This window comes from Ovis canadensis, chromosome 5 (assembly GCF_042477335.2).
Source record: "Ovis canadensis isolate MfBH-ARS-UI-01 breed Bighorn chromosome 5, ARS-UI_OviCan_v2, whole genome shotgun sequence".
Lineage (NCBI taxonomy): Eukaryota > Metazoa > Chordata > Mammalia > Artiodactyla > Bovidae > Ovis > Ovis canadensis.
In genome coordinates, this window is record NC_091249.1 from 15,367,718 (window position 1) to 15,656,075 (window position 288,358).

Consider the following 288,358-nt stretch of genomic DNA (forward strand, 5'->3'; position numbering starts at 1 on the left):
GCCTATCCTTTCTCCAGCAGATCTCCCCAACCCAGGAATTGAACTGCATTGCAGGAGGATTCTTTACCAACTGAGCTATCAGGGTGTGGGAGGGAAGATATATATTATTAGTAAGCAAGGACTCTGAGACTAGACAGGTCTTGGTCCCTGGAATGATTCTGCCACTAAACCCCAACATTGTCACAGGCAATTTCAGCCCAAATGTATAACAAAAGCAAAAATGATAGCTCTCTCAGAGAACCGTTGCTAGGAATGCCTGAAATAGGGTAGGAGATGTGCTTAGCACAGTTCACAGCACAGCATGAGTGATATGTGAACTTGAGTCTTTCAGATTGCAGTGACGAGCAGGCGCAATGCATCACCTGACTCCAGCCAGACGCACAAGAACTGCTCTGAGCAAAGTGGCAAGAGGTGTGCTTTCAGTCCAAAGAGGTTGCTGCAGCTCAGCTTAGAAACACTGTGGCCTTCACACCCCCTGGACTCTTCCCTGCTCCATCAGGAGCAGCAGATAGGAGAGGACCCAGAAGGCAATCCTGGCATCTGCCTTGAGACAGGTCCAAGCTGTGGGTCTCATTGCTGGCATGCCAGCCTCTGATAGGATCCTGGGGGCAGGCCTGGGGCTGGGGCTTAGCCTGCACAAGTGCCTGGTGCCTGGGCCAGGGAAGCCTGGCCAGTAGACAGTATGTTCTCTGCACAGGTGAGGAGTCATTCCCCACAGCCTGCAGATTATTCCAAGGGCCAGGCCTGGTCTTTGGAAGCCCTTTCCCAGGTGTCTGTGGGTGGCAGGACTCTGACAAGGTCCTCTGTATCATACACCAAGCAGGGGCAGCAGCAAGCAGCTATCTGGTTTGTGGCCACCCTAAAACCTTCAGCGAGGCAGCCAGACTGGGAAGGGGGCCAAGCAATGGTTTAGAATGAACAGACCTAGCTCCCCATGGGGACAGTCCCTCAGGTCTCTGGGTCTCAGTGGCCTCATTTATAAACTGGGGGCAAAATTTTAGTGAAAGGCTGCATGATTCAGAGGATGTAAGGGTCACTGGAGGTCACACCAGCCCACAGATTTGGGTTACCTGGTACTCACAGAAGATCTTAACATTTTAAACATCAGAAGACACTTGTCTAAAATCTGAATTTCCAGCTTCTCTTTGAAGGTAGAAGAGGGCTCTGATCTGTCACATGTGAACTGCAACCCCACAAAGCCACAGGTAGCTAAAGCTGGGCAGCTGTTCTTCAGTCAGCAGCCTCGCTCCCTTCCCTGCTCAGTCACAGGCCCAGCTTCTTGCTCCTCTGATAGCCAGCCATGTCTGGACCTGCCAACTTCATGCCATAGGCTGCCAGGTGATGCTCCAAGAGTTGGGCCAGATGGAGACTTTTTCAGGCTGGATTCTGATCTGCAGCCCCAGCTCCATCATCTGTGTGTCCCCAAGCAGGTGCTGTCCCCAGTCTGGCCTGAAGGAAGTTACTTTCCCTGCCAGCCAGCTGTGGACATGAGCAGGATGACTAGGGGTGAGGTAAGGAGTGACCGTGGAGGACCGGAGTGGGGGCAACATGACCAGGCACTCTCCTTCCTTCACACCCAGTCAGGGAACTGAAGCCCCAGCACGGCCTGACTCCAGGCAATGCAGGAGATGCTGGCTTCCTGCCTCGTGGCTGGGAAAGGGCAGCTGGAAATCACAGACATGGGGAGATGAGTCCCACAGGCTGTGGGAAATCTGCAAGTTTAAAGGCTCTAGGTGGGGGCAGGTCAGAGGTCTCACAGAGTGGGGACCCTGTGGGAGGCAGGACTTTCTACCACCCAGGACTACCGGGCCTCAAGGGCCTGCCTGGGAGGAGGGATCCCCATCCCAGGAAGGATGAGGGTGAGCAGCACTTGTCAACCCTACATCTTGCTCTTGGTGCTGAGGGGGCAGGAAACCAGGCATTCTCAACTCACTGAGTCTGTGTGGCTCCTGGCGTCCCTCTGGGGGGCAGAAGGGAGGCAACCAGAGGCCGACAGGTTCTTCCTCCTTCTAGCAGGCTTCTCTAATTGCTACTCTTGAGTCCTTTCCCTTCGTTTTTTGTTTTGATTTTTTTTTTTTTTTTTGCAATCTCCTTCAAGACACCATTGAAAAGTTTCTTCCTTCCTAAAGCTTCCTTTGACCTTTGGGAAAAACTCCCTCTTCCTGCTGTCCCCAGGGCCTTGGACACCACCAGGTTGCCCCACAGCTGCCAGCTCTATATTGTGATGGGATAGTCACAAAGCTGAGTCCCCACTAGGCCCTGAAAGCTACTGACAAGGGCCACCTCCTGCGTCCCCAGTACTCAGGCCAAGCGCTGGCACAGGCTGTCTGCTACTTCTGTCGTTCATGGGGCAGGGTCATCGTGTCCTCTCAGAGCAGCCCACATGCCTACGGTCCTTGCGCAAGCCGCAGGCCCTCCCCTAGAAGTGTGCAGCCTCATGGTTTCAAGGCCTCTGTGTGGCAGGCCCAGGGGACAGGTGGGGTCTGCATGACCTCAGAGGGGTGTGTGCAGGACAAGCATGAAGTCATGCTTGTTTACAAGGCTCTGACACAGCACTCGTCATTTCCTCCCCGCTGAGCCACACAGTGCTTTGCCAGCTCAGCCCTCCTTTGGCTTATTCTCTGGCATCACACGTTGTCACACTTGCAGCCCACTTCAGCAGCAATGATGCGATGTTTATCTGCACTTTGGCTTCATGATGAGAGACCCTCCCAGCAGCTGTCTTCTTGGATCTGGCATGGCAAAGTCTGCGAGGTGCCCCAGCTGCAGCTCAGCGTGTCTGTGAGGAGCATGACACAGGCAGAGCTGGCAGCCCAGCCAGGAGGTCCCAGAAGGGAACGATCACAGGGACAGAGAAAGGGGGATGCCTTCTTGACCATGAATCTCCCAGTGAAGGGCCTGCAGCATCAAGAGTCAAAAATGAGGAATGCCAAGGGGTAGCCAGAAGGGCCTCAAGGAGAGAGAGGCAGGGAGGGCTAAGAGGCCCCATGCATCAGGTGGGGGCAAGGGGCTGGCAGGATCACTAGAGAGCAGATGAAGCAAGCTGGTCTGGAGCTTCATCCCTTAAGTGCTAACCATGAGGCAAAATGCCCTAAGGGGCTGGACAATGGAGCCACAGACTTCACAGTCTAGAGTGTGCCTGTCCTACCCAAAGGCATTGACTTTCAAAGAGCTTAAAACATGCTTTACTAGTCAAAACAGAAATGTGCATAAATATACAGGTACACACGTGAGCGCGTGTATGCGCGCATACACACACACACACACACACACACACACTAATGTTCGCACCTACGCACTCTCTGCCCCATTTGGCCCACGACCACTTCAAGGTCCCTGGGAAGAAGTCTGTCAGATCCTCACAGTTTGAGGGCAAGTTATTTTGTCTTCAAGGAAGGGTCACAGACTAGATCTGATCATGCTGAAAAATGAGGGGTTTACTGTAAAGACAGCATGGAGATCTAGCTATTGATCTTATTGAAATACAGTCTGTTGTTGTTGTTGTTCAATTGCTAAGTCATGTCCGACTCTTTGTGACCCCGTGGACCAACACACCAGGCTTCCCTAACCTTCACTATTTCCTGGAGTTTGCTCAAAATCATGTTCATTGAGTCTGTGATGCCATCCAACCATCTCATCCTCTGTCATCCCCTTCTCCTGCCTTCAATCCTTCCCAGCATTAGGGTCTTTTCCACTGAGAAGGCTCTTCCCATGAGGTGACCAAAGTATTGGAGCTCCAGCTTCAGCATCAGTCCTTCCAATGAATATTCAAGGTTGAGTGATTTGATATCCTTGTAGTCCAAGGGACTACAATTGATGAAAGCATCAATTCTTTGGCCCTCAGTCTTCTTTATGGTCCAACTCTCACATCTGTACATAACTAATGGAAAACCATAGCTTTGACTATCCAGACCGTTCTTGGCCAAGTGATGTCTTTGCTTTTTAATGTGCTGTCTAATTTAGTCAAAGTTTTCCTTCTAAGGAGCAAGCATCTTCTAATTTGGCTTCAGTCACCTACCACAGTGATTTTGGAGCCCAAGAAAACAAATTCTGTCACTGTTTCCACTTTTTCCCCTTCTAATTGCCGTGAAGTGATGGGACCAGATCCAAGATCTTAGTTTTTTGAATATTGAGTTTTAAGCCAGCTTTTCCACTCTCTTCTTTCACCCTCATCAAGAAGCTCTCCTCTTCACTTTTTGCCATTAGAGTAGTATCATCCGCTTATCTGAGGTTATTGATCTTTCTTTTGATAATGTTGATTCCAGCTTGTGATTCATCAAGTCTAGCATTTCGCATGATGTACTCTGAATACAAGTTAAACAAGCAGGGTGACAAATAAAGCCTTGTACTCCTTTCCCAGTTTTGAACCAGTTCCATGTCCTATTCTAACTGTTGCTTCTTGATCCACATACAGGTTTCTCCCGAGAAGGTGGCCTGTTATTCCCATCTCTTCAAGAATTTTCCACAGTTTGTAGTGATCCACATAGTCAAAGGCTATAGCATAGTGAAACAGACATAGATGTTTTTCTGGAATTCTCTTGCTTATTCTATGATCCAACAAATGTTGGCAATTTGACTTCTGGTTCCTCTGCCTTTTCTAAACACAGCTTACACATCTGGGAGTTCTCAGTTCACATACTGCTAAAGCTTAGCTTGAAGGATTTTGAGCATAGTCTTGCTAGCGCATGAAAGAAATACAGCTGTGCAGTAGTTTGAACATTCTTTGGCATTTCCCTTGCTTGGGATTGGAATGAAAAGTGAGCTTTTCCATTCCTGTGGCCAGTGCTGAGCTTTCCAAATGTGCTGGCATATTGAGTGCAACACTTAAACACCATCATCTTTTAGGGTTTTATATAGTTCAGCTTTATGAAAATACAATTTACATACAGTAAAATGCACAAATCTTAAGTACAAAAGTGGTGAGTTTTTATCTGTGTCTTCTTTGCCAACAAAGGTCCGTCTAGTCAAGGCTATGGTTTTTCCAGTGGTCATGTATGGATGTGAGAGTTGGACTGTGAAGAAACCTGAGCACCAAAGAATTGATGCTTTTGAGCTGTGGTGTTGGAGAAGACTCTTGAGAGTCCCTTGGACTGTAAGGAGATCCAACCAGTCCATTCTAAAGGAGATCAACCCTGGGACTTCTTTGGAAGGAATGATGCTAAAGCTGAATCTCCAGTACTTGGCCACCTCATGCGAAGAGTTGACTCACTGGAATAGACTCTGATGCTGGGAGGGATTGGGGGCAGGAGGAAAAGGGGACAACAGAGGATGAGATGGCTGAATGGCATCACCGACTCAATGGACGTGAGTCTGAGTGAACTCCGGGAGTTGGTGATGGACAGGGAGGCCTGCCGTGCTGCAATTCATGGGGTTGCAAAGAGTCGGACATGACTGAGTGACTGAACTGGACTGAACTGATGGACAGAGGAGCCTGGTGGGCTTCTATCTATGGGGTCACACAGAGTCAGACATGACTGAAGCGACTGAGCATGCATGCATGCATACCCCTGTAACCTCCACCTAGATCAACATAGAAATGTTTCTATCACCCCAGAAAGCTCCCTCGTGCCCATCCCCAGTCATTCCATACCTGTCCCACCCCCAGAGGCAACCACTGTTTGCATTCTGTCATCATGCATTAGTTTAAACTGATTTTATACAAATCAGTTTGTATAAATTGAATCATACTGCATAAACATTCTTGTACAGGTTTGTGTGAAGTTGTGGTTTTGTTTTTCTTGGGTAAATGCCTAGAATAAGATTGCTATGTCATAAATTATCAGTATGTTTAAAGTTCATCGGAAACTGAGAAGCAGTTTTCCAAAGCAATTGGACCATTTATACTCTTACCAGCAATGAGCCTTGTTTCATCTCTTCATCAGCATTTGGTACTGTCAGTTTTGTAAGTTTAGACAGGCAAAGGGGTGCGGATTTCTTTGGAAGGAATGATGCTAAAGCTGAAACTCCAGTACTTTGGCCACCTCATGCGAAGAGTTGACTCATTGGAAAAGACTCTGATGCTGGGAGGGACTGGGGGCAGGAGAAGGGGACGACTGAGGATGAGATGGCTGGATGATATCATGGACTCGATGGATGTGAGTCTGAGTGAACTCCTGAAGATGGTGATGGATAGGGAGGCCTGGCGTGCTGTGATTCATGGGGTCGCAAAGAGTTGGACACAACTGAACGACTGAACTGAACTGAAATGAAAGGGGTGGGTAGTGTTATTTTGTTGAATTTGTATTCTCCTGATGAGTAATGAAACTAAGTACATTTTCATATGTCTGTTGATCATATTGGATATTTGGATATATTTTGTAAAGTACCTATGCAAAATTTTCTTTTCATTTTTTATTGAGTGTCATCATTTTCTTTTTTAATTAGTAGGGGCTGTTTATAAATTCTAGGTATTCTATATATTCTAATCCTTTGTAAGATATATGTACTATGAATATTTTCTCCCACTTCGTGTCTTGCCTTTTCTCTTCCTTAATGATATTTGTGATGAACAGAAGTTTTCTATTTCATTGAAGTCAGATTTATCTTTTTGTTTTATGATTAAGGCTGTTTACATACAGTTTAAGAAATATTTGTCTACTCTAAGATCATGAAAATATTTTCCTGTTTTCTTCTAGCTGCTTTATTATTTTATCTTTCACATTTAGGTCTATGTTTTATTTCAGAGTAATTTTTTTTGTATGATGTAAGGTAAGGGATCAAGGTTCACTGTTGTATATAAATTTCCAGTTGAGTTAGCACCATTTATTTAAAAGGACTGCCCTTCCACATTACAATGAAGCCTGTTTTGAAAACATATGTGTGAATCTATTTCTGGGCTCTGTATTCTTTCCATTGGTCTGTCTGTTCTTATACCAACACAATAATATCTTGATTACCATAGCCTTGTAGTAATCTTGATATCACACAGTGTAAATCCTCCAGCTTTGTCCCTGTTCAAGTTTGTCTTAGCTCTTTATATTTCCATTAAAATAAAATTTATATTTTATTTTTATGAAGTAATGTTTTCTTTAATCTTTTCCTGATATAAAAAGTAATGCATGTTCATTGATCCGTAGAAATTTTAGAATCAGCTTATTAAGTTTGCTGAAATTTTCACATTGAACTTATAAATCAACTTTAAAAGAATTGATCTCTTAACAAGAATGACCCTTACAATCCATGAATGTGGTACACCTCTCTATTATTTAGAACTTAACGAATTTCCTTCAGTGCATGTGTGCTAAGTCACCTCAGCTGTGTCTGACTCTTTGTGACCCTATGGACTGTAGCCCACCAGGCTCCTCTGTCCATGGGGATTCTCCAGGCAAGAGTACTGGCGTGGGTTGCTGTGCCTTCCTCCTGGAGATCTTCCTGGCCCAGGGACTGATCCCTCATCTCTAACATCTCCCACGTTGGCAGGCAGGTTCTTTACCACTAGAGCTGCCTGGAAAGCCCAATTTCCTTCAGTAGTGTTTTGTACTTTTAAGTGTATAAATCTTGTACATTTATCATTAAAAATTTTAATATTATTGTATTGAGCATTTTTGTACTACTTTGGTCTCTTTCTAATGGCAACTCTATTCTTCTCTTTCTCTCAACCATCGTGTACATACTCTCAATCTAAATTTTGAAAGGAGCCATCTGATTGAACTATTCATCTCTACAGTCTCCCTAAGGAGAGGACTGCCCTTGAGTCTGATAACTAACCTGAGCTGGAGTCTTCAAGTACAATTTTTTTTTTTTTTCACAGAAAAGAGAAACTGTGCGTGACAGTCACTGTGACTGACATGCCTGCGACAATTGTATAGTGCATTCAATGGTGTACCCTCACCTAGAGGTATATCCACTTAGAACCTCAGAATGTGACCTTGTTGGTCTTGCTCAATTGCTAAGCTGTGTCCGACTCTTTGAGACCCCATGGACTGGGGCACGCCAAGCTTCCCTGTCCCTCACCATCTCCTGGAGTTCACCCAACTTCATGTCCACTGAATCGGTGATGCCATCGAACCATCTCACCCTCTGCTGCCCTCTTCTCCTTTTGCCTTCAATTTTCCCCAGCATCGAGGTCTTTTTCAATGAGTCAGCTCCTGGCATCAGGTGGCCAATGTATTGACACTTCAGCATTAATCCTTCCAATGAGTATTCAGGGTTGATTTCCTTAGGATTAACTGGTTTGATCTCCTTGCTGTCCAAGGGACTCTCAAGAGTCTTTTCCAGCACCACAATTCAAAAACATCAATTCAGCATTCAGCTTTATTTATGGTCCATCTCTCACATCCATACATGACTACTGGAAAAACGATAGCTTTGACTATATGGACTTTTGTCAGCAGAGCGATGTATTTGCTTTTTAATATGCTGTCTAGGTTTATCACAGCCTTCCTTCCAAGAAGCAAGAATCTTCTAATTTCATGGCTTGAGTCACCATCTGCAGTGATTTTGGAGCCCAAGAAGAGGAAATCTGTCACTGTTTCCACTTTTTCTCCTTCTATTTGCCATAAAGTGATGGGACCAGATGCCACAATCTTAGGTTTTTCAATGTTGAGTTTTAAGCCAGGTATTTTGCTCTCTTTCTTCACCCTCATCAAGAAGGTCTTTAGTTCCTCTTCACTTTCTGCTGTTAGAGTGGCATCATCTGCATATCTGAGGTTGTTGACATTTCTCCTGATAATCTTGATTCCAGCTTATGCTTCATCCAGCCTGGCATTTTGCATTATGTACTCTGCATATAAGTTAAATGAGCAGGGCGACAATAAACCAGTCAGTTTTTCCGTCTCTGGTTCTAACTGTTGCTTCTTGACCTGCATACAGATTTCTCAGGAGACAGGTAACATGGTCTGGTACTCCCATCTCTTTAGGAATTTTCTACAGTTTGTTGTGATTCACACAGTCAAAGGCTTTCAGTGAAATGGAAATAGTTGTTTTTCTGGAATTCCCTTGCTTTCTCTATGATCCAACAAATATCAGCAATTTGACTCTGACTCCTCAGCCTTTTCTAAACTCAGCTTGGACATCTGGAGTTCTCTTTTGAAGTACTGCTGACACCTGTCTTGAACGATTCTGAGCATATCCTTACTAGCATGGGAAGTAAGCACAATTGTCTGGTAGTTTGAACATTCTTGAAATGTTTGAGACCCCATGGACTTAGTTTGAAATCTGAATGCAAGTCAAGAAGCAACAGTTAGAACTGGACATGGAACAACAGACTGGTTCCAAATTGGGGAAGGAGTACATCAAGGCTGTATACTCTCACCTGCTTATTTAACAATGCAGAGTACATCACGCAAAATGTTGGGCTGGATGAAGTACAAGCTGGAATCAAGATTGCAGGGAGAAATATCAATAACCTCAGATATGCAGATGACACCACCCTTATGGCAGAAAGTGAAGAGGAACTAAAGAGCTTCTTACTGAAGGTGAAAGGAGAGTGAAAAAACTGGCTTAAAACTCAACATTCAGAAAACTAAGATCAAGGTATCTGGTCCCATCACTTCATGGCAAATAGATGGGGAAACAGTAGAAACAGTGACAGACTTTATTTTCTTGGGCTCCAAAATCCCTGTAGATGGTGACTGCAGCCATGAAATGAAAAGAGGCTTGCTCCTTGGAAGAAAAGCTATGACAAATCTAGACAGCATATTAAAAAGCAGAGACGTTACTTTGCCAACAAAGGTCCATATAATTAAAGCTATAGTTTTTCCAGTAGTCGTGTATGGATGTGAGAGTTGGACCATAAAGAAAGCTGAGTGCCAAAGAACTGATGCTTTTGGACTGTGTGTTGGATAAGATGCTTGAGAGTCCCTTGGACTGCAAGAAGATCAAACCAGTCAGTCCTAAAGGAAAGCAATCCTGAATATTCATTGGAAGGACTGATGTTGAAGCTGAAGCTCCAGTACTTTGGCCAGCTGATGAGAAGAACTGACTCACTGGAAAAGACCCTGATGCTGGGAAAAGTTGAAGGCAGGAGGAGAAGGGGATGACAGAGGATGAGATGGTTGGATGGCATCACAGACTCAATGAACATGAGTTTTAGAAAGCTCCAGGGGTTCATGACAGACCAGGAAGGCGGGTGTTCTGCACTCCATGTGGTCGCAAAGAGTTGGACACCACTGAATGACTGAACTGAACTGAATCATGAAAACAAAGTAAAAGCAAAATGAAAGTATTAAATTCTAGCTATATACCATTGCCTTTGGAAGGCTATACAGTGTAGTGGTTAGAGCACAGATTCGGAAGCCAGCCTTGTGGTGCAGGAAGCCACCACTTCCTGTACCCATATGAGAAGTTGCATTTTCCAGCTTCACTTACAGATGGAGGTAAGTATGGAGTTGTAATTGGGCCTTTTGAGAAAGGTTGACTTTTTATAATTCTGTTCCTTATCTTTCCTCCCCATTGTTTTCAATTTAGACTCTTGTTACCATAGCTGAAGCTTTAGCAGCCATCTTTTGAGCATGAGGATGATTGCCACAGGCTGAGAATGGTGGAACAGGAAAGTGGGAGAAATCTGGGCCCTGGTGATATCATGGAGCCATCACACTAACTGTAGCCTGCCTAGGCCCAGGCTGCGTTTACATGGACAGAAATGCACTTGTCTTGTTTAAGCCACTGTCATTTCCTGAATACAATTTCCAGCTGAAAGCAATGACAAAGGAGCCAGCTCACCCCACTGCAAGAGCCTTGCATACAATAAGCCTCTCCTAGCTTCTCCTGCCTGCTGCAGGCCAATCCTGAGGAAAGCAGGGGAGAGGGGCCCAGGGGAGTCACAGGCCTATGCTTTCCAGCCATGCAGCCTACATGGGAACGTATCAGCCATGTTGTTCTGGGAGCCCCTAGGCTGTCCAAGACACCTAGCTGTCCTTAGCAGGTTGACTAAACACCAGAAACCTAAGCTTCTTGGGACATAAACACTACCGATATCTTCAAATCCATCAGGACTCAATTTTCCTGTGCTCTCCTCCCTGCTGGCTAGCAGCTCAGCCAAAACCAGTGTCTCACATGCTGAAGTGGGAAACTTTCTACCCTAAAACCTAGCCTCATTTCCTGGAGGACTCACGATTGGAGGCCCCTTTCTGAGGCCCCAGGACATCATGCATTACCATTTGCAGCCAGAGCTGCTGGACACGTGTTAGAACAGGGACTCCCTTATGAGAGCTCTTCAAGTTCCCTGTATCCTGTGTTCAGTTTTCACAACCACTGGGCAGATCCTTTCCCCCAAAAGCCTGTGGGTCTGGGGGCTTCTATGGCCTTTCTCAGCCCCATACATACCATAATACTGTTGACCGGGAGTTTGTCCAAGTCCGCTTGCTCACAAACACTGCTGCCTTCCTGTGGGTACCAAGCACGTCCCTTGCCCAGTGCTCCCAGCAACAATGGCCCTGCTTTCCACTCCTCAGGAAGAGCTTCTGCTTCATCTAGCTTCTTGCACATGCTATTTCCCACCTTGGCCCATATTTTTCTCCTGGTTTGAGAGGGCAAGATTCTCTACGTTAGGGATGCAAATGGTATCAAATTGACTTAAATATCAAAGGAATATATTGGATCATGTATCTGTAAAGTCCAAGGATGGATTTCAGGTGAGACTTGCTCCAGCTGTTCAGGTATTATCACCAAGAGTCTAACTCTGTTCTATCTGCTCTTCCTTCCATGGCAATGGCATCTTCCTGATGACCTCAGTTCCTCTAGGTTCTTCTCTCATGTTAACAAACCAGCTGTGACAGTTCTGAACTCATATCCTTTCATATCCTTTCCCCACACAGAGCTGGAGGCTGGGGCACGGCAGGGTCCCAAGTCCCAGGCCCAGAAGGAAAAGGAGAGGTTTACAGGATAGGCAGATTTGAGGGATGCGGATGTTTTTGCAAAGAGGAAAGGGGCCTGAACCAGTCTCCACAGAAGCTGGTGGTAGGGACAGCAATGATGAGGGTTACACAGGTTACCATGGCTACAGCTGTCTGAAGTGGGCACAGCCATCCTCCCCTCACAGAGGAGGATGCAAGGCTCAGGGAGATTAAGGAATGTCCCCAGGTAGACGTGGGTTGGAATGGAGCAGGCTCTATTGACTTTCCCAAGACTCTCCTCTGGCACTTGGATACTGAGGCCTTAGAGCAGGTGGCCCCCCATGAAGATGGAGTAGAAAGGTGGCTGCAGGAGTGGAACCCAAGGGACCAAGCTGAGAAAGGACCTGGGGAGGAGCCCTGAGGTCTGGCCTGCAGTGGCTTGAGGTAGGTACACATCTCAGACCCTCTTATTGCCCTGAGAAACAGCACTGCTTGGACTCTCTTGCTGTGCAAGAAATCCAAAGGTTCTGGTTGCTAAACTGAGTTCATGTTTTAAGAAATACACAGGGATGGAGCAGGAGGAAGACTCTAGCTTGGCTGGAGGGCTAGCCTGAAGCACGTGCCTTTTATGCAAGGCTTACTGAATTGTCACCACCATCTGGGGTACTATTAACCCACTCTACACACGGTGGGCTGTAACATGGAAATGAGGTCACCGGTTCAAGGTCACAAGCCAGGGGCTCCTGCTGCAAAGTCTCTTGGCCTCAGGCTTGCCAGTCCTCGGAAAGATGGAGAGGAAGCGGTGTTACAAGTGTGTTCCTTCAGAGCCTTCTTCAAGAACCCAGGAGGGTAGGGAGAGCCCAGACTGCCAGGCTACAGAGTAGATGTTTTACCCCAGCATAGAAAGCCCCGTGCCTGCCTACTCCCCTGTTCCCCAGGATGCTGGCCTATTTCTCCAGCACATTCTTGGCAGCATCTTATTCCTGTCCCCCTTGAGACACAGACCTTTCCTAGTGCCTTCCTATTCAGACACACAGTTGAAAGGGCCAGGTGTGCAAATTTAACTAAACAAAGTTTCTTTTCTTTCTCATAGAAAGAGTGAAGGCCAGACCTCGGGCTCCTACCAGTGAGAGGAAGGGTTTGGCCCAGCCATCGGCTCAACTGGAAAAAAAGAGCACAGCATTCTCAGACAGGGGACCTTCTCTATTTCAGGGACTCAGAGTTCCAAGTTTCAAAGCAGTCTCTGTGTTCATCTCTGAATTTTGGCAAGAACTATCTTGGAGTCTCCAGGACAGGAGGCCTCACATGTGTTACCAAGGTAGCTCCAGGGTTCTCTGAGCTGCTTCCCTGGCTCACAGCCACCACCCCGAGGACACAGACACAGGAAGCAGAAAAGCGCACTAAAGTTCTCTCTGAAAAGACTTTTTAGAGTACTGGATGAGTTTATTCTTGTTATTTGTCTTGCTTTAATTTATTGTCATGAATAATACTTTCCTAAAAAATAAACTAAAACAAAGTTATTTTAAAAGGTAAGTTTTCTGATTGGGTTGTTTAGAGTTTTGCCTAAGATGAAGCACAGGGCAACCATTAAGAAGTATCTTAATGTGTAAGAAAGAGACAAAAATCTTTTCCTTCTTTCTACATTAAAAAAAATAAAAGACATGATTTTTGAGAAAAAGATAGACAGAGAGCCTGTTGCAGATCGGCACAGAGGCGGGAGCGGTTAGACGGGGCAGGGGACCAGGCTCTGCAGGTCCTGGGTCTCTGCCCCCATTCATGCAGCTTGGAAGGGCCTAAGGGCCCCTCAGTATCACTTCACCCTCCATCCGATCCCCAACGTACTTTTCAACCAACACAAACAGTTGCTATACATCAGGCACTGTTCTAGAATCTAAGGCTACAGCAATGGACAAAACAGACAAATCCCTCCCCTTGTGAAGGCCATTCTCATGAGGGAGACAGACAAGTGACACACCCAGTGGGTGGCCTGCTGACGAAAGTCCTATTCTGAAGACGAGCAGAGCCAGGAGGGAGAGGCTGGGCCCTGGGGTGTGCGGGGGGCTGGTGGTGGGGATGGCACTTCACTATTAAGCACCATGTTCAGGGAAAGGCTTCTCTGGGAGAGCGGCAGGAGAGCAAAGACCTGAGGAGGAGAGAGAGGCCCCTGCAGGATTCTGGGTGAGAAGAGTACCAACAAAGGGGTCAGTGTATGCGGAAACAAGCTCATGAGTTCCAGAAGCAAAGGGGGCTGCCATTCTGTGTGACTGGATGAAGTGATGGCTGAGAGAGTGGCAGGAAGTGGTGGGGGGGGAGGGCTGAAACAGTGAAGAGGAGGGACCCACAGGTAGGGGGTTCCTCCAAAAACCATATGTTCCAGAATCTGTGAATGTGACCTTCTTTGGAAAATGAGTCTTTGCAGACATAACTAATTAAGGACCTCAAGATGAGATCATCCTAGATTGCCCAAGTGGACCCTAAATCCAGCGATAAGCACCCAAAAGAGAAACAGGAGAGATGCCGACACAGAAGGAAAGCCGACGTGAAGATGGAAGCCAAGGTGAGAATAATGCAGACCCAAGCCGAGGAGTGTTTGCAGCCACCAGAAGCTGGGCGAGGAAAGGGCGGATCCTCCCCTGGAGCCTTCGGAGGAACACCGGCCCTGCTGACTTCTTCCTTTCAGCCCACTGAAGCGGATTTTGGACGACTAGCCTCCAGAATTGTGTGCTGTGTGACTGTGGGTTGCTTTGTAGTCACTGATTCTGTTATGGCGGCCACAGAAATGGGCCAGGATGAAGGTGGGGAAACCAATGTGGGGGTTACTCCAAGACACAATCACCCAGCTGACTCCCAAGTCCATCAGGTCTGCTCATATCCGGGGTCTGCCATGTTTACCCAGTGCCTCGTGATTAAAAAAAAAAAAAAGTGTCTCTTTGTTTAAATTTAAATAAACATCTCAAAATGCAATATTAGATCAGTAAGTTAAATAAAAAAACTAGATTCATTTTCCATAAATAGAAGGTAGCCATGAAAATAAATTCAAGGAAAGTCAAATAGTTACCACATTCTAATGACATACCCCAATACCTACGGAGCACTCTGAGTCTGTAGGCACCTCTTTGTGTCTGAAAACATAAAATAGGTCTAGTGTCAGAGAAGCAGCAAAGGCCTTTCGCCTCAGAGAGAGCTGCTCCAGCAGTGCCCTCCTTGTGGTCTGCACGACACACCCACACATGGGCCACCACGGCCTACACCCCTCAAGTCCCTAAACCACCACCACCAGCAGCCTGGGTGGTGTTGGTCTGTGTCAAACCCTGTGTGTGGACAGAAGGGTTTCAATGATGGGGACTTGCACCGTGAAGAGGTTGCAACAAGGTTCGTTCCCTGGAAATGAATAGTTAAACTGACGTGAGCTTCTGCCTTGGACAATGAACAGTCTGGGGATGAGCCCAGTTTTGTTGGTATTTTTAAATGTTGCGGTATCAAATGAAGTGCGTCAATATTTAGTTACAGATTTATTTTGCTCCACAGGAGACACAAGAGACATGAGTTCAATCCCTTGGTCGAGAATATCCCCTGGAGAAGGAAATGACAACCCACTCCAGTATTCTTGCTTAAAAAATTCCACAGACAGAGGAGCCTGGAGGGCTACCGTCCATGGGGTCGCAGAGTCAGACACGACTGAGCAACTAAAAGCAGAGCCACTGCTTCGTGGTCCAAGAGCCTGAGCGCTGAGTAAGTCATAAACCCACGTGCCTTCCCCAGCATGTGGGGAAGTGAGCGTCAAGCTGTTTCTTCCCCAGAGCTGTCTGCGTTCCTTTGTTAGAGGTTATAGTTCCTGGCTGGCAGCGCTTCCACATAGCCAACCTTCCCCTTCTGAGTTTCTGATACTGCTTACTGCTTCTGTCCCTGTAGGCAGACAGTTGTGGCAGAACTTCACCATTACAAAGCCTTGGGGCTCTGCACTGTCCCTCAAGGTTTTCCTGCATCCTCCCCATACCTTGATGGAGTCTTTTGTTAAATTCTTCTTAACTTACCCTATTGGAATGTGCCCCAGGAAAGACATCCTCAGAATGATCCCTGGGACTCAGTTGTTCGCATATTCGAAGAACACAGACCACACCTCCTTGCCAAGGAAAAGGGGGATGTGGGACATCTGGCGTGCAGTGGCATCATGAGTCCCCAGAGGATGGCTGGCAGCGGCAGGAGACAAGTGCAGGTAGATGGCAAGGCGTCAAGCGACAGTGATACTCGTGGTCCAGGGAACAGCACCAACCCTAGAGCATCATTTGTCAAATGTGGCTTCTGTCCATGGACTGGCGCCATCCTTCAGAAATCAGATACATTTAGAAAGTGAGTGAGTTTGAACAGCTTTATGGCATTTTGATCTCGCTGCAGCACTCAAGTGCATCTGAGAGCACAGCCAGTGTTCTCACTGCACACAGCACAGAACTGCCGGGCTGTTGCCAAAGGCTCCTGCTGAGTCACACGTGGTGCAGGAGCCTCCCTAATGAGGGCTGCAGGACTGTGTTACCACGTGTGTTACCGTGTGTGGGGTTTCAGAGTTAGTCTTTTCCATAACATGAAAGCATTTAAATGATGGATTTCATTTCTTCCTTTGAAAGATAATTTAAGTTTAATTATAACTTACAAAATTAATTGAAGAAAGTAGGGAAAACCACTAGACCATTCAGGTATGACCTAAATCAAATCCCTTATGATTATACAGTGGAAGTAAGAAATAGATTGAAGGGACTAGATCTGATAGATAGAGTGCCTGATGAACTATGGACGGAGGTTCGTGACATTGTATGGGAGACAGGGATCAAGACCATCCCCATGGAAAAGAAATGCAAAAAAGCAAAATGGTTGTCTGAGGAGGCCTTACAAATAGCTGTGAAAAGAAGAGAAGCAAAAAGCAGAGGAGAAAAGGAAAGATATACTCATTTGAATGCAGAGTTCCAAAGAATAGCAAGGAGAGATAAGAAAGCCTTCCTCAGTGATCAGTGCAAAGAAATAGAGGAAAACAACAGAATGGGAAAGACTAGAGATCTCTTCAAGAAAATTAGAGATACCAAGGGAACATTTCATGCAAAGATGGGCTCGATAAAGGACAGAAAATGTATGGACCTAACAGAAGCAGAAGATACTCAAAAGAGGTGACAAGAATACACAGAAAAACTGTACAAAAAAGATCTTCATGACCCAGATAATCACGATGGTGATCACTCACCTAGAGCCAGACATCCTGGAGTGTGAAGTCAAGTGGGCCTTAGGAAGCATCACTATGAACAAAGCTAGTGGAGGTGATAGAATTCCAGTTGAACTATTTCAAATCCTGAAAGATGATGCTGTGAAAGTGCTGCACTCAATATGCCAGCAAATTTGGAAAACTCAGCAGTGGCCACAGGACTGGAAAAGGTCAGTTTTCATTCCAATCCCAAAGAAAGGCAATGCCAAAGAATGCTCAAACTACCCCACAATTGCACTCATCTCACATGCTAGTAAAGTAATGCTCAAAATTCTCCAAACCAGGCTTCAGCAATACATGAACCACGAATTTTCAGATTTTCAAGCTAGATTTAGAAAAGGCAGAAGAACCAGAGATCAAATTGCCAACATCCACTGGGTCATCAAAAAAGCAAGAGAGTTCCAGAAAAACATCTATTTCTGCTTTATTGACTATGCCAAAGCCTTTGACTGTGTGGATCACAATAAACTGTGGGAAATTCTCAAAGAGATGGGACTACCAGACTACCTGACCTGCCTCTTGAGAAACCTGTATGCAGGTCAGGAAGCAACAGTTAGATCTGGACATGGAACAACAGACTGGTTCCAAATAGGAAAAGGAGTACGTCAAGGCTATATATCGTCACCCTGCTTATTTAACTTCTATGCAGAGTACATTATGAGAAATGCTGGACTGGAAGAAACACAAGCTGGGATGAAGATTGCCAAGAGAAACATCAATAACCTCAGATATGCAGATGACACCACCCTTATGGCAGAAAGTGAAGAACTAAAGAGCTTCTTGATGAAAGTGAAAGAGGAGAGTGAAAAAGTTGGCTTAAAGCTCAACATTCAGAAAACGAAGATCATGGCATCCGGTCCCATCACTTCATGGGAAATAGATGGGGAAACAGTGGAAACAGTGCTAGACTTTATTTTTTTTGGACTCCAAAATCACTGCAGATGGTGACTGCAGCCATGAAATTAAAAGACGCTTACTCCTTGGAAGAAAAGTTATGACCAACCTAGAGAGCATATTCAAAAGCAGAGACATTCCTTTGCCAATAAAGGTCCGTCTCGTCAAGGCTATGGTTTTTCCAGTGGTCATGTATGGATCTGAGAGTTGGACTATTAAGAAAGCTGAGTGCTGAAGAATTGATGCTTTTGAACTGTGGTGTTGGAGAAGACTCTTGAGAGTCCCTTGGACTGCAAGGAGATCAAACCAGTCCATCCTAAAGGAGATCAGTCCTGAGTGTTCATTGGAAGGACTGATGTTGAAGCTGAAGTTCCAATACTTTGGCCACCTGATGCGAAGAGCTGGCTCATTTGAAAAGACCCTGATGCTGGGAAAGATTGAGGGCAGGAGGAGAAGGGGACGACAGAAGATGAGATGGTTGGATGGCATCACCGACTCAATGGAGATGAGTTTGAGTAAACCTCAGGATTTGGTGATGGACAGGGAGGCCTGGCGTGCTGTGGATCATGGGGTCGCGAAGAGTTGAACACGACTGAGCGACTGAACTGAACTGAACTGAACTGAACAGAATTGGCTGTGATTGTTATTAATGGAGATTAATTTTTAAAATATGACAGGACTTGCTCCATTTTAGAGAGAAGTTTAAAATGGATATCTTGAACTTGCTCACTTTAAAATCTCTGCGTTCATTTCTGTCAACATACCTCTGTGTAAGATGGCTTTGGTTTCTCTACTATTGAAATTATGATGGACTTCCCTGGTGGTCCAGTTAAGACTCTGCACTTCCACTGCAGAGAGCGTGGGTTCAGTCCCTGGTCAGGGGAACTAAGATCCTGTATGCTGTGTATCCTGAGACACGGCTCCCCAAAATGGTTTTAATAAATAAAATTACTAAAGCAAAGAATAGAAAACGCTTTAAAAATATATATTATTCCCTGAGTGTAGCACTGTGTCAATTGAATATATTAAATAAATTACCAAGTGATTTGGGGCCTCTTACCAAGTTCCTAGACCAACAGTGCCTAGACAAGACGAGAGGCCATGCTCTTGAAAGAAGACCCTAAAACCAGCATTATATTTTAAATCTTCCCTTATGCTTTCCCCAGTGGGACCCACTGTCATTTTCCAGAGTAACTGTGCACCCTGAGAAAGTACCTAGATCTTTCCAGGAACTGAAAGCTGCCTGTGAAATGATGCTAATCCTTGGAAACCTGAAATGGCCCACTGATCAGAGTGGGGCTTATGAAGGTGAAGCGATAGGTGGAATCCTTTTATTTTCTTTTTTATAAAAACATATTTATTGTTGGTTTGAAGACAATTACTATGTTATTACATTCAGTTAATGGATTTTTTTAAATTGGCATATAGTTGCTTTACAGTGCTATGTTAGCTTCTGGTCCACAACAATGTGACTCTGCTATATATACACAAATGTCCCCTCCCTCTGGAGTCTCCCTCCCAGCCCCCCACCCCACCCCTCTAGGTCATCACAGAGCTCCTTCCCACTAGCTAGCTATTTCACACTTTGTAGTGTATATATATCAATGCTATTCTCTCAATTCATTCCACCCTCTTTCTCCCAAACCCCATGTCCACAAGTCCATTCTGAACGTCTGTGTCTCTGTTCCTACCTTGCAAAAAAGGTACATCAATAGGTAGGTGGAGACTTGACTAGATCCTTCTCATAGTGGGCCCAATCATTATTTCATAAGTCCCAGCATGCATGGAGTGACAGTAACCTGCTTCATACCCAGATGAATCCTCACACTGATTCCCTGACTCGAGGCCATTATGAAAAAAAGTATGGAGCCTTGGCATACTCCCTTTATCCCACCAGAGAAAAGTGAAAGCAGCGCTGTCTCCCTGGGGTGTGCAGGGATGGGCCCACTCTCAAAGACTTGAAAAGTGGAGACTCTTGCAACATCTTCACTTAACTCGCCTGTATTCAGTGCAAATGCTGGGGGTGGTGGTGAATGCGGTTCTGCACATGGTAACTTTTCCAGAGCAAATAAACTCAGTTCCTGGCACCTATTACCCAGCTAGTGAATTTGTTTTTCCTATTCCTGTCAGTAAAGAAAATCCGAGGCACTTTGTCCTCACATACCTTGGGGCCATGTCACTTGCTTCTTGAAATCTCACCAAACAAAACAGCGGTCCATTGCACTAACCACATTGTACTATACAGGGAGCAGCAAGCATCCTAAAAGCCTTAGTGAGGAAACATTCCTGCCAGAGGTAAACCATGAGAAACTTCAGGGACTTCCACAAAGGCAAAGTTTCTAAGTGTCTGATGATCTTGGAAATGCCTCTGAAGAGAAAGATAAGATGCTCTATTCTGCTCCACCCATCAGAAAAAAAGAGGTAAAAATCTTCAGATTTTGGAGGCAACATATGCCACCTCTGAATACTCATTTCAACCATTTCCTGGGTAACCTGTGATTGTCAGTAAGGCCTGGAACAGGAAAGAGCCTTCCCTAGTATAAATGCCAGGTTCCTGGAGAAAGCCATGCCCTCTTCTGCCAACATGATTCTCTACTTGAAAATAACTTTCTGACCTACTGCTGAGCCCTAGCAGAGCATGTCCATTTGACCTTGGGATAGCAAGTGTTCTGCATGACCTGAGACACCCATCAGAAACTGACTGCTTTGTGATCCAACAAATCACAAAATTGTATATGCAAAATAGTCTTCCATCTTAAAACAGAAATAGTAAGTGCAAGCAGGTCTAGAAGCTTCTTTCCCAACTCACTTCAGGTGTCTCAGGGAGCTGCTCCAAGATCAGTTAACAGGGAGTTAAAGGTCCTGTCTCATGTATAGGTTCTATAGCAAGCAAGCCAGCATCAGAACAAAGTGAATGGCATTTACCATAGAGCCCCCTCTCCTAGATGGCCCAGAAAGAACATGGTGAAGGGAAATCCTCTCTTTGGAGGCCCTGAATAAAGTGGCCTTGGTGACAGGGACAGAGGCATGCATGGGCTCAACAGCATGGACTTTGATGCACCAACGTTAATCTGGCCACTGTCACTGCTGAGTACCTACCTGCCAACAGCAGGAACCCATACAAACCCCCTGGCATGGCACCACTCCTGAGGGGCTAGCTGGCCATTTGTTGGCGGGTTCATTATGTTGGAGCCCTGCCACTGTGGAAGGAAAATTGTTTTGTCCTACTGGGATGTTGCGTATTCCAAATTCATGTTTGCTTCCCCAGCCTGTAGAGTTTCTGCAGTACCATCATTCATAGACTCAGAGATCATCTTATCCACCGTATAGTATCCCCATGCAACATTGCCTCCAGCCAAGGGACACATTTTACGACAAAGGACTGTGCCAGGGCCATGTCCCTTCACTGAAAAGCAGCTGGCTCATAAAAGTGGTGGAAGAGCCTGCTGAAGGTTCCAGTGTGGGCATCATCTGTGAGGAAATGACGTTTGAGGTCAGAGTACTGGCCTGCAAAGTGTTGTATACGCCTCATACTGCTGACTAATTATGCTGCCATCTCCTCCTTAGGCGGAATTTACAAGCCTGGGAACCAGCTGTGGAAGTGTTGCAGGAAGGGGGACCTTTTCCAGGGCCCGAAACTGGACTCTCGTCTAACACTCGGAAATGCATTGTCCGAGGAGACACATGTGCTGACGAAGCAAGAGATTTTATTGGAAAAGGGCGGCCGGGTGGAGAGCAGTAGGGTAAGGGAACCCAGAACAGCTTTGCTGCGTGGCTTGCAGTCTCGGGTTTTATGGTGATGGGATCAGTTTCCAGGTTGTCTTTGGCCAATCATTCTAATTCAGAGTCTTTCCTGGTGGCGCCCGCATCGCTCAGCCAAGATGGATGCTAGTGAGAGGGACTCTGGGAAGTGGATGGACACGCAGTGTCCTTTTGACCTTTCCCGAACTCTTCCAGTTGGTGGTGGCTTATTAGTTCCGTATTCCTTACCAGGATCCAACTCATACAAATGGTTACTAAAGGGCCTGACCAGGGTGGGCGGTTTCAGTCAGTGCGCTTCCCCTAACAACTACCCCCTGAGAGACTTCATACTCAAGATACTTCTTGGGAACTGGGCAGGACGTCTCTTTTTTCTGCAACTTCTTTCTGCTGTAAATGGGCGTAGGCCTGCCTAGTAGAGCAGAAGTCTCTCTCTACCTGATCTAAGTCAAGGTATTTTTTGCCTGAAACCATCATTCACCCTTGTAATAACAGCAATTTAGTTTGAAACTGTTGGCCCCCCTCAGAGATGAAATAGATAGGGGCCAAACAGGAGACCTAACAGGATGGTCATCTCTGATCCTTGGAAAGAGAAGGCAACATTTGGGATGAGGGGTGCAGGGTTTGTGACCCTTTTTGATTGGCTGGTGGTGAGGCAACAAAGCTGTGCTCCAGGAATCTTGTGTTCCGTCTGAATTTACTGTCCTCCACCTGGGTGGGGGCTCCTGCTCTGTAGAATAACTCAAAGACATTGTTATGCATATTTCTTTGAGTAGGAACCAGGACCCTGTCTGGAGGCTGTACCAACCTTTTATTGTTTCTCCTGTTTCTGTATCCCCTCCCTTCCCTGGTTAGCAACTGTTTGAATCCACCCTTTGGAACTCAGGGAAGGCTGAGAGAAGCCTATATCCTACAGACAAGAAATGGAGAACCCAGAACAGATCTGTACTCCAGAGTCCCACAGAGTCCTGCTTAGTTTTAATTTAGGGAACTGGGCAACTATGACTGTGATAACTTCCTGTCAAAATCGGGCACAGGACTGCATCAGCTTGGAGAATAGACACTGAATTGGAGGTATTCCTGAGTTCCAAGTCCTAGACCTGAGCCTTGAATGATTAAAATCTCAGTCCCTTGGTCTGCCGTTTTGTTGCAACAGACCCAATTAGAAGTAGCTGGAGGAGGGATAACTGGAATTTTAATAGACAAAATAAATCTCATTTCTTTTTAAAAGAATAGGCCTGAAACCCAGTCTGGACCTGGCACTTCGGGGAGACTTGTAGCCACGTAGCCAGTTGCCTGGTTTTATAAAAAGGAAGGTTGCAGTTACTAGCTTCCAGCAGACATTGTTTTGAGAATAGTGGCATCTAAGCCTGACACGACTCAGAAAACTCAAGTGTTAGCAATACAACGTCTAATCTGAAATTATACCATAGTGTCACCTAGTTACTTCCCAGGATGTCTGAACCATAACCACTCTATTTTGACTTTTTAACTGTAAAATTTTGCTTAACAGCCAGTGTTTTGCTAGGTATGAGAAGATGTAAGAATTGGAACTCATAAAATCTTTTCTTGAAAGAATCTAACTATCTGAAGGCCTGTTCTGCCAGTTTTTCTCAAAGCACAGAGTATCTCATTCTTGATTTTCATGATGAACTCCTTTCAGGGGCATTGAAAGTCAGCAGTTGCAGTGGCCATGGTTTAATCTTTGTAGATGTAGATGGCAAGTGACAGTTTTCAGTTAGCAGAGCCCCTTTTTGTTCATAAACTTGACCGTGATTTTGAGGGGGACAATTCATGACCATTTTATCTCATGGTGCTGAGAATGTCCATTCTCAGGTTTGGCGAAGATTTTGTTGACAGGCCACTCAATGTGCCATTACTGGACTAGGCCATAAGACAGTATCCAAAAGTTTTTGGACCACCTGTCTTACTAGCCTCTTGGTCTAGGAAAATATTTCCTCTTGTTGTTTCTTTCTATATCTAGAGTTACACTGTTACCATCGTCGACCTCATATGGAACTATATACTATTTTATCAGAGGCCTCAGTCACACGTTTGGCAGTGTAAGAAACAGCAGTTTTGTAAAACAGGTGAAATACAAATAGCATAGCCAGCAGTATTAGCAAAGTCACAAGTAAGACTTGAGAGCTTCCATTAGATGTAGCCCAGTATATCTCAGGTCATCTGACTTAGTCTGCTCTGTAGAATCTTTATCTTCCAGGGAAATTACATATTGGCACCATCTATAAGGCACATAGCCCAGTTTTCTAGTGTTACTAGACTGATTATCTTTAGCATGATTTAATTGTTTGCAACATAGAGGAGACTTTAAACCCAGATTACCATAGCCTGGTATTGTTTATATAATCTATCTCTTAATTGTGGGAGATTTCTTTCTCCTTTGTTGAAACTTTGCTTGTTGTTTTGATTGAAGTTAAGTAACAGAAGAAAGCTCAAATTTATGGCCAGAGTCAGAGAAGGCATTACTAACTGGCCTGATGAGGGGATCTCACCTAGTAATATCATAGTGACCTGAATATGACTATAATTTTTTTTTAAGTAAATTTTTTCAGGGCCAACCAGTTAGTCTTGTAGTAGAGAAATTTACAAAGGTAACCCAGAACTAGACACAGGTAATTGGCCACAAACTCAACAATTGGATTTTAAAACTAGCATAGGATCAGGCCTATGATAGAAAAGCATTTGGCTTATATGCAAAGGTCTAAGAAGTAAAGGAAACACAAATGATCATACGAATCAGACCCAGCATCTCGGGCAAGCTGTCTACCTCTAATGTCGTTGTCTTTTCATCTTGGTGTACTGTAGTTTCTCCTCTGTTTGACCATCATTTTAAGGTGAGATCAGGTCAGCTATCTTCTCTGTAGACCAATCTAGTGTAGGGGCGTTTGGAAGTGGGAATTAGTCTAAGAGTCGATTTCCCTTCAGTTTCATTGTGCGTGAACTAGTTTAGAGTGCCCGATTAAAAAGTCTTTCCATCCAGGTTGGAGACAGTCTCTTAAACTGTGTCTTTTTCCAGTTCTGGTTGCAGGTCATGAGGCATCTGATCTTCATCCAAAGATAGATTACTGAGATAAGCTTCAGAAACAAACTTATGGCGTTTTTTAAGAATTCAATTAAATTTTATATTAATATCACATAACAGCAAAGAACTATCTAAGAAATGAGTTTTACTACATGCAGACCTCTATTAACAAACTGGGATTTAACATTTATTGAAACATCTTTTTCTTCCTAAAATTACCTTCATTTTTATCAAATATAACCAAAGACTTATCACAGATTTTGTCTAACAAATCTAAGTGAATTCTTTTCTTTTTAAGGTCTCAAAATTTCTTGAGATTTTTGTACCAGTTAGTGAGGTAACCTTTTTAAGTTATTTGCTAAACTTACTGGAAACCTAAGAGTTTCCAATTTCTGGAAGTGTCAGAGAGAAAATATAATTGTTTTGTTTATAATGTATAATTTTACCAAAGTATGGTCATAATTAGTTTGAGAGGAAGGTTTTCCCTACTCCCAGAAAACATAAGATTTAAACTCGTAATTTTTCAGACAGAAACCATAAAGTTATAAGCATATTTGCTGGTTCATTCAGTCCTTTTGTTAACTTTTGTGAAGTCATCAGGTTTTCTATTAGGATATCAGGACATATCAGAATGTTAAGAACTCCATATAATTTTTAGGATATCTATATTAGTAATTTTGGACTTCCCTGGTGGCTCAGACGGTAAAACATCTACCTACAATGCAGACCTGGGTTCGATCCCTGGGTCTGGAAGATCTCCCAGAGAAGGAAATGGAAACCCACTTCAATATCCTTACCTGGAAAATCCCATGGATGGAGGAGCCCAGTGGGCTACTAAAATTATTAGTGATGTTACTATACATTATAACATGAGTAGATTTATTATTCATGATGCTTTTGAACTGTGATGTTGGAGAAGACTCTTGAGAGTCCCTTGGACTGCAAGGAGATCCAACCAGTCCATTCTGAAGGGATGGGATTTCTTTGGAAGGAATGATGCTAAAGCTGAAACTCCAGTGCTTTGGCCACCTCATTGGAAAAGACTCTGAAGCTGGGAGGGATTGGGGGCAGGAGGAGAAGGGGACAACCGAGGATGAGATGGCTGGATGGCATCACGGACTCTATGGACGTGAGTCTGAGTGAACTCCAGGGGATGGTGATGGACAGGGAGGCCTGGTGCGCTGCGATTCATGGGGTCACAAAGAGTCGCACAAGACTGAGCAACTGAACTGAACTGAACTGATCTGATAAACTTTTTCATGTAATTTAACCAACCAAATAAACACAGTTTAATGTCCCTCTTTGGGATGTCTCAGGGGCCCTCTGAAGTACCCCAAAGTTAGCTAGAGGTCAAAAGAACTTCGAAAGAATTCGATTTAGGAAGTTTTATCAAAAAGATCAGTTAAAAAGGTTTAGAACATTTGGTCAGATTGAGCTGATGGGTGTATCATTTAGCTTGTTGATATGTCACAATGGGCGTAAATACCAAGGCTCAAGGTCTGGTGAAAGTCAGCTCCATCTTGGACCTAATTGGCTCTAACCAGTTTTTTTTATGGCTTTGTCATTCCTAACAAAATCCATTTATCTAACTAACTGTAATCTAATTTTAGAAAATCCTGATCATGCATAACTCTTTTTAGTATTTTTCACACATTTTTTTTTTTTTACTGAAAACACACTTCTTACTTTTTTTTAGCAAGCAAGAACTTTTATATTAGCATTTTATAGATTGGTGAGCATAAATACCAGTGATAATTTCCAAAACCCTTGTTTTCTTAGAACATTTTAGGGTGGCACCAAACATTGTTCACTTATAGTACCAAATCTCTTTGTTTCTCTGTAAAAGGAAATTAGTGTTTAGTAGTAAATGTTTCAAAATCTTATTTTATTTGGAAATGGCCTAACTATTCAATAGACTTCTAATACTTAGCACACTTAGCGCAACCCTTAGAAATTCAAGTTATACCAATCTGGAGAGACTATCTTAGACAGATATTTTTAAAGAACAATTATTTTTAATAGAGTTTATATAAAAGCTTATATCTCATTTACATTTTTTTAGAAGTTTCTTCATTTGAGGTAACTTTCTTGTTGACAAATTTGTAACAGATATGATAATATTTAACTTATATTAAAACTAGGTACAATGAAAATATTTTACTTAATGTTAATTACTCTAAGACATGTCTGTATTAGATAGGTCAATAAACAAACATTAATATTGGGTATTTAATACTGAATATTTACCAGTTCACAAGAACCTGGAATTTATTTTTAATTTAGAATTATTTGATTTGTAAGTGCTTACCTTTTTTAAGCCAATTAAATAGAGCTCATTTACAAATTAATCTCAAAAATATTATCCAGAGATAAAGACATACTGAGACATATTTAGACAGACACAATGCAAGATTTAGCTTCATTTTCTAAGTTTAATCATGGATTAGATATTACAATATAAATTTTACTAGGTTATAAAGAACACTTGGAATAAATAAAACTTTTAAAGGTTTTTTCCCATTTTTTCTTAGTGTCGGGGGTTAGAGAGGGTCTAGGTAAGTGTTCCTGAGAGCCCTGGTCTCAAGGCACAGGGAAAGAAAATCAAGTTCTAACAAAATGGCGGCAGGTCTAAACCAAATGGTGGCCAGACAAAGCAAAATGGCCATCAAAAATCACAACGCAGAACACAGAGTTAAAACACACACCTATAAACCTGGCAGTCCTCATCAGACACTCCCTTAAATACAAGAATACAGTCTCTCAGAAAACCTCCTATAGAGACACAGAACTTCATATCCAAGTACTAACACTTTAAGGAAAATAACTCAGGTCTTCAAAGATTTCAAAGGGAGGAAAGGATGCCAAATTGAAAGAAGGGGGAGGAGGCGGGAGACGGGGGGCGAAAGGGGTGGCCTTACAGACGTCTCCTGCCACCTGCAGATACCCAGGCATTATGGGACTTTACCCTGGGCCTCCAGAGAAGGGAGGACTGGAACTCGGCCCTACCAGAAATCAGACCAGAACAGAACCAGAATTCGAGTTCTCTGCCAAGAGGGGGTGATCAGTCTCCAATCCTCAGCTCAGGCTGAGGCCCTTTGACCAGATGCCTGCATCCAGGACCGGGGGACTAGGAAAAAGAGGGAGGATAGGAAGGGTTAAGGAGAGGAAACAGAGAGAGAAGGGGATAGAGGTCAATACCGTATCTTGTTCCTCACCGGTTGGGGCACTCTGGCCAGTTGTCCGCATCAGGAGGAGACCAGGGACAAAAAGGTCCCAGTTATTGTCTGAGGAGACACAAGTGCTGACAAAGCAAGAGATTTTACTGGGAATGGTCACCCAGGTGGAGAGCAGTAGGGTAAGGGAACCCGGGAGAACCGCTCTGCCACGTGGCTCCCAGTCTCAGGTTTTACCGTGATGGGATTAGTTTCTGGGTTCCCTTTGGCCAATCATTCTCATTCAGAGTCTTTCCTGGTGGCACACGCATTGCTCAGCCAAGATGGATGCTAACGAGAGGGATTCTGGGAAGTGGACAGACACACAGCATCTCCTTTTGACCTTTCCCGAACTCTTCCGGTTGGTGGTGGCTTATTAGTTCCGTATTCCTTATCAGGATCTCCTGTCGTAAAACAACTCATGCGAATGGTTACTAAAGGGCCTGACCAGGGTGGGCGGTTTCAATCAGTGTGCTTCCCCTAACAGAAGTGGGAGTGCACCCCCCCCCCCCCCCACTATTTCACCAACATCCACTTAAAGAAATTTTGCTTCTCATTTAAGTCACCTTAGGCTCTGTGAGAGCTTACCTGTCCTGGCACCTACAGGAGGAAATAGCATACTTATTATTCCTACTGTTGGACGTTAAGAGTGTCCCCTGGCCATCTGAGCTCTCTATTTACTCCATCAACAAATAAATGGAAGAGGACACTGTACTGGGTAAGAAACTGGCTCCAATTCCCAGAAAGATATTGAGTTTTTGCTGTACAGTGGGAACAAGAAGGACACTGTGTGAGCCCAGGTGATTCCCTGCAGTGCATCCTAGGACCCCTGGCCCAATAGTGTTAGGCAGGGTGGTCGGCTCAATGAGGTGCATAACAGCGCCGGGGACCTGAGTCATGTTTCCTGTTTTCTTGAAGAACATTCCTTAACCAAATAAGGAAAGATTTCTATATGCGATAGCATAAGGAAGGCGTTGCATGAGCTCATTCTGCCTGTCCAATCAGGTATCGCCAAGTATCCTGTAACTGAGACAAAGAGCTGACTGTATATAAACCGCCATACTGCTTTGTTCGGGGCTCTCATCTGATTCCGCTGCGTCGGATGAGGCTTGAGCCCTAGCGCGCTAGAAATAAAAAATTCCCTTCTTGCCTTTGCATTACCACGGTGGACTTGTTCGCTCTCTCGCTTGGTTTGGAGATACGGGCCCGGTGCATAACATTTGGGGGCTCGTCCGGGATCTCCGGCCTACTGGGGAGGACAACTCTCCTGGTAGAAGGGAATAATCTCATTAGGAGTTGAGAGCTCTGAGCACCGGTGCTAGCAGTGCAGAGGCCTAGATTAAGTCCGGGGCCCAGTATCGTACTGGGGAGGCATCTAGGTGTAAAGCGAAGAGGCAAGCCCAGCGTAAGGCCGGGTCCCCGGTAGCAAACCGGGAGGGCAGCTGGCACTGAGGACGTCCTGATGGTAAGACACTTGCAAGTAGAGAAGGGGTCTCTAGTGCTATAAAGGAGACTGAAAGTAATATTGAGAGTTGGAATCTGTTGTGTCATTTTTGTGACTCTGTGTGCCAGCACTGTCTGTGTGAGTCTTGTTGTCATTGTCCGTGTTCTCTGTACCCATGGGGCAATCTACTTCTACTCCACTGTCTCTGATGACTGACCATTTTTCTGATTTTAAGTCTAGAGCTCAGAATCTTTCGTTACTGGTAAAGAAGAGCAAACTGGCGACTTTCTGTTCCGCCGAGTGGCCCACCTTTGACGTCGGATGGCCACAAGAGGGAACCTTCAATCCCCAAATTATCCAGGCAGTTAAAGAGAGGGTGCTTACCCCTAGTCCTGCCGGGCACCCAGATCAGACTCCCTACATTCTGGTCTGGCAGGATCTAGTGAGAAACCCGCTGGAACGGCTTAAACCCTTTGTTCTCGCTCCTTCTAAACCTCCTAAACCTCCCCGTCCCTCTTCCCCGACTCCAACCTCGCTAAACCCACAGGTGCTAGTCATGAAAGCTTCTGAAGAAAAAGAAGAAAAACAGGACGGAAAATGACCTAAGCCTGTGTTCCAGGAATCTTCTTCTCTGTATCCTAATCTGATTGACCTGGAAACCGAGTTGTTCCCACGCGGATCCACATCCGCCCTTGCTTCCACAGGTTCCACAAGTTTCATCGGGAGAAGCCCGGAGGAGGGCCGAGCCCTCGGCTCCTCCTAGAGAAGGGGGCCCCACCCAGGGAACTCAGGGAAGAGCAAGGGAAATGGCCAGCACAGCGGAAGAAGAAGGCCCGGAAATTCCCTCCTCCACTGTTCATGCGTTTCCGGTCCGGGCGGGGCCAGCCAGAGAGGGTGGGGAACGGACATATCAGTATTGGCCCTTTGCCACTAGTGATTTGTACAATTGGAAGACTCAAACTCCCTCTTTCTCTGAGAAACCGCAGGGTCTTATTGATCTTTTAGAATCTATCCTCTTTACTCACAATCCCACTTGGGATGATTGTCAGCAACTGTTACAGGTACTTTTCACTACAGAAGAGCGCGAACGGATCCTGTCAGAAGCCCGGAAAAATGTGCCAGGGGGGGATGGGAGGCCCACAATACAGCCTCACCTCATTGAAGAGGGGTTCCCCTTGGTGCGACCCAACTGGGACTTCGAACGCGCTGAAGGTAGGGAGCGTCTCCGAGTGTACCGTCAGAGTCTCATGGCTGGCCTTAGAGCGGCCGCCAGAAAGCCAACTAATTTGGCCAAGGTAAATTCAGTGAGGCAAGAGCCAAATGAGAGCCCGGCAGCCTTCCTTTCAAGGATAATGGAACCTTTTAGACAGTATACTCCTATGGACGCACAGGCAGATGAGTCCCAAGCAGCAGTTATGCTAGCATTTGTGAATCAGGCAGCCCCTGATATTAGGAGAAAGTTACAAAAGAGAGAGAGGCTGGGTGACCAGTCCCTGCAAGATCTAGTGAGGGCAGCAGAGAGAGTTTTCAATCATAGAGAGACCCCAGAGGAGAGGACTGCATTAGAAGGGAAGAAAGAGAATTTAGAGCTGAAGAAAACCGTAAGAACCAAAAAGAGCTGGCTCAGATATTTTTCGCCAGAATTGAAAACAAAAATAGGTTCCAAAAAGGGAAAAAGCTAGACTCAAAGACTGAGGAAAAACCTGCAAGGCTCAAGCTTGAAAAAAACTAATGTGCGTTTTGTAAGGAGATTGGACATTGGAAAGATAAATGCCCCAAGAAAAACCTAAAAGAGGGGCCCAAAAATCCCAAGAACGAGACTCGCTCTCCTGACCGTCATATCCTCTACGCGGGTGAGGATAGTGACTAGGGGGGTCAAGGCTCGACGCCCCTCCCCGAGTTCTGGGTAACTATAAATGTGGAGGGGAAACCGGTTGGCTTCATGGTGAATACGGGAGCTCAATACTCAGTCTTAAACCAAAGAGATGGACCCATGTCTAAGAAAAGTAGCTGGGTGCAGGGAGCAACCAGGACTAAGCAATATGGATGGACTACAAAACGGCATGTGAACTTGGGGACCCACCAAGTGACCCATTCCTTCCTGGTGATACCTGAGTGTCCAGCGCCCTTGCTGGGAAGAGATTTACTGTCTAAAGTAAATGCCGAAATTCACTTCAACCACGGGCAAGTGTCAGTTTTAGATGGAATCGGGCATCCTCTTCAGGTCTTGTCTCTGGCATTAAAGGATGAATACAGACTGTACTTGCCAGAGGCCCCAGTGACAATAAGTCCCGAAGTACAGCCATGGGTTTGGAGATACCCCCAGGCCTGGGCTGAAACAGCAGGAATGGGACTGGCCAAACAGAGGCCCCCTATTATTGTGGAACTGAAAGCCAGTGCCACACCGGTGAGAGTGTGGCAGTATCCCATGAGTCAAGAGGCTTAGCAAGGAATTAGTCCTCACATACAATGCCTCATAGACGCTGGGGTCTTGAGAAAGTGCCGGTCCCCATGGAACACTCCCCTGCTTCCCATAAAGAAGCCTGGGGGAACTGATTTTAGACCAGTTCAAGACCTGCGAGAAGTCAACAAATGGGTGAGTGACATTCATCCTATGGTTCCTAACCCTTATACATTGCTAAGCAGCTTGCCACCAAGCTACGTTTGGTATACTGTTTTAGATTTAAAAGATGCCTTTTTCAGTCTGCCTCTTGCCCTTGCAAGCCAAGAGATCTTCGCCTTCGAATGGCAGGAAGATGATGTTCAGATTCCTGTGCAGCTGACGTGGACTCGCTTACCACAGGGTTTCAAAAACTCACCCACGTTGTTTAACGAGGCCTTGGATGAAGACCTCCGTGAGTATCGGGTTGAACACCCTACCATTGTTTTATTACAATATGTTGATGACCTTATGCTGGCAGCGACTACGGAAAAAGAGTGCCAAGAGGCAACAGGTGACCTTCTCCTAACCTTGGGGACTTTAGGTTACAGGGCCAGTGCCAAAAAGGCCCAGATTGCCAAGCAAGAGGTTACATACCTCGGTTATAAGATCAAACAGGGCCAGAGGTGGCTAACACAGGCTATGAATGAAACCATCCTCCAGATCCCTGAGCCGGCCAACCCTAGACAAGTGAGAGAATTTCTGGGAACTGTGGGATATTGCCGATTATGGATCTTGGGGTTGGCAGAAAAGGCCAGGCCCCTGTATGAAGGGACCAAAGAAAACAAGGACTGGAAATGGACTGAGCCAATGAAAGAGGCCTTCCAAGAGCTCAGGCGTGCCTTACTGGAAGCTCCTGCCCTTGCCCTTCCTGACCCATCTAAGCCTTTCCAATTATTTATAGATGAAAGGCGAGGGATAGGAAAAGGGGTACTAACACAGAAGTGGGGACCTTGGAAGTGTCCCATAGCTTACCTTTCCAAGAAATTGGACCCAGTGGCAGCCGGATGGCCACCTTGCCTCCGAATGATCGCGGCCACCGCACTCCTAGTCCATGATGCTGATAAACTGACTTATGGACAGAGACTCTTGGTCTACACTCCTCATGCTATAGAGAGAGTTCTGAAACAACCCTCGGGTAAATGGATTTCCAATGCCCGCTTGACACTACCAGGCCCTGCTACTTGACACCTCACGGATTCATTTTCAAACACCCTGCACTCTAAACCCGGCTACTCTTTTGCCCAATCCGGAGGGGGATAGCCCCCTCCACGATTGCGATGAGATGCTGGCCGGGGTAACAGCAATACGGAAGGACTTAACAGATACGCCACTGGATAACAGTGAGCTAATATGGTTTACAGATGGAAGCAGTTATGTAAAAGAGGGACAGAGACGGGCGGGGGCCGCAGCGGTAGATGATTCTGGACGGACGATATGGACGGAGACTCTTTCCCCAGACACCTCAGCACAAAGAGCAGAGTTAATTGCCCTGATTCAAGCATTAGAGAGAGCTAGAGGAAAAAGAATAACTATTTTTACTGACAGTCGCTATGCTTTTGGCACGGTACACATCCAGGGCCCGATATATCGGGAACGGGGGTTTTTGACAGCTGAAGGAAAAAGAGATTAAAAACTTGCCAGAAATCCGTCGACTTCTGGAGGCTGTGCAGTTGCCTCGGGCTGTGTCAATAGTACATGTACCTGGACATCAAAAAGGGGACAGTCCCACGGCACGAGGAAATCGTGCTGCAGATCTGGCGGCTCGAAAAGCGGCTAATGAAGATTTCATCGCTCCGGTGTTGGTGATCGGACTTCCACCCCCAGGTATGGGAACTTTGCCCCCAACCCCTGAGTATTCATCCACAGACCTTGCCTGGATCCAGGAACATCCCAACCTCCAACAAGAAGAGGATAGATGGTACCGAGACTCCGATGGTTACTTGATACTCCCTGCTCAGTTGGGATGGCAACTGTGTGAGCATCTACACTCGTCTACTCATCTGGGAGAGACAAAGACTCTGATGCTTTTTCAAACTGTGCGCCTGCAATTCCCCCAGCACCAAACAACTGTGAAGAACATAGTACATGCTTGTAAGGCATGTCAACAGATGAGGCCAGGAAAGAGGCAACACGCAGGACTGAGGTATCGGGGAGAAGGGCCAGGGCATCACTGGGAAATAGATTTCACCGAGGTAAGGCCAGGCAAGTATGGTTACCGGTACTTGTTAGTGTCGGTAGATACTTTCTCAGGGTGGGTAGAAGCTTTTCCTACTAAGGGAGAAACTGCAATGGTAGTGGCTAAAAAGATTTTAGAAGAAATAGTTCCCAGGTTTGGCCTGCCGGTAACTATTGGCTCTGATAATGGACCTGCTTTTGTGAGCCAAATGGTTCAGAACCTTGCCCGGGCTCTAGGGACCAAATGGAAATTACATTGTGAATACAGCCCACAGAGCTCGGGGCAAGTTGAAAGAATGAATCGGACCCTAAAAGAAACTTTAACTAAATTGGCTATAGAGACTGGCGGGGACTGGGTGACTCTCCTTCCCTTCACCCTCTTTCAGGCACGTAATACTCCTTATCAGCTTAATCTGACCCCATTTGAAATTCTGTATGGGCGACCTCCCCCTGTATGTCCAATATTTGAAGGAAAGAAACTTCCACCTCCTACTTTGGGGCAATTCCAGGAGGCTTTGATGGCTTTGGGCAAAGTGCATTCTCGCGTCTGGAAACTGCTCTGGGAAATACATGAGGGTCAAAACAAGGGGACTATCCCCTCACATAACATCGGCCCCGGAGATTGGGTGTGGGTCAAAAGGCACCACACCAAGGCACTAGAACCTAAATGGAAGGGTCCTTATGTTGTTCTTCTTACCACCCCAACTGCCCTAAAGGTCGACGGTAGCAGGCCTTGGGTGCATTGCAACCACGTATGCCCAGCCACTTCAGCAGAGCAGGAAGATGCTAAAAAAGAATGGGAAGTGTCTCTGCACCCGTCCAACCCCCTGAGGCTGAAGCTCTGGCGTCGTCGACAGGACCAAGGCAACTCGTCTGGACCATCTTATGGATGACCATGTTACTCTGCTCCGAAGCTACCAGCGTGAACCCGCACCAACCCGTCAAAATCACCTGGAAACTGCAAAATGGACTAACACGTGAGATGCTCAACTCCACCACCGCAATACATCCACCAAATACTTGGTGGCCAGACTTATACTTTGACCTTAAGCCTGTGGTAAATGTACCTTGGAAAAGGGGCTACCTCCGGAATCATGCATTCTGGGCATGTCCAGGTGCACCCAGGCACAACTGGAAGATCTGTGGGGGGATACAGGACTCTTATTGTAAATCTTGGGACTGTGTAACTTCTAATGATGGGTCGGAGACTCCAGGGTATAGATGGTGGGATGTAGGAATCGGGACTTGCTTAACTTCTCATTTGTAGGACCCGTACCTCCGTTCTCCAATTGGGAAAAGGATCATAACTTTGCCCAGGTAAAAATAAGGTTTAACATTGACAAAGCAAAAAAAAAAAAAGAGAGAGAGAAGGCCTGGGTCAACGGGATATCATGGGGACTTCAGACCAGAAATGACCTGACTACTTATAACGGGATCATTGTTGTGAGTCAAGTTTTAGAACCGGTACAAATGTATAGTATCGGTCCAAACCCCGTTGAACAGGTCCATGCAACTCTCTACCCAACAACCTCCCTACCTACATCCCAGGGACCAACAAAAGACCCAGAGGCGGGCCCCCTTGCTAAACTTGGACAAACAGATCCACTATGGAAATTAGTAAAGGCAGCTTATGCTACCTTAAATCAAACCCATCCTGAGGCAACTAAATCCTGTTGGTTATGTTACAACTTAATTCCCCCTTATTACGAGGCAGTAGGCCTCAACGCCTCTTATGACCTGGCCAATGGCACCGATCCTCCCCAATGTCGATGGGGAGAACGAAAAGTAGGCCTTACAATGAGAGAAGTGTGGGGAAAGGGACTATGTATGGGCAAAGTGCCGCCAGACAGATTCTCATTGTGTGCCCTCACTGTTGAACTCATGAGTCTGCCGGTAGCCAGGTGGTCAGTTCCACAGATGGGAGGATGGTGGGTGTGCTCTCACACTGGGTTGACTCCCTGTGTACATAGCTCCATTTTTGATCCTAAAAAAGAGTTTTGTGTTATGGTGGCTGTGATAGCAAAGACACTGTATCGACCAGAAGAAGCTGTATATGATTATTGGGCCCACAAATTGACTCTTAATCAACGAAAGAGCTTATAAAGTTAAGAGAGAGCCCATTACTGCCATAACCATAGCAACTATGTTTGGTCTGGGAATAGCCGGGGCCGGAACTGGAATAACAGCTTTGTCCATGCAAAGTCAAGGATTTAACTCTTTAAGAGTGGCCATAGATGAAGACATCACTCGTATAGAACAGTCTATTAGTCATTTAGAGTCATCTTTAACTTCCCTGTCTGAAGTAGTTTTGCAAAATAGAAGAGGGCTAGATCTGCTATTTCTGCAACAGGGGGGACTTTGTGCCGCCCTAGGAGAAGAATGTTGTTTTTATGCAGACCATACTGGAATAGTTAGGGAATCCATGGCCAAAGTGAGAGAGGGGCTAGCCCAGCGTAAACGAGAGCGTGAGGCTCAACAGGGATGGTTGGAGTCCTGGTTTCAACAATCCCCCTGGCTGACTGCTTTAATCTCTACCTTGCTAGGACCCCTGATAATCCTTCTAATAATGCTTACGTTTGGCCCTTGTATTATCAGTAGACTTGTAGCCTTTGTAAAAGAGCGCATTAATACAGTACAGCTGTTCAAGCTTCGGCGGCAATATCAAACAGTATCTCAGGACCCAGAGGAGGACTCCTCTGTATGATCTAAGAACAGGGGGGAATGTTAGGCAGGCTGGTCGGCTCAATGAGGTGCATAACAGCGCCGGGGACCTGAGTCATGTTTCCTGTTTTCTTGAAGAACATTCCTTAACCAAATAAGGAAAGATTTCTATATGCGATAGCATAAGGAAGGCGTTGCATGAGCTCATTCTGCCTGTCCAATCAGGTATCGCCAAGTATCCTGTAACTGAGACAAAGAGCTGACTGTATATAAACCGCCATACTGCTTTGTTCAGGGCTCTCATTTGATTCCGCTGCGTCGGATGAGGCTTGAGCCCTAGCGCGCTAGAAATAAAAAATTCCCTTCTTGCCTTTGCATTACCACGGTGGACTTGTTCGCTCTCTCGGTTGGTTTGGAGATACGGGCTCGGTGCATAACAAATAGTACTATCAGTTTAGATCTCCCGGCAGCTACAAAGTCAGAACTCAGGCATCTATGTTTTAATCAGTTCTTTCCCCACTGCCCCACCACCCACTTTTCCCCTGCTATCACACACAGACACACACACACACACACACACACACACACATACACAACAGTGGTGATGCTGAGCGTTTTAGATTTCTTGTGGGACCAAATTAAAGAACCAAATTCACTCCATAACAATACTATAGCTGAGAAGCTGATAAACTATAGCCTGTGGACCCATCTAATTTGTTACCTGCTTTTGTAAATAAAATTTAAATAGGGGCACACCCACGCTCATTGTTTTTGTATCATCAGTGGCTGCTATAGCAGAGTTGAGTTCCAACAAAGTGAGTATGGCTCACAGGCTTAAATATTTACTATTTGGTCCTTGATAGAAGTTGTGTTGTGGAGGATATGCAAAGAAAGGAAGCTTTGTACACTTTGGTGAGAAAATGAAGCCACTATGGAAAACCACAGAAGTTCTTAAAAAAAAAAATTTAAAAATAGAACTACCATATGATCCAGCAATTTCACTTCTGGGTATGGATTCAAAGGAAATAGAAACACTGCTTGAAAAGATATCTGCACCCCTATGTTCACTGTAGCATTATTTACAACAATCATGACATGAAAGCAATACAATAGAATATTATTCAGCTATTAAAAAAAAAAAAGAGGCCGTCTTGCCATCTGTGACAACACAGATGAACCTCGAGGGCATTATGGTAAGTGAAGTCAGAGAAAGACAAATACTGTATAATCTCATTTATGTGTGAATCTATACAAACCAACAGAAAACCAAGCTATAGAACAGATTGGTGGTGGCCAACACACTGGAGGCAGGAGGTGAGAAGTGTGCAAAATGGGCGAAGGTGGTCGAAAGGTATTAGTACAAACTTCCAGTTACAAAATATGTAAGGCCTGGGATATAATATAGTACTGTTTTGTATATTTGAAAGTTGCTAAGGGACTTCCCAGGTGGCTGCTAGTGGTAAAGAACCCGCCTGCCAATGAAGGAGACGTAAGAGACGTGCGTTTGATCCCTGGGGCAGGAAGATCCTCTGGAGAAGGGAATGGCAACCCACTCCAGTATTCTTGCCTGGAGAATCCCATTGACAAGAGTCTGGCGGCTACAGCCCATCGGCTCGCAAAGAATCAGACATGACAGAAGCAACTTAGCACGCATGCAAGAGAGTAAATCTTTAAAATTCTCATCATAAGAAAAACTAACTGATGTGAGGCGATGGGTGTTAAGTAGACTTATTGTGATCACTTTGCATTCCAGTATATATGAATCATTGTGTCGTACACCTGAAACGAAAATGATATTTTATGTCAATTATCTCTCAATAAAAAAGCAAAATTGGCCAATACTTATTATTGTTATTATGAAATGTTGCCCCCCTTGTAGACAAAGGAAATTTTCCCTGAAAGAATAGATGTTGAGGGCAATCTTTCATTTGCCCCTCCGGATTCACTCTCTGCCATCCTTCAGCCTATTTTATATCCCAGGAAGCTGGTCTGTAAGGACCACCTCAAAGGGCTCTCTTTCTCTTTGGCTTCCATTTGAGTTCAGCAGGGGGAGACATTTAGCAGCAGACTGGAGGGAGCAAGGAGAGTGAGCCTGTCCCTGCCAGGCCACCTGCCTCCCACAACCCAAGAACCCAGCTTCTGTCAGACAGTCTTCTCCACACCACACAGTCAGTCTCAGAGTTCCAGAGCTTTCCTCCCTTTCCTCGTTCCTTCAGGTCAAGGGACAGCAACATTCCCTGCTGATAACTGCACACAAGAGTACTGCCTATGATTTCCCTACACCCTGTCCACACCTTCACAGTGGGTTGTTATATGAAAATCTTCTCCAGCCACCCAACTTAAGGGTGGCATCTTATCCTACAGAAACCTTGACTGGTACAAAATATAACTGCTTATTTTTTCTACCATGAAACAATCTGAATCCTTCAGGTTTGTGTTCAATTTTAGTAGATTCCTCCTAATCCCCACTGATTCCGGGTTTCACCTATGCATACATCACACACCACTGCCTCTGCCTTCTTTGGGGTTGTATGTAAGTAGAGCGACCCTACAACTGATTTGCAGGCTATAGTTCCAGTTGACATCTGTTGTGTCAGCATTGCTATTAATCATCCCCTCCTTCACATCCCCCTGCAATGCAGGAGACCCCTGTTCAATTCCTGGGTCAGGAAGACCCACTAGAGAAGAGATAGGCTACTCACTCCAGTAGCCTTGGGCTTCCCTGGTGGCTCAGCTGGTAAAGAATCTGCCTGCAATGTGGGAGACCTGGGTTCAGTCCCTGGGTTGGGAAGACCCCCTGGAGGAGGGCACGGCTACCCACTCCAGTATTCTGGCCTGGACAATGCCCTGGTATGTATAGTCCATGGGGTCGCAAAGAGTTGGACACAACTGCCTTTCACTTTCACTTCTAGAGTCCCCAGTTTAGATAGTCAATAATGTAGTGACCCTACATAGATGGCGCTGGGTCTAGGCAGTAGTGACCTCTTTAGAAAGTGCTGGGCTAGTCTAGGGGACAGTCTCATTCTTTGTCCAGAATATCCAGCTGGCATAAACCCCTTCACCTATTCTGGCCCTGAACCTTCAATCCTTGCAGTTTCCAGTGGCATCCTCATCTCTCCTGGCAACAGAGCCTTCCCCATCCTTCTTTTCTTTAAGCTTCTTCTGCCCACTGTTATAGCCACTTGGGATGTGTCAGCAAACAAAATCAGGGTGAGAGGTCGGGGGGAAAAGCGCTGCTTGCAAGGGTCTTCTTCTTTCTATTTTTGAAAAGGTGTTTATAAGGCTATGAACTTTCCTCTGAATACCACTTTGGATGTATCCTCCAGGTTTTAATACATACATTTTCTTACACAATTTCTGTTCTAATTCCTCTTCTTCTAGGGATATTTAGATTGTGCTTTTTATTTTCAAGTAGGTTTTTTTTAACTATCCTTTTTTGTCCTCATAAAAATATTCCTGTCACCTTCTCTTATTCAACCCTCACAACTCATCAAGCTAGAGTATCATTCCCATTTCACATGAGAAAATGGAGGTTCATAAATGGCCAGAGTTGAGGGTCTTAGGGGTAGAGCAGAGACTCAACCCTAACCCAGCAGGCTGAAAGTTGCTTCCCTGCCATGAGACGAGACCACTGGGGCTCTCGGCAGGGAAGAGTCTGCTTGGCAGCTGCTTCTTGGCACTGACCAGCACTTTGCCTCCGCTCAGTAGTGACAGCAGAGAAACCAGGTGGCCTAGTCAGAGATGTGTCAGGCCTGAGAAGCCACCCCTCAGATCTCAGCAGCAGAGGCCCCACTTAGCTCTCCCTCCAGCACAACAGAGGAAGCAAGGCACTGGCAGGGAAGCTACCTACAGCCTTGCTCACTCCATCCTGTGCTCCCAGAGGCCTCACGGTGAGCAGGGGGCAAGTAGTGGGTGTCAGGCAAGTAGCCAGGACCATTGAGTAGCCACTTTTTAACAGAGGGGCAGTCAGGGGAGGCCTCACTGAGGGGAGGGACATGAGCCAGTCTGTGTAGCAATTAGGGCACACGAACGTCCAAGCAGAGGGAACAGCAAAGGCCTTGAAGACGGAACAAGCGACTTCTTGTGCTGTCCACTCCTCACCACATCTGAGCACAGCCCTTGAGGTCTTTCGTGCCATCTTCTCGCCTCTGCTCTGCTCTTTGTTCACACATATACATACGCACGTCCATATATTTATAGTTACACGTATTCAAACACACTTTCAAACATACACACACAGGTTCCCACAAGCACATGCATGTGCACACACCTATACACACAAACTCCCAGCCTACGGTGGGCCCCTCTGATAACAGTCTGAGCTAATGTGGGCCATGGAGACTTTTGATGAGTGATGGAGCCTATGCCAAACCCGAGAGTGCCACCCCCCCGAAGAGCCAGTGTCAGTACCAGCCTGTGGTCACTCGAGGGCCCCCCGACGGCCGGGTGACGCTGCACAATGCACTGAGCTTCTCCGGCTCCTCTTTCCATCTGTCCGATGGGTGGATTGGCCCAGAAGGCCTCGGAGTTCTTGTAGCCAGCTGTAGCCTTACTCACCCGAACTCTGCAAAAAAGCAACACACGCAGCTTATTTTCTTCTTCTGTTAAAGACAAGATGAAAATACAAAAATCCTGTTGCTCTGGGAAGGGTGACAGAAAGGCCATCTGGCCAACACCCATCCCCATTGCCAGTGATCTTTCATTCCCAGCTGTGTTTTTAGGAGAAAATAAATAAGACTCCAAAAGCTGCCAGCAGGGTGACTCTGTGGTTGTCCTTGGCAGAGGCCCAGCAGAGAGCCCACAGGGATTACAGTCCCTTGCCCTGGTTGGAGCTCCACCCATTGGTCCCTGCTGGGGCCACTTTAGTTCCAATCACAGGGTGCAGCAGCAGTAGTCCCCTTTCCGTGGATGGCCCAGCCTCTGCCTGCGCTACAGCTCTCAGACTTTCTGGCCTTCTCCACTATCTTCTGAGCCCCTACTCTGTGCTTCGTGGTTTGCAGAGGACATCCCCATCTATGCTTATCATTGCACAGAAGCTAGGATTTCTCAGCCCCATTTTACAGATGAGAAAACCAAGGCTCAGGAAGATGAAGGGGTTTACAGGGCCACAGGCCAGCAAGAGGGAGCACCAGAAGTCTGATCAAACCTCTGGACTTGAATTCCTTAGCATTCTTTCCCATTCCCTCTATACCTTCCATCTCTTCAAACCCAGATCCCCAACTCCAAGCACTGTCTCCAGCATAGTCCCCTATCTGAGCTCCAGACTCATGTCCAACAGACTGTGGACAATTCTGGTGGGACAGGTGTCCACAGTCACCTCCGTTTCAACAGGGCCCAAGCAACAGTCCTCACCCCACTCAGCCTGCTACCATCTTGTATTCCAAAGATCAGCAAATGGCTTTTCTGCTGCCTCTAGAGCTGGACACTGGGGGGGCCATGCTGTGGCTCTCTTTCTTCCCACTGCCCGCTCTGGTATCTCTGCCTGGGCAACCTCCCAGGCCTCCTGTTCACCTCCTCCCTCACCCCAGGCCTGCACCAGTCTCCTCTTGCTCCAGAAATCTTTCTAAAGTACAAAACCCATCAGGCGACTTCTCCATAAGGACTTATATTAAGACTCTGTGAAGTTCTAAAGTTCTAATTAAACTCCAGAAAGCATTTTTATGATTCTCAACTGATTAAAGATCTTATTTATATTTTTTACTTGTATGTTTTTTTCCAAGCTGAGGAAAGCATTGGCCATCTAGGAAATGGCCAATCGTACAGCTTAAGTATAGTCAGGGTGTTCAATATTACTTTACTTGGAGCTGGAAGCATTTGCTTTTGAAGTTGTACATAGGAATAACGTACATGTTGAAAGGTTTCTATGGTACTGATTTATCAAAATTTAATTTTTAAAGAAAATATTCGGACAGTACAATAAACTTTTCTTCTTGTCAAAAATACAAAAAAAAAAAAAAAAAGAAGGAACCCCAGCCTCACTAGCTCAACCTGAGGTCTGGTTCCCGCTGGGTAGGCTTCCAACTTATCTCTCTTCTGCCTGACCTTATCTGTCCCACCAATTTGTGAGAGACAAAAGATTTCCCCATTAGCGATGCCCTTAGTCTGGTAACAGCACCTCAGATTTTGCTTGAGGATGTCCACTCCACCCTCCCTGCTGGCTCAGTAGTAAAGAATCGGCTTGCCAAGGCAGGAGACACAGGACATGTGGGTTCCACCCCTGAGTTGGCAAGATCCCCTAAAGAAGGAAATGGCACCCCACTCCAGTATTCTTGCGCCTGGAGAATTCCGTGGACAGAGGAGCCTGGTGGGGTCTACAGTCCATGGGGTCCCAAAAGAGTCGGGCGTGACTTAGTGATCAAGCAACAACAGCCACCTTTACCCCCGAGACACTCAGCAAGTCCGATGGGTGGATGTGGACCACTCAGCATCTTCCCCCTTTCCTATCTGGGGACCCTTTCTTTCATCTCTCATTCCAGGTGGTTGTTGGGGTGAACCCCAGTCTCTAGCTCCCAGTTCAGTTCCATGACTGGGGAAGTAAAGTCACTTCTCACCCCTCACCAGGGTGGCTTATTGTATAGGCTCCAGCCAGAAGGGAAACATGCCTAAGACCTGAGACAACCCAGTGTCACGTCCGTCATCTTCAGCCAGCCAGGTGTGGATGGTACCTGGCACAAAGTCACATGTAGCCAGGACCCTGGCATCGGCAATCACCACAGCCTGCCTATGTGCTTAGGGAGCTAAGACAGGGTTAGCAGGTCCCTTCCAAGAAAGGCTTCTGTGTTCTTTTGTTACCACTACCTCTGCCATTTTCCACATATACCCGTGGACATGCCAGGCTGAAAGCAATGGGTTCTGATGTCAACCTGCTTTCAGTTATTTTGGTTCACAAATGTGGGTCTGCAGACCCAAGAAAATTTCCAAAGTATTTCACTTCATAGACTGAACCTAGTCAGCCTGAGGACATGGGATGGTTTGTACCCCTGTAGGACAAAGAGCTCCTTGTCTTCCTTGTCCCAGCTTCTCTGCTGAGGAGCTGGCCAGCCAGGCAGGGCCAAGAAGGCCAAGATCTCAGCTCAGCCAGCGCACAGGTGTGGGAGGGGCCGGGGCCCCTGCGAAGAGCTGGTGGTGTAGGGGATGCTGAGCCCAGCACTCCTCCATAAACACTGTCCCTCCCCAGTGAGCCTGTGGGGCCCAGAACTCAGGCCTGCACGTAGTCCACAGCCCCCAGCCTCCCAGCCCCAACTAGCCTTGAGTCACAGGCTTGCCGTCGGCCACTTTCCAGGCAGGATAGAAGACCCACATTGCTACTCCCTGGCAAGGAGCCAGCCTCTCTGCTCCCCAGGAGCACATGAGCCTTAAGGACAAGGAGCTTTTTCCCACCAGCTTTGGAGGCTCTTGATTTTTTTTCAGGTGATGAAAACATTCTCGAATTGATTTTGGTAATGGTTGCACAACTCTGAATATGCCTAAAACCATTGAACTCCATGCTCTTTATGTAAGCGAGTTGCATGGTGTGTGAATTCTATCTCAATAAAACTGTTACCTATGAAATCAAACACACTGAGGATTACATGCTACCTAACATCTTTGGAGCCCTCTTTTCTACTGAACAACATATCTGCGCTGTTTCTTGGTGGTACTTTCCACTATTCAAGAAACCAGTCTCCTGTCAATACATATTGCCAAATTTCTCTCTAGAAAGTTGTACCCACTGACACTTTCTCAGGCATTGTGTGAGAGTGTCTGTGGTCTTCATCTTATGGAAGGAGAGATTGCCTTGTTCAAGACCACACATAAAGTTTGCAGAAAGCCAGGGTTCACACCTGACCAGCCCGACTCTGCGGCCAGTGTCCTCTTTGCGGTCACGGCTGCCTCTGGCTCACACCAGCATCTCATCCCCTCCTGGTCTCTACATCTCCTGCCTGCTTCAGGCCCTGGAGGCGCTGGTTTTCCAGTAGCACGTGGTCCCAACACAGGCTGCTCTGCCTGCTCTGAGACAGGCAGGAGACAGGTATCCAAAGAAACAGTATGAAAGGCCTCATGGGGAATAAAATCACCATCCCAAATGGTGCAGGCAGCGGTATGGGGGCGGCTGTGTATGTTTTATGGATAATAAATGTCTTATCACACAACATTATTAGTATCGACATTATTAGTATCCTGATTTGAATCAACAAGTTATCAAAAAAAAAACTTTGAGACAATTGAGGAATACTGAATATATTCCAATATATATCAATGTTGAAAATGAGTATCTGATAATATTAAGATATTACTATTAGTTTTGTTTGATTGGATCATGGAATTGAAGTCATAAGAGTCTTTATTTGTAAATACACATAATAAATTAATAACAAATCAAATCATATCAGGATTTGTTCCAGCAAAACAGAAAACTCATTCGATTATTTTTGAAATTCATCATAACGAAAATATGTGTACATGTGTTCATAACTGCTAAGATCAAAAAGATTTTCTAAAGATAGTATTGTTAAGGAGAGGAAATTTAAAAAAAAAAACTGCACAATCGGATTTCCATTTGCAAGAAAAGGAAGAGGGCTTTTGTAGAAGGTTATTTCAGAACCTGTGAAAGGCCTTGCCATGCCAGCACACCAGGGAGACCTGTTTCATTGTTCCACTTGTCTTGTCTCTGAAGGAAGTGTTTTTACCATCAGAGGCATCAAGGTCCTCCTTTGTGTCAGCTCATGCTGGGTAGAGTGAATTTCTGTCCCCAATATCAGAGCCACTTCACTGATGCGCAGGTGGACAGATGCTCAACCAGAGCCCCTGAATTCTCTGGCAGCTGATTTCCTGGAGTACTGTAAGGCGTGAGACCTCCCCAGGTCCCCACATTTCACAGAAGGCTGAAGTTTCAGTAACAGTTGCCCTACAGGTCATATAAATAGGGGGCGATGCTACCTGCATCCTGTGAGAGCCCTCAGTGCATTTTACGAAGATCAGTACTTGGAGGACCACATCCAGCTCACGGAGGACAGAAAGCCCTGCCCCCAAAGTGCAGTGCCCAGAAAGGGAGGGGATGCCTCCTCCGTGAATAGACAATTGCCGGGAGCCCCCTGAGCAGGGGCCGAGAAGAGGGCACACCGGGTAGTCGTCCCTGTGGGCAGGGTCAGCCTTACCAGGGAAGGCAGGGCCCCTCCCCAAGCAAGCACAAAGTGCCTCAGAAATCCAGGCATGCATGATTTCAAGACTGGGTCCATGTGTACAAATCTGCTTTCCTCTGTTTTATTTCCACTCCTGGATTTCCCCCACTGGAGTCAAGCTGATTACAAATGACATCCAGTCTTATATTCCGATACCTTAGTAACTTCATTGGAAAGAAAGGCCCTCTTTTCTGATAGGTCCAGGGAAACCCCTCCAGGATGACACTCACTGGTTCTCATGGACCTGATTTAGGCCCCTCGCCTGGCCCAGACCCAACCCCTATGTTCAGAGTACGGTGCTCTCATTGTCCAGGCCTGGGTCATGTGCTCACCCCAGGGGTCAGGGGCAAATCAGCCCCTGTGCTCCAACAGGCTGAGAGGAGGGAAGAGGGGACTCTACAGAGGAATCCAGGCTGTTGTCCCCAAAGGGGAGGGAAACACCCCAGGTGTGAGGACACCCCAGGTGTGTCTTCTGCCCATCGGTTACTCCAGAAGGCACATTTGCCTGCCGGCCGAGTGAACAACTCTGAAGCCTTCTTCCTGCATCAACAGGGGCTGGGAAGACCTCACATTTCACTGCCTCAACGAACATGACATGAAGCCACATATAGGTCAAGAGGAGCTCCAGGAACGCTTGGGTGCACAGCCCCCCGCCTGGTAGAACTCACCTTTATGGAGGATGCCCTCCATTGTCCTTCAGGGTAGCCCACCCAGAAGCACGCCCTCTCCACTCTATGGAGAAGGAAACCAGAGGGTTCCAGACCCCAAACCTCCACCTTGTGTCTTTTCCCTGGGCGCTAAGAATCACAACCAAATTCGGGTCTAGACTGAACAACTCGGAGGGGACACTTGCACTGTCCTTGGAGACCCCCTTCTCCACTCCCTCCCCAGAGCCTGTATGATGCCAGCAGTACGAAGGAGTAGCTGGCCCAGCTGCCTCTAGGGCCAGGCAGGAAACCCAGGCAGGGAGGACAGCCAGCACCAGCCTCGGAGGGGAGATGGGGAGAAATGGGAGTCAGGTTCTTCTTGGGACACCGCTACACTTGGTGCTGGGCAGCCACTGCCCTCAGGGTGGGGCCAGGCTCACTGGTTCTTCTAATTGGTCACAAGAAACCAGAAGTCTGAGGCACAGCCTGGGCCTTTTTCAACCTCATCTTGGTAGAGGGGAAACAAGGAGACAAGAATGCAGGTCAGAGTCTCTGCGGGGATTAGTGGTAGCCAGAGAGACCAACTGTCATAGTTTGCCCAGGACTGAGGGGTTCCTGGAACACTGGAACTTCAGTGCTAAAACCAGAACAATCCCAGGCAAATCCAGACAGCTCATGTCACCCTGGGTTATGCCCTTGGACAGAAGGATTTAGAGCATTTCCTAAAGGAAATGTGTAGGGTTTAGGAGACCAACAGGGCTAGATCAGCATCAGGGGGTGCTCAGCCCAGGCATAGCCACTCAGAAACCTTTTTATGTCACCTCCCCATGCCTTCACTACAAACTCTGTTTTTTCGCATATATAGTCATTATTTAAACAACATTATGGTCCTACTGCAAAAACTGTTCTGTAGCCAATGTTTGAATTGTGATTAGAAAGAATTTCAAATTGTTTTGTGAAGCCTGGATTTGGCCCAGGAATGCCAGCTTTGTCCCTGATGTCCCGCTGGTGCCATTGTACCCAGAGAAAGCTGGGCCTCTGTTCTGCTTGGCCAGGAGTGGGTGTGTGCCTAAGTGGGATGAACAGAAATCTGAGATTGCATCAAGCATTGGTTGTGGGATGGTAGTGAGTGGGGGGGCAGCAGGCCCACCCCATGGAGGCTTTATGGTTAAGACTGGTGATGATAACACCTGCATGGCACTACCCAAGTTCAACTCATGCCAAGCAATGCAGTGTTTCAAGCTCCATAGTTCAGACAAGTATCTCCTCAGAAACAAAGGGATACCAGGTTCACCTTCCCTCTCCTGCTGCTCTGTGCCCTGGAAAGCTGGCCTTCATCTGGGGTCCCAGGCCCTCTGACTTCTAGTTGGCTCTAGAAACCCAGCAGGAGGCCTGGAGTTGGGGGTGCAGTCAGGATAGCCATCCTCTCCCCCACAAGGCCTTCAGTTCTGTCTGGCAGCCTCTCCCACAGCTGCCCTCTCTGACACCTGCTCTTTCATCAACAATGGCTAACCCTTAAAATTGTTCTTACTCTGTATTTCCTAAATGAATATATATTTCTTTGGAAGAACAAAGCTATAAAGATTTATAATTAGCCCTATTTTTTAAAAAATTAACTTACAATTATAAAAGAATACACGAGTTCACCCTTGTGGCAGACCTCTTCTGGCAGGGGAGAGAAGATGAAACAAGTTCTCCAAGGAATTCCTCAGCAAAGTCACCTCTGTGTTGGCCTAGCCTGTGCTGAAAGGGTGGTCTTCTCTTTCCTCAAAGCTGGGGTGTAGTGGCAGGGGCGGGATAGGGGACGGTTGGAGTAGAGACACCTGGTGGCCAAAACTTGAGCTGCAAGTTTTGAGCTCCCCCTTACCCATGCCCTAGCCAAACTTCTGAGGCCTTCCGACCCCAGGCCCTTACTCTGTGGAAAGAGTCCTACCTCACTTTCCTTCCTGGCTCAAGGTTTCGGCTGTCCCTGAATCGTGGTCCCAGGTCAGTCTCTTAGACTCTCCCCATGGGCCTTTTGTATCCTACTCAGCAGTTCAGTTCAGTTGCTCAGTCACATCCGACTCTTTGCAACCACACGGACTGCAGCGCACCAAGCTTCCCTGTCCACCACCAATTCCCGAAGCCTACTCAAATCCACGTCCAGTGATTCGGTGATGCCATCCAACACCTCATCCTCTGTCATCCCCTTCTCCTCCTGATTTCAGTCTTTCCCAGCATCAGGGACTTTTCCAATGAGTCAGTACTTCTCACCAGGTGGCCAAAGTATTGGGGCTTCAGCTTCAGGAAGAGCCCTTCCAGTGAATATTTAAGACTGATTTCCTTTAGGACTGACTGGTTTGATCTCTTGCAGTCCAAGGGATTCTCAAGAGTCTTCTCCAGCACCACAGTTCAAAAGCATCAGTTCTTCGGCACTCAGCTTTCTTTATGGTCAAACTCTCACATTCATACATGACTACTGGAGAAACCATAGCTTTGACTAGATGGACCTTTATCGCCAAAGTAATGTCTCTGCTTTTTAATATGCTGTCTAGGTTGGTCATAGCTTTTCTTCCAAGGAGCAAGCATCTTTTAATTTCATGGCTGTAGTAACCATCTGTGGTGATTTTGGAACCCAAGAAAATAAATTCTGTCACTGTTTCCACATCTGTTTGCCATGAAGTGATGGGACTGGATGCCATGATCTTAGTTTTTTGAATGCTGGGTTTTAAGCCAGCTTTTTAACTCTCTCCTTCCCTGGTGGCTCAGAGGTTAAAGCGTCTGCCTGGAATTCAGGAGACCTGGGTTCGATCCCTCGGTCGGGAAGATTCCCTGGAGAAGGAAATGGCAACCCACTCCAGTACTCTTGCCTGGAGAATCCCATGGAGGGAGGAGCCTGGTAGGCTACAGTCCATGGGGTCACCAAGAGTCAGACATGACTGAGCGACTTCACTTTTCACCTTCATCAAGAGCCTGTTTAGCGAAGAAGTTCCTCTTTGCTTTCTACCATAAGGGTGGTGTCATCTGAATATCTGAGGTTATTGATATTTCTCCACCCCACTCACATCCCATCCGCATACCTCAACCTATCAGGAGGGAGGTGATGAAAGGTCAGTGGGTGGCTACCTGCCCCACCACCAGGTCTGATTTCATCTCTTGCTGCCCCTTGTTCTCCTCACCTCAAATCTGAGCTGAGGCTCAGCCAGCCCCGAGGCAGGGTACTCCATTTAAGTTATAACATCTGGGTTGTCTGACCCGCGCTCCCTGAACCCCATCTGCTGTGGAGACCACTCAAGGTCCCCCTAGAATCTCATGTCTTCCCCCAGATGGAGTGATGCCATGCAGGGTTCCCAGCTCCAAGCACATCCCTAGCTTCCTGGACATGACCCCGGAGGCCTGGGAAGCAGTATATTCCACAGCTCTGGGTCTCTGGGCAAAAGGAGCCAATATCAAGGTTTTCTTGGCATTTCTGCTCCCAGAAGGGTACAAAGAAATAAGGAGGAAGAGGTCATCACTCCAACCTGTCCAGAGGCCACAGCCCGGCTGGGACAGTTGGAGACTGGTGGAAAGGTCCTTGATGGAAGTCCCTGGGAGTGGGTGACAGCCCAGTCAGGACTTCTGCTGGAGTCAGAGAGTGGTTTTCATCATACTATGGACCCTGCAATCCTCTCTAGGCTCTGGCAGAAATGTCACAGCTGGGAAAACAGCTGAACAGGGCTGGTGGCCAGGAGATGGCAGATACCTTCCATGTCCCCCAGAACAGCCACAGGACTCAGATGAACTGTGTACAGGGTGCAAGAGAGCAGATCTTTGGGCTGTTTGGGAGAAATCAGATCAATGAGCAAATCACCTGACTTTAAAAGTTGACTTGAGTATGAAAAAAAGTGCAGGAAACGAAGCCCTGTCTGTGGTTGCTGTTTGCAATGTCAGTGTAAGCTCCCTGCTGGCCACAGGGGTCACTCCTCGAAAGAGCTAGCCATGGTGGTCAGCCTGGGCACTAGACAGCCAGCACTCACTGGGAGTAGGCTCAGGGCCCTGCTTCACCAGGCCCTGTGGGCTTCTGGCTCCAGCTACCCAGGCTCACCCTTCTGGAAGCACAAGGACAGGGCCAGGCTGGGGAAGGGATCTACAAAGTGTCTCATATCCTCCCTCCTGAGAGGGACCAAGTTGAGTCTCTTGATCCAGACCAGCCCCCTGGCTCCTGGCTTTGTGAGTTTGGTCAGATTGCTTAATTTCACCAAACCTTAGGGCCTCCTGAGCTGCCCCCACCCAGAAAGGTCCTGGACAAGGTGAGACCAGGAAGGGGCTCCAGTCAGCAAGAACTTATGTGCTAGGGCCACCAGCTACCTAATTGTTCCCCTGAACCTCCTCTGGATCCAAGTTCCAACAGGTTGAAGGAATTAGGATTAGACTTAGTTGCAAATGACAAAGTCACTTCAGAGTGCTTCAAGTGAGGCACAGGAATTTACTGAGCCCTGATATTAAGAAGCCTAAGGATAGATTGTGGCTTTCAGGCTGATATGAAACAGGGGGCTCCAAAAATATGTATCTTTCTCCATCCTAGGGATCTGCTTTGCTCTGGGTCCTTTGCTCTCAGAGAGCCTCTCCCCACTCAACCCTGAAGGTAACAAGAGGGTTCCTGGCATCACCAGTCTACCCTCTAGCCAGCTGGACAAGGGACAAGCTCATCTTTTCTGTTGACCTCCCTCATGTCCATAAGCAGATTGTCAAGGGCCCATTGATCCCTGAACCAACACCCAAGTTACCTACCAGTTATGTGGCCAGCCCCAGGCCACTGTCCTCCCAAAAGTCTCCCAGGGACTGGCCCCCAAAGCAGGGCATCACTGCGGATACCTCTACAGGGGTCCTAGCATTCATGCACTTCACCAGAGGGAACTGTGAATTCCTGGGAAGGATAGGGGACAGATGTGGACCCTGATAGGACCTCAGGGCTCCTGGTGTCTTGGTTCTAGCAGAGGGCCTAATAATATCACCCTATCCCCACCTCAGTTACAGAGGGTGGAGGTCAGTCTGGGGCAGAAGAGCCTCATCTCCCAATTCAAGTTCTAGCCCTCAGCCACAGGATCTTTGCACACATCAGTACCTCCCTACTTGAGTCTGTTGACTTCCTCTGGCAACTGCCCTGGCTCTATACTCACTTGTACCAGCTCCAGCCCCTGCCTAGTTCCAGGCAGCCTGGCACCCTCCACATCAGCCAGGTCTGGCCCCTCTCCCTATATCCTACCTGGAACTGCCCAGCTCTCTGTGACACTGGACTAAATGTCTGCCTCCCCACCACTTTGTAAGCACCAGGAGGGCCCAAGCTAGATCTATTTTTACTCACCTTTAGGTCCCTACTACTTGGACAGGCACGAAGCCAGCTGCTCAGGAAAGAGGGGAGGAGTGAGTAAAAGTGACAGTGCACTGTGAAGGGGGGAAAGCAAATGTGGCAGCTCCTGAAAACCACCTGTTTCCCAGCAGCTTTACTCAACCAACCCCCTCCTTACCGTTGCTCAGCCTCAGTTTTCTCAAAGGTCCAATGGGTACAATAAACGCTTCCTCCTGCCAGGGCCTGCAGAGTCTTGTGACGCTAGAGACAGATTACATCAGGAAAGCTGTTCTGGACAAGACGTAAAAAGCTTCGTTTTTTCCCCCCTCTAATACGGAGAAGGCAATGGCACCCCACTCCAGTACTCTTGCCTGGAAAATCCCATGAACGGAGGAGCCTGGTGGGCTGCAGTCCATGGGGTCGCTAAGAGTCGGACAGACTGAGTGACTTCACTTTCACTTTTCACTTTCATTCATTGGAGAAGGAAATGGCACCCCACTCCAGTGTTCTTGCCTGGAGAATCCCAGGGACAGGGGAGCCTGGTGGGCTGCCATCTATGGGGTCGCACAGAGTCAGGCACGACTGAAGCGACTTAGCAGCAGTAGCAGCAATACGACTGAAGAGTATCTGTTTAGAATTTCAGAATTTTTTTTTTAAAGTAAAATAAAAAATACCAGATGGCCTCAAAGTACGCAAATGTTGGGCCAGTTCTCATGACCTTCCTCGGGAGACCAAGCTAAAAGCGCGGAGGGGAGAGGAAGGGACCGCCAGGAACTCAGGCTTCGGTGACTCACTGCGGGGCCAGATTAGGGTTCCCGAGATTAGACCTGCCGAGCGCAGGCCAGCTGCGCCGAGACGTGGGCCTGCACACCTCTGGGACTGAGTGGCTTCCTGGGCTCCCCCAACTTTGCTCAATTCATGGGGAATCCCAGCCTCGGATTTCCGGCTCTGCAGTAAATCCCAGGTTCAAGTTCTGACAGCGCCCCCGCCGCCGGATTTTGGCAAAGTCCAATTCCATCTCTGAGCCTACCTGTGCGCTGAGAGGAGTCTAGCACGCAGAGGGACTCACACTCGAAACGCGGTTTATTATGCGGGACATAGGGCTCTGTGACTTACACTTGATTAAATGGCACCGCATTACATCTCCGGAGGTAGGTTTCATTGCTATGCCCATTCTACAGACGGGGAAACTGAAGCACAGAGCGACTGGGGCCCCTGCTCTAGGTGCCACTCACACTTACTCTGTGGATGAGTCTCGATCTGAACTCAGCAAGCTCGCCGCGACCACCAACCTGTTTCCTGCACGCACGTGTTACAGCCGGGAAGCCGCCCCTCGCCTGCGGCGTGCAGACTCTCGGGGGCCTGGTGCCCGCCGTTGTCACGACAACCGGCGGCCAATGGGGAGCGGACAGGCGGAAAGAGGCCCCGCCCCGCCCCCGCCCCTGGCGCCGGGCTCCGGGTATAAGGGCCGGAGGCCCGGGCGCGCTCCGGAGTGTCGGCGGTTAGCGGCGAGCGGAGGCCGGGATCCAGGAGGGGCACGAGGAGCAGCCGAGATGTGCGGTGAGTGCAGCGCCCATCGCCGCGGCGGCCGCGGGCTCCGGAGCCCCAGCCTCTCAGAGCCTGGGCCCGAGAGCCGGGTGCCTGGGACTGAAGGCGGCGCGAAGTGGGGGCGCCGACTGAGGAGGGGCTCTCGCGGGCTGGGCCTGCCGCCGAGTTGGTCGTCCCACTGCGGAGTGAAGCAGGGGGTCGCCTCACCCCAGTTTGCAGCCCACAGCGGGGAAGGAATTGGACCTGTCCTGGGCCCTCGAAACACAGAGGTGTGTTTCCTCTGCACCTCATGTCCAGTGAGGAAAGCGCCCCCAAGTCTCCCACAAAGGCGGCCAGACGCAAGCTAGCGTGCTCCCCGGGCTCGGGGTGCCCATCCCGCCTCTCCGTCTCCAGCAACTGAGGAGAGGCGACCACACCTGCTCCACCCCGGTGGTGTGGGGAGCGGCCCCTGGTGCGCTCGGGAAGGGCCTGTGCGTCCTCCTCGCGTCCCAGAGTGAACTTCTTGTCCCTAGAAGGGTGGATTCCGTACTGTCGCCCCTTTATTGCAAAAAGCGCTCGAGGAGGCGCTGGGAAGGAGCAACACCAACCGCCGAGCGTGGGGCGGAATTTGGGAGAAGAAGCCCTAGACTGGGAGAGGGCTGGGGCCTCCGCCTCTTGAGTACCGCGGTGACCCCTTAACGGTGGGGAGGGCGGCCGGCCCGGCGCGTGCATCAACGATCCCTTACTCTCTTTGCTGGGTCGCCTCCGTGCTGGGGACAGGGCTGAGAACTTCTGCTGGGACAAAAGGTCACTGTGCCTTTTTTTTTTTTTTTTTAATTGAGTGGGATTCAGTTACCCATTTCAGCCTCCTGTGGGTGGAGGACCTGTTGGAACGTTTGAAGCCATGAAAGGCCTCTGTCTGACTTTGCTGAGGGCTACTGGGGTGGAGTGTGCCAGCGGTGAGCTGTGGGCCAAAGTCTGTACAGGCCTTGTTTCTGAGGCCAGGCGCTCCTGTAAAAGTGAAAAAGGACCGACTGATGGAGGAGCAGGCAGCCGACTTTTGGGATGCAGCCTGCCCCAGGCCAAACAGACATCAATTTAAATTTCTTAACCCTCAGCAAAAATGTCAAGATTCCTGGGCATCATTGTTATTGTATATAATGGGCTGCCTGTAGGCCATTCCTGGGGAGAGAGAAAAGGCAAAGGTGGCAATTTTGCCAAAGGGCTTTGGGTTCCAAACTCTTCAGTGTGGCATTCAAGGCCCTTGGCCCCCTGGTGGTCTTAGAGGCAGACTGGTACACTGAGATCCTCCCACTGGGTCCGCCCCTCTAGCATGAGCAGCTTCCCTCCTTCTTCCTCTCAGATGCCCTTCTGCCCTTACAACCACCTTAACTTTCCATCCCAACTTTGGTTTGTAACTAACCCATCAGGGCTCCACACTGGTACACCCCACCCTCCAACCCTCAGTAAAGTCAAGTCTTGTGGAATTCCTGCATGGGGAAGTTGTTTCCTTTTCTTGTAGCCAAGAGAAAGTCTTAGCTGGGCGCTAATGTGTCTTTTACATATTTCTGATTCTTGCACAGAAGAAGCTGTCCTGGGCTCGGAGCTTACAACAATAGTGGGCAGGAATGGAACCCATTGGTTTGGTTTGTTAGCGTCTTTTTTGGATTATTGTGTGGTCTGTATATATATATATGGCAAGTGATACTGGTTTTCCTTTTTGTTTGTTTTCCTTTTGTAATGAACTTGTTTAAGTTTTGGAACTTTTGTCAAATTTATAGAAAAATATTCAAGAAATAATTGTGCATTTGATACCAGGCTAGTGCAAAAATTGTGAAGGTGCTCCTGGAATAAACCAGTTACCCTCTTCACTTTACATTTGGGGAAATTGAGGCCCAGGGAAATCTGTGCACATCTTTGAGCAGTTGTTTTCTCTGGACTGGCTGTGGCTCAACTGGGATCTGCCACCTCGAAGCCATCTCAGAGCTCGGATCTCTGGAGCTGTTTCTGCAGGGGTCAGCAGGAGTTGAACTAGAGGTCTTTCCTTATCAGTTGCCGATGACCAGGCTCACAGTGGCTCCTGATCCCCTTTCTCTTTGCGGCTTCTCCCACAGGAAGCTAGACCCAGCTGTAGTTGACCCTTCGCACACTATGCAGATGACCCTCCAAGTTTCAGTGAACTGAGAAGTTTAGCCTGGCAGCCCCATGCCAGACCAGCAGACAGACATCTTTCTGTTTGGTGCGGAAACAGAAACTTTATTTTTTTAATTACTGTACTTACCAAGCTACACAATAGGGAGATTTCACACAATTAGGTGGGATTTTGACTTCCCTGAAAAAATCCAAAGATGAGCAACTCTGGGTCCATGTTTCTGAATAGTTTACAGTGGCCCCTGGAATGACAGGTGCAGACTCCCTTGTTCTCCCATGCTGACTCAGCTGCCTCACTACCAGATGTTACCTAATGGCCCCCACGCAGTCTGAGCTTGGGACCCCAGCATAGTGGAGACAGGGACACTGACTTTCCCCAGAAGAGAGGGAGGGACCTGGGACAGTGCCACAGGCCTGATTTCAAGAATGAGCTCTGCAGAGAGAAGAGGGTGCTAGGCATACCAGACAGCGTATGCAAGGGCATGGTGGCATGCATGCGTGGGGATTTGACAGAAAGAATTGCATGTCCTGTCTGTGAATTCTTAAATCTTCCCTGTCCTTCATATATATGTCTGTGCTCAGTCATGTCCGACTCTTTGCAACTCCATGGACAGTAGCCCTCCAGGCTCCTCTGTCCATAGAATTTCCCAGGCAAGAGTACTAGAGTGGGTTGCCATTTCCTACTATAACCATATATGTTTAGTAACCTTTCTGTGGGCCATTATTCACCCTACTACAGTTGGATTCTTGCTTTCAGATGCTTTCCCTAAGAATAGTCCAGTATTGCCAGTCCCACATAGCCACAGATTGTCCAGATAGCCAGAAGCATATTGACCAGAGGGCTCCTGGTCCACACCCAACTCCTCTGGTCCCAGCACTCCACTCTCGACTAGAGCCACTGCAGTCAGAAGGTGAACATGGGCATCAGTTAAATATCCCTTCCTTCACTGGTATCATGCTACATACCCAGTTGGACCAAGTAGGTTTCTACTGTCTCTAAAAGTCAGTTCCCATGCCATATAAATAATGTGCATCTTGCTCTCCACTTACCTCTTTCTGCAAGACACAGGCATGATTTTATTCCCCAGAATCAAGACAGGCCAGGACACACACACACACTACACACACCGTCTGCACAGGGGTCTTTCAGGAGAGTTTGTCAGGTGCTTGTGGGGGTTTGCTTGCCTCTTGTCTTAGCTGAGGAAACAGCAAGTCAGGGAGATTACTTGACTCAGGAGAGCTCACCTTTCTGTCCCAAAGTTCTTTTGGCTCTCAGAACCCTGTCATATTTGACACTCCCTTCCTCCTTGTAACAGTCCAGTTCATGAATGGATACCTCAGAAGAGACTGGGCTTGAGTTGATAGAGCACAGACTCGGGGGTCAAGTTACCTAGCTTGTTGCCTCTCCAAGTCACAGGAATCTTGAGAAACAGAACCCCCTACCCAGTGCTGCTGCTGCTGCTAAGTCGCTTCAGTCATGTCCGACTCTGTGCGACCCCGTAGATGGCAGCCCACCAGGCTCCCCTGTCCCTGTGATTCTCTAGGCAAGAATACTGGAGTGGGTTGCCATTTCCTTCTCCAATGAATGAAAGTGAAAAGTGAAAGTGAAGTCACTCCTGCCAGGCTCCTCCGTCCATGGGATTTTCCAGGCAAAAGTACTGGAGCAGGGTGCCATTGCCTTCTCCGCCCTACCCAGTGATGTGCAGATAAATGTTAAACAGCTCCTTAGCTCTTTAGTTCATCAGTTTCTGTGGTAAGAATACTCTTACCATGGCTGATTTCAGGTAGGTCATCAAATATGAGGTCCCTGAGTTTAGCACTGAGTTTAGCACACAGTTGGTCCTTAGGAGCCAGTCTTAGCAGCTTCCGAACACCAGCGCCCCTGCTTGTGGGACTTCTTTGGCATTCTCATGTGGAGGGCTGCAGCGAGGCCAGCCGAGCAGGGGCTCTGCACAGGCTGCTACCCTCCTCCTCCTCCTCCTGCTCCTCCTCCTCTCCATCGTCATGCCATTTCCCGATCAGTCTTATTCATCAGGGGTTTCCCGAGGTCCGAGAAACCTTCTGGAGATTTTGTGATATAAGATTAGCAAACGGAGCTTTTAAAATTGAGTTTATTTTTATATTTAGCAAAAATTTGCTTATAAAGGAATGGGAACTTGAGGTTACAAACACTCTTGGGAGAAAGTTCTGAAGATACATTAGATACAAAGCCAAGTAATTTCATCCAGGCATCCGCCTCTTTAATTTTCAAAGGAAATATTTCACTGTAAAGAAAAGGAAAAAAAGAAAACAGTTTAGCCAAATATGGCAGTTTGAACTTCTTTCTTGAAAGTGTTTCAGTACAGTTTAGAGTGTCTGTGTGCTGCTTCCCCTTTGTTTTGGTGAAATGGTGAAATGTTATCGGCACAGGGACACCACGAGTTTCTTGTTAAAAAGAAAAATGCCTTGCTCACATTTACCATGGAACGCAGAGTATCCTGTTATTCCAGGGGTTCAAGTGCTGTAGTAACTTTAACCCTTGGAGCCCCGAGGAGGCCTGAAGTAGGGTAAGGCTGTCCCCAGAGGAGCCAACCCGCTCCTGACCCTGAGCCAGGCCTAGGGGCTCCTCTGCCTCTGCTTGAGGACCCAGCTGTGGGATCTTGTGCTTCCTTCAAACCTCCGTCTTTACTCACTCACTCACTCTCACTCTGCAGGGAAGCAGCAGAAATTGTCCTCCTGGCTTCATGAATAAAGTAGCCTCCCCTGGTCTGCATGAGGGAGGCCTGGACATCCAGAGAGGCCAAAGCCCCCTCTCGCAGCCCTTGCTCTTGGCCTGGTGGCCTCCATCCTGAGAGGCCTCACCTGGAAGAGTATACTCCTACCTCCCCTGGCATGCCACACACACATACACATCTGACACTCAAGCACAAACTCACACACAGGTACTCACACAATACACACCCAACACACATACCTGACCCTCAAACACACACATACTCTCTTACACACACACACAGGAATTCTATGAGGCAGAGATCTCACTGGCCGTGTCTTCCAATTTAGGACTCAGAATATTATCTAATCTCTACGAGGTTCATGGACTAAGGACATCAGATGCTTCAATTCTGAAAAGCATTATTGGTAGTAGTGGAAAGAGCAACCTCTGACTGGAGGGCGCCAGCCTTGCTGGGTGGTGACATAGCCCTAATGGAGTAAGCCCCTACCCTGTGTGAGGTACAGGTGGTATTCTGTCTGGGACTGCCCTCAATCATAGGGCAGTGCTTTTCATTGAGAAGCTGATCTTTGGAAAGATGGATACGTTTTCCAAAACTATAGCCACAGAATCAGAATATGGACCCCAATCCACCCTCTGTCAACTTAGACCTTCTTCCCTCATTGTCCAAGCCCCAAATGACCCCTCTTCCCATCTGGTACTCGTACACCCCAGGGGTGGTACGTTCCAGGAGTTCAGTGATCCTAGTTGTGGCTAGAAATCCAGAGACATTGCCCCTCCCTCTGGTCATTGTTATAATAACAAATTCACTTGAAGGTTTGAAGCACCCCTGCCTTCATGGATGGACCTCTGTGGGGCCTTTGGTCCTGAGTCCCTAGATAACCTCTCAAGCCATATTTGAAGGGAGCATTGGAATTCGCAGACCCCCAAGGTGGGCTGGGCCAGGGTGCCACAGTCCCTCTCCCAGGGCTTGCCTCTGTCTCGCCTCACATGTGCAGTCTCTTCTGGAGCCCCTCTGTGTTTATCTGTGTTTTTCTCCCTTTAGAACCTTTTCTCACTCTTCTCATCAGTTTTAAGAGTGGGACCCTGAAAACGCAAAAATGCTCAAATAGCCAAAGCAATCCTGAGAAAGAAGAATGGAAATGGAGGAATCAACCTGCCTGACTTCAGACTATACTACAAAGCTACAGTCATCAAGACAGTATGGTACTGGCACAAAGACAGAAATATAGATCAGTGGAACAAAATAGAAAGCCCAGAGATAAAACCACACACCTATGGACACCTTTTCTTTGACAAAGGAGTCTAAAATATACAATGGAGAAAAGACAATCTCTTTAACTAGTGGTGCTGGAAAAACTGGTCAACCGCTTGTAAAAGAATGAAACTAGAATGCTTTCTAACACCATACACAAAAATAAACTCAAAAATGGATTAAAGATCTAAATGTAAGACCAGAAACTATAAAACTCTTAGAGGAAAACATAGGCAGAACACTCTCTGACACAAATCACAGCAAGATCCTCTATGACCCACCTCCCAGAGTAATGGAAATAAAAGCAAAAAGAAACAGTTTGGACCTAATTAAACTTAAAGCTTTTGCACAATGAAGGAAACTATAAGCTAGGTGAAAAGACAGCCTCCAGAATGGGAGAAGATAATAGCAAATGAAGCAACTGACAAAGAATTAATCTCAAAAATATACAAGCAACTCCTGCAGCTCAATACTAGAAAAATGAACAACCCAATCAAAAAGTGGGCTAAAGAACTAAACAGACATTTCTCTGAAGACATACAGGTGGCTAATAAACACATGAAAAGATGCTCAACATCACTCATTATCAGAGAAATGCAAATCAAAACCACAATGAGGTACCATCTCACACCGGTCAGAATGGCTGCAATCCAAAAGTCTATAAACAGTAAATGCTGAAGAAGCTGTGGAGAAAAGGGAACCCTCTTACACTGTTGGTGGGAATGCAAACTAGTACAGCCACTATGGAGAACAGTATGGAGATTCCTTAAAATAACTGGAAATAGAACTGCCATATGACCCAGCAATCCCACTGCTGGGCATACACACCGAGGAAACCAGAATTGAAAGAGACACGTGTACCCCAAGGTTCATCGCAACACTGTTTACAATAGCCAGGACATGGAAGCAACCTAGGTGTCCATCAGAAGACAAATGGATAAGAAAGCTGTGGTACATATACACAATGGAGTATTACTCAGCTATAAAAATGAATACATTTGAGTCAGTTCTAATGAGGTGGATGAAACTGGAGCCTATTATGCAAGAGTGAAATAAGTCAGAAAGAGAAACACCAATACAGTATATTAACACGTATATGTATGGAATTTAGAAAGACAATAACAACAACCCTATATGCAAGACAGCAAAAGAGACACAGATGTAAAGAACAGATATTTGGACTCTGTGGGAGAAGGCGAGGTGGGATGATTTGAGAGAATAGCATTGAGACAAGTATATTACCATATGTAAGACAGATGACCAGTGCAAGTCTGATGCATGAAGCAAGGCACTCAAAGCTGGTGCTCTGAGGCCACCCAGAGGGATAGGGTGGGGAGGGAGGTGGGAGGGGGTTCAGGAAGGGGGGACACATGTGCACATGTGGCTGATTCATGTCGATGTATGGCAAAAACCATCGCAATGTTGTAAAGTAATTATCCTCCAATTAAACACGTCTTTTAAAAAGAAAAGACCCTGAAAAGCTGATGGAGGCTCTGGATGCCAGGGTGGCAGAGTGGGCACAGGATATACCCTGAGCTGCAGTGGTTGGGCCAAGGCAGCCTCTGCCCCAGGACTGGGCATTTTTCCGACCAAGTTGGAGGGATTTTGCCATCCTTCTTGGGCAAGAGAGGGAGGTATGTAGTGAGAATCAGCCTTGCTGTGGCTTACCTCTGCCCTGTGGGGAGGGGGCTGGATGGGAAGAGAAAGCTGGAGTCAGAAAAAGGAGTGTCCCATGGAGAGGTTGACCTCCTTAGGGTCAGGGGAGGATGTATCAGGATGGCCTGGACCCCACCGGGGAGTTCTGAGTGTGTCCATCAGCAGCCAGGTGGGCATCTCCCCATAGGCCAAATCCCATCTGCTAACTATTTCTCATCCCTTGGGGCAGGATTCTGAGACGGGTCTCATGCTAATTCAGGGGGCAGCAGTGTTGAGCCGCCTGCAGTCAGGGACACCTAGCTGTGAATTACTCAACTCTTTGGCCTTGGAGCCAGAAATGCCCTGTCTGTCCATGGGAGCCACAGCCTGAGCATAGGCATTGTGAGGTCTAGATAAAATGAGATTGACGCATGGGAAGGCTTCATAACTGATCGTAGGGATAGTTGTGATTAACTTTGCAGCCCCTTCTGGGATCCTTCCCCAGGACATGGCCCATTTATCTAGAAGGCTGTCCACTCCAGCCCTAGGATGCTCATCGTACATGGTAGCTGGGGGAGGGGGGTAATGCTGGGGCATATGTCTTTGTGCTTGAGTGTGTTGGGATTTCCACTGGAGCAGTGCCTTCCTGCCCTGGTGAAAGGAGCTAACACACAGGGACATCAGGCTCAGCACTACCTACCTCTCTGGCCTTTCTGTCCCCAGTGTTTACATGTTGGGGTTCTCACTGCTTGTGCATTGAGAGTGGCTGTATCCAGCCCAGCTCAAAGGTCACCTTCTCTAAGATCAACTCCCTAAACCTGTTTGTTTATTGATGCATTTATTCTTTCAAAAAAATAATTACTGAGCATCTAAAATGTACCAGGCTCTGCTCTGGGTTCTGGGCAATGAATAAACAATGGATAAGACACATAAACAAGACAGGTGTGGTCTCCATCCTCATGAAGGTTATAACCTGGAAGGGAGTCAGACAGAAGACAAGAAGGGAAGTGCTATATGGGAAATAAAGGGCTATGTGACTTTTTAAAAGTTGGGAGAGGGGACAGCCTGCAATAGGCCAGGTGAGTGACCTGTCAGCTGGCACCTGCAGGATGAATTGAAGCCACCTCTTCAGAGAGCCAGTCCAAGAGTCCTCTGCCCCTTTCCCACCTCTCAGCATCTGGCCTCTCTGCCTGCAAATCGGCTGAGCATGGGGGTGGTCCCTGTGTGCCACGCCCTCTCATGACTCGCCCTGCAAGGCCCCCTGGCTGGTCCGTCTCAGCAGCACCTAGCTCAGTGATGTGGCTCCTGTGGATCAGAGAAATGTGTACGGGATGATTTACATCTTAATCAAGTTGTCACCAGATCACACATCTGGTTTAACCGTCATTTCCCCAAGGAGAAAGCCAAAAACAAATAACAGTAAAATGGTACTATTTTCCTTGTGGTTTTATTTAATCATTTTTCAAGAGCTTCTTGTATGCCCTATGCATCCCTGCATTTGTGCCACATGCTCCCCAGGAGGAAGAGGCTCCTTGCCTGCTCCGTTTTCACAGACATAGACACTACTATGCAGCAGACACTGGTCCTGTTGCTTTACAAAGACTCCTGTGAATTCTCTCAACAACCCTGGGAAGTAGGTGCTGCCATCACCATGCTCCCCTGGGAGCTCAGTGACTTGCTCCAGGCCACACAGACACAACAAGGGGTGGGCTGGGATTTGAAATCAATATTTGGCAAAGGCGGCAGGTGGTAGCTGCTACCTTCTGTGCTTCTCACTGTCACAGACTAGTGAGCAGGCGAAAGAGGAGTCACTCAGGTGGGGTGACCCGAAGGCGGTCTTTTTTCATATGAGACTGGCTGTAAGACAGTGCTTTCTCCCTTGCTGAGGCTACTGTTCCTCCAGGTGAGCAGAGCTGGGGAGCTACAGTGAGGCTGAACTGGGCTAGATGACAATCCTGTACCCACCGCTCTCAATATATATAGCAGCACATAGTAAAATACTATATGCAGGCACACGGCAAAGTATCCTGACTGTACAAAAAGGACATATGCAGTGGAAAAGAAGTGTCTGCCTTGTATCCAACATCCTCATCAGGGGCCACCACTGCTCCCTGGGTCTCCCAGAAATATTCTACTTGTCTTCCTGCCCCAGCTTAGAGAGTTTACACATACTCTGCAGGCCACTTTTTCGCTTGACACATCTTGGAGGTGTGGCTTGTTTTCCAAGAGAACACACAGCTTTACCTTATGCTCTATGTAGGGCTGCCTGCCTGTGGCCCTGCAGTGGCCGTGTGTGGCTGCACCATCACTTACTTGCGCCCTGCCAGGCCTCAGGCTGTCCCCAGTCTTCAGCTACCACAAACAGCACTGAGTAATGATCTTCATACGTGCACACTTGAATCTCAGCACAGATATCTGCTTAGATACATTCCTAGAAGTGCAGAAGCTTGATCGCCAGATGTGTACATTTTAATTTGAGAGATTGCAAATTGCCTTCCAAGAGAGTGCACAAATTTAAATTATTATTGTCAAAAACTGATTGATCTTAACTGATTTCATAGGTAAAAAATGGATTCTCTCTGCAGCTCTTATTGCTGATGGAAGGGATTCCAGAAGGGAAATCTGACATGAATAGCAGGCAAGATTCCTAAGAAAGCAGCTTTGTATTCTATTTCATTATTTTTTTAAAAATAAGAGCCTCTTGGAGGTGCTGGTTTATTTGCTCTCATCTGGTCACATGCAGGGAAAGTGCAGCCAAGAGCAGAGGAGAGAAACAGTGCTTAAAAGAACTTACTGAACACATGTTGGTATGCTAGAGATTTCATGTTAAAAGTTAGATTTATGCCTTCTTGTGCAAAGACCTTGAAAACCACTTCTTGGCAACCCCTCTCACCACAGTAATCAACCAAACAGTGTCTGAGTGGCTGCCAAGCCTCCCAACTGGGTGTGGACACAGCTGGTGCTCCTGAGGGCCGGGACCCTTTAGCCGTTCCAGCTTGTTCCAGCCCATCAGGGACTGTGGAGCAGCTGTCAAGGCAGCCACAAGCAAGGAGGCTGTTGCAGATCTCAGAGCCAGAGATGTATATGTGCCTGACATGAGTTCAGAAGTGAAGTGTGACCCAGAGGAAGGGGAATCACAGGGGGGAATTGGAGAGCAGAGCCATACAGCACTCTTTAGGAAGAATATTTTGGATTTAAAAGAACTGGCCTGTGGATGGGCCTTTGTGTCATTAGCAGTGGCTGTTAGCTCTGTTTTGTGAGGTGCAGGTATAATTCTAGAACAATTCCCAAGGTGCCAGGAAAGTTTTGCAGTTTAAAAGATACAAAAATGGTTTAGTGAGTTGCTCCATCTCTCATATGCTCTTTACATTGATTGGAATTTCACCATATCCCTCCAGGGAACTTCCTGCCTTTTTTTTTTCCAGAAAAGTTAATATTATGAAAAGTTTTACCTAATCATAGATTTTGGTGATGGCTACACAACTCTGTGAATATACTTAAAAACCACTGTATTATACGCTATTTCAAGTGTATAATATTATGGTATGTGACTTATGAGAAATGCTGGGCTGGATGAGGTACAAGCTGGAATCAAGATAGGTGGGAGAAACATCAACATCCTCCAGTAGGTAGATGATACCACTCTAGTGGCAGAAAGTGGAGAGGCGCTAAAGAGCCTCTTGATGAAGGTGAAGGAGCGTGAAAGAGCTGGCTTAAGGCTAAATCTTTAAAAAAAACTTAGATCACGGCATCCACTCCCATTACTGCATGGTAAATAGAAGGGGAAAAGTGGAAGTCGTGACAGGTTTCCTCTGCTTGGGCTCCAAAATCATGAATTGTGACTGCAGCCATGAAATCAGAAGATGATTGCTTCTTGGCAGGAAAGCGATGACAAACCTAGGCAATGTGTTGAAAAGCAGAGACATTACTCTACTGGTAAAAGTCCGTATAGTCAAGGCTATGGTCTTCCCAGTGGTCAGGTACAGTTGTGAGAACTGGACCATAAAGAAGGCAGAAGGCCAAAGAATTGACGCCTTTAACTGGTGCTGGAGGAGACTGCTGAAAGTCCCTTGGACAGCAAGGAGATCAAATCAGTCGATCTTAAGGGAGATCAATCCTGAATATTCACTGGAATGACTGATACGGAAGCTCTAGTATTTTGGTCATCTGATGCGAACAGACAGCTCATTGGAAAAGTCCCTGATGCTGGGAAAGATTGAGAGCAGAAGGAAGATAAATGGCTGGATGGCATCACCGGTGCAATGAACATGAACTTGGTCAAACTCCGGGAGATGGTGAGGGACAGGGAGGCCTCGTATGCTGCAGTCCATGGGGTCGCAAAGAGTCAGACATGACTGGGCAGCTGAACAACAACAACATATGACTTGTATCCCAACCGTGGTGGTTTAGTTGCTCAGTCGTGTCCAACTCTATGCAACCCTGTGGACTGTAGCCTGCCAGGCTCCTCTGTCCATGGGGTTTCCCAGGCAAGAATACTGGAGTTGGTTGTCATTTTCTTCTCCAGGGGATCTTCCCAAACCAGGGATTGAACCTGGGTCTCCTGCATCGTAGGCAGGTTCTTTACCAACTGAGACATCAGGGAAGCCCCTGTATCGTAACAGAGCTGTTAAAAATTTGCATTAAAAAGTAACTGTCTTTTTTTTTTATATTTAAGCAAGTTGACAAAAATACATCTTCTGGCCAGACGTGTTTAGGTTTGAAGTGTAGGATAAATTGTGAGCTCTTGAAGCACAGATGCTTAGCTGGGGAAGTGCTTCTCACCTGACCTAGAAGACAAAAATAACTGACTACCAAAATTATCCTTGGCCATTTTTAAAAGGAAATGTTTGTAACTGCTCAGAAAGCACACTGCGCATGTTTTAAAATATAAATTCTGCATCTTAATACTTGTGTGCAAATATATCCTATATATGGTAGCATCCAGTACCTAGAAATGCAAAATATAATTTTAGCACTGTATAATTTTATCATCTTTTTTTGACTGAGTATCTAGATTAATTTTAGCAAGTTAAATTTCATGTGATGTGACCCTTGTTACTGCTTCAGTTCCGTTCAGTTCAGTTGCTCAGTCGTATCCGATTCTTTGCAACCGCATGGACTGCAGCATACCAGGTCTCCCTATCCCTCACCACCTTCTGTAGTTTGCCCAAGTTCATGTTCACTGAATCAGTAATGCTGTCCAGCCATCTTCTCTGTCCATCGCCAACTCCTGGAGCTTGCTCAAACTCATATCCATCAAGTTGGTGGAATATAATATTTACTTAACTGAAGTTTAATCATTCATTCAATTATACAGCATTAACTTGAATATAATCTAGAGACATTACAGAAATATCACATGAGTGGTTTGCTATATAATTATTATCAGTCCTCAGTTATATTTTGGCAGGTTGCCTTCTCCAAGGTTTATCTTTGGCAAACACTTTCTCCAGTTTTATTGAGATATAGCTGACATATAACAATGTGTAAGTTTAAGGTACACAATATCAGTTCAGTTCAGTTTCTCAGTTGTGTCTGACTCTTTATGACCCCATGAACTGCAGCACGCTAGGCTTCCCTATTCATCACCAACTCCCAGAGCTTGCTCAAACTCATGTCCATCAAGTCGGTGATGCCATCCAACCATCTCATCCTCTGTCATCCCCTTCTCCTCCTGCCTTCAGTCTTTCCCAGCATCAGGGTCTTTTCCAATGAGTCAGTTCTTTGCATCAGTTGGCCAAAGTATTGGAGCTTCAGCTTCAGCATCAGTCCTTCCAATCAATATTTAGGACTGACTGGTACACAACATAGTGACTTGTATATGTATATAGGCATTGGTATGTGTTATATATGTATCTGTTTATGTATGTACATGGGCTTCCAAGGTGGTGCTAGCGGTAAAGAACCTGCCTGCCAATGCAGGAGACGTGAAAGATGTGGGTTTGATCCCTGGGTCAGGAAGATCCTCTGGAGGAGGGCGTGGCAAAACCCACTCCAGTATTCTTACCTGGAGAATCCCCATGGACAGAGGAGCCTGGTAGGCTACAGTCCATGGGGTTGCAAAGAGTCAAACATGACTGAAGCAACTTAGCATGCTTTCATGCATGTATATACATATTGCAGAATGATTACCCCAGCAAGATTAATTAACATTCATCACCTCACATAATTTAATTTTTTCACTGTGATAACAGCATTTAAGATCTACTGTCTTAACAACTTTGAAATCTCCAATGGAATATTGTTAACTATTGTCACCATGCTGTACATTACATCCACAGAATTAATCTTATAACTGGAAGTTTGTACCTGTGGACCACCTTCACCTAATCCCCTCACCCCTCACCCCTCACCCCCTACCTCTGGAAACCACTAATCTGATTTCTTTATTCATGAGTTAGTTTTTTTTAGATTCTCTATATAAGTGAGATCATACAGTATTTGCCTTTCTCTGTCTGATAGAGTTCACTTAGCATATTGCCCTTAAGATTCATGCATATTGTCACAAATGGCAGGATTTCTTTCTTTTTTATGGCTGGATGATATTCCATTAATATTACATATATATGTTCCACAGCTCCTTTGTTCATTCATCCATCAATGGACTCTTAAGTTAATACAGATTTGTGGTCATTTTATTTAGCATCCCTGGCGGCTCAGACAGTAAAAGAATTCACCTGTAATGCAGGAGACTTGGGTTCAGTCCCTGGACTGGGAAGATCCCCTGGAGAAGGGAATGGAAATTCACTCCAGTATACTTTTCTGGAGAATTCCATGGACAGAGGAGTCTGGCAGGCTACAATCCATGGGGTCTCAAAGAGTCGGACACAACTGAGCAACTAACACTTATGCAAATAACCGTGCATTTATTGAACAAGGACCATGTGCCAAGAGACACTAAGAAATAGAAAGATAGAAGCACCTGCCTGTGACTCTGTCAGGAGATTTAGATGTCTCAGGATGTAAGAGCACTGGGCAGCCACCAGAGCAAGCAAACACTTCTGGCCAGGGCCCGGATAAGCCTGCCCCAGAAGGTGGTGTTGGAGCTGAACTGTGAGAGAGGCAAGTAGGGCAAAAGGACAGAGAGATGATGTTTTGGAACACTCCCAGAGCCAGACATACACAGACCTAGGGTTCATAGTCTCAAGCACTGGAGTGAAGGAGTTTGAAAAGAACCATCATGATGACTGTTTTTTCCTATTTGGGAAAATCTTGTTTTGATATATGAATGCTGAAAATAAAGCCAAACAAAATCTTCTGACTGGTAGACCTTCCTTGATGATAAGGATTCCCTGTGGGGCCAAGAGATGATTTGATGCTTGCTATTCATGACCAAGATAATCACAATGGTGTGATCACTCAGCTAGAGCCAGACATCCTGGAATGTGAAGTCAAGTAGGCCTTAGAAAGCATCAACTACGAAGAAAGCTAGTGGAGGTGATGGAATTCCCGTTGAGCTATTTCAAATCCTGGAAGATGATGCTGTGAAAGTGCTGCACTCAGTATGCCAGCAAATTTGGAAAACTCAGCAGTGGCCACAGGACTGGAAAAGGTCAGTTTTCATTCCAGTTACAAAGAAAGGCAATGCCAGAGAATGCTCAAACTACCACACAATTGCACTCATCTCACATGCTAGTAAAGTAATGCTCAAAATTCTCCAAGCCAGAGATGGGAATACCAGACCACCTGACCTGCTTCTTGAGAAATCTGTATGCAGGTCAGGAAGCAACAGTTAGAACTGGACATGGAACAACAGACTGGTTCCAAATAGGAAAAGGAGTATGTCAAGGCTGTATATTGTCACCCTGCTCATTTAACTTATATGCAGAGCACATCATGAGAAATGCTGGGCTGGAGGAAGCACAAGCTGGAATCAAGATTGCTGGGAGAAATATCAATAACCTCAGATGTGCAGATGACACCACCCTTATGGCAGAAAGTGAAGAACTAAAAAGCCTCTTGATGAAAATGAAAGAGGAGAGTGAAAAAGTTGGCTTAAAGCTCAACATTCAGAAAATGAAGATCATGGCATCCGGTCCCATCACTTCATGGGAAATAGATGGGGAAACAGTGGAAACAGTGTCAGACTTTATTTTGGGGGGCTCCAAAATCACTGCAGATGGTGATTGCAGCCATGAAATTAAAAGACGCTTACTGCTTGGAAGGAAAGTTATGACCAACCTAGACAGCATATTAAAAAGCAGAGACATTACTTTGCCAACAAAGGTATATCTAGTCAAGGCTATGGTTTTTCCAGTGGTCAAGTATGGATGTGAAAGTTGGACTGTGAAGAAAGCTGAGTGCCGAAGAATTGATGCTTTTGAACTGTGGTGTTGGAGAAGACTCTTGAGAGTCCCTTGGACTGAAAGGAGATCCGACCAGTCCATCCTAAAGGAGATCAGCCCTGGGATTTCTTTGGAAGAACTGATGCTAAAGCTGAAACTCCAGTACTTTGGCCACTTCATGCGAAGAGTTGACTCATTGGAAAAGACTCTGATGCTTTGAGGGATTGGGGGCAGGAGGAGAAGGGGATGATAGAGGATGAGATGGCTGGATGGCATCATTGACTCGATGGACATGAGTTTGGGTGAACTCCGGGAGTTGGTGATGGACAGGGAGGCCTGGCGTGCTGCAATTCATGGGGTCGCAAAGAGTCGGACACGACTGAGCGACTGAACTGAACTGAACTGAACTGATTGTATAACAGTAGTGCTTGTTGAATGTAATGCTCCAAGCCACAAGGCCAAGTGGAAAGTGGAACTAAGGCCCCAGCCCCGCTCCTGCCCGTGGCGGGAGGCTGAGGTGATCTCCTTGTCATTCTTCCTAGGAGTGTTCGGCGCAAACCAAGCCGTTCACATAGCGGGGACTGCCAGGTGTCCCTAGGTAGTTGCTTTGTTTTGCTGATCTTTCCTATTATAAATGCTGCCACAGTGGAAGATGTCTTCTACAAGTATGTCCAGCGGAGAAATCGTGGAATCGCAAGGCCATGCTGTGTGTGCGCGTGTTCTTCACAGGCTTCATGGGTTCTTCAGTCACTGCAGGAGGACCGCATACCGTGCCCTTCTAGAAGCAGGAAGGGAGTTCGGCTCTTATCCCATCGTGTCTGCGGAAGGCCTGCAGAGGAAGCTCTCCAGTGATGCACCTCCAGTGGTGTCTGTGTCCCCAGAAGTGTTTTCTTCTAAACATGAACTAAGTGTTTTGAAAATGTATAATTTCCCCCTCTTTTAACAGGAATCTTTGCCTACATGAATTACAGAGTCCCCCGGACAAGGAAGGAGATTTTTGAAACCCTCATCAAGGGCCTGCAGCGGCTTGAGTACAGAGGCTATGACTCAGCAGGTAAGCTCTGCAGGAGACCACCATGCAAACATAATGCTGGTTCATTAAAGAAATTTGAAATTTCTATGGAAAAGTAGAAAGGAAAAACAAGGATAAGAAAGAGTCCATCAGAAGCGCCCCCGTCAATATCAGTACCTCTTCTGGTTATCTGGCATCTGGGGACAGTGAGGTATCACGCAGTTATTTATTGTTTTTACCTAATCACGCTTATGCTGTTCTGTAATTTTTTATTCTTCTTTCACTTGCCTTGTCATTTTCCATTATCCTCAATGCTTCCTAACATGATCTAAGTGACTGCACAGTACTCTTCTGGATGGCTATCTCACAGTTCACTTCTCCATCCACATAAGAGGTGGCTATTTAGTCTGTTCCCATTTTTAATTAAGCAGCCTTAGGAGAAAAAGAAGAGCCAGATAATTATATATCCCTATAAATTCTTAATTGGAGAAGGAAAAGGCAATCCACTCCAGCATTCTTGCCTGGAGAATCCCATGGACAGAGGAGCCTGGCAGGCTATAATCCATGAGGTCGCAAGAGTCATACACAACTTAGCGACTAAACCACCGCCGCCGCCGCCATAAATTCTTAATAGAAAGCAAGATGAAAGATTGTAGGAACACTAGTGCAGTGGAAACACTGTTGCTAACGTAGCAGAATGCAAAGCACAGAAGCATTCTTGAATGAGCCCCCTGCCTTTGGTGGCAGATGTGGTGGCACCCCTCCTGCAGGCAGGCCTCTAGGAGTCATCCTGGGTTAGCGGCCGCAGCAGGGGTTCTAGGCTTGTGTTCCTTGCTTGCTGGTAAGCACTGCCACAGTCATAGCCTCTTGTTTCCAAGTTGATATTCTAACACTGTCTGGTTCTCTTCTCGGCTGCAAGCCTAAAGAATGAGAACTAATAAACTCGGTTCTATAGCCCTCACCCTGGGTTGCTCCCTACAGTGAAGTGTGAGAGACAAAACAAATGCCAATACAAAAATCATGTTTACTTTACAGGTGTGGCAATTGATGGAAATAATAATGAAGTCAAAGAAAGGCATATCCAGCTAGTCAAGAAAAGAGGAAATGTCAAAGCTCTTGATGAAGAACTTTACAGTAAGTGGAAGACTTGCCAAGTGAGAGTAAAAAATACAGCCTACTACTGCTAAGTCACTTCAGTCGTGTCCAACTCTGTGCGACACCATCGATGGCAGCCCACCGGGCTCCCCCGTCCCTGGGATTCCCCAGGCAAGAACACTGGAGTGGGTTGCCATTTCCTTCTCCAATGCATGAAAGTGAAAAGTGAAAGTGAAGTCGCTCAGTCGTGTCTGACCCTCAGCGACCCCATGGACTGCAGCCTTCCAGGCTCCTCTGTCCATGGGATTTTCCAGGCAAGAGTACTGGAGTGGGGTGCCATTGCCTTCTCGAAAATATAGCCTAGGTGACTTTAAAAATCTTTCATTCCAACAGCATTGGAGACTAAAAACTTAACCTATTCAAGCATGGAAAAAGGGAAGGAGGGTTAAATCCATGTTGCAAAACTGTTGCCCAGAACATGGGATGGTTTATTTCAGGTGATGGTGCTCTGAGAATTGTTTTCAATATTTAATACTTATGTATTTTAATTTTTCTGGCAAATGATACTGCTTTCCCATTTATGGTAGGGACCTATAATTTTATTTTTAAAGTAAGTTTATTTCAAGTAAGTGAGTTAAGTTATTGATAAGTACTAAGTAACGCAAGGGTCTGGCAGAAGCCCCCAGAATGGGGCCTTTGTGGTTTATGATGAAATGTACTTTTGGTGTGGCTGTGTCTCCATTTAATGAAGCCACCTTAGATAACAGCATCACGTCAATGCTTATTTTTAAAGTGTGGCAAACATTTTTCCTTCATCTAGAACAAGACAGCATGGACTTGAAGGTGGAATTTGAGACCCACTTTGGCATTGCCCACACACGTTGGGCCACTCACGGGGTCCCCAATGCTGTCAACAGCCACCCGCAGCGCTCAGACAAAGGCAATGGTATGTAGTACAGCCTTGCTCCCCTGTCCCAGTGGTTGTGACTGGCCCTGTGACGTGTGTGTCGGAAGTGATGCACACTCAACACCAACGGGCTTCTCAGCAGCCCTGTCTTCCCTGAGTATCCAGACTGGTGACCCTGGATGCTGGACAGGAGGCAGATTCAACCTGGCCTCCTATCTGCAGACGCCTGTGGGGTAGTGCTGACCCCACGGGCATCCACAGGAGCACAGTGGCCCTTCCCACAGATTCTGTTGGCTCTGGGGACCCAGCCTCTGGGGGACTTGGTGGTCCAGAGGGTTGAAGACCTGGGCATTGTTTCTCGATTAGGGACCAGGGTGTTCCAGAGGGCAGAGTGCCTGAGGGAAGGTATGCATTCACCTCTTATCCAGCTGTACCAGCCCTGCCTCTGCAGAGGGTTGTCCTTGCCAGGGCAGGTAGAAGTGCTGATCTTGTCTGACATCTGGGGTGCCTGCTCGAATCCTGACCTTCCAGCTAGCCCCGCACCATGTCAGCCCCCAGTGGACCTGGGTCCACATAACTTGCCTGAGCCCCCAGCATAGTTCTTTGTATGGTAGTTCTCTCAAGTGATGCCCCCAGGTCCCTCTCATGCAGGCAGGATTTGTAGGTTTGGTGCTACCGCTGGAAACTCTCAGACTATGTGCTCAGCCCCCAGGGGTGTCAGGGCCTCTGGGAGCAGGACACACAGGCATATGAGAAGGAGAAAGGGGACAATCCCTGACTCCTTCCAGGGCTTCAAGGGCGACAAAGGTCTGAGACATCATCTACAGGGTCTCCAGTCTAGTTTGGGCCTGGTCAGGCCAGAAGCCCCCACAACCCACACCCAATCATGATGGGAAGAGTGTCCGGGAGAGAGAATGATTTCTGGAGTCAGCCAGGGCCCCCCAACCCCAGGCTGATTCCAGAACGCAGCATAATGGAAGTTCTTGCCAAGCATCGTATTAGAGCAGGGATCAGATACATAAGAGTCGTTGTGGGGTATTTATTGAACATGTTGAACATGTTAGTCACTTCAGTCGTGTCTGACTCTGTGACTCCATGGACTGTAGCCCACCAGGCTCCTCTGTCCATGGGGATTCTTCAGGCAATAATACTGAAGTGGCTTGCCATTTCCTTGTCCAGGGAATCTTCCTGACCCAGGGATCAAGCTCTGGTCTCCCACACTGCAGGCAGCTTCTTTACCATCTGAGCCACCAGGGGTATTTACTATGTTGGCCAAAAAATTTGTTCTATAACATCTTAGGAGAAAACCCCAGACAAACTTTTTGGCCCACTCAATACTATTAACTAAACACTTGACAAGCCTCACTTCCTGTTAGTTGTTGGTGAAGTCAGGCCACAGGAGATAGCACCTCCCTGGTGCTTTTGCCCCTGTTCACACTGTGGTGCCTAGAGGCAGCTCCTCCCTGCCCAGTTTGGAAGGGTGAAGCCTCTTCCAGAGAACAGGAAAGCCTGGTGTGTGCCTCTCAGAAGAGCAGCCACATCAGCCCCAGCCTCCTGCCCACTCACATGATAGGGTGGACCCCACCTCACTGCAGACAGTGAGTCTGTGTCCCCAAAGCAGGGAGGCTCCAAGGAGATCCCCCCACACCCAAACTTGGAAGTGCCTGCCCTGACTCAGGATGAGTAATTGAAAATAAAACAACTGGGAAATAAGATTTATAAGATTTCTCTAACTCATCAGTGATAATTGGAGAGCATACTTTCAAGGAAGACTTATACCCAACAGCTGCACTGCATACCAAAATTACACAAAGAAGTCTTTTACAAAGAAAACATAGATTCCTGAAAACAAATTGTTGATGTGAAGTGAAGACAATAGGCTCTGATGAGAGAAAGTGCAGGGTTAAGAAAACAATGTGAGGGAACAAAGTCACAATGGATATGAAAAAAATGGAGAAGGGAGTGGATATGAAGACAGTTAATAGATAAAGAAGGGTTAATCATCTCACTTGACATAAATACCAAAGTCTATTTCATGAAATGGTAGCCCACAAATCAGAACTCAGTGCATGGCCAGCCTGATGGATGCTTTTCATCAAAGGAGAAATGTGTTATTTCCTCAGGTTTAAATTGTGGTCGTGGCAGTTGTCAGTTCTCATCGCTATAAATGAAGTTTGCTTAACACAAGTGTCTATATAAGCAAAGTTCATAGAGTTTCAAGCTGTCAAATTGTCTGTCTTCACATCTGACTTGAACTTCATGTCTTCATAGCATTTCTCTCTTGACTAAACTTTTCTTCCAGAATTCGTTGTCATCCATAATGGGATCATCACGAATTACAAAGACCTGAGGAAATTTCTGGTAAGATTCTTCCCCTGGGTAACGTCTAAGTCGAGTGATATTGGTCTTTCCCAGAAACTTTCCAAGCAGCTTATTTCCTGCTGGAAAAAAAGGCAGGAGCGAATTGCCATCCACCCTTGGCCACATCACCACACTGGACGCAGACCTTATCCCTAGCTCAGCCTCCTTCTCAGATCTCGCTGGAGGAGAGAGAAGGGCATTCTCATTTACCTCAAAGGTTGTTTCAGATTCACAGCAGAATCCAAAGAACAAAGTGTGTTCACTAAATAACATACGGACTCATACACCAAATGGAATGCAGGGTGGGAAGACAGACGCAAGCGTCTCAAGTATGAAGAGGTGGTGGTGGTGGTTGGGAGGTGGTGGATTTGACTCAATGTATTTGATCATTTTGATTGCTACACTTTTTGCAACATCCAGATTAATTACAAGGACAAGCTTCTGAGGCGGGATGATCTCAGGGAGGACTACAGTGACTCAGCTGTGTTAGGCTGTGGGATTCAGGCAGACAGTTCTCATCCCTTCCCTGTTTTCCTTGTTCTCGCCTTAAGTCACTCCAAGGACAAGTCATAAGGGAGGAGAGGGAGCTGGCCAGGCCAGCATTGCACAATGACCGTTATCTGACAGTGTGTCTAACCAAATATTCCAGGAAAGCAAAGGCTATGAGTTTGAGTCAGAAACAGATACGGAAACCATTGCCAAGCTGATTAAATATGTGTTCGATAACAGAGAAAGTGAGGACATTACATTTTCAACATTGGTGGAGAGAGTCATTCAGCAGCTGGTAAGTTACAGTTCTCACTTATCTAAATCCTCCCTTCATTCCTTTTCAGTTTTCATCAGCGTTTATTAGGCAAACCCGCACCAAGTACCTGAGGATTAAAGATGGCTTGTCTGCGGTGTCTGGCCTTAAAAGGTTGCGTCCTTGTAGATATGGGAGGAGTTCTGAGGTTTCGGTGGGGGTACTGCCCAGGAGAGACCCCTCCTTGGAGGAGGAGGTAGACTGGCCCGTGTAGGGTGGTGGAGGGAGGAAGAGGGGGCTCCAGACTTGCTAGAGTCCACCCTCTGAGCATCGATGCCATCCGTAGCTCCCCCACGATGGGAGCAGTTTGGAGACAGTGTTCAGGGCGAAGAGTCTGGAACATCTGGGGTCAGATGCTTCTTTGGGTACAAACAGTGCAGTTTAAAATATGTGACCCTTTGGTCTTTTCAGTCTTTTTTTTTTTTTTTAAGTAAGTCTACTGTTAAACCCTTTGCCCTATGACTCCTGTCTTAGGGGACCTTAATTTATAAATAAAAGCCTGTCCCATAACTAATGCACAGTGAACCAGTTTAGTTTGCAGCATAGTATTTCCTCTTTTCCATTTGTAATTTTAAATTTTGGGAATGCATCCCAGTGGTGGCCCTTTTAAACGTCAGCAGTGTACCCGTAGCAACACAGAGCTCTTTTTGGCAGAGACTGGGACGAACTTTTCTTTTCAGTCCTACTTCATTGTTGACAAAACCAGCAGGGTGACTATCAGGCTCCTCAGATTCTGTCTGAACCCCCTTCATTTGGGGCAGTTTGAAAGACCCTTAGAGGCCTAGAGTTGCTGGCCCTGGGATATCCCTGGCACACTGGCTATAGCATGAGACCTTGGGTCTGCCCAGGTTCCCAGGTCTTAGAAATCCAGACTGATAGCTGGCTGTACATAAAGTCAAGTAGGGTCCTGGTTAGTATGGATGGTCAGAATGTAGGAGAGAGTTTTGCATCAAGGTTTTAAATAGGGAGAATATTTGGAGTCTTGAGTTAGGAGAGCTATATTCTAATTCTGGTTTGCACAAACCAACAAGGTAAGACACAGAGTCGTTATTGCCATAGAAATAATAATTATAACAACTCATGCTTCCATATGTCAGGCACTGTTCTAGGCACTTAAAATGTTTTGGCTCACAGAAACCGTACAAGATAGCCATTCACCATGAGGCACAAAGAAGGCTGAAACGATTGCCCAGTTTAGGGGAGGAGCCAGAGTTTGAACCCAGGCACTAACGTGTGTTGAGCTAAACGTAGGTCCTAGTTTAGCCCCTTTAATCCTCACGATTGCTCCCCGAGTAGGTACAGTCTCTGAGGCCCAGGGCAGCACCCCTGGCTGCAGTTCTCGTTTCCTGAGGCTCTAGCTGCAGCAGTCCACCCAAGTCATCACAGAGCCAGAAACTGTTCCTTCCGGGCCTGGACAGGGTGGTCTGTATTGCTCACTGGTGTTTGGCACTTGGCTGTGCTGTGGTCGGTTTCTCTTTCCCCTCCTGACATCCCTGTGCAGGTGCCATCCTGTATTCAGTACCCTGAGTGAGTGGCCCCAGGACCACCTGCAGTGAAGAGGCCCCGGGAGAGCTGTCTGGAGTCGTGGATTGACTGGGCTGCAGCAGCCTAGCTTAGCCAGAGTAAGTTGTTCTTCACTCTTCTTTCTTGTCTTTTCAGGAAGGTGCATTTGCCTTGGTTTTCAAGAGCATCCACTACCCTGGAGAAGCCGTGGCCACAAGGTAAGGCGGAATGCACTGACATTTCCAGCTACAAGCAAATGAAATCACTTAGCGTGAGGCACAAGGTAGGGGCAGGGCTTCTGGCAGAGTGGAAGGGACTAAGGGACTGCCGTGGCTGGAGTTTCTGATTTAATTAAAAGAGCAACTAGAAAATTGGATGTTTATTTGAAATCTCTAGATTTTTTTTTTAGGAATTGACAACAAATTCAAACTAAAAATAAAATTGTATAGCAAGGGCAGATCCAGGTTTCAGGTCAGTTTCAGAAGCTCCCTTTAGAAAAAGTATGTAAAATTATGAACATGAAATCAGGAAAAAAATGAATGTTGATTTGAGTCCTGTAAAGAAGAGGCCTTGAAAGCCAAGAGCTTAAACTTCATCACCTTCATGCCGGGTGTGACCCAAGAATCAGCTGAGAGGGCCTGGGTCAGCCCACATATCCTTCTGTCCGAGCCCTGTGCTGTGTGGCCCCAGGACTGTGTGGGCTCACACAAGTGGGTGTGTGAGTGCCATCAGGTAACCACCCTCCTGTGCATCTACCATCGTTCATCTGTCCATCCCTTCTATCCATCCACAGTCAGTCTGACCATCTACCCATTCATCTATCCATCACTCCAACCAATATTTGTTGAGACTTACTGTGTGCTGAGCTGGGCACCCAGGGCCACCGGACCCTTAAGGACTGGACGGTTGTGCGGGAGGACAGGGCTGGGCTGAGAATGTCGTTCTCTGTGATGGGGGCTGGGAGGCAGTGCACAGGGGGCCCAAGGGGAAGCAGGTGTCGGCCTGGGTAAGGCAGGCCGAGAAACCAGTGTGAGCAAAAAGCACGGAGCCTCAAGTGAGGGATCTGAATTTAGGCCAGGGTGGTGGCAGGGAGGGGCACTGGTGGGACTTAAGGCTCCTCTAGTCTCAGTGGGTACCTACTGACACTTTCTATGTGCCAGGCCTGGGTGACCGCAGCGAACAAGGTTGTTTGGACCCTACCCCATGAAAGCCAGGAGCTGGTGGGGAGTTGGGAGGTGGCCAGAGGCTCAGCTCTGTAGGACCTAGGGTGCCCTATGGTTGCAGGCTTCCTGCTGAAGGCCCTGGGGAGCCCTGGAGAATGTGCCTGTGGCCCAGACTATCACAATAGCAAGGCAGGAAATTATGTGAATGTACTATAATTTTATTTTTTCTGGATCAGGAACTAAATTGCTATTTGGAATTTAAGTCTTTCAAATTATAGAATTATAAAATGCTAGTTGGTCTCTGTTACATTTTGAAACTCCTTTTAAAATCTATTGTGATGTTACTATTTTGAATGCAGAAGAAGGTAGTGTGAAGAAGCAATAAAGCTTTATTTTTCTAAATTATCTGTAATTAGTGGTTCTAAAACTTCTGGGACAATCTTTGGGATGTCTTGGGGTTACTTTGCCCTAGGAAGGGGGCTCAATGTGGGTACCGTCTCAGTGTTCAGAGGACACCCAGCCCAGCCCAGGGTGTCAAGGCAATAGGTAATTCAGTTCCCTCTTATCCTTACAGGAGAGGCAGTCCCCTACTCATCGGAGTAAGGAGCAAATACAAACTCTCCACAGAACAGATCCCCGTTTTATATAGGACACGTAAGTTTCTTGAGAAGGGCTTGAGCAGCACGACACTGTTCTGGAGGCAGCAGCTCCCCACAGAGGCAGGATACGTCCCTTCACTCTGCTGGGACCAGGTCCAAATGGTTTTCATGCAACTGAGACTTGGCTCCATGTTTTCAAAAGCTTTTTATCGTGTATCTTTTCAAATATGCACACAAGCCACAAGAGCCGCATGAGGTTCTGTTACATAAAGGCACCCATGTCGTGATTTGAGTGTTGGTTTGGTTTGTTTTGTTAGCAATCAATTCAGAGCTCTTCCTATTTGGAGATCTTTTACACAATTTGGCTGATACAGACGAAGCTAAAACTTGCACATTTCTGCACACATATTCAGAGGGGAAGCTGGCTTCCTCCTGTTGTTCAGAGGAAATAGTTTGAACAGGATTTGTGATCCTTCCCTTCATTTTCTAGGCAATATTGAGAATGTGAAGAATATCTGTAAAACAAGGATGAAGAGGCTGGACAGCTCGACCTGCCTTCACGCTGTGGGCGATAAAGCAGTGGAATTCTTTTTTGCTTCTGATGCAAGGTAGCTAGACCTTGTTTCCTTTCTTTCCAAGGATGATATAATCAAGAAAGACTGGCTGAACCCCCTCCTTTCTTACTTACCCCCCATTTGAGCTGTTTTCTCAAGGCTCAGCAAGGGGAAGAGGTGACGGCCCTCCCGAGGGAGTCCTTGCCCAGTGACCGCTTTTGGCCTGGCTGGCATCAGCAGCCCTGGTGGCCAAAGGCGAAGCCCACTGATCTAACAGTGTGTGGGGCTGCACGGAATAATTGAATTAGTTGCCGACATTGTAAAACTGGGAAATTTTCCATAAAAATCTAAATGTCTAACTTTCTGGAAAACCAGCAGATTTGAGCACACCAGACAGTTCCCTCCAGTCCTTCAGGGGCCATTCAAAGGCTGCTTCTTTAGATGGGGCAAGTGTCTCCAGACCTTCGGTCCTTCCTGAACCTTGCCTGCCTTTACCAGAGTCTGACCATTGATAAAAGAGCCAAGATTGAGGGTTCTGGCCCAAAGGATCCCAAAGTCCACGTTCTCATCAGTACACCAAACAGTAATTCTGAAACTTGAGAAAGTACGCTTCATGCCCATTTTAGCATATCCAAAAAATGGATACACACAAATACACTCAGAAAAGACAGCAGCACTTTCCTGCTGGTTGAAATAGAAAACCATCATGTGCGCTTAGTCGCTCAGTCGTGTCTGACTCTTTGCAAGTCCATGGACTGTAGCCCGCCAGGCTTCCCTGTCCATGAGGATGCTCCAGGCAAGAACACTGGAGTGGGTCCCATGCCCTCCTCCAGGGGATCTTCCCAATCCAGGAATCGAACTGGGTCTCCTGCATTGCAGGCAGATTCTTTACCAGCTGAGCTACCAGGGAAGCCCTAGAAAACCATCATAAACACCACCACCCTACCTCCTGGATCCAAGTCTTTATTATGCCTTTTTTCCCCACCACCCTCTGGTAGGGCCTCGATGTGGAGCAAGGAAGACACCAGGTGAGGCCTCCTGGGAAGCATGGAGTAGCAGGAGCTTGCAGCCCAGGCTGCCAGGCCTATTTCAGCCCGCAGCCAGCATTGTACTTAATGCTGATTAGGGAAGGGCAGCAGCTCCCAGACGGTGTTTCTTAGTGCACCATTTCAATAAGAAGTTAATATTTCAATGGTTCTAAGATATATAGTTATTTTATAGATTTTAGTATCTACGAGTGAAAGTGAAAGTCGCTCAGTCGTGTCCAACTCTTTGCGACCCCATGGACTATCCCCATGGAATTCTCCAGGCCAGAATACTGGGGTGGGTAGCCTTTCCCTTCTTCAGGGGATCTTCCCTACCCAGGAATCGAACCCAGGTCTCCCACATTGCAGGCAGATTCTTTACCAGCTGAGCCACAAGGAAAGCCCAGTATCTATGAGTAGCATCTTACAATTATAATTTGCTATAGTTTTAATTTTTTAGAAGTGCATGAAATAATCACAATCTTAAGATCAATATTACCTTATATTCAGTGAAGTATGGTAGATGTTTCTAAAAAAAAAAAAGCCGTAAGTATGTGAAAGATTAAGCAATTATTTATAGGCAATATGATTATATACTTTTATATGATTATATAAAATCCACCTGAAAGGCTGTCAGAAGTAATATTCATGGCTCTTCAGAGTATAAAGATGTGGAAATTTGGCATTCCAGCAGTAGCCGCTTTGCTGTCAGCTCAATGAGATGGGTAGTAGGGGACTACATCCAGCCTGTCCCCTACTCATGTCTCCATAAGTGACTGGTACGGCTGGCTCTCAGCAAACCTTTGTTGAACGAAAAAAAGTAATCTATTTACCATGGCTGAAAAAAAAAGTTGTAATCCCTTAAAATAAATTTAAATAAAAATAATTCAGAACCTGTTTGGAGAAAACTGCAAAAGTTTACTATGAGAAACAAGAAGAGATCTGAATACAGGGAGAGATTCCACACTCCTTGGTAAGAAAGTCATGTCCGACTCTTTGCAACTCCATGGACTATAGAGTCCATGGAACTCTCCAGGCCAGAATACTGGAGTGGGTAGCTGTTCCCTTCTCCAGGAGATCTTCCAAACCGGGGGACTGAACCCAGCTCTCCCACATTGCAGGCGGATTCTTTAGCGTCTGAACCACCAGGAAAGCCCAAGAATATTCCTGACCCAGGAATTGAACTGGGGTCTCCTGCATTGCAAGCAGATTCTTTACCAGCTGAGCTACCAGGGCAGCCCTAAAATAAATTTAAATAAAAATAATTCAGAACCTGTTTGGAAAAGACTGCAAAAGCTTACCATGAGAAAGAAGAAGAGATTTGAATAAAGGGAGAGATTACCACATTCCTTGGTAGGAAGGCTTAATATTATTATGAAGACATTAATCAGTTTACAGTTAATTTAATAATTTAAAATTATTTTTAAAGAAATTGACTCTTTTTAAATTAATCTGTAAATTCAATGCTGTCTTTAAATCTTTGACATTCTTTTGTTTGTGTAAGTTTTTTGGAACTTAAAAAAGTGATTCTGCAGTGTGCTGTGTATAGATGAAAAAGTACATACTGGAAAACGGGAGTGGTGGTGACCCTCTCGTCTGTGAAGGCATGCCGGGTGCTCTCGTGACAACGGTGGCCAGCATGCACTGGGCACTGAGAGCTGGACACTGCCCGGAGGGCTTCGCCAAGGCTCTCGCGTGCAGGCGTCACAGCAGCCCGCTGGGGAGGGCACAGTGGTCACCTGCCGTCTTGAAGTTGAGGAGCCCAAGACGGGCTTAGAGGGGTCATGTCTGTGCTGTCCAAGGCCACAGGCTGGTGAGAGACAGGGAGGAGGACTCCACCTCAGGTCTAACCCCTGGGCCTGTAATCTTGATGACTCCCCATCCATTCTGTAAACTAAAACAATGACTATATTTAAACATGCAGGTTACATGCACACGTAAATCAAACACACGTAGTAAGCCCTGTCTGAAGGAAAGTACAGTGTAAGCAGTATTTCTTTATTGGAGACTGAATCAGGCCAGTTTTTACTTCTTCCTCTTGTTGACTGTGATTTCTGCTTTTTATTCAAAGAACATATATTGTTTAAAATACTATTTCTAGTGCAAGGGCTTTCCATCCTACTCTATCTTTCTTTGCTAGGATCTGGAGCTGCCTCTCTTAGAGCCATAAACTTGATTGTTTCCTTTTTTTAACTTTGCATCAGCAGTTTTAAGTGCTCATTTTTCTGCACAGGGTACATATTGGTGTAGCCCTTGGTGAAATGAGGGTTTTTTTCTCTCATGGTCCTTCAAGTACCACATTCATAGTGTTAAGTGTTAGTCGTCCAGTCACGTCTAACTCTTTGCAACCCCATGGACTATCGCCTGCCAGGCTAGACTGTCCCTGGAATTCTCCAGGCAGGAATACTGGAGTGGGTAGCCATTCCCTTCTCCAGGGGATCTTCCTGACCCAGGGATCTCCTGCATTTGCAGGCGAATTCTTTACTGTCTGAACCACCAGGAAAGCCCACCTTCATGGCTTTTGCCATATCTGTGTACCACCTGTACTATTGATTACCTTTCTTTTTCATTTACCATCTCAAGGGAAAAATCATTACTTTCCACACAGCGAAAGTTAATTTAAAAATAAACACGATGACTGCACATTTCATTAATGGATAGATCTTATAGTTGCCTTAAGTCCCCGCCCCCCCCCCCACCGCCTTTGCTTGCATACATGTCTATGTGTGTCTAAGAGAAGTCATTTGTCCGAATGAGTTTCCCACTAAATGGATTTTCTGGCGTGCCTCCTCCATGTTCTTCTGTATTTCCTGCAAACAGGAGTTTACAGGTATCTAGAAGCTTGATCATCAGGTTTGATTTTTTTTTTTTTTTTTTGGCAAGACTATTGAATAGGTAGTGTGTACTTCCATCAGGAGGCACTAAGTTTCGTTGTCTTTTTGTAGTACTGTTAAAATCCGTATCACCGGCCTCTTTCATCCATTATAAAGCAGCTCTCAGATTTTCATCTCTTTGTGTCAGTGGCCACTGATAGACCTTGATTAGGGCTATTGAGAATTATAAGTTCATAGGTTGATTATTATAATTCTGTCATTCCTTCTTTATTAGCTGTATTTCCCTCCTATAAAGAGAAACTTGCCTTCTTCAAATGTGATTATTCTGAAAGACAGATCATTTGGGAAGGCAAGATAAATGTTCATCCTTTCCCTTTATGATTCAGAATAATGTGTTAGTTCTTGAACAGTCTCCAAAGTTGACGTTATTTGGATCCTGATTTGAAGAAAACAATTATAAAAGGACATCTATGAGATTATTGGGGAAATTTGAACATACTGGATATTTGATGACATGGAGGAATAACTATTACTCTTAGACGTGATAATGGTATTTGAGTAAGGTTACAAAATAATTCTTATCTTTTAGAGCTATAAGCCAAAAGGTTTACAGATGATTTGATGTCTGGGGCTGGCTTCAAAGTAACTCTGGGGGATGGAGGGGTGGGAGGTATGAATTAGTGTAAATACGGCATATTGTAAAGTGCTATTCAGTGCTACCCATACGGACCCATAGTTGAGACGCAGTGAGTAACTGTCAGGGGTGGGCCCTGTCTCTGACGCCCGCTTTTTCCTCGCTCCAGTGCTATCATAGAGCACACCAACCGGGTCATCTTCCTTGAGGATGATGACATTGCCGCAGTGGCTGATGGGAAACTCTCTATTCACCGCGTCAAGCGTTTGGCTAGTGATGACCCATCTCGAGCCATCCAGACCTTGCAGATGGAATTGCAGCAAATCATGAAAGGCAAGTGTCTTTTGAGAGTCCCTGTGCAGCAACCTCAGGGGCATGTATTACGTGGGGGAGACTCTGTCCAGGGTGGGCACCACAGCCTTCCTGCCTGCCCTAAGCACTGGGGTGGGGCTGCAGGTGGTCTGTGGTTCATGCAGCTCAGGGACTGTGGGGTGTCTGGCCAAAGGGAACTTCTGATTGTGTCCAGGCACAAGGTCTTCCTGCTTGATCTGGCCCCAGTCCGTCAACTACCTCCCTTTAGAACTCTCTAGGATACATTCCTACAGGCCTGCGGTAACAGGAGGCTGTGGACTACTCTCTCCTTGCCAGGGGAGCCCATCTTCCTGCACCCACACTGGTCTCCCTGCACACTCTTCTCCACAGGGCCACCGGGGTAAACTTTTAAGAGCGCCATTCATACCCTCTTACCCTGCTGCATAAAGCCCTCCGATGGCTTCCCACTGCTCACACTCCCAGCAACAGCCCACAACCACCCACACCCAGCCGGGCACCACCTCATGCACCCCTTTCTCACTGTACCTCTGTCCACCCATCCTGCCCTCCTCACCGTTACTCAGACACGTCGAATGCTTGCTTACTTGGGGGGGCGCGGCACTCAGCTTCTCACAGGACTGGCTTCTGTGGATCATTTCCCCTGAAACGTCACTCCCTCAGAGAGCTCTTCCCTGATCTGTATCTGCAGCAGCCCCCACCTCTCCTCACTTGCTCTGTTTGCTTCATGTCACTCTTTCTACAAGTCCTCTGCCGAGGGCAGCATTCAAGGACACTGCAGTGCTGGACATCATGCATCTGTGGGTCACAGAGGAACTCCCAGCCTGTCTGCATACCTGTTGACAGGCATCAGACATAACACCTGTCAGGAGGTCTGGGGTAGTATCTGGTTTCATTCAGACCAGAGCCCTGGGAATATGTGGCTCAAAAGGTTTTTTTGTTTTTTGTTTCAATACAGAAGTTAGGAGTGTATTTGGTTTTGAAAAGCGGCCTATTTCCTTGGACTTGCTTCATGGGCACTTTCCTAGGTAGAGGGGTAGTAGGAAGTAAGCACTGTACTTTCTTGTGGCCTTGCTAAGAGCAGCAGGGCCCAGGAAGGCTAGCCACGCATTTGTTGCTTACATCCCTCCCTCCCTCAAGCTGCAGGGTATGATATGCACACTGAAGTCAGTAATCATACCCGACCTGACTCGTCACCATGAGTCTCAAATGGGACAATACCTGTAGATACCCTTCGTGATCTGTAGTGGCCTTTATACGTGTCCCTGTGACTGCGTAACAACTTTTCTTCTTGATTAAAAGCTAAGCAGTGGTAGTGTAACAAAATTAAAGTTGACTCATATTGTTGATGTTCGTTTGACCAGGCAACTTCAGTGCATTTATGCAAAAGGAGATATTTGAACAGCCAGAATCAGTTTTCAATACCATGAGAGGTCGAGTGAATTTTGAGACCAACACAGGTAATCCCTCATCCGAGCCCCAGGCCTACGTGTGGTCCCTGTGTCGTGTCAGCATTAATGCCCTGCGTGTGTCCTGCAGTGCTCCTGGGTGGCTTGAAAGACCACTTGAAGGAGATCAGACGATGCCGACGGCTCATTGTGATTGGCTGTGGGACCAGCTACCACGCCGCTGTGGCTGTAAGTGCGACAGGCTGGACCCTCGATAGTGCCTGGGAGGCAGTGTCAGCTAGGGCAGGATGAGTCTTAGATTCTGTCCTGTGTTTGGCCTTCCAAATTTGCTGCCATGAGCCACTGTGAGAACTGGCGTGGAGCCCTTTCTCCTGCAGTTGGGCCTGTGAATGCCTGAGTTTCCCTGCCCACCTGTATGCAGCAGTATCTTAGAAGCTCAGCTGTTTTTGTCCCCACAGTGTCTGTAACTGACTTTAGTTCCCTTTTTTGTTGGCTTCAGACGCGGCAAGTTTTGGAGGAACTGACCGAGCTCCCCGTGATGGTTGAACTTGCTAGTGATTTTCTGGACAGGAACACACCTGTGTTCAGGGATGACGTTTGCTTTTTCATAAGCCAGTCAGGTAAGGGTTGTAGGTTTTCCTTAGCTCACCTCAGGGCTCTGTCCTCTCGGTGAGGCACCGCACAGCTCCCCGCTTCCTCCGTCCAGTGAAGTTCTCTGCACACAGACTGTGTGCCACGTGCTCTGAGGCACCGTCCTTTAACCCTCAGAGCCGTCAACTGCTGTCCCATTTTATGAGGAGGGCTATGCAGCGAAGTTTTTCCCTCTCCTGACATTCCAAGTCCAGGACTCAAGAGCCCCCTCACTGAGGTACTCATAAATGTGTGCTGGGTTTAAATTGGAGGGAAGGTTCATGCTACTGATTGATCATACCTTCAAGAACTGTTTGGGCACCAACAGTCCAGCAGTAGGAGGCATAGAGAGACTCTGTTCACATGTAGAGAGTCCAGACTACCCTCTCCCAGCTCAGGAAACCCTGCCTGGGTGCCTTTCTAGCGTTCTGGAGCGTTTGCTCCAGCTCAAGGCAGGACAGAGGGTCAGGGAGGTGATCCACAGCCGTGTGCTTGGAACTCATATGCATGAGTTCTGGGAGAATTCTTATAACACTTAACTATGCAGAATTCCAAACCTTTATAGAAGAGAGACTCACATGAGGAAGCGCCTAGGCTAAGCAGTTATGTTCTGAAATAGCTCACCCATTTTGTATTATCATAGCCACTTTAACCCCTCCCTTTCATTGAGTTATTTAAAAGTCAATATCAAATGTGTTATTTTATCCATAAATATTTCAAAATGTGTCTATAAATGATAAAAGAAAAAATATAACACCACTGTCATTCTCACAACTGCAGCGTTAACAGAATGCCCTAATATCCTTTTATGCTGTTTTCAGCATGCATTTTTAAGAGCATCTCCATTTCAGTGACAAGCTAAGAAAACCTGACACCAACACACCCACTATCTAGCTGGCCACCTCGTTCTCAGGTGCTGCCCTCTAACTTCAGTCGCCACTTACCTTTGGGTTTATAATTCTGTCAGAACCTAAAAATGTTTTGTGAATTGGTGGGAGCCACAAACCAAAGAATGGAGGTGCATTTAATGTGGAAATAATGCAGTGGTACCTTATGAGTGACTTCATAGAAGGAGTTCAAAGTTTCATTTGTTTAGCTCTTTACAGTAAAACTTTTTAAACTATCAAAAATGGGGGTACTGATGAATATAGATCTGTCCCCAGCTCCCAGCCCTGGCCCCCACTGGTGCTGAGAAAGGGCCATGTGGCCCATTGTGCTAGATGGAAGTCTGAGTGGAAACAGGAGAGGAGAAGTGGGCCACAGCTGCACCAGGCAGCACTGGAACAAAGTTAGGGCAGCAGAGCCAAGAGCGGTGGCTGTGTGGACACTGAATGTTTGATTTTATCTTATGCATCATGTCTGATTTCACTTGAGTTCTTTAGGACTTACCAACAGGGACTTCTTGCTGGTTTATTCATGAACCTATTTAAATTTGTTTTTTCCATAAAAATAATTGGAGTCCACACTTGAAGGCTACAAGAAATGTTTTCCTTTAAAACAAGATCTGTTTGAGAAGCACCATTTAGGAGCATTCTTGCTTTTTAAATATTAAATTTCAGCCCACTCTGAATGAGGTCGTTTAGAGTCCAAAAAAGAATACTGGGAGCCAGACCCGAGCCAGGCCTACTCCATCACCCACAGCTAATTGGCCTTGAGCAAGTCAGGCATTGATTTCCTCCGTCTCTGAACACCTCATCCTAAAGGGGAATGGAGGTGATGCCTCCCCACTGGGGAGGAGTTGTCATGAGAATTCAGTGAGACAGTGGATGAGAAACTACTTGTCACATAAATAGTAGCGAAATCTTGAATCTGAGAATCCACCAGGGCACAAGGCCAGACAGAGTGGGTTAAATAGGAAATGGGAAGTGAGATAAACCACTCTGTCTTACGATTCAAGAAAAATTAGAGAAGACCAGGGACGAGAGAGTCTTAAGCCATTTTTAGAAAAACTTGTTTCACATATTTTCATGAAAACCTCAATTATGGAATTTAAATGTTCTGTTTAACATTGAATCACACACAAACTTTTAATAAATTCCTTCCAAATTAGTTCCACTTACGAATCAGCTTTCGTCTTCAATTACAGCAATGATCACAGTGAAGCACATTAACTGCATTACTAAACACCCAGGTGTTCAAGTTTTTCCTATATGCCTCTGCGGTTGCGGTCCCCATATGAAGGCCCCAGCCAGTTGAATAATTTACCTATTTTCATGAGAAAGGTTTTAACATTCCTAGAACATGCACTTCACACGAAACAGTAAAAGGAGAAGTGATAAATTCATTTCAAACTTTGAATCCGAATCCCCATGAATGTTTTATTTTCCTATTTACTTTTAAGACTAAAGAATTCTCCTTTTTTCGAGATCTAAGTGCTAACTGTGTCTCTGGCATTAGCAAACCTTAAATAAAGAACATCTTACATAAAAAAAAAGAGAGAGAGAGAGAATCAACTCGAAAAAAATTGTTGAGCACACATTTTCCTTTCTAAGCACACACAAACTGTGTCTGGGCACCAGTTTCTGCCTAAGAGCCAGAAGTAAACGAGTCAGGGGTGGAGGTTAAGGCTGGCAGGGCCGCACAGCTATGAACTGAAAAGAAGGACCTGTGTGGCAGGGGAGACTGCAGACACCCTCCTGGCACTGCGCTACTGCAAGGATCGCCGAGCTCTGACCGTGGGCGTCACCAACACCGTGGGCAGCTCCATCTCCCGCGAGACGGACTGCGGTGTCCACATCAACGCAGGGCCGGAGATCGGTGTGGCCAGCACCAAGGTAGGAGCCACGTGGGCACCCGCAGGAGGGCCTCCGCTGGGTGGGTGGTCCCCTCCCTGGAGGGGAGCCCCGGGCTCTGTCTCGTCTTGAGTGGTCACCACATGCGTATGGCCCCAGTTCCTCTAGCACCACTGTTCTGTCCTCAGGCTTACACCAGTCAGTTCATCTCCTTGGTGATGTTTGGTTTGATGATGTCTGAAGACCGCATTTCACTGCAAAACAGAAGGCGAGAGATCATCCATGGCCTGAAATCTCTACCCGGTATGTTCCAGAGCTCACCTGCTCATTGTCAAATCCTGTAGACTGTTCCTGGCTGCTCCTTTGCCTGACTCTCTCGATAAATGATACTGTTAATCATCCCCTTCTCCTCAAAACTTCTCCTTACTGCTAAACTCCTGTAGCAGCCCCCCACTGGGCCAAGATTCCAGTCCACACTTGTCCTCAGGCCGTGGAGCCCTGCACGCTGGGCCCCTGTGCCTCTGACCCTTCCCAGCTCCCTTCCCCTCCCGGGCCTCCCTCACCGACTTTCTGACCTTCAGCAATGCCGAGCGCTTTTCACCGGAAGACATTTGTCCTGGCTCTTTCTTCTACCAAAACCCTCTTCCTCCAGCTCTTCATATGACAAACAGCTCCCATCACCCAAGTCTTAGTTCAGAAATCACCTCCTGAGACCCTCCTTGGCAACCCTAACAGGGGCCTTAATCCTTGCTTGCTGCTGCTGCTGCTTTGTCAGTCAGTCGTGTAAAACTCTGTGCAACCCCGTGGACTGTATCTTATCAGGCTCCTCGGTGCATGGACTTCTTCAGGCAAGAGTACTGGAGTGGGTTGCCATGCCCTTCTCCAGGGGATTTTCTGAACCCAGCGATCGAACCAGGTCTCCTGCATTGCAGGCAGATTCTTTACCACTGAGCCACCAGGGAAGCCCAGTCCCCTGCTTAGCTCTCTGTAATACAGGAGCCCATTTCTTTTCTTTATATCACATGCCATGATTTGAAATTACCTGTTCTCCTGTGTATTGACCTGTCTTCCCCAGCCACGTCAACTTAGCAAGCACCAACCCTGTCTGTCAGAGTCACTGCTGGTTTCCAGGTGTCCAGCCAGGGCAGACAATCAGTAGTTGCTCAGGAAACACACAAGGAGTGAATGGCCCCAAGGTTCTTCTGGGTGGAGCCATTCCCAGTCTTACCAGACTTTCTTCTGGAACAAAGGGCAAAGAGAAGGCAGTGAGGGAAAACCACTGTGTAACCATGCTAGGTCTCAGGGTCTGAATCGGACCAAGACAGCATGCTAAAAATTTTCTTTTATTAACAAGAAATAAAAAATTTTCTTTTATTAAATTTTTATTAAAATTTTCTTTTATTAACAAGAAAAGCATTTTAACTTTAAGCCAGGTAACAATCCTGCAAGAACAGGACTCTCTCTGGTAAGTGGGTATTTATCAAGATGTGACCCAAAGATCTTGGGGGGCATAGAAGACCCTGTCAGTGAAAACTATTTTTGTAGTAATGCGGTTTTTATGACAAAGAGGATGCTTTGCCTTCCTCACTGTGTGGACATCTGCAGGGGCACTGGTGGCTGCCACTGGCACTCAGCAGTCTTCAGGGCCGAGGCAGCACAATGTTCTCATGACCAAAATGCAACAACTCCACTTAGGGGTGTCTTTGATTATGTGGCAAAATGCATTAATCTTACTAAATTGTAACACTTTTTAACAGTCTGTGTGACAAGTGGGAGGTATGCAGCAAGTGCGTCTGCTGCGCCCTGAAGTCTGATGGTTGTTCCAGAGAAAAGCACCCTGTGGTTGATTGAGTAGCAAGCTAACTTGGTACTTGGCAGACATTTTCTCAAAAGTGAACCGAGTTAGCCCCAAACTTCGAGAAAAGCTGATGATAGTATCCATTGCCAATGATAACCTTTGAGCTTTCAACCAAAACAGGATCTGGAAAACTTGTAGCTGTCAGCTCTAGTGTGATGACCTCCCAATACTCAAAAACATCTCTGATAAGCTCACAGTGATTTTAACAAGTCTAATTTTTTTAAAAAAATATTTTATAATGAATGTGTCCATTTTTGGAAGATTTTAATAACCCAATGAACCACTATTTTGCAAATGGCCAATGCAGTGTTACAAAATTATGCACATGTAAAAAAATCCATTTACGTAAGTACGCAACAGACTAATACATTTTAAGTTGACAAAGTAGGAAATTTTGATTGATATGATCTCCCTTTTAAGAAATTGTCACTTCTTAAGTTTGGTGTAATATCAAAGACATTCACAATTATTTGAAAAAGTTATTTAAATACTCTTTTTTTCTCCAGCTACAAATCTGTGAGGCCAGATTTTCTTCAACCAAAAAACATATTGCAATGGATTGAATGAGGAAACAGATAAGAGAATCTGTCTTCTATGAAAAAGTCAGGCATTAAGGATTTGCAGAAATGTGAAGCAGCGCCACTCCTCACTGTTTTTTTTTTTTAAAATTTCATGCTTAAATCGTTATTTTAAATGAGTGAATAACTAATTTCCTCAGTTTCTAATCTGGTAAATATTGATAGATAAAACCCACAAAAATAAAGGCTCTTAGAAATTCCCAATAAATTTTAAGATTATAAAGGAATCCTGAGACCAAAGAGTTTGAGAAGTGCTGGTCCATCTCACACAGGCTTTTTTTTCCAGACATAGCACACGACCAGATGAGGGGTATTAATCTGGAGTGTCAGGTCTGGCTGGCCAGCTGGAGGTTTAGCCTCACTGATCCTCTGCTGCCTTGCCTGTAAAATGGAGCTAGAAATAACACTTCCTGATTACCTCCTGTTGGAGAAGGCAATGGCACCCCACTCCAGTACTCTTGCCTGGAAAATCCCATGGACGGAGGAGCCTGGTAGGCTGCAGTCCATGGGGTCGCTAAGAGTCAGACACGACTGAGCGACTTCACTTTCACTTTTCACTTTCATGTATTGGAGAAGGAAATGGCAACCCGCTCCAGTGTTCTTGCCTGGAGAATCCCAGGGACGGGAGAGCCCGGTGGGCTGCCGTCTATGGGGTCACACAGAGTCAGACACGACTGAAGCGACTTAGCAGCAGCAGCAGCAGCAGCAGCTTACCTCCTGTGTTCAGGAAAATAGGAGCACGAATACAAACCACCGTCTCAATAAAATCCTAGCCGATTACACAAGCTGTTTCCCATGATCTGCATTTAAAATTCTTTTAAACTAATGGAAGGGAGAGAAGTGTGTAAACGATGTGAGTTCGGAAGGCTTGTCTCATACACCGTGACTTTTCTTTGTGAATCTTGCTTTATACTTGGTGTGACTGGCTCTCCCCCTCTGCTGTGTGCCTGACTTAGAGCTGATCAAGGAGGTGCTGTCCCTGGATGAGAAGATCCATGACCTGGCCCTGGAGCTCTACACACAGAGGTCGCTTCTGGTCATGGGGCGAGGCTACAACTATGCCACTTGCCTGGAAGGAGCCCTGGTGAGCACCCTCTGCCCAACCCCCTCCTCCACCGGCCCCTGAGTGAGGGGGAGACACCCCAGGAAACCCACAGGAAGGAGGGCAGGGCATTGGGCTGGGGAGGGGAGGGCGTCGCTCTCTGACCCAGTGTTCTAGCCCTGCTGACGTGGAGATGCAGGCGCCCAGTCTCCTGCAGAGAGAGCCCTGGGGTGTTCGCCTGCACCAGGCGCTATCTGGGATAGCCCATTCAGGAGCATCTTCTGAGGGGCTGGCAGTCATTGTTCACGTTTGACCCAGGAGGAAATTGAGCCTCCAAAACATTCACCTTGCTCAAGATTACATAGTAGAAGTGATCAACCTAAAATTCAAACTCAGTTAAAAAAATGTTTTTTTGCTTTTTTCTATTACCACAAGAAGTCTGTGTGGGAGGATTTGGGCACACCAGAACTTCAGGGTAAAGTCTCTACACATTTCCCCTGTTACTCCTCAGTCTTCTGAGGTGAGGTGAGATCCTGCAGAAGATAAGCATAGAAAGCCCTGCGTTTTTTATATCAATGTCTAGCTCTTTTACCCACTGCAGCAATAAAGATGTGGCTTGAGAGAAAGCTGATGGAGTAGGGACAAGATACCAGGACCACAGGGCTACTAAGAGGGCAGAAAGAGATGTACAGAGACCCGAGCCTAGAGCTTGCCTTACTCACTATCCACTTGCTGTTTACGGATCAGATGGTCAAGCAAGGTAAATGGGAGACAGTGTCAGCAGTGCGGCAGCATCTATAACTCAGCTAGACTCCCCTCCTCTGCCTGTGCGAGCAACTGCCTACACCCCCCACCACCCCCATTTGGAAGAATGATGCCACCAGTGGGAAACAGAGTATTACAGGAGGCAGGGCATTGGGGTGAGGTGCAAGCCATGAGTTGCCAGACTGCAGGAAGCTTCAGCTCCCACACCCTTCCAGTGCAGACTCTGGCCCCCTTGAGGGTCCACACACACAGCTTCTCTGGAGCAGTAGGCTCAATGCTCGGGCGGGGCACCCATTTGGTACCCCACAGCCATGCCTCTGCTGTCTAGTGTGGGGTGCTCAGCTGCAGCTCCTGAGTGTGCTGGTGAAAGATGCATATTCAACTATGCCTCCAAGTTAGTTCTGGAGGAAAGAGAGAAGCTTTTATACTGCTGCTGGCACAAGCCGTGGCCCCTCTGTGGTCGCTTGGGTATAGTACTTCCGCCATCTACAGCATCCAGAGTGGAGCCGCGCTTCTGACAATGTTTCCCTGACCCAAGCAGTTCTAGGGGAGTTTAGAAATATTTTCTTCAAAGCTCTCACTAGTTTAATGACATGGGTTTAATGGTGACTGGAAAAAAAAAATGGATCTCTCTAAACATAGGGGGAAAACTCCATTAACACCCCAGTGTGTGTCATTTTGCTTGATAGTTAAGTTGGGGCAACACTTAGAAGTTATTAATCATCCAGAATTGAGGGATCAGTTAATCAGATAATGAAATGAAGGTGTAGAATACAATGCCATCATTACAAACTATGACTGTTAGGGAAACCATGAGGCTGGCTCAGAAGGGATGGGGACAAGCTAGATTGATACTGACTTGCCCATCACAGTGGGGGCAGGGTGGCTGTGCCCCAGAGCTCGGCTGAGGACACAAGCTGTGTGCTGGGCTTTGTGCGTGCGCTAGACAGCAGGTAACCCTCTTCGCTGGGCTTGGCCTCCCTGGCTACCCTAAGTGCCACTGGCCACTCCAGTGTGTCCATCTGCCTTGCGGGCCTCAGCTCCCTGCTCCCTGGATCACCCTTTCCCTGGCTTCCCTCTCTCCCCACTGGATGATCTGCTCCCATTAGCAGCATGGCACTGATTCCACCTCACGTTTCCCCAGAAAATTAAAGAGATAACCTACATGCACTCGGAAGGCATCCTGGCTGGAGAGTTGAAGCACGGCCCCCTGGCGCTGATTGACAAGCAGATGCCCGTCATCATGGTCATCATGAAGGACCCTTGCTTCGCCAAATGCCAGAACGCCCTGCAGCAGGTCACAGCCCGCCAGGTGAGGGCCCTCCGGCCGGCGGGCCGCTTCTCTCCTGTTCTCTTCCGCTCATGCCCACCTCACCCACTGTTGGCCAGCACCAGCAATGCGTGTTCGTTCCTGCTGGTGAGCGGGTGTGAGCATATACTTCTGGGGTCCCTCGTGCGTGGTGCACATTCAGAAAGGGACTGGCCAGCCTACAGCCATGCCCACAGAAGCTCCTAGGTGAGGCCCAGTGATCCAGGTGACCCGGAGGGGTCCTGGCCCTGAGACATGAGATCAAAGGAGGTCTGTTGGAGATCCCCGGGGGAAGTTCTGGTATTGGCCACCCAGAGTTAGATTTCACAGGTGAAGTGCTGTGTCCTCCACAAGACCACCCTCACGTCAGCCACCAACTGCAGTCTTTCGGCTTCCCAGCCCACCCGCATTTCTGACCAACTGGATCCAAATTCAGGAGTTTCCATTACTGAAACCGCCCCCCACCCCCAGTTTCAGTAATCCGCTAGAACTTGGAAAACGCAGGCTGCTTCCTCTGCCCTGAACAGTCTTCCCACCTTTCTTCAAGCAGTTGGCCTCTCATCATTCAGGTCTCAATACAAACGCCTCCTTTTCAGAGAACTTCTCGAAACTTCCCACTGTCTCCCGATCATGTAACGGGGTTTTACTGCCTTGGTGACATTTATCTGAAATTCACTGCTAATTATTGGTTTGCTCATTGACATTTTTGTTTTCCTACCACTTGACTATGAGCCCCTAGAGTAAGGGGTAAGAACTCCTGCTCTTTGCAAGGCACACTGAAGCCACTCAATAAACGGGTGCTGAATTAATGCAGCAGGAGGGTGCCCCACCACCGCAACGACAGAAGCATAGGAACCTTTTTAACAAAAGCCTCCAAACTCTTTGACCTATACACAAATCAGATACATCACCTGACCTATAACTGCAGCAAATACAAAAGATCACAATATTATTATTGCAATATGTTGCTCTTAGAAACTCTGCTGTGTGTGACGGATTGCTCCTTTCAGAGATGACCGGCATCTTGTGATCACATTTCTCTGTCTTAGGGTCGCCCGATTATACTGTGCTCCAAGGACGACACTGAAAGCTCCAAGTTTGCATATAAGACGATCGAGCTGCCCCACACCGTAGACTGCCTGCAGGGCATCCTGAGTGTGATTCCGCTGCAGCTCCTCTCCTTCCACCTGGCTGTACTCCGAGGATATGATGTAGGTCTAAAAATTGCACCTCAGCCAGCAAAGGGGAGAGACATAATCCCAGAGTTCCATTTGGTTCTTAAATACTTATTGGGTATAAATAATCATAAGGGAAATATTTTCATTTAAAATAATTTTTTAAAGTAACTTATACCCCCTGAAAACGACAGGAACTGCAAGATGTGTAAAGACCATATTAAACCATAAGAGGCAATTTGATGAGCAAATTTAATATTTTAGTTTGGTCTTTTCCTTGTGCCTGTAAATTTTTTAAGATTTTTTGAGATAATATCAAGGATGAAATTTCACAACTTTCTGTTTAATACGTTACAAGTGTATACAATACATTACAAGTTCTCAGATCTTGAACTTGTAAGCAGCATTTGATCGTTGCACAATATTCTACCACAGTCTTACAGATTTTAACAATGACTTAACCAGTCTTCTGTTGTTTAAACGGTTTCTAATCTCTTGGAATATCTGCATAAATAACAATTGCAGTGAACTATCTTTGTGCATCTATATATCTTCCTCCCATATTAGAAGGTTTATCCTCAGTCTAGCAAATCATTCAACATTTTGGGATTCCTATTTCAATTTCTGTTCCAGAAAAGAACAAATTTATGATCTCACCAGAAAGTGTGTGTGCAGATAGAAGTTTTATTGTAATTTTATTTTGAGGAGCTTTAAAAAATACATATCAACACCAAAAACAATATAACAAACATCTGATGGTACATCCATCATCCATCATTGACAATCCCTAACATTTTGTTATATTTGTTTCTTCTCTTCTTTAATGTTATTGTAAACAAAATAAGACCCTGTAGGTAAAGTTGAAGCCCACTTTATCAACCATCCTCAGTCACATTTCCTTCCCAAGCCCCACCTTTAACCAATATTTTAGTGTGTCTACTTCCAAGAAAAGTGAATTTTTAACAGTACAAGTTGAGCTAGCTGTTTTTAATAGCATGAATCATATCCTTTTAATAGTGTTAACACTGCATGACACATATCAGGTGCACCATTAACATTTACTGAATAAACATAATTGTTTCTAGAATAAGAAATCCCTTCCAAGATGCAGGTCTCAAGGAGCTAGCTCATGGTTGGAGATGCCCAGGAATATTCATCTTCCTATTGTAAAGAAGTCTGAGAGCTGGCTTTACAGCACAGTGTGTGGCTGAGACCCGTGGGTCTGAGCAGCTACCTTCTGTCGTTTTAGGTTGACTTCCCCAGAAATCTGGCCAAGTCTGTAACTGTGGAATGAGAACCAAGAGGAGACCACTACCACCTTCAAGACCTGTCCCAGTGAAACCAAGTGGGAAGAAAAGCTGGCGTTCGGCGTGTTCTCAGTAGATCCCGATAGAGCTTGACAGCTTTGATGTGCCTTGTACCCAAGTGCTTTGCTTACAGCAGGTAGTGTTTTCTCTGTGTCCTGAAGCCGCCAGAGGAGAAGGGAACCATTGTTTACACATGGGGATCTGAGCAGACTCTTCCAATACCGTGCAATAGAAATACAGCTCTCTTCAGAGTAACTGTGAACCTTTTTTAACCAACACTAGTTAAAGACAAAGTATTTATAATGACAGTTGTATAGCTTTTAAGTTATTTTTCTAGTATGTGGCTTTCTGTAGCCAACGGTGCCCTCAGGCTACCCAGTGCGCCCAGTCCCCTGGCAGGGAATGTACATCTCAGATTTGAGTGCCAGGCATTGCCCCTCTGGACTCCTTTCTCCTTTCCCATCCTGTCTTGACTGCTACTGAGTCCTGTCCTCTGACCTCGGGGAAGCCCCCTCCCACCATCTTCCTAGGCCTCCGTAGGTTCTATCAGATCTCAGTTCCTTTCAACAGTGTCTTCTCATCTTAATCTCTCCAACTCTCCAACTTCTCTTTCATCTCATCATGGTTCTTTTTAAGCCCAGGCAGCATTTTGGTCCCTGCTCCTGCCCATAGTGAAAACAGCCTGAAAAATACCATGCAACAGAATAGTTTCAAGTGGGCTACCTTGCCTTCTATTTAAAAGCATGCACAATCAAAGTACTATGCAATTTTTAAGACAATAAATAACAGTAAAATTGTGTGTGTGTGTGTTTGTGTGATTTTTGTTAATCTTGTTCTTTTTGTGTACATATTTTTTGAGGGCTCCTCGAAACAAACTGAGCAGTAGCTCATGGGGGCAGCCCTGTTTCTTGGTAGCCACTGGCATTGTCCCCATACCCATGATCTGTGTTCTTCTAGAAGGAAAATGAGGACTGTGTTAAGAGTGGAACAAAATGCAGGAGGTTTGGAACTCTGGAATGAGAAGCCACTCAACAGATGTTGGAGGAGGTTGGGCCATGAGATGCTGCTTGAGATGGCTGCCCAGAGCCTACACACAGCACACAGAGGTGAAACTCAGATTTGTACTTTTTTCCCCAATGATCCTATAAAGTCACCAATTTTATTAATAGAATCAGGCAGGAAGATAGAAAGCCAGAGGGCCAGTTCTGGAGTTGGAATTTGGCTTCCTATGAAAGCGCTATCCCAGACAGTGCGAATGGTGTCTTCACGGCAACTGACTGACATGTGGGGCTCTAGAGTACCAGCAGACCTTAGTTCTGGATTACCTGTGGGCTATCCAGTGACTTCTCCTTCCCCTTCTAGGCTCTCCCCTGAATAACGGGGGTTGGAAACCTGGGAACTACATTTCAAGCTGAATTCTACCAATGAGAAGCACTCCTGGGAGATTTGAAAGTTTAGAAATTGTATTATTCATTGAGAAATTCGTATCACTTATTTCTGCTCTGACAGAAGTAGATGGGGGGTCCTGTTGTGACCCTTAGCACCAATACACCCACTGTGGCGGTGCTCCCTAAAGCTCACCCATCACGCAGTGCTCCATGCTGTGCTGGCCACCAACAGAGGCTCCTGGGGCTCCTCCAGGATCCCACTTCTGAGAGCTGGCAGGAACCCAGGGGCCCTGATGGCATTCTCAGGCCTTCCGTCTGCCCTTCTTACAAATAAATAAGGGTGTAAGTTCTGCTGGAAATGCCTGCTCTGGTTTCTGTCCTGACCAAACAATGACCAGTACAACTTTTGAGGTTAGGAGACTACAAACTAGCCAGAACATCTTTATCTGAACAACAACCAGAAAAATGTATTTCATCCTTCACTCCTGAGGTGATGACCACCCTCACTTCCATACTAATTGATCCCTTGCTTTTCTTTATAGTACTGTTTATCATATTCACACAATAATGCTCAAACAAAACTACCACCTAGTCTTGAAATCACAGGACAAGCACACAGCAGCCATGCAGGGAGAGAGCAGCAGTGCCCACACTGGGCAGAGGCTCCCAGAGGAGGTGAGCAGAGCAGGCTTGGGTCGTGGTCTGACTTCCGCTTCTCCGGGAGGTGACAAGGCCCTTTCTGGGGGAACTTGCAAGCAAAACCATGAGTGAGTTTGGTGTCAGCCAGGTGCTGGACATGCCGCAGAAGCCTGGTCAGTGAGAGTGGGCTGCTCTGTCTCTTCGATTTCTGAGCCCACCGTGGTCTACTTCCTGCTCTTGGGGGAAAGCAGAAAACCTCTGTGAGTGATATGTGTGTCCTCAGCAGAGCCTAAGAGGAGAGACCCTCATTACACATGGTCAAGACAAGTACTGATGAGAATCTGGGCCAGTTCTCCTGAGCATTCTGTCCTCAAGTAAAGAAAGTGACCTGATGGAAATGGGGGTCTTGCTGATGACAGTTCATGTAGTTCAGCTGCCCTCCCCATCAGCGGCAGAGCTGTCACTCTGGGGTCACCTTTCACCCTCTTCCAGGAAGTCCCGCCTCATCACTCATCCCTCTTGCTTCCTGTCTCTTATAGTCTTCTTTTGAATTTCCTTTTTTGTTCTGGTGGAACACATCCTTCTTGAGTAAAAATGCTGGGAGGTAAATGTTTTGAGGCCTAGCATGTCTAGAAATGACTTTATTACTCATACTTGATTGAAGGTTTAGCTAATTATAGAATTCTACGTCAGATAAAAATGTTTCTTTCAGAATCATAAAGGCAGTGATCCGTTATCTTGTTCTCAGTATTGTAGCTTAGGAGTCCAAGTCACTCTGGTATGCCTTTGTCAGTGACCTCCTTATTTCCTTCTTTTTGTTCCCTGTGGTCTCAAATATCACAAGGTGCCTTGGATCTCTTTTCATTTAGTGTTTTCATTCTGGTTACTCATAACTGTCAGGTCTGGATGTTTTCTTGAGTTACTTTTTTGTAGACTTCATTTTGCTTCTCTAGCCTTTCTGTTATTCAGAGGTGAAGCTGCTGGAGCATATATCTCAGGGGTGGAGCCTTTGACTACAGAGGTCAAGCTACTAGAATGACCTGTAATTTCTTATCCTTTCTATTATTCATCTTCTCTTTTTGTGCTGCTAATTGGGAGGTTTCTTCAGCTTTCTCTCCCAACCTATTACCAAGGTTTTTCATTTCTTCCAAATAACTTAATTTCCAAGAGCTTTTTTTTTTTTTAGCTCTGATATGTTTAACTAAAGCCCATAATTCATTCATATGTCCATAATTTGTCTCTAATTCCCTTTTCCTATTCAGGGACATCACATGTCTCCTTTTGGCTGTGAGTTTCTCAGACTTCCCTTGTTTGCGATTACTTTGACAGTTTTGAGGACTATTGGTGGGTATTTTGTAGAATGTCTTACACTTGGATTTGTCTGATGCTATCCTCATGGTTAGACTGGTGCTCTGCGTTTTGGAGAGGAAGACCCTGGAAGTAAAATGCCATTCTCATCATTTCATATCAAGGGTACATACTATCAACACATCTTATCACTGTTATGTTAAACATGGTCACCTGACTGAGGTTTTACTTGTCAGATTCTCTATTCCCCAGGGCTTTCTGGGGAATCCACTTTCCATACTGAACTCTTTAGGAGGAAGCCACAATGCCTACCCCACACTTAAAGAGTAAGTGAGTTATGCTTCACCTCCATAGGAGGGATGTATCTATATAAATTATTTGGAATTCAGTACAGATTTGTCTGTTCTTCCCTACTTTTTTGTTGCTAAATCATCTATTTCTATTACTATGAAACTCATGGATATTTACTTTTATACTTTGAGTTACAACCTAGAACTAGGTTACTTTTATTTGGTTGTTCAAATTTTCCAGCGATGGCTACTGGGAGCTCCTTCAGTTGGCTCCCGTGACACGCCCCCTTGTTTGTGGATGTGCTTCGGAAGCACTTCCTTTCTTGCCTACAGCCTGCTCTAGGCTCATCTTGGATACTCCCAGCCCCTGCCCTAGAATCAGCCGTTGCTCTAAGGACCCCTGGTTTCCTTTATTTGAGAATGGCATTAGAAACAAGACCTAGGCTCTGGGTGTGCTCCTCCTAGGATGCCATCACTTCTAGGCCAGCTCAGCTGAGGGCACAGACGTAGTTTGCGTGCTGAATTGTTTTTAATGGTGGTTCTTGTTTCAAGGCACAGAGAAGGCGATGGCACCCCACTCCAGTACTCTTGCCTGGAAAATCCTATGGACGGAGGAGCCTGGAAGGCTGCAGTCCGTGGGGTCACTAACAGTCAGACACGACTGAGCGACTTCACTTTCACTTTTCACTTTTATGCATTGGAGAAGGAAATGGCAACCCATTCCAGTGTTCTTGCCTGGAGAATCCCAGGGATGGGAGAGCCTGGTGGGCTGCTGTCTATGGGGTCGCACAGAGTCAGACACGACTGAAGCGACTTAGCAGCTTGTTTAAAGGATGCAATATTTTTTCATATCCTCTGAAGCCTGCAAAGATTTATTTATTTTTCTGTTGGAATTTCCTTCTCTATGTAGCCTGTTTTTCTGTTTGATCTAAGTTTTCTTTGCCATGTGACCTTGGATTATTCGGTCAGATTCAAGGTAGGCTGAACAGTCCTGGGCACACAGTGGCACTTATTTTGATGCCGAGATTCACCGCTGGTCAATGTAGTAGGGGACTTGTGGGCAGATGGAGGGTCAGGCCTTTCCTTTAGGCTTCAGGGTTGGTCAGACTTGCAGAAAAGTTTTCTAGTCCTTTGCCTTTGAGCAAGGGTCCAGCAACTGGTACTCTGGGAAACACCTGAAGAGGAGGGCTGAGGATCACTGCATTCAGTCATGGGGCCATGGGTTCCCCATTCTCATGCAGCTCCCATACTTTCAGCTATGCCCCCAGCGCAGACACCTGTTTCTTATCACTGGAGAGTAAAATCCAGACTTCTGCCTTTCCCAACTGTTTTCTACCCTTTCTCTTTCCAAGTCCTCATATGAGACTGGCTGACCAGCACAGGGGTGGGAGCCCTGAAGGGCAAGCTATCACAGTCCTCCTACGGGGGCTTTCAAACTTGATTTGAGACAGAGGGCCATCCCCCTTGGGTGGTGGGAGAGCAGAAGGTGACATGGGAAGAAGGAAGCAGACACAGAGGAATGGGATGGGACAGAAAGCCTTCCTCTAGCTGCCAAGGCCTCACCCTGGCTCTCAAGCCTGCAGTACTGAGACCAGCTTTACCCCTGCAATCCCTCAGGTGCTATAGTGCAGGAAACTCCCCGCATTGTTCCCACTGGTTTAAATGCAGTGTGGCTTTCTATAACACAACTGAGACAGTACTGACTTGAACCCTCTGGCACATCTCTGGTCCTGGTAAGGGCTGGGGAGAAGACAGAGGAGGGCTGAGGGGAGGGGAGGGAGAGCAGGCCATGTGGGGAGAGGCTGAAAGCCCACTCCACATGGAACCGAGGCTCAGATAAGCTAATCCCTTGCCCAAAGGACCATAACTGAAGTGGAGAGCCTGACCGGAACCCAGGCGAAGAGGCCCACGTGGGACGGGGAAGTGGGCAGTGTCTGCAGCATCCAGGGCAGGGAAGGGCAGCCAGAAACAGATTCTGAAGGGCCTCTTCATGAGCAGGCCAAGGGCAGGAGTCCCCAGTCAAAAACCAAGCCAGGTTTCCTCTCTGACTACTCCTCTCTCACCCCTGCAGCCTATCTCCAAGACCCAACAGTTCCACCTCTTAAAGTTTTTTTTTTCCTTTACATTAAGTTTGCTTTGTATAATTTACACACATTAAGTCATCTTTTCTGAGGTGTACAGTTCTGAGTTTTGATACATATACAGTCATACGCCTGTGTGCTACGTCGCTTCAGTCGTGTCCGACTCTGTGCAACCCCATGGACTGTAGCCCATGAGGCTCCTCTGTCCGTGGGATTCTCCAGGCAAGACTACTGAGTGGGTTGCCATTCCCTTCTCCAGGGGATCTTCTTGATCAGGGATTGAACCCATGTCATAGTCATGAGGGCCACCATAATTAAGGTACAAATAGAGTACACCCAACAGAAATACCCCAAAAGAAAGCTGACTGTGGGAGAATTGATGCTTTTGAACTTGGTGTTGAAGAAGACTCTTGAGAGTCCCGTGGATTGCAAGATCAAACCAGTCCATCCTAAAGGAAATCAGTCCTGAATATTCATTGGAAGGACTGATGCTGAGGCTGAAACTCCAATACTTTGGCCACCTGATGCAAAGAACTGACTCACTGGAAAAGACCCTGATGCTGGGAAAGACTGAGGGCAGGAGGAGAAGGAGATGACAGGATGAGATGGTTGGATGGCATCACTGACTCGATGGACATGAGTTTTAGCAGGCTCTGGGAGTTGGTGATGGACAGCACCTGGCATGCTGCAGTCCATGGGGTCGCAAAGAGTTAGACATGACTGAGTGACTGAACTGAGGTGAACTGATCATCCCAAAAAATTCACTTGCGGCTCCTGGTGATTATCTCCCCCCACCCTCTATCTTGACCTCTGGCAACCACTAATATGACTTTGCTTTTCCCAGGTCGTCATATATATGGAATCATATGTGGTCTTATGTTTGGTTTCTTTCACTTACTGTTTTTAGTACTTTATCTTGTTGTGCACTTGCCATCAGGCCAGCTGTCAGGCAATATCCTACTGCACGGATATTCCACAGTCCCTTTCCATTCACTGAATTATGGACACATGGGTTGTTCCTAGTTTTTGACTGTTTTGAATAAAGCTGCTATGAACATTTTTTATGTGAACATGCTTTTATTTCTCTTGGGTATATATCCAGTGATGGGATTGCTGGGCGATATGACAGGTATATGTTTAATGTTATCAGAAACTATCAAATTGTTTTCCAAAGTGGATAAACCAGTTTGCTTTTCCACCAGCAATGTATGAGAGTTCCATATCATTGCCAACACTCGCTATTGTCTTTTCTAATACAGCCATCCTATTGGGGTGTGTAGCGGGGTGTGTACTGATAGTGGGTTGTAAATTAATTTGCATTTTCTTAAAGTTTTGAAACAGTTTTAAAATCAGTTCCTTCCTCTTGACACCTGCTGCCTCAGCCCCAGGCCAGCTGTCATCTTCTCTTACAAGGGCTGTAGCAATAGCTCTTTAATTGGTCTCGTGATCTTAAGTCCCTCATCCCTGAAACTTCATGTGCCTTAATGATCTTTCAAAACAAACATCCCATCACATTGCTCACTTCCTTTAATACTCCACAACAGCTGCCCATTACCTCCATAGCCAGGTCTCCACCCTGTGATGCCCCAAGGCCCAGTAGGTAAGGGGTGAGTGAGGTTGCAGGCAGGTGTGGGTAATAGGGAGTTAAGACTGTGGTGAACTAGGGGGTCTCACCTAATGGGGCAGCTGCCACTCAGTCCCAGCTGAAACTATGGGAATATGAGCCTCATGTTGCCAGAGCTTTGACTCTGGCAGACAGTGAAACCAACAATTCGAGAGTTTTCAAGGTGAAAGCTCCCAATTTTTAAATGTTGGTAACTAAAAAACATAGAAACATAGGAAAACTCTCAGGGTTAAACAAGGCATTCTGTGAGCTGAAGCCAGCCTATGGGCCTCCAGTCACCTGTGCCAGTCCACCCACCTAAAAGTCCTCAAAACTTTCCAGTATCCCTTCTCCATCTCCAACATGAATAGGTGATGTGTGGTTCCCTGAACACAGCGTGCAGGTCTTCACTTCAGAACCACTGGGTCTGAATGCTCTGTATGCCTAAAGCACTGGCCCAGCACATTCCTGCTGACTTTCCATCCTCAGCTGGGGCTTCCTCTGGTCCAGGAGGCCTTCCTCAACTGCTTTTCCCCACCTGGCAGGCTAGATCAGCTGTCAGTCATGCCCATATGTTCCCCTCTCCCCCATCCCTACAGTTCTCAACACACTTGTGGCAGGATCTTCTCACTTGTTAGCCTCCACTGGAATTCTGTACACTCTTCCAAGCATAGACCAGCTCCCTGATCCTTATCCTGTCACTTCAGCGGTGTCCATAAATGTTCACTGTACGTCATAAGCCAGAAAACAGAATCCTTTCAGAAAACTCTACATGACATTCTCTCCTCTGATGGGGTGAATATGTGTACAATGATTTTTGGAACTCACTTTGCATGGGGTGATTGCTGCAAAGTCAGGACTGCAGTGTATCTGAGAATGGGTGCTCCTTCCTAATCTGAGAGGCACCTAGGAATGCTTCTTTGTAAACCGCCAGACCTCATTAGCTTCCCATAATCCTTGATGGTGGCAATTTTTGCTCCCTATTTTCTGTTGTGCATCCGGAGCAGGTAGCAGTATGGTTGGGTGTGGGCAGAGGCTATCAGGTGGGCCCTTATCAGTGCAGGCAACACTCAGCAACTACAATTTCAAACAAGGATGGGCCATACTTAGTTTTAGAAAACTCACTCTAGTAGCCAAGATCAGGGTGGCCTAAGGGGAACCATGTACCTGGTTCCCTTCCTCTACACTACCCCTCTTCTGAGGTCCTGGTACTCCCAGCCTGGCCCTGGGTCACAGGCTTGCCAGCCTCCGTGCCACCTGCTCTGTGCCCCTTAGCTTCCCCATTTGCAGAGTCCTGCTCCTTCCCTCCAGTTTGGCCCTTACCCTGGCCACCCTATGAGGACTGTTCCTCCTTTACAGTTCACAAGTTTCCCAGTCCCCAAAGTCCCCTCACCCCATCCACTGACCTCTGAGATTTTCCCCAATGGGTCCAGCCTTCATGCCTCACTTCTAGCTTTGCTAATAGAAACACTGGTCTGACAACTCTCCCATCATTTCACACCTTCAGACCTGCTGGAACCAGATCCAGAGGCTAGCTGGGGGAGACACCTCTGAAGAAGGTCACTGCCAACAAATCACAGGTCCTAGGGGCCCTCAGCATTGCACTCCCTTCCCTCCATGTATGACTCTGCCATTCTCTTCTGAGAAGACCCAGGAATGAATGCTCCTTTGTAAAACCACAGCTCTGACAGCCAGACCTCCTGCGTTTCCCATAATCCTTGCTGGTGGCAATTTTTGTTCCAGTGGCTTGAACTCTGCTCCAGGCTCACCGGCCAGTCTTCTCCCCTCTGTCACTGACCTGCCGGGGCCAGGGGCCTACACATGGCCATCTCCTCCCATGTCCCTCCTCGGCTTCCGGCTGCTGCTGCTGCTGCTGCTGCTGCTGCTGCTGCTAAGTCGCTTCAGTCGTGTCCGACTCTGTGCGACCCCACAGACGGCAGCCCACCAGGCTCCCCCGTCCCTGGGATTCTCCAGACAAGAACACTGGAGTGGGTTGCCATTTCCTTCTCCAATGCATGAAAGTGAAAGTGAAGTCGCTCAGTCGAGTCCGACTCTTAGCGACCCCATGGACTGCAGCTTTCCAGGCTCCTCCGTCCATGGGATTTTCCAGGCAAGAGTGATGGAGTGGGTTGCCATTGCTTCTGGCAGCAACCCTCAAACTGCTTCACAGTGAGCAAAGGAATCCAAGGTCCATTCCCCTCGTCTCCACGTCCTCGCCGCCTCCGCCTCCCAGTCCTGGACGCCAAGGCCGCGGCTTCCCCTCGCCCTGGCCCTCCCCTCATGGACCTTCTCCGCCTTCCTCCAGGCCGACTCGCCGCTGTCAGTCTGCACCTGCAAGCCCAGAGGCCCGGCTTTCGGTCCCGTCAGTACCCCTTTCCATCGCCTCCCAGCGCGGTGCTCGGCTGCCGCACCGCGGGCACCGGTAAAGCGCAGTCGGCGCGCCGAGCCCGGCCTGCGTCATAAGGAAGCGGAGCGATCAGCTGCGCGGCCGCCAAGCGCCGCTCCCCGAAGACCTGGTCAACCAGCGCCGGGCTCGGCCCGCCTCCCCTCCGGAGCCGCCCGGCAGTAGCCCCAGCCCCGCGCGCGCGCGATTGGCGGCGCCCGCCCAGCTCTCCGCGCGCTGATTGGCCGGCGCGCGGGTCGGTCAGACCGGGCGCCGCGGCGGCGGCTGCAGCGGAGGAGAAGCAATCCAGACCGGAAGGGTCCTAGGCGCCCCGGCGCCCCTCACAGCCTTTGCGGCGGCGGCGACGGCAGCGGCGGGGCGGAGCGGAGCAGAGCGGGGCGGGGCGGCCAGGCGAGCCCGGGGCAGCGGAGCCGCGAGCAGCTAGCGCGCTGCGCCGCCAGTCCGCCCGCCTGCCCTCTCCCTCTGGCGCGGCGGCGGGGAGGCGAGGTGAGCCCGGCCGGCGGGTTAGGCCCAGCGGGGACTCTGGGACCGAGCCTCGCCGGGGAGGGGCGGCGGGAAGGCCGCGAGGCCAGGCTCCGCGGGGACAGGGGGGTGCGGAGCGGGAGGACCGGGTTCTGTGGGGTCTGCGGGGTGCTGGCGACCCCGGCCGCAGCCCCTCTTCCTCCAGGCTGCCGCAGTCACCCCCTTACGCCCGGCTGTCCGCGCCCCAGAGCTGCGGGCTCGCTCCCTGCTCTGGCCCCGGCAGACCTGCTGTAGGGTCTGTGGGCGCCCCCTCCCCCGCCCCGATTGTTTGGCACCCAGCTGCATACCTCCTCCCGGATGCTCAGAGCCTGGGATCTGATTCCTGCGACCTTGGCGAAGGCACTGATCCTTGCTGTTCCTCTGTTTTCCCCTCGGCAAAGTGGGGGAAATGTCTACCCTTTTGGACAGGATTGTTGTCAAGCTCTATGAATGTGTGTGAAAGCCCCTGGGCGGGAGCCCGCCCGGTGCACACTTGTGGAAAATGAGCGGGATACTGCTCCTTGCTGGCTTGAGTGTAGCAGAGTCCGCCCAGAGTCCCCCATCCTCGTGCTCCCCAAGTGCCTTGTCATTGCATACTCAGTGCCCAGCAGTGCCTGAGCGGGCCCTGACCAGCTCACCCCCAACAAGTCCCCCAACCCGGAGCAGTGGTCTCCTAACCTACCCATCTTACTGGCCTTGAACATTCAGCCCTGTTTACCTCAGGACCTTTGCACTTGTATCCAGTGATTGGAGTTGCCTCCCGGATCTTTGCACAGCTGACTCCTTCTGGTCCTTCTCACATGTTTCAATTTACAGAATCCTTTCCTTGACCACTCTTTCTCCTCCTTTAGTCTTTCTGTCTCATTACATTAATTTTCTTCCCAGTATCTGGTTTGAAACTATTCTGTTGATTTGCCTGTTTATTTTCTGTCTCTCCCATTAGGATTATAGCTTTCTGAAAACAGGTAGTTGTCTGATTTGTCCACTGCTTTATCCCCAGTGCTTAGAAAGCACACAGTAAGTATTCAGTAATATCAGTTAAGTGAGTAAGTGAGTGAATGAATGACCCTGCCAGCCTGTTGCCTCTGCTTTCTCTGTTTAGTGACTTCTGACTAACTTGTGAAACTTACATGCAGATGATAGGTTGCTTTAGTTTTGTGGAACATTTTAATGTCCTTGACCCTTTTATTTGGTAACTATCAGAACAAGCTGTAATATAAAATCTGACATTTTTATAATGTTTTCGCTCTAACTTCCTTCCTCGCATTCAGGACACATTGACTGAATTCTGCATTATCCAGGTCAGCTTTCTGCTCGGCCCTGGGGACACAAAGGCAGTAGCAACAGGGTCCCTTCCTCCAGAGAGCCCAAGAGCCCAATAGAGAAAGGAGACATGCAGACAGTGCTCGGACAGCTTGCTGTAGAGCAGGGCTGTGCTGTGGAAACTTGGAGGAGGCGGTGGTGCTTGGCTGGTGCTGGAGTTGGCTTGAATGGTGATGAGAAACTTGTCAGGTCTAGGGGAAGACAAGACGTGGGGAAGGGCAGGGTGAAGGAGGAACTTCAGCCCAATCAGTTGAGTTCACTCGCTCAGTCATGTCGCTGTTTGGGACCCCATGGACTGCAGCACACCAGGCTTCCTTGTCCATCACCAACTCCCAGGGCTTGCTTGAACTCATGTTCATCAAGTCGGTGATGCCATCCAACCATCTCGTCCTCTGTCATCCCCTTCTCCAATATTCAGCCCAATGTTGGGGTCAAAAACCAGCCTGTGGGGCCAGGTGTGAGAGATTAGAGTAGTGGAGACCCTGGAGAACCAGACACCACTTACCCAGCAATTTTTAGAAAGAAGCCAGAACTTGAGATTTGTATCTGCACTCTCTTCATGTTCAATTGTTGGCAGTAGCTTATTTTAAAATGTTTTCAGTGCTGTGAGCCAAGCAAAATGCAGACCTCATTCAGTTTTATTTCAGGATTGTCGGACTCCGGACTTCAAGGCAGGTTGTTTAGGAGGGAAGAGTTGCAGTGAGCTAGAAGGGTAGCCCACAACTAGGGCAGCTAGGCCCTGTTTGTCCAGGAACTCTCTTTTGGCACTGGAGCCCTGCGATAGCAGCTAGGAAGCCTGCTAGCCTCCACTTTCTACACAGGAGGAAGCAGAGGCTCCCAGAGTTTCGGCAGTCTGTTTTGTAGCAAGCAGCTGGAAAGTGAAATTTGAACCCAGGTCTCCCGCAGATCAGCATTCTTTCCTGAGTCCCTTAGCTCTGAGTATTCACTTTGGCTCTTAGTTTGTTCTGGAAGAATAAAATCCAATCTAGATATCGTTTCCCTTCATTTATCCCTTTTTTTCCCCTTCAAGAGGATCCTACAGGGTTAAAAACAATCCTATTTTGGCATAGTCTGTCGCTGAAGAGCGTTCTTTTCCTGAGTTTCTTGAGGAGAATCCACTCCTGAGAACTTAACTTTTCAGGATGCCACTTTAAATAATTTGTTGACAGATTAAAATGTGTTTATTTGGCCTTCCTAAATAAATGTTAGAAGGTACACCTCAATTTGTCTATTTAAAATAAAATGTCTTAATTTTCTGGATAGAGAAAAGTGCCATATGAAGCAATTAATAGTGAGCAAACCAATTTATTTCATGATATATGAGGTAAAACAAAACCACATTTTTTCCTTAACATTGTTGATTTGGCAGTAGGAGGGCATGGCAGCTCACTCCAGTATTCTTGCCTGAAGAATCTCACGGGCAGAGGAGCCTGGCAGGCTTCAGTCCATAGGATCGCAAAGAGTCAGACACGACTGAAGTGACTAACACACGTGCCTGCACAGCTGTCTCTGATCTAGTTATACTTGGTTAAGAAGGTGACATTTTTACATGATTTTCCTTAAGAATTACTAAATTTGTATTTGCCCCTTTGTGATTGTATGAACTGGTTTCAACAACAGTCTTCGTTGTAACTGTTTATTACGAGATTTCAAACATGTAGGAAAGTAAACAGTGGTATCTAGCTTCAACTATCACTAACCGCTGGCCAACCTGGTTCACCCCTGCCCTCGTGCCTACAGCTCTCACACACCCTCCGGCACACACTGTGCTATTGTTTTCAAGCAAATCCTACTATCATGTCATTTCACCCATAACTTTTTCAGTTTACGTCTGAAAATTTTTAAAAATTAAGAATTCTTTCAAACTTGGAAAAGCAGTAATTAGTCATTCTGTGATATCAAATAGCCAGCCAGCACTCAGATTTCCAGGTGTCTCATAAATTTTATAGTTCCTTTAATAGTTTCTTCCTTGGAATACAGATCTAGATAAGGACCATATATTGTGATTGGTTGATAATGTCTTTTAAAAGTCTTTTGATCTGTAGATCCCTCTTTATTTCTGTTTTTCTTTTCCTTGTAGTTTATTTGTTGAAGCGATAATATTTCTGTTATTGGGATCTTACTGATTGTACCTCTGCAGTGTAGTTTCTTGTGTTTCTCTGTATTTCTTGAAAGTTCTTAGTTGGATTTAGACAAGGTTTGGTTGGATCCATGGAGCCTTCTTAGGTGGGATGTGCGCTTCCTCTAGAGGCAAGTAGTTTTGATTGGCTCACACTATGATGTTAGCTACTGTTGATGCTCAGTACCTGGACCGTTTGATTCATTAAAAGGCCATATTATTTGGGGGGACAAGTTTGTGTATCTTTTGCACAGCAAGAATTCATTTTTTATAAAGTACTGTGGGTCTTTCAGGTTTTATATTGACCTTTGGATTGCCAGTTAAATATTTTTAACTGGTGCCTCAAATCCTCTTTGGAAAATGTTGGGGTGTAAATTAATAGATATAAAAATAATCAGCAATAGTAGTCTCAATTTTAGCATAGGAATTCTTAGAGCTAAGGAAATTTACTAGACACTTGAAAGTGGAATTCAGCAAATTTGATTTTCTTTAAAGAAAACTAATTTCTTTAAAGAAAATTAATTTCATTCGGTTTTTGGGTTCATTTTTTTGTTTTTGGATTTTATAAAATATTCTACTCCCTCTTTCTCCTAGCTAATTTTACCTAAGAACCTTTCTTAAGCAAAGACTACATACTCTAAAACATTTCAGGAGTAATAAAAATAGATTCTAAGGATGTATGAATTACAAATGAGGTGGGTTTTTTCCCCTCCCTTGTGGCTCAGACTGTAAAGAATCTGCCTACAGTGCAGGAGATCCCGGTTCAGTCCCTGGGTCAAGAAGAACCCCTGGAGAAGGGAATGGCAACCCACTCCAGTATTCCTGCCCGGAAAATCCCAAGGACACAGGAACCTGGAAACAACTGAGCAACTAACACTTTCACTTTTTCAAAAGCGAGCTGTTAATGTTAACTATCTTTATGTTAAATAGATTCTGGCCTGTTTTAAGGTTGTTATTTAAAGTATTTCCATACCTAAATTATTTGGCATTAGGAGAATGAACAGTGTGAAAACCACCTGTTAGTCTGTCTTTCCATAGGCCAGCATACGAAAAACCTGGGGATTTGGTTTAAAAACATAATTTTATTTAGAACAATTTGTTTAAAAAGCATAGCTCCACTCCCTACAATGATTCTGAGAGAATAATAATGATCGCCTTTAAAACAACTCCTTTTCCTTAAAATATATATGCTTATACATACACATATATTTCTACAGAATTGTAAATAATTTAATTTGTTACACTATTTGAATATTGTGTATCTAAATTGATGCTGCTACTAGTTTGATTTCAGAATATCTAGGCTTAAGGATGCAAACCAGGTAGTGAATCCCCTAGGTCTGATTCTGGAATCAAATCTGTTTTTCTAACTCTTAACTCTCAGAAACATAGCTACTATTATATGTTATGAAGTGGATGCCGTCTACAAATCTCATGACATACCGTCTACCTGTCAGGCCCTAGAATGGAAAGTAAATGCTGTGCATTGCCTCCTGTCGTGTCTTTCTTGGGGGTGTTCACCAGCATTAACTGTGTCATCAGGCTTTGCACTCACCAGGGTTGAGTCCCCGTTTTCAGAATGCAGATATTTGTTTGGAACAAGCAGAATGGGTGTGGTAAGATCTGTTCTAAGGTCGGGTAAGGCGGATCCTCTGGCCTGTGCTGAGCACTGTGCTAGCTGTCCTCTGAGGTTGATTCTGCAGTTATCCCCCTTCTACAGATGAGGATAAGTGCTTGCCCAAGTTCACTCACCCACATACGTGGCAGACCCACTGCCGTCTGACTGCAGAGCTGCCTTGCACTTACGGTCCCATTTAGTTTTCCTTTAACAAGTATTTCCTGGGCACCCACTGTGTAGTTAGTAGAGGGCTAAGAAATAGAGGAGCTCACAGAGTAGAAGTGGAGATAGACTTGCAAGGCAAATGAATGCAGATGGTGATGCTCAGAAAAGGGGGCGTGCCTGGCACAGCTGGAAAGGAAGGCCTGCTGAGGAAGACCTGCAGAAAAGTTTGCCCTGGACTTGGAAGGAGGGAGGTTGGCCAGGAACACAGAAGCGGGAGGGAAGTCATTTCAGGCAGACAGGACAACTCAGGCAAAGGAACCTGAAGGTGTGCAGGAGCTGGAGCCTGCTGCTCCCGGGGGGCTTGATAATGCCTGAGAGTGAGCCAGAGGCCCTACAGGACTCCTCTGCTGTGCTCGGGATTCGAAGTTTACCCTTAACACAATCAGTTGCTACTGAAGGAACTCAAACATAAGAGTAGTATAATCACAAATCCTTTTCAACAAGTCTCTTTAATTCTTGTTTTGAAATAATTACAAATCCTAAGAAGTTGCACAAATAGTACAGAGAGGCCCCGTGCCCCCTTCACCTGGTTGCCCCCAATGGTTGTGTATTTATATAGCTATAGTGCAATACCAGAACCAGGCAGTTAGTACCGGTACAGCTTTTGTATAGTTCTATGTCATTTTATTCACATATGGAGGTTCATATAACCACCGTCATTGTCATCAAGATACAGATCTATTTCATCATCCCAAAGATCCTCCCCTGTACTACCCCTTTATAACCACATTGCCCCCCCTTCTCCCCCACCATCCATAATCCCTGGTGACGACGAATCTGTTCTGTATCTCTGTAATTTTTCATTTTAGGGATGTTGTATACATGGATTATGGACCTTTTGAAATTGGCTTTTATCATTAAAATTTCATAATGCGCTATGACCTACCCAAATTGTTGTTGAATATCAGTAATTCAATCATTTTGAGTGCCAGGTGGTAGTCGGTTGTATGGATGGATGTACAGAAATTTGTTTAACCATTCACCCACTGAAAGACATCTGGAGTTCTTCCAGTTTTGAACTATTACAGATACAGCTTCTTGAGCATTCGTGTAAAGGTTTTCATGTGCACAGATATTTCTAAGATGGTGTGTATACCATAGATCTGAGGTGTCAGGAATGGAGGCTGGAGAGCACTTTGGCTGTTGGTGTGTCTCGGGCACAGTGAGGCCTTTACTCACAACACTGAGTATCAGGGCAGGACGTGGGGAGACTGATGACTGCAAGGGGCCAGTGGGGGGAATCCTTGCTAGATCCTTAGGATCCAGCTGAGTGACGTGATAAACAACTATTAGCTGTTATTCTGTGTCATAGTATATGCCATAAGTTAAGAACTGATGTTCAAAAGAGTGGCCCTGAGATGCTGTGAGGTTTTTGGTTTTTCAGGGAAGATAAAGTTGTGCTGAGATCCCTGGAGAAGGGAATGGATGCCCACTCCAGTATTCTTGCCTAGAGAATTCCATGGACAGAGGAGCCTGGTGGGCTACAGTCTTTGGGGTCTCAAAGAGTCGGACACGACTGAGTGACTAACACACACACACACACACACACACACACACACACGAATACTATTTTTAATAAGAATAAAGTAGGGAAAAAGAACAATTTGATGAAAACTTCTGGCAGCAAGCATTGAAACAAAGAAGGTGATTGTGACAATCTGCTTTTAGTCACAGCAGTCAGTTCACTTAAATATTGAATGCCCTGGGTATTCTGAAGCATTAGTGTGATTAAAGGTTTGATTCTGTGGATCACTGCATTATCTTCATCATCAGAACAAACGTGTCTAGGTGGGTTGAAGCCAACAAGATAAGATGTGAAGAAGGTCTGTGTTATTTTGTCCTGGTCCTAACTAGCCCTTTGACAATCACTTTACTCTCTAAATAAAATTAGAGATATTCCAGTAGTATATTGGGAAGAACATGGATATTGTAGTCAAATACACCTCCATTCAAATCCAGGCTATGCTACTCTCCAGCTGAGAATGCGGGCAAGTTACTTCCTGTCTCCAAGTTGTTTGCTCATTTGCAGGGTGAGGATAGTACCTGGACCTCACAAGCTGTTAGGAGAGTGTATATAACTGTGTACTGAGCCTGGCCCACTTGCCTTCCTGTCTCCAGTCTCATCTGCCTCAAATCCATTCTCTGTAAAGGGGTCAGAGTGACCATTCTTCAGCTTTTTATTTAAAAGTGTTTAGTTTTTAAAATGTGAAATATGTGCATAGGTAAAAGAAAAAAAAAGTTGTGATGTCAGGAGTGAAAGTCTCGTTTTCCACTGCTTCTCTGCACTTGCTAGCGTCTTGTCTGTGTATTCTCCTGTACGTTGGCATTTACTGTCTGTGCTCTTCTTTGCCTTGTTTTATTTCCTGATGTATCTTAAACATCTCTCCATATCAGTGCCTAAAGTCCCTGCATTGTTTTTAATGGCTTTATTATGCTTTTATGCCATGATTCTTCAGTCATTCCAAGGGGGCTTTTTAGATTATTTCTAGTTTTTTGCCTGTTACAAGCAGTGCTCTTTGCGTCCTTGTACATGTATATTTGTCTGGTGCATTTATGTAGAATTGTAGTTGCCAGGTCAGGAGTCATGCAGATTTTCCCTTAGATATTACCTATTTTACTTCCAAATAGTGTTTTACGAATTTATGTAATTCATACTAATTTATGCTCACCAGTATGTGTGAAAGTACCTGCTTTGTCACAACTAGGTTGTTACTTGCATGCAGGTCTTGCCGCCTCCAGGAAGCCTTCCTCTACATCTGCCTCTCACTCACACATTCCACTTGCTCTCTCCCTCTGCCCACCACTCTGCTGGACTTCCGCCCTGCAGACAGTGCATGCCCCCAGGACACTTCCTGTGTGGTATGATAATTATGCATTGGTGGTTTGGAGGGAAAGGATTGTCTGATTAGTGCTCCATGGTTTCCTTGGTGGCTGAGAGAGTAAAGAATCTGCCTGCAATGCTGGAGACCTGGGTTTGATCCCTGGGACGGGAACATCCCCTGTGGAAAGGAATGACAACCCACTCCAGGATTCTTGAATGGAGAATTCCGTGGACAGAGGAGCCTGGCGGGCTGCAGTCCACGGGGTGGCAAAGAGCCGGACGTGACTGAGCGGCTGACACACAGACACTCAAATACACATCCCTCGTGTTTGGTGCACAGGAGGCTGTCAGGAAATGTTTGTTGGGAGAAGTCAGTAAATAGTAAGTAAATAGTAGCTGACATCTCCCCAAGTCGCACATTATATGCTCTCCACTGTTGTTTCCCATTTTAAAATGTTAGAACTGCGTAAAGCTGTGGTGGAAAGCTGTGCTGTGCTGTGCTAAGTCGTTTCAGTTGTGTCCGGCTCTTAGTGTCCTGCTCCCTTGGACTGTAGCCCGCCAGGCTCTTCTGTCCATGGGATTCTCCAGGCAAGAATGGAGTGGTTGGCCGTGCCCTCCTCCAGGGGATCTTCCAACCCGGGGATCAAATCCATCCGTGCCTCTTCCGTCCCCTGCATTGGCAGGCAGGGTCTTTACCACTAGTGCCATCTGGGAAGCCCCAGAAAGCTATAGTTAGAGCTAATTTTTTTATTTAGAAAAGATAATCAGAGATTTAATACTGTATTTGCAGTACCTGGGTTGTTTATATTTAGAATACTAGAGGTAGGGAAAACACTTTTAAAGCATTTCTTACTCCAGGCTCTAAACAGATAGGAATGTTCCTCCTGCCCAATGTTTATTCCTAGAGTGGGTAGATTTTATTCCAGTATCCTGGAGGGGATCCTACAGGAGTCTCCAGTCTTGAAGAAATAGAGCTTTTCAGTTAGAGCAGTTCATTTGACAAGCATTCATCGAAGCAGCATGGTAAGTGGGGAGGGTGTAGACCTGAGGCAGTTGCCTTTAGTAAAGGCCATGCCGCTTCCTAACCTTGAGGCATCCACTCACCACACTCGGGTCTGTAAGGGCGGAGTGTATCCTCCTGGGAGCTTTCTCAGTGGATCATTGGTTGGCATTTCGTAATGTCGTATGAGAGGGAAGACAGGCCCTCCCTCCTTTTGAGGAGCTCCTCGCCTGGCAGAGGGAGGCGGAGGCAGACCTGCAGAAGCCGAGTGACAGGCGGTGTGACGGGCAGCGGATCCCACTGCTGGGAGCCGAGGTGAGGAACCAGCACCTGCTAGTGATGGGAGTTAAGTCAGGGACTCCGCCTTCCGTGTGTTGGTAATGTGGTTGCCTGAAGAATTCTTACACTTCTCAATTTGTGAATTGTCTTCTGAAACCTGGTTGATGTCCGTTTTGTTTATGACTTTCTTTTGTTTGTTGTTGTTTTTTGGTAGCTGAGTAGTGTCTGACTCTTTGTGACCCCTTGGACTGTAGTCCGCCAGGCTCCTCTGTCCATGGGATTTTCTAGACAAGAATACTAGTTCAGTTCAGTCGCTCAGTCGTGTCCAACTCTGCGACCCCATGAATCGCAGCACGCCAGGCCTCCCTGTCCATCACCGACTCCCGGAGTTCACTCAGACTCACGTCCATCAAGTCCGTGATGCCATCCAGCCATCTTATCCTCTGTTGACCCCTTCTCCTCCTGCCCCCAATCCCTCCCAGCATCAGAGTCTTTTCCAATGAGTCAACTCTTCACATGAGGTGGCCAAAGTACTGGAGTTTCAGCTTCAGCATCATTCCTTCCAAGGAAATCCCAGGGCTGATCTCCTTCAGAATGGACTGGTTGGATCTCCTTGCAGTCCAAGGGACCCTCAAGAGTCTTCTCCAACACCACAGTTCAAACGCATCAGTTCTTCGGCGCTAAGCCTTCTTCACAGTCCAACTCTCACATCCATACATGACTACTGGAAAAACCATAGCCTTGACTAGATGGACTTTAGTCGGCAAAGTAATGTCTCTGCTTTTGAATATGCTATCTAGGTTGGTCATAACTTTTCTTCCAAGGAATAAGCGTCTTTTAATTTCATGGCTGCAGTCACCATCTGCAGTGATTTTGGAGCCCTCCAAAATAAAGTCTGACACTATTTCCAGTGTTTCCCCATCTATTTCCCATGAAGTGATGGGACCGGATGCCATGATCTTCATTTTCTGAATGTTGAGCTTTAAGCCAACTTTTCCACTCTCCTCTTTCACTCTCATAAAGAGGTTTTTGAGTTCCTCTTCACTTTCTGCCATAAGGGTGGTGTCATCTGCATATCTGAGGTTATTGATATTTCTCCCGGCAATCTTGATTCCAGCTTGTGTTTCTTCCAGTCCAGCATTTCTCATGATGTACTCTGCGTGTAAGTTAAATAAGCAGGGTGACAATATACAGCCTTGAGGTACTCCTTTTCCTATTTGGAATCAGTCTTTTGTTCCATGTCCCCTTCTAACTTGCTTCCTGACCTGTATACAGATTTCTCAAGAGGCAGGTTAGGTGGTCTGGTATTCCCATTTCTTTCAGAATTTTCCACAGTTTATTGTGATCCACACAGTCAAAGGCTTTGGCATAGTCAATAAAGCAGAAATAGATGTTTTTCTGGAACTCTCTTGCTTTTTCGATGATCCAGCGGATGTTGGCAATTTGATCTCTGGTTCCTCTGCCTTTTCTAAAACCAGCTTGAACGTCAGGAAGTTCACGGTTCACGTGTTGCTGAAGCCTGGCTTGGAGAATTTTGAGCATTACTTTACTAGCGTGTGAGGTGAGTGCAGTTGTGCGGAAGTTTGAGCATTCTTTGGCATTGCCTTTCTTTGGGATTGGAATGAAAACTGAGTGGGTTGCTATTTCCTTCTCCAGGGGATCTTCCCAACCCAGAGATTGAATCTGCATCTCCTGCATTGGCCGGTGGATTCTCTACTGCTGAGCCACCAGGATCACGAGGTCCATTTTGTTGAAATACATCTCAGGAGTTGATTTCATTAATAGTTAATTTGCATGCTTTCTTCTTTTGGCTTGGGGTTCTTTCTCTCGCTCTCATGAAGCCCAGGCTTGGCAGAGGAGGTGGCTCTAACAGATTCTTTGTTACGTGACTTTTTTTTCCTGCCTGATAAGGGCAACTTATTTTAATTTAAAAATTATTTAAAATCTTGAGATGAAATTGTATTAATTGTTGACCTAATGATGTAATATTGGGGGCAGGTAAAGAATCTGCCTGCATGCAAGAGACCAGGGTTTTATCCCTGGATTGGGAAGATTCCCTGTAGAAGGGGATGCCTATCCACTCCAGTATTCTTGTCTGGAGAATTCCATGGATAGAGGAGCCTGTGGGCTACAGTCCATGGGGTCGCAGAGTTGAACACAACTAAGTGAGTAACACAATGAAGTAATGTACTCCCCAGATTCACAAAAGCTAATCTGATACTGTAGCAGTTAGAGTATGGGTTGCAACAGCTGTAGCAGAGAGGATTCCAGAACTACTCAACATGATCTAGATTAATTTATGCCAGTCTCAGTGTGGACAGGTGGACCAGAATGGCCCAGCTCTGTCCCACACGGTCGTTCAGGACCCTGGCTGGTGAGTGACTCTAGTGTCTTCAGCCTGTGACTTCCGTCTCTGGGAGTACAACCACTGATCACCCAGCCAACAGCAAGGGAGAACGATAGATTGGAAGGCAAGCAACTTTCTGTTTAAAACATGGCCTAGAAGTAACATCCGTCATTTCTGCTCACATCTGTCAGGTCAAAGTTGGTCGTCTGGCACACCTGGCCGCCAGGAAAGTGGCGGATGTCATCTCTGGCTGGACAGCTGTTTGTCCAGCTGGAACAGGATGGCTCCTGTTACTAAAAGGAAGGGAGCAGTGGGTCCTGGAGTAGGTCAGCGGCCTGGTCCGCTCATACTGTCCCTTGGCCTCTTCAGACTTGTCCAAAGTCACACTCTCCAACTCTGCAGTTATCACCTGCCTCCCTTCCGCGGTTTCACCTCTATTTCTCCCCGTCTCCTGCTTTCTCTAAGCCACGCATTTCCTTCGTTTCCCCAGCTCCCATGATTCTGGCATTTTTATCAGGTCTGCCTGTTTTGAGCCCTGCTCACTGCAGTCACTCCCTTTCTCAGCTTCCCGAATGACCTCTCTGAGAAGCAAGTCAGAGCCTGTGCCTCTCGTGCTTTGATGCCTCTGCAGCCCTTAGGCCCACATCCAGACCCAGGTGGCTCCCAGTGGCTTCCGAGGCTTGTGGTAATCTGGCCTTGTTTTCTGTCTCCAGTTTTTCCCCCACAACCCAGCAAAACCGAATCTCAAATGGCTTGTCATGCTTAGAAGGCACCTCCAGGTCTCATCACCTGCTCCTTCTCTGCCCTGCACCCTGAACCTCCGTCCTTCTGGCTTTAGGGCTCTCCTTGCTTTCACTCTCTTCTGAGTGTACCCACGGTGTGCACTCGCTGTAAACTCGAAGCCCAAAAGGCAGGCAGGCTGGCTGTTCTGGCAAGGGACATGGTCCACAATGGTACTCAAATGCTTTGTGAATGACCGTCGTGGCTGGTCCATTACTATATGGCAAAGAAAGAGCAGACTGCATTGGCTTCTGGCTTTTTGCTGAGTCTGTCTCTGATCCTTGGCATTTGTACTCCACCAGTCAAGCTGAACAATTCACCATGTCTGAGCACAGACAGTTTGAACTCTGCGCTTCTACTCTGTCTCTGCAAAATTGTTCAGGGCAAATGCCACCTCCTCCATGAAGCTCTTCTTGTCTTCTGCACCCCTGCTTGTGGGTTGAACCTCTTTCGCCTTTCAGATTTGCTTACATTTTGCCTATGGCCCTTACCTCTTCGTAACTTAGATTACAATAAAGATAACAGACTCATTCTTCACATTTCTTCCCCAAAGAGTGAATTAGATGATATTTCAAGACCAATTCCTGGTTAATCTGGCCATGTCTTCTGTATTTATCACTTTCTTGTTCAAAGGCACCCCATAAATGTTGAAATGAATTGTCTCAACCTATTAAAAACTATAAGTAAATTAAGAAAAGGATACTCCTTCAGATGTCAGTAAAATGGAGTAGCATCATGAGGGAATCATGAGCTACAGTGTTATTGGGTCAGATCAGCAGAAGTATATTGAATGTTAACTCTGTCCCAGGGTCCAGGCCCTCCCTGTCCTCCTGTCCTGGAAATACAAGGTGCCACGGTGATCAAGATGGACCTGCCTTTACCCTCTAAGAGCTTAGGACCAGCTTCTCACAGCTGCATGACTTAGCCAGCTCACTAAGCTTTGGGTCACTCCTGTGTAACACGGGGCTGGCGATCCCTGTGGGTCGTCGTGAGCAGTGTGTTGGTTTATCTAGTGCAGTGCTGGCCTCCCAGAAGCAATCCTCAACCAGTGTGCAGTGGCTCTTGGTCAAAGTGGCTGCTGGTAGTAATAGCTGTGCCTCAGCCACTGCCCTGAGAATGGTTAAGAAAAAAAAAAAAAGAAGCAAATATAAATTTGATTTAATTATTTGTTCAGACTTGTTATTGATAAATTTATTTCCATTTTTAATGGAAGTCCTAGGCATCATTGCATTGAAATATGTATCACCAGTACCAAAAATTCCATGAGTAGACATTAAATGTTAGGTGGTAGAACAAACAGGCTAGAAGCTGGGGCAGCCGTAGAATAAAATTTAAATTCTGTGTTTTTAGACAGTGTGGAATACTTACCTAAATGATTTTATTGTTGGCTTTTTAATTTTTAATGACCAGTGTAAATAACTTGCTAACTTTTGAATAAACATTATCAGACAAGAGCCAGGAAGCTAAGTAAAAGTAGCTTCCTGCCAATTGATTTCTGTTTGTTTTGTTTTCTGTATAAAATCACATAGGCTCCTGCAGCGTAGAAATCTTAGCTTACTGTCTAAACCACAAAAAGGCTGCTCTGGAGGTGCCAGTTCATACTCATACCTCATGATTAACGTCATAGTGTCCATGTTATTGACTGTAGGTTATGACAGAATTCTCTGTGTTGAAGCCCACTAGTGACGTGGGCTGCTGGGAATATAAACTAGCTCCAGAACCAGCTCGAAAGATAGGAACGCACTCACCAGTATGCATGGCGCTCACAGATGCCACCAGCCCTGCAACACCCTGTTGTCCTTTAACTTAGCACTTTTATAATCACTTTGACATCAGATGTGCTTTCTGGTTCATCCCTTTAGCCTGAGTTTGTGGACCGAGCAGAAGCCTGGATCATTTGTTTCTCTGTGTGGACATAGACATGTTCATTCTGCAGCATCCCTGGAACACCTCCCTGTCTGGTTGAGACAGTTCAGCATAATCTGGCCCCACAGGAAACTGATGGGAATTACACAGTGGCATGGTCTTGTCTTGGCTAGTAAAAATGTGCAAATTCTTTTCTCCAAGGGTGGTTGTTTCCTAATCCAGTCCCTTAAGATGTGGTCATGCAGGATCTCAAAGTGTCTTCCCTTCATAATAGTCTTGTACATTAAGGTGGATGTCTTTGCATTTTTTGTTTGTGGCTTAAGTTCAGAACTTGGTCTGAGTTTATCAGCTTATAACCATAATGTCTTATATACCAAAAATTGGAAACACGGTTAAGTGCGCTATGCATGTATAATTTCAGCAAGAGTGCATGTTCATTCTGGTTCTTTTTCAGGGACTCTGACGACTGTGCCCGTCCTCTGGAATACTGCATGACGGTGCATCATGAGTGACAGTAAATGTGACAGTCAGTTTTACAGTGTACAAGTGGCAGACTCAACTTTCACTGTCCTGAAACGATACCAGCAGTTGAAACCCATTGGCTCTGGAGCCCAAGGAATTGTTTGGTAAGTATAGTGTGTTTCAGTAGTGTAGATTGTTTTTGTTGTAATAAAAACTTAATAGTTCTAAGTTGTCAGAATTTAGAAAACACTGATGATAAAAAATACTCTTTGCTATAGGTTTATAAGCTAAATTGAATCAACCGCTTGCTTTAGTTACATGTAGTCGGATTATAGGATACAAACTCAAATTCTTTAAAATGCTGCATAAATTTAAATAGGTAGACATTTTTCTTTTTGGTTTCTTTTTTCTTTTTTTTCCCCTTTTCCATTCCCCCTGTCATAATGATATTAGAATAATAGGTATGACAATGAGTTGTAACCGAAATTTGGAGTTTTATTCATTTCTTCATCCTGGCCACCCTTCCTCCCTCCCCCTTTTATTCCCAATCACTCCTATTCGTTTCTAGGCGCCATGATTGCAGTGCCTTGCCCTTCATTGGCAGGATGAGGCCAGTCAGTGTCATTATCACCCCATGGATTAACCAGGAAGGGATGCCGTATGAGGGGTTGGGCTGGCCGTCTCTTCCTTGGTGTCTCACTTCAGCTATGTGTCCAGCCCAGCCGTCAGAACCGTTGGTCTGACCCTGAACCTTAGTCTCTTGCTTGGTAAGACAGTCAGCTGCCGCGACATCACTGGCCAGCTAAAGGTAAAGTCTTTCACGTTTTCTAGACTACAGTTATCGGCACCTCCCGAACTTTTTATCCCTTAGTTTTCTGGGCAAAATCTTTTCTTCTTCTTTTGGTCAATAAAAACAAGATTGCCTTTACATCTAAGAGGAACTGTGGTAAAGCTAAATACCTAGTGATTACAGCTGGTAGGTAAAGGGAATTCAAGATAAAAGAGAACTCTTGAATGTTCTGGTTGGGGAGTTTATATTTTTATTAGAGGTAATGAGTTTAGAGAATCTGCATCTGTGGTTTGTAACTGACCCTCTGTTATCGAGACATATAATCAGGGAAGGTGGTAGTTTTCTTCAGCCTAGGTAGGTAGAGGTCCTGGGAGCTGAGGAGATGGTAGTCCAGAGATTCCTTGAAAAACTAATGAGGGAAAAGGGGCTGTTGGGAAGGAATGCCTGGCTTGCATCTACAATAGTGGTGATCTTAACTTTCAATGGATAACATGCTATATCGGTACTTAAAGACCCAGTGTACCACAAGACTTTTTAAAGTGAATGGATGGCTCATATTAGGATACTTTGATGTCAATAAGAAATTCTAGATGTAAAATATTCTTTTGATTTATAGTATATCTCTTATTTGGAACTGAATGGTAATTTGACATAGGAAATTAAGCAAGACAGATAAAAAGGACATTTAATGTAATAACCACATTTAGAGGTTGATTAGAAGTTCATAATTATAAAATGGAGATCTTTATAAGGGTTAGGCAGTTAAAATTAATGACTTCATTACAGCATGGTAAATGACCATGAACTTACATGCTACTTTATAAAATACTGTTTCTCGGGAATTAGTTTTGATTTCCAGTTTGCGAATACTACTCATCTTTGTTTTTTTAAAGAAATGTTTAATAATGAAATTACTCATTATGAGTATATATTTTTCATTCAAAAATTCTAGTTTTGAAATGAAAGCTCCTACATATACCATGATAAGCTAAACCTCCTCTCATAAAAGCATTCGTAGAATTATAACATGGAAAGTTCTGAATTTTGAAAACATTTTAAAAACTAAGAGTCCAGAAAATCATCTGTAGCCAGTTGATTTTCAAAAAGGGTGCCAAGATTATTCAAAGGGAAAAGAGCACTCTCTTCAACAAAGGGTGCTGGGACAACTGGATACCCACATGCAAAAGAATGAAGTTGGACCCCTATTTCACATCATGTGGAAAGTCAGCTCAGAATGCATCAATGGCCTATATATAAGAGTTAAAACCGTAAAACTCTTAGAAGAAAACAAGAGGGGAAAGCTTCATGACCTTGAATTCTTAGAAATGACACCAAAAGCATGAGCAACAAAAGAAAACAATTGGACTTTATAAAAAAATTTTTTTGTGCATCAAAGAACACCAATAAGAGAGTGAAAAAACAACCCACAAATGGGAAAATATTTGACCATAGTCTAATACTTATAAAGATCTTCTACAACTCAGTAACAGACAAGACAATTTTAAAAAAAGAACAGACAAAGGACTTGAATAGACATTTCCCTAAAGATTTTTGGCCAATAAACATGAAAAGATGTTCATTGTTAGTCATTTGGGAAATGCAAATCAAAACCACAGTGAGGTACAACTTCACACCCACTAGATGGCCATAATCAACAAAATGGAAAATAAACAAATTTTGACAAGGATGTAAAGCAATTAGAACCCTCATACATTGCTGGTGAAAATGTAAAATGGTGCAGCAATTTGTGAAAACCAGTTTGGCGGCTCCTCAACAAGTTCAGTTCAGTTCAGTCGCTCAGTCGTGTCTGACTCTTTGCGACCCCATGGACCGCAGCATGCCAGGCCTCCCTGTCCATCACCAACCCCCAGAGTTTACCCAAACTCATGTCCATTGAGTCGGCGATGCCATCCAACCATCTCATCCTCTGTCAGCCCCTTCTCCTCCTGCCTTCAATCTTTCCCAGCATCAGGGTCTTTTCAAATGAGTCAGCCCTTTGCATCAGGTGGCCACAGTATTGGAGTTTCAGCTTCAACATCAGTCCTTCCAATGAAGACTCAGGTGTTAAACATAGAATTATTGTTTGACCTAGTAAATATTTCTAGATATATTCCCAAAAGAATTAAAAAGAGATATTCAAAAAAGACTATATATAAATGTTCATAACAGTACTGTTCACAGTTAGCTGAAAGGTGAAAACAGGCCGACTGTCGACCAGTAAATGAATGGATACACAAACTTGTCTTCTATATGTACATGGAATATTATTCATAAAAAGAAATGAAGCACTGATGTATGCTGTGACGTAGATGATCTTCAAAATCATGTTAAGTGAAAGAAGCCGGACATGAAAGGTAGTAGTGTTTGAGTCCAAAGTAGGAACATCCATCGAGAATGCAGTCATGCAGACTGGTGGCTAACTAGGACAAGAGGGAGAGGAATGGGGAGCAACTTCATAATGGGTATGGAGTTACCTTTTGGGGTGATGAAAATTTGGGGGGTTATTTAAAGGTGGTGATTGAACAACACTGAATGTGCTAAATGTTCCTGAACTGCTCACTTTAAAATGGCTTATTTTATGTTTATGTGATTTTTTTGAAAATAAAAAATGTAAACTGAAGGATGCCTTAAATTAAGGATATTTGTCACTTAATGGATACTCTAAATATTATATTTAATATATTAAATATTATAATATTTTCATTTATATTATCCAGTAAAATATGTCATTTTTTGTAACATCTAAATTCTTTTAAAATTATTTAAAAGAAAATACTAAGAGTTAAGTGAAAGTACATTTAACTGTTAAGTATTTTCCTTTAAATAATTTTAAAAGAATTTAAATAATATTTTAAATAATTTTTTGACAATTTTATTAACATTTTTAGGAGCAACTGTCACCTCACATACATGTAGATGCTAAAATTTTAACACCGTCCTGAATCTCATGTCTTGCAAATTCCATTTCCATAGCCTGAATTTTTATTTTTATTTTAAGGAAAGATCAAAAAATGAGTTTTGCCCATCTCTCCTAAAGAAAGAAGTCATTATTTTGAACTGATTAAGGTAGCTCTAAAGGAGCCCCTGCATAGCTAACAGTTTATTTTATAATCTTTGATGTAATTATTCACTTAAGTTTGTAATCCAAGCCAGTTATTCATTACCAAATCAAAACCTTTTAGTTGGGTTAACGTTGCTGATTCATGTAAAAGGGGTTAGTTAATTTGATTCAGATTATTGGTACTTTCTTTTAGAAATGTTTGTGCAATTATGAAAATTATTCTTAGACGTGTGGGGTGTTTTCTGTTGGCTTTTAGATGAGGTGCTGTCACGAGAGCTGGGCCTAGATGATTGGAGGCCTGGTTTCCATTATTACTTTACTGCTCCTTTCTGCCAGAGCCTGTGCTGGCTTTCTTTCAGCCGGGAAGGTGGGTGACTGCTCCTCACCTTCCTTCTGGGCTTGAGGCTTCACGGTTCCCCTGAGCTGCAGCACTGACGGTGCTGGCGGTCCTAGTTCCAGACTGACAAGAGAGATACTTCCCCCACCTGTCTTCGGAGGACTTTTTTCTGGCCGTTTCGCACAGCATCTTGAATATTGGCATTCTGCTTTAAAAACTCCTCAAAAGAAAAGTATTCTTTTTGTACAAGGCATAAGGGGAGGGTATTTTACCTTGTTCTACTGTTTAGATGAAGCAAGAAACTATGAATGGTTCCTTTCAAGGAATGACTCCTTTCTTCCTGGTCACTGTTGGAAGGGCCTGAGTATCCCCAGCATCAGGCCCTGACTTTTAGATAGCCTCTTCTCTCCAGTGGTCCCTTCTCTGCAAACCTGACAGGCTCTTTCCCATGCCCATCACTTCTGTCCCCACTGCATCTCCTGGTTGGAGAACTCTTTGCAACCCTGCTGACCAGTCTTTTTAAGACTTAGCTCTGAAACTCCAGATAGTCTCAGTTCATGCCTGGAATAGAGCCTTCTTTCTGGTTAAACCAAATGCTGGACTAATGCACTGTGCGCACATGCATGCTCCGGGACTGTGAGATAATAGATTTGTGTGTTAAGCTAGTCACCCTGTGGTAGTTTGTTATAGCAGCAACGTGAAATGAATATATGTGTGTTTCACATTTTTGAGAAATGTCATAGTAGCAATAATGCATGGTTTATAAAAACTTGTTAATCATCTAAACTAGAGCTTTATAAAGACATAGGGACAGGTAAATTAAAGTGCAGGTACTGATATAAGATTAAATGGAGGAGCTGAGATCCAAGTAAAATATTTTGACTCCTAATTTTGAATTGTAAAAGCAACTGTCTGATTTATTTGCTTCTCTGTTTTTGTTGTTCATTAAAACTGTTAGTAAAATAGTTAAGAAGTAAGTTTTAAAATGTTTATCATTTGCAGTATTTATAAAATTAAGTTATTAGTAGAATTAAATAGTTACAGGCTCTATAGGAAAAATGTATACACATTTCTTTCATGTAAATTCAGTTTTCTTCCTTTCCGTCTAAACTCTCAAGCTGTTAATCAAAGCACTAGGGAGTATTTGTTTTATAAAACAATTCTATGAAGTGTTTAACTTCTTTTTTTTTTTTTTTTTTGCTTTTTAAAAAAAGTTTAATTGAAGTATGGTTGGTTTACAGTGTTGTTAATGTTTGCTAAATGGTTCAGTTGTACTTGTAAATGCATTCCTTTTTTAAAATATTCTTCTCCACTATGGGTTATCATGGAATAGTGAATGTGATTCCCTATGCTGTGGAGTAGGACTTTGTTGTGTATCCATTCTGGGTATGATGGTTTGCATCTGCTAACCCCACACTCGCACTCCATCCCTCCGCAGCCCCTCTCCCCCTTGGCAGCCACAGGTCTGCTCGCTATGTTTGTGAGTCTGTTTCTGCTCCATAAGTGTGCATTTGAGTCATATTTTAGTTTCCACATATAAATGACATAACATGGTATTTGTCTTTCTCCTTTCGACTTCCTTCGCGCAGTGTGTTAACCTCTGGTTCCATCCTTGCTGCTGCAAATGGCGCCTCATTCTTTCTTTTGGTGGAGCGGGGTTCCATTGCATGTATGTACCGCATCTTCTTTCCCCATTCGTCTGTTGATGGACATTCAGGTGGTGAATACTGCTGCTGTGAACATGGGAGCTGCATATGCTCCATACTGTTTTCCATAGTGACTGCACCAATTTATATTCCCACCAACAGTATAGAAGGGTTCTCTTTTCTCCACACCTCCAGCATTTATTATTTATAGACTTTTTAATGATGACCATTCTGACTGGTGTGAGGTGGTACCTCATTGTAATTTTGGTTCACATTTCTCTGTTAATTAATGATGTTGAGCATCTTTTATGAAGTGTTTAACTTTCTTTTTTAAAAAAGTGTATAGTATTAGATCTGAGAGTGCTTAGAAGTGACAGTTACAACCTTAACTTGAAATGGTTGGTGTAGCTTATTTTTTTTTGCTTCCTCTGGTTCTGTATAAGCGTGAATGTTGGCCTGTTCTTACACTGTTTTATTTTCTGTTAGTATATATAAATGAATATAATGCCCACAACAAAATTTTTGTGATAAAGTAGATATATGATATAAGGCATAGGAACGCTGTGATTCAGGAGAATCGAGTTCTAAGTCCAGCTCAAATCCTCATTGCAGTAGTTCTTAGTTACCTTGGGCAAATCATTGTGTCTTTATGGACCTTAATAGATACATCCCTAAAATAAATGTTTTGGAACTTCTTATTTAAATTGGTAGACCAAACACCTAAACAAAGAGACCAGGAGGGCAGTAATCAGTGGATATGAAAGCACATTTAACAAGTTTCTGCAGAGGAAATGAGAATAACTAGATGAGACATTTGCCACAAAGAAGAGAACCTATCTATAGTAGAACTCAAGAGAGGTTTTGGGTCTAGAGATGCCAGATACAGAAAACAAAGATGAAATGGGTGGCTGGAAATAGGGATGTTAATTAAATATGTGTCTGCAAAACAGTTTTGCTAGTTGTCTCCCAGCCTTCTCACCCCATCCCCATGCTCAGCATTTGCCCCTAGATAGTGAGTAAGTAAATGAAAAATTATTGGGCTAGGATCTGGGAAAGGAGAAGCCTAGTCAGAGGAGCCCAGGCTTTGGGGTGGTCTTTACCTTGAGGGCATTTGAAAATTCTGGAATGGGCAGCTAAGAGATTTGAGAGTCCTTTGGAGTGTCTTGTGGGGCCATAGGAGATAGGGATTGGAGTCCAGGGCCCTCTAAAGGGGCTTAGTGAACTTCCTTTGCTTTGAATTGGGTCCAATAAAGGGCTGCATGCTAGAAGTAAGAACAATCCAGAAAATAACAGGCTCTTGCAGGCACTGCCCTTAGCTTTACATCATCTCATTTGCTGAACCCAAGGTAAGGTGAGCCCAAATTGCTAGTGTTTGAAGGTCCAGCAGAAATAAATATAAATTCTACCTGGAGGAAGACAGCATCATACTAGTTATCAAATTATTTCTAGATAGCAGACAATTTTGCAAGTTCAAGGTCCAGCACATAGTCAGAAATAACTAGTCACAAAAGGAGATTCGATGATATTCACAAAATCCAACACAACAACAGAGAAAAGAAATAGATCCATAGGAGTTATTGGCCTTATTGGATCCAAACTTCCAAAGAACTATGATATTATGTTGCTAAAAGACAGTATGAAAAATTTTGGGTGGAAAATGAAAACTTTAAAAAACTAAATAGAAATTATAGAACTCTTAAGATATAGTAATTGAATTATGAAGTTAATAGGTGGGTTTAAAAGCATATTATTAATAAGTATAACTGAGGAGAGAATTGTGATCTGAAAGACAGTTAAGGAGAAAAGTATCCAGAATGAAGGCTGGGGAGACAAAATGGTAGAAACATACAGAAGAGAAGATATATTTGTTTTCTATTGCCGCATGACAAATTACCATAACCTGGGCTTCCCTGGTGGCTCAGACGGTAAAGGCGTCTGTCTACAATGCGGGAGACCCGGGTTCAAATCCCCGGGTTGGGAAGATCCCCTGGAGAAGGAAATGGCAATCCACTCCAGCACTCTTGCCAGGAAAAATCCCATGGACAGAGGCGCCTGATAGGCTACAGTCCATGGGGTCACAAAGAGTCGGACACGACTGAGCGACTTGACTTGACTTGACTTGACTTGACTTGGGATGTAAAACAAAGCAACAGCCATGTGTAATTTCATAGTTCTGTGTAGGTCAGAAATCTGGGCGGGCTTCCCTGGGTTCTCTGTGTGGCATTTCACAAGGCTGAAATCAAGATGTCACTGGACCAGGCTCTTATCTGGAGGCTCTGGGGAAGAATCTGCTTTCAGGAGCATTCAGGGTTCTTAGCAGAACCTAGTTCCTTGCAGCTGTAGGTCGGAGGTCTTTATTCCCTTATTGTCTGTCAGCCAGGGACCACTCTGCTCCCATTCCTTCTCAAGACAAACCCCCCACATCCATCTTGACGGCAACAATGGCATGTCTGGTCCTTCTCTGGATTCAGACCTCTCTGACTTTCCCCTCTTCCCAGCCAGCCAGAACAAACTTTGCTTCTAAAGGGCTCTTATAACTGGATTAGTGCCCCCCACCCCTTCCCTTGTGATCTCCCTTTTGTTGAAATAATATTTAGGCCCCTTATGGGACACAGGGTGAATATACTGCAAGAAAACCAAATGCCTAGAAATCGGTAGAACAAACCACTTCAGAAAACAATTTGGCATTATCTACTAAAATAAAACATGCAGTCCCTTCATCTACTTGTTAAAAAGACATGCATAGGGTACCCAGAACCTTGTACAAGAATGTTTATGACCATTCTTTGTTTTTTGTAATGCTTTGCAAACTGAAGACAGCCAATATATCTGTAAACATTATGTCATATAATCACAATGAAGGGGTGTTAGAGCAATGACGCAGAATGAGCTGTAGCTTCATACAACAATGGATGTATCCCACGAACACCATGTTGAGTGAAGGAAGTTTCAAAAACCAGGCAAAAATAAATGATGCAGGGTCTTAAAGATGCATGTTTAGCAGGTAAAAGCAAGGAATTGATTCTCATAAAAGTCAGAAGTAGTTACCATCTTTGGAGGGCAGTGGGAATAGTGATTAGTAGGAGATGTGACTGGGGGACTTTGGGGTTGTTGACAAAGCAGGATTTTCTGTGATAAATCATTGAGATAAGGAACAAAAAAGGAAGCAAAAGAATGAAAACCTGACAGGCACAAGCCTTCTGTGCATAACCAACAGCACTCAACTTTGGCAATCCCAAGAGAAAATTGACTTCAAACTTAGAAGATAAACTATCAATCAGGGATAAAGGAAGAGTAGGATAATTTATCTTCCATGCACTTTTTTTCCTGAAGAAATTCCCTTAGGATATATTCCAACCAGAAAGAGAATACAAGAATGTATAACAAGTAACAGTGGAGGCCAGTGAAAAGAAATCCCAGGCTGATAGCTGCACATCAGGCATTGAAACTTCAAGAAAAATGTCTTCCCCTCCAAATGGAATAGATTCCAAACAATAGATAATTTGAGAAGGTAGGAAGTACTAGTGTCAGGCTCTGGCGAGATAAATTTGTCTTCTCTTAATAAGAAAAAAAAAAGTTCATTAGAAACCTGTAGTAGAAAAGCTAGAAAAAGTCATGATCTAAGAAGGAAATAAATTTAAAGTAACATGAGGTTTGAGAACTGGTAGAATGTAGGAAGAGAATCCATTTAACATTAATATTGGAAACAGTCTTGTTCTTTTATGAGTGACAGCAAATCATGTGATCTTTAGAAATGAAGTGTAATCCTTACTCTGCAATTAGTGATGTTTACATGTGCGTACATACATACACTTCATATCTTGATTTTCAACTTTTAGACACTTCCTACAGAAGAAACACAGAAGACCTAATTATAGAGGCTAAAAGGTGTGTTATCAAACTTGACCATTTAAGACAAATTTGGAGGGAAAGAGAGTAGAGAGCTGGAAGTAAAAGAAGATGAAGTGTAATATTCTCATTTTACATACTGGGCAGCAAGAAATTCCTTTAAAAGTTGATGAAACAAGTTTAGACATGGTTATTTAAAGTTACAATGGTGACCAAGGTAAAAATTAAAAATAACGTGAGAACAAAAAGCTAAGAGACGTCCTTGGGGGTTTCAGATAAGTGACTAAATCCTCAGTTTTCATGATGGGGAGTAAATAGATAATTTCTAAAGTTGATAAATGAGGAAAGAGTGATAAAAGTATATTTTTGGAGTTGAGACTTGACTACAAGAAGTAAAGCCAGGAATGATTGAAGATAGCTCCTCCTGGAGTTGAAACTAGGAGTGGGGATCAAGTGTCTGCTCAGGTAATTCAGAATTGGTTCATTTGTCTCACTGGACAAAACTTCTTTGTCCAAAAAAAGATGTGTCTGTTTTTAAATTCTTAAGACTGAGATATATACGTGCTTCCCAGGTGGCTCACTGGTAAAGAATCTGCCTGCAGTACAGGAGACTTGGGTTCACTCCCTGGGTCAAGAAGATCCCCTAGAGAAGGAAATGACAACCCACTCGTTTTCCTGCATGGGAAATCCCATGGACAGAGGAGCCTGGTGGGCTACAGTCCATGGCGTCACAAAGAGTTGGACACGACTCAGCAACTAAAACAGCAATTTTATGTATACACACACACGTATAAGTGTACAAATCACACGTATATATTAATGATTTGTTTCACAGATTTAATTTTAACATTTTGTAATTTATATGAATATTATATTTGCCTGTGGGCATGTGATTTTACATTTGTGTATACCTGTACACATAATGTGAACTGAGTTAAAGAAAAAACAATTTCAAAGTAACTCGACAGCTTTCAATTTTAAAAAGTTAAAATTGAATGAAGTTTGAGTTTCTTGGCAAACAGATTATTAACAGAAGTGAATAAGTGTAAACAGTGTCATAAACTGAATAGAATAAATAGAAACAGTGTTTTAAATGGTGCTTAGGTTCTCAGATGGTCTTTAGCAGCTTTGAACCTCCAGTGAGGAGCCAGAAGGTAACAATAACAGCAACTGATGCTAGTGCTAGCTTGAAACTAGTACAAAAAGTATTCGATTTTTCCTGTCTACTTTTTCTAGGAAAATGAATCATAAATTTCAGCTGGGAGCTTGAGATGCTAGAAACAGATCCCCTAGATTTTATTTCTTATCATAGTATTAATAATATGAAGAGGTATTTCTAGTAGGATTTTATATATATAGCAATTGGCTTATGTTAGGGATTTTGTATCTTGGGGATTTACCATGAGTTGAGATTTTGGCTTCTGCTTTCTTTTTAGATTCTTTCATCTAGGAAAAAACACAATCAGTCAAAACTTAGATTTATAATATTACATTCTTCTCAGGAGCTCAAACCATTTTCTCCACTGTGATATTCCAAAATATACTTCTGTTTTATTTTGTGATACCAGTGAGTTTTTTCAACTTACTGACATATTTAAACTGAAGATTTTGTTTCCTGACCAGACTTACATGCTGTATATTAAATTACCTGGTGCCACTGAAAGGAATCAGTTCATCCTCACTGTTAGCCAGCCCACTTTGCTCTTCATGTGCAGAAGTACCTGAGTGAAAGCAAGCAGATGTTTCCTTGTTTGTTATTCAGTTAGAAAGATAATATATTGAATGTACACTGCACTGCTGTATTTTCCAGAATTATCCTAATGGCTTGCTTATTATATTTCTTAATTATAGTGCTGCTTTTGATACAGTTCTTGGGATAAATGTTGCAGTCAAGAAACTAAGCCGTCCTTTTCAGAATCAGACTCATGCAAAGAGAGCATATCGTGAACTTGTCCTCTTAAAATGTGTCAATCATAAAAATGTAAGTAATGTCTGTGTTTCCACTGTATACTTTAATGTTGTCAATGATATGTGATAATCTTCTGGGTCTTTGAAAATACAATGAGTTTAGACCTAGGGTAAGCTAGTGGTAAAAGTACTATTTAAATGTTTATATTTTATTGATAAAACTGTTAATCAGCATTGGGGATATTGAGTCAACAAGAGGCATTGTGGTCCATAGGAATTTAGGCCACTCATTAGGACTGGGAATGTTCTTGTTACCATTTGGTTTTCACTATTTCAGTGTGATAAAATGGCAAGAGTATTGACTTGACAAATTGAGAAATAGTTAAATACTTTTTAGGAAAACACTGTTCTATAAGTAGCTTTTACATATTCATATTTATGGAAATAATTGTTATTAGATGATGCTTTATTCAAGGTAGTTCTACTTGGCACAGAAATCAAAGCCTTGTACATTGTAAGGAAAAACAGTATATCTCTAGAAAATGAGGTACTCAGTCACGTTTCATGTTCTTTTGCTGATCCCTGAATATTATGTGGAACATGATTTTGATAGCCTTGTCATGTTATAAGATTATAAGATGGTAAGCCTAGAAGGGGCTTTGGAGACCCCCTCCTGTCTGACTTCTCTTTGTTGCAAAGTTGAGGGGATAAGTATCTAAGATCCCACTCAGCTCCATATGGCTCCTTTTTTTGGTGACATTTCTGCTGGATTTTTCTGGTGTGTGGACAAAAAACAAAGATAATTTCAATCTTTTGAGTCTGTGATTTGAATTTGTTTTTAATTTCTCCAATGCATGTTTTATTTGTTATTCAGTTGCTAAGTCATGTCCAACTCTTTGCAACCTCATGGACTGCAGCACTCCAGGCTCCCCTGTCCTCCACTATCTCCCAAAGTTTGCTCAGATTCATGTCCATTGAGTCAGTGGTCCTGTCTGTCCATCTTTCCTCTGCTTCTCCTTTTGCCTTCAGTCTTCCCCGGCATCAGGATCTTTTCCAGTAAGTCAGCTCTTTGTATCAGGTGGCCACAGGATTGGAGTTACAGCATCAGTCCTTCCAAGAAATATTCAGAGTTGATCTCCATTAGGATTGACTGTCTCATCCCCTTGCAATCCAAGGGGCTCTCAAGAGTCTTTTCCAGCACAACAATTTGAAAGCATCAGTTCTTTGGTGAACTTCTTTGATGCTTTCTTTCTGGTCGAACTCTCACATCTGTACATAACTACTGGAAAAACCATAGCTTTGACTTTATGGACCTTTGCTAGCAAAGTGATGTCTCTGCTTTTTAATATGCAGGTTTTTGTGTCTAGGTTTGTCACAGCTTTCCTTCCAGGTAGCAAGCATCTTTTAATTTCATGGCTGCAGTCACCATCTGTGGTGATTTTGGAGCCCAAGAAAAGAAAATCTGTCACTGATTCCATTTTTTCCCTGTCTATTTGCCATGAAGTGATGGGACCAGATACCATGATCTTAGTTTTTTTTTAATGTTGAGTTGCAAGCCAGCTTTTTCACTGTCCTCTTGCACCCTCATCAAGAGGTTCTTTAGTTCCTCTTTACTTTCTGCTATTAGAGTGATATCATGTGCATATCTGAAGTTCTTGATATTTCTCCCAGCAATCTTTATTCCAGCTTGTGATGCACCCAGCTCAGCATTTCTCATGTTGTTCTCTGCATATAAGCTAAATAAGCAGGCTGACAATATACAGCCTTGTTATACTCCTTTCTCAATTTGGACCCAGTCTGTTGTTCCATGTCCAGTTCTGTTGCTTCTTGACCTGCATACAGGTTTCTCAGGAGACAGGCAAGGTGGTCTGGTATTCCCATCTCTAAGAATTTTCCACATTTTGTTGTGATCCACACAGTCAAAGGCTTTCACATAGTCAATGAAGGAGTAGATGTTTTTTCTGGAACTCCTTTGCTTTCTCCATGATCCATCAGTCATGGCGATTTGATCTCTGGTTCCTCTTTGAAACCCAGCTTGTACATCTGGAAGTTCTCAGTTCACGTACTGCTGAAGCCTAGCTTGAAGGATTTTGAGCATAACCTTGCTAGCATGTGAAATGAGCATAATCGTACAGTAGTTTGAACATTCTTTGGCATTGTCCTTCTTTGGGATTGGAATGAAAACTGACCTTTTAGAGTCGTGTGGTCGTTGCTGAGTTTTCCAAATTTGCTGCCATAATGAGTGCAGCACTTTAGCAGCAGCATCTTTTAGGATTTGAAATAACTCAGCTGGAATTTTGTCACTTCCACTAGCTTTGGTTGTAGTAATGCTTCCTAAGGCCCATTTGACTTCATACTCCAGGTGTCCGGTGTCCGCTTCTGTGTATTCTTGCCATCTCTTCTGTGTCTGTTGGATCCTCACCATGTCTGTCCTTTATCATGCCCATCCTTGCATGAAATGTTCCCTCTGTATCTCCAGTTTTCTTGAAGAAACCTCTAGTCTTTCCTATTCTATTGTTTTCCTCTATTTCTTTGCATTATTCACTTAAGAAGACCTTCTTATCTCTCCTTACTATTCTCTGGAACTCTATTCATTTGGGTACATCATAAAAACAAAAGTAAAAAAAATTTTTCTTAAAAAAAATATGGTGAAATGTTGCTAGATCTCATGTACATTAATGAACATAGATATAAACCATTTTTAAATAGCTACCTAGTACAAATGCACAGTAATTCATTTAACCAATTACTTATTATCAATTAAAATAAATTTATGTTAAAAAAATTTTTTAAACATAAAAAAACACAAATATTTAGATTGTTTCTAATTTTTTACTACTATAAGCAGTGCTGCAGTGAACATCCTTATACAGGTGAATTCTTTGGCCAAGATTCTGGGTCAAAAAGTATGCACATTTCTGGTTTTAATATATACTGACAAATTGACCTCAAGGAAGACTATCAGTTTCACACTTTCATTGAGTATATGAGTATGGCTTTTATTTCAGAATACTCCAGAACTACATATTGTTGATTTTTTTGTTTCACTTTACCAAACTGATAGATGACAAATGATACCTTATTTTTATTTGTGAGGTTGATTTTCTTTCCATATCTCTGCTGCTGCTGCGGCGGCTAAGTCGCTTCAGTCGTGTCCAACTCTGTGCGACCCCATAGATGGCAGCCCGCCAGGCTCCCCGTCCGTGGGATTCTTCAGGCAGGAACACTGGAGTGGGTTGCCATTTCCTTCTCCAGTGCATGAAAGTGAAAAGTGAAAGTGAAGTCGCTCAGTCGTGTCCTACTGTTAGAGACCCCATGGACTGTGGCCCACCAGACTCCTCTGTCCATGGGATTTCCCAGGCAAGAGTGCTGGAGTGGGTGCCATTGCCTTCTCCGTTTCTCTACCAACCTTTTATTTTTATTTCTTGAGAGTTTGTTTTCCGTGGCCTTTGTCCATTTTTCTCTAGGACTGTTGGTTTCTTTCAATGCAGGAGACGGAAGAGATGCAAGGGGAAAAAAAAAAAACTGGATTCACACTTCAGTCTTTACACCAAGATAAACTTAAAATGGAACAAAAAATTAAATCTAAATTAAATTTTAAGGCATGAAACCATGAAACATTAAAATATTTATAAACATATCCCTTGCCAATGCAGGAGATGCAAGAGACACAAGTTCAATCCCTGGGTTGGGAAGATCCCCTCAAGTAGGAAATGGCAACCCATTACAGTATTCTTGCCTGGGAAATCCCATAGACAGAAGTGCCTGGTGGGCTACAGTCCAGGGGGTCGCAAAGAATCAGACATGACTGAGTGATTGACCACACGTTGGTTTCTTTCTTATGCGTTTAGAGAAGATCTTTGATATTAAAGCTATCAATCCTCATTTCTTTTCCATTTGACCTAATTTAGGTTGTTTTTCAGAGAAGGCAACGGCAACCCACTCCAGTACTCTTGCTTGGAAAATCCCATGGATAGAGGAGCCTAGTAGGCTGCAGTCCATGGGATTGTGAAGAGTCAGACACAACTGAGCGACTTCACTTTCATTTTTCACTTTCATGCATTGGAGAAGGAAATGGCAACCCACTCCAGTGTTCTTGCCTGGAGAATCCCAGGGACAAGGGAGCCTGGTGGGCTGCCGTCTTCCGGGATCGCACAGTCTCCAGGATTGCAGAGTCGGACATGACTGAAGTGACTTAGCAGCAGCAGCAGCAGGCTGTTTTTGCCATACTGATTTTTGTCGTCGTTGAATGTAATCAACTCTTGTAGATTGCTTGTCATTCTTAGAACAGACTTTTCTACACCAGAGTTGTATGGATGTTTATCTATATTTTAATGTTTCATGGTTTCATGCCTTAGGTTAAAGTTTTTGTGCCATTTTAACTTTATTTTGTTGTAAAGTTTAAACTATGAATCCAGTTTTCTTTTTTCCCCATTGGCTATCCAGCCCTTTCAATCTTCAGTCTTTTATACTGAATAATTCAGCTTTCCCTCAGTCATTTGAAATGATTGATGATGTGTTTTTAATGCTCAAGTAGCAGAATTCATTGTTTAACATTGGAGTACCCAGACCAAAGCCTGCGATGGGGTCAGTTTTTGAACCCTCTTTAGGTAAATACATAATACTGTGAGGCATTTCATCTTTATCATACTGAAATTTAAGCTTCAGTTCAATTCAGTTCAGTCGCTCAGTTGTGTCCGACTCTTTGCGACCCCATGAATCCCAGCACGCCAGGCCTCCCTGTCCATCACCAACTCCCGGAGTTCACTCAGACTCACGTCCATTGAGTCAGTGATGCCATCCAGCCATCTCATCCTCTGTCGTCTCCTTCTCCTCCTGCCCTCAATCCCTCAAAGCATCAAAGTCTTTTCCAATGAGTCAATTCTTTGCATGAGGTGGCCAAAGGACTGGAGTTTCAGCTTTAGCATCATTCCTTCCAAAGAACACCCAGGGCTGATCTCCTTCAGAATGGACTGGTTGGATCTCCTTGCAGTCCAAGGGACTCTCAAGAGTCTTCTCCAACACCACAGATCAAAAGCATCAATTCTTCAGCGCTCAGCCTTCTTCACAGTCCAACTCTCACATCCATACATGACTATTGGAAAAACCATAGTCTTGGCTAGACGAACCTTAGTTGGCAAAGTAATGTCTCTGCTTTTGAATATGCTATCTAGGTTGGTCATAACTTTCCTTCCAAGGAGTAAGCGTCTTTTAATTTCATGGCTGCAGTCACCATCTGCAGTGATTTTGGAGCCCCCCAAAATAAAGTTAGCCACTGTTTCCACTGTTTCCCCATCTATTTCCCATGAAGTGATGGGACCGGATGCCATTAGCCCTCATATTTAAAAACTTTCTAGAAATTTGCACATTGTATTTAAGTTTTCAGAGTTAACATATTGCTTTATTTAGTGTTTTGCTACTTGTAATTGATACTTTTTATGTTCAAAGCTGAAAGCATTATGTGTCAAAATTCTGTAATAATAAGTTACCAGGGACACATAAAAGTTAATTTGATTAAAAGTGCATCTTATTTCCAAGGTGAGAATCCTAATTATTTAACTTTGAAATGATGTGTAATAGAATGTTTTGGTAAAAGCAGTAACAATAATAAAATTACAAAGCTCTGCTGTGATTTTTTTCCTAGTTTTTAATACATTTTAATGTTAAACTTAATTTTTATAGTCAAGTAGAGTTGTTTGACATGCTGAGGTTTAATTTTCTCTTTTCAGATAATTAGTTTGTTAAATGTGTTTACACCACAAAAAACTCTAGAAGAATTTCAAGATGTGTAAGTATAATTTTTATTCAGTAATACACTATGCATGAAAGACTGAGAATTTAAGAGAACATGACTGCTTTTTTTAACTTAGGAAATGCAGACAATAATACATTTTTAAATGATATCTTAGCCACTGTTCACTATGAGATACAAACAGTAAGGAAAATGAATAATAATATTCAACTGCTTGTACCTGTGGACTTCTCCGGTGGCTCTAGTGGTAAGGAACTGGCCTACCAATGTAGGAGACGTAAGAGGTCCTGGTTCAGTCCCTGAGTGGGGAAGACGCCCTGGAGAAGGGCATGGCGACCCAGTCCAGTATTCTTGCTTGGAGAATCCCTTGGACAGAGGAGCCTGGCAGGCTATAGTCTACAGGGTTGCAAAGAGTCAGACATACTGAAGCAACTTAGCACGCACGTGCTTATCCCTAGACAGTTATCATTTTTACAACAGATAAAGGATGACTGAAAGTGGATTCCTTGGAGAAGACAGTGCCATTAATACTGCTGATTTGCTTTACTGAAATATCAAATGTTTTTCTCTAGTCCCCTAAAATCCAGGATTGTAGGGTTTAAGTGTTTACGGTTGTTATATGAAATAGGTAAGTGATGAAATATTATATGTTTTCCAAAATCTGAAATAGAAATGTTTACTAACAATGAAATGAAATATTAATCTATTATTGAGATATAATGCCCAACTTTATCTTAAATTTATTGGTTTATTCACTCAACAAATATTTGATTGCTAGAAATTCCCTGGTGGTCCAGTGGTTAGGCTGCCATGCTTTCAGTTGCACAGCCAAAAGGAAAATTTGATTGCCAGCTGTGTGCTAAGCACTCTCTTGAACTTGACATACTTAGTGAGCAAAACAGGCAAAAATTTCTTTCATTATTTAAGAATTGCAGATGATCATATTTCTTCCTAGAGCTTGAAGGAAAACCAGGGAAGATAATCAACATAACAAATAGGGAAATTATGTCATTCGTTAGAATGTGGCAAATGTGGAAGAAATTAGCTGAGTGAGAGGGATCAGAAGTGCGGGGGGTTAGGAGTCAGGCTGCAGTTTTAAGTAGAATAGTTAGGGAAGGACCTCATGGGACTGGTGACATCTGGAGAAGCCTTGAAGGAAATGAGGGGGTTCGTCTTACAGATATTTTGAGAAAGGCAGTATCAAGATAGGAGGAGTGGGCTTCCCTGGCGGCTCAGTGCTAAAGAATCTACCTGCCAGAGCAGGAAGCAGGGGTTCGATCCCTGATCCAGGAAGGTCCCCCATGCCACGGAGCAGCTGAGCCCACGTGGCACAACTACTGAGCCAGCTCTCTAACACTTGGGAGCCACAGCTCCTGAGCCCACGTGCTGCAGCTGCTGAGCCCGTAAGTCATGGGAGCCGAGTTCCACAAAAGGAGAGGCCCCTGCAATGAGAAGCCCATGCGCTGCAGCAAGAGAGCACCCACTGCTCGCTGCATCTGGGGAAGACCCGTGCATCAGCGAAGACCCAGCACAGCGAAAACCAAAGTAAACACAGTCATACTTTTCGAAGATAGAGGGGACAAGCAGCGTAAAGGAGCAGACATGGGAGTGTGCCTGGTGTGTGCTCTTGAAGAGCAAGAGCCTGTTCGGCTGGATCTAAGGAAGCAGAGGAAAGTAGAAGAGATCGGCTCAAAGAAGTGGCAGGGCCGACACTGCTGGGCCTCTCGGCCGTTGTAAGGACTTCCCTTTACAAGGTAGACTTTCAGTAGAAGACTGAGTTTATCTAACTTACATTTTAAAACAGTAACTTGGTTTCTGGTCTGAGAATCCACTGTATGGGGTAGAACATGGAAGACCAGTCAGGAGGCTATCGCAGCAGTTCGGATGAGAGATTATTGTGGCTACATTTAGACCAAAGGGGTGATGGTGACGGTAAAGGCACGAGATTGGATGGTTGACACTGTTTTGAAGATAGAACCCCAGTGTTTGCTCTTAGAGAGGCTTTGAGAGAGGCTTTGTGTGGTTTGAGAGAAGGAGTTGCTGAGAACATTTGGAATTTTGGCTCAGGTGCTCACCAGAAGGATGAAAGTTCTCTCAACTGAGATGAGGAAAGCTATAGGAAGAACAGATTTGGGGGTGGTGTGGAATCAGGAGCTCAGTTTTAGACAGGGAGTCTGTTGGGCACCCAAACTGATCTGTGAAGCAGTCCGTTAGATAAGTGAGCCTGGAGTTCAGGTGGGATGTCTGGGGTGAATGTATTAATTTGAGAGTTGGCAGTCTATAGATGGTATTTAAAGCCTTGAGATCAGAAACCAGAGATGATCATCATGACTGTGAGTACAGTAGAGAAGAGATGGCCAAGAACAGGTGCTGGCACTCCAGCAGCAAGAAGCCAGTGGTAAGAGAAAGTCACGGCCAGCCAGGATTGTAGGACTAGCCACTGGGTTTAGCAGCACAGAAAGTGTCAGGATCCTTGAGGACAGTTTCAGCAAAGTGGTGGGGGCAAAAACCTAATTAAAGTGAGATTAAGGAAAAATGGGAGAAAAAAATTGAAGATGATGAGTGTAGATACCTCTTTGGGGAGTTTTGCTTGCAGGAAGAGCAAAAATACAGGATCGTAGCTGGTAGGGGAGGGAAGGTCAAAACTTTTCCTAAGATGCAAACAGCAACGGCATGGTTTCTGTATTGGTGAGAATGACCCAATAGCAAAAAATTTTAAATATAGGAGACTTTGCATGTTTGAGATTCTATTTACTATGATATAAAAATTGCTTCTTTTCAAGATAGCTTATAAATCAAGATACCTAATAAAAGCGAGTTATCTTTTTACTTTAGCCAGTACAGTGACTAGGCATGAAGTTATTACTTTTTAATAAAAATTCTGATGTAATACCATGAAGGAATTTGGATGATTTTCATGTGTACATGGCTGATCATTTATTTCCTCAGGTATTTGGTTATGGAATTAATGGATGCTAACTTATGTCAGGTTATTCACATGGAGCTGGACCATGAAAGAATGTCCTACCTTCTTTACCAGATGCTCTGTGGTATTAAACATCTACATTCAGCTGGTATAATTCATAGAGTAAGTAGTGATACTGTATTGGTTTTTTCCTTTTAATCAAAATCATTTTGTTATTGTAATCTTCAGATACAAAAGAACATATTTTTAAAAAATTTGTCAATGTTGAAAATCCAAATAAACTTTGGGATCATGTTACTTTCTCAAAGATTGTTGAGATTAGAAGACATTTGTGGAATGCCTGGTTTGCCTGGGCTCATCTGAGCCACCCTGGGTGCAGATATGAGCCAGCTGCCCAGACTCATATACAGAAAAATGCTTCTTTTTTTTTTAAGTTTTTATTTGGAAATAATTTAAAACTTAGAGAAAAATTGCAAGAATAGGACAAAGAACTTCCAAATACTATTTGCCCAGATATCCCTGGTGTTAATAGTTGTGTCATACTTGAAATCTTATTTTTAGTGCAAAGAATTTGAATTTGGGATGGGGGAAAGTTAAAGGCCAAGTAGTATATGATACAGTTGCTCTAGAAGTTTTATATGAGTTATCACCCAAGTATTCATTTCTTACATCGTAAAATTCTACCACTCCAGCATCCCAACCATACCGGTAGGAACTCTTGGAAAGGCTCCAGGCAGACCTCTTGACTAGGCCAAGGCTGGAATTTGAATGGTGGTGTTGCCTGTCGGGGAGTACAGATTTTAAAACCAGAGAGATGTTCTCTAAGCTGGTTTTATGAGCTCTTGTTATTTTTTGATCTGTACGGCTGTGTAAACAGATCATGATAAAGTTTTTGTTTGTTTCTTTGTTGTTTCTTGTTTTTTTTTTTAGCAACTGAAGTGTTGAGTCAGACTGGAGGCAGAGATAATAATAGTTTTATTGAAAGCATTCTTAGCATTCCTTAAATAATTACTATATTGATTTTGTTGAGTGTCTTTTGATACTATGTTTCAATAGCAAAACGTTGTATTTTCTGTGAACTAAAGTCTGTGGGGGGAAGAAGTGAGACAAGAACAATGAAACCTTTTCATACAAAAAAGAACAGAGAGATTTTTGATGGTATAGTAGTAGTAATTCTTTTGAATCTGTTGAGTGGTTCCATCACAGCCACTGAACAGAGGCCTAACACAGTAGCAGAGCCCACAGTTCAGAGAGGGCCAAACCCTTGCCCCTTGTGAACATGAGGCCTGAGGCCCGAGTGAGGTCTGCCACCCGAGACCAGCCCTGGCCCTCCCACTGACTACTGGGGGCCTGCCACAAAGACTCCTGGATAGTCTTCAGTCATTTAAATAATAGCCTCTGCTGCTGCCATGCGGTCAGTTAAAGTAATATAAATTCAGTTGATGAATTTGCTTTAGACATAGTGACACTAGTCATTTTAATTAAAAATAAAGATTTCCTAGCATACCATTCTATTTATTTTCCTAAAACATTCAGTTCAGTTCAGTCGCTCAGTCGTGTCCGACTCTTTGCGACCCCATGAATCGCAGCACGTCAGGCCTCCCTGTTCATCACCATCTCCCGGAGTTCACTCAGACTCATGTCCATCGAGTCCGTGATGCCATCCAGCCATCTCATCCTCTGTCGTCCCCTTCTCCTCCTGCCCCCAATCCCTCCCAGCATCAGAGTCTTTCCAATGAGTCAATTCTTCGCATGTGGTGGCCAAAGTACTGGAGTTTCAGCTTTAGCATCACTCCTTCCAAAGAACACCCAGGGCTGATCTCCTTCAGAATGGACTGGTTGGATCTCCTTGCAGTCCAAGGGACTCTCAAGAGTCTTCTCCAACACCATAGTTCAAAAGCATCAATTCTTTGGCGCTCAGCCTTCTTCACAGTCCAACTCTCACATCCATACGTGACCACTGGAAAAACCATAGCCTTGGCTAGATGGACCTTAGTCGGCAAAGTAATGTCTCTGCTTTTGAATATGCTGTCTAGGTTGGTCATAACTTTGCTTCCAAGGAGTAAGCGTCTTTTAATTTCATGGCTGCAGTCACCATCTGAAGTGATTTTGGAGCCCAAAAAAATAAGTCTGACACTGTTTCCACTGTTTCCCCATCTATTTCCCATGAAGTGATGGGACCGGATGCCATGATCTTCGTTTTCTGAGTGTTGAGCTTTAAGCCAACTTTTTCGCTCTCCTCTTTCACTTTCATCAAGAGGCTTTTTAGTTCCTCTTCACTTTCTGCCATAAGGGTGGTGTCATCTGCATATCTGAGGTTATTGATATTTCTCCCTGCAATCTTGAGAAATCTGTATGCAGGTCAGGAAGCAACAGTTAGAACTGGACATGGAACAACAGACTGGTTCCAAATAGGAAAAGGAGTACGTCAAGGCTGTATATTGTCACCCTAAAACATTCACAGACCTTTGTATAAATTAAGGCACTCTTAATTTCTCTTAAATACATATTGTATTAAAGTCTTGCCTGAGAATAAGTTCTCAGATAATTAGGCTTCCTTACTGTTAAGCAAACAGTTTGTCTTGCTGTGTCTCCCCGCTTGGGCTCAGACATACATGGCGAAGCAGTATCCTCTCGTTTCAGGGGTGCCTTGTAGCTGTAGAGCTGTAGAGCTGTAGCATACACTTGCCTGTGTTAGGTGATGTTTGGTCCTTGCAGTGTAGGCCCACACCAGCAGACTGGAAAGTCACATAGGGTCAAGGAAGTTTTTGGTTTGCCCAGCATGATTTAGCCAACCGCCTCTCCATCCTGTCTATCTCCCCACTGGCTCTCCTTCCCCTTGTCTTATGCCTTCTGGTTCACACATCAGTAGGACTGTGGACTCTGTTTGCTTGAGAGCACCACGTGCACATTGTGGGGAAGGTGGATAACGCCCCTGTTTGCACACCCACCCCTCCTCCAGGTCCCAAGAGGTAAGCAACCACAGTTACCCTTTAGCGTGTTAATGGTTTCCTGTGAACTTTTCCTGTCCTTTTTTCTGTATACAATACCATAGATGGAGAAGGAAGTGGCAACCCACTCCAGTATTCTTGCCTGGAGAATCTTGTAGACAGAGGGGCCTGGTGGGCTGCTGTCCATTGGGTCACACAGAATTGGACATGACTGAAGCGACTTAGCATGCATGCATGCATTGGAAAAGGAAATGGCAACTTACTCCAATATTCTTCCCTGGAGAATCCTATGGACAGACGAGTCTGGTGGGCTGCCATCTATGGGATCACACAGAGTCGGGCATGACTGAAGTGACTTAGCAGCAGCAACACCATATAGACAAAATGTGGTCCACTGGAGAAGGGAATGGCAAACGACTTCAGTATTCTTGCCTTGAGAACCCCATGAACAGTATGAAAAGGCAAAAAGATAGGACACTGAAAGACAAGCTCCCCAGGTCACTGTGTGTGTGTGTGTGTGTGTGTGTGTGTGTGTGTGTGTGTGTGTTAGTTGCTTAGTCATGTCCGACTCTTTGTGACCCAATAGACTGCAGCCCACCAGGCCTCTCCATCCATGGGATTCTCCAGGCAAGAACACTGGAGTGGGTTGCCATTTCCTTCTCCAAAAGGAACTATAGAAAGAAGGTGAAGTCACTCAGTCATGTCCGACTCTTTGTGACCCCATGGATTGCAGCCCACCAGGCTCCTGCATCCGTGGAATTTCCCAGGCCAAAGTACTAGAGTGGGTTGCCATTTCCTTCTCCACCCCAGGTCGGTAGGTGCCCAACACGCTACTGGAGATCAGTGGAGAAATAACTCCCACAAAGAATGAAGAGACAGAGCCAAAGCAAAAACAACACCCAGTTGTGGATGTGACTGGTGACAGAAGCAAGGTCCAATACTGTAAGAGCAATATTGTATAGGAACCTCGAATGTTAGGTCCATGAATCAAGGCAAACTGGAAATGGTCACACAGGAGATGGCAAGAGTGAACATCGATGTTTTAGGAATCAGAGAACTAAAGTGGACTGGAATGGGTGAATTTAACTCAGATGACCATTATATCTACTACTGTGGGCAAGAATCCCTTAGAAGAAATGGAGTAGCCATCATAGCCAACAAAAGAGTCCGAAATGCAGTACTTGGATGCAATCTCAAAAACAACAGAATGATCTCTGTTCGTTTCCAAGGCAAACCATTCAATATCAGAGTAATCCAAGTCTATAACCCTGACCAGTAACACTGAAGAAGCTGAAGTTGAATGGTTCTATGAAGACCTAGAAGACCTTCTAGAAATAACACCCAAAAAAGATGTCCTTTTAATTATAGGGAACTGGAATGCAAAAGTAGGAAGTCAAGAAACACCTGGAGTAACAGGCAAATTTGGCCTTGGAATATGGAATGAAGCAGGGCAAAGGCTAATAGAGTTTTGCAAAGGGAAGCCACTGGTCATAGCAAACACTCTCTTCCAACAACACAAGAGAAAACTCTACACATGGACATCACCAGATGGTCAACACCGAACTCAAATTGATTATATTCTCTGCAGCCAAAGATGGAGAAGCTCTATACAGCCAGCAAAAACAAGACTGGGAGCTGACTGTGGTTCATATCGTGAACTCCTTATTGCCAAATTCAGACTGAAATTGAAGAAAGTAAGGAAAATCATTAAACCATTCACGTATGACCTAAAACAGTGGAAGTGAGAAATAGATTTAAGGGACTCGATCTGATAGAGTGCCTGATGAACTATGGATGGAGGTTCATGACATTTAACAGGAGACAGGGAGCAAGACCATCCCCAAGAAAAAGAAATGCAAGAAAGCAAAATGGTTGTCTGAGGAGGCCTTACAAATAGCTGTGAAAAGAAGAGAAGCAAAAAGCAAAGGAGGAAAGGAAAGATATACCCATTTGAATGCAGAGTTCCAAAGAATAGCAATGAGAAATAAGCCTTCCTCAGTGATCAATTCAAAGAAATAGAGGAAACCAATAGAATGGGAAAGCCTAGAGATCTCTTCAAGAAAATTAGAGATACCAAGGGAACATTTCATGCAAAGATGGGCTCAATAAAGGACAGAAATGATATGGACCTAACAGAAGAAGATATTAAGAAAAGGTGGCAAGAATACACATAAGAACTGTATAAAAAAGATCTTCACAACCCAGATAATCACGATGGTTTGATCACTCACCTAGAGCCAGACATCCTAGAATGTGAAGTCAAGTGGGCCTTTGGGCCTTAGGAAGCATCACCATGAACAAAGCTAGTGGAGGTGACGAAATTCCAGTTGAGCTATTTCAAATCCTAAAAGATGATGCCGTGAAAGTGCTTCATTTAATATGCCAGCAAATTCGGAAAACTCAGCAGTAGGACTGCTGATTGCCTTTTCCACAGAACTGGAAAAGGTCAGTTTTCATTAGTCTCAAAGAAAGCCAATGCCAAAGAATGCTCAAACTACCACACAATTGCATTCATCTCACATGCTAGTAAAGTAATGCTCAAAATTCTCCAAGCCAGGCTTCAACAGTACATGAACCGTGAAATTCCAGATGTTCAAGATGGTTTTAGAAAAGGCAAAGGAACCAGAGATCAAATTGCCAACATCCACTGGTCATCAGAAAAGCAAGAGAGTTCCAGAAAAACATCTATTTCTGCTTTATTGACTATGCCAAAGCCTTTGACTATGTGAATCACAATAAACTGGAAAATTCTGAAAGAGATGGGAATCCCAGACCACCTAACCTGCCTCTTGAGAAATCTGTATGCAGGTCAGGAAGCAACAGTTAGAACTGGACATGGAACAACAGACTGGTTCCAAATAGGAAAAGGAGTATGTCAAGGCTGTATATTGTCACCCTGCTTGTTTAACTTATATGCAGAGTACATCATGAGAAACACTGGGCTGGATGAAGCACAAGCTGGAATCAAGAGTGCCGGGAGAAACATCAATAACCTCAGATGTGCAGATGACACCACCGTTATGGTGGTCTAGTCAAGATCATGGTTTTCCAGTAGTCATGCATGTGCATGCATGTGAGAGCTGGGCTGTAAAGAAAGCTGAGAGCCAAAGAATTGATGCTTTTGAACTGTGGTGCTGGAGAAGACTCTTGAGAGTCCCTTGGACTGCAAGATCAAACCAGTCAATCCTTAAGGAAATCAACCTGAATATTGACTGGAAGGACTGATACTGAAGCTGAAACTCCAATACTTTGGCCACCTGATGCGAAGAGCTGACTCACTTGAAAAGACTCTGATGCTGGGAAAGATTGAAAGCAGGAGGAGAAGATGACAGGATGAGATGGACATGAGTTTGAGTAAGCTCCCGGAGTTGGTGATGGACAGGGAGGCCTGGCGTGCTGCAGTCCACAGGGTTGCAAAGAGCTGGACACGACTGAGCAACTGAACTAAACTGAACTGATACCACAGGCATAGATACACACGTTCAGTTTTGCTTACTAAGATGGTTTCAAAATATACATACAATGTAATTACTTGAAAAATAAAACAGCTGTAATCCTACCACTTTTGTGTTGTATAATTAAAAACAAATGGAAAGGAAAGTCCCCCCAGCCCTCCATTGCCACCTGGAGGAGGCCATTGATGGCATTTGGGTTTTTTCTTCCTGCCTTTACACCGATACATCTTCTTACTTATGTAATACCAGCATATCTGTTTATACTTATGTCCTTTATAACTTACATTTTTAAAAAATAGGATCATCTTGTACATGATTGTTCTGCAGCTTGCTGAATGAGTTGGTCAATCTGTTTTTTTATTTTTATCAAGGACAGCTTATTAAAAAGGAACCCTCACCTCCTCCCTCCTATTCCACTCTCCCCAGAAGCACTCATTCAGTTCTTTCAGCTGTTATTTTGGTGTTTATATTTTGAAACAATATGATTAGACCTCTATGTGTTGATCTCTCTTCAGTTTGGGACATACGGTACTGATTCAGCTCTCTTTCTCTCCCCTGTTCTCCCAATTAGTTACAGTAGAATTGGTTTAGATCAGATGTCAGTTTTACATCAGGACCTATAAACACTTTTCACAGTTAAGCTTACATTTGTACCATGATTATATTTCTTTTCCTTTCAGTTTTTTGTCCCTAGAGTTAACAACACTTGTCTTTCACTTGTTAGAGCTGCGGCCTCTGTTGTTTGTTTGAAGGAGGAAGCAGTTTTCCATGTCTTTACTGCTAATTAAACCCTACGTTTTCTGCCAGGTGTCCAAGTGTTCTCTGGCTGCAGATGGCTTAACTGTTTCATTGGTTTGATTGTCTTGTGGAATCTCAGCCCTGCTCACATCTGGACTGGCCACCCCCGTACCTGATGCCGAGGCCTTATCCTGGCCTTGCCCCAGCATTTTCCTGAGGAGTTCCTTCACCTCTCTCTGCTTCCTGACGCCCATCTCTCCTTTGTTTCGGTGGGACATATCCTCCAATAGCATCCCCAAAAGTGGTGCCTGGAAAGTAAAGTTTTTGAGGTCTCAGATATCTGAAACTCCTCTTCTGCCCTGTCATATGATTAATGATTTGGTTGGATACAAAATTCTTGGTTATAAACCAGTTGCCCCCTGAGGTATAAGTACTGTACTGTTGTACTGTAGTGTTGTATGGCTTTTGAACTTTCTGTGCTATTCTTATGACAGATCCTTTGCAGATGCCCTGGTTTGGGTTTTGTTTTTATCTCTGAAAACATCTTTTAAAGTTTCTTTATTTCTTGTATTCTGAAATGTTACGGTGATATGCCATCATATGGAAATTTTTTTCATTAATTGTGGTGGGCACTTCAGTCTGGAAGGATGTGCCATAGAGTTCTGGGAACTTTGTATTATTTCTTTCAGAGTAGAAATGTGTTTTTTATTCTGTCTTTCTCTGAAGTACCAATTAGTTGCAGCTCTTTATCTTTCAAAGTTCCTTTTTATAGCATTTTGTTCTTTTTTTAAATTGGAATATGATTGATTTACAATATTGTATTAGTTTCAGGTGTACAGCCTAGTGATTTAGTATCTTTGGAGATTATATTCAAATTTTTTTTAATCTTTTTTTTTTTAACTTTGCAATACTGTATTGGTTTTGCCATACATTGACATGAATCCACCATGGGTGTACATGTGTTCCCAAACATGAACCCCCCTCCCACCTCCCTCTCCATAACATCTCTCTGGGTCATCCCCGTGCACCAGCCCGAAGCATGCTGTATCCTGTGTCAGACATAGACTGGCGATTCGATTCTTACATGATAGTATACATGTTACAATGCCATTCTCCCAAATCATCCCACCCTCTCCCTCTCCCTCTGAGTCCAAAAGTCCGTTATACACCTCTGTGTCTTTTTTGCTGTCTTGCATACAGGGTCGTCATTGCCATCTTTCTAAATTCCATATATATGTGTTAGTATACTGTATTGGTGTTTTTCTTTCTGGCTTACTTCACTCTGTATAATCGGCTCCAGTTTCATCCATCTCATCAGAACTGATTCAAATGTATTCTTTTTAATGGCTGAGTAATACTCCATTGTGTATATGTACCACAGCTTTCTTATCCATTCATCTGCTGATGGACATCTAGGTTGTTTCCATGTCCTGGCTATTATAAACAGTGCTGCGATGAACATTGGGGTACATGTGTCTCTTTCAATTCTGGTTTCCTCGGTGTGTATGCCCAGAGGTGGGATTGCTGGGTCATAAGGTAGTTCTATTTGCAATTTTTTAAGGAATCGCCACACTGTTCTCCATAGTGGCTGTACTAGTTTGCATTCCCACCAACAGTGTAGGAGGGTTCCCTTTTCTCCACACCCTCTCCAGCATTTATTGCTTGCAGATTTTTATATTCTATTATAGGTTGTTATAAGATAATGGTGTAATTCCTTGTGCTGTACAGTATATCCTTGTTGCTTCCTTTATATATCTTCCTTATATATGCTAGTTTTATCTGTTAATCTCAAACCCCTAAATTGTCCCTCCCCACTTCCCTCTCCCTTTTGTTAACCACAAATTTGTTTTCTCTATCTGTGAGTCTGTTTCTATTTTGTATATACATTTATGTGTAGCATTTTTTAGATTCCAAGTGATTGATATCATATAGTATTTGTCTTTCTCTGACTTGTTTCACTAAACATAATATGCTCTAGGTCCATTTACATTGCTGCAAATGGCACTATTTTGTTCATTTTTATGACTGAGTAATATTCCATCTATATATATGTATATATATGCTTAGTCACTCAGTCATGTCCACCTCTTTGCGACCCTTTGGACTGTAGCCTCCAGGCTCCTCTGTGCATGGAATTTTTCAGACACAAATACTGGAGTGGTTTGCCATTTTTCTCACCCAGGGGATCTTCCCAACCGAGGGATTGAACCCACATCTCCTGCATTGCATGCAGATTATTTACCTGCTGAACCATCACAGAGGACCATATATATATATACACACACACACACACACACACACATATATATACACACATATATACATACAATCATACAACACATCTTTTTATTCAGTCGTATTATTAGGCACTTACTTGGGTTGCTTCCATGTCTTGACTGTGGGAAATAGCATTTTCTTCTTGCATGAAGGCACTGTCATCCCTACAAGGCTAGAATTTCTCTGAAGTTTTTTTTCTATTAAATGATAGTTTTACTGTTACAGAATTGTGTTATTTTCTGTTGCTCAATCATGATACAATGGTATTAAGCGAATAATAGTCACATAATCACAATAATAAAAGATGTTGATCAGTTTTCATAATCAATATCCAGACCAAAAAAAAGATGATTACAACTGCAAGCCGTAATAGAGACATGATTAGCCTAAACACTGCAAGATAATTACATGCAGTTTGGAGGGCTAGGTAAAGTGACGTGGTAAGTGACAGTGCATGCATGCACACGTTTCCATCCACCCAGCTGGTCTGTGTCTTTTGGTTGGCTCATTTAATCCATTCACATTTAAGGTAATTTTCAATATGTGTGTCTATATAGTCAAAACTATGGTTTTTCCGGTAGTCATATATGAATGTGAGAGTTGGACCATAAAGAAAGCTGAGCGCCGAAGAATTGATGCTTTTGAACTGTGGTGTTGGTGTTGGAGAAGACTATAGAGAGTCCCTTGGACTGCAAGGAGGTCAAACCAGTCAATCAGAATTGATGCTTTTGAGCTGTGGTGTTGGAGAAGACACTTGAGAGTCCCTTGGACTGCAAGGAGGTCAAACCAGTCAATCGGAAAAGAAATCTACCCTGAATATTGATTGGAAGGACTGATACTGAAGCTGAAGCTTCAGTACTTTGGCACCTGATGCGAAGAGCTGACTCATTGGAAAAGACCCTGATGCTGGGAAAAACTGAAGGCAGGAGGAGAAGGGGAAGACACCGACTCAACAGACGTGAGTTTGATCAAGCTCTGGGAGTTGGTGATGGACAGGAAAGCTTGGTGGGCTGCAGTTAGACACAACTGAGCAACTGAACTGACTGATACAAAGTGAAGAAACAACCAAGATCTTCGGGTGGGGATCTGAGAGCTCTGCCTTCACCTTTCTGCGAACCTTCCCCCCACCCACCCCCATCCCCCGCAAATCCCTCAACATCCTGCTCCCTACCCCATCCTGCCTTCTATAGTGCTTGTCATTTAATTCCACAGCCCTTTCCAGAGTTGTGGTCCACATTATCTCACTGCAGGCCACTCACTGAGCTTGGGATTACCTGGCCAAGTTGTTTATCCCTGTGTGCTGACTTCCATCGCCATAGAGCATATGAGGGTTTTCACTGAAGGCTTTAGTGTGCCATGATGGCATTAGACATGCGGGAGATGCAGGGAGAAGGCCTCTGAGGAAGAACAGAAGGAGGGAGTCGGGGGGGGGAAAGCTGGCAGGGGACCGCACAGTCTGACCCCTTGGCACAGAGAGGGTGTGAAGAAGGGTTGGAAGCTGCCTGTTAGAGGAATCCAGTATCTCAGAGGAAAGGGCCTCCTTCTCCACGCAGCTGCTGGCCAAGAGCCAGTGTGGGACGTGTGGCCTCGTGAGCCGAGGGGAGGCTTAGGGCACCTCAGGGCGTGTCTGTCAGTTGCACTCCCACAGTAGAGAGACAGACAGGCATTTTCATGGATACCGCTGTCCACCCCCGTCCTTCTCCGCTCTGCTTCTGCACACAGGTCAAGAGCAGGCTCCTCATGAGCCTCCCTTCCTGAGGGGAAGAGACAAACCGTAGTCCCTTTCACCAGGTGTTGATCTCGGAGCCGCAGCAGGTCCTCATTCTCTGCATGGTTCATTCCTGAAGTGTACGAGTCTGGTGGTCCAAGACGGACCCTGTGGTCCACGCAGCAGTCGTCTTCCCAGCCCTCAAGTATGTGATTGGAACTGATACACTTGACAGTTGATACTCCTGGCAGATTGACCCCTGCATTTGTTCTTTGGTCTGCAGTTAAGAGTTATCTTGATTGGCAAGGCCAAGTGGAAACGTGAAACTGCCATCCCCAAGATAGTACATCAAAAACGGTATTGAACTCTGGGAGATGGGGGAGAATGGAGGAGATTACTGCCACCATTAGAACCTAAAAATGTCAGGGTGGTGGTCCCTCCCAGCTCAGTGTAATTCACTCGTCCAGCCCTTGAAGAAACTAGATGGATGCTGGAGAATGTCGACCACCAAGACTTAGCTGACCAGGGGTCCTGATTGCAGCTGCTGTGCTGGACACAGTGTTGTTGCCAGAGCAGATTAATACGGCCTTAGGTGTGTCATATGGTCATTGATTGGGCAGATGCATTCTCCCATAGTGATTAGATAAGAGGGTCACAAACCATGTGAGATGGACAACAATCTTCTGTCACAGTTTTGCCCCAGGCCTGTGTCGTAATACAGTTGGGGGAGATCTGGACCAGTCTCCGTTTATTAGCTGGCCTCCATGGCCACCCCCTGCCACCAGCTGGGGGAGGCACGATGTTGACTTTCAGTGTCCACTTAGAACTTCAGCGTCTGAATCTTCTCCAAATGTCTGCTTAGGCTCCTGTCCCCAGATACAGTCGTCCGAGGAAGCGGTCACAGGCACATGGGAGGAAATCGGGTCGGTGGACAGCTGTTAGGCTTCCTCAGGCAGCGGGTTCTAGATGGAGAGCTGATGAGGAACGACGATGCCGCAGCCTCGACGCCTCTGCCCCTGCCCGTGTCTGGTTACACGTGTCTCGCACACCCTTGTCGGCTGCCCTAGGGGTGCCATCCCCACACTCTGTGCGTCAAGCCCCCAGATTTAGGTGGCAGTTGTGTTTTACTGTGTATTTCTTGTTTTCCTTGTTTGGGATGGTTTTCAGGATTTGAAGGGGCAGAATTGTCTTTACTCTGCCATCTTCAAAGTACAAATCCACTTCTTTTGTGGAAAGCTGCTTCTGGTTGTGTGTGGAGAATGATGGGGCCGTGTGTGTGGGGAACCCTCAGAAGCCCCGGGACCTCTTTAGGCACCTTCCGTTGCCTCCCAACACGGCCACGTCTACCATTCCGGGCAGGACAAGATCCACACCTTTCCACAGCTTGATTCCACAGGTTTGCATTGACTCTCATTGTTGTCCAGTAGATGGCAGTAAAGTCCATCTTTACTTGGATGGCGGTTGGTCCAACAAAATCAGTGCAAGAGGACACTCTTGTGCCACTCTTTATGACAGACGTGGCTGGCATGGCCATGTTTTCTAACCACACAGCAGTTCATCAGGCTGAATGACGCTGCTCTGATCATCGTTGTTCGTGTGGCTGTGTTAGTTCAAGGCCAGGCTGGATTTCAGGGACTGCTGGGTGGTCAAGTATGTTGTTAACTCATATCACGACGTCATGTCCAGCTCTTTGCGGCACGGCAGGTTCCTCTGTCCTCCACTCTCCTCGGGTTTGCTCAGATTCACGTGCATTGCATCAGTGGTGCTATCTAACCATCTCTTCCTCTCCCACCCGCTTCTTCTGTTGCTTTCAGGCTTTGCCAGCGTCAGGATCTTTTCCAGTGAGTCAGCTCTTTGCATCAGGTGTCCAAAGTATTGGAGCTTCACCTTCAAAATCAGTCCTTCCAATGAATATTCAGAGTTGATTTCCATTAGGATTGACTGTCTCATCTCCTTGCAGTCTGACGGACTCTAAAGAGTCTTCTTCAGCACTACAGTTAGAAAGCATGAATTCTTTGGCGCTCAGCCGTCCTTATAGTCCAGCTCTCACATCTACACATGACTACTGGAAAAACCGTAGCTTTGATTATATGGACCCTTGGTGGCAAAGTGACGTCTCTCCTTTTTAATGTGCTGTCTAGGTTGGTCATAGCTTCCCTTTCAAGGAGCACGCGTCTTCTAATTTCACGGCTGCAGTCACTGTCTGCAGTGATTCTGGAGCCCAAGAAGAGAAAGTCTGTCACTGCTTCCACTTTTTCCCCTTCTGTTTGCCATGAAATGATGGGACCAGACACCATAATCATAGTTTTTTTATGTTCAGTTTCGAACAAGCTTTTTCACCCTCATCAAGAGGCTGTTTAGTTCCTCCTCACTTTCTCCATCAGAGTGATATCATGTGCATATCTGAAGTTCTTGATATTTCTCCTGGCAATCTTGATTCCAGCTTGTGATTCTTCCAGCCTGGCATTTCCATGATGTACTCTGCATATATTAAGCAGGGTGACAGTATACAGCCTTGTTGTGCTGCTACTGCTAAGTCACTCCAGTCGTGTCCGACTCTGTGCAACCCCATAGACGGAAGCCCACCAGGCTCCCCCATCCCTGGGATTCTCCAGGCAAGAACACTGGAGTGGGTTGCCATTTCCTTCTCCAATGCATGAAAGTGAAAAGTGAAAGTGAAGTCGCTCAGTCTTGTCCAACTCCTAGCGACCCCGTGGACTGCAGCCTACCAGGCTCCTTCATCCATGGGATTTTCCAGGCAAGAGTACCGGAGTGGGGTGCCATTGCCTTCTCCGACAGCCTTGTTGTACTCCTTAACAAATTTGGAACCAGTCAGTTATTCCATGTAAGATTCTGATTGTTGCTTCTTGGCCTACATACAGATTTCTCAGGAGACAGGTAAGGTGGTCTGTTATTCCCATCTCATTGAGAATTTTCCACAGTTTGTTGTGATTACACAAAGGTTTTAGCATAACCCAAGAAGCAGAAGTAGATTGTTTTTTTGGAACTCCCTTGCTTTCTCCCTGATCCATTGAATGCTGGCAATTTGATCTCTGGTTCCTGTGCCTCTTTGAAACCTAGCTTGTACGTCTGGAAGTTCTTATTTCACATACTGCTGAAGCCTAGCTTGAAGAACTTTGAGCATAACCTTGCTAGGATGTAAAATGTGTGTAATTGTATGGTAGTTGGAACATTCTTTGGCATTGCCTTTCTTGGGGATTAGAATGAAAACTGAATTTTTCCAGTATTGTAGCCACTGCTGAGTTTTCCAAATTTGCTGCCATATTGAGTGCGGCTCTGTAACAGCATCAGAGTGTGATGCTTCCTAAGGCCCACTGGACTCCACACTCCAGGGTGTCTGGCTCTAGGGGAGTAACCACACTATCATGGTTATCCTGGTCATTAAGATGTTTTTTGTATAGTTCTTCTGTGTATTCTTGCCGCCTCTTCCTAATCTCTTCTGCTTCTGTTAGGTCCTTAATGGTAAGGACCTTCTGTCCTTTATCATACCCATCCTTGCAACAGATGTTCCCTTAATATCTCCAGCTTTCTTGAAGAGATCACTAGCCTTTCCCATTCTGCTGTTTTCCTCTATTTCTTTGCATTGCTTATTTAAGAAGTCCTTCTTATCTCTCCTTGCTATTCTTTGGAAATCTGCATTCAGTTGGGTCTATCTTTCCCTTTCTCCCTTGCCTTTCTTTGCTTTTCTTCTTTCCTCGGTTATTTGTAAGGCGTTCTCAGGCAACAACTTTGCCTTCTCGCATTTCTTTTTCTTTAGGATGGTTTTGGTCACTGTCTCCTGTACAATGTTATGAACTTCCATCCATAGTTCTTCAGGCACACTGTTTACCAGATATAATCCCTTGAATCTATTCATCACGTCCCCTGTATAATCATAAGGGGTTTGATTTAGGTCATACCTGAATGGCCTAGTAGTTTTCCCTACTTCAATTTAAGCCTGAATTTTGCAATTAGGAGCTCATGATCTGAGCCACAATCAGCTCCAAGTCTTGTTTTTACTGACTGTATAGAGCTTCTCCATCTTTGGCTTCTAAGAACATAATCAACTTTTGATATTGACTATCTGGCAATATCCATATGTAGAGTAGTCTTTGGTGGGTTTTTGAGAAAGGGTGTTTGCTATGACCAGCACATTCTCATGAGAAAACTCTGTTAGCCTTTGTCCTGCTTCATTTTGTACTCCAAGGCCAAACTTGCCTGTTATTCTGGGTATCTCTTGACTTCCTACTTTTGCATTCCAATCCTCTGTGCAGAAAAGAACATCTCTTTTAGGTGTTACTTCTAGAAGCTCTTGTAGGTCTTCATAGAACCGTTCAGCTTCACCTTCTTCAGCATTACTAGTTGGGCCATAGAGTTGGATTACTGTGATGCTGAATGGGTTGCCTTGGAACCCATTCAGTCATTTTTGAGACTGCACCCAAGTACTACATTTTCTACTTTTTTGTTGAATATGAGGGCTATTCCATTTCCTCTAAGGTATTCTCGCCCACAGTAGTAGATAGAATGGTCATCTGAATTAAATTCACCCATTCATGTCTGACCCTACTTTTACATGTAAAAGTAGGAAGTTAAGAGATACCTGGAGTAACAGGCAAATTGGGCCTTGGAGTACAAAACAAAGCAGGTCAAAGGCAAACAGAGTTTTGCCAAGAGAACACACTGGTCATAGCAAACAGCCTCTTCCAACAACACAAGAGAAGAAGACTCTACGCATGGACCAAGAAGAGAAGCAAAAGGCAAATGAGAAAAGGAAAGATATACCCATTTTAATGCAGAGTTCCAAAGAATAGCAAGGAGAGATAAGAAAGCCTTCCTCAGTGATCAATGCAAAGAAATAGAGGAAACCAATAGAATGGGAAAGACTAGAGATTTCTTCATGAAAATTAGAGATACCAAGGGAACATTTCATGCAAAGATGGGCACACTAAAGGACAGAAATGGTATGAAGCTAACAGAAGCAGAAGTTACTAAGAAGAGGTGGCAAGAATACACAGAAGAACTATACAAAAAACATCTTCATGACCCAGAAAACCATGATGGTGTGATCACTCACCTAGAGCCAGACATCCTGGAATGCAAAGTCAAGTGGGCCTTAGGAAGCATCACTACGAACAAAGCTAGTGGAGGTGATAGGATTCCATTTGAGCTATTTCACATCCTAAAAGATGATGCTGTGAAAGTGCTGCACTCAGTATGGCAGCCTGTTTTGAAAACTCAGCAGTGGCCACAGGACTAGAAAAGGTCTGTTTTCATTTCCGTCCCAAAGAAAGGCAGTGTGAAAGAATGCTCAAACTACTGCACAGTTGCACTCATCTCCCACACTAGCATCACACATCATATTTCAGGACACAAAAGCTGGTGAAGAAGTTGTAGTGGGTATACCTTCACTTACTGTTACCTAGTTGGTACAGTGTGAGATGCCACATGCTTGTAAGTTCTGAGATTTTTTTTTCTGAAAAGGATACCAAATTGCTATGATTTATTCAGTAATCCTGGAATAATACTTTGGTATTATGTAGGAACTTGGATGATCCTTTCAGTTTTATTCAGTACTGTTATTTTTTAGAGATCATGTACATTTCAGATCATCAGCAGTAATGTAGCAGATAGGTGAATTTCTGTTTTAGAGAGGATTGCCAGGTATTATATTCTCACAGGTTCTTAGGAAATTTTGTGGAATGTTTAAGAGTTATTGAAATTCATTTATGGAATATTTTCATGGAGAAGGAAATGGCAACCCACTCCAGTGTTCTTGCCTGGAGAATCCCAGGGATGGGGGAGCCTGGTGGGCTGCCGTCTATGGGGTTGCACAGAGTTGGACATGACTGAAGTGACTTAGCTTAGCACACACTAGCAAAGTAATGCTGAACATTCTCCAAGCCAGCAACAGTATGTGAATCGTGAACTTCCAGATGTTCAAACTGGATTTACAAAAGGCAGAGGAACCAGAAATTGCTAACATCCATTGGATCACTGAAAAAGCAAGAGAGTTCCAGAAAAACATCTGCTTTATTGACTACGCCAAAGCCTTTGTGTGGATCACAACAAACTGTAGAAAATTCTTCAAGAGATGGGAATACCAGACCACCTGACCTGCCTCCTAAGAAATCTGTATACACGTCAAGAAGCAACAGTTAGAACTGGACATAGAACAACAGACTGGTTCCAAATAGGGAAAGGAGTACGTCAAGGCTGTATATTGTCACCCTGCTTATTTAACTTATATGCAGAATACATCATGCGAAATGCAGGGCTGGATAAGCACAAGCTGGAATCAGGATTGCTGGGAGAAATATCAATAACCCCAGATATCCAGATGATGCAGGCTTATGGCAGAAAGTGAAGAAGAACTAAAGAGCCTCTTGATGAAAGTAGAGAGGAGAGTGAAAAAGTCGGTTTAAAGCTTAACGTTCAGAAAACTAAGATCATGGCATCGGTCCCATCACTTCATGGGCAAATAGATGGGGAAACAATGGAAACAGTGACAGACTATTTTCTTGGGCTGCACAATCATTGCAGATGGTTATTGCAGCCATGAAATTAAAAGACGCGTGCTCCTTGGAAGAAAAGTTATGACCAACCTAGACAGCATATTAAAAAGCAGAGACATTACTTTGCCAACAAAGGTCCATATAATCAAAGCTATGGTTTTTCCAGTAGTCATGTATGAATGTGAGAGTTGGACTATAAAGAAAGCTGAGCACCGAAGAATTAACTGTGGTGTTGGAGAAGACTCTTGAGAGTCCCTTGGACAGCAAGGAGATCCATCCAGTCCATCCTAAAGGAAATCAGTCCTGAATATTCATTGGAAGGGCTGAAGCTGAAGCTCCAGTACTTTGGCCACCTGATGCGAAGAACTGACTCATTGGAAAAGACCCTGATGCTGGGAAAGATTGAAGGCAGGAGGGGAAGGGGACAACAGAGGATGAGATGGTTGGATGGTGTCACCGATTCTATGGACATGAGTTTGAGTAAGCTCCAAGAGTTGGTGATGGACAGGGAAGCCTGGCATGCTGCAGTCCATGAGGTCGCAAAGAATCGGACACAACTGTGCAACTGAGCTGAACTGATTCCTGTCTGTTTTAGTTCACTGATTTCTAAGTTGTCAGTCTTGCCATCTCCTGCTTGACCGTCTCCAATTGATCTTGATTCATGGACCTAACATTCCAGCTTCCTTTACAGTATTGTTCTTTACAGCATCAGACATTACTTTCACCACCAGGCATATTCACAACTGAGTGTCGTTTCCACTTTGGCCCAGCCACTTCATTCTTTCTAAAGCTATTAGTAATTGCCCTTTGGTCTTCCCCGGTAGCATCCTGGACACCTTCGGACATGGGGGCTCATCTTCCGGTGTCATCTCTCTTTGCCTTTTTATACGGTCCATGGGGTATAAAAAGGAGAATCTCCTTGGAATGAGGAGGCTGACGGGGTACAGTCCATGGGATTGCAAAGAGTTGAACACAACCAAGCGACTAAGCACAGTTTGTATCCTGAAATACCCGTTCTTCCCATATCCTTTGGTTCTAAAAACGGAACCTAGGAACAAATTGGTTGGCTTTACCTTAGCTGCATTGCTGCCTGCTCACAGGAAAAGGTCGCTGGTTTGAGTGTGGTGCCTGTCCTTCCCATGCTTGCTCTTGTGCAGCCTCGCAGCCATGGGTGGGGTTGGCCGTGCCGCCCTCAGCGCTTCCTGCCAGGACGTGCCTGGAGGAGGTGCTCTGGGGCCAGCCAGGGACCAGTGTGTCTGCATGGGCTTGGTAGGAGTTTTCATTATGTCTTTAAGCACTGCATAGTTACGTTATATTTTACTGAATTCCGAATTTTCAGAAAGAAAGCCCTTAGCAGTAATGAAACATGGTTTTGACTGATGTAAATTTAAATATTTTTCTACTTATCCCAGTAACATTTGGCAGCTGTCACTCAAGGTACACCTGTGTCCATTGGTGACACATCAATTGGAAAGTTTTAGCCAGGTGCTGGTCCTGAAACATCATTTACTATGTGATGTGACTTGGCAGTTTGACATTGTAGCTACACGTTGGAAGGCACTCGTGAACGTAATAGATTGTTTAGAAGTCATAGTTTCTAGGATGAGTTTTCAGGCCGAAGTTCCAGGCAAGAATCAAATTCCTGTAGCTTGAGGAAGGGTCTAGGATGTAGGGGATCACCGTAAAGAAAGGCCCTAGAGTAACGAAGGAAAAAGCTGCAGAAGTTGTGATGAGCTGTGTTGAGAGTGTGGTGGAGAGTGATGCGTACATTCGCCTGCAGACGTTTTCCGAGAATCTGCTGTGCCAGACTCCGTGTGCTGGGAGCGCAGGGAGACCTTGAGGCCTCCTCTCACAGAGCCCTCACTGAGAGGGGTGAAGAAGGGACTTAGAGGAGTGTGTGTGCCCGGGAACGGCAGGTCCCAGGGGATGGGGCATTCTTGTTGGTAATCGAGGGATTCTTCTTCCAAAGAAAGAAGAAGCCTTTGGGAGATTCCAGGGTCCGAGAATTCTAGCCCCATGCTATCCAGTATCATACCCACTAGCCACATGAAGCTATTAAGTACTCAGAATGTGGCTATAATTATAAATACTGGATTTCAAAGACAGTACCAAAAATGTAAAATATCTCCATAATGTTTATATGTTGGTTACGTTTTAGAAATGAATACTATGGAAATACACTGTATTGGACTAAAGAAAATATTCTTAAAATTAAATCTTACCTTTTCTAATCACTGTTTTTTTAAGGTGGCTGTTAGAAAATGTAAATTACACATGGGGCTTGAATTGTGTTTCTGTTGGATAGCAGGGAGGAACCAGCATGTTGGGAACTAAAGGATGACCGGGCGTGGCAGGAGGGAGGAGAGGATGGTGTAGAGACTCTCTAAAGGATTTAAGCAGAGCAGAGTCACAAAGGCTTCCACACGGCGGATGAGGGCACCCGTCTGGCCTCTCTAGACTGCTCTGTATGGGTTTCAGTCTGAGAGTTAGGTTTTCCAGCATGACTCTACAATCTCAGGGTTCAGTTCTAACTGTCTTCCCTCTCCCAGCACTCTCACATACGTCAGTGGTCACCGACCTCACAAAGCCGTAACCCACGTGAGATTGTGTACTAGCCTGCTTTGGCTCGCCGTGTTAATTTAAGCCTTTTCTGTCCTAGGATCTGAAGCCTAGTAACATTGTAGTAAAGTCAGACTGCACCCTTAAGATCCTGGACTTTGGCCTGGCTCGCACAGCGTGCACCAACTTTATGATGACTCCCTATGTGGTGACGCGGTATTACCGGGCACCCGAAGTCATCCTGGGCATGGGCTACAAAGAGAACGGTGAGTACAGACGGAACTGGAGGAGGACGCGGTGCTTAAAATTAGTGCTATTAGTCATCATGAGCTTTTTTTCTCTTTCCTGTGAACTGTATGAAACATAATATGGAGACTGTGTTATGCATAGATTATCATAGTTCACAGATGAGAAATAATTTTATATTTCCATTGGTTAAAATTATTCACTTTTGAAATGAATATTTTGAACATTTATCAAAGTATAATATGCTTACCAAAAAAAATATGTGCATCCCAAGTGTGCAGCTCAGTGGGAGCACACCCATGTAACCAGCAGCGTAACTGAGGCCTCCCTAGGATCCCTCTGGGTCTCAACCCCCAAGGGAAGCCATTATCCTGATTTCCAGCACCATAAATTAATTTTTCTTATTTTTGAGCTAGATGTAAATGGAATAATACAGCATGTGCTTTTTGTGTGTAAAATTGGTGTTTGTTTTTTAACAGCAAAACTTATTCTAGCAATATCAGAGCTCTTTGAAACTTAGCTTTTGAAAAATTTGTCAAAAAGAACTAAATCACACTTATTTAAAAAAAAAGAGTCTAAAAGTTTGCCTGTCATGTGAAATGAGTTGAGCTTCAAGTTTATCCAGATATTTTAGAACTCCCATTCAGAGGGACACCAGCCTGTGGCCTTCCAGTCCTCCATGGCTGTGAGAGGAAACTCGGTGCCCCTTGAGCGTCTCTCAGCCCGCCTACACCAGCAGGGGCACTGAAGAGCTCTCTGTCTGGGCTCCTGAGGCCTTGTTCAGCTGGGCCCCGCAGAGGAGGGGGAGCAGCCAGAAGCTGAGGCGCCTCTCGCCCTCTCCTGGGACCCAAACAAGCCTGGCCCTCTGGGGCCCCGCTGACTAGACAGTTCAGAAATGGATCGTTCTGGAGGCATGGTGCTCATATTTCACACGAGTCCTGCTAGCAAGCTGGGTCTGTCTTTGTTTGGGAGGGGGTTTGAGAAAAGACATGCATGGGGGGGGCGGTCTCTGGCTGGTTTTAATCACCTGGTATTTGGTAGTGGACATCTGGTCTGTCGGGTGCATCATGGCAGAAATGGTCCTCCATAAAGTCCTGTTCCCAGGAAGAGACTGTATCCTTCACAGGGAGATACCTGGTGCTGACCACAAGGCCGGGAGCCGGGGTGGGCTCATGCCTGGAAACAGCTTTCTGGGCACAGGCACTCCTTGTTTCTGGGACTCTGTCCTTGAAGCTGTAAGCCAAGATTGCTGCAAACTGAAAGCCAAAATAGAGGTCAGCAATCTTTCACACTGTCTAAAACAGTTCACCCTTAGGTGGCCGTTGATTTTCCATATTTATGTGTTTAGTGCACTGTTAGAAATCTTTTCTTCACCTTTGTTTTGTTCATGGCACTTCATAATTTTGTCATTTCACTTTATTTTCAGTTGATATCTGGTCAGTGGGTTGCATCATGGGAGAGCTGGTGAAAGGTTGTGTGATATTCCAAGGCACTGATCGTATCCTTCCCGGGAACCTTCCCGGCCATGTTTTCCATAAATACCAAAGGCAGCAGGAGCTCGAAAGGAAAATGTCGTGATTCTAGACTGTATTCTAAGGAGGTCTTGATTATATTTGTTAAATTAGTGTCACAGATCAAATGGTTCAGTTTTATGTTTTCTTTTTTACTTGACTAACGATTTTATTGACACATAGAATTAAACCAATTTATATTCTTAATTTTGTTAAAAATAGCTTATAAGAAATGCATTTACTCTTTGACAAATGTATTCTGGTATTTAAATGAAAGTACTATTTAGTTAATTAATTTAACTATTTAGGGAGTTGTCTAAATTTAATAGGCCAATATTCTTATGTAATTTGCTTAATATACTATTTCATCAGTTACCAGGATGCAATAGAATATTTTCCTCCAAAGTAAGAACTGAAGGATGCTACATAAGACCTACAGGGAAAAGATTAAAGTGAAAAGTTTGTGAGGAAGAATATTTGCTAAATTTTTTTGTTTGTTACTCTTCTGGCATTTTGTAGAAAATTTTAGAAGGTCCACGTAGATGATTATTTTGTGACTTCCCCAGTGGGGAAGTCTAAATAAATATAAAATGCCAAAGGTTAACTTATACTGTGGTCAGCAAATCATATTAATGATATGTAGCATAAGGAAGAATAGATATATAATAGTTTCAATAGCTTTCTTTTCTCATATTCCTCATGTTCTTCCATCTTCAGTATTTTTTACTCTAACTTAGTTCTTCACATATACCCTTTTTCATTTGTGTTCTCACCACCTAAAATTTTCATTAGTCTTTTGATTTTATTTTTTGTTATGAAAGCTTAAAGTAGTCTCTGCTGGCAGATTGATGGTTATCTTTAAGAGAAATTAAGTTGTATAGTCAATGTTTTATATATATTTTATTAATTTTCATTTTTATGATTTTATGAGGGTGATTTTCTTGTAATATAAATTTTCACAACACAAACTTGAAAAAATTTTATCCCTATCATTTTATTTACCTTCCTTAATAGTTTTCACATCATAGATTATATGTGAAGTTAAACATAGCATTTTATTTTGTTCTAATACATTTTCTAGCAATTTTTCATAGCCTTACCTTAGATTCAGTTGTTTCAAACTGTAAATAGGAGATATTTAATTTGCAAGTAAATTCAATATGAAAAGGATAAGTTGATGTATTCCAAAGATACATTTATTTATTATGCCAAGCTACTGGGCTTGTAGGATTTTGGTTCCCCAATCAGGGATTGAAACCACGCCCTCAGCAGTGAAAGTACCGAGTCAGGGAATTCCCTAACAATACATAATTAGAAGTGTCTACTTAACATTCACTTTGTCTCAATTTTTAATTTATTTTGTGTCTTTCTTTTCTTTGACTAATTAACTGTGTTCTTCAGATAGTATAGATATGAAAAGTGTGGGTACTTTTTGGTGCTTTATTAAATAATTTTAAAATTCTTAGTTTACATATTAACATCTTACAGTATCAGTAATAATAATTTTATGTATAAGGTCACCTAATGTCATCCTTAGAACACACACAGAGATTAGCATCATTTTCCAAAGACAATTTTGCTCTTTTTTCAAACATTAGATAGAAAAAGATTCTGGAAACCAGACTGCAGTTGTCAGAGATTTGTTTTAGGTTCATAAGCAAAGGTAGAAAAGAAGTCCTCATGGCTTGTAAGAAAGAGAAAGCTTCTGCCAGGTACCCCTCAGAAAGCAGGGCCCTGGAGGCCCAGAAGCAGATTACTGAGGGGGGCACATGGACACTGTCACAAAGGTGAGGACTGAGAGCTGAGGGGCAGCCATCTGCAGCTGTGATGGGCACAGTTTTCATGAAATGATGGGTGAAAAGAATGGTTAAGAGAGTATGACAGGTCGGGAATTAAAGATAGAAACGACTCTGTATTGCTGCAAACGGGAACAGAAGCTAAGCTACGGAAGTTCACAGGAAAGCGACTGTTCACAGGAAAGTGACTGTTGTTTTAAGATGAGAGGGGAAAAAATTATGTTTGATTGGTGATGGAAAGCTCCAGTGGAGAGCAAAATGGTGATGGTGTACCAGTAGGAAGAAAGGCATCACAGGGCACAAGAGGGCCTCCTCCTTTGTTCTTTGAAGAACATATGTTAGTTCCCTAGGCTCTTTCACAGTAATGTCATTTTATTTTTCTAAGACATACCTCAATTAATAACTTTAAGATCCTGTTTGTTTATTTGATTCCTCTGGTTTGTGTTCTCTTATATAATGTTTATGGTTTTAGAATCACTTTCCACATTCATCTTGCCGGTTATCTCAAGCTCCCAGAAAAAGAGACAAAGCTGGCCTTGTCTCCATTTTACAAATAGGAAGATGAGACCCAAGGGAGATTGACTTCCTGACACCCAGTGAGTGACTAATACACAATGGAGTCTGAAACCTAGGTCATGTACTTTGAAAGAAAATAAAACACACTCATTTATATTGCAATGATAGCCAGAGTCAGTGCCAAGTAAAACTTAATGACCTCTCAAAGCTGTCGCTGCTCAATGTAAGCCCAGCCACAGTGGGAGATAACATGATGAGGGCTCAGAAAGTCCAGAGCCCCGGCTCCCACCCCCTCTCTCGTGCACCCCATCCTGCCAAGCCTACAAGGTGGTTCCCAGCCGTAAATTGAGCAGTCAGGTAGCTCTCCTTATTTCAGGGAGCTTTATATCTAACATAGCTTTACTACGAGAAGTGGAGGTGTGAAAGTCACTAATAATGAGCATGTGAGCGTGAACATGAAAGTCACTCAGTCGTGTCCAACTCTTTGCGAACCCATGGACTGTATAGTCCCTGGAATTCTCCAGGCCAGAATACTGGAGTGGGTAGCCTTTCCCTTCTCCAGAGAATCTTCCCAACCCAGGGATTGAACCCAGGTCTCCCGCATTGCAGGCAGATTCTTTACCAGCTGAGCCATACAGGAAGCCCAAGAATACTGAAGTGGGTAGCCTATCCCTTCTCCAGCGGATCATCCTGACCCAGGAATCGAACCAGGGTCTCCTGCACTGCAGGCGGATTCTTTACCAACTGAGCTATCAGGGAAGCCCGTTATTGTGAGAACTGATTTCAATTTGCCTACATAATTATTACCTACTTTCATGTTTAAGCCTTTCAGTCATAGGCATTCTTCAGCTTCAAGATAACTTCATTTTGATCTAGAGTAGGAAGCCATAAAGACTTCATTGTGTTGATTTAATAAACTGTGACCAGAGTTTATATGGTGCAGAGTTTGTTTGTTTGTTTTTTTAAATACTCTTAACTAGGAACCCAAACCTTATTTGAATATTATTTCAGAATGCTTCTGCTGACCCAGTGAGCTGTCCTGATTAATTATTCATTGATAAGTATAATTTAAGTGTCTCTTTGAATGATGCAACTTTATATAATATGAATATAAGGCATTTCAGTTGTATTTTCCTCAAGAAACTCCTTAGATATTGATCAGTGGAATAAAGTTATTGAGCAGCTAGGAACACCATCTGCAGATTTCATGAAGAAACTTCAGCCAACTGTGAGGAATTATGTAGAAAACAGACCAAAGTATCCTGGAATCAAATTTGAAGAACTCTTTCCAGATTGGATATTCCCATCAGAATCTGAACGAGACAAAATTAAAAGTAAGATATCCTTTCTTCTTATACTTGTTTTCATAATCTGGTGAAGCCCTTTTTATGCTTGCATTCTAAACTCTGTGAAAACTGAAAGATGAAATAGTTGAAACCCCTCAAAGTCATTTATAGGCAAGAATGAAGCCATTTCAGAAAGAAAGCCTAAAGACCTAGAAGTTTTGTCCTCAATAAAGGGGACAAAACTGAAGCCTCTGGTCAAAATATTTACATAGTCTGAAAGATTCTTATATTAGTTACAGCAAATGGAATTCAAACTGTTACCAGGTATAAAGAATACTTGAATAAAGATTGTCGCCCATTTGAAGAGTCAGAAATTTTTAAAGGCCTTTTCCCCTGATCCTGTGCCCATCACATTTTAATGTGTTTAAAGGAAAAGAATAGATTTGGTTTTCTCTGCATCAAGACAAACTGTGCCTCATTCAAAAGAGTTCCATCTCCCCTTTGCCTGCACACGTGAACTTTGTTTGGTTTTGGTATTCATTTGGCTGTCCTGGGTCTTTGCTGTGGCGTGTGGGGTCTTGGGTTGCGCGTGCAAGCTCTCAAGAGGAGCATGTGAGGTCTAGTTCCCTGACCAGGGGTTGAACCTGGCCCCCTGCACCAGAAGTGCAGTGTCTCAGCAACTAGAGCACCAGGGAGGTCCCACCTGTGAATTTTAGTTGCTGAAACCTAGGTGAGCCTTGTATTTAACCAAGTTATTGAATTTGTTGAGTTTTTTCCTAGCTACTAATCTCTAGATTTTTTTTTTAAGTGTACATTGTATACAGGTAGGCAAAGCAGAGGGCTTCCCTGGTGCAAGATACCTGGGCTCGATCACTGGATTAGAAAGATCATCTGGAGAAGGGAATGGCTACCCACTCCAGTGTTCTTGCCTGAAAATCCCAAGGACAGAGGAGCCTGGTGGGCTAGGGTCCATGGGGTTGCAAAGAGTCGAACACGACTGGGAGACTACGCACAGCACAGGCGAAGCAGAGATATCTGTGAACTGCTGTATACGATGCACATATGAAGTTATTGTGTGGCTTAGTCTGTTCGGTTTCACTTTGATGTGGCATCAAGAGAAAAGGCCTGCCCGTGCTTCATGCCTGCACTCTCGGCAGTGCCGCCCTCGGCTTAGCTCCTGTACCCTCCCTGTCCATGGCTTGTCAGCCTTCTGCCCTGTCCTTCTCCCCTCCCAGACTCAGGGCAAAAGCACCTTGGAAAGCCTGGTTTCTAGGAAATGGCTGCTTGATTTACTCTTAAAGAAAGAGACTAATAATCCTGAATTTATCACCAGTTTCTCAGAGTTAGTATATCTTTGTTCTGTCTGAGCTGTCACAGTTAGTTCTTTATTGTGTAATTCTCAGGATAAAATTGTTACTTTATTAATCTAATATTTGTTTTTACCCTAGCAAGTCAAGCCAGAGACTTATTATCAAAAATGTTAGTGATAGATCCCGACAAGCGAATCTCTGTAGATGAAGCTTTGCGTCACCCTTATATCACTGTCTGGTATGACCCTGCTGAAGCAGAAGCGGTAAGCATCTATTTTGAAAAGACTTGTGTGTAAAGGCAGGGCATACATTTCCCTGGATCTTCTGTCAGTCTGAAATGGCTACACAGAGATTTAAGGTTAAAAGTACTCCTGATTAGTTTGAGGCCATATGCTGCTGCTAAGTCGCTTCAGTCGTGTCCGATTCTGTGCGACCCCAGAGACGGCAGCCCCGTCCCTGGGATTCTCCAGGCAAGAACACTGGAGTGGGTTGCCATTTCCTTCTCCAGTGCATGAAAGTGAAAAGTGAAAGTGAAGTTGCTCAGTCGTGTCCGACTCTTCGCGACCCCATGGACTGCAGCCAACCAGGCTCCTCCACCCATGGGATTCTCCAGGCAAGAGTACTGGAGTGGGGTGCCATTTAGCCGGGGTCAAACCCCTTTTAGGACTCCTTACTGGGGCTGAGCTCCGAGTACCTCAGGGTGAACATGCTTGTGCTGCGGTGATATAATTGTCTTCATTTATGTCGATGCTGATGTGTGATCATAATATCACCTTTTTTAGCCATCCATTTGTGTACCTGGTACCGTGCCTGGGTTTTGCTTTTATTATCTTGTTCAGGTATTCTGTCAGGCTAAGAAACTTGCTGAAAATCACAGGTCTGGACGTCCTTCCCCAGGGGTACCTGTTAGAGGAGTTCCGCTGCTGAGTGTGGTGCTCGTGTGCATTTGCCCATAGCACCCCTGGTATGGATGGTCTCTAGTTGGCAGTAAAATGACTACATGGTGGCATGCTCGTTATTGGGCTTCCCTCATAGCTCAGCTGGTAAAGAATCCACCTGCAATACAGGAGTCCTGGGTTCGATCCCTGGGTTGGGAAGATCCCCTGGAGAAGGGAAAGGCTACCCACTCCAGTATTCTGGCCTGGAGAATCCCAGGGACTATTACAGTCCACGGGGTCACAAAGAGTCAGACACGACTGAGTGGCTTTCACGTTCACGTTCACATGCTCATTATTAGGTTTTGTCCTGTGCATTTAACCACCATTTTATTCATTATTTTATAGGAAAAGAATTTGGTTTATAAACGTGATTTTAAGTAAATTTTTGAAGCAATCCGCTTAGGATTTGGGGACTGAATTTGGGAGTTCTAACAGGAAGAAATAAAAACTTGAGATATATTTTGCAGCTTCTGTATTTCCTAGCATAGTACCTTGTCCAGAATGGATCTCTAGGAGGCAGCCTGTGATTGCTAATTTTATAATTACATTTGGGCAGATGTCCTTAGAGTGTAATTATTAGCAGGAATATAATAGGTCTACTTTTTGGTTAATTATTCCGTAATTATTTTGATTTTGAAACCAATGTAAATATCATACTTAGAAATCTTTAAGCCACATATTGAATGAAATTACATCAATATTATAAATATTTTATTCTTTTTATAAGTATTTTAGAAGTCTTACAAGTGGTTTATTTTCTTCATGCCTCATTATTTTTTCAACTATTAACTTTACCTGTAAATTTTAATTTTTAGCCACCACCTCAAATTTATGATGCCCAGTTGGAAGAGAGAGAACATGCAATTGAAGAATGGAAAGGTAAAGATGGAATTTATTTTGATTGTTACACACTTCTTGAAATGGGGCAACTTAACACTTTTTGACAGGAGCCTTTCTAAGGGAGGGGTGGAGACCCTTCAGCCCTTATCCTCTCTCTTCCTGCTTCCCAGTAGATAAAGAATTTGAAGATAACAAGATTAGAGAGGAACATGTATGAATTGCATATTTGCTTCAGAAGACAAAAACAAAGGCTCTTCACACACGTCACCGTATCGAATCTTGATTTGTAAACTAAATTCAGTAAGTGTATTACACTTGACTGGATAACATGTTGCAAAGTATTGAGTAACCCCAGTTCACAGGCCCCTGTAAAGCAGGTGTGAGAGACCCCACTGGGGTCATGGGAACGTCTGCTGTACTGGTAAGCCTTGTAGTTACATACGCGTTTTAGAATAAGAGTTTGGGGGAAATTGCAGATCAAAAATATGCAGATAGTTATTATTACCACTCTAACCAGACAACCCACGAGAGACTAAACCAGTAATAAAGAGGTCAAACTAAAAATATTTCATTAAAAAGCAGAATCAATAATAGTTGAGAACTGTGGTCAGCGCAAGTCAAACATGGCAGCGTGTCCTGCCTGAGAGCCGTTCCATGGGCTTCAGGGAACCAGCGGCCTGCAGTGCACACAGCCGCAGCCTCGCTCTGTGCCTGCACTGTGCTGGTTTTATTTCACGAATGCCATACTTTAGGATGCTGCTAGTATCGTACTTAATAGGTAGTTCTTCTGACAAATGAAAATTGAGGAATACTGAGAGTGAAACCAAGAGAAAATGTAGGTAACTAGACCAATTTCTGGCCAATCTGGAGGAGTTTACATTTGAAGAACCACAGTGGTGGAGGAAAACCTGCAAAAAGATGTGAGAATATCCAGTAGTTAAACTGTTCTGTTAGAGTCGCTTTGCTGGTACTTCTCCTCCTCCTCCTCCCCACTCCCCATGTCTCTCTCTCAGTCTCTGCCTACCCTCAACTCTGTGAAACCCACTGGTGGATCCAGAGCTCCCCTGCTTATGGCCTTCATAATTGGTTGGTTGAAAAGATATAATTGGTTTGAAAAGATACAAGGAATCAAATTATATTTTGGTCTAGGTAAACTATTGCTTGTCTGCCTATCCCGGTTAAAAATAGCACATCACAGTGTCCTTGGATTGGTTCCAGTTTATTTGGAAGCAGGGTTTAGAGACGCAGAGAAGCTGATGAAGCATTCTAACTTGCATTTCTATTTGAAGAGCTAATTTACAAAGAAGTAATGGATTGGGAAGAAAGAAGCAAGAATGGTGTTGTAAAAGATCAACCTTCAGGTTAGTGATTGCTTTAATAGTTTGATTACATAATACTTTTCTTTCTCTATTCATTTTTTGCAAGTGGCAGCAGCGTGTTTTAAGTGCCGCCTTGACCAGCATTGGATTTGAGAACTCCTTGTGTGAAATACTCTTCTCTTTTTGGTCTGCTCTGGTTGTGGCAGCTAACATTTTATTGATGACAGGCAGCGAACTAACTGTCTTGTGAACATTCTTGGTTCATCCTTGTAACAGCTACTGTCATTTCATTTATAGATAGGGGAATCGGATTTAAAGTTTTTCAGCGTGCATGACCTTCTTTATATTGCCCCCAACCAATTACAAAAGAAAATTAATATAAGTCTAGATAAAGTAGAATTTGGTTTTCTTTTGAGAAAATTGTTCATATAATTCTCCCATCTTTCTGGTTGATCTTCCTAGTGGTAGACGTCTGACTAATAATTAGGAAGCTGTATGCCTATTAGAGGCATAATATATATGGTCATGGAGAAGGCAGTGGCACCCCACTCCAGTACTCTTGCCTGGAAAATCCCATGGACGGAGGAGCCTGGTAGGCTGCAGTCCATGGGGTCGCTGAGGGTTGGACACGACTGAGCAACTTCACTTTCCCTTTTCACTTTCATGCATTGGAGAAGGAAATGGCAACCCACTCCAGCGTTCTTGCCTGGAGAATCCCAGGGACTGGGGAGCTGGAGAATCCCAGGGACGGGGGAGCCTGGTGGGCTGCAGTCCATGGGGTCGCACAGCGTCGGACACGACTGAAGTGACTTAGTAGTAGTAGTAGTATATATGGTATTAACTTATGATACCATCTATAAGGTTCTACCTAAAACAAAACTATCTTCACTCACATTCATTTCACACTTGTATTCACTCCACTCCCACTGGAGAGCACATGCACACTACACACACGTAAATACATGTGGGGCTGTTTCTTATTCTTGAATTTTATATTCAGCATGACACGTGTCACGTGTCTGGAGATCGTATAACTTCAAGAAAAATTCGGATGCTTATAGTCAACTAATCACAAATTTAAGACTGACCTCTGAGCCCCTGGATGTTTTGTTTTTGTTCAGGCTAAAATATAGATGGTGGGAAACAGATTAGTTTCATTTGCCTTAAAATGTCAGTTTTGGGGATTTAGAAGGCAAAAATAAAATGAACAAGAGTCCATTAAATTTTGTTCCAATTTTTTTCTTGTTTGTATCGTTCCTTCTTTTAGAAGGTATTTTTTATTGCAGAAGAATTCTTCAAAGGTTGATGTTTTTCCCCTTGGATTAAGTGTTTATGATTATAATTGAAATGTGTGATGACACTTGAATCCTACTTGGGCTTGAGCCTTTTGTGATACTGATAATTTTAGGGTAACTTCAACAGTTTTCTTTTAATAGCTTTTTAAAGCCAGGAGGTATTTTTAAGGTAGTTAACATGATCGTACATGTGTGTGATGTTTAGCCACCAGGAAGAAAGAGAATATTGCAGTGAAAGACAGAGGAATATTTGGGATTTTGAGCCTAAAGAAAGACTCCACCAAAAGTTCAAAGTGCAGTCAGCTAACTTCTTGTCTGTGCCACTAGTAAAGGAAACTGCAGGAAGACAGAGCTGAGAAGTGGCCTGAAGCCTCGCTGCCTGGGTCTGCAGCAGTGTCGCGCCTCAGATTTTATTATATTTGGTTTTCTTAGCACAGATGCAGCAGTGAGCAGCAACGCCACTCCTTCTCAGTCGTCGTCCATCAACGACATTTCATCCATGTCCACGGAGCAGACGCTGGCCTCAGACACAGACAGCAGTCTGGACGCCTCGACAGGACCCCTGGAAGGCTGTCGATGATAAGTTAGAAATAGCAAGCTTGTCATCAGTGAAGGAACTCTCACTTCCATGGGCGTGAAATACTTGGGAGTTGATGGAACCAAATAGAAAAACTCCATGTTCTGCATGTAAGAAACACGATGCCTTGCCCCTACTCAGTTGTACTAGGCTTGCCTTGCTTAGATTATAAAATGAAGCAGATTATGTCTAAAGAAAAAAAAATACAAACCACACATTTAGAAATTTTGTTCAAGGTCATTTCAGGTGAGCAATTAGAATATATGAATTTTTTTTTAAGTTGTGCGGTAATAGTGATCATTTCTCATCCTCAGTAACTGTTGGGATTTATATGCATGACACAAATGCTTGCTTGGATTTGCCCTCTAGCACTTTGGAAATCAGTATTTATAAAGCCAAATAATCTTCAAGGTAGTGCTGCTTCTAGAGTTGTCTCTTAATCCTCTTAAATAATTTTGTGTTTGTCCAGAAAAAAAAAATAGATTTATGTGTATTAATTGGCCACCATCATATTGTATCTTACCTTCTTTTAGGGTATGAATTAACCTTCTTTCATATTTCAGAAGGAATATAATTAAATCTATATCATGAAAAAAATGTAGCTTTTCTTTAATTTGTCATGTTTTAGGCTGAGAATTATCACTGCTAAGACCAGGATACTTTGTTTTCTCTAAACTGTGTTAGTCTGGATGACTGTACATTCAGTTTCACTGCACGATAGCATTTTAAGTTTTGTTTTATGCTGCTTAAAACATATATACCTTTAAAGTCCTCTCTACCCCATCTCTTTTTTCTTGGTCTTCTGGACTTACTAATTTGAAGTGCTACCTAGAACTTCATCTTCTTGATTAGCCACCGAACACCCATGTCAATCATATGATGGCAAATAGATTCTTGACCCCACCACCTGCTGTTAGAGTAGAGTTTTACGAAGTGATCACTAAAGATGATGGCAGTCACTTGCTGCGTGCTTGTTTTGCTTATGCCTGGACTGGGTCCTTTCTTACCTCCTCTAGGGTAAGATACATGATTTCACAAGGCAGAGTTTCCCTCTTCCAACACAGCATTATTCCTCAACTTTCGTTCTTTTATGAAAGAAACCACCTAAACCCGCTTTGGTCTGTTTTAGGAAGCAAGCTGGTTCAGAATGGCTGTTTGTGGTGGTTTTCCACTTTCTGGAGGCATTTCCTGTTCCTAAGGGAAGACCTTCTGAGGGATAGGGAAGAACTGTCCTAAAGGGCAATTATTAACTAGTCAATATTTCCTGATTTTAAGCTGCTCACCTGAAATTGATACTTTCAGACTAATATGGAAATTATTCAGGATTCAGTAGCATACTGAGTATTGAAGTGTCATCGCAGAAATGGAGTTGTGACGGTCACGTATGGCTGCCTGTGCTCGTAATGCTGTCCCCTGGAGCTTATTCTATGCAGATTCATATCTTTCGTTCAGTTATTTTGGAAGCTATTGAGTCAACATTGTCACATTCTATGGAATGTGTTCTGAGGAGGAACTTTATTAAGAAAGTTTATTATAAATATTATCTAAAATATATGATTCTCTCTACACCATTTGTATCTTATTGGTCTTATCACTGGAAACTGGAACCCTTGATGAACAAAATTAATATTGAAGTAATAAATAGTTTTCTATTGTGATGTTTAGACATGTTCAGCTGTAAGATGGAATCCTAACTTGGATTGGGGCAGAAACACCTGTTACATAGCTGAGGATTATTTTGGCTTCAGAGGCCTGATGGTATAGTGAAGAAAGTTATCGCTGTACATATATAAACATCTTAAAGTGACCTAATACACATTCTTTAAAAAGACTTTACTAAATCTGTCTTTGAAAAGAAAAGGAAAGGGGAGAGTTTTAAGAAGACATTGTCTGTCCTCAGCTTATGTATATGCAGCACAGGACCGCGCGGGCACATGGAAGTCCCACTAGGTGATTGTACACTCAGCCAGGTGCCGTTTACAAATGGAGCTAGGTGCCATACACAGTGGCTTTCTGCTCACTGATCCCTCCTGTGTTCACGGATGAAGTCCGTGATGGTGCGGACGGGTTTCCTGCCAAGACCACCTTCCATCAGCGAGTGATGAGTGCACCCCGGCAGGCCACGGTGCTGCGGACCGCAGAGCTCCATAGAAGTACCTCACCCCAGTTCAGGGCCCTCCCTCCTGAGCTGGGACGTGCCAGGGACCTGGTGCAATGCAGATGGTTCCACACTGCTCTCCATGGATAAATTCTGGTGTTGGATAAAGAACTGAAAAATGTGCTCAATTTTTCATCTTTTCTATTTTATTTTTGTAATTTATATTGTACACAACCCTGGAAGTAACTATTTTGGACACATATTTTTATAAACCAGGTAATTTATTATTAGCCTGGAATTTGGACTAGGTTCATTTTGTTTGTTGACTTAGTTTTTTGTTAAAAAGGAAATGACTGCCTCCCCTGTCAGGTCTTGATTTCAAGTGCAGGTTCCAGAGAGCAGACAGAGTCTATCAGAGTAGGAGAGCATTCTAGAAACATCCTGCTCAGTGTTGATCCCCTGTGGAAACAGGAGACAGAATCAAGGCTCTGTGCTTATCTGTGCACCACGAAACTCAGAGCTGCAGTCCTGAAAGGAGAAAATGCTTGGTAGGGCCCCTTACTGACACCCAGAGTCCAAAGTCCAAACACTGAATGCCCGACTGTTTGAATCCGGGTTTGATGCTGTGTCAAGTCATGGTAATGATATACGATGAGTTCATATGGTTGATTTCTAATGTAACTCCTCTGGTGTTTCATACTGGTAGTAAACACAGGTGTGACCTTTCAGATTGCATATCTCAAAAGTAACATTGCCTAATGTTTTATAATAAAATATATTACATGTGTTTTGATTGGTGAAAATAATACAAATACATTTTAAAAGAGAAGTATATAACATGTCCAATTCTTGTGTGTTTTTAAATGACATTTGACTGTGTATTTCTACATCACCATCTCTGATTACAGATTTAACATGAACGCAAGCAGATATTGGAGTGTTGTCATCTCACTATTAATAGATGTTTTTAAATTGAAAAGCAAAAGGGATTCTGTTAGATCCCTTATGGAAAATATTCTGCAACTTCCTGAATCTAAATCTTCAAAAACATGCAGTGCAAGACTGAATATTTGGAATAATTGTTTTCTCACAAGAGTGGCCAGAAGACTCCACCAATCAGTCTTTCCTTGTGTCACTTAAAATCCTTAATGGTGCCTGTGTGCTTGTAGTTTTCTGCATGGATTAGCCTCTTTCATTTTGCTTCTGGTTTGGAGGTACTTTAGGATGTTTACTCGGAGAAGGCGATGGCACTCCACTCCAGTACTCTTGCCTGGAAAATCCCATGGATGGAGGAGCCTGGTGGGCTGCAGTCCATGGGGTCGCTAAGAGTCGGACACAACTGAGCGACTTCACTTTCACTTTTCACCTTCATGCATTGAAGAAGGAAATGGCAACCCACTCCAGTGTTCTTGCCTGGAGAATCCCAGGGACGGGGGAGCCTGGTGGGCTGCCACCTCTGGGGTCGCACAGAATCGGACATGACTGAAGTGACTTAGCAGCAGCAGCAGCAGCAGGATGTTTACTACTTAAAACCACAGGAATAGAAAGGTGCTCAATGGCTCACTGTCTTCTTGCTAGGACTAGAATCATTCCAGATGGGTCAGTATCAGTCTTAATTTTAAAGATCTCTAGGAAAGGAAAGTGAAAGTCCTTCAGTCATGTCTGACTCTTTGTGACTATATAGTCACATGGAATAGGAAAATATGTCTCTTGATAATGATCTGGACTCCATTTCTCTATTACTCCCTCTTCCCACTTTCAATGTAGATAGTACTGAAATACTTTAAATTTATTGGCTTAAATGGGACATACAGATTTTGGGGGGATTTTTTTAATGGGAGGAGGTGTGGTGGTGTTCGGTCACTAAGTTGCATCCAATTCTTTGTGACCCCATGGACTGCAGCATTCCGGGCTTCCCTGTCCTTCACCATCTCCCACAATTTGCTTAAACTCACGTCTATCAAGTCGGTGATACCATCCAACCATCTCATTCTCTGCTGTCCCCTTCTCCTTCTGCTTTCGATCTTTCCCAGAATCAGTATTTCAAAATAACTTACTGTATACTTTCCTGAAGATTGTATTTTGTATTTAAGTGTAAGCTTACCTTTGGCAGTAAGGCAGTTATTTGATATTTTTGGTCTTTGATCAGGAAAGTTGGCAGCAGTAACAGAGTGGCCAGTGACATCTCTTGGAAGCCAAATGTGACCGTGACTTAAGAGGGCTATGCCTGTCCCAGCAGCCACTGGGCACTGCCGCTCACTGCTTCCTCAGGGCCCAGGGAGTCCTTGTGAACAAGGCTGTTTGCTCTGCCATTTGTGTGCTGTGGGACTTTAGCATTGGAAGGGAAATTCAGAATCAATTTTCTGACCCCCTGCACAACGGTTGAGGAGGCTGCAGCCACGTCGGGAAGGGCACCACAGGGCTGCCCCTCAGAATGCTGTCCCACTCATGCGGGTCTTACTGTTCTTACAGTCATGAGCACACTTGAGAATCTAATGAAGACTGTGACCGCCCCCGCCCCCCGCCCTGCTTAGAAAAAGGCCATGAGCACAAGGTTTTGCCAAACTTTCTGAGGAATCCTGAACCCTGGTGGTTACCATGTTAAGAGCTCCTTTGTAGAAGCAGCTTCTAGATGCCTCATGGCCTTAGAGGGCAGCAGAGCCTGCAGGAGGGTTCTCCTGATCTTCTCTGTTCTAAATGGTTCCGACACTTTTGCAGACAGATCTTGGGTATAGATAGGGACATTTTTACTCTCAGCCCCAGCATAAGTCGGCATTCTTGTTCTGTGTCCGAAAGAGCATATAGAGACTCAATTCAGTAAAATGGGTTGTTTCCAGCATTCCTTCCACATGGGACTTAGCTGCAACCTAGGAACTGTAGGTTTATAACACAGAATTCATAGAAACATGATTAAGTGCATCTCTTCATTTTAAAGAAGTAGTTCTGTGCTGAGCTTTGAAGTCCAGTCTTGGCTCTATTTTGTCTATGCGCTTAGATTTATCGAGAATAGGAATGAACAAAGAGGTTCTCTAGTTCACATTGCCATTCAAGGCACTGAGGAAGTTATCCAGCCTCTGCTCAGATGGTTTTAATGAAGAGAATGCTCCTCCGACTGAATTTTTTTTTTAGTTTTGACTGTTATAAAGTTCTTCCCTGGGATTTCCCTGGTGGTCCAGTGGTTAAGAATTCTGCCAGTAAAGGGGACATGGTTTCGACCCCTGATCCAGGAAGATCCCACGTGCCGCGGGGCAGCTGAGCCTGTGCACCACAGCTGCTGAGCCCACGCCCTGGAGCCTGCGAGCCACAGCTACTGAAGCCTGTGCCCCTCGGGCCCGCGCTCCACGACGCAAAGCCCCTGCAGTGAGAGGAAGTCCATCCACCACAGCTGGGGAGTAGCCCTGGTCCCCTGCTATGAGCCGGTGTATAGCAGGGAAGACCCTGCGGGGCCAAAAGGAAATAAATAAACAAATCTTAAAATAAGTTCTTTCTCTAACTGAACAGAAAACTTGGTTCCCACAACTTCCACCCATTGGTCCAAGGTCTTTCCTTTGGGTGAAATAGAATGGGTCCAACCCATTTTTATGAGACAGGCTTTAATATATTAGTTGAAAAGATATGCTCCAAGTCTTCCCTTCTCTAGCTTAAACTCAAAGTTCTCACAACCCTTTTTCATATGAAAAAGCTCCCGGAGCCTCGTCACCTTGGGGCACCCTAAAATTATGGACGCAGATGTGAATGGAATATTTCTGCACAGCCTGAGCACGCACCCTCCAAGTGAGGCCACACTCATGAACACAGTCTCAGGTGGCCTGAGCTTTACAAGCCGTGTTCCACTAGGGGCCTGTAGTCTAGCAAAATGACTGGCTTTTGTGATGCTGCGGTTAATCCTGATGCTGTCACGCCTCATAAGCATTCTGTCCGCCAGCTTGTGACATCCATCAGTTTTATGAGCATGAACAGGCCTCCTGGAAATTTATGCACAAGGTGACTGACTGCCTTGAGTGGCAGGAACGAGCCTTGAGGCAGACCTAGCAGTCAGTGCCCAGAGCCGCGTGGCCAGCACTTTGCCAGCCTCCTCACTAGAGTGCTCAGCCCAGTGACTTGTCATTCAGCTCTTGCGGAATGTTATCTTGCCACAAGGTCAGGAGGAAGCATCTTGATGGACACCGTGCAGAAATAATGAAAACACTTCAGCAGCTGCCTCTGATCTGCTTGCTTCAAGAAAAATTAATTCAGCAATTGCACCGGTTTTCAGAGTTTATGCTTTTATTTTCTCTTGGGAGGATCAGGTAGTAAGTGCCAGCCTCGCCTTCATTTCTACACCTTTGATATCTTGTGGCCACTAAGAAGTGTGACCAAGTGCTGTCTCAGTATTCACAGATCGGTGTGTGGGCAGGGAGCAGGGCAGAAACGTGTGTTGGCCTTGTTCCGTGAGAATAAAGTGATGTGTTTTGAGAAGTACACAATTGTGATTCCACAAGAGGCCAAGCTGCCCTCCAGTGGCTGTTAGAGAATTGTGTCCATCCAGCACAGCCTGGCTCAAGCTGGGCATGACTTTAGAAGTTTATCACCTTGAGCATACCTTGCCATTTTTCATCTAATGGCAGTCACGCTACTTTGTTTTTATTTGATTTTAATCTAAGCTAGAGCTGCAATATAGAATTTCACCAATAGTTAGGTTTGTCCAGCTCTCTGTTGTAAAGTTGATGACTCGGGTGTTTTAAGCAGCAAATTATCATTCTAAAGATGCTATTAAAACACAACTGTTTGACCAGAACCCTCGGTCGTGTGTGTGTGTTCTCCCATTTTCTCAAAGAGCTGCCTCACCACACGTGACGGGAAGAGTGCAGCAAGTGGAGGCCTGCCTCCTCTCCCCGTACACCCTCCTCACCTTGACCGTCCCTGTGCCCATGAGGGCTGACCCCTGCCCCTTTCAGGAACTTCACTGCTACAAGCATCTCGATCCTGTGTCGTCACCGCCCCTCCTCTGCTCCATCGTTTGTCATCGTTGTCACCTGCGTGAAAAAGAAAAAGCTGCTTAAACCCAGCATCACCCTTGAGTTGCTCCCCTCCACAAGGGAAATCGAAAAGCAATTTCATTTTCTCTCCCTTTTCTTCTCTCTTCTCTCATCTACTTCCTTTTCTTAATAAAAAAGATACACATATGAAAACATAATCAAGAATGAGAAACTGAACAATCCATATTACCCCATCTGGAGATGACCACTCTTTATACTTAACTACTTGCAGATCATTTTCTGTGGACACATACATATCTAGACGATTTTTTGGTTTGCTTTTTGCCCAAATGAGGTCATACCATGTGTGCATGTTAAGTCACGTCAGTCATGTCTGACTCTTTGTGAACCCGTGGATTGTAGCCTGCCAGGCTTCTCTGTCCATGGGATTTTCCAGGCAAGAACACTAGAGTAGGTTGCCATTTCCTTCTCTAGGGGATCTTCCCCGCCAAGGGATCAAGCCTGAGTCGCGTACGTCTTCTGCCATTACTGCTAGCGTCACCTGGAAGCCCAGTCATGCTATACCTGCCTTTTATAACCTTCATTTTTCAGTTAACAGCCCCCAGCTGTCCATATCAGTAAGCTTTCATCAGGTTTAATAGCCAGGGCCTTGGGATTTCCCCAGTGTCCCCAGAGTCCTCTACTAGTGTGTCCTGCCAGGGTCCAGTTGAAGACCTTGCATTCCTGGGGTCTGGTTGTCATGTCCTTACGATTGTCCTAACCCTCCCTGACACCAACCTACCTTGTCAGGCAGGTCAGCCTGCAGTGAATGCACCTCCTGGCTCTGTGTGGCTGCTTCCACGGGGTTGCACGGACCATGCCCTCTGGACCATGCCCTTGGATCTAGAAAGCATATCCAAAGATTTGATAGACTCGCTGACATCTTTGCTTATCTAAATGAAATGTAAGTGATACTGTGTCATATATATATATATATATATATATATATATATATATATATATATATATATATAAAGGGTCAGGGCCCCCCAACTAGACCGTTGACTGGGGAACCAGAGGTGAGTGGCAGGCAAGTGAGTGAAGCTTCATCTGTTTACAGCCGCCTCCCATCGCTCTCATTACTGCATTAGGGCAGTGTAATAATAATAGAGATAAAGTGCGCAATAAATGTAATGTGCTTGAATCATTCCGAAACCATCCCCCTCCCTGGTCTGTGGAAAAACTGTCTCCCACAAAACCTGTCCCAGGTGCCAGAAATGTTGGGGCCCGCTCGCTGCTTTATATGAACTCCCAGCAGAAGATGTTTAGTATCTTTTGACCCACTGTCAGTGATGCTAAATTGACCTCTGGGTTCAGATAGTGCCAGTCCAGTCCTCTGTCATGCAGTTATGTTTTGTTTCCTAACTAGAAAGTCGTCCACGTGGGCGGGCTTCTGCAGGGGGCCCATCCACCATATACCTTGTGCAGGTATTAACCTCAGGCGATCATCCTTGCCGCGAGCAGGAGTTTCACAGTTCGGTCATCCCACTGGTATCTTTCACCACCACTCCGTTGTCGGGGAGGCCTTCCTGGCATCAGCTCCGGCGGGAAGGCAAGGTCCACACCTGGCTCCTTCCCTTCAGCAACCTGCACTCGGAGTGGGGTGTGGGTTCCATTGCCACCTCAGATGGGATCACAAGAGGATTCATATTTCTATCTTTGAGTATTTCCAGTCATTCTTCTTGAGACTTAAATTGTTAAAACTGGGGCCAGGGAAGCTGATTCCATCCAGTCTTTTTGACTGCATGAAGTTTTTAACTTTTTATTTTGAAATAATTTCAAACGGACAGAAAAGTTGCAAAAATAGCCCAAAAGGTGCTTGTATATCTTTCCCTACCCCAGCTCCCCAAAGCTTAACTTTTTACCACATGTGCCTGAGCCTTCTTTGTCTCCACACATACAGTTAGTTATTATACATGCATGCACGCACATCCACTTATACAGATGGATATGTTCCTATATACACACACTTATGCTCATACATAGTCACTAATTTCTTTCCACTGATTGTTTTTACATTCCGCCTCAGTTTTTAATGTTTGTAAACTCGTGAATAATGAGGTTTATGCATGTACTTTACAGACAAAGATAGGTGTACATTATGGTATACTTGTATACTGTTAGAAGTATACATAAACATGTAAATAAATATTGTGTGGATATGTTAGTAGTGTTTATAATAGGCATCATTCACGTGGGTAAATGTGTCCCACATGACTTAAGAGAACCTACTAAAGAATCAGTGTGTGTGTGTGTGTGTGTGTAATGATTGACAGTACCAAGGGTATAAATAAATTTAAAAGGTAGTGGAAATCTGAATGCTTTCCTCTCAGTAAATGCTTTCCTCTTCAGTAAAAGACTGAAATACCAGTTACTTAACTTGGACTCATAACAAAGAATATTATACCCAATAGGCAAATTCCTTTTGATCACACATAGAATTTAAGGAAACTGACTATATACCAGGTCACAGAGGATGATCAGTAAATTCTGAAGTTAAAAATACACAACTGTTTTTCTATGATAATGCAATAAATTTGAAAAGATCTCCCACATCTGGAAACAACAATATACAGAGCAATCTAGATGAAAGAGGAAATCATAAGGAAAATTATGATATTTCTAAAAGTGCATGATCTCAGAATTGCACCACATACCAAATTTGATCCAACTAAGCCTTAAATACTCATCAAAAAAGGACAGTTTTTTTTTTTAATGAGTTCAGTTTTCAAGAGATTGACAGAAGACCAACAGAGCAGGCTCAAAGGCAGAGAAGAGGAGGAATAATGAAGGCAGGGACAAGAAACTAGAAAATAAAAATGAGAGAAAAAAATCAGCAAAACTGAAAGATTAAAAAGCTAGACAAGCTTCGGGCAATACGATCAAGAAATAAAGAATGTGCAAGTAACAGACAAAGTCGAAAAGGCAAGTTATGATAGACATTTTTTTTAATCTACAGTATTCTAACAAATGTGATGATCATCAAGAAGTAGATAAAATTTCTTTAGAAATTAAGCACTAAAATTGTTTCAGGAATGATGATACTAAGCACATCATACATATGAACTTATTTAATCTTTTCAACAGTTCTATGAGGTTGGTATCATCTCCATCTTAAAGTTTGGGAAATGGAGGCAGGAAGAAATCCTAAATTCCCACAGCCAGAGTATGCAGAAATGGGGTCTGAGGCCAGAACAGCGGGTGCAAGCGCCATGCTCTTAGCCACCGTGCACTGCACGGCCTCCCAACAACCTGACTGGATCAGTGGCCGTCAGAGGACGTGAAATGGTAGTCAAAGAGTTCCCATGCCACCCCCAAATACTCTCCAGGAAAAATCAATCTTACAGATCAGGTTTCACTAAAATTTTAAAGAAACACACTATCTTATCTAGCCTTTCAAAGCCACCCAACTCAGTTTAGGCTGGATTAATCTTGATTCCAAAATTGGATAAAGAGAGATCAAGATTATGCTATTTTTTCATGGATCCTGGCTGAATCCAAGATTGTGTTGTTTATTTCCAAATTCAAGGGTGACTCAACACAATTGTTTCAATAAATAACATTTTTGTTTCGTTTTTCAACTCTCAGAAAACAGAATAGAAAAGAACTTCCTTCGGGGAGCAGCAGGAGACATCAAATGGTCAAATGTGCATGGCTGAGCTAACAGGAGTACAGGGTCCGCCTCGGACCTTCGGACCCGAGACCCTAGGGCGGTCAGGATGGTGGCAATGGGAGGATGTGGGGCTTGCGGCTGAGCACAGGCAGGCACTCTGGCCAAGCCTCTGCCCAATCCCCTAGTCTAGAGACAGCCCAGCAGCGAGCTGGAGGCAAAAAGCCCCACTCCCCAAGGACTCACTGCCACCTCGGCACAAAATCAAAACGCAGCCTTCTGCACAACTATGTCAGGACTCCTCATCTGGGCCAAGATGCTTCCCCGGAGCCCCCACTTCCAGGACTGCCTCTGTCCCCTCTTCCCCTGCAATGCCTCATGTTTCAACAAACACCTGCTGAGAGGCTTCTGCGTCCCATTAATAAGACACAAATGGTTACTCCAGCTGAGCTGACGACTGAGGACAAGAGGTTGCCTGGTAGAGGAGTCTCCAGGCCTGCTGGCTCCAGCAGGTGGCTCAGCAGTGGCCGTGATGCTCCTGGCTTCCACTCTCGTCCATCCCCCGCCCAGCCTTTACCTCTGCCTGGACTGAGCCTGCGACACTGCAGCTGCAGCCACACGTCACTGCCTCTGTGGCAGCCTCCGGAGGGCCCAGCTGACCAGATGGGTGTGAAACCTGGGATCCCACTGCCACATTGCTCACACACACTTTTACACAATCAGGGTTGCCAGCATCACAGGATATTTGGCTGTCCTAAAACCACCTTCTGTGTTTTTATTCTGCTGGTAGATTCTAAACAATTGAAGGTCAGGAAACCATTTTGACCACATCCCTTTGATCATAGATAAAGCAAGAGAATTCCAGAAAAAAAAAAAATCTACTTCTGCTTCATTGACTGCTAAAGCCTTTGTGTGGATTACAACAAACGGTGGAAAATTCTTAAAGAGATGGAAATACCAGACCATTTTACCTGTCTCCTGAGGAATTTGTACGCAGGTCAAGAAGCAACAATTAGAAGCAGACGTGGAACAATGGACTGGTTCCAAATTGGGAAAGGAGTACGTCAAGGCAGTATACTGTCATGCTGCTTATTTAATTATATGCAGAGTACATCATGTGAAATGCCAGGCTGGATGAAGCTCAAGCTGGAATCAAGATTGCCAGGAGAAATATCAATAACCTCAGATAGGCAGGTGACACAACCCTTATGGCAGAAAGTGAAGAGGAGCTAAAGAGCCTCTTGATGAAAGTGAAAGAGGTGAGTGAAAAAGTTGGCTTAAAGCTCAACATTCAGAAAATGAAGATCATGGCATCCGGTCCCATCACCTCATGGCAAATAGATGGAGGGAAAAAATGGAAACAGTGACAGATTTTTATTTTCTTGAGCTTTAAATCACTGTGGACAGTGACTGCAGACATGAAATGAAAAGATGCTTGCTCCTTGGAAGAAAAGCTATGACAAACCTAGACTGCATATTAAAAAGCAGAGACATCGTTTTGCAGACAAAGCTCTGTATAGTCAAAGCTGTGGTTTTTCCAGCACTCATGTATGGATGTGAGAGTTGCACCATAAAGAAGGCTCAGCACCGAAGAATTGATGCCTTCAAGCCGTGGTGCTGGAGAAGACTCTTGAGAGTCCCTTGGACTACAAGGAGATCCAACCAGTCCATCCTGAAGATCAACTCTGAATATTCATCGGAAGGACTGATGCTGAAGCTGAAGCTCCAATACTTTGGCCACATGATGACTCATTAAAACAGACTCTACCGCTGGGAAAGACTGAAAGCAGGAGAAGGGGGTGACAGACCGAGGATGAGATGATTGGACGGCATCACTGACTCAATGGACGTGAGTTTGAGCAAACTCCAGGAGGTAGTGAAGAACGGGGAAGCCTGGTTTGCTTCAGTTCATTGGGTCGCAGAGTTGGACACGACTGAGCAACTGAACAATAATGACAAAATCATTTTGATGCTGTGATGCAGATTCCCGGGGCCCCACACAGACCCTCTGAGTCCAAAGTCTTGGTCATCTGTGCTGTAAATGAGCTCCCAAGGAAGGCGCAATACATATCCACTCTGCCCGGTGTGGGCCCTTCCGAGGGCAGCAGCCTGATCCTGACCTCCCTGCCTCCTACTGTGCCCCTAGAGCAGTTAACGGGAAGCATGCAGGGCTTGGGCCCCCAGTTTGCGGTGCCACCTCCATAAGTTGCCTGCCTGCTCTGAGCCTCTTTTGTGGAACAGTGTCTGAGTTTCCCATTACCACTATTGCAAATTACCACAAACTTACTGGTTCGAAACAAATGAAAGTCGCTCAGTCATATCCAACTCTTTGTGACCCCATGGACTATACAGCCCATGGAATTCTGCAGGCTGGAATACTGGAGTGGACAGCCTTTCCCTTCTCCAGGGGATCTTCCTAACCCAGGGGTTGAACCCATGTCTGCCGCATTGCAGGCGGATTCTTTACACTGAGCCACACGGGAAGCCCAAGAATACTGGAGTGGGTAGCCTGTCCCTTCTCCAGGGGGTCTTCCTAACCCAGGGGTCGAACCCCTGTCTCCGGCCTTGCAGGCGGATTCTTTACCACAGCCACACGGGAAGCCCAAGAATACTGGAGTGGGTAGCCTGTCCCTTCTCCAGGGGATCTTCCTAACCCAGGGGTCGAACCCCTGTCTCCGGCCTTGCAGGCGGATTCTTTACCACAGCCACACGGGAAGCCCAAGAATACTGGAGTGGGTAGCCTGTCCCTTCTGCAGGGGAGCTTCCCGACCCCGGGGTTGAGCCCCTGTCTCCGCACTGCAGGCGGACTCTCTACCGCAGCCACAAGCAAGTGCACTCGTGTCCAGGTCTGTAGGTCAGACGCCTCCCATGGGTCTCGCTGAGCTTAAAGCGGGTGTCAGCAAGGTTGGCTCCTCCTACAGGCTCGAGGGGAGAATTCGTTTCTTGCCTTTCACAACCACCAGAGGCCTCCCACATTCGTTGGCTCATGGCTCCTTGCTCCACACTCAGAACTAGCAGAGTCCCCAGCATCTCTCTGACCCTGCTTCCATACCCACATCTCTTTCCCTGACTCTTCTTCTGTCTCCCTCTTCTGCTTTTAAGCACCCACTGATTATTTGGGGCTCACCTTGATAATCCAGGGCAGTCCTGGGTTGAGGTAATCCCCACCTCAACGTCACACCTGCGAAGTTCCTTTTACCATGGAAGGTCACATATTCACTGGTTCTGGGGTTTAGGCCTTGGGCATCTCTGGGGGCCATTATTTTGCCCATCACAGATGGGCGGGTTCACCCTGTACCCCTTGTAATCAGCGTTTCTCAAAGTGTGACCCATCTTCTGCTACGTCAGCCTCACCTGGGGCTCCCATCGTAACTGTGGAGCGTGTTCACTCAAAAAGCTGCCAGGAGGCGGTGACCACAGCACCCTCAACACAGGCCACAGCACTGAAACAGGATATAGCGATCTGACCTCCAGGGCAGCGAGAAAGGATGAGTTTTCCCAGATCCAAGAATGGGTGAGTAATAAGATGCACTGGCCAGAGGCTGCAGTTGTCCTCAGGGTTCTCTGCTTTCACGGGGGACAGTGCTTGGCAGCCCGCGTGGTGTGATCCGGTTCCTGAGTCGCCTGCCACAGGAGGACCAAGCACTGGGGCAGACACGCTGCAGGGCCCTCGCAGGCTGCAGCCACTGCATGTCTGTGGCAGCAGGGACCACAGGCTCTCCTTCCTCCACCCCGTGAAGGCCCTCACCAGACTCTGCACCCACAAGTCCCACTGCCTCCAGATGGCCCCCCAGTACCTCTCTGGCCCCACAATCTCAGCAAGTCCCGCATCCACCCTGGCCACACCCAGCTGCCTCTCGCTGCTCCCAGCTTCTCCGCATCTTACCATCACCCACACCCCCAGCCCCTGCCCCAGACCAGGGCGTGCGCTTCTCAGATGCCTCCTGCCTGCCGTCTCCTCCATCCCGTGCAGGTTAGCGCAGCAGCTCCAGGGGTGGCCTCCTCAGAGGACGAGGACTCCAGCCCTGCCAGCCCAGTGCTGGGCAGGTAGGACACACTCAGGTGGCCCCAGATTCAGATGTATGTGGGAGATGCCGTCTGGACCATGGACGGCCAAAGCAGGCGCTGGGGGTGCCGGGAAAGTCCTCTGGGGTGTCACAGCCAGCACGCCTCCTGCTGGAGGGGCTGCCGATGGGGTTGGGGTGGAGCCTGCCCTGGGCCACACCCGGAGAACGGAGTCCCAGCTCCTTGCCCGCCAGGAGGCCCAGCCTGGCCCCTACTGCTTCCGCCGGGGCCTCTGCGCCCTTCCCGCCCTCTCTTCCAGGCGCCTTTCTTTGTCACAGGAGCAGGATGCATGCTGGCCACAGGGTCACTGCTCCTGCTTCACTCTCTAGCAAGGACCATCTTCCCACAGACCCTGGAGGGCTGGCTCCTCCTACAGGTCTCAGCGCAGACCCCCTGTGTGCAGAGAGGCCTTTCCTGGCCCGCCCATCTAAAGGAAGCCCAGACACACTCCACCACCTCACCTGGTATTGGTGACTTCATGGCACTTAGCATGCTCTGAAATGCTCATGTTTATTATCCTTTTGTGTGTGGAATTTGTCTTCAGTCTCCTGTCTCCAAACAGTGGGCTCTGAGGCGGCAAGAACCACATGTCCTGCTCCCTGCAGGATCCCAGCACCCAGCGCGGCACACGGCGCACACAGGCCCTCAGGAAATATCCACCGGAAGTGTGTCTCAGGGCAGGGCTCAGGCAGAAGAGACTGAGCTGAGAGCTCCCCGGGCCACTCACCCTCTGTCCCAGCACTGAACTGTCTGGGACTAGGCCCTGGGCAAGGACTGGAGCAAGAAGATAGGGCTGGAGTAGGGCAGGCCACAGGGACTCGATGGATGAGGCGGGCCAGGGAGGCGCTGGGGAAACATGGAGCCTGCAGGGGCCCAGTCTTCTCCCAGGGTCCAGGCATGGTTCCTGCAGCCAGTGTCTGCAAGCTGGGGACAACTCAGAGGAGAACTCCCTGCTGGCCTCAAGGCTGAGTTCAAGGACTGCATGCTGTACCCTCAACACAGCCTTGACCTCAGGAGCAGCGAGAGAGGCTGCAGGAGGCATCAGGAGATACAGCCTTCTTCCCTGTCACAGGAATAGCCCTGCTCACTCAGCCACTTGAGACATGTAGGGTGGCCACAGGCAAGTCCACCCTGGGGTTCCAGTTCCTCCACCAAGCACTGCCCTGACTTCAAGCAGCCCCGCCACTTCACCCACCGTGACAACAGCTCCTCAGTGGTCCCCAAGCCTTTGCTCACAGAGAGGGGTAGGGTGGGGAGAGACCTGCCCTTCTCCTTTGAGCTGCACTCTGTGAGGGGGCCCTGAAGTGCTGCTCAGGCCCCAGCAAGTCACAGGTGAGTGGGCTCACTCTTCCGAGTTTTCTCATGCAGCCCTCTCTCCCTAGAACCCCAGCATGCCTCCAGCAGGCATGCAGGGCCTGACCTGAGGGCTCCGGGCATGTGGTGAGAATACGAGAAGGTTCACTGGCCTCAGGACTGGTCTTAGTACCTAAGACCCAAGACGAATCTATTTCCTGGGAATCTCCCCCAACCTTCCTGTTTCTCCTTCCTCTTCACCGCGGCCAGGTTGTTGACACTGGTCTCAGGCATGACCCTCCCTGGGACCAGCCTCTGGCCCTAGCCTTGTCATAAAGCTCTGCTGCCTCCCTGCCCAGCCCATCCAACTCTCTTGCCCTAATACATCTATGTGCCCCAGTCAGATGCCTTCTGTCTCCAGGCCTCAGTTTGCCAACTGTACAGGAAACAATCATTGTTGTTTCTGTTTGGTCTTCTACAAATAGCCTTTGGCGCATGCTAGAGCAGTTCCCTACTCCATCCTCAGGCTGAGCACAAGGGCTACTCACCTTTGGTTCCAGGGAGGCAACACCTAGGCCTGTAATCCTCATTCTTCAGGACTTTGGAAATGGCCAGAGCCGACCTCTTCAGAGTCTGCGTGGCTGTTCTGCGGTTTCCTGGGAATATCAGGCAGCTGTGCTCTTTCTGACAGTGTCAACCCAGACATAGCAGGTCTAGGAGAAGGGAAAGGTGGATCCCTATTCCTGGTGTTTAAGTGTCTGGACCTAACAATTCTTGAAAGCAGAATATCTTGGCTTTTAATGCTTCAAGCCAATAAATGCTTCATAAGCCTTTGACTGTGCGGATCACAATAAACTGTGGAAAATTCTGAAAGAGATGGGAATACCAAACCACCTGACCTGCCTCTTGAGAAACCTATATGCAAGTCAGGAAGCAACAGTTAGACTAGTTCCAAATAGGAAAAGGAGTACGTCAAGGCTGTATGTTGTCACCCTACTTATTTAACTTATATGCAGAATACATCATGAGAAATGCTGGGCTGGAGGAAGCACAAGTTGGAATCAAGATTGCTGGGAGAAATATCAATAACCTCAGATATGCAGATGACACCACCCTTACGGCAGAAAGTGAAGAAGAACTAAAGAGCCTGTTGATGAAAGTGAAAGAAGAGAGTGATAAAGTTGGCTTAAAGCTCAACATTCAGAAAACTAAGATCATGGCATCGGTCCCATCACTTCATGGCAGATAGATGGGAAAACAGTGGAAACAGTGTCAGACTTTATTTTTCTGGGCTCCAAAATCACTGCAGATGGTGACTGCAGCCATGAAATTAAAAGATGCTTACTCCTCGGAGGAAAGTTATGACCAACCTAGACAGCATATTAAAAAGCAGAGACAGTAATTTGCCAACAAAGGTCTGTCTAGTCAAGGCTATGGTTTTTCCAGTGGCCATGTATGGATGTGAGAGTTGGACTGTGAAGAAAGCTGAGTGCTGAAGAATTGATGCTTTTGAACTGTGGTGTTGGAGAAGACTCTTGAGAGTCCCTTGGACTGCAAGGAGATCCAACCAGTCCATCCTAAAGGAGATCGGTCCTGGGTGTTCATTGGAAGGACTGATGTTGTAGCTGAAACTCCAATACTCTCTCTGGCCACCTGATGCAAAGAGCTGACTCATTTGAAAAGCCCCTGATGCTGGGAAAGATTGAGGGCGGAGGAGAAGGGGACAACAGAGGATGAGATGGCTGGATGGCATCACCGACTCAACGGACATGGGTTTGGGTGGACTCCAGGAGTTGGTGATGGACAGGGAGGCCTGGCGTGCTGCGGTTCATGGGGTCCCAAAGAGTCAAACACGACTGAGCGACTGAACTGAACTGAAGCCAATAAATTGTTTTTGCTAAAGCTGATTGGGTTGGGTAACCTGCCACATCTCGTTAGGTAGGCCCTGACTGAAGCAAAGGACAGATATCCTGACTTTTACGCTGGGACAAACCAGGGCACTTTTAATGTCCAGCTGGAGCCAACTGAGGAAGGTCACCCAATCTCGTTCAGGCTCCCTCCCCGCATTCTGAAAGTGAAATAGCAACCGGTTATCCTCCTAGCAGCTCAGTGTCTTCAGAGTGGTGAGCCACCCTCCCAGTGGGCCAGTCCCTAGGACCACCTCCCCGATAGAAGACGCTTGGAGGGTGACGAACAGTCTTCCCATCCTTTGATGCCCACCCTGTGCCCACCAGACAGGGAGCACAGACAAACCACAGATCAGAGGCCATCACAGGAGGAGAGTCCAGAGGAGCGGCCTGTAAAAGAGGTGCACCGGATTTTAGGCTGTCAGGGGTTTTCCAGGTGAGAGAGTCGGTAGTGGGGAGGGGCCAGTTCAGCTGCAGAGTCCAGCAGGAGCCATGGCGTGGAGGGTGCCGTCTGATGCTTGTAGGGGGTCCCACCTCCAGGGGGTGGGCGGCGAGCCACAGCGGAGGGTCCTGAATGCAGGGCTGGACTTACGGCCTTGATCGTGAGGCCCGCAGCAGAGCAGAGGCCGGGTGAGCGGGGACGCCTCGGGGATGGGTGGCCTCAGAAGGGAGCCCCGCGGCAGGCTCCCCCGCAGCCCTACCCGGCGCTTTGCGCGCCCGGCCTTCCCCCTGCGGCCGCGAGGGGGCGCCGCGCCGCGCCGCTCGAGGGCGGCCGGCGGAGTGAGGCGGGCTGCGCCCCCGGCCGCGCGCGGCGGGCGGCCGGCGGCCGGCAGGGTCCGCGGCGCCGCGGGTCGGCGGGAGCGGTGGGCTCTGCCCATGGGCCGAGCTCCGACACGGGGCGCGCCGGGAGCCGGTGAGTCGGGGCGCGGCCGGGCGGGGCGCAGGCAGGAGCCGCGGCGGCGGCGGCGGCGGGTCCCGACGCGGAGGGGCGCGGCTGCGAGCCCGCGGGCCGGCAGGTGCCCGGGCCTCCGCGCGGGGACTCGCGGGCTGACCGCGGGCGCGCGTGGGTGGCAGCGCGCGGGGCCGGCCGGCTGGCGGGGCCGGGAGCCCGGCTCGCCGGAGTGCGCGCCGCGCGGGCGGGGACGGAGAGGCGGCGGCGCCGCGGGGCGCGGGGCGTGCGCGGGGAGGGCGCACCCCCGGCCGCCGGGCTCGCGACTCTGCCGCGCGGGCACCGCCGCTCGCCTTGGCGCGAGGAGCAAGCTTCCCCCCTGCTCGAGTGGCAGGAAAAGCCGGCCTGGGCCCAAAGCCTACCCAGCACGAGACCTCAGTTTCCCCGACTGTGAAATGGGAACAGGAAGGCTGACCTGCCGACTGCTTATGAAGATGGCAGAGGGCCTTGTGTGTGGGAGGAGAGGATGTTGTCACCTCTAAAGCTGGGACAGGATGGAGGAAGGGATCCATGCGAGAGAGCCTGCAGGGGCAATGGGGTCAGCTCCGGGTTCTGGGTGTGTTCCTCATTAGTGACGGTGGGCAGGGCCAGGAAACCTGGAGTCCGCTCCTCTCTGCATCCACGCGGGGATTGGGAGGCCCGGAGGGGAAGAGGCCAGGGAGGCTCCTGCCCCTGCCCCAGGCTCAGCGTGGGGAGCAATGTTAAAAAGACAGACAAGCCAGCCTGGGGTATGGAGGGGCTCACCCTTGTCCCTGTCTCCTGGTTCTCTGAGGCAGGTGTCCTGCTGAGTCTCAGGAGTCAGAGAGGTGTCCTGGGAAGATTTGCTTGCAGGCGGGGGCCGTGTCTCCATCTTAGTTGAAGTTACTGAGGCTTAGAGCAGTCACAGGACTTGTTCAAGGTCTCAGGACCATCAAGCGGCAAAGATGGAGTTTCAGCCATGTAGGACTGGTTCCAAAAGCCGTACTTCAGTCACTGTGCCAAGTAACCAGGAGAGGCCTGGGTTTGTTGCCTCGCTTGCTTACAGCGTTGCATTCCTTAACCTCTTGTGTGCTGTCTGCTGCTGGCCCTGAGGAGTGCTTACAAGCAGAGGTGGGAGAGGGGAGCTGAGTAAGTCATCTAAAGTAAAGCCAAGGTAATGGCAGGAGATAAGTGGTAGGAAAAAAAAAAAAGAGTAATTAGGCTGGAGCCTGAGGAGGGGGTGAGGAGAGGCTTACCCTGCTCAGAGAGGATGTGTCTGAGCCTTGACCACTGACCGAGGCTGTGACGTGACTCCCACAAAAAAGGTCCAAAGGTGCAAGGCCCCTGAAGCAGGCACAGGTGGGAGGAGGGAGGGGCTGAAACAGAGCCAGTTTTGTGAGCTGTGGAGTTTGACCTTTCCTCCAGGTGTGACAGACAGGCCCCGGGGTTTGAGTTTTGAGTATTGAAACGATGTCCCTAAGGTGAGTGGAGAGGACTCTCAGGAGCAGGACAGGGAGCAGGGAGGAGGCTGTGGAGTCTGCCAGAGATTCTCAAGGTTAGCCAACCAGCTGCCACATGTGGAGTCTGCCATCCTGGCAGAGCCAGGGGCTCAAGAAGGGCAGGGTCTTCTGCAGATGGTGGAGTTGTTAGCTGTTGTGGACAAGAGACCCAGTTTGGTCTGCAGCCCTACCCCTCTTCCTGCATCCTTCCGGGTGCCCATCTCAGACCTCCCTGTGCCTGGCAGGGGATGGAGTGCCTGCCCCGAATGTGTCGAGATGAGATGCTGGGTGTTCAGATCAATCTCTGCATCCTCTCATATGTTCCCATAAGTCTTTGAGCTAATCCAGCTCTGACTTGTACTTTGACCCAGGCCTAGAGTCAGCCATTTCTCAAGAAGCCTTGGTGTCTTTTAGTGGGGTTGTGGTGGGGGTTAGAAACCAGTATCTGAACAATGAGCAATGACATGCTCGTTGCTACCATGGTGTCACTGACCCTAGACCTTCTCAGTGGTCTGAACCAAGCACTCCTTTTCTAAAATTGAAAGTTAATAATAGTTCCATCTCCTTTCTCCTACAGTACGAACCTGGTTCCCCCAAAATATCAATATAAAAGCTGAGTTATATTTTATTTGATGGAAATTTTTAGGACTTAAGCCCAGGAGGCAGCATGTCAAGTAACCCTGAGACAACTGCTCCAAGGAGGCGAGAGGGGGAGCAACAAGTTTTGCAACAGAGGGCAAATAGTCTAAAGTCATAAGATTACTGTAAATTAAAGAAAACCAGATATCTCAAGTTAAGGAACCTAGCACTTTTCTATGTGTGGGAAGATGCAAGAGTCTGGACTTACTGAAACCATTCCTTTGATATGCTCCTCAGCTAGTATCCCATGTTTTCAAATCCCGAGTTTCCTCAGGGCTCACCGTGAGGAGTGGCTGCAGTCTGAGGCTGCTGGATGGCAGGTATTGTTCTTTCCTGAGTTCCCTCAGGGCCCACCAGCTCACCATCCATGCTGGCTCCAATTGCTGATGACTGTGACATCCTTTGTTTACTGACATGGCAGGAAATATTCCATTTCTCAGTAATAATTTGCTTAACCCTGGAATACACTCAAAATACTTTCAGAATCACTACATCCGAACCAACCAAAACCTACCAGGTCACGTTCAGGATTTCTTTAGCTGTCAAGTCAGCACTATGTAAATATGTTATCGACTTGATATACCATTAGTTTCTTCTGTTTCTGTTTGCACACCATTCTTTTTTTCCCCTTTATGATATAATTTAATTTTTGAACGTTTGTTTTACATGGTCCAAAGGTCAAAACTAAAAAAAAAAAAAAAAAAAAAAAAAAAGCGCTGTATTTGAAGTCTCAATCCCATTCCTGCCTCTTTCTTCTTGTTCCCGTACTATGGTATTTGAAATAATTTCGGGTTTATTCTTCCTGAGTCTCTTTTATTAAGCAAGCCACTTATAAATTATTACAAAAGCTAGTATTTATACATCTTTTTTGTGCCTTGCTTTCTCAGTTAGGAATATCTTTTTACTGGTTCGTAGAGACGCTCCTCGCTCCTTTGTGCCGCACACTGTACTCCATTCTGAGGCTGTTCCTTACTTATTCAACTATCTTGTGCATTGACATTTGGGTTTTTTTTTACAAGCCTTTGCTATTAAAAATAATGGAATAATATATAACCTTGCACATAGGTTGCTTGTATTTGTGGAGGCATATTATTGATTCCAAGAAGGAAGAGTAAGTGAATATTGATTTTGTTAACTATTCTTGATTTCCCTCTCCCCAAATTCTGCACTCCTACCAACAGGTGTGGCAGTGTGTTTCCCCCACACCCGCATGGACCTGAGAGCCAGTAAATAGTGTTTCAATACATTTTAATTTGCATTTCAATGATTATGAGTGAAATTAGACAGCTTTTCATTTGCTTATGAGTCATTCGATCTTCTTTTTTTCTGTAAATTGCCTGTCTATATATTTTGTCCATTTCCTTTTGGATTTGAGGGTGCTCTTTTCTTTGGATTTTTAAAATTTTGTCTAAAATACATATTAGAGATAGTAGTGCTTTATCTTTGTTAAATTGCGACTATTTCTCCCAGGTTTCTTTTCACTCGTTCATAGTGAGTTTTACCATTAAAAGCTTCTGTTTTGAGACCATTGATTTAGTCATTCTTTTCATTTATTACATCTAGATTTTGAATCCTAGTTAGAAAGGCTTTTCTCAACCCAACTGGAATGGAATTCACCTCTGTTTCCTAATAGTCTTTTGGTTCTGTGCTTAGTTTACAGATCCAGTAATCTTTTTCCAAATATCTATCCGACATTTTTTTAAAGGCTATCTTTTCTCTGGTGATCCGAAATGCATTTGTGTCATATACTAAATATCCAGATGCAGCTGGACCCGTTTCTAGTCTGTCACGCAGCTTTATCCCTTTGTGTGCTGGTGTCACGTGTAGGAGCTACACTGTGTGTGTCTGTGTGTGTCTGTGTGAACAGCAAAGAAAACTGTATCTACAACTGTTGAAATAGAGGAAAGAGATTGACCTCAATTCTCATTATTATGTTTTGATATCTGGTAGGGATAATCTTCCTTCCACTGCTTTTATTTCACGGTTTTCCTAGCTATTCTAACATGTTGCTGATATCTTTTGTTAGGATCATATTAACTTTATGTATAACTTCAGGATAATTGATGTTTTTGTGAAGTTGAGTAATCTTGTCCAAAAACAAGGAATGTCTTCATTTGTATTTAAGATTCCTTACTTTTATATTTGCCCAAGACCACTTTCAGGAGCATTTTGAAGTTTTCTTCATGTCAAGTTTGTTCATGAATATTTTACCTCGTTTGTTCCTATTATGATGGGGAAAACTTTTCCCCCATCCTATCTTTTTTTCATGGCTTATATCTTTTTGTTTACTTTTTTCAACATAATTAAGATTTATACAATTCTCACACAACAGTATGATACAAATTCTATTCAAGTTCCCATAGATGGTAAATTCAGTTCAGTTCAGTTCAGTCCCTCAGTCGTGTCCAACTCTTTTCGACCCCATGAATCGCAGCACGCCAGGCCTCCCTGTCCATCACCAACTCCCAGAGTTCACTCAGATTAACGTCCATCAAGTCAGTGATGCCATCCAGCCATCTCATCCTCGGTCGTCCCCTTCTCCTCCTGCCCCCAATCCCTCCCAGCATCAGAGTCTTTTCCAATGAGTCAATTCTTTGCATGAGGTGGCCAAAGGACTGGAGTTTCAGCGTCAGCATCATTCCCTCCAAAGAAATCCCAGGGCTGATCTCTTTCAGAATGGACTGGTTGGATCTCCTTGCAGTCCAAGGGACTCTCAAGAGTCTTCTCCAACACCACATTTCAGAAGCACCAATTCTTTGGCGCTCATCCTTCTTCACAGTCCAACTCTCACATCCATACATGACCACAGGAAAAACCATAGCCTTGACTAGACGGACCTTAGTCGGCAAAGTAATGTCTCTGCTTTTGAATATGCTGTCTAGGTTGGTCATAACTTTTCTTCCAAGGAGTAAGCGTCTTTTAATTTCATGGCTGCAGTCACCATCAGGAAACACTAAAATATATTCAGGGGCATAAAATAAAAGTGCAAAAATTACATGATCTAAATATATTGAAATCATGCGGAGTCTGTTCTCTTATGACTATGGAATTATGTTAGAAATCAATATTGAAGATATTTGAAAATAACCCACATATTTTTAAGTGCAGTGTGACGTTTACCAGGAGAGATCTTCAAGATAGCCATCAAAAGCCTCAATAACTTAGACTGAAAAAAACACAGAGGGTGTTTGCAGAGAATAAAGCATTGAAATGAGAAATTAATATTAAAGATACTTTAAACAAAATCCCATGTATTTGGAACTTAAATGATGGGTGTTTCTAAGAAGCCATAACAAGAAAAATTAGACAGTATTTGTAATAGAATAATAATGAGAAAAGAGTTTACCATAATTTATTTCACGCAGCTGAAGCTACTCAATGCATTTAAATACAAAGTGGAGTCTTGAGTAAGGTATAAAACTGAATAATGGACAGTGGCATAAAACTTTGTGAAATTTGAAGAAAATCTGAACTTTAGGTATCTCTTGCTAATTCCTGTTGCTAAAACCAACAACAGGTTTTTTAAATTATTTTTACAGCTTAGTATTTCTTTATATTCTCTGAATTGGTTTAGAAGTTTCAAGCCTCATTCACAAATATTTTTAATCACTAAGATATATTGCCTTGACTTTTAGCACTAATACTAGATGCTAAAAAGCATGGAACTGTATCAAAGTTTTGCATGAATATAAATTAGAAATGTGGCATTCTACACATTCTACACATACGAAGTCAAACAAGTGGAATCGAAATATCATGGATTTTTTAGCTAGGCAAAAATTCATAAATTTTCTAAAATATATATATTATACATACTATGTAGTACATATACATTTAGTATGTACATCTAGTAGTACATACATATAGTGTGTATAATATATATGTGTGTGTGTGTTTGTGTGAAAAAGCCTTTTCTACTAGATAAAGGCTGGAGAAAGAACAACAACAGAGAAGAAGACGTGGCGAAGTTGGAAAGCATGAACTAAATGAAGTGGGAGCACTGAGTAGGAAATAGAAAAGGAGAAAAAACTAGATAACAGTGAAAGGTCCTCATATGATCTGTTGGTTTTAAATATGGCTGCTCGTTAGAAGCAGATCTGGAGGTACCTGGGCATTTGTGTGTTTTCAAAAAATTCTAAGATAACTATTATGCGTCTGGATTTTTAAAAATGTTACAGGTTTTTCTATTAAATGGTAGTTTTGATGATACAGAATTGTTATTTTCTGTTGATTAATCATGATACAATTATATTACGCGAATAATACTTCAGTCAGTTCAGTTCAGTTGCTCAGTTGTGTCCAACTTATTGCAACCCCATGAGCTGCAGCACACCAGGCTTCCCTGTCCATCACCAACTCCTGGAGCTTCTTCAAACTCACGTCCATCGAGTCGGTGATGCCATCCAACCATCTCATCCTCTGTCATCCCTTTCTCCTGCCTTCAATCTTTCCCAGCAGCAGGGTCTTTTCCAATAAGTCAGTTCTTCCCATCAGGTAGCCAAAGTATTGGAGCTTCAGCTTCAGCATCAGTCCTTCCAATGAATATTCAGTGTTGATCTCCTTTAGGATTGGCTGGTTTGATCACCTTGCAGTCCAAGGGACTCTCAAGTGTCTTCTCCAACACCACAGTTCAAAAGCATCAATTCTTCCGTGCTCAGCCTTCTTTATAGTCCAACTCTCACATCTATACATGACTACTGGAAAAACCATGGCTTTGACTAGACAGACGTTTTTTCAGCAAAGTGATTGATGTCTCTGCTTTTTAATATGCTATCTAGGTTGGTCTTAGCTTTACTTCCAAGGAGCAAGCATCTTTTAATTTCATGGCTGCAGTCACCATCTGCAGTGATTTTGGAGCTCAAAAAAATAAAGTCTGTCACTGTTTCCATTGTTTCCACATCTATTTGCTATGAAGTGATGGGACCGAATGCCATGATCTTAGTTTTTTGAATGTTAAGTTTTAAGCCAGGCTTTTCACTCTCCTCTTTCACTTTCATCAAGAGGCTCTTCAGTTCCTCTTTGCTTTCTGTCATAAGGGTGGTGTCATCTGCATATCTGAGGTTTTTGATATTTCTCCTGGCAACCTTGATTACATAATCACAATAGTAAAAGATGTTTATCAGTTTTCACAATCAATACCCAGACAGAAAATAAAAGATAATTACAATTGCAAACTGTAATGGAAGCGTGATTAACCTAATAATTTGAAATAATTGCATAAAATTTCAGGGATTGAATAGAGTGATGTGGTAAGTGGAAGTGCCAGTCTTATGTCTTTTGGTTGGTGCACTTGATCCATTTACAGATAAGGTAGTTATCAATATGTATAATCCTATTAACATTTTCTTCATTGTTTGAGGTTTATTTTGTATAGGTCTTTTCCTTCTCTTTCATTTTCTGCCTAGAGAAGTTCCTTTACCCTGTATTGTAAAGCTGGTTCGGTGGTGCTGAATTCTCTTAAACTTTTGCTTGTCTGGAAAGCTTTTGATTTCTCCATCAAATCGGAATGAGAGTGTTGCTGGGCAGAGTATTCCTCGTTGTAGGTTCTTCTCTTTCATCACCTTAAATATATGGAAACATTCCTTTCTGGCTTGTAAAGTTTCTGTTGAGAAATCAGCTGATAACCATCTTTGCATGAAGTGTTCCCTCAGTTCAGTTCAGGTCAGGCGCTCAGTCGTGTCCGACTCTGCGACCCCATGAATCGCAGCACGCCAGGCCTCCCTGTCCATCACCAACTCCTGGAGTTCACAAGACTCACATCCATCAAGCCAGTGATGCCATCCAGCCATCACATCCTCTGTCGTCCCCTTCTCCTCCTGCCCCCAATCCCTCCCAGCATCAGGGTCTTTTCCAATGAGTCAACTCTTCGCATGAGGTGGCCAAAGCACTGGAGTTTTAGCGTCAGCATCATTCCCTCCAAAGAAATCTCAGGGCTGATCTCCTTCAGAATGGACTGGTTGGATCTCCTTGCAGTTCAAGAGATACCAAGGGAACTCTAGTCTTTCCCATTCTATTGTTTTCCTCTGTTTCTTTGCACTGATCCCTGAGGAAGGCTTTCTTATCTCTCCTTGCTATTCTTTGGAACTTGCATTCAAATGGGTATATCTTTCCTTTTCTCCTTTGCTTTTTGCTTCCCTTCTTTTCACAGCTATTTGTAAGGCCTCCTCAGACAGCCATTGCTGGGAAAAATATCAATAACCTCAGATATGCAGATGACAGCACCCTTATGGCAGAAAGCGAAGAGGAACTAAAGAGCCTCTTGATGAAAGTGAAAGAGGAGAGTGAAAAAGTTGGCTTAAAGCTCAACATTCAAAAAACTGAGATCATGGCATCCAGTCCCATCACTTCATAGCAAATAGATGTGGAAACAGTGGAAACAGTGACAGACTTTATTTTCTTGGGCTCCAGAATCATTGCAGATGGTGATTGCAGCCATGAAATTAAACGATGCTTGCTCCTTGGGAAAAAAGCTATGACCAATCTAGACAACATATTAAAAAGAAGAGACGTTACTTTGCCAACAAAGGTGCATCTAGTCAAAACCACGACTGTAAAGAAAACTGAGTGTCGAAGAATTGGTGCTTTTGAACTGTGGTGTTGGAGAAGACTCTTGAGAGTCCCTTGGACTGCAAGGAGATCCAAGCAGTCCACCCTAAAGGAGCTCGGTCCTGAATATTCATTGGAAGGACTGATGCTGAAGCTCTAATACTTTGGCCACCTGATGGGAAGAACTGACTCATTGGAAAAGACCCTGATGCTGGAAAGATTGAAGGTAGGAGGAAAAGGGGATGACAGAGGATGAGATGGTTGGATGGCATCACCGACTCTGTGGACATGAGTTTGAGCAAGCTCCAAGAGTTGGTGATGGACAGGGAAGCCTGGTGTGCTGCAGTCCGTGGGGTCAGAAAGAGTTGGACACGACTGAGTGACTGAACTGAACTGAACTGGTCTGGTGGTGCTAAATTCTCTTCAGCTTTTGCTTCTCGGGAAAGCTTTTGGTTTGTCCATCAAATCTGAATGAGAGTCTTGCTGGGTAGAGTATTCTTGGTTGTAGGTTCCTCTCTCCTATCAGTTTAAATATATGGTGCCATTCTCTTCTGGCTCATAGAATTTCTGTTGAGAAATCAGCTGATAACCTGATGGGTGTTCCTTGTATGCAATTTGTTATTTTTTTCCCTTGTTGCTTTTAATATTTTATCCTTGTCTTTAATTTTCATCAGTTTGATTACTATGTGTCTCTCTGTGTTCCTCCTCGGGTTTATCCTGCCTGGGACTCTCTGTACTTCCTGGACTTGGTTGACTATTTCCTTTCCCATGTTAGGGAAGTTTTCAGCTCTTCTCTCTTCAAATACTTTCTTGGTTCCTTTCTCTCTCTTCTTCTTCTTGGATGCCTTTAATGCAAATGTTGGTGCCCTTAATGTTGTCCCAGAGGTTTCTTAGGCTGTCTTCATTTTTTTCCCCCATTCTTTTTTCTATAATCTGTTCTGCAGCAGTGATTTCCACCATTCTGTCCTCCGGGTCACTTATCTGTTCTGCCTCAGTTATTCTGCTGTTGATTCCTTCTGGTGTATTATTCGTTTCTGCTTGTTCTTTCGTTCTTCTGGTGTTTGGTAAACATTTTTTTGCATCTTCTCAACCTTTGCCTCCATTCTTTTTCTGAGATCCTGAATCATCCTCACTGTCATTTTTCTGAATTCTTTTTCGGGAAGGTTGCCTAATCTCCACTTCATTTAGTTGTTTTTGTAGGGTTTTATCTTGCCCCTTCATCTGGGACAAAACCCTCTGCTTTTTCATCCTGGTTGACTTTCCGTAATGTGGTTTTGTTCTCGCCACTGAGGGATTGTGGTTCTTCTTGCTTCTTCTGTCTGCCCTCTGGTGGAGGAGGCTAAGAGGCTTGTGTAGCCTTCCTGATGGGAGGGACTGGGGGTGGGGAAAACTGGGTCTTGCTCTGGTGGGTAGGGCCACGCCCAGAAAAACTTCCATCCAGTTATCCGCTGGTGGGTGGGGTTGTGCTCCCTCCCTGTTGGTTGTTTGGCCTGAGGTGACCCAGCCCTGGAGTCTGTGGGCTCTGTGGTGGGGTTAATGGTGACCTCTGGGAGGACACACACCGAGGGCATCTTCCAGGACTGCTGCCGCCAGTGCCCTTGTCCCCACGATGAGCCACTGCTGACCTCCACCTCCATAGGAGACCCTGCAACAGTGGTGGTCGGCCTGGTTCAGTCTCCTGAGGGCTCACTGCTCCTTTCCCCTGGATCTTGGAGTACACGCGGTTTTGTTTGTGCCCTCCAGCCGGGGAGTCTCTGCTTCCCCAGTCCTGCTGGCCTTCGCGGTCAGATTCCCTGGGGACTCTCAGTCCCTTTGTCAGATCCCCAGGCCTGGCATGGGGCCTAGAACCTTCACAACAGTGGGAGAACGTCTTTGATGTTATTCTTCTCCAGTTTGTGGGTCACCGCCTGACAGATGTGGGATTTGATGGTATCATGTTTGTGCCCCTCCTGCCATCTCGTTGCAGCTTCTTTTTCTTTGGACAGGAGATGCCTTTTCTCGTGGGTTCCATCATTCTCCTGCTAGTTGCAATTTTTGTTCTCTTGCAGGAGGAAATGAGCCCATGTCCTTCTACTCTGCCGTCTTGAACTGGAAGCTTCTATTTTCTTTTTTTTTTTTTTTTAAGGAAACTCCATGCTGTTTTTTAAAGTGACTATACCAATTCACATTCCCACCAATAGTGCACAGCGTTACATTTTCTCCACCTCCTCACCAATGCTTGTTATTTCTTGTTCTTTTAATATATATATATATAATAGCCACTCTAACAGTTGTGAGCTGATATCTTACTGTGAATTTGATTTGCATTTCCCTGATATTTAGCAATGTTCTGCATCTTTTCATGTAACTATTGACCATCTATATGTCTTCTTTAGAAAAATATATATTCAGATATTCAGCCCATTTTTTTTTTACTTTTTTAAAAATTATTTATTTATGATTGGAAGATAATTGTTTTACAATGTAGTGTTGGTTTCTGCCATACATCAGCATGAATCAGCCATAGGTATGCATGCCAATTTTTAAGTCAGATTGTTTGGTTTTTTTTAATGGTTTTTGCTGTGAAGTTGTATGAGTTTGAAATTTTTTTGAAATTCCAAATAGTAGGAATGATGAAAGTTGGGTGGACTGGGAGGAAGGCCCAGGTGAAGTAAAGGTTGATAATGTTCCACCACCCAACTTGGTGGAGGGCCTTCAAGCATCTAATTTATTATCATGCTTCCTAACTTATATGTTAGAGATAATCTTATGTAGCCACCATTCCATACCAATGTCACTTTCAGTGAATGCTAAAATGTTAAGTGGAGTTCTCATATTTTCATCCCACGCTTTTCGTGTTGGTCTGTACTCTGGGGTCATCTCACTCTGTGAGGACGCAATTCCCACTTTGGAGACAACTAAGTTAATCAGATCCGGGGATCACCAGGGTACCTGTCTGCAGCAAACTCTGGTGCAGGGCTTCCGTGTCCTCAGGATCATGCATGGGTGATCTTGCTCAGATTAACCCGAGAGAGGCTCAACCCGAGAGAGGCTCCCAGGAGAGGCTATGCCTCCACTCCTCTGGAAGGTCAGGCAGGAGTCAGGCAGAATGTGGGTGGTCGGGCAGATGGGGAGGAAAGCGAGAGTCAAGGCCCCTGGCACTGGAGACCCCGGGAGCTCAGAGCCGGCTCTCTGCATCTTGGCTGCGAGCAGCTTGAGGACAGGCACGGAGTCACCCTTGTCACTGCCGTGCTGCACAAGGCTGGGAGCACAGCTCAGGGGGGCTCCTGGCCCTCTAACCAGCCACTGCCCAATTTCCCTGTGAATCTGAGCAGACTGAGAACACTGGAGAACCGATCAGAGGCGTCAGGAGGGAGGACCCAGTCTCTGAGGGCCAGGGCAGGCCACCCTACACCTCACACACCTAGACACCATCTGGGCGGACGCACTGGGGTGTGTGCCTGGACTGATCCTCAGAGAAGGCTATCCACAGTCCAGAGCCCTGGCCGGGAGGTGCAATCCGTTTGTAACATATTTCCATGAAAATGGTTGAAGTGTCCAGTTCCTTCACGTTTAACAGAAATGTCTCCCCAGCTCAGGAGTTCTGACAACAAGTTGTCTTGACAAACCCCTTAAGAATAAAATATTGCACGCTTGACTGTTTGTGTGAACATGTGCAAGAGGAATTGTGGAAAGGGTTAAGGATGCTGAAATGACAGTGTGTGTGACAGCTGCTCCCCTAATATGAATCGGAGGCCCCCAGTGGCTTGTGGTTTGAAAACAGATGTTTCTGCGTAAATGCAGCCAAATTCTATTAGCACTTTGGATGATGAAAGGGACGTTAAGTGTCTGCATGTTGCAATTCTGAAATGTTTGCCAGGGAAAATGTGCTTATATTTTGCAAATAGTGAGTGCAAGAAGAAGGAACAAATTAGATTATCACACTGTATGCAACCAATTTCATGAGCAGAGTCCTTGACAGATGCACGTTGTATGTGATCAATGTGATCAGTGGTATTGCCCTCAATGAATGATGAGGCAGCCCCTCTTTCCTACCCGTGGCCATTTTCATCCTCGGCTCAGACAGGGAAGGCAGCCCAAGGTCACATGGCACCCAGGCCTCCTGGGACTTTCAGGGAGAAAGTCGCAGATGTTCCTTTCATTAAAAAAGTCTTACTGGAGGATAGTTGGTTAGCAGTGCTGTGTTAGTTTCAGGTGTTCAGCAACGTGAATCATACACGTAAAATCCAGTTACGTATGCATATGTTATATGTATGTAAATACACACCCGTGTATTTACTTTTTTAGATTCTTTTTCTGTGTAGGCCATTGCAGAGTGTTGCAGAGTGTTCCCTGTGATCCTCATTAGTTAGTTATCCATCTTATGTACAGTAGTGTGCATGCGTCGGTCTCCTGGTTTATCCCTACTCCCCTTACCCCCCTGGTAACCTTAAGTTTGCGTTCTACATCTGTAACCCTCTGTTGTGTAGACAAGTTCATCTGTACCCTTGTTTTAGATTCCATGCGTAAGTGGTATAGTATGATGTTTGTCTCTCTCTGTCTGACTGACTTCACTCAGTACGACAGTCTCTAGATGCATCCCTGTTGCTGCGCGTGACATCATTTCATTCTATGACTGAGTAAGCTTCCGTTATACACCACATGTTCTGGTGGGCATTTAGGTCGCTTCCATGGCCTGGCTGTAGTTCTCCAGTGATGACTGGCATGTATGGATCTTTTCAAATTATGGTTTTCTCTGGATATATATCCAGGAGTGAGATTTCTGTGATCCAGCAATATGCTAGCTCTAGTTTTATCTTTAAAGGAACCTTTTTAAAGGCATTGCTCTCCACAGTGGCTGCACCAATTTACATTCCCACCAACAGTGTAGGAGGATTCCCTTTTCTCTGCACCTTCTCTGTTAGGGGAAGCACACTGATTGAAACTGCCCGCCCTGGCCAGGCACCGTAGTAACCATTTGCACGAGTTGTTTTATGACAGGAGATCCTGATAAGGAATACAGAACTAATAGGCCACCGCCAATCTGAAGAGTTCGGGAAAGGTCGAAAGGAGACAGTGTGTGTCCGTCCACTTCCCAGAGTCCCTCTCGCTAGCATCCATCTTGGCTGAGCAATGCGGGCGCCACCAGGAAAGACTGATGGGCCAAATGATTGGCCAAAGACCACCCAGAAACTAATCCCATCACCGTAAAACCCCAGACTGCGAGCCACGCGGCAGAGCTGGTCTCCTGGGTTGCCTTACCCTACTGCTCTCCACCCAGGTGCCCTTTCCCAACAAAATCTCTTGCTTTGTCAGCACATGTGTCTCCTTGGACAATTCATTTCTGAGTGTTAGACAAGAGCCCAGTTTCGGGCCCTGGGAAAGGTCCCCCTTCCTGCAATATCTCTAGCAATTATTGTGTGTAGATTTTTTTGATGGTGGTCATTCTGACCGGTCTACAATGAGATGACACCTCATTATATTTTTGATTTGCATTTCTCTAATGATTAATGATGCTGAGCATCTTTTCATGTGTCTGTTGGCCATCTGTATGTTGTCTTTGGAGAAATGACTATTTAGATCTTCTAATTGTTTTTTGACTGGGTTGTTTGTCTTTTTGATATCGAGCTGCATGAGCTGTGTTTTGGATATTGATCCCTTGTGAGTTGCTTCGTTTGCAAATATTTTCTCCCATTCTGAGGGTTGTCTTTTCATTTTGTTTATGGTTTCCTTTGCTGTGCAAAAGCTTTTCATTTTAATTAGATCCTATTTGTTTATTTTCGTTTTATTTTCATTACTCTAGGAGATGGATCCAAAAAAATCTTGCTGCAGTTCATGCCGAACAATGTTCTGCCTATGTTTTCCTCTTGGAATTTTACAGTGTCTCGCCTTCCATTTAGGCCTTTAATCCATTTTGAGTCTATTTTTGTGTATGATGTGGAAAACTGTTCTAATTTTATTCTTTTATATGTAACTATCCAGTTCTCCCAGCACCACTTATTAAAGAAACTGCCTTTTCTCCATTGATGTTCTTGCCTCCTTTGTCATAGATTAGGTGACCATAGGTGGGTGGGTTTATCTCTAGGCTTTCTTTCCTGTTCCACTGATCTATATGTATATTTTTGTACCAGTAACAAACATACTGTTTTGATTACTGTAGCTCTGTAGTAAAATGTTTTTCTTATGGAAATTCTCAAAACATGTAAAGAGTAGGATGAACATGTACTGCATGTACTCCTCCCCTAGCTGCTGCACTATTAGCTCACAGCCCATCTTCCTGTATCTGTGCTTCTATCCTATTAGGTATTTAAAGCAAACGCAAGACACCCGATTGGTTCCTCTGTCACGACCGTGATATGCATCTGATAGGGATTTTATGCACAAGCAGCCTGCCATTGATATACGTAATGAAATTAATAACAATTTCTGATTATTGTCTAATAGTCAGTCCACAGTCAGATACCTAATTACTTCAAAAAATTTTTTTATAGTTGATTTGTTCAAATCAGGATCCTAGCAAGTTTCACACAGTGCATTGATTTTTATAACTCTTTGTTGTTATTCAGTCACCTGCTCTTGTCTGACTGTTTGGGACCCCATGGACTGCAGCATGTCAGGCCTCTGTGTCCCTCACCATCTCCCAGAGTTTGCCAAGTTCATGTCCATTGCATCGGTGATGCCATCCAGCTCTCATCATCTGACACCCCCTTCTTCTGCCCTCAATCTTTCCCAACATCAGGGACTTAATGAGCCAGCTGTTCACATTAGATAACCAAAATACTGGAGTTTCAGCGTCAGTATCGGTTCTTCCAAAGAGTATTCAGGGATAATTTCCCTTAAGATTGACTGGTTTGATCTTGCTGTCCAAGGAACTCTCAGGAGTCTTCTCCAGCAGCACAGTTCCAAGGCATCAATTCTTGAGCACTCTGCCTTCTTTATGGCCCAGCTCTCACAACCATACATGACCACTGGGAAGATCATAGCCTTGACTGTACGGACCTTTGTCAGCAGAGTAATATCTCTGCTTTTCAACACACTGTCTAGTTTTGTTATAGCTTTCCTGCCAAGAAGCAGACATCTGATTTCATGGCTGCAGTCACTATCTGCAGTGATTTTAGAGCCCAAGGAAAGGAAACCTGTCACTGCTTCTACCTTTTCCCCTTCTACTTGCCATGAAGTGATGGGGCCAGATGCCATGATCTTTTCTTTTTGAGCCAGCTCTTCCACTCTGCTCCTTTACCCTCATCAAGAGGCTCTTTAGTTCCTCTCTACTTTCTGCCATTAGACTGGTATCATCCTCATACTTGAGGTTGTTGACGTTTTGGCCACCTGTCTTGATTCCCGCTTGTAACTCATCCAGCTCAGCATTTCTCATGATGTGCTCGGTGTATAGATTAAACAAACAGGTTGATAGCAAATAGACTAGTCCTGCTCCTTTCTCAATCCTGAACCGGTCAGTTGGTCCGTACAGGGTTCTAACTGTTGCTTCTTGACCTGCATACAGGTTTCTCAGGGGACGGGTAAGATGGTGTGGTTATTCCCATCTCTCTTTAAGAGCTTTCCAAGCCTATTATGCTCCACACAAAGGCTTTTACATAGTTGATGAAATAGAGGTAGATGTTTTTCCTGCAATTCCCTAGCTTTCTCTATGATCCAGCGAATGTTGGCAATTTGATCTCTGGTTCCTCTTCCTTTTCTAAACCCAGCTTGGACATCTGGAAGTTCTTGGTTCACATAATGCTGAAGCCTAGCATGCGAGATTTTAAGCATGACCTTACTCGTATGGGAGATGAGGGCAATTGTTCGATGGTTAGCACATTCTTTAGCACTGTCCTTCTTGGGAATTGGGATGAGAATTGACCTTTTCCAGTCCTGTGGGCACTGCTGGGTCTTCCAGATTTGCTGACAGAGTGAATGCAACACCCTGATGGCATCATTCTTCAGGATTTTGAATAGTTCTACTGGAATTCTGTCTCATCCACTAGTTTTATTAACAGCAGCGCTTCCTAAGGCCCGCTTGGCTTCACTCTTCAGAATGTCTGGCTCTAGGTAACTGACCGCACCATTGCAGTTACCTGGTTCATTTAGATCTCTTTTGTACAGTTCTTTTGCGCATTCTTTCCATCTCTTCTTGATCTCTTCAGCGTCTACTAGGTCTCTACCATTTCTGTCCTTTATTTTGCCCATCTTTGGACAAAATATTCCCTTGATATCTCCAGTTTTCCTGAAGAGATCTGTAGTCTTTCCCCTTCGGTGTTTTCTTCCAGTTTTATACACTATTCATTGAAGAAGCCTTCTTGTCTCTCCGTGCTGTTCTTTGGAAATCTTTCTCCCTTGATTTTTGCTTCTCTTCTTTCTTTAGCTATTTGTAAGGCCTCCTCAGATAACCAGTTTGCCTTTTTGCTTTTCTTTCTCTTTGGGATGGTTTTGTTCGCTGCCTCCTCTACGATACTAGGGACCTCCATCCATAGTCCTTCAGACACACTGTTTACAAGTTCTAATCCCTTGAATCTATTCATTACCTCCACTGCATATTCATAGGGGATTTGATTTAAGTCATATCTGGCTGGCCTAGTGGTTTTCCCTGCTTTCTTTAGTTTAAGCCTGAATTTTGCTATGAAAAGCTAATGATCTGAGCCACAGTGATTCCAGGTTCTTGTTTTTGCTGAATGTGTACAGCTTCTCCATCTTCAGCTACAAAGAATATAATCAATTTGATTTCAGTATTGGCCATTTGGAGATGTCCATGTGTAAAATCATCTCTTGTGTTGTTGAGAAAGGGTGTTTGCTCTGACCAGTGCATTCTCTTGGCAGAATTCAGTTAGCCTTTGCCCTGCTTCATTTTGTTCTCCAAGGCCAAACTTGCCTGTTATTCCAAGTATCTCTTGACTTCCTACTTTTGCATTCCAGTCCCCAGTGATGGATAGAACATCTCTTTTTGGTGTTAGTTCTAGGCAGTCTTCTAGTTTTTCATAGAACTGATCAACTTCGGTTTCTTTGGCATCGGTGGTAGGGGTGTAGACTGGGATTACTGTGATGTTGAAAGGCTTGCCTTGGAAACAAACGGAGATCATTCTGTCATTTTTGATGCTGCATTTTGGACTCTATTGTTGATTATGAGGGCTACTCCATTTCTTCTATGGGATTCTTGCCCTCAGTAGTGGATATAATGGTCATCTGAATTAAATTTGCCCATTCTTGTCCATTTTAGTTCACTGATTCCTAAGATGTCAATGTTTATTCTTAACCATCTCCTCCTTGAGCATGTCCAATTTGCCTTTGATTCATAGGCCTAACATTCTAGGTCCCTATACAGTGCTGTTTTTTGCAGCATCAGATTATATTTTCATCACCAAACACATCCGCAACTGAGCATCATTTATGCTTTGACCAGATGCTTCATTCTTTCTGGGACTATTAGTAGTTCTCCGCTCTTCCCCAGTAGCATATTGGACACCTTCAGACCTGGGGGATTCACCTTTCAGTGTCATATCTTTCCGTTGTTTTATGCAGTTCATGAGGTTCTCATGGCAAGTATACTGGGATGGTTTGCCATTCCCTCTTCCAGTGAATCACATTTTGTCAGAGCTCTCCACTGTGACTTGTCTGTCTTGGGTGGCCCTGCACAGCATAGGTCATAGCTTCATCAAGTTATACAGATTCCTTTGCCACCACAAGGCAGTGATCTGTGAAGAGGGTTGTAACTCTTAACTCTCTTTTACTTTATTATTCTCTATTTTATTCTGTAAATGATCTCCCTCCCCTATCTTTTGTTTTCTTAAGGAATTTTTTGGTCTTTACTCCATTGAGAAATGAGAAACATTTCATCTTGTTTCTCCATAGAGAAACAAGAGACATCCGTTCTGTAAAATGTCCCATGTTCTGAAATTGGCTGCTTGTCTCTTTCTGTTGTCAATGAACTTGTTTTTTTCTACCCCCCATACTTGCCTAACTGAGCAGTCTGAGCTAGAGCAGCACTGTCCAGTAGAAATATCATGGAGCTCTGTGAATAATTTGAAATTTTCTTCTAGCCACATTAAAAATGGTGAATTTAAGATCAGCAATACACTTTATTTAACCAAACATATCCAGGATATTATCATCCTACTATGTAATCAATATAAAATTGCCAATGGCATATTTTACATTCCTTTTTCGCATGAGCTTTAAAATCAGACGTCCGTGTATGCTTACAGCATGTCTCAGTTTGAATATTGTGTCATCATTGGTAACTAATATGTATGTGAATTTCACAAAAACTGCAGTTGAAAACTTATTACATAAGTTAAAAACTTATTAATAAATGTTTTCCAATAACTGTATCAAATATCAGATTTTATAAGCTTCTTTTTTAAAAAATCTGTATAACTGACCTTCACGTGTCTCCTGAGAAACCTGTTTGTGAGTCAAGAAACAATCGCTGGAATGGAGCCTGGAACAACTGACTGGTTCAGAATTGGGGAAGGAGTGCGACCAGGCTGTATACTGTTGCTCTGCTGGTTTAACCTACATGCAGGATTCATCATGCAAAATGCTGGTTGGAAGACTCACAAGCTGGAATCAGGATTGCTGGCTGAAATAGCAACAACTTCAGATATACACATGATGCCACTCTAATGGCAGGAGGTGAAGACAGATTAAAGAGCCCCTTGATGAGGGTGAAAGAAGAGTGAAAAAACTGGCTTGAAACTCAAAATTAAAAAAATTAAGATCATGGCATCTGGCCACATCACTTCATGGTGAATAGGAAGGCAACAAGATTTTATTTTCTTGGGACAGTGACTGCAGCCACAAAATTAAAAGACACTTGCTTCTTGGAAGGAAAGCTATGACAAACATAGACAGCTTATTTTTTAAAAAGCAGAGATATTGCTTTACCAACACAGGTCCATATAGTCAAAGCTGTGATTTTTCTAGTAGTGATGTATGGATGTAAGAGTTGGTCCATAAAGAAGACTGAACGCCAGAGAATTGATTCTTTCGAACTGTGGTGCTAGAGAAGACTTTGGGGAGTCCCTTGGACAGCAAGGAGGTCAAACCAGTCAGTCCTAAAGGAAATCAACCCTGAATATTCATTGGAAAGACTGATGCTCTGGCCACCTGATGCAAAGAGCCAACACGATGGAAAAGATCCAGATTCTAGGAAAGATTGAAAGCAAAGGGAGAAGAGGGCAGCAGAGGATGAGACAGTTAGATAGCGTCACTGTCTCAGTGGACATGAATTTGAGCAAACTCCGAGAGGTAGTGGAGGACAGAGGAGCCTGGCGTGCTATAGAGCATGGTGTCACAAAGAGTTGGACGTGACTTAGCGACTGAACAACAGCAACACATACTGACGTCATAGGCATGACACATGTGAACACTCATGAAGCCATCACTACAACCAGAATATCCATCGGGCTCCTTTCCCTCTGCGTAAGTATTTTCAAGTATGTCCATGTTGCCTGTGTATCAGCAGTCTCTTCCTTCTCATTGGTGAGCAGAATCCCTGTTGCTCTTGCACAGCTCGTTGGTGTGGTAGACCACATTCCAAGATGGGCCCCAGGATTCCCACTCAGTTAATGGAAGTTCAACTCGCTTGACATCCTTGTTACATTTGGTATGTCAGTTTTTTCATTTTATCTGTTCTAATAGATGTAGATTGCGATCTCATTGTAGTTTCAGTTTTCATTCCCTAATGGCTGATTATTTGGACATCTTTTCTTATGCCTGTTTGCCATCTGTGTGTCTTGTCTTCTTAGATAAAATGTCTGTTCAAATATTTTGCACATTGAAAACTCAAGTGTGTTTTCTTATTACTTTTTGAGAGTTCCTCGTATATTCTGGATACAAGTTCTTTATTAGTAAGTGATTTATAAATTCTCCCCTTATTACATGACTGTCATGTGTTCTTTTCAAAGTGTCTGGGGAACAGAACACTTTAATTTTGATGAAGTCCACTCTATCAGTTTTTTCTTTTCAGTTACATTTTGCTATTTAAGAAATTTTTATCTAAAGATTTTTCTCCCATGTTTTCTTCTAGAAACTTTATAGTTGCCTTTCATTTCATCTTACCCCATTGCACTAGTGAAACTTCTAGTATGATGTTGAATAGAATGAATAAGAGTGGACATTCTTGCCTTTCCCGATCTTAAAAGAAACACATTCAGTTTTTCACCATTTGATATGATATGAGCTGTAAGATTCTCATAGATGCCCTCTATCAAGTTGGGAAACTTCCTTTCTCTTCCTAGATGGCTGAGCATTTTTTGGTTTTGTTTATTTATTTTTTTAATCAGGAATGGCTTTTGAATTTTATCAAATATTTCTTGGCATCCTTGAGATGATCATATAGTTTTTCCTTTCTAGTCTGCTAATATGGTAAATTACAAAGGTTGGGTAACCACAACCTCTGTCTAGTTACAAAACGTTTTTATCACCCCAAAATATAACCCCAACCCCTTAAGCAGTTGCTCCCAACTCTGCCATTCACTAGCCCCTGCTGCTGCTGCTAAATTGCTTCAGTCGTGTCTGACTCTGTGTGACCCCATAGATGGCAGCCCACCAGGCTCCCCTGTCCCTGGGATTCTCCAGGCAAGAACACTGGAGTGGGTTGCCATTTCCTTCTCCAGTGCATGAAGGTGAAAAGAGAAAATGAAGTTTCTCAGTCGTGTCTGACTCTTAGCAATGCCGTGGACTGCAGCCTACCAGGCTCCTCTGTCCATGGGATTTTCCAGACAAGAGTACTGGAGTGGGGTGCCATTGCCCTCTCCGCCACTAGCCCCTAGCAGCGCTAATCTGTGTTTAGCTCTGTAGGTGTACCTATTCTGAATATTTCATATAAATGAAAGAAGAATCCTACAGTATGCGACCTTTCATATCTGGTTTCTAAATGTTCTGAGGCTCATCCATGTTGTAGCATATATCAGTACTTCATTGCTTTTATGGATTAATAATATTCCATTGTATGTATGTACCACAATTATTTATCCATTCATCTTTAGTTTGTTTATGGATTTTTAGGTTGTTAACACCTTTTGATCATTCGTGTACTTGTTTTTCAAGTACATGAATTCAAGTATGTTTAAATACCTGTTTTCAGTCCTTTTAGGTATATAACTAGGAGTAGAACTGCTGGTTCGTATAGTAGTTCTGTGATTAACTTACTGAGGAAGCACCAAACTGTTTTCCGTAGCAGCTGACCATTTCGCAACCCCAGTAGCAATGAACAGGGGTTCTAATTTCTTCACATCCTTACTAACACTTACTTTCCATGTTGTTGATTGTGGCCATCTTTGTGGATGTGAAGTGGTATCTCACCATGGTTTTGATTTGTATTTCCCTAATGACTGATGATGTTAAGCACCTTTTCATTTTCTTGTTGGGAAAACTGGATAGCTACATGTAAATGAATGAAATTAGAAGTCTCTAACACCATACACAAAAATACACTCAAGATGGATTAAGTGCCATTTTGGTAAGCCTAGTAAGGCCAGATACTATAAAGGTCTTAGAGGAAAACATAAATCACACCAAGATTTTTTTGGCTCCAATTCCTAAAGTAATGAAAATAGAAATGAACAAATGGAACCTAATTAAGCTTAAAAGCTTCTACACAGCAAAGCAAACCGTAAATAAAATGAAAATATATGACAAAATAGTTTCAAATGAAGCAACCAACAAGGGATTACTCTCCAAAACACACAGACAACTCATGCAGCTCCATGTCATAACACAAACAACCCAGTCAGAAATGGGCGGAAAACCTAAACAGACATTTCTCCAATGATGTCATACAGATGGTCAAAGAGCACATGAAAAGATGCTCGACATCATCAATTATTAGAGAAATGCAAATCAAAACTACAATTAGGTATCATCTCCTTGTAGACCGGTCAGAATGGCCATCATCAAAAAAAACTACAAACAATAAATGCTGGGGAGGGTGTGGAGAAAAGGGAACCATCCTACACTGTTGGTGGGAATGCAAATTGGTACAACCATGATGGAGAACAGTGTGGAGGTTCCTTAAAAAGCTAAAAATAAAGCTACCATATGATCCAGCAGTCCCACTCCTGGGCACATATCCAGAGAAAACCACAATCTGCAAAAGTGCATGCACCCTAGCGTTCACTGCAGCGTTATACAATAGCCAAGACAAGGAAGAAGCCTAAACAGCCATCAGTGGAGGCGTGGGTAAAGAAGACATGGTCCATATATACAGTGGAACTACCACCCAGCCGTAAAGAAGGATGAAATAATTCCATTTGCAGCAGTGTGCTTGGACCAAGAGGCTATCAGTAAGTGAAGTAAGACGGAAAAAGACAAATATCATATGGTATCACTCATATTTGCAATCTAATTTTAGTTTTTTCTTAATATGTAGATTTATTGAAGTATAGTTGACTTACAACGTTTCAGGTACATAGCAAGGTGATTGAGATATATATATATATATATATATATATAAATATATGTTATTTTTCAGATTATTTTCCACTATAAGTATTACTAGATATTGACTATGGTTCCCTGTGTTATACAGTAAAACTTTGTTGCTTGTTGCATGTCTGTTTTTTTAATTAGAACTATAGCACTCTGTTCATACTAGGTCAAATGAGTGGAATCAAAATGTCCTAAATTTTTAGCTAGGCAAAAACTCAAAAGTTTTCCAAAATAGATATTATATTATACATACTATATATACAAACGCTTTTCTACTGTGCTTGATAAAGGCTTGAGAAAGAACATCAAAAAAGAGAGACGAAGAAATGGAAGACATAAACTAAGCAAAATGGGAGCCCTGAATATGAAATAGAAAAGTAAAACGAACTAGATAAAAGTACAGATCATTATGCAGTCCAGACGTTTTGTTCCTTTGTTTTTGTTTTCAGAATTAATTTATTTTAAATGAAACAAAGATGAATATTTTCAGTGCTAAAAGTTAGTTTCACAAAGAAGATAGACATCATAATCCATTAGATACCTTAACAAAGAAACAAAGATACATAAAGCAAAAATCAGAAGAAATATAAGGAAGTAGAAAAAATTGATAATCATAGTGAGAATATTTTATCAAGTGCAGAAAAAAATAAGAATAGAAACATCTTGAATGATGTCATTAATAGTTTAATTATAATAGATTGATATTTAATTTATTTATATTATGCATATCCTATATACATTTATTTAAAATTTTTTATTTCATACATTATTATTAGATGTCTATAGGATACTTAGAAAAATTGGCAAAAAGATAAACATTACTAAATTTCAAAAAGTAGAATTGTTTTTTGTGTGTGCAATTAAATTATACATATATGCATGTTATTTTTGAAATTATTTTCCATTATGTTGAAAAATAGGGAAGCCTGGTGTGCTGCAGTTCATGGGGTCACAAAGAGTTGGACACAACTGAGTGACTGAACAATATATTATTACAAGATATTGACTATTGGCCCCTGTGCTATACTGTAAACCGCTGTTGCTTGTTGCATATCTATTTTTTTAATTAGAAATCTAGCATTCTATTCATACTAATTCAAACAAGTGGAATCAAAATGTCATAATTTTTTTAGTTAAGCAAAAATTCATAAGTTTTCTAAAATATATGTTATACATATTATGTATATAAAGTATACAAAAGCTTTTCTACTAAACTTGATAAAAGCTTGAGTTCACTTCAGTTCAGTTCAGTTCAGTCGCTCAGTCGTGTCCAACTCTTTGTGACCCCATGAATCGCGGCACGCCAGGCCTCCCTGTCCATCACCAACTCTTGGAGTTCACTCAGACTCACATCCATCGAGTCAGTGATGCCATCCAGCCATCTCATCCTCTGTCGTCCCCTTCTCCTCCTGCCCCCAATCCCTCCCAGCATCAGAGTCTTTTCCAATGAGTCAACTCTTCGCATGAGGTGGCCAAAGCACTGGAGTTTCGGCTTCAGCATCATTCCCTCCAAAGAAATCCCAGGGCTGATCTCTTTCAGAATGGACTGATTGGATCTCCTTGCTGTCCAAGGGGCTCTCAAGTCTTCTCCAACACCACAATTCAAAAGCATCAATTCTTTGGTGCTCAGCCTTCTTCACAGTCCAACTCTCACATCCATACATGACCACAGGATAAACCATAGCCTTGACTAGACGGACCTTAGTCGGCAAAGTAATGTCTCTGCTTTTGAATATGCTGTCTAGGTTGGCCATAACTTTCCTTCCAAGGAGTAAGCGTCTTTTAATTTCATGGCTGCAGTCACCATCTGCAGTGATTTTGGGTGTGTGGAGGTGTATTTTTCTTGTGCAAAGCTTCACTCATTCTGAGCATAGCCTGAATCATAACTGGCTTTTCTCACTCCTCAGCTGCAGATGTGCTCACCATCTCCTGTGCTCCTGCCACTACTGCATGGCGTTCTGTTGGAGAGAGGGATGACCCTTTGCTTAGCCAGGGCCTGTGGCCAGGTGCTCTGCACTCTTTGCAATGTGGTGGATGTCTTTGTTCTTGGCAGGAGCTGTCAATGGTTGCATTCTCCATGGACAGGGTCCCAGAGTAGTTATTATGGTCAAAGGTATACATCCATGCCAGCTTCCGCCTTCATGCCACCCATCTGTTGCTCTGGAGCTTGTCCTCCAAACCTTGGTGCATCACACAGAGGGTCACCGTGCCCTCGAGCTCTCCTCCTCTGTCCATCTGGCTGGCCCAATAATCAGCCTTGTCTTCCTCCACTGCTCTACTCTGGGCTTCCCCCGACTCTCACATCTTCCTGCGGTTTCCCTCATGTCAGCCAAGTCCCCCGGGTGGCCAAGTGCCCGCCTGAGTAGCCACACCCTTGCCGTCCACACATCAGCACGGCCTGTGGGCATCGCCTTGCCCAGGATGCAGCCACTCTCTCCACCCCCTGATTCAGCTCATCCTACAGTCAGGACTCTCCTCTGTCCATTCTTCACCCAGCAGAGACCTACCAGGCCCATCCCACAGCACTTGACCAAACCTGCCTCTTGCTCGTCCCCTGCCCCACGGGGAGGGCGCTGCTCACCTTGCTCTCGCCACGGTGGCCTTGCTCTTCTTGGCTTGCTCCCTTCTCTGGGGCCTTGACACCTGCTGCCCCCCTGCACAGCCCTTCCCCAACTCCCAGGATGTCCCGCCCATGTCTGGTCCTTCCTTCCATTGAGTTTCAGAGCAGATGTCGCCTTGGCACGTCAGCCTGTGAGCTGGGCTTCTTAGAACCATTTTTTTTTTTTTAGTTTTTTATTTTTTAAATTTTAATATCTTTGTAGAAGAGAATGTGAGAGGGAAAGGGACCTCCCAGGGGCTCACAGCTAAGGGCCAAATGCATGTCTGCCCTGGTCAGCCTATGTGTTCCCACAGCCCATAGCTGATGGGGTGTAGCCCACCCGCTGCTGCTGGCGGTGTACTCCAAAACCATGTGTCTCCAGAGCCTCAGGTCTTAGGATTCTTGCCATTGCATGTGCAGAATCTCAGCTCAAGCAGATGCAGGTGAAGCACAAAAGGAGGATGTCTTTGCGTCTGTAAATAAAAAGTCTAGGGGTGTACCCATGGCTGATTCATGTTGCTGTTTGGCAGAAACCAATACAATATTGTAAAGCAATTATGCTTCAATTAAAAATAAGTAAATATTTTTAAAACTAAAAAGAAAAGTCTAGGGGTGGACATCAGACACAGCTAGCTCTGGGACCTGGTCCCTGGCCCTCTGCTGGTTGGCTCTGCTTTCCCCACTTGGGCTTCCTGTACCAGAAGGCCCTTGGCAGCCTTACGTTTACCTCCTGCCCCTCCTTTTCCCTAGCAGAAGGCAGAGTCTCTGCCCCAACAGTTCAAATTCCTGTCCCAGGAATTGTCTGGTGGCCCACCCCAGTGAAGTGCCTACGCATGGATCTGTTCCTAAGGCTGGGGTGGCATGCCCTGAGTCTCTCTCTCTGTCGCTCAGTTGTGCCCGACTCTTTGCGACCCCATGGACAGTAGCCTGCACCAAACTCCTCCATCCATGGGATTTTCTAGGCAAGAGTACTGGAGTGTGTTGCCATTTCCTTCTTCAGGGAATCTTCCTGACCCAGGTGTCAAACCCAGATCTCCCACATTGTAGACAGACGCTTTACCGTCTGAGCCACCAGGGATGCCCTGAGTGGCTGCACCCGAATCACACACCCATCCCAAAGCACTGTAGGGAAAGCTAGTTCCTACCCCAAGTAGCCACTGGGACCACATGCCCTTAATACCACAGGCAAGAAAGAAAGGACAGAATGGTCTCTGATGCCATAAGGAGGAATAGATGCTGAGTAGGCAGAAGCCACAGAGGCCCGTGACCCTGGGCCGCTGCAGCAGAGGCCAGGTCTTGGTGTGGACAAGAAGGAATCCAGGTGCTTCCTCTCACTTTCCATGCCCTAGCCTCACTTTGTCCTGGAACCACTGTAGCCTGGCCAGAGGGACTTTGCAGACCCTCACCTGAGGGCCCCTGCTGGGGCTGCTTGGACTGAGAGGAGGCTAGAAATGGAGCCAGTTAACAGGCGGCTTCCCGAGAGGAGCTGTCTCTCTAAGGAGACCCCGTTGCTCTGTGGCTGTTGCTAAGTAGCTCCTGTTGTCCCGTGGCCTTTAGGCTAGCATCCCCCTCCCCGCCCCTCTGCCAGCCACTCCTTTCTCTCGCCGAGTCTCACCCCCACATCTCAGTCACCCACATGCTGTCAAAGTTGTCATCCCTGGAAGCCCCTGCTCTGTGTAGCCCCCACCTCCAGGACCAGAGGGGGCCAGGAGGGTGCTCAGATGGGCCTGGCCTGGACAGCTAACACTGCCAACACGCTGATGTTTTCAGAGTGTCTTTGTGGCGGAGTCTTTCTGAAGTGTTAGTCCCAGAACTGCCTGTCCCCTGAGCAGCAGGGCCCGTCTGCACAAGCAGCGACTCCTCCCCGCCTTATCCCAGCGAGTCTTAGAGGTGTGACATGTGGTGCCTGGGCTGGCCTGGCAGCCCACACAGCCCAGTCTTTGTTGTCCCGAAGACACGACTGACAGCCGCTTGGGCCAAGACAAAAGTAGCACTCAGCATGGCTGGACCATTCAGTGCCCTGCCAGGCCCTCCGTGGCCTGGAGCCCACGTGGAACGTGTACCTAGGCGAGGGCATGGCCTGTGTGGCCTCTGCCGCAGGGGCCACCTGCTGCTGGAGGTTGTGGCCAGCTGAGGTCCCTGTGCATCTCGGGCATGTCAAGGAAGCAGCTTGGTTCACCTGAGACTCCGAGACTGGAGGACCTATAATCCACCTCAGCGCCAGCCGCTGTCTTCAGGGGCCAGCAATGCCGAGGACTGGCTGTAATACATTTATTCTCCCTTGAGTCACTCGAGCAGTGCTGAGCACTGACCGCCTTAACAGTATTCACTCTTCAGTCACCGACATGTGTCAGTATGCTTATTTGAACACATTTTCAAAAGCACATGGCCAGCACATTAGACGCATGAGTTCATAGATAATATCAGTAAGAGTGATACTAATTTTAAAATGTGAATGGACATGAAGAACATGACTAAGTAAATAGCTGTGCAGAGAGTCGTCAGGCCTGGAAATATGAAAATGATCCTGGAATGTGTCATTCAGAAAACACTGGAGTGAAGGGTGTCATGTCCTGAAGGTCCTGAGCCTGGTTCTTGGAGGGATGCAGGGGGCTGCACAGAGCGGGTGTGCAGAGGACAGGTGTGCACAGGGGAGCCTCACCCTTGTCACCCTTCTGATACCTGGCATATAGGTGTCCCCAGCCCTGCGAAGACTTCTCCTGGTGGCTGCCCTCACTTCTTCACACTCCTCCTTGGCGATTCCTTGCACTGAATCATGTGGCCCAGGGCCTGGAGTGGAGGAGGTGGCATGAGCTGGGTTCTGGGTGACACACTGTGTCCTGGCCTGGCTCCCCCAGCTCCCCGCACTGCAGTGCACAAGTCACTCAACCACAGTCGCCTCATAGGAAACAGGGAGGATGAGAGCAGCGGCATGGTTGGACACAGAGGTTTGAGGGAAGAGGTAACCGTATCTGGGCTGTGAGTTTGTTTGGCACGAGGCAGCTGATTCACACCAGTGTCTTCCTGTCCACAAGTGAGGTGGTGCACTGTGTCCACTTTATTAGGAAGCTCTGAGGTGGGTGGGCCTTGCCTGTGGGCTCTCGGATGGGTGGCAGTTGGAGGGTCCCCATTTCTGGGACTCCTCTAGGTGGAGGCTTTGGCTGGTTGGGCATCAGAACCACCTGGGCTGTCCAAAGCTGGTGTGAGACCTCAGTATCTGCATTTTCCAGGAATGCAGCTCCAATTGATGACCAGCCTTCCCCAGATGCTGAGGTTAGAGACAGATGTCCAGTGCTCACATCTGATCAGGATGACCCTACCCCTAGGGTGTGGTGTTGGAGAAGACTCTTGAGAGTTCCTTGGTCTACAAGGAGATCCAACCAGTCCAGCCTAAAGGAAATCAGTCCTGAATATTCACTGAAAGGATTGATGCTGAAGCTGAAGCTCCAACACTTTTGCCATGTGATGTGAAGAACTGACTCATTTGAAAAGACCTTGATGCTGGGAAAGATTGAAGGCAGGAGGAGAAGGGGATGACAGAGGATGAGATGGTTGGATGGCATCACTGACTCAATGGACATGAGTTTGAGCAAGCTCCAAGAGTTGGTAATAGACAGGGAAGCCTGGTGTGCTGCAGTCCATGGGGTCTCAAAGAGTTGGACACTGAGCAACTGAACTGAACTGAACCCCCAGTGTAAGAGGTTTCATCTTTAGAGGCAGAGGCTCACTGGCTTTTGCAAAGGTGGCCATGCCCAAGTGCTGTCTTTACACAGGACTCAAGCTCTAACACTACTGCCTCCCTGACTGTCTTTTAGGACAGTGGCTGGGGAGGCCCTGCTCTGCATGGACGCCTGGCGTTGGCCATGTGCACTGGGCCAGCCTCAACTGCCTGTGATCTCAGTAGCCCCTCATCCGGCCTGGGCCTTTCCCACACAAGCTGCCTGGGTCTCTGCATGGAGAACCTCTCAAGTCAGAATCCATCCTGGCTGTGGGCTACCCCAGACCATTTCAGAAGTCAATAAAAGCCCAATATTAGTTTGAATCCATGGAAGGGGTGGGGGCTATCTTGTCCCCCACCAAGTCCAATTAGGTGTCCTAGCACAGGTCAGGCCCTCTCTCTGAGCCTCAGTTTCCCCTTCTGTGACAACCATAAGACCCCTTTCGTGTCCCCCTGCAGGTGACAATCAAACTGCTTTTCAGCAGTCCTAGAGGGAACGAGATCACAGTCACATTTGTGCACAAGCTACATGTGCTGGCCGTGGGTGAGGGCCCCCAAGTTCAGAGGCTGCAGCGCGGGCCAGGACTGACCCGGCATGCCCAGCCGAGCCACCGGTTTGGGCCTCGGATACACTCACACATCCTCCCGGCTTCTCTGACAAGAGCCTTTTCTCTGTACTCAAGGTTCCTGAGAGAAGCCAGAGAAAAACAGTATGTTTCTTTGTTTTATTATAACACGGATGACTTCATTCTTCCCAGAAAAGACAACAACGAATTTGTTAAAGTTCAGCTGTGAGAACTTCCTCTTATAGCAGGAATGAGGGGTATTTTAAAAGCAGCTTCTTGCTTCCTGGAGCTATTTGCAGCTGAGTGGCCCTGCTTGCCGTTGCTGGGCCCTCCTGCTCCAGTGCTGCCATCCATCTGGTGGGGGAGGGTAGTGGGGGGTGCTGCAGCGCTCTCTCCCCGTCATTCAACTGCCCAGTGCTCTGGGACCATCCCATAGGTTTTAATTACTTCCTTCAGATTTCCAAATTCAGGGAGAAATGAAATTATTTCTCTGTCCATTAAGATGTTTCCTGCCTTTCAGCTGGAACCACCATCTTCCAGTAATTTGCCAAAATGAGCAACACAAAGGGGAAGAGGAGGGACACCCGCTGAGTGACCTCTGGGCCTTTTAGAAAACGTGGAGTTGTTCCTTTGGCCACATACATGTGAATCTACCAGAAGGGTGATATTGTGGCTATCAAGGGAATGGGTACTGTTCAAGAAGGAATGCGCCACAAAGGTTGCCATGGCGAAAGTGGGCGAGTCTGCAGTGTCACCCAGCATGCTGTAGGCATCATTGTAAGCAATCAAGTCAAGGCAAGATTCTTGCCAAGAGAATTAATGTGCGTATTGAGCATATTAAGGACTCTAAGAGCCAAGATAGCTTCCTGAAATGTGCGAAGAAAAATGATCAGAAATAGAAGGAAGTCAAAGGAAAAGGGACTTGGCTTCAGCTGAAGTGCTGGCCTGCTCCACCCAAAGAAGCACACTGAGGACCAATGGAAAGGAGCCTGAACTCCTGGAGCTGATTCCTGCGAATCCATGGCACGATGGGTGTAAAAATAAAAACCTAGACCTTACGAATGTTTCTCTTAATTGAGGTGTTGTGTCCCTTCCCCAAGGAAATGCTTAGGACACATTTTAATTGTGTCCAAATTCAGTGCTGCTGCTGCTGCTGCTAAGTCGCTTCAGTCTTGTCCGACTCTGTGCGACCCCATAGATGGCAGCCCACCAGGCTCCCCCGTCCCTGGGATTCTCCAGGCAAAAACAGTGGAGTGGGTTGCCATTTCCTTCTCCAGTGCATGAAAATGAAAAGTCAAAGTGAAATCACTCAGTCGTGTCCAACTGTTCACGATCCCATGGACTGCAGCCTACCAGGCTCCTCCATCCATGTGATTTTCCAGGCAAGAGTACTGGAGTGGGGTGCCACTGCCTTCTCCGCCAAATTCAGTGGGTGATGCGTTTTTAAATGTAGTGTTTTTTCTTCCTAAAAGATGTAAGATAGCTTGCTGTTCAAGCTAATAAACTACTATATATATATATATATATATATATAATATATATATATATATATATAAATCTTTCCAGACCCCTGACAGATGTCTCTAGCTAGGAGCAAACGTCCTAGGGAGCAATGTCTGTGTGACCCCCAGGGATATGCAGTCAGTGCGAGGGTCTGGTGTCTGGTCTCCCAAAACACTGGGTCCCCTGAGGCACCTGAACCCCAGTGACCACAGAGGGCTGAATCAGGCCAGCCAGATGATGGGGACAGCAGGCTGGTGGCCTCCCTGGGTAGAGGGACAAGTGCCAAGAAAGAAGGGAGGCTTGATGTGGCTGGCTCTTCTGAGCTCTTCAGTAAAGGCAGAAATGCTGATTCTCGTGAAAACCCTTGTGTAAACAAGGTCAGCAGATCCACCGTTTACAGGGGCAGGACACCTGACCCCTGCTTGTCAACCTCTTGATCTACCTGGACTGACCATTGTGGATGTGCTTGGCAGCTGCCCGCCTGGATCAGTATGAGGGACACAAGTGGTGAACTGCACCCTCCCTGGCCACGAATAAGTAGGTGAGAGAGCCACACAGGGACCACAGGCTTTGCCCAAGGACAGATTGCCCAGAGGACTGTGTGAATGGCATGGGAGCCCAGAAAGGGAGCTGTGGCCATTAGCAGGGCTGAGGGGATTGAGTCAGGCTCCCTGGAGGAAAGGACAGCAGGTTGAACTTCGGCCTCTGCCATCCAGGAAGAGGGTACAGCGGTGCAAAGGCCTGGAGGCAGGGAGGGTCCAGAGAGGCGGGACGGGATGCTGGTGGGCAGGTGGGAGGGCCATAGGGCAAGAGGCCACACGTGTGGGGAGATCCAGGTGGGCTCCAGCTCCCAGGGGGAGCCTGGCAGGGATTCTGGAGAAGGGAGAATGTGGACCCAGTTCTTTTCAGGCTGGGGCAGGAAGTCCCTGGCTGGGCTTGACGGAAGGGTCTGAGGGGAGTCAGTGGGCAGCAGCACCTGTGAATTTTGCACACCCCAGACTGTCCTAACTGCTGGGGATCCCTACACCTCCATGCCCCCACTTCCTCAACTACCTCGTCATTCCTGGGCCCTGATAAGACAGCTTAAGGTGCACTTGGCCAGCTCAGAGAGGCCTGACCTCAGAGAAAGGCTGGATAACCCAAGCAGCAGTGGAAGGCTAGGCAGCTGGGGCAGTTCTTGCCTGAACGAGGCAGAGAAGCAAGCTGGTTCAACCTCCTGGCCAGGAGCCTGAGTACATCTCGTCACAGAGTGGGCAGCACCATGCCCATAGAGCGGGGACTCTACTTCTGACCCCAGTAGATCCATCAAGGGGGGCTATTATGAGCCCACTTTATAGATCCAGAAACAGACTCAGACAGGTGAGGAGGCTGTTCCACACCAGGCAATGAGGAAGATCCCCTCCCTGCTCCATGTAGCCCACAGAGCTCATCCCCAAGCCTCCCAGGCTTGCCTCCCCAGATACTGAAACAAATCCCAGAAGCCACAGGGATAAAAAAAATAAAGGCTTTATTTTTGCCTACTGTTTCTTGTCTTTGAAAATGCCTGAGAGGCGTTTGTGAAGAGGTGTGGGTGACTCATGCAGAACGTAGAGATGCGATTAACTATTTTTGCCTCAGACTCCAAAGACAGATGGGCAGCATCCCTGAGGGTATGCAGGCAGTGGGGGCTGACCCTCAGCAGGGAGGCAGGGCAGTGGTCGCCAAGCACAGTGGCCTAGGCAGTCCCGATGTTATCGGTGTTGATGAAAGCAAATCCGTCAGCCCAGAAGGCTGACTCTGGGTTTGCTGGGGTGTTGTCATCGCCAGGGTTATGCGGGGTCCCAAGGCCACAGGAGGTGGGGACCGTGGTCCTTGTTGATGTCCCCTTCCTCCCAGTCTGCAGTGTCTGAACATGAGGCTCCTCCTGCCCTGCCACCTCCAGGTGAGCAGGCCCAAGGCCTGGCACCCCCAAAACACTCACACCTTACAGATTCACCTGAGGCCTGCCTTCAGGGCTCAGCTCTGGAAGCTGAAAGTCCCAGGCTCTGTCATCACGTTCGAGACTCAGGCCTGATGAGGAGGAGGCCACAAAACCTAAACTGAGAGTGGTTTCCTCCTCTGTTGCCGACGGGGTCCTCCCTCCCTAAGGAGGTTCTGGCGGTGGGGATCCCGCTCCTGGGCTGGAGGAGGGCCCCAGGATGTCTGGAATGGGGAGCCACGGCCTGGGTCTCACCATGTGGTCCCTGAACCTGGAATCGGGGCCGTGGCTTCCGACTTGGTCTGTCTCCAACTCTCTGGGGCTCAGATGGCTCAGATGGTAAAAAAATCTGCCTGCAATGTGGGAGACCTGGGTTCCATCCCTGGGTTTGGAAGATGGCCTGGAGGAGGGCCTGGCAACCCACTCCAGTGTTCTTGCCTGGAGAATCCCATGTACAGAGGAGCCTGGGGGGATACAGTCCTTGGGGGTCACAGAGAGTCAGACAGAGCTGAGCAACTAAGCACCAATTCTCTGGGACTCAGGGGCCCCTATTTGGAACAGCTCTGTAGTGCTTACAAGAGCCCCTGCCCTCCAGGCTCCAGCGGGGCAGGGCCCACAGAAGGGTCGTCCTGACCCCAGCCACTCGCTAGAGAGAGACACACGCGTCACAGCCTGCGGTGAGGAGGGGCCGAGAGCAGGGGGCCGACTCAGCCTGAGGAGGAGGAGGACAGGAGAGGGACGTGAGCGGCCGCACTCGCGCAGACAGTGGCTCGGCTGAGGCCTGCGCCGGGAGCGCCGTCAGGAGGCTCAGCGGCAGGAAAGCCTGGGCACGGCTGACTCTGGTCGGTCACGGGAGGGTGGGGGGCCTCCCGCGGGCCCGGGCGGGGGGCCTGGGCGGGCCGGGCCGGGCTGGGCCTCTCAGCTGGCGGGCGGGGGCTGGGGGGAGACTCAGCTAAGAACAGCTAGCGCTTTCATTCCTGCGCCCTCGAGTCACGCATCTCAGGGACAAATGTTTTTCACACAGTCTTGAGGCTCATTGTCTGTGGTAAATAAGACTTCTGTTTCCCCTCACAGAGTGAGCCACTCTCCTCCCTGGCAGCTGTCGCCTGGCTGGCTGGCCCCACGGAGCCGTGCGGCCACCACTGGCAGCCTTGGCCACCGGCCAGGCACCCCTGGGCACTTTCTCTGCCCTCCTCTGCCCGCTGTTGCACCAGTCACCTCCCCGTGGCTGTCGTTTGTTCATTCATTCATTCCTGTATTTAGCCCTTCCGCAGGTGCTAGGTGAGCCCCGTTCCAGATGTTGGTGGTACAGCCTGGAGTAGGGCTGGCAGAGCCACACCCTCAAGAACTCATGGTCACATGAGGGGGAACAGGGGCCAAACAAGTAAATAAGAGACACAATAACTTCATGCCACAGGAATACGAAATGAGGAGGAAATGGCAACCAACTTCAGTATTCTTCCCTGAAAAATACCAAGGACAGAGGAGCCTGGTGGGCTACAGTCCATGGGGTCTCAAAGAGTCGGACACGACTGAATGACTAAGCACAGCACCAGTGTGGAGAATGACTGGGCAGTGAACACCATGTGAACCTGTGGTCAGAGATGGCTTTGATGGGGGATAAGAGGAAAGCAGCCAGGTGAAGGCCTGGGGGAAGGGTGTTCCCCATGGGGGAAGCACAGAGCCCTGAGGTGGGAATAAGTGTAGTGTAGGCAAGGAAAGGATTTGGGGCGAGGCTGGAGAGGTGGGCTTCGAGCCCAGTTGGTGGGACTTCACAGACCATGAGAAGGACTTTAGAGGAGGCCCAGCCATTCCATGGGATGTAACCAGTGATGGTTCTAATCAAGTTCCAGCGCTGCGCTGGGCACAGACACTCACAGCCTCTCCATGCTTATGTGGGCTTGTCATCTGCACTGTGTATGGGGGGAAACTCTGGCTCAGGGAGGAGCCCACACACCCACCTGCCAACAGCTTCTCCTGTCCCAGCCTACCAGCCCTTCCCAAGTCTGTGTCTATAACCCCAGCTGCTCAGAAGACCCTTTGTTTACTCAGCTCCTCTTGTGGCCACCTCCAAACGCATTGGACCTAGCCCCGTGTCTACTGCATTTCTGAAGGCTTCTTCTAGAAGGCGACACTGCAGCTGGATCTTCAAAACGAACAGAAGGGTCTTCTGAAATGGAAGAAACAACTGAAAACTTGACTCAGTGGTGGGAGTGTGGATACATATGTGGGGCACAGCAGGCAGGCATTGCTGGAGTAGTCTTGCTAACTATTTTTTTAAATAAAAACTCATTTATTAAAATGAAAATATTCTGTAATGAAATTTTACATTTCTATCAGAATCACCATTATCACTTCCCACAACTTGAAAGTTTCCGTGTAATGAAAACGTGGAATGTTAATGTAATGAAAACAAACATTATTGATTTTTTAAAAGAATAAAACTACAAAAATATAAACACCAACATTTGGGTTGTAGGATCATGTGAGTATGCTCCATTCTGTCTCTCCCACTGACTGCAGCTTAAAATCAAACAGGATGCATGGAGTAGCTACTTTGAAAACTAAGTAATAACAGGCAGATTGGAGAAGAAAATCATAATTTGAAGTACCGCCTAATTGTCAGTGAGCTCACCATTTTTCCTCCACTGGTGTTCCCTGCCTAAACTCAGGGCAGCCTGAAAACTAAAAGGGACATCAACAGTGACACAAAGAGCTTTGGGAGACATCTGCTGATTCTGGCTCAAGGAGCAAGTGAGCGGTCTCTTAGAGAGAGCAGGAGACTACAGTTAAAAACATCTTGCCTGTGCTCTTTTCTACTCCAGCTCACAAGCAATTCTACAACAGCGTTTCATGGACCCTGCAAGAACCTAAAACTCCGAGGAAGGGGAGCCTTTCTGTCTGAACAGATGCGTTATTGCCCAACTGAAGGCAGGATGAACTTGGCACTTTGCTTTCTCTTTTGTCCTCCCACCGTTTAGCCCTAGGTTCAGGCATAGTCACGGGAAGTGCATAGCAGAACTGGGTAAGCTGGGTAAGCAAAGCCCTAGCTCTCTGGCTTGAAGACCAAAAAAGGGAGCTCCAGGACAATGGAAAATTCTAGAGGAGGTCATAAAGTTTTTTAATTAACTCCTGGGCTAATCCCCAAGCTGCACAGGTTGGGATCTGACCCTAAAGAGTACATCATAGGTTTTGAACTTCCAGATGTTCAAGCTGGATTTAGAAAAGGCAGAGGAGCCAGAGATCAAATTGCTAACATCCGTTGGATCATAGAAAAAGCAAGAGAGTTCCAGAAAAACATCTGCTTTGTTGACTATGCAAAAGCCTTTGACTATGTGGATCACAACAAACTGTGGAAAATTCTTAAAGAGATGGGAATATCAGGCCACTTTACCTGCCTCCTAAGAAATCTGTATGCAGGTCAAGAAGCAACAACAGTTAGAACTGGATATGGAGCCACCACCGCCACAGGGGCCTGGTAACTCTGCTGCTCTGGAGGATTCTTGTGTGATTGACAAACCTCTGATGAAGCCCTGACCAGATGGACATGAGTTATTACCACACAGAACAAAAGACCCTTCCCCACAACATTATGGGAGAACATGAAGAATGGGTCCTTTGAGGGACAAAGCCAAAACCTTCCAAAGGGTAAACAACTTGAAGCCAATAGGCTGGGCCTTAAAAATGATGCACCCCAAGCAAAACACAAAAAGAATAGAAAGAAAAAGGAGTATTTAAATGAAGATGCAAATGGATTAATGGAATATCCAAGACAAAACTTACAGACGGTTCACAATGGTGAGATGATAGCAACAGTCAGGAAGCAAGGGGAAAAATTGTAGTTGCCTTAAAGGATGACAGTTGCTGGGAAGGAAGACGATCAAAAAGACAGGCAGCAAAGAAAAATGCAGTGGTATGTTTCCGTTGTAGACAGCTGGCCATGGAATTGCAGATTGCCCTGCTGCCCTTGAGAATCAAGAAATGGGCACTGGAATACGTTACCAGTGTGGATCCACAAGGGCAGGGTTAAAGTAGACCCGGCTCTTGGTGAACTTCCTGTTGCAAAATGTTTTGTTTGTGGGGAAATGGGACATCTGTCCAGATCTTGTCCTGATAATCCCAAAGGATTCTGTGCTGATGGTGGTGGCTGCAGACTATTAGGCTCTGTGGAACATTTGAAGAAAGATTGTCCCAAAAGTCAGAACTAAGATCAAATGGTCACAGTTGGTCACTGGGGCAAAAGGAATGAGTGCAGACGATGAAGAAATTTTGGATGTGCCTAAACCACAGAAATCCAAAACAAACATACCTAAAGTTGTTAATTTTTGATGATTAGTACTATTGGTTGTTCAACATTCTGAACTGGGCCTGCTTCACAAGTTAGAGCTGGACTGTCGCTTGGAGGCCTGTATTGTATATATCAGTATAATTCAGGTATGGCCAAACCAGTTCCTGAGTTCAGTCCATCAAAGAGCATTCTACCAGTGTTTGGAGAAAAGCACTGAAAAAAGTATAAGATGTTTAAAATGGATTTTCTAAAAGAATATATTTTTGACCAATAGAACTTAGGTATAACTGTCTGTATACCCAATTGTACATCTTTTTTTGTAATCATCTTTTTCTTAAAAACAAAAATATACATTAATATAAACTATCCCTAAACATAGGATAACTGCTTTGCATTTGGAAATGCATTTGTGGCTCTATCATTTTCTTGGTTCAAATTATCAATTTATTTTTATGTTAGAACTTTATTTACACTTGCCACAAATGTATTATTTTTAAAATATTAAATAAAAACTCATTTTCTATTAAAATATGGACATGGAACAATGGCCTGGTTCAAAAGTCAGAAAAGAGTACATCAAGGCTGTATATTGTCACCCTGGTTATTTAACTTACATGCAGACTACATCATGCAAAATGCTGGGCTGGATGAAGCACAGGCTGGAATCAGGATTGCCATGAGAAATATCAATAACCTCAGATAGGCAGATGATACCACTCTAATGGCAGAAAGCAAAGAGGAATTAAAGAGCATCTTGATGAAGGTGCAAGAGGAGTGAAAAACCTAAAACTCAGCATTCGAAAAACTAAAATCATGGCATCTGGTCACATCACTTCATGGCAAATTGATGGGGATAAATGGAAACAGTGGCAGGTTTTATTTTGGGGGGCCCCAAAATCACTGCAGATTGACTGCAGCCATGAAATTAAAAGATGCTTGCTCTTTGGAAGAAAAGCTATGACAAACCTAGTTCAGTTCAGTTCAGGTGCTCAGTCATGTCTGACTCTTTGCAACCTCATGGACTGTAGCACGCAAGGCCTCCCTGTCCATCACCAACTCCTGGAGTTTACTCAAACTCACGTCCATCAAGTTGGTGATGCCATCCAACTATCTCACCCTCTGTCATCCCCTTCTCCTCCTGCCCTCAATCTTTCCCAGCATCAGGGTCTTTTCAAATGAGTCAGTTATTCACATCAGGTGGCCAAAGTATTGGAGTTTCAGCTTCAGCATCAGTCCTTCCAATGAATATTCAGGACTGATTTCCTTTAGAATGGACTGGTTGGATCTCCTTGCTCTCCAAGGGACTGTCAAGAGTCTTCTCCAATACCACAGTTCAAAAATATCAGTTCTTTGGTGCTCAGCTTTCTTTATAGTCCAACTCTCACATCCATATATGACTACTGGAAAAACCATAGCTTTGACTAGAAAGACCTTTGTTGGCAAAGAAATGTCTCTGCTTTTTAATAAGCTGTCTAGTTTGGTCATAACTTTTCTCCCAAGGAGCAAGCATCTTTTAATTTCATGGCTGTAGTCACCATCTGCAGTGATTTTGGAGCCCCCCAAAATAAAGTCTGTCACTGTTTCCATTGTTTCCCCATCTATTTGACATGAAGTAATGGGACCAGATGACAAACCTAGAAAGCATATTAAAAAGCAGAGACATCACTTTGCCAACAAAGGTCTGTATAGTCAAAGCTATAGTTTTTCCAGTAGTCATGTACAGATATGAGAGTTGGACCTTAAAGAAAGCTGAGTGCCAAGGAATTGATGTTTTCAAACTGTGGTATTGGAGAAGACTCTTGAGAGTCCCTTGGACTGCAAGGATATCAAACCAGTCAATCCTAAAGGAAATCAACCCTGAATATTCATTGGAAGGGCTGATGCTAAAGCTGAAGCTCCAGTACTTTGGCCACCTGATGTGAAGAACTGACTCACTGGGAAAGACCCTGATGCTGGGAAAGATTGAGGGCAGGAGGAGAAGGGGAAGACAGAGGATGAAATGGTTGGATGGCATCACCAATTCAATGGACATGAGTTTGAGCAAACTCCCGGGGATAGTGAAGGATAGGGAAGCCTGGCATGCTATAGTCCATGGGGTTGCAAAGAGTTGGACATGACTTAAAACTGAACAACCACAAACCAAAGTACAAAATAGACTGCTGCCCATGTCTCAGATTAGCTGCTGTGTGGCACACAAATTTGAACATCAACTTAATGGCTTTGAAAATAAAACTAACATTAAAACCGCAACCCCATCAGAGCTTTAGGAACAAGCCCCTCTGAATCAATTGCCTGCCAAAACAATAACATACATATTCTCCACGGGATTTTTAAAAGAATCAGAACTTGTAAACATAGTATTCAAAATGTCTATAACACCATCCAAAACTACTTTACATGTGAAGAACTAGGAAATCTCAACTCACATGGGAAAAGATAGTGAATAGATGCCAATGCTAAGGTAAAACCTGGCAAATTCATATTATCTGACAAAGACTTTAAGCCAGCTATTGTAAAAATGCTCCAACAAGTAAGGGCAAACATTTCTGAAACAAATAGAAAGATAGACTGTATCAGCAAAGAAATAAGTGATATAAAGAACCCAATGGAAATCTTAGAACTGAAAAAATAACAATAACCCAAGTCTAACAGAATTGGAAATGAGAGAGAAAATGATCAGTGATATTGAAGGTAGTTTGGTAGAAACTATCCAGTCTGAACAATGGAGAGAAATTGAAAGAAAAATTAACAGAGCTTCAGGCACCTCTAGAATAACAGTGGAAGTCTAACACTTATGTTACTAGAGTCCCAAAAGGATAGGAGAAAAAGTGTAATTCAGAAAAAGTGTTTGAAGAAACAATGGCTGAAATCATCTCAATTTAATCAAAGATTAGATCCACATATTCACGAACCCCAAAACAAGGTGTGTTCCAAACAGAATAAAACACAAAGGAACTCATGCCCAGATCCATCATTATCAAAGCACCGAAAAATAAACACAAAGAAAAAATCTTAAAGAGCTACCAGGAGAAATGACGCTTTACTTATAAGCGAAGAATGAGTCAAACGATTGTGGCTTTCTCATGAGAAACCATAGAGGTCAGAAATAGTTGAAACAACACTTTTTAACATGCTGAAAGAAAAGAACTGTTAACCTACAGTTCTAGAGCCATTGAAAAGGTCATTCAGGAGTGAAGATGTTATAAGAAACACTCAGGTGAAAGAAAACTAAGCATTTACTGCCAACAGACGTGCCCTTTTGCATTGTTAAAGGAAGTTGCCCTGGTAGAAAGGAAATGATGCCAGGACACTTAAAACATCAAGAATGAAGGAAGGGTAATAGAAATGATAAATATCTACATAAACACAATTCTCCCTTTGAATTTTTAGCATGTGTTCGATGGTTGAAAACAAAGATGATAGCATTGTCAGATGAGGTTTTCAGTGTATGTAGATGTAATACATAAGATGCTTACAATACAGAGGAGAGCAGGTAAAGCACCCTAATGGTGGCTAAGTTTTTTCTGTTTCACTTGAGGTGGTGAAAAATATTGATTCTAAGTAGACTATGAAATGTACATACAAACATACTTCATTTTCTTGCACTTTGCAGATGTTTCACTTTTTACTAATTGAAGGTTTGTGGCAACTCCGTGTTGACTTCAAATGGTCACAACCTAAAAGAGTTATGTTTTATTCACTGGGAATTTTTGCATCCCAAGTCTCAAGTTACCCTGAGAGAGCTGCTCCGAGGAGGATGTAGGTGAGGGGGAGGAGCCAGGTTAAACAGAAGTGTGCAACAAGGGGCAGGTAATCTGAACAGTAAGAGATTGTTGTTAATTAAGGAAAACCAGGTATCTCAAGAAGTTTAGCACTTTTATGTCTATGGGAAATGCAAGAGTCCGGGCTCACTGCAATCATTCATTGCATGTCCATCTCAACTATCTGGGGCCAGTTTTTCAGTACAGATCACAGGTATTGTTCCACAGGTGTTGTGCTTCCTGTTTGCCCTGGAGAGCTGGGATCGCTGATGACTGTGACATTCTTGTTTATTGATGTGGCAGGAAATACTCCATTTCTACCCAAAAGCCTTGGCCCACTTTGTGTCTCTGTGTTACAGTTTGTTAACAATATTCCAAACTATTTGATTATTACTGTAATTGTTATGGTGGTCTCCGATTAATGATCTTTGATAATACTATTGTAATTGTCTTGAGGTACCATAGACAGCACCCATAATGTAACAAATTATATATATATATATATATATATATATATCCTGATTGCTCCACCAACAGCCTGTTCCCCAACTCTCCCCCTCTCCTCCAGCCTCCCTATTCCCTGAAATGCAACAATATTGAAATTAGATCAATTATAACCTTACAAGGGCCTCTGAATGTTCAAGTAAAAGAAAGAATCACACATCTCTCACTTTAAATCAAAAGCTAGAAATGATTACACTTAGTGAGGAAGGCATGTCAAAAGCCAAGATAGGCTGAAAGGTAGGTCTCTTGTGCCAAAGTTAGCCACGTAGTTAATGCAACGGGAAAGTTCTTGAAGGAAATGAAAAGTACTACTCCAGTGAACACACAAATGATACAAAAGTGAAATAACCCTATGACTAATATGGAGAAATTTTAGTGTTCTAGACAGAAGATCAAACCAGTCACAACATTTCCATAAGCCAAAGCCTAATCCAGAGCAAGACCATAACTCACTTCAGTTCTATGAAGGCTGAGAGATGTGATTTTGAAGCCCAAGAAAATAAAGGCTGTCACTGTTTCCACTGTTTCTCCATCTATTTTCCATGAAGTGATGGGACTGGATGCCATGATCTTAGTTTTTTGAATGTTGAGTTTTAAGCCAGCTCGTCACTCCCCTATTTCACCTTCATCAAGAGGCCCTTTAGTTCCTCTTCACTTTCTGCCATAAGGGTGGTGTCATCTGCATATCTGAGGTTATTGATACTTCTCCTGCAATCTTGATTCCAGCTTGTGCTTCATTCAGTCTGACATTTCACATAATTTACTGTGCATATAATTTAAATAAGCAGGGTGACAATATACAGCCTTGACGTACTCCTTTCCCAATTTTGAACCAGTTCGTTGTTCCATGTCTGGTTATAATTGTTGCTTTTTGACCTGCACACAGGTTTCTCAGGAGGCAGGTAAGGTGACCTGGTATTCCAATCCCTTTAAGAACTTTCCACAGTTGTTGTGATCCACACAGTCAAAGGCTTTTACGTAGTCAATGAAGCACAAGTAGATGTTTTTCTGCAATTCTCTTTGTCTATGATAAAACAGATGCTGGCAATTTGATCTCTGGTTCCTCTGCCTTTTCTAAATCCAGCTTGAATGTCTGGAGATTCTTGGTTCACTTACTGTTGAAGCCTAGCTTGAAGGATTTTTTGCATTACTTTGCTAGCATGTGAAATGAGTGCAATTGTGTGGTAGTTTGAGCATTCTTTGGGATTGCTCTTTTTTGGGATTGGAATGAAAACTGACCTTTTCCAGTCCTGTGGACCCTGCTGAGTTTTCCAAATTTTCTGGCATATTGGGTGCAGCACTTTCTTTTAGGCACAGCATCATCTTTTAGGATTTGAAATAACTCAGCTGGAATCCATCACCTCCACTACCTTTGTTCACAGTGATGCTTCCTAAGGCCCACTTGACTTCACATCCAGGATGTCTGGCTCTAGGTGAGTGATCACACCATCGTGGTTATCCAGGTCATTAGGATCCTTTTTGTTTAGTTCCTCTGTGTATTCTTGCCACCTCTTCTTAATATCTTCTGCTTCTGTTAGGTCCATACCATTTCTGTCCTTTATTGTGCCCATCTTTGCATGAAATATTCCCTTGGTATCTCTAATTTTCTTGAAGAGAACTCTAGTCTTTCCCATTCTATTGTTTTCCTCTATTTCTTTGCACTGATCATTTAGGAAGGTTTTCTTATCTCTCCTTACTATTGTTTAGAACTCTGCATTCAGATGGGTATATCTTTCCTTTTCTCCTTTGCCTTTAGTTTCTCTTCTTTACTCGGCTTTGTAAGGCCTCCTCGGACAACCATTTTGCCTTGTTGCATTTCTTCTTCTTGGGGTGGTTTTGATCACTGCCTCCTGGACAGTGTTATGAACCTCTTTCCATAGTTCTCCAGGAACTCTGTCTCTCAGACTAATCTCTTGAATCTATTTGTCGCTTCCACTGTATAATTGTAAGGGATTTGATTTAGGTCGCACCTGAATGGTCTAGTGGTTTTCCCTACTTTCTTCAATTAAAGTCTAAATTTTGTAATAAGGAGTTCATGATCTGAGACACAATCAGCTCCCAATCTTGTTTTTGCCAACTGTATAGAGCTTCTACATCTTTGGCTGCAAGTAACATAATCAATCTGATTTCGGTATTGACCATCTGGTGATGTCCATTGTAGAATCTTCTCTTATGTTGTTCGGAAGAGGGTGTTTGCTATAACCAGTGTATTCTCTTGACAAAACTCTGTTAGCCTTTGCCCTGCTTCATTTTGTACTCCAAGACCAAACTTCCCTGTTACTCCAGGTGTTTCTTGACTTCCTCCTTTTGCATTCCAGTCCCCTAGGATGAAAAGGACATCTTTTTTGGTGTTAGTTCTAGAAGGTCTTGTATGCCTTCATAGAACAATTCAACCTCAGCTTCTTCAGCATTAGTTGTCGGGGCATAGATTTGGATTACTGTGACATTGAATGGTTTGCCTTGGAAATGAACCGAGATCATTATATCATTTTTGAGATTGCACCCAAGTACTGCGTTTCAGACTTTTGTTGACTACAAGGGGTACTCCATTTCTTCTATGGGATTCTTGCCCATAGTAATAGATACAGTGGTCATCTGAATTAAATTAACCCATTCCAGTTCATTTCAGTTCACTCTTTCCTAAAATGTTGATGTTCAGTCTTGCCATCTCCTGTTTGAGCACTTCCAATTTACCTTGATAGACCTAACATTCCATGTTCCTATGCAATATTGTTCTTTATAGCATCGGACTTTACTTTCACCACCAGACACATCTACAACTGGGCACTGTTTCCGCTTTGGCTCAGCCTCTTCATTCCATCCGGAGTTATTTCTCTGCTCTTTTCCAATAGCATATTGGGCACCAACCAACCTGGGGAGTTCATCTTTCAGTGTCATATATTTTTGCCTTTTCATACTGTTCATGGGGTTCTCAAGGCAAGAATGCTGAAGTAGTTTGCCATTCCCTTCTCCAGTGGACCTCATTTTGTCAGAACTCTCCACCATGACCTGTCCAGCCTGGGTGGCCCTACGCAGCATGGCTCATAGTTTCACTGAATTAGACAAGGCTGTGATCCATGTGATCAACTTGGTTAGTTTTCTGTGGTTGTGGTTTTCATTCTGTCTGCCCTCTGATGGAGAGGACAAGAGGCTTATGGAAGCTTCCTGATGGGAGGGACTGGCTGTGGGGAAGACTGGGTCTTGCTTTGGGGGACAGGCCATTCTCAGTAAAACTTTAATCCAGTTTTCTGCTGGTGGATGAGGTTATGTTACGTCCCTGTAGTTCGGCCTGAGGCCAAACTATAGTAGGGTAATGGCAGCCTCCTTCAAAAGGACTGTGACAGTTAATGTCACTGACTCTGTGGCAGGCCACTGTCAACCTACACCCCTACCAGCGACTCCTGAACACTCACAGGCAAATCTGGCTCAGTCTCTTGTGGGGTCACTGCTCCCTTCTCCTGGGTCCTGGTACACACAAGGTTTTGTTTGTGAGTCTCTGTTGCCCCGGTCCTGTGGAAGTTGTGTATTCAAATGGCACTGGCCTTCAAAGTCAGATTCCCTGTGGGCTCTCAGTCCCTTTGCCGGAGCCCCAGGTTGGGAAATCAGTGTGGGGCCTTGAACTTTCACAACAGTGTGAGAACTTCTTTGAGATAATTGTTCTCTGGTTTGTGGGTCGCCTGCTCAGCGGCTCTGCTGCTGGTGCTAAGTCACTTCAGTTGTGTCCAACTCTCTGTGACCCCTAGACGACAGCCCACCATGCTCCCCCGTCCCTGGGATTCTCCAGGCAAGAACACTGGTGGGGCTAATGGTGACCTCCTCCAAGAGGATTTATGCCAGACAATGCGCCTCCCAGGTCTACTGCAGCCAGAGCCCCTGTCCCTGTGGCCGGCCACTGCTGACCTGTGCCTCTGCAGGAGACACTCAAAGGCAGGTCTGGCTCAGTCTCTTGTGGGGATCACTGCTTCCTTTCCCTGGGTCCTGGTGCACACAAGGTTTTGTTTGCGCCCTCTGGGTGTCTCTGGCAGGTATGAGGTTTGATTTTAAATGCAATTGCCCTCTTCCTACCGTCTTGTTGCAGCTTCTCCTTTGCCTTTGGACATAGGGTATATTTTTTTTGGTGGGTTCCGGCATTCTCCTATTGATGATTGTTCAAAAGCTAGTTGCGGATTTGATGTTTTCACAGAAGATGAGCACACATCCTTCTATTCTGCCAAATGCTCATTTACCCCTCTCCCAAATCCTAGGGCCCTTAAGAACCACGCTGAATCTACTCTGTGTGTGTTGTATCAGTGAAACGACAAAACCTGGATGACAGCACATCTGTCTACATCATGGATTACTGAATATTTTAAGCCCATTGTTGAGACCTACCGCTTAGAAAAAAAGATTCCTTTGAAAATATTACTGCTCACTGACAATGCCCTTGGCCACCCAGAAGCTCTGATGGAGATGTACAATAAGAATAATGTTGTTTTCATGCTTCCTGACACAGGATTCATTCTGCAACCATGGACCAAGGAGTAATTTCAACTTTCAAGTCTTACACTTTAAGAAACATGTTTTGTAAGGCTGTGTGTCTGCTCAGTCACTCAGTTGTGTCTGACTCTTGGTGACCCCAGGGACTATAGCCCGCCAGGCTCCTCTGTTCAGGAAGTTTTCCAGGCAAGCATACTGGAGTGGGTAGCCATTTTCTTCTCCACGGATCTTCCTGACCCAGGGGTCAAACCCTTGTCTCGTGTATCTCCTGTATTGGCAGGTGGATTCTTTACCGCTGCACCACCTGGGAAGCCCCTTTTGTAAGGCTATCACCACCATCAACAGTGTTTCCTCTGATAGATCTGGACAGAGTAAATTGAAAACCTTCTGGAAAGGATTCACCATTCTAGATATCATTAAGAACTTTTGTGATTTGTGTAAAGAGGTCAAAATATTAACATTGACAGGGGTTTGGACAAAAGTTGTTTCCAACCCTCATGGATAACTTTGAGGAATTCAGGACTTCAGTGGAGGAAGTAACACAGATGTGTCAATCAATGTGGCAAACTTCATTGTTGTCTTATTTTAAGAAATTGCTGCAGCCACCTCAACCTGCAACAATCATCACCCTAATTATTTAGCAGCCATCAGCAATGAGATAAGACCTTCAATCAGCAAAAAAAATTACGACTTACTGAAGGCTTAGATGATGGTTAGCATATTTTAATAATGACATCTTTTTAAAATTAAGGTATGTACATTTTTTGACATAATGCTGTTGGACACTTAAGAGACTACAGTGTAAACATAGCTTCTATATGTACTAGGGAACCAAAAAATTTCACGTGACTCACTTCATGCAATATTTTCTTTATTTTGGTGGTCTGTAACCAAACCCACAATATCTCCAAGATATGCTCGTGTATTGTAATCCTTAGTTCAACCTTTGAAAAACAATACAAAGAGATACAGTAAAAAGCCAAACAGATAAATTAAAATAGAATATTTAAAAATGTTCAAATAATTCCAAAAAGGCAGAAAAGGAGAAATAGAGTTAAAATGGAGGCAACATAGAGAAAAAAATGGTTTCTATAAACCTAAAACTACTCTGAAAATAAAGCATGTCTAAAAAAGTATAAAATGTTAGCCCTTATCCAAACACATCAATTAAAACATTAATTATAAACAGTCTAAGCATACCAATTAACAGACAGAAATTGTCAGAATGGATTTTTTTCATGATCCAATTTTATGCTCCCTAAGTTCAGTTCAGTTCAGTTCATTCCAGTCACTCTGTTGTGTCCGATTCTTTCTGACCCCATGGACCGCATCATGCCAGGCCTCCCTGTCTATCACAAACTCCCAGAATTTACTCAAACTCATGTCCATTGAGTTGGTGATGCCATCCAACCATCTCATCCTCTGTTGTCCCCTTCTCCTCCCGCCCTCAATCTTTCCAGCATCAGGGTCTTTTCAAATGAATCAGTTCTTTGCCTCAGGTGGCCAGAGTATTGGAGTTTCAGCTTCAGTATCAGTCCTTCTGATGAATATTCAGGACTGATTTCCTTTAGAATGGATTGGTTGGATCTCCTAGCTGTCCCAGGGACTCTCAAGAGTCTTCTCTAACACGACAGTTCAAAAGCATCAATTCTTCAGTGCTCAGCTTTCTTTATAGTCCAACTCTCACTTCCATACATGACTACTGGAAAAAACAGCTTTGACTAGCTTTGACATTACTTTGTTGGCAAAGTAATGTCTCTTCTTTTTAACATGCTGTCTAGGTTGGTCATAACTTTTCTTCCAAGAAGCAAGTGTCTTTTAATTTCATGGCTGTAGTGACCATCTGCAGTGATTTTGGAGCCCCCCAAAATAAAGTCTGTCACCATTTCCATTGTTTCCCCATCTATTTGCCATGAAGTGACTGGACCAGATCTTAGTTTTCTTATTGTTCTTTTGTTTTTATTGATCTTACTTTTCTGATTGTTGACTTTTAAGCCAACTTTTTCACTCTCCTCTTTCACTTTCATCAAGAGGCTCTTTAGTTCCTCTTTACTTTCTGCCATAAGGGTGGTGTCATCTGCATATCTGAGGTTATTAATATTTCTCCCAGCAATCTTGATCCAGCTGTGCTTCATCCAGCCCGGCGTTTCTCATGATGTATTCTGCATATAAGTTAAATAAGCAGGGTGGCAATATACAGCCTTGATGTACTCCTTTCCTGATTTGGAACCAGTCTGTTATTCATGTCCAGTTCTAACTGTTGCTTCTTGACCTGAATACAGATTTCTCAGGAGGCAGGTCAGGTGGTCTGGTGTTCCCATCTCTTTCAGAATTTTCCAGTTTATTGTGATCCACACAGTCAAAGACTTTGGCATAGTCAATAAAGCAGAAATAGATATTTTTCTGGAACTCTCTTGCTTTTTCAATGATCCAACAAATATTGGCAATTTGATCTCTGGTTCCTCTACCTTTTCTGAATCCAGCTTGAACATCTGGAAGTTCACGGTTCACATACTGTTGAAGCCTGGCTTGGAGAACTTTGAGAATTAGTTTGCTAGTGTGTGAGATGAGTGCAATTGTGCAGTAATTTGAGCATTCTTTGGCATTGCCTTTCTTTGGGATTGGAATGAAAACTTACCTTTCGCAGTCCTGTGGCCACTGCCAAGTTTTCCAAATTTGCTCCCTAAGTAAAAACTTATTTCAAATATAGTTGATCCTTGAACAACACAGATTTGAACTGTAAAGGGCCACTTCTGTGTGGATGATTTCCCAGTACATACATACTACAGTGCTATACAATCAATGGTGCTTTGAATCCATAAGTGCAGAACTGCATATTCAGAACTACAGAAATGCAGTGCTGACTGTAAAGTTAAACATGGATTTTTGACTACATGGAGGGTCAGCACCACCAAAACCCTGCATTGTTAAAGGGTCAACTGTATAATGACTTAGTTAGATTTAAAGAAAAAGAATGGTAAAGGGTACACCATGAAAATATTAATCAAAAGAAATCTAGAGTAGCAATATTAATAACAGTAAACTTCAGAAACTTACCAAAGATAAAGAAGGATATTATATGATGATAAGAAGATCAGTTTACAAAGAGTACATAACAGTCCTAAATGTGTATGCTTCTAACAGCAGAACATTAAAATACATGAAGCAAAACTGAAAGAACTGAAAGGCAAAATAGACAAATCCACAAATATATTTTACTTATGGACCTCAAAGATTCTCTCTCACTAAACATTAGAACTAGTCAACAGAAATGAGCAAGGATGCAGAACTGAACAGTGCCATCAAGCAGCTGGGTCTCATTGATGTTTACACAACACTTCACCCAGCCACAGAATACACTTTCTTTTCAGATGCACATGGAATATTCACCAAGATATATTATGTTGGATCATAAAACACATCTTAACAAGCATAAAAGCATTGCACTACAAATTATGTCTTCTGACCATAAATGAATTATATTGGAAATCAAATATAGAACAGTAACAGAAATTAAAAGATGGTTACTACTTGGAAGGAAAGTTATAACCAACCTAGACAGCATATTAAAAAGCAGAGACATTACTTTGCCAACAAAGGTCCGTCTAGTCAAGGCTATGGTTTTTCCAGTGGTCATATATGGATGTGAGAGTTGAACTATAAAGAAAGTTGCTGCTGCTGCTGCTAAGTCGCTTCTGCTAAGTCTCTTCAGTCATGTTCGACTCTGTGCGACCCCATAGATGGCAGCCCACCAGGCTCCCCAGTCCCTGGGATTCTCCAGCCAAGAACACTGGAGTGGGTTGCCATTTCCTTCCCCAATGCATGAAAGTGAAAGTGAAGTTGCTCAGTCGTGTCCCACTCTTAGCAACCCATGGACTGCAGCCTACCAGACTCCTCCATCCATGGGATTTTCCAGGCAAGAGTACTGGAGTGGGTTGCCATTGTCTTCTCTGAAAGCTGAGCGCCGAAGAATTGATGCTTTTGAACTGTGGTGTTGGTGAGGACTCTTGAGAGTCCCTTGGACTGCAAGGAGACCCAACCAGTCCATTCTGAAGGAGATCAGTCCTGGGTGTTCATTGGAAGGACTGATGTTGAAGCTGAAATGCCAATACTTTGGCCACGTGATGAGAAGAGCTGACTCATTTGAAAAGACCCTGATGCTGAGAAAGATTGAGGGCAGAAGGAGAAGGGGACAACAGAGGATGAGATGGTTGGATGGCATCACCGACTTGATGGACATGGGTATGGGTGGACTCCGGGAGTTGGTGATGGACAGGGAGGCCTGGCGTGCTGCGGTTCATGGGGTCACAAAGAGTCGGACACCACTGAGCAACCAAATTGAACTGAACAGAAAAGTCTCCAAAACACTTAGAAATTAAACAACATGTTTCTAAGTAATTTGTAGGTAAGTTAAGAGGGGAAATCTGAAGAGAAATTAGGAAATATTTTTTGCTGAATGAGAATGAAAATATCAAAATTTGTGGGATATGCCTAAAAGAATTGATAGCATTAAATTCTCACATTAGAAGGGAAGAAAGCCTTACATCAATAATTAAAACGTTCACCTTAAGAAACTAGACAAAGAAGAACAAGATAGAACCAAAGCAAACAGAGGGAAGGGAATATTAGAAATGTAGAAATCAGTGACATTAAAAATAGACTGTGCCCACGGGGAACACTCAACATAGTAAAGCCATCAGTTCTCCCCGAATGAATCTACAGATTTGCTACAGTTCCAATCAAAATCCCAGCAGGATTTGTTGTAGGTATAGACAAGGTCATTCTGAAATGTATATGAAAAGGCAAAGGAACTAGAATAGTTTAAAGCACCGAAATATGAGTAGTAAAAAACCAAGAATCTATTTATGACAATGCATGCCTGTAAAGAAGCTCCACTGATTACCAAACGTTACTAATGAAATGCTGTTTGGCTTTGAGTTGTTCAGGGTGACACAGAGGAGATCTAAGTCAGGAAGATAGTTCTGTTTTTGGCTCTAGGAAGAATCTGAGACTCACCTCAGTCTGCCAGGCATGGTGGCTTGTGGTCTGTAGTCCCTCCTTCCACTACCGAGGACTGGGAATCCTCCAAATTGGGAGTCAGAGCTTGGACCTGTAATGCAAGTGTTCCCTCTCTGGGCCTCAACTTCTCCACCTCCTGGTCCACCTGTATTCTCACCTGGCACTTTGAGACTCAGAGGTAAATTCCCAGCCTCTACATGGGACCTCTGTGGCCCAGAAAGATGGAGGAATCTAGAGGTGCACAAACATCCTGATTTTCAGAAAGAAAGCAGGAGCTGTGGGCAGGAAGCCAGGTTGCTGTTGACACTGGGCAGTCCTCACGCCCCTGTGCAGACCAGAGCTAGACAAGGTCAGGTACCTTCCCACTCCAGTCCCACCAATTCAGTGAGAAAATGAGGCCCAGAGGAGGGAAGCATTCCATCCCAGGCTACACCATATATCAGTGGCCAAAATAGGACCAGGATCTAATAGTCATCCATCCACTTACTCATTTTTTCATTTTAGATGTGTCTGGGGGTATAGTCACTGCTATGGTTTTTCCATTAGTCATGTATGGATGTAGAGTTGGACCATAAAGAAGGTTGAGTGCCGAAGAAGTCATGCTTTCGAACTGTGGTGCTGGAGAAGACTCTTGAGAGTCCCTTGGACTGCAAGGAGATCCAGCCAATCAATCCTAGAGGAAATCAACCCTGAACATTCATTGGAAGGACTGATGCTGAAGCTGAAGCTCCAATAATTTGACCACCTGATGTGAAGAGTTGAGTCATTGAAAAGGACTCTGATGCTGGGAAAGATTGAAGGCAGGAGGAGAAGGGGGAGACAGAGGAAGAGATGGTTGGATGGCATCACTGACTCAATGGACATGAGTTTGAGAAAACTCCTGGAGATAGTGAAGGATAGGGAAGCCTGGCATGCTGCAGTCCACAGGGTCACAAAGAGTCAGGCATGACTTCGTGACTGAACAGCAACAACCATGTGCCTAAGCACAGTTCAGGCACTGGGGATGATGCAGTGGACATGAAAGACTGTTCCAGGGTTCTTGATCTTATAGGGAAGCAGAGAAGAAGTAAGTAAATAAACAGACATGAGAATTTCGGTAGGTATCAAAGACTGTGAGAAAATAATCCTGGTGATGAAATGTCTAAGGCCTCCAAAGCACAGACCTATGCTGTGATCTGAGATGATCCAGTGTGCATTTCTCCTTTACTTTCACACTCACAGCTTTTCTGACACCAGTTGGGTGTCCTACAATTCGGGTTTGTTTCCTAAGCACTCTTTCTCAAGAAGCTACTGGAGGATGAGCTCCATCAAAATGAGGAAATAAATGAGAAAAGAAGACATGAGCCACAGAAAGCAGGAGACCCAACACAAGAGAAATGATGAGGGAATCCTTTGGAGGATGGTGAAAACTGTTCCAGGATAGTGGAATTTGGACCATGACCCAAGTCAGACCATGACCCAAGACGCCTCCACTCACCTCCTCCAGCAGCCTCTGCCCAATGAGGGCAGTGCTGCTGTTTCCTTGCATGGCCAGAGTGTGCTTTCCCTCCGATTTTAAGACTAAGAAGTATGCTGCTTGGGGTAGACGCACAAGATGCTATAAAGCAAAGCAAGGGAACAATTCACATGAAAACTAGGATGGTTTTTGCCTAAAGGTTAGGGAGTAACCTGATTTATCAGGGAAAGTGCATAGGGATTTAATGGTACTGGAAATTGTCTTTTTCTTAGCCTGGGTAGAAGTCCACAGATGTTCACTCTTATTGTTATAATAATAAAAGTAATTCTTATTTAAATTGTAGATGCGTTTGAAGAATCTTTTGTGTTTAAGAGGAAAGAGTATCAGGAGAACATCTCTGTGGTGGTCTCCAAGCATGGCCCTATGTTTACTCTGGTTGGATAACCTGGGTGGGTCCCTTGCTCAGGGATGGGATGAGGGAGCTACTGGAGGAGGTGAGTGGAGGAGTCTTGGGTCACGGTCTGACTTCCTGAGGTGACAAGACCCTTTCTGGGGAACTTGCAAGTGAGGCCGTGACCAAGCCTTGGGAGACACAGGGCTCTCCGCAGTGTCTCAGCCTGGCAAGACTGAGGTGTCAGGCAGGCACTGGACATGCAGCAGAAGTTTGAGCAGTGAGAGGGGGCTGCTCTGTCGCTTCTATTCACTTTCATTCCCCAGTACCCTTTTTACCCCCTACTAGCCCCACCCCTCCCTAACCAGGTTCTAGCCAGTGGGGATAAGTGGTTCCTGGAAGTAAGGAAGCATGGCGGTTAGAAGGGTAAAACAAAAGCACTTCACTGTAGTTTGGGAGAGCAACTGGCCAATGTAGTTTGATTCCCTAATAAGGACTGGTGTCTTTCAGCCCAATTATGTCCCTTCTAGAAGTATGTCCTCAGGAAACAGTCAAAGTTATAGACTAAGAGTAAGGAACTGACCAGGTGGATTATGGAGCAAGAGAGAGACCAACTTTCCCTTTTTGAAAGGCTCCGTTTTTACTTACTGACCTGTGGTAAGTATTGGTGCTGTCAACCTGCACTCCACAGACTGCCTGCAAGCTGAGGCCTGGGATTTCAGAAACCCTAGCTCCCCAAGATACGGAAGCAGCAGGCTCTGTCAGCAAGTTGAGGGCCGTATGGAACACAAAAGCAACCCACGCCAGTCCTCTCCTCACAGTCAAGTATGTTGGCTGGCCTCCCAAAGGTAAGGCCAGGTGCATTCCCATGCTGGGTAAGTGCAACCTCTGGGCTCAGGTCTGGGGGAGACTCAAGCACCCTCACAGTATCCCTTCAAACAGTAGAGAACAGGAAGGAGCCCTTCATGAGACCCAAACTGAAAAGAGATGAGTATCGCAGCTCCAGGCTTTGTTTAGGGAGGGAGGGAAGGAGGACCACAGAGTTTGTTGGGCCTTGGACAAGATGCTGCCATAGCTCAGAGCAGCCAAGTGTGAGATGGCATAGTCCAGGCCCCTACCTCAGTTGGACCCTTACCTCCTGTGAGGTTCCAGTGAGGGTAGGGGAAGGGCTTGGCCATATGCTGCAACCTCTTCTTGAGCTGAGTCCTTTAGGGGCTGCTCAGGGGGTTTCCTGCCAGCTGGAGGCTGGGCCATGCTGAAATTCCCAGTAATCAGGTTGCCATCCTCAAGCTCTCAGCCTCTGAGCATAGCTCCCCTGCTAAATCTCTGAGCTCTGTCTGTCTTCCACTCAGCATTTGCCAATCTCCTTCCCAGGGCCAGGGGTAGGAGCTGGGTCCGGAGTCTGGAATCTGGGTAATAGTTACTAGCTGGTAACCTTGTCCACTCTACTTTACCTTGTAGGGCCCAGATTTGCTCACCTATGGAAGTGGACGGTCATTCCCATATGGTCATTTTAAGGATTAAGTGACATGTGAGAACAAAAGACACGTAAAGCCTGATGTAGAATCTGTTTCTTCTTGAAGTGAAACCCCTGAGGGTCAGAACCTGTCTGGATCAGATGGGGCAAGTACTTGATCCAGGACCCTTGAAACAGCCCCAAGTTTAGCTCCCCTTCCCCTAGGACACAGACTTTCCCTGTTCCTTCCCAATCAGTCCCAATCCCAGAGATGCCCACTTGACTCTCTCAATCATACCATGGGCCAGCAGAGGCTCCAGATGCCCTACCTGGGGAGCAGGTCCTGCCTGGACCCTGTGAGAAAAGCTTGGAATTTAGAGCTCTTCTTAGAGCTTCAGATAGCCATGCACAGAGGGAAGTAAAACTGAAATATGGGCCCGAAGAGGCCATCTAGATGGGTTTCTCTTTCTTTCTTTCTTTTACAGTTATTTTTAATTGGAGAACTGCGTTACAATGTTGTGTTGCTTTCTGCTGTACATCAGTGTGAATCAGCTATAAGTATACATATATCTCCTCCCTGTTGAGCCTCCCTCCCACCCACCCCCATGGGCGGCAAGAGCTCATAGCAGGGGAAGAGGAGGCCTGGGGCTTTCAGAATACACACAGATTCAGGGACTGTGTGGCCCCAAACCCTCCCAAAAAGCTGCGAGGGGATCAGGAGCATCATCCTACAAGCCTCATCTCTGTCCCAGAGCACACGTGGCCTTGACGGAGTAATGGAACAATATAAGATGCTTGTTCCCACTAGTGTTTTTGTTGGAGTTTTTTCCATGGTTGGTTTCTGGAAAATCCAAGACTATTAGAATTAATGAAGTATAAAAATCCATATACAAAACCTACTAGCAATACTCAATTAAAGATATAATGGGGGGACATCAGGGAAGATAGTGGCGTAGAAAGTACCAGGATTCCATCCCCATCTATATGACAGTAAAGCTAACATAATCCGTCTAATGTAATTATTTTCACACTCTGGAGTCTATTTAAAGGCTTGCAACTAGAAGAGGAAGACTTAAACAGTGAGTCTTAATTAATTTTGGTCAGTTTCAGGTCTGAATATGCTAACAATATCCTCCGCCCTTCAGCCTCATGGCAGGCAGCCATGCCTATGGTGAGCAGTTTGTCCATGGTTTATGGGAGCCAGGGTGGGCAATAAAGCCCTTGTTCTCCAAATATTGGGGGCCTGAACTTTTATACTTATTGCTTCTGATTGTGGAGGCACAGATCCAGAAGCAAGCCAACTTAAACAATCCCAACTAGCTGAACAGGCTTCAGGGAATATAAGAGCCCGAGTCTGGTTACCCCCTCTCTTCTTTTTTATTGTATTCCTCTTTTGGGAACCAGACATTCAAGGATTAGGACTTTTTATTTGTTACTTAATAAGCAGCCACATGTAGGGGAGAATTTTTAAAGTTACTGTACATGCCTGTAGAAAGGTGCAGGTTCAAAAATATCCAGAATTTTAGATCTTAATCTTACACATTAGGCTGATCCCAACACAAAGGCACCTTGCAGAAATTGAAAACAACAACAACAAAAAAAAACAGGAAACCCCGGGGAAATCTGATTTCCAGATTTCAGTTACTACATTGCAAGACTCAAACATCCAGTTTTCAACAACAAATTAAAAAATCTTAAGGCATACAAAGAAATGGACCATTGGAAGGAGAAAAAAAAAACTAACACAAACCATCCCTGAGAAAGACCAGATGATAGACTAATTCGACAAAGATGAGGTGACCAGTTAAGAAAACTATTCAGAAACAAAATAGAAATATCAATAAAGAGATGGAAAACATAAGAAAGAACCAAAAGAAATTTTGGAGCAGAAAAGTATAGTACCTGAAATAAAAAATTCACTAGATACATTCCAAAGCAGATTTGAGCAGATAGAAAAATCAGTGTACTTGAAGATAGGATGATTGAGATTACTGAGTCTTAAGAACTAAAGGAACTAAAGGGAAAATACTGAAGAAAAGTGAACAGAGCTGAAGGGGCCTGGGGAACACAAATAAGCAAGCATACACAGTGTGAGGCTCCCAGAAAGAGAGAGAAAGAGAGAGAAAGGAGCATAGAGATTATTGGAGGAAATGATGGTTGAAAACTCCCCAAATTTGATGAAAAACATGATTATAAATGTTCAAGAAGTTCAATAACCTCCAAGTGAAATACACTCAAAGAGACACACGATGAGACACATTGTAACCAAATAGTGAAAGATAAGAAACAGAACATTGAAAGCAATGGGAGAAGCCAATTGCCACGTACAGGAGACCCTCAACAAGATTATTTTCAGATTTCTCATCAGAAACCTTGAATGCCAGAAAGCAGTGGGTTGATATAGTCCAAGTTCTGACAGTAAAAACATTGCCAACCAAGAATTCAATACATAGCACAAGTATCCATCAGAAACTAGAAAAAGAAGAGCAATCTAAACCCAAATATAGCAGAATGAAAGCACTTATGAAGATCAGAAACTAAGTAAATAAAATGTGGAATAGAAAACAATTATAGAAAATCAATGAAACCTAAGGTTGTCTCTTCAAAAAGATTAACAGAAATGGCAAGCATTTAACTAGATTGACAATAAAAAAGGAAACTACTCAATTACTAAAGTTAGAAGTGAAAGTGGGGACATTACTTCCAATTCTACAGAAATAAAAAAGGCGTATTAGAAAGTACAGTAAACAATTGTATGAGAACAAATTGGATAACCTCAATGAAATGTACAAATTCCTAGAAACACAAAACCTATCAAGAATGAATCACAAAGAAAATCTAAATAACCCAGAGAGGTGATATGTGGAGGGAGGTGGGAGGGGGATTCAGGACTGGGAACTCATGTACACCCGTGGTGGATTCATGTCAATGTATGGCAAAACCAATACAGTATTGTAAAAAGAAAAAAAATATTAATAAATTAATAAATAAATAATAAAGAATGAATCACAAAGAAAATCTAAATAAACCTATAATTAGTAAGGAGATTGAATCAGTAATCAAAATCCTCCTGACAAAGAAAAGCCCTGGAGCTGATGGTTTCACTGATGATTTCTACCAAACATTTAAAGAAGCATTAACACCAATCCTTCTCAAACTTTTCTTAAAAAGGGGAGAGAACACTTTCTCATTCTATGAGAGCAGTGTTTTTCTGATGTGAAAGCGAGACAAAGACACTGCAGAAAAAGAAAACTTTAGACCAGTACTTCTCATGAACACTGATGCAAAAATCCTCTACAACATACTATCAAATTGAATTCAGCAGCATATTAGAAGGACCCAATGGGATTTATTCTTAGAATTAAAAGGTGACTCTCCCTGGTGGAGCAGAGGTTAAAGCGTCTGTCTGCAATGTGGGAGACCTGGGTTCTATCCCTGGGTCGAGAAGATCCCCTGGAGAAGGAAATGGCAACCCACTCAAGTATCCTTGCCTGGAGAATCCCGTGGACGGAGGAGCTTGGTGGGCTAGAGTCCACGGGTCGCAAAGAGTCAGACACGACTGAGCGACTTCACTTCACTTTCACAACATATTAAAGTCAGTTAATGTAATACATTGCATTAAGAGAAAGAAGGAAAACAATCATTTTGATTGATGCAGAAAAATAATTTGACCACATCCAGTATCCTTTAATGATAAAAACACTCAACAAACTAGGAATAGAAGGAAAGTACCTCTACAATAATAAAAGCCACTCATGAAAAACCCAGTTAACATTATACTCACTGATCAGGAACAAGACAAGGATACCAATTTTTGCCAATTCTTTTCAACATGTTGTTGGTGGTGTTCACTGGCAAAATCATGTCCAAATCTGGGATCCCATGGACTGAGGAACACCAGGCTTCTCTGTCCTTCACTTTCTCCAGGAGTTTGTTCAACCGCATGGCCATTGAGTTGAAGTCATCCAACCATCTCATCCCCTGTTTTTCCCTTCTCCTCCTGTCCTCAGTCTTTCCCAGGACCAGGTTTTTTTCCAGTGAGTCAGTTCTTTGCATCAGGTAGCCAAAGTATTGGAGCTTCAGCATCAGCATCAATCCTTCCAATGAACATTCAGGGTTGATTTCCTTTAGGATTGACTGGTTTGATCTCCTTGCAGTCCAAGGGACTCTCAAGAGTCCTCCAGCACCACAGTTCGAAAGTAAGACTTCTTTGGTGCTCAACCTTCTTTATGGTCCAACTCTCACATCCATACAAGACTACTGGAAAAACCATAGCTTTAATTGTATTCAATATAGCTTTAACTCTGTTCAACATTGTGCAAGAATTTCTAGCCATCAACATAGCTTTAAATCTGTTCAACATATTGCAAGAATTTCTAGCCAGAGCAAGTAAAAGAAATAAAGGCAACTAAATTAGAAAGAAGTAAAATTCAGTTCAGTTCAGTTCAGTCGCTCAGTCGTGTCCGACTCTTTGTGACCCCATGAATCACAGCACGCCAGGCCTCCCTGTCCATCACCAACTCCCAGAGTTCACTCAGTCTCATGTCCATCGAGTCAGTGATGCCATCCAGCCATCTCATCCTCTGTCGTCCCCTTCTCCTCCTGCCCCCAATCCTTCCCAGCATCAGAGTCTTTTTCAATGAGTCAACTCTTCGCATGAGGTGGCCAAAGTGCTGGAGTTTCAGCTTTAGCATCATTCCTTCCAAGGAAATCCCAGGGATGATCTCCTTCAGAATGGACTGGTTGGATCTCCTTGCAGTCCAAGGGACTCTAAGAGTCTTCTCCAACACCACAGTTCAAAAGCGTCAATTCTTTGGCACTCAGCCTTCTTCACAGTCCAACTCTAACATCCATACATGACCACAGGAAAAACCATAGCCTTGACTAGATGGACCTTTGTTGGCAAAGTAATGTCTCTGCTTTTGAATATACTATCTAGGTTGGTCATAACTTTTCTTCCAAGGAGTAAGTGACTTTTAATTTCATGGCTGCAGTCACCATCTGCAGTGATTTTGGAGCCCAAAAAATATAAAGCTGTTTGCAAATGAATGACCTTATATGTAGAAAACCCTAAAGATGGCACACCAAAACAAAAAAAATCTGTTAGAACTAATTAACAAATTCAGCCAAGTAACAGGATACAAAATCAACCCCAGAGAATTAGTTGTGTATCTATACACTAACAATGAATAATCCAAAAAGGAAATTAAGAGAAAAGCTCCATTTACAATATCATCAAAAAGAATAAGCTCAGAAACTTATATTGAGAAATCAAATCCATTTAGCCCAGGAGGCAAAACACTTATACCCTGAAACCACAAAACTTTACTAAAAGAAATGGCACCAACAAATGGAGACGACCTGTGTCATGGATTGGAAGACTTAATGTTATTAAGATGTTAACACTATCCAAAGCAATCTGCAGATTTAATGCAACCTGTATCAAAATTACAATTGTGTTTTTTGCAGAAATAGAATACTATCTAAGATTTATTTGGCATCTTAAAGAACCCTGAATAGCCAAAACAATCTTAAAATAGAAAAACAAAGTTGTAGGAGTTGTACCTCCTGATTTCAGAATTTACTACAGAGTAATCAAAACAGTATGGTATTGTTGTAAAGACAAACACATGAACCAATGGAATAGAATAGATAGCCCAGAAATAAATGACAGTGTATAGTCAAACTATTTTTGACAAGAATGCCAAAACCAATCAATGGGCAAAGAACAATCCTTTCCCAAACGATGCTGCGAAAACTGGATATCCACATGTCAAATAATAAAGTTGGACCGTTTTCTAACACCATGTGCAAAAATTAGTGCAAAATGAATAAAAGACCTAAACATAAGAGCAGAAACTATAGAGCTCTTAGAAGAAACACTCGGGAAAAACTTCATGACCTTGCATTTGGCAATGATTTCCTATATATGACATCAAAGGCACAGGGAACAAAAGAGAAAAATAGATGAATTGGACTTCACCCAAATGAAAAACTGTGGTGCATCAGAGAACACTGTCGTCAGAGTGAAAAGGCAACCCACATAAAAGAGGAAAATATTTGTAAAACACAAAACTAGTGAGGCATTAATATCTGGAATATATAAAGAACTCTTCAAACTCAACAACAACAAAAAAAGCTTAATACAAAAATTAGCCAAGAACTTGGACATTTCTCCAAGGAAGATGTATATGAATGGCCAATAGGTACATGAAAATGTGTTTAACATCACTGATCATTAGGGAAATAAAAATCAAAACCATGATAAGATGGCATTTTATACCCTAATGGTGGCTACTATCAAAACTAAAGAAAATTGATATTAGCATGGACGTGGAGAAATTGGAACCCTTTTATTTTACATTGCTGGTAGGAATGTAAAATGGACAGCTGCTGTGGAAAGCAGAGTGACAAAGGAGGGAGCCACCCAAATATCCATTGATGGATGAGGTGACGGTGAGAGCGAGGGTAATAAAGAAAATATAGTACAAACATACAGGGGAGTAATTATAAATATCCAGCCATAAAGAAAGGGAATTCTGACACATGCTACAACATGAATGAACCTTGACGACCTCACGCTAAGTGAAGTAAGTCAGTCCCAATAGGACAAATACTGCTGGGCAGCATGGGTGGTGTAGTGGGGAGCGTAGCTGCCTTCCAGGAAGACAAACACTAGGTGATTCCATTTATACAGGTAGCTAGGATAGTCAAGTTCTTAGAGAAGAAAGTGGAACGGTGCTGACCAAGACCTGGAGGGAGTGGAGAATGGGGAGTTATTGCTTGATGGACATAGAGGTTTATTTGGAGAAGATGGAAATTTTCTAGAAATGGATAGTGGTGATGATTGAGCAACTAAATGGTTAATGCCACTGAAGTGTACACTTCAGAATAGTTAATTGGGGGGGGGGAAGGACCCACCTGCCAGTGCAGGACGCAGAAGAGACATGGGTTTGACCCCTGGGTCGGGAAGACTCCCTGGAGGAGGGCATGGCAACCCACTCCAGGATTCTTGCCTGGAGAATCCCATGGACAGAGGAGGCTGGCAGGCTATAGTTGGGGTTGCAGAGAGTCAGACATGAAGTGACTTAGCACCCAGGCACACCAGTGACACCACTGGACCTGGACTTCTCTTCTGGGACGCTTTTAGATTACTACATTGCAGAGAAAAAGGAAGTAGATTAGGGGTTGTTTGATGACCACCAGCTTGTGGCTGATTGCCTAGTAACTGCTAAGGGGATGAGGGTTTCTTTTCTGAGAGTGACAGAAGTATTCTAAAATTAGCTTGTGGTGAAGGTTGGGCAACTGTGTGAATATACTAAAACACTGAATTGTTCACTGAGTGAGTGGACTCTATGGTATGTGAATGATATTTTAGGAAAATTGTTTTAAAAAGCAAAAAAAAAAAGTTAAAATGGCAAATTTTACATTAAGCAAATAACTGTATGCTTAACAATTTTTGAAAAAGATATAATGGAAGAGAGGGAAGAAAGATTGGAATTCAAATATGTAAATGTGTAAATGTCTCCTACACAGGAAAGCAAAGGCAGAAGTGACTCTGATTTGAAGTTGTGACCCACCACAAGGATAATCGCCAGCAGCTATTGATAGCTGGTTTCAGGAGCACCAGCCACAAAGCCAGGGTAGCGGGCCATTAGGTCACAGCCAGCTTGGACAAGCTGGAGAAGCACAGAAGTACTGTCAACAAGGCCTTCGGGCACAGATCTCCATTGGCATTTGGAACTGCTACTCACATTGTGTCCTAGGCCCTTGCAGGTGGTGAGTGCCCGTGGGGAGGGCTGAGCCTGGTGGTCCTTTCTTCTCCGTGCCCGGTACTGTGCTGAGCGCTTTGTGTAGTTACTCTCACCGGCTCCTCTGCATAAACGGAAGAGGAGAGATTCTCTTCCTGTTCTCAGTGCGCAAGGGCGCTCTTCAGGGCCACTTTCTAGGAGTGTTCTCTCCCTCTGTCCCCTTGGTCAGGCCAGACCCAGTGCCCACTCAGGAAAGGATGCCTGAGAGAGCATCTCTTCTCCTGTCCCCTGGACGCGCTGCACCGGCCAGCTGCACGTGTTTCTTCCATGGGTTCTTCAGAGTTCCATTTACGGCAGCCTTTTTATGCCAACGAGCGGTGCTGGGGGTGGGAGCAGCAGAATGGGCCTTGTAGACTGTCCACCCAGAAGCCAGAGATGTCATTTCTAATTAGGATTTGGAACAGGTTCCAGGGAGAAGATCCCAGGTGTGTGGCAGGAGAAAGCAAACCTTGCTGGCCTCAGAAGGGTTCTGTTAATATTTAGTGGGACTGGCCTCCAGTTTGGGCTTTGCATGAGGGGCAGAGGCGGCACCCACCCCAGAGCTGACCAGCATACCCCACTGAGCACTGGCGGCCCCCATGTGTCCACACGTGCAGCCGCTTGCCCACTGAGGGACAGGAGACAATTTTGTGAAATGTTTCGTTTCATCAGCTGAAAACTGGACATTTACAACTCTGCTGGAAAGGGGCAATAAAGCTGGGGCTGCCCCGGCTGCTGTCTCCACTGGTTCCCACACCCCCAGTCCCTATTCCCCCATACCATGTGCCCTTAGGACAGCCCTCTGTGGGGCTCCTTCTGGTACCCAACCTCAGCTTGGACTCTCCAAGTCCTTCTGTGTCTACTTTCAGGGCAGGTCACCCAGAGGACAGAAGAAGTCAGAAACAGGCTGGGGCCAGGATCTGCCAGGGGGGTATCCGGGGTAAGGTGAGCAGGGTGATGGGGAGATGAATCCCTGGAAGGCCCCTGGAGTGAGCCTGCAGGACTCCACAGTTAAGACTGTGGGGGCAACTTGAATGTCACATGGGGGATGGTTAATTAGTCACAGGCTTGGCCAGGACTTGTTTCCACATCTGCCCCAAAGGCTTCATTCAGGAAGACTGGTCAACAGGGATATATGTAGTGCTGTCCACTGCACTCTCATGGATGGACCCCTGCTGCAGGCTGGGCCCTTGACCTAGTACTGGATCAGAAGACATGCCTGTTCTGGCCCCACCTGAAGGAGGTCTGGCTGGAAGCTTCTCTTCGCACCGGGTGCTGGCTGCACCCCAAGCACTCCGCAGTGCTGACAAGGAAGAGACTTCTGATGTCCACCAGAAGGCAGGCCCAGCCTTGATGGGGTCGCTGCAGGGAAGCTTTCAGCCATGGCCAGAGAGAATGGAGGATTGAAGATGATGGGAAAGCCTTCCTGGAGGGGGAGACAGCTGGACAGGTCAGTGGGTTCTCATCGCAAAGACCTGGAAGGCCAAGCTGTGGAGGCCGCACCTAGAGAAGCTCAAACACACCCATATTATGGAGCAGTCCACAGAGCAGCTTCAGGCACAGCAGGATCCAGGCCTCAGCCTCTGAACTCAGGAACTTGCTTTCCTGGCTCCTTGAGGAACAAGATGGTCCCAACAGTGCCATCGCATCAGCTCAGGGACCTAGGGGAAAGAGCTTTCAAGTAGCACACAAGTTCTAGGACTGCATCCGCACCCTCTAGTTAGCATCAGGTCCACCTCTGATTCATTCTTGTGGCCAACAGCATGGCAAATATGCTGATTGTCTAAGCCTGGTCTAAAACAACCTTCGCTGTAAGACTCGACACTGGAAGCAGTCAATCCCTAAATGGCCAGGACTGATAATGAAACAGAGATGGCTCCTGGGGGATGCAGGGGCTTGGGGAGCTGCCATCCCTGGCAGACCTCCCAGGAAGTGATCACTGGGCTTGAGTGGGCACAGAAGTGCCTATGGGAGGCAGGGCCTGCCCAGCCAGGTATCCTGGGGGACCAGCAGATCCAACTGCCACCTTGCCATTGCAGGTGGGCATGCCCCAGACACTCAACGTATCCGACATGGTCACCCCGGGCAGCCTCTGCCCACCCCCCACCGAGCTCACGGAGGGCGAGCAGGCTGGGCAGCCCCTCCTGGGTGGAGCTCCGTCTTCAGCCTCCTTGGACACCCTGATCCAACACCTGGTGCCTACTGCCGACTACTACCCTGAGGTGGGTGATCCACCCAGTGGGGAGGAGGGGTAGCAAAATGGGCTCTGTCCCACCATGCCTGGGGGAGACAGCAGAGCTGGGGCTGGCTGGGACTGGGGGTGCAGGGGCTGGGAGGAGGCACATCCTCCCGGGCCTTGTGAGCACCTGCTGCCTTTCTCCTGTGCCCCCCCAGAAAGCCTACATCTTCACTTTCCTGCTGAGCTCGCGCCTCTTCATCGAGCCCCAGGAGCTCCTGGCCCGGGTCTGCCACATGTGCATTGAGCAGCAGCAGCTGGACAAGCCGGTGCTCGACAAGGTGAGAGGCAGGGCAGGGCAGCGGGCCTCCGAGCGTGCTGTTCCCCCCACCACCCCCCGACATGCCCTGTGAATCAATATCCTATTCACCCGCCAGGGGGTTCTGACGTGTCTGGAGCCCAGAGCCAGAAGGGCAGAGTCAGAATCTTTAACCCCAGGGCTGTTTCCCAGGGTCTTAGGGGAGCCCCTGGGTGCACACAGCCCAGAACTGGGCCTCCAGAGGACCACGAGGAGACCATCTGTGGCCGGGGGTGGTCTTGCAGTGCCTGCTGCCCTGCCTGCCCCCCACATCTTCTGTTCCATCGTTTCTTCTCCCGCTGGCCCGCTGATGGCTCAGCACCCCACGTCCTTTCCTCTGTCCCTCACTGTATTCCATAAGCCGCAACTGAGTCAGCAGGGTTCCACTGTCCAGCGACAGAAACCTGGTTTCAACTGACCTAAGGCCGAGGGACTTCACTGGCTCACATGACTGTAGTCTCAAGCTACTGCTGGCTCCAGGGCCTCAGACATCAGTGGTCTTTCTCCCTAAGACCCCTTGCTTTGTTTTCCTCTGGGCCAGTCTCTCTCTTGCTAAGGCGAGTTCTCTGCCTGGTGACAGGTGGCCTCCGCGGGTCCAGGGTCCTGGCCTACCCTTCTCAATCCTATGGAAGGAGGATTCCAATAAAGATCCTGATCTCACTGGCTTAGCTTAGGCAGCATGCCCCTCTGTGGGCCAGTGCCATGCCCTGACTGGCCAACACTGATCTGGCATGTTCCTGAAGCCCTGGGGGAGGGCCAGCTGAAAATGAGGGAGAGAGGGGCCCCACAGGCAAACTGAGATCCCGTCACCACAGAAAGGGAGATAGAAGGACTGGCGGTTATGAGTAGGAGATGACCCCCATTCCAAACATGTGTCTGCCCCCTCTGCTCTCCGTGGTCAGCCCCCAAGCCCGCCTGTCTCCTGGGACAGAGGAAGGAGAGGCCCACCTGCTCCCAGCCATCGCTGCTGCCCTCGGGCAGCCCACATGCACAGTGAGTGGCTGAGGCAGGGGCCGCTGTGACCCCCCCACCTCCCAAGCAGCCCTCACCAAATGCAGACGACCCTTCGTTTGCCTTGCAGGCCCAGGTCCGGAAGTTTGGCCCCAAACTGCTCCAGTTGTTGGCCGAGTGGACAGAGACATTTCCACGGGACTTCCAGGAGGAGTCAACCATCAGTCACCTGAAGGACGTGGTGGGCCGCATCGCCCCCTGTGACGAGGTGGGCGAGCCAGGCCAGAGTCCTTTCAACCTGTCTCCACCCTCACACTTGGGACCTGAGCCTATTCCCAGGCTGGCCTCTGGGCCCTCATCTCCCTACCCATACCCTGGGGCCCCTCTGAAATCAGCCCTTCCTGCCCCATCAGAGAATCGGGCACCGGCAGAGCTGGCAGGGAAATCAGGCCTCTAGGTCTAGACCTGGGCTCTTGAGCTCTCTCCTATCCTGGTCTCATCAGATGGCAAGATATGGGCTCTTACAGCTGCCTGGTCAGGCCAGTGACCCAGCACACTGGCTTGGCAGAAGCCTCTTCCCCAGTAGCTTGGGAGGCAGCCCGTGTAATGGGCGTCAGGTGCCTCTGCACCCCATACCTTGCCCTGTTCTCCCAGCTCCATTACTCTGGGGAAGGCACTTAAGTGAGAAAGAGGAACAAAACTCCTACCTCCCAGGACTGGGGTGAGAACTCAGAGGGGAGAGCATGTCGCTTGTCTTAGGAGGACACCGAATGTGGCAAGCTGATAGCCCCACAGTGGGTCTGAACCCAGAGCCGCAGGAGCCAAAGGAAACTGCTAAAGCAGGCTGAGCAACAGGAAGCTGCAAAGTCCAAGGCCTAATGAGGCTCACAAAGGGAGGCCCTGCCCTGGAGCCGATTCAGAGACAGAGCTGTTCTGAGAGCTTGATCAGATGGAGGTCATCTCCGCCTCTGCATCCCTTGACCCATCTGGGGACTGAGTATGACACCTGGCTTAGGTGCAGCAGGAAACGTTCAGGGAAGGCTCGATGACTGGATGGATTAGGAGAAGGAAGCAGGAAGGGGAAGCGCCGACTGGTTTGCTACATAGTTGGCTACTTTGATGGGTGAGTGGAGGTGGGAAAAGAGATGTCTGGGCAGTTGGGTAGGCAGGGAGATTAACAGGATAAGTGGCTGTGGAAGACTGATGGAAAGACATGAAGGAAAAAGGCGGAAATGATAACTAGTGAGTGGGTAGATGGATGAACAGATGGATGGGAGGGTGGGTGGATGGACAGGTGGGTGGGTGTGTGTGTGGGTGTGGATGGGTGGGTGAGAACATGGATGGGAAGGTGGGTGGGGGGGTGGGTGGACAGGTGGATGGGTGTGTGTGTGGGTGTGGATGGGTGGGTGAGAACATGGATGGGAAGGTGGGTGGCGGGGTGGGTGGACAGGTGGGTGGGTGTGTGTGTGGGTGTGGATGGGTGGGTGAGAACATGGATGGGAAGGTGGGTGGGGGGGTGGGTGGATGGATGAGTGGGTAGATGGATGAGGACAAATGTTGGGACGGAGGGAGGAAGGCTAGATGAATGAATTGATGGATCTGTGGGTGACTTTCTAAAAGGGGAGGTGGGCATCACAGATGGATGGAAAATAGATGGGTACAGAGACGGTAGATGGATGGATGGAGTAGAGGGTTTGTAGAGGGATGAGAGCCCAGTCGTCTGCTTTATCTCCGCTCCCCCACCCCCCAGACAGTAGGCCTTCAAGCAGTGTGAAGTCTAAGCCATTGACAAAATGGATTATCTGCCCTTGTCAGGCCTGCCTCTCCATTGGCAGAGCCATTTCAGAGGCAGACCCTGCCATTCTGGCCACAGGCTTTGGGACAGGTCTAAGTCCTGGGCTTGTTTTTTTGCGAAGCATCGCCTCCTCACTACGCCCTCAAGAATCTGCTGGGAAATCTTTTCTAACCACCGAGTGGATGAAAATAAGACACAGCCAAGACCTGTGAATGGGCTGTCAAAAGCAGTCATCCACCAGGTGTGGATTTCAGAGCTAACTCATTTAGAGTTGGCTAAGTAATATGGAGAAGGCAGTGGCACCCCACTCCAGTACTCTTGCCTGGAAAATCCCATGGACAGAGGAGCCTGGTGGGCTGCAGTCCATGGGGTCACACAGAGTCGGACACGACTGAGTGACTTCACTTTCACTTTTCACTTTCATGCATTGGAGAAGGAAATGGCAACCCACTCCAGTGTTCTTGCCTGCAGAATCCCAGGGATGGAGGAGCCTGGTGGGCTTCTGTCTATGGGGTCGCACAGAGTCGGACACGACTGAAGCGACTTAGCAGCAGCAGCAGCAGCAGCAAATAAGTAATAAGTAACTCATTTAGAGAATTTCTCATCCCTTCCTGTGGAATCCAGTTAGGTATGCTAAGTGATGTAAACCAGAGCTGAGATTCCCTAGTCCCCATGCCACCCAGCCAGGCGTAGGCCAGGGATGCCCCATCTGTCTTTGTGAGTCCCACATTGCCCCTCTGCAGAAAGCACTTACTCCCAGGGGATGTGCGGTAGACGTTGCTTCCCTTTCCTGATGCTTCAGGCAGCCTGCAGGCAGCTCCCTTCCCAGTACAGGCACAGTCTTAGCTGAGAAAGGAATTGGTGAGCTCTGAACCAAACTGATAAGTCAGGACCCACGGGACTCAGAACCTGAGGTCAGGGTCAGACCTTCTGAGCCCACAGCTGTGTGACCTTGGGCGAGGTGCTTCCCCTCTCCAAATTTCAGTTTCTTCATCAGTCAAATGGAGATTATAACTGTTCCCACTACACAAGTCTGAGGCAGAGTCCGCGCAGTCACCTGCGCTTGTATTTCAGCACTTGGTAAACGTGAGCTATGATGAGGAACAAATTCTCTCCAAAACCCAGGCACATGGGGATTATTTTTAACTTTCATGAAACTTTGTTATGGAACTTTTCACACATACACAAATATAGATAGTAGTGACCATGAAGTCCTGTGTGCTCATCGCCTAGATTCATCAGTTATCAACATTTGGCCAAACTCGTTCCTTCTCTCCTTTCACACACTTCCCCCTCCCTCCAAATGTTGGTTGGTTTGTTTGTTTTTTTAATCATAGACATTATATATTTTGCTCCAAAACCATTTCGGAACCCTCTCGTAAAAGATTTCTTACCCAGAGATGATAGGATCAAACGATACGAAGTGTTGCGCACAAAACCAGTGTTTCCAGAACGTGTGTGTCTTGGGGTTGCCTAACCTCTCTGGGCCCGAAATTATTTTCTGTAAGAGGGAAGATGATAATCCCTCCCTCACAGGACAGTGAGGAAAACAGCGCTGTTCAGGAATGTGAAGGAGGTAGGACAGGTGAGTGGGGAGCCAGGCTTCCGCGTCAAAGTGGCTGTGCAAGGTGACGCCTTTCTTTTCCTACCTGACGCCCTGCCATCTCCTGGAAGCCTCACGTCCTCCCTGTGCTCCCCACCACCTCTCAGTAGCCGGGGACAAGGGGCTGGAGGGGCTCTGCGGAGGCCCTGTCCGTGCCTGTGGAGTCTGAGCTGCTCCATCTTCGGGTCCCCCTCTGCTGGGCAGGAGACCCTGCCTTAGACGGTGGCTCCCGTGCCCCCCACCCCCCAGAGGTTGGCCCAGCCATTTCACTTCAAGAAACCCAGCAGTTTCACCTTCTGGTGATGCCGAAGCTGAAAGAGACGGGGGGCCCCCAGGGAGGCCTAGAGGGTCAGATACCTGCTGAGAGAGACAGGGCAGGAACAGCAGTCCCCTGGCCACACGCACTGGGCCCCTCAGGAGACTGGACAGGCAGCCCTCTCGGCCACCAGCCTTGCTCTCCAACTCACACGGCTGTCTGCCGGCTCCCCGGGGCCACGGGTGGCGGCCAGGGACTTAGCAAGCTGGCGATGGGTGCAGAGCTCCTGCCTGTGCTGCTGGACATCGGCCACGGGCTCGCTCAGGAGGGAGCTTTCAGGAACTTTAGAAAATAAGGGTCTTTACTTGACTGGATGGAAACCGACCCTAATCACAAAACACTGGGTCCAGGAGAACTTGGAAGTACCTGGAGAGCGCTGCCCCTCACCCAGGCCGTCCTGTGACGGCGACCTCCACGCTGATAGCCGGCTCTGCACGCAGCGGGCAGCACTGTGAGAACTGAGAAGGACAGAGAAAACAGTCCGGCCCCTGTCCTCCGCCAGTGGGGGAGCTGAGCCGGCAGGGCGGCCCCATGCTCCAGAGGCAGGCCACGACAGCGACAGGAACACCTGGGCTTTCTCGGGGGTAGGTCCCTGGGCCTGCCTGCATTCACCAAGATCACACAGCCTGCATCCACAAGGTGGAGAGATCACTGAGCAAACGAGACAAGGTCAAAGAGAAGGTCAAATACTCTCCCCACATTCAGATTCACCAAAAAAAAAAACAACAACCCAACAGATCAGCTTGAGGTTAACAGCACTAGAACACTTTTAAATGAATTAGCACACGGTCAGTGGCGATTTGGAGTGGATATGGGTTCTATAGAAACAAGTCCTGCTACATCATTTGCAGTTTTAAAAATAGGGGCAGTGCACTGCGGGGGGCACGCCGCAGAAAGAGAGAGGCAGTGGAACTTCCCTCAGCAAAGCAGAGGGGTCCCGAGGAGAGGTGAGCCTGCTGTCCGCCAACCTGGCCCCTCTGGGAGCGAGAGACAACCAGACAAGACAGGCGTTCCGTCTGAGCACTTCCGCTTTATTGCCACAAACTCTTGGGTTATATAGGCAAGCAAGAGGGTTCTGCGAGGGACCGCCCATAGTTGCACCAATCACGTTAAAGGTCAAATTATAATATGCCATAGTTACACCAATCACATTAAAGGTCAAGTTATAATATGCCATAGTTACACCAGTCACGTTAAAGGTCAAATTATAAAATGCATATAAGGTCAAGGCGTCATGAGCTTAACAGGAGTCTACGGTAATCACGCACTGTCCACGTGTACGGAAGTCAAGAGAGCCAATCAAAGACTTTAACATAGGCCACGCCCCTATCTCTTCCGCCAGACGCCATCTTGGCTTCCAACCGCTAAAAGCTAGCCCCCTTTTTTTAAGGTTTCCCACGTAGGGCCCCACAGTGCGCCGCTCTATCAAACTGTAGCCACAGACGCACTTCATGCTTGACTCCGGTAGGCTCTGCAGTCTGCCTTGGAGAGGCTGACTGACGACAAGCAGGTGGAGGCCAGGTTTATCCAGTCCACTAATGTGTGTGGGCCCCTCCTGTTCATTCCGGGTACCAGCAAAGAGAGACCCAGCGTGGCCTTCATGGAGCTGGTACTCCAGTGAGAGGCTTGGGCAAGGACTGTGAAGGAAGGGGACGGAGCTCGGAGGAAGAAGGCTACAGGTCCTGCCTTGCCTGCGGGGCAGGAGAGACCGCGGGTCAGAGGGGCGGGCAGGTGGTCTGTGTCTGGAGCATGGAGAAGAGGAGCGAGGGCTACGTAGAGGCCACTAAGCGCGGCCAGAGCTGACCTCAGGACCCCTGAGCCACGCCGGGCTTTTGCCTTTGCGGTAGTTTAGGGAAGGAGGGTGCGGTGGTGAGGTGTGTGTTTGGAACAGAACGCTCTTGCAGCAGGGTGGAGTAGACAGAGGCTGGCGGGAATGCACGGGGCCCACTGAGGTGGCTGCTCTTGCAGGGAAACAACCACGGCCTACGCCACACACACTGTGGTGGAAGACACGGAAATGGAGGCAAGCAAAATCAAGAGGGCTGCTGATGGTCTAGAGCGGCCTGGGGGAGAAGGTGGCTTGAGGATGGCCCCGAGCCGGGAGCCTGAGACAGGCAGCAGGTGGGGCAGCCCTGCGGGGGCAGCGTGGCTTTTGATGGCATGCGTCTGGTCCGGGTGGCCTTGCCCACCTGGCGCTGGAGATCAGAGGAGAGCACAGTCCACACACTGCCCACACTAAACGACGCTGGAGGTGAGCCAGAAAACCCAGGAGTGAAGCACAGAGCATGATCAAGAGAGGAGGAGATGAGGCAGGAGGAACCCGGCGTGCAACCACAGGGCAGACCAGCAAGCCGGCAGACAGCCCAAGGCAGCAGAGCTGGGGAGCTGAGGCCGCCGCCGCCTGAGAAACGAGCCCCTGGCTCTCATGCCAGGAGGTCCTCGGTGACAGCGAGAGTCAGCCTGGTGATGACGGTGGAGTCAGGTGGGGTGGTGGAGGGCTGAGTGGGAGATGCGGGAGCTCGACAGCCAGCGTAGGCGCCTCCAGACTGAGCAGCAGAGAGACACGAGGGGCGGATGGAGGTGCAGGGGCTCACTGCTGACTGATGTGTGTCGCTGGGGCTGACTCTGGCGGGACCTCCCTCGCTGTCTTCCTGGCACTCAGACGAAAACCTGGGAGGCATGTGTGCTAAGCATACTCTGCGATACAGCCCTGACAGCCCAGCTGGTAAAGAGTCCGCCTGCAATGCAGGAGACCCTGGTGCAGTTCCTGGGCTGGGGAGATCCGCTGAAGAAGGGATAGGCCACCCTCTCCAGTATTCTTGGGCTTCCCTTGTGGCTCAGCTGGTAAAGAATCCGCCTGCAGTGTGGGAGACCTGGCTTCGATCCCTCAGTTGGGAAGATCCCCTGGAGGAGGGAACGAGTACCCACTCCAGTGTTCTGGCCTGGAGAATCCCGTGGTCTGTATAGTCCATGGGGGTCACAAAGAGTTGGACACAACTGAGCAACTTTCACTTTCAAGCTGCGGGGGCGGTGTTCCTCCCACCGGCAACAAAGGGAAGTCAGACCTCAGCTCACCCACACACTGGCTGCCTTCTCGGTCTCTCCCTCACGACTCTGGGAGTCAGGGTCAGTGTTAGGGTTTGGGTTCAGGAGCAGGCTCCCTGTGTCCTGAGGGCTCTACCAAAGCTGTCCTGGCCACTCCGCAGAGAAGCACGTTCATAAAGTGTGGGGACACCATCTCCATCGCCAGAGCATTCGGCACCAACAGGGGTGGCCCTCAGTGCTCCACCGAGCCCCGTCAGAGGCTTAAGGAACTACTGAGGTCCCCAGGCAAGCCCTGCACCCTGTTGCCCACCTGCAAAATGCCTCTGGGATCTTGTGTATGAAGAACATGCATTTTTCCTATTGGAAATTACCTGGCGGTGCTAACTAGCCACCACCTTCTCCTGAGGCCTCTGGGACCAGGCCCCACTGGAAACCCCACCTGCCTGCCTGACACCTTTTTGCTGCCAGGAGTCCAGACCCCAGATGCCCACTGCTGCTCCCAGGCCAGCTTCCGGCTCGAGGGGGTTGAATCCACCTCTGGGGGAGCCATTTGCCGACAGGCTGGGGGCCCTGTTCTGTGGGTTATCGACAGCCCTTTGGGAAGGTGAAGACATCTTGCTTCATAAACCCAGCTGGTCTGATGTGCCTTCCTTGGAAATAGGGGTCTCTGAGGGGCAATAATTGGTTTCGCTGAGGGGTGGGAGGGTGGTCCCTGCACCAAGCCCAGGGCATCTGAGCTGCATGGCGAGGGGCCCTGTTGCTACAGTAAATGGTTATCAAGTGTCCACTGCATGCCCAGAGCTGTAACACAGGTCACCTCAGATTCTCTGCTCTCCAAGCTATCACTGCAGGGCAGTAAACAACCTCAGTCATCTCCTGCAGTGGTCCCACAAGGAAGTCACGTAGGGTGAGCTGGAGAAGAGTGCCCAGGGCAGGGGATGGACAGCAAGGCTGGGCAAGGAAGGCCTCTCTAAGCTAGGCCTGGGAGACAGGCAGGGACACCTAGTAAAGCCAAGCAAAAGGCTAGCATCCAGGGAAGGGCCCGTCCCACGCCTCCCTTCCTCCACTCCCTGGCAGTGCCCGCCCCACCTAGACGACTCGGGCAGCTTTGCACCCCAGTCATCCTCCCCGAGGTGTGCTGTACTAGGCTTCCACTGGCGATCCTGCAGCCTTTGCCCCAGCCAGCCTTGCCTGTGAGCCCCAACCAACCTGTCCTGAGTTGGGTCCTGAGACAGGTGGGTACACCTAGGAGTAGCCCATCCATGTCACCTGGGAAGCCTTTCTGTCTTAGACATTGCTATGTAAAGGCAGGTTTCCCGCCCTGAGCACCATCTCTATCCCACTCCAGGCGTACAGAAAGAGGATGCATCAGCTCCTGCAGGCTCTGCACCAGAAACTGGCAGCTCTGGGCCAGGGACCGGAAAGCCTGCTGGGCACCGACAAGCCCGTCTCCTACAGGACCAAGCCTCCAGCCTCCATCCACAGGGCGCTCCTTGGCATCTGCAGTGACCCCTACGTGCTGGCTCAGCAGCTGACGCACGTGGAGCTGGTGAGCAGGCCTGGGCCACCCTCCACCCAGACCCAGAGCCTGGAGTGCTGAGCGTAGCCAGCCACCCCTCCCCCATCTTGTCCCGCACCTCGTCTCAGCCTAACCTGGGGTCTGAGCCCATCCCTTCAGGGCCACCCCGGCGTCTGCAGAGGGCCCTGACTCTGGAGCAGCCTCTCCCCATGCCTGGGGAGAGGAACAGAAGGGCTGCAGGTACCAACCTTGCCTAACTTTGACCTCTGGCCCGAGTCCAGGCCTCAGACAGAGGAACGAGGTTGAGATCTGGCTCTGACACCACCAGATGTGTAATCAGCCCCGCAGCTAGCACCTTCCCCACCCAGGTCTCAGTTTCCCCCATCCAGGACTCACACAGCCACTGCACCCACCCCAGCTTTCCAGAGAGGCGCAAACAGCCTTTATGGTCAAGACGCACACTCACTGTCTCGTTACACCTTCCCACCACCTGGCCAGGCAGTGTTGTTGTTCTCTTCACAAATGAGGGAGCTAAAGCCCAGAGGTTTAGTGTAAGCGATTTGCCACAAGTCAAGCAGCAGGAGGGACAGAGCCAGGATCCTTTTCTGACCCAGACCCCATGCTCTTGGCCCCCGGGCCCACCCAGGTCATGGATGACCCAGTTTTGAGCCTGGTTTCCTAGGTATCTCACTCCACAAGCACTCCCTGTGGAGACACTGACCCTGCCCCCGTGAAAAGCAGCAGCCCCTGGGCAGAGGAAGGGAGGGGCTGACATCTTCAGGATGGTGCTGAGCTCTGTGACAACCCGGAACAGGGCTGTGGAGCCCCCGTGAGAAGGGCGGTGGGCCCATGCCGGGCGCCCAATGGACACCCCTTTCTCCTTTTGCTGACTCCTCTCTTTCTGGTGCAGGAACAGCTGCGGCACATTGGACCTGAGGAGTTTGTCCAGGCTTTTGTGAACAAGGACCCTCTGGCCAGCACAAAGGTAGAAGGCCCGTGGACGGACTGTCCAGGCAGGGACCCCTACCCACGAGTCCCTCCGTGGGATTCCCAGAGCACCAGCTCAGCCAGCTCCAGAGGGGCCCGGAACAGAGCAGATGGGCTTGGCGGGGACGTGCCCATTCCACCCACGCCCTAGCCTGAGGTGGGCACATCCCAGCAGCCCTGAGTCCCAGGGAAGCCTGGGAGGGCCAGACAAGCCTGCCGGGGTCAGCCACCCAGCAAGGGTCGAGGGCACTCCATGATCCTAAGCCCTGGGTGGGTCAGAGCGGGGAGGTTCACACCCAGGCCACTACAAGACCCCGTGTGCCCTCCCAGTGTGTTGTGGTGGGCGCCGATGCCCTCTAGTGGCCACTTGGGGAAGGCAGGCCGATGCATGCTGTCCAAGAAGTTCGGGGCACACACTCTTCCCTCTGAAGGCGGATTACACACCGAATTTCAGAGCCTGCCGCTCTTTCTGAGAGCTCATCCATCAGTCTATTGGTGTTTATCAAGGAGTTAAATCTGAAGCAGAACTGGAAATGTTTTGTCTTCTTCCCTGGCACCTAATAAAAGAAGTGCAAACTCAATGTGCAATTGCATTTCCCCTCCAGGATAAGCAGAGATTAAACACTGCGTGTGCAGGGAAAGGGACAGTCTCCCAAACAGCTGGCAGGGCTGAAATTGGCACAGCCACTTTGGAGAATCAACACTTTAAATGTACACTCTGGACCCCAACTTTTCACACCTAACAATATATCCTACAGGTATACACAAACACGTGTACACACAAAGATGTACGCACAAAGATATCTGGGATATTTTCCTGTGTTTTATGACCAAAGACTGGAAGCAAACTACCGTACCATCCACAGGGACTCGATTAGTGTCGCAATGCATCCATATACAGAAGGCCATGCAGCTGTTAGAATAAGAGCACCTGTAAGAATGGAACGAGGGACATTTGCATGGCACCGCTGGTGGCTCAGCTGGTAAAGAATCTGCCGGCACTGCAGGAGACCTGGGTTCAGTCCCTGTGCTGGGAAGATCCCCTGGAGGTGGGAATAGCAACCCACTCCAGTATTCTTGCCTAAACAATTACATGGACAGAGGAGCCTGGCAGGCTATAGTCCATGGGGTTGCGAAGAGTTGGACATGGCTAACACTTTCTTGGGCCTCCCTGGTAGCTGAGATGGTAAAGAATCTGCCTGTGATGAAGGAGACCTGGGCTCGATCCCTGGGTTGGGAAGATCCCCTGGAGGAGGGCATGGCAACCCACTCCAGGATTCTGGCCTGGACAATCCCCCTGGACAGAGGAGCCTGGCGGGCTACAGTCCATGGGGTCACAGAGTCGGACACAACTGAGTGGCTACGCACAGGCCACAGCAAAAGTGGAATATTTGCCAAAGACCCGTTGTTGAGAGATGACCAAGTGAAGAGCAGTGGCAAAGAGCATGTGGCCACCTGTGTAACAGAGGGGGACGCATAGCACACGTCTGCTTGTACGTACGTGCGGACCATCTCCAGGAACCCTGGCACTCTGAGGAGTTCATCATGGCCGTGGGAGCAGGGGTGCAGAGGAGACTTTGCTGCTCTTAGGGGGCCGTTTTTCTGTTTTGCTTTGTTTGGGGTTTGGGCCATTTCCAAGTATTATTTTTAATTGTGAAAAACATCATGATCATTTACCCGGTCTACTGTAAATGAATACTTCTGTGTTCTAGCCTTTCAGCTACTATAGATATTGCTGCTATGAACATTCTTATACATTGTCTATGTATGTGGGTACATTTTTTTCTAGAGCATCAGTTCTCAAGTGGTTTAGTCCCAGGACAGCTTTCAGTCTTAAAAATTATGGAGGACCCCAAAGAACTTTTGCTTATGTAGATTGATTACAGAAAGTTCCCTACATACGAATGACTTCCATTTTGAGAGCACATTCATAAGTCCAATTTATTCATAAATCCAGCAAAGTTAGCCTACATAGCCAGCTAACACAATTGGCTATATAGTACTGTGCTGTAATAGGTTTGTAATACTTTTCACACAAAGAATACATTTTAAAAAGCCACAAAAATAAATAAAACATTTTAAATCTTACAGTACAGTGCTTTGAAAATCACCGTACAGTACAACAGGGGGCATACAGGGGCTGGCATCACGTGACTAGGAAAGAAGGGTTATTGACTGCAGAAGGGAGAGGAGGGGGGAGACGGTAGAACTGAAGGATCAACAGCGATAGGAGATGGAGGGCAAGCTGCCACTTCACTCCTGTCTGATGTTGACAGAATGCATGTTCACATCTTTGAAAGTTCAAAACCTGCCTGTTCATATGTAGGCAGCTTATTGTCATAACAGCTGCTGCTGCTGCTGCTAAGTCGCTTCAGTCTTGTTCGACTCTGTGCAACCCCAGAGACAGCAACCCACCAGGCTCCCCAAACCCTGGGATTCTCCAGGCAAGAACACTGGAGTGGGTTGCCATTTCCTTCTCCAGTGCATGAAAGTGAAAAGTGAAAGTGAAGTTGCTCAGTTGTGTCCGACTCTTAGCAACCCCATGGACTGCAGCCTACCAGGCTCCTCCGTCCATGGGATTTTCCAGGCAAGAGTTCTGGAGTGGGGTACCACTGCCTTCTCTGGTCATAACAGCTACCTGTATTTATTATAATGGGCTTCCCTGTGGCTCAGAGGTAAAAAAATCTGCCTGTCAATACAGGAGACATGGGTTTGATCCCTGGGTCAAGAAGATCCCTTGGAGAAGGAAATGGCAGCCCACTCCAGTATTCTTGCCTGGGAAATCCCGAGAGAGGGGCCTGATGTGTAACAGCCCATGGCATCGCAAAGAGTTGGACACGACTTAGCAGCTAAACAACATTTATTATATTAGCCAGTAAGGCCAATAACTTTAAAAAATATTTATCCAAAATCATCATAATCTATTATATGTTAATAAGTTACATATTTTATGAAAATAACTCTTTTCAAAAAATTAATGAGAAGAGTGATATTGTTTTATGGTATTTTTAAAAATTTCTCTCAGTTCAGTTCAGTCATTCAGTCATGTCCAACTCTTTGTGACCCCATGGACGGCAGCACGCCAGGCCTCCCTGTCCATCACCAACTCCCTGAGTTTACTCAAACTCATGTCCATTGAGTTGGTGATGCCATCCAACCATCTCACCCTCTGTCGTCCCCCTTTCCTCCTGCCCTCAATCTTTCCCAGCATCAGGGTCTTTTCAGATAAGTCAGTTCTCTGCATCAGGTGGCCAAAGTATTGGAGTTTCACCTTTAGCATTAGTCCTTCCAATGAATATTCAGGACTGATTTCCTTTAGGACGGACTGGTTGGATCTCCTTGTAGTCCAAAGGACTCTCAAGTCTTCTCCAACGCTACGGTTCAAAAGCATCAATTCTTCTGAGCTCAGCTTTCTTTATAGTCCAACTCTCACATCCATATATGACCATTGGAAAAACCATAGCTTTGACTAGATGGACCTTTGTTGGCAAAGTAATGTCTCTGCTTTTTAATATGTTGTCTAGGTTGGTCATAGCTTTTCTTCCAAGGAGCAAGCATCTTTTAATTTCATGGCTGTAGTCACCATCTGCAGTGATTTTGGAGCTCAAAAATATAAAGTCTGTCACTGTTTCCATTATTTCCCCATCTATTTGCCATGAAGTGATGGGACCAGATGCCATGATCTTAGTTTTACGAATTTTGAGTTGTAAGCCAACTTTTTCACTCTCCTCTTTCATTTTCATCAAGAGGCGGCTCTTTAGTTCTTCACTTTCTGCCATAAGGGTGGTGCCATCTGCATATCTGAGGTTATTGACATTTCTCCCGGCAATCTTGATTCCAGCTTGTGCTTCATCCTGTCCAGCGTTTCTCATGATGTACTCTGCATGTAAGTTAAATAAGCAGGGTGACAATATACAGCCTTGACATTCTCCTTTCCCTATTTGAAACCAGTCTGTTGTTCCATGTCCAGTTCTAACTGTTGCTTCCTGACCTGGATACAGATTTCTCAGGAGGCAGGTCAGGTGGTCTGGTATTCCCATCTCTTTAAGAATTTTCCAGTTTGTTGTGATCCACACAGTCAAAGGCTTTTGCATAGTCAGTAAAGCAGAAGTAGATGTTTTTCTAGAACTCTCTTGCTTTTTTGATGATCCAGCGGATGTTGGCAATTTGATCTCTGGTTCCTCTGCCTTTTCTAAAGCCAGCTAGAACATCTGGAAGTTCACAGTTCACGTACTGTTGAAGCCTGGCTTGGAGAATTTTGAGCATTACTTTGCTAGCATGTGAGATAAGTGCGGTAGTTTGAATATTCTTTGGCATTTCTTTTCTTTGGGATTAGAATGAAAACTGACCTTTTCCAGTCCTGTGGGCACTGCTGAGTTTTCCAAATTTGCTGGCATATTGAGTGCAGCACTTTCACAGCATCATGTTTTGGGTTTTGAAATAGCTCAACTGGAATTCCATCACCTCCACTAGTTTTGTTCGTAGTGATGCTTCCTAAGGCCCACTTGACTTCACATTCCAGGATGTCTGGCTCTAGGTGAGTGATCACAGCATCATGATTATCTGGGTCATGAAGATCTTTTTTGTACAGTTCTTCTGTGTATTCTTGCCACCTCTTCTTTATATCTTCTGCTTCTGTTAGGTCCATATTGTTTCTGTCCTTCATTGTGCCCATCTTTCCATGAAATGTTCCCTTGGTATCTCTAATTTTCTTGAAGAGATCTCTAGTCTTTCCCATTCTATTGTTTCCCTCTATTTCTTTTCATTGATATGAGGAAGGCTTTCTTATCTCTCCTTGCTGTTCTTTGGAACTGTGCATTCAAATGGGTATATCTTTCCTTATCTGCTTTGCCTTTCACTTCTTTTCATAGCTATTTGAAAAACATCTCTCTAATGACTGGCAATAGAAGACAGCTGAATTCTCTTAATTTGCATTCAATCTCTTGACGTAACATTATCTTGATTGAAAATCCAACTTCCTCACACAAATATGTAGTTGGAAAAAGAAGGAGTATATTACGGCCTTTTCAAATAATTGTGAATATTCTTCTTTGATACTACACTAAAACTCAACAAGGGATAATTTTTTATGATTAATTGTAGTTTGGAATCTGAACTCCATCACATTAAAGTCATTGGTCCATCTTGAAATGGCAACCCACTTCAGTATTCTTGCCTGGAAAATCCCATGGACAAGAGGAGCCTGGCAGGCTATAGTCCATAGAGTCGCAAAGAGTTGGACGTGGCTGAGCATCTAAACTGCGCATCTTGAATGGATCTTTTTACCTATGTACAATTTTGACATATATTGGCCATTTGGAAAATGTGGGTTCACCTAATCAAGCAGATCTTCTGAATGTTGACTTATTTCATGAGATGATATTTTTAAATAATATTCATTGTATATATTCACTACTAACATCATCCAAAGCAGTTCTTAAGTATTGGGAAGCTGTCAGGCTCCAGAGGCAGATATGTGTTTTTTAGGTTCCCAATTCTCCCTTGAAAACTTGAATTTTATCCTTGGCAACAAATACTATCAATTGTTTTCCTTGAAGTTACAGGATCATTTTAATTGATTTAAAGGAAGCATCAGCCAAATACTGAAATGTGCGTAACCATATGGGTCAGTCTTTTTTCAGGTAAAGTGGTGTTCGTGGGTAAAGTTCAGCTCACGTCAGGCGCACTAGTGCGCTTCCACAAGAGCACCATGAGACCTGTGTGCACAGCAGAAGTGCCCATTTTACAGTGCTCCCTGCACACCTGCAGGTTCTGCAACCGCAGACCCCACCACTCTCAGATTAGCAATGTTAGAAAACATTGAAATTCAAGAAAGTTCTAAAAAAACAAAACTTGAATTTGCTGTGTACCAGGCCACTATTTACATAGTTTCTAGATTGTTTTGGGTATTATAAGTAAACTAGAGGTGATTTAAAGTATACAGGAGAGTGTGCATGAGTTTATGCAAATACTATGCATTTTATGTAAGGAACTTGAGCATCCTCACACTTTGGTATCCAAGAGGGGTGATGGAACCATTCACCTAAGGGTGCCAAAGGATGACGGCACTCCCCTTCTGTCACGCAGAATGTGAAAGAGACAGATACTCAGGGCTGAGATTTAATAAAACTGAAGTTTATGTTTTCAAGAACATCCTTAAGTCACACTCACTTTTTCCCTTTTACTGTGAGTATGCAGTAGTGAAGAACGCAATGGTATCATCTGGGGCTTCTGTCTCAGTTCAGGCTAAGGCAGCAGAAATTTTACCCATCGTTCTATTATGTATGAGTGCAAATGTTAAGACAGTGAAAAGGCAGGAATATTTTATGAATATGAAGACAGGTTCGCCCTTGTGGACCCCCTGAAAGGGTCCTGGAGGCCCCCAGGAGCCCAGGGACAACACTTTGAGATGTCGCTCTAGGATATACCTGTGAACGGAATCACTGCCTGCCCTGTGTCAGTCACAGGCGATGCCAAGTGAGGCTGTATCCGTTTACACTGCCACCAGGGAGTTATTCTTGCTCCACGGCCTCACTGACACTTGAAGTTGTCAAACTTAAATTTTTGTCAAACTGTTAAATGGAGCATCTTTTCATGTGTTTTGGACCTTCTTGTTTTCTTTTCTATGAAATGCCCATCCCTAATTTTTCTTCCGTTTTCTATTACTGATTTGTCTTTTTTCTTAAGGATTTTTAAGAGTTTGTGTGAGTATTTAAAATGTGTACTAGTTAATTTTCGGAGAAGGCAGTGGCACCCCACTCCAGTCCTCTTGCCTGGAAAATCCCATGGATGGAGGAGCCTGGTGGACCGCAGTCCATGGGGTTGCTAAGAGTTGGACATGACTGAGCGACTTCACTTTCACTTTTCACTTTCATGCATTGGAGGAGGAAATGGCAACCCACTCCAGTGTTCTTGCCTGGAGAATCCCAGGGACGGGGGAGCCTGATGGGCTGCCGTGTGTGGGGTGTAAGGGGTTGCACAGAGTCGGACACGACTGAAACGACTTAGTAGTAGTTAATTATCCTTTGTCAGTTAGATATACTGCAAATTTTCTTCCCCTGGTTGATTGCTTTGCCTTTCATTCTCATTATTGTGTCTTTTAATGCATAGGTGTTAATTTCCTCCTTATAAGGAATTTACATTTTTGGATTATTTCTGCCTTCATATTTTGAAGCTATGCTGTTAGGTACAGACAAATTTAAACTCCTGCTATATTCTCAATAACTCAAAAATTTTATCTTTATGCAGTTACCCTTTAGACTCTTCTAATGCTTCTTGCCTTAGTCTTTTTTTTTTTGCCTTAAAGTCTATTTTGTCTAATATTAACATAGATCTGTGTATTTATCATGCATATTTTTCTATTTTTATTTATATCCCTGTGTTTGGGATGTAGCTCTTGAAAACAGCAGGCGGTTGGATTTTTTTTTAATTAGTGACTAAACAAATCCATATAGAGTAATTTCTGATCTGTGTGGATTTGTTTTTACTGTCTTCTGTTGTACCTTGCCTTCTTTACCTATTCTTTTTTCTTTCTTTGCTTCTTTTGGATTCTCTGAAATTGTGATACACTTATACAGTGGATTTATAAAATTATGTTTCCATTTTTAAAATTATGTTTCTAAAGGATATTTGCTAGCACATGAGAAGGTTCATGTGGGAAAATACGAAAATATATAGTTATAGATAGAAACATACGTACATACATATGACTGATCCTCATTATTCGCCATCCTTATATCCTGTAGTCATCATGAACACTGAATTGGCAAATACTGAGTCCTTGCTCCTAAGGAAAATATAAGATTAGGTTCCTTGTGAGCGTTTCATCACAGCCTTTTCATCAACCAGTCAATATATAACCTTGATTTGTGTGTGTTTCTGTTTAATGAGACCTTCTATTGTTGATTCAGTAACACTGAATTCATGGCCAACAGTACTACAGCACACGTCTGAATGAAGCTTATCAAACATGTTTCTTCCCTTAGGGCACATGCCAGCCTCCATGTGCTTGGGAACATGAGGCAGCATAGCCACGCTGCGCTGGACGGTTCCATCTCTGTGCCTGGGGCCACTTTGACCAGTGAAATCACCAACAAACAACACGAAAATGCAAAAAAATGACACTAAGTAGATTAGAAAAAGGACACTTGTTTACAGTGCAGAAGCTGAAACCAGAAGTCAGGGCATCAGCTCACCCTCAGCTGGGAACTCACAGGTGTGCTGGGTGACAAACGGCCTGCTGCCCGGTGCATGTCCACAAACGACCAAGAAGCGATGTGGGCATGGATTTGCAGGTTACAAATGAAACGAAACGTTAGGGACCAAACACAAAATTTATGAGTAATGAGTGTTACCTGTGTGTAGGGGTATATGGTAGATACATACATTAAGTTACATCTTTCAGTTCAGTTCAGTCACTCAGTCGTGTCCGACTCTTTGCAACCCCATGAATCGCAGCACGCCTGTCCATCACCAACTCCCGGGGTTCACTCAGACTCACGTCCATCGAGTCCGTGATCCCATCCAGCCATCTCATCCTCTGTCGTCCCCTTCTCCTCTTGCCCCCAATCCCTCCCAGCATCAGGGTCTTTTCCAATGAGTCAACTCTTCGCATGAGGTGGCCGAAATACTGGAGTTTCAGCTTTAGCATCATTGCCTCCAAAGAAATTTCAGGGCTGATCTTCAGAATGGACTGGTTGGATCTCCTTGCAGTCCAAGGGACCCTCAAGAGTCTTCTCCAACACCACAGTCCAAAAGCATCAATTCTTCGGCGCTCAGCTTTCTTCACAGTCCAACTCTCACATCCATACATGACCACTGGGAAAACCATAGCCTTGACTAGATGGACTTTTGTTGGCAAAGTAATGTCTCTGCTTTTCAATATGCTATCTAGGTTGGTCATAACTTTTCTTCCAAGGAGTAAGTGTCTTTTAATTTCATGACTGCAGTCACCATCTGCAGCGATTTTGGAGCCCCCAGAAATAAAGTCTGACCCTGTTTCCACTGTTTCCCCATCTATTTCCCATGAAGTGATGGGACCAGATGCCACGATATTCGTTTTTTGAATGTTGAGCTTTAAGCCAACTTTTCCACTCTCCACTGTCACTTTCATCAAGAGGCTTTTTAGTTCCTCTTCACTTTCTGCCATAAGGGTGGTGTCATCTTCATATCTGAGGTTATTGATATTTCTCCCGGCAATCTTGATTCCAGCTTGTGCTTCTTCCAGCCCAGCATTTCTCAGCAATACGTGAACCATGAACTTCCAGTTGTTCAAGGTGGTTTTAGAAAAGGCAGAGGAACCAGAGATCAAATTGCCAACATCCACTGGATCATGGAAAAAGCAAGAGAGTTCCAGAAAACCATCTACTTCTGCTTTATTGATTATGCCAAAGCCTTTGACTGTGTGGATCACAATAAACTGTGGAAAATTCTGAAAGAGATGGGAATACCAGACCACCTGACCTGCCTCTTGAGAAACCTATATGCACGTCAGGAAGCAACACTTAGAACTGGACATGGAACAACAGACTGGTTCCAAATAGGAAAAGGAGTACGTCAAGGTTGTATATTGTCGCCCTGCTTATTTAACATATGCAGAGTTACATCTTTAGGTGTATAGAAAATATAACTAGAAGGATATGTCAAATCTGCGGATGGTTTTGAGGTTTTGACATTTCTGAGATCGTCTATAATGATGATGGCTGACTTTTAAAAAGTTATTTGTGTTCAAAAAGTTATTGACAAAAAGTCTGAGCGTGGTTCTTATGTCTTTCCTAGCCTTGTTTCAGTGAGAAGACTAACAACCTGGAAGCTTACGTGAAATGGTTCAACAGACTGTGCTACCTCGTGGCTACTGAGATCTGCATGGTGCGTAGGAAGCCAGACCTTGAGCTGGCATGGCCAAAGCTGGCTGGGGCTGGAGAGGAGCCCCCCTGGGGGGGAACCAGAAGACCATGATGAGCCCATCTGTCTCCTAGCCCAGAGCCAGGCTGAGCACCCTCTGGGACACCAGGTGTTACCTGGCTTGCCTGTAGAGACATTTCCCCCTGAGTAGAGCCTGACATGAATCCACCTACCAGTCCCAGAGGGAGTCAGAGAGATGCTTGCTGAGGGAGAGGGGAGTAGGCTATCTGCTTCTCCCACCTGTGCCTGGGGCGGCCTGGCCTGCAGCTGAATTCTGTGTGGCTCACTCGGGACTTAGAGGTAGAAATAATCCAACTTTAAGAAGTGGGAGATCGCCCTTTGAAGTCCAGGTCCCTGGCATCTCCCAGAAAGCAGGGAGACTCGGCAACACCAAGCTGGACGTGCTGGCCACTGGATCTCAGCCCTGCCGAGCCTCCTCCCCTCCTTACGGTAGTGGGGCCCTCTCCACAGTCCATTCCTCCACTGTGAGGTGAAGCCCAGGGGCCCCTGTCTCAGGGACAGTTTGGAGGAAGCGTATGTGCTGGGGTGGGCTCTCTGGAAGCAGACAGAGCTTGGGGGGTGAGGGGTTTGTTTATGGGGTCAACGCCTGCAATCGAGAAAGTGGGAGAGGCTCAAGCGGCTCCCGTCAGGACACCCACACCCCGCTGTGGTCGAGCCTGCTCGTCCGCCCTGCTCGGTCACTGTCGCCATCGCTGTGGGGGCTCCCCTCCAAAGCACAGCAGGACCTCAGGCGGCAGCCCTCTGAAGGTTTCAGGTGTCACAGCTCCACCAGTAATACAACACACTTCTCAGTGGCAGTAAAGACCACACCGCATGTCTGGGAGGCAGGCGATCTCCTTAGAGAGGACACTGTGGGGTTCCCTGAGCCCTGCCTCTTCTGACGTCACATCCCTGGCCTGGGGGCCAAGAGAGATGGGGCTTTACCTGAGCAAAACCTGGACCGAGCTCACCGCAGAGCCGGGCAGCACTCGGCCAGAAAAGGACACAGACTGGTTCTGAGCTGTCAAAGAGGTCAAAGTCTCATACACTCAGCTGGCATTGGGGGTGAGGTTGCACAGTCAGTTGACAGAAAGCAGTGCTGGGGCTGCTAGGGGACAGGGCCTCCGGGTCACTGTGTGATCACCACACCCGACGCAGAGTGAAGGCTGTTTGGTGCTGGGAAGAAAGGTGAGGTGGCTCTGCTTCCTGGACTTAAGGGAAGAGATGCTGGAACTGAGCCTGAGAGGAGGGGGACATGAGAGGCCCCCAGCGCCCCCCCATGTTGCAGGCAGCTCATGGGTCCCCACAGAAGTCCCACCACCCCCCACTTGACCCTCTGTGCAATGGACTCTGTGCTGCCTCCCCCCGGGGCATGGTGAGACCCTGAGTCCTCAGGCTGCAGATCACCCTGGTCTGAAGCATCTCAGCTGGAAAGTTTAATGAGGGGCAAGATGCCTAAGCAGGTCAGCGCAGGGTGGGGACCCCTCATCACTGAGGCTCAGGTACCCTGTCCCCAGCCAGCCAAGAAGAAACAGAGGGCCCAGGTGATTGAGTTCTTCATCGACGTGGCCCGGGAGTGCTTCAACATCGGCAACTTCAACTCCCTAATGGCCATCATCTGTGAGTGGGCCGGCCAGGCCTGGGGCCCCTGGGGCAAGTGCTCCCAGAGAGGATGGGGTGGGCGCAGCCAGGCAGTGGGGCGCCAGCCAGGATGTGCCTCCAATTCCCCTACCCCACTCTGAAGGTCCTGGGGGGGTGCCCCTTTAGAGGCAAGCCCAGTCCTTTCAATGTGCTTGGTGAGAGCTTGGCAGCATGTACCCAGATTCAGGGTGAGTGGGGACCAAAAGTAGGCTCCTGGTCACAGTATCGGCCCGTGCTGTGGGCACGGGGACAGGGGCCTGCACATACAGAAGCCAGGCCAGCCTGGACACAGTGTCTATTAGCGCCCATCCACCCCTCATCTGGCAGGCTGAGGCTCCCCCAAATGTCAGCCCTCGTCAGGGTGTAGCTGGAGAGGATTAGGAGATCAGCCAGCTGGGGGCTCCCCAGAGGAGCTGTGTAGCAATAAAACTATGCAGCCCAGAAGAGCCCTGCCAGCCTGGCCCTGCACAGCTCAGCCGTCCCTCTTCCAGCGGGCATGAACATGAGCCCGGTCTCCAGGCTGAAGAAGACTTGGGCCAAAGTGAAGACGGCCAAGTTTTTCATCCTCGAGGTAAGCAAGGCTGCTGGGCTGCTAGGGCCCACCAGCATCCCCAGGACACAGTTGCCCAAATGCTCCCTGTCTCCTTGCAGCACCAGATGGACCCAACGGGCAATTTCTGCAACTATAGAACAGCTCTGCGCGGGGCAGCCCACCGCTCCCTGACTGCCCACAGCAGCCGGGAGAAGGTAGGTCAGAGGCTTGCCTAGCCCTCAGAGCTCCTCCCTGCTCGGGACCACCTGGGCTCAGGGGGGCTGTATCAGAGAGCCTAGGTGGGGACTGGAAGGTCACTTGGTCCAATGCCTGCCCTTCTACAACCCCTGTAACAGATAGTCATGCCACCTTGCTTGAATGCCTCCAGTATAGGGAACTCACCGTTTCCCCAAACAGATCAAGACACTCCCCAGCAGCTCTAACTGGTGGCTAGATGGACGGATGGGTCAATGGAAGAATGGATGGGAGAAGGATAAATAGACGGGTGCAAGGGTGCGAGGAGAGAGGGGAGGAGAGATGGAAGGAAGAACGGGAGCTAGAGGTTGGAAGGAAGGTACAGGGAGGAAATGAAGAAGGGGAGGAAGGGAGGAAGTTTGCAGGTGTTGCCGCAGCCCTCCAGTGCCCCAGGCCGAAACTTTGAGGCCATAAGTTCACTCTGCTCTCTTCCTGCCCATGGCTGGCTCCTTCCGCCCCTCCCACTCCCCTCGTCTCTGTCGTGAAGCCCCTCCACACAGGTCTGTCTGGGTGACCTCCATGTTGAGCTGGGTTCCGATGGAACTGCTCAGGTCCAGAAAACAAGGGCACAGGTTTACAGTCGTGAGGATGCATAGAAGTGGTGAAAAATTCTCCCACATGGGAAATGCTGCCACCCCGAGGACCGCTCCAACGGCCCTGCCTCCAAGAAGCCTGCACCAGGCACCCAAGGGGCCGCCTCTGTCCCCAGAGCCCCACTGCGCTGAATCCCCACCCTCCGTCCATCTCAGCGGGGCTCCCCATCCCAGCTCCATTAGCCATCACACTCCGGAACTGGACTAGGAACTCAGCACCACAGTGAGGGGCTGGAGACGGATGGAGACCACCCCACTCTGGGCCCAGTGAGGAAGAGGGCAGGACAGGGCCCGCTGGTCCTGTCCTGCATCTGCTGTTTACCACTCTATGAGCTCGTATGAGCTACTGTACCTCAGTTAGTAAAGAATCTGCCTGTACTACAGGAGGCCCAGATTCAATTCCTGGGTCAGGAAGATCCCCTGGAGAAGGGATTGGCAGCCCACTCTAGTATCTTGCCTGGAGAATCCCATGGACAGAGGAGCCTGGGAGGCTACAGTCCATGGGGTCGCAAGAGTCAGACACGACTGAGCGACTAGACCACCACCATGAGTTACTTAACCCTGAGTCTCAGCTTCCTCATCTGCGAGATGGGGCATTAAGAGCCCTACTTCACAGGACAGTGATGAGGATGAAATGAGATCCCATCTGTACGCAGATTAGCACACGATGTGCTCAGGCCCCCCACTGAGGCCCCGGCGACCAGGGCGCAAGGGGAGATAGGAAGGGCCTAAACGCGGCATGGGGACTGGCAAAGACGCCCCTCACTGTGTAGGCTGTCTCCCACCATGCTGGTGTCAGGAATGGATATCGTGCCATGCGCTCACGGTCTCCAAGCCCTGGCACAGAGAAGACATGAGCGAATGGTTGCTGAATGGACGTAAATCCAGGACAACCAGTTCACCCCAGTTTGCCTGGGACTGCCCCAGGTTCAGCCCCACAAGCTCTGCATTCCAGGACACTCCTAGTGAGCCTGGCTCTGGCCCTGGCTTAGTGGTCACTAGCTAGATGACCTTGTGCCAGGCCCTGACACGCCATGGGCCTCAGTCTCCCCCGCTGCCCTGCCCAGCTGAGCCAGCCGTGCTTCGATGCCGTGCCGAGTGCTCAGTGCTCACGTTCTCACCTCCAGGCCCTTGTCAGCTCAGATGGGGAATGATCTAGGCATTCCCTGAGCCAGAAATGTCAGGACTTGAGGGACGGCCTGGAAGCTGGCTGTAGCTGGACTGGCCACATGGGCCCAGCTCTGGAGCCTGAGGGCAGAGCAGATATGTTATTTCCTGGGCTGGTAAAACACGGCACATAAGCTAGGTAGCTTACAACAACAGAAATGTCCTGTCTCAAGTGCCAGAGGCCAGAGGCCAAAGTCAAGGTTGGCAGGGCCACGCTGTCTCCGGAGGCGCTATGGAAGGGTTCTTCTTTGCCTCTCCTGGTTTCCGATGGCCATAGGCATTCCTTGGATACTGACTGCATCACTCCTGCCTGTCTCTGTTTTCACATGACTATGTGAAACAGATAGTATATGTCCAAATTTACCTCTTTTTATAAAAGTACCTGCCCACATAATCCAATGTGACCTCATCTCCACTTGATGCCATCCATAGCAAGACTGTATTGCAAGTAAGTTCCCGTTTGTAGGCACTGGGGTTTAGGACATGAGCACACCTTTTCTGAGGGGCACGGTTCAATCTACACACACAGTTCAGCCAGCTGACCCCCAACAGTAGTCTGAGCTGTCAGCAGCTGATCTCCTTGCTTGTGCTAAGTGCCCAGTCACTTCAGTCGTGTCTGACTCTGTGTGACCCTGTGGGCTGCAGCGCACCAGGCTCCTCTGTCCACGGGATTCTCCAGGCAAGAGTACTGGCGTGGGTCGCCATGCCCTCTCCAGGGGATCTTCCCCACCCAGGTATTGAACCCGCATCTCTTACGTCTCCTGCATTAGCGGGCAGGTTCTTTACCACTAGCACCACGTGGGGTCACCAGGTGCAGAATAAGGAGGGAGAAACAAGACATCCAACAGTGAAACAGACACCTGGCCCTTCTCAGGCTGAGTGCAGAAGCCCGTCCCTTCAGGAGCCAGAGTAGGGATGTTTCCTGGCCTTGCCCTGATACGGTGCGATCGGATCTTTAGCTTCAAGAAAGACATTGTTAAATATGTTTGTAAAAGAGGCCACAGAGTTTCTCAGCAGATGATTCACATTTCATTTTTTTAATTCATAAAACCAAAACTTTTAAAAAATTGTTCTATTTCCATCTATTTATTCTTGTTTTAATATGTATTTTATATTTAGCAGTGTGCTCAGCACACACCATTCCTCCTGGGGCACGTGAGTGGGGACGCCTGTCTGTGGACCCATGATCCGTGGGGGGAAGCTCCCACTGGCCTCTCCCAACAGACGATGGGAGAAACGTTCAAAGGCCACTGAAACTCTGCAGCTTTCCCTCGGCCCCAACACGAGGGGGAATGGCATTGTATACAGCAGGAGCTCAATCAGCACTGGGGTCTGATGGGGCCTGGGAGAAAATAGTCTGGCTCCAGTTTGTGCCTCCTCTGTGGTTTCCACGTTGCCCGCCCCCATGGTGCATACTAAGTAGTCTATAAGCCGTGGATCCCTGAGACTGGGCAGCCTTGCCCGGGAAGTCTCTTCTGCCCTCTGCATGGGGGTATCTGGCCCTGGGGCAGGGGGCTGCTGACACGGCTGCCTCTCCCCTGTGCAGCCCCTGTGGAGAGGCCAGCTGAGGACTGACCTGCACCCTCTCCCTTCCAGATTGTCATCCCCTTCTTCAGCCTGCTCATCAAGGACATCTACTTCCTAAATGAGGGCTGTGCCAACCGCCTCCCCAACGGACATGTCAACTTTGAGGTAGGGTCCAGGCCCTCGGAGGGCCTACTACCAAGTTAGACAGACTGATAAGAGCTCCCTCCCCAAGCTGGCCCCGAGTGGTTGGCTTAATGTAGGGCTCTGAGGCAGAGTGCAGCAGTTTGCAGCCAGCATCAGGGCGGGATTGTTGGGGTCCCTCCACATCTTCTGCAGGAAGAGACTGAAGCTTGTGAACACGTGGATCCCCACTCTGTAGAGGCCTTGTGCCCAGCACAGGTGAAGTAGCATAATTTTCAGTCCTTAAGAAGCACCAGGCTGGTGAGAGAGAGAGCCGTGCAGACCCACAGTGACAACCGACGAGGTGCTGTGACAGGAGCCACATAGGAGCACAGTTCAAGGTCAGGAGAGGCCTTCCAAAGGAGGGGCCCTTAGCAGCAGGAGGAAGTGATCAGGCAAAGTGGAAAGAAGGAGATAAAGACTTCCTCTCCCTCTGCGGATAACTCATCACTGGCAGCTCAAGTGTTCTTCCCTCCTCCAGGAAGCCCCCACTGACCTCACAGGCAGAGGGAGGCCCTTTACACAGGGGGCCTCAGTCACAGCACTCAAGTCCCCAAGCTCTTCAGAAGCAAGGCCAGGCTGATCCACTCCGTCTTGACCAGACACACAGACTCACCCAGCGCATGTGTCTCAAAGTGGCTTGTGGGCCGGGCATGGAAGGGGAGCAGTGGAAGAGGAGTCCCAAGGGCACAGGCTAGTGACAGCAGATGGTCACTGAGTCAGACAGAGCATCACATGAGCAGTGATTCCCAATCCACAGGAAAGCAGGGGCTTTTTTCCTGCAAGTGGGCCAGGCCTACCCTGGTACAGCCCCACTCATTCTCCGAGTGGTAGCAGTTCTGGGCTGGCCCTTCACTCTGTCCAAGTCTGTCTCTGCTGCCATGGACAGGCTTCCGCCATGACCACACAGAGGGCCTGGGAGGCGTGGACATGCAGCAAGGCTGCCACTACCTCCTACTGACAGGGCCTGCAGTGAATGCCTGGCCTCTCTCACCTGGAGCTGCCTCTGCTGTGGGCCTCACCTGGATACCCCAGCAGGTCTTCACACGCTACCCACAGGCCTGATGGCCCCTGAGGGCTGGGCATGGCTGGACGAAGCCCAGTCCAGCAGGTGGCCTGGGTGCCGCATCCCAGGGGAACAGTCCAGGCTGCAGGCAACAAGGAAGAGGCTGGGCTTGGGAGAGACCACAGGGGCTAAGGGGCCAGGGAGTTCACAGTGCCACCCTGTCTTTTGCCTTTCTTGAATTGGTCCTTATAACCAAGGCCTAGGAGGAAGGGTGGGTGGTTGGACAAGAAAGCAAGGTATTTAAGTGGCCGCAGATCCCTGGGCGTGGGCAGTGGGGGCTAGAGGCAGACACCAAGGCTGATCAGAGGAAGCCACAGAGTGGGGTTCTCACCCAGTCACAACTTTGTATTTAAAAAGCCTTCTTTAAGTTAGCAGTTTTTAAAATTTTAAATAAATGTATTTAAATTTTACTCAAAATTCTACTTCAATGAGTTAAATTTTCTTTAAATACATTTATTTAAATGCATTTACATCTCAAACTTGCTATAAGTAGGGATATATCACTTACCATAAGTTGAGATAACCACAAAAATAAGCAGAATGAAACTAAAGCAGAAGTCACCTCTAGCTTAATGCACTGCCTGCTGACGGCCATAGCCCAAGACTGCCCTTTCCCCAACACAAGAGAGGGGGATGAGCCTTAGGTATTGGGTGTGGCAAATTCTTCACAGAGAATAAAGAGAGATGACCAGCATCCAGATTTCCTGAGTGACTCTGTCATTTTCTGCCCCATGATCCACTCTGCCCGCCCTAGAAGCAGGCCTCACTGGGAACGATGAGAGATGACGAGGCAGGGCCAGCCCCGCTGTCACAGGTGACCTCCAGGCACTAAGGGCGCTTGCACTTTATGTCTCTATGTCGTTGGCAGAAATTTCTGGAGCTGGCCAAGCAAGTAGGAGAGTTCATCACCTGGAAACAAGTGGAGTGTCCCTTCGAGCAAGACCTCAGCATCACGCACTACCTGCACACTGCCCCCATCTTCAGCGAGGATGGTAAGGCAGCCCCTGGCCTCCCTTACCCTCAGCCATGAAACTCGTGGGAGGCCTCTTAGTCACATCACTGTTCAGGGCCCTTGCTGTGAGCAGGGATGCACCACCCTTGACTGTACTGGTTCTGGGAGGAAGCAGAGAAGACTGCGTCCCCCAGCTGGGTGATTGCTACCCCCAGAGCGCAGGACAAGGCCTGGGGAGATGCAGGTTGTGGCCCCAAGGCCAGGCTGCTCCCTGGGCACAGTTTGGAGGCTGTTGGACATTGTAAATCTGAACGATGTTTGGCCCTAATTCCCTCATCAGGCAAGTGGGCATGATGATAAAAACAGCCCTCCCTGGGCTCATGCGGGGATGGTAAAGCACTTGGCTGACTGTGGGTCTTTTCACGGCTGGTGTTTGTGTATGTATGTATGTACGCAATGTGAGTACCTGTGTACATATGTGCGCATGTGTAATACACACTGTCCTGAAATGAGGCATCCATTCTCCCAAGCACTGTTAATATCTGTCCCCTTAAATAGGTTAGCATTTCCATCTGATCACTTGTCAGATACAACAGATTTGCTTTTGAATTTACTGAGTATACTCCCGGAGCTGCCTCCTCCAGAAAGAGAAAGTAATGGAGAAGCAAATAGTCATCTGGGGCTGAGTTGATGACCTTCACGGGGGCAGTGTGGCCCCATGGTTAGCTGCTTTCTGGATGCAGGATGTCATGGGACCATGCTGGGAGGACCCTGCTTAGCACACAGGAGGCCTGATTCTCATCATGGCAGGCATTCTACACATGGACCCACACTCGTGCTCAGGAAAACATCATCTGCCACAAATAAAAAATTAAGGGAAAGAGTTTTTTAGTGACTTGCTTCTGAATTAATATTTTCAATTTGGCCGTTTTTTATATTTTGAAGTTAGTAAATTTGGGGGGGTCTCACCCATATCTGGAGTCTCCCCTACCACACATAATGATAAGCTCACCAGCCTGGGTGCTCCCACCCCAGAAGCAGTGTTACCTATTGGTACCTATTGCATCTATAAAGTTGGGTAATGAGAGAAACTGCTTCCTAGGGCCATGGTGAGAATTAACTGACGGGGCACCAGCAAAGCCCACAGGACTACATTCAATCAATACTAGTTGTATTTGTTTCTTATTGATGTTGTAACAGATCACCACAAATTTGGTGGCTCAGAACAACACAAATTTATCCTCTTATAACTACAGAAGTTAGCAAGTCTGAAATTAGTTCTACTGTGCTGAAATCGAGGTGTTGGCAGAACTGTTTATTTCTGGAAGCGTTAGGGGGGAAATCCATTTCCTGGCCTTTTACAACTTCTAGTGGCTGCCTGCCTGAATTCCTTGGTTTGTGGCCCCTTCTTCCATATTCTTATACCAGCCTCTGCTTCCACCATCATATTGCCTTCTGAAGTCAAGTCTCCCTCTTTCCCTCTTGTAAGGATACTTGTGATTGCAGTTAAGACCCATCCAGATAATCCAGGATAGATAATCTCCTCATCTCTAGATTCTTAACTAAGTCATATTTGTGAAGTCCCTTTTGACCATATTCAGGGGATTAAGACCTGTATGTCTGGGGCCATTATTCCACCTACTACACTAGTTATGATGATGATTATTGTCATTAGTGGAACCTGGGCAATAAAAAGTGTCAGAGGCACATTAGGAGAGAGGTGGGGAGAGTCTAGGGCCAGGAAGAGGAGAGGTTTTGGGGGGTGCATTTCATTCACTCCTTTAGTCTACAATATTTCTAGAGAGTCTGCTAACTGGCAGTCAGACAGACTGCCATGAACATATAAGTGAAATCCTGGCCCTTCTGGAATGCCCTTAGAGGGAAGCACCTTCCATTTTAACCCTCCTTTCTTCCTATCCTTCCCTCCACCCTCACCCCACCCCACCACCTGACACACACACACACGCATGCAAAATAAGGCTGAGAAAATCAAAAAAAGGAACATGTATTAGGCCCCAGTTAGGATGGTCAAAGCCTCTGACAAAAGCCTGGCCCTGCCCTCAGTCCCATCAGACCTCTCCTGACAGGACGTGCTGGCAATCCAGTCAGCTCCCTGAAACAGAGAGAAAATAGAGAAAATCTCGGCAGAGACATAGAATATATACAGAAGAGTCAAATGGAAATTTTAGAACTGAAAAAATGCAACA

At 45.8% G+C, this 288,358-nt stretch overlaps 3 protein-coding genes, 1 long non-coding RNA gene, 1 other non-coding gene and 1 pseudogene across 22 annotated transcripts in view; 4 read left to right on the forward strand and 2 right to left on the reverse strand.

The window, feature by feature from the left end:
* The first annotated feature begins 53,219 nt into the window (after positions 1–53,219).
* Positions 53,220–97,758, forward strand: GFPT2 (glutamine-fructose-6-phosphate transaminase 2). The gene is made up of 19 exons (XM_069588951.1): positions 53,220–53,329; positions 70,282–70,389; positions 71,383–71,481; positions 72,263–72,388; positions 74,652–74,710; positions 75,360–75,494; positions 77,172–77,233; positions 78,753–78,832; positions 79,268–79,385; positions 83,994–84,157; positions 85,519–85,614; positions 85,694–85,791; positions 86,063–86,183; positions 88,810–88,967; positions 89,114–89,228; positions 92,318–92,445; positions 94,313–94,480; positions 95,527–95,688; positions 96,902–97,758. The coding sequence occupies exons 1-19, from the start codon at positions 53,323–53,325 to the stop codon at positions 96,944–96,946; spliced, it is 2,049 nt and encodes a 682-aa protein (XP_069445052.1). The 5' UTR covers positions 53,220–53,322; the 3' UTR covers positions 96,947–97,758.
* Positions 65,582–65,653, reverse strand: TRNAR-ACG (transfer RNA arginine (anticodon ACG)). Its single transcript has one exon. It is a non-coding gene; the product is annotated as a tRNA-Arg (tRNA).
* On the reverse strand, positions 88,129–106,822 carry LOC138440073 (uncharacterized). Its single transcript, XR_011256909.1, has 3 exons — positions 106,067–106,822; positions 89,968–90,164; positions 88,129–89,179 (listed from the first exon to the last, which is right to left on the reverse strand). It is a non-coding gene; the product is annotated as an uncharacterized lncRNA (long non-coding RNA).
* On the forward strand, positions 106,551–177,048 carry MAPK9 (mitogen-activated protein kinase 9). Of its 13 annotated transcripts, none has more exons than XM_069588954.1 (14): positions 106,886–107,158; positions 118,037–118,119; positions 118,215–118,298; positions 122,006–122,177; positions 133,548–133,677; positions 139,334–139,392; positions 142,306–142,444; positions 162,583–162,748; positions 164,155–164,226; positions 167,703–167,885; positions 169,286–169,410; positions 170,901–170,964; positions 172,215–172,286; positions 173,977–177,048. In XM_069588954.1, exons 4-14 carry the CDS (start codon positions 122,056–122,058, stop codon positions 174,117–174,119), a joined length of 1,275 nt encoding a protein of 424 aa, XP_069445055.1. In that variant the 5' UTR covers positions 106,886–107,158; positions 118,037–118,119; positions 118,215–118,298; positions 122,006–122,055; the 3' UTR covers positions 174,120–177,048. The 13 variants fall into 13 exon arrangements, with proteins under 13 accessions (XP_069445054.1, XP_069445057.1, XP_069445063.1 ...); XM_069588957.1 differs by having other exon boundaries at positions 106,895–107,158; positions 173,972–177,048; XM_069588955.1 differs by lacking the exon at positions 118,215–118,298 and having other exon boundaries at positions 106,899–107,158.
* Positions 177,049–192,862: 15,814 nt separating this feature from the next.
* RASGEF1C (RasGEF domain family member 1C) overlaps positions 192,863–288,358 on the forward strand; it is a 101,023-nt gene continuing 5,527 nt past the window's right edge. For 2 of the 6 annotated variants that reach the window (XM_069590385.1, XM_069590382.1), the window contains exons 1-14: positions 192,863–193,020; positions 247,031–247,187; positions 255,332–255,574; positions 257,625–257,807; positions 257,980–258,102; positions 259,201–259,338; positions 267,178–267,378; positions 268,259–268,333; positions 278,113–278,202; positions 279,756–279,858; positions 280,371–280,450; positions 280,531–280,626; positions 284,023–284,118; positions 286,068–286,191. In XM_069590385.1, the coding sequence (XP_069446486.1) occupies positions 257,631–257,807; positions 257,980–258,102; positions 259,201–259,338; positions 267,178–267,378; positions 268,259–268,333; positions 278,113–278,202; positions 279,756–279,858; positions 280,371–280,450; positions 280,531–280,626; positions 284,023–284,118; positions 286,068–286,191 (1,303 nt within the window). In that variant the 5' untranslated portion in view covers positions 192,863–193,020; positions 247,031–247,187; positions 255,332–255,574; positions 257,625–257,630. Of the gene's footprint in view, positions 193,021–247,030; positions 247,188–255,331; positions 255,575–257,624; positions 257,808–257,979; positions 258,103–259,200; positions 259,339–267,177; positions 267,379–268,258; positions 268,334–278,112; positions 278,203–279,755; positions 279,859–280,316; positions 280,451–280,530; positions 280,627–284,022; positions 284,119–286,067; positions 286,192–288,358 lie in introns of all 6 variants that reach the window. The other 4 variants (XM_069590384.1, XM_069590387.1, XM_069590386.1 and 1 more) reach the window with 4 other exon arrangements.
* Positions 221,510–230,806, forward strand: LOC138440619 (zinc finger CCHC domain-containing protein 9-like; annotated as a pseudogene).

Coding starts and splice junctions, on each gene's coding strand:
- GFPT2 (XM_069588951.1), top strand. Junction 74,711..75,359: donor AAGACCTGAGGAAATTTCTG/GTAAGATTCTTC, acceptor CAAATATTCCAG/GAAAGCAAAGGCTATGAGTT. Junction 92,446..94,312: donor CTTGCCTGGAAGGAGCCCTG/GTGAGCACCCTC, acceptor ACGTTTCCCCAG/AAAATTAAAGAGATAACCTA.
- MAPK9 (XM_069588953.1), top strand. CDS start 122,056: ATGAGTGACAGTAAATGTGACAGTCAGTTTTACAGTGTACAAGTGGCA. Junction 142,445..162,582: donor CAGCTGGTATAATTCATAGA/GTAAGTAGTGAT, acceptor TTTCTGTCCTAG/GATCTGAAGCCTAGTAACAT. Junction 172,287..173,976: donor TGTAAAAGATCAACCTTCAG/GTTAGTGATTGC, acceptor TTCTTAGCACAG/ATGCAGCAGTGAGCAGCAAC.